The 252683-nt window shown below is 40.7% G+C and overlaps 11 protein-coding genes across 19 annotated transcripts in view; 5 read left to right on the top strand and 6 right to left on the bottom strand.

Moving 5' to 3' along the window:
• Positions 1 to 28199: 28199 nt before the first annotated feature.
• On the bottom strand, positions 28200 to 29764 carry gtf2h5 (general transcription factor IIH, polypeptide 5). Of its 2 annotated transcripts, none has more exons than XM_080490138.1 (3): positions 29714 to 29764; positions 28623 to 28691; positions 28200 to 28494 (listed from the first exon to the last, which is right to left on the bottom strand). In XM_080490138.1, exons 2-3 carry the CDS (start codon positions 28655 to 28657, stop codon positions 28314 to 28316), a joined length of 216 nt encoding a protein of 71 aa, XP_080346264.1. In that variant the 5' UTR covers positions 28658 to 28691; positions 29714 to 29764; the 3' UTR covers positions 28200 to 28313. The 2 variants fall into 2 exon arrangements, with proteins under 2 accessions (XP_080346264.1, XP_080346265.1); XM_080490139.1 differs by lacking the exon at positions 29714 to 29764 and adding an exon at positions 29281 to 29382.
• A 775-nt stretch (positions 29765 to 30539) lies between these two features.
• Positions 30540 to 38770, bottom strand: serac1 (serine active site containing 1). 3 transcript variants are annotated; one of them, XM_080490217.1, is made up of 17 exons: positions 38662 to 38770; positions 37361 to 37522; positions 37217 to 37253; positions 36984 to 37126; positions 36626 to 36715; positions 35954 to 36085; positions 35719 to 35840; positions 35490 to 35618; positions 34309 to 34422; positions 33605 to 33767; positions 33311 to 33461; positions 33055 to 33196; positions 32773 to 32873; positions 32121 to 32218; positions 31722 to 31904; positions 31485 to 31628; positions 30540 to 31317 (listed from the first exon to the last, which is right to left on the bottom strand). In XM_080490217.1, exons 2-17 carry the CDS (start codon positions 37452 to 37454, stop codon positions 31181 to 31183), a joined length of 1980 nt encoding a protein of 659 aa, XP_080346343.1. In that variant the 5' UTR covers positions 37455 to 37522; positions 38662 to 38770; the 3' UTR covers positions 30540 to 31180. The 3 variants fall into 3 exon arrangements, with proteins under 3 accessions (XP_080346343.1, XP_080346344.1, XP_080346345.1); XM_080490218.1 differs by having other exon boundaries at positions 38643 to 38767; XM_080490219.1 differs by lacking the exon at positions 37217 to 37253 and having other exon boundaries at positions 36984 to 37049.
• A 5888-nt stretch (positions 38771 to 44658) lies between these two features.
• Positions 44659 to 49225, top strand: actc1a (actin alpha cardiac muscle 1a). The gene is made up of 8 exons (XM_080491508.1): positions 44659 to 44805; positions 46506 to 46659; positions 46770 to 46898; positions 46988 to 47183; positions 47272 to 47433; positions 48297 to 48488; positions 48595 to 48776; positions 48883 to 49225. The coding sequence occupies exons 2-8, from the start codon at positions 46531 to 46533 to the stop codon at positions 49024 to 49026; spliced, it is 1134 nt and encodes a 377-aa protein (XP_080347634.1). The 5' UTR covers positions 44659 to 44805; positions 46506 to 46530; the 3' UTR covers positions 49027 to 49225.
• Positions 49226 to 53370: 4145 nt separating this feature from the next.
• On the top strand, positions 53371 to 58380 carry scg5 (secretogranin V). 2 transcript variants are annotated; one of them, XM_080490045.1, is made up of 6 exons: positions 53371 to 53594; positions 53997 to 54222; positions 55163 to 55312; positions 55523 to 55635; positions 56900 to 56953; positions 57175 to 58380. In XM_080490045.1, exons 2-6 carry the CDS (start codon positions 53997 to 53999, stop codon positions 57301 to 57303), a joined length of 672 nt encoding a protein of 223 aa, XP_080346171.1. In that variant the 5' UTR covers positions 53371 to 53594; the 3' UTR covers positions 57304 to 58380. The 2 variants fall into 2 exon arrangements, with proteins under 2 accessions (XP_080346171.1, XP_080346172.1); XM_080490046.1 differs by lacking the exon at positions 53371 to 53594 and having other exon boundaries at positions 53802 to 54222.
• An 89-nt stretch (positions 58381 to 58469) lies between these two features.
• grem1a (gremlin 1a, DAN family BMP antagonist) lies at positions 58470 to 59789 on the top strand. The gene is made up of 2 exons (XM_080490047.1): positions 58470 to 58608; positions 58736 to 59789. The coding sequence occupies exon 2, from the start codon at positions 58744 to 58746 to the stop codon at positions 59275 to 59277; it is 534 nt and encodes a 177-aa protein (XP_080346173.1). The 5' UTR covers positions 58470 to 58608; positions 58736 to 58743; the 3' UTR covers positions 59278 to 59789.
• On the bottom strand, positions 59667 to 74291 carry fmn1 (formin 1). The gene is made up of 17 exons (XM_080490044.1): positions 72075 to 74291; positions 71793 to 71901; positions 71215 to 71276; positions 69816 to 70564; positions 69204 to 69345; positions 68716 to 68803; positions 67788 to 67849; positions 67609 to 67697; positions 67388 to 67517; positions 67142 to 67288; positions 66688 to 66747; positions 65943 to 66063; positions 62963 to 63055; positions 61444 to 61495; positions 60837 to 60986; positions 60487 to 60568; positions 59667 to 60218 (listed from the first exon to the last, which is right to left on the bottom strand). Exons 1-17 carry the CDS (start codon positions 73506 to 73508, stop codon positions 60174 to 60176), a joined length of 3615 nt encoding a protein of 1204 aa, XP_080346170.1. The 5' UTR covers positions 73509 to 74291; the 3' UTR covers positions 59667 to 60173.
• An 11105-nt stretch (positions 74292 to 85396) lies between these two features.
• Positions 85397 to 199447, top strand: ryr3 (ryanodine receptor 3; the record flags this gene model as incomplete). Its single annotated transcript, XM_080490899.1, has 104 exons — positions 85397 to 85444; positions 99526 to 99645; positions 104726 to 104830; positions 112609 to 112683; positions 113385 to 113463; positions 113840 to 113952; positions 117330 to 117429; positions 117617 to 117710; positions 118249 to 118323; positions 119590 to 119752; positions 122114 to 122278; positions 123585 to 123706; positions 123816 to 123996; positions 124445 to 124580; positions 127043 to 127138; positions 127244 to 127362; positions 128788 to 128921; positions 129047 to 129288; positions 130578 to 130770; positions 131888 to 132104; positions 132656 to 132760; positions 135105 to 135208; positions 135625 to 135708; positions 136178 to 136337; positions 136486 to 136630; positions 137106 to 137296; positions 137532 to 137706; positions 138346 to 138554; positions 139404 to 139613; positions 139867 to 140027; positions 141007 to 141169; positions 142782 to 142868; positions 143308 to 143534; positions 144206 to 144418; positions 145125 to 145734; positions 146167 to 146367; positions 149381 to 149483; positions 149663 to 149794; positions 154008 to 154281; positions 154419 to 154533; positions 156918 to 157047; positions 158269 to 158372; positions 159202 to 159337; positions 160218 to 160401; positions 161404 to 161506; positions 162283 to 162403; positions 163048 to 163217; positions 164044 to 164264; positions 165373 to 165463; positions 165718 to 165858; positions 167300 to 167463; positions 167600 to 167678; positions 167874 to 167963; positions 168671 to 168814; positions 169329 to 169391; positions 169460 to 169535; positions 169618 to 169741; positions 169927 to 170042; positions 170135 to 170202; positions 170313 to 170434; positions 170582 to 170631; positions 170722 to 170782; positions 170917 to 171155; positions 171628 to 171709; positions 172255 to 172385; positions 172477 to 172595; positions 172978 to 173176; positions 173650 to 173744; positions 174016 to 174161; positions 174363 to 174450; positions 174565 to 174657; positions 176208 to 176375; positions 176837 to 176896; positions 177193 to 177327; positions 177757 to 177869; positions 180023 to 180119; positions 181157 to 181269; positions 181900 to 181951; positions 182069 to 182125; positions 182221 to 182320; positions 182794 to 182873; positions 182984 to 183060; positions 183148 to 183221; positions 185446 to 185544; positions 185647 to 185735; positions 185823 to 185951; positions 186052 to 186156; positions 187218 to 187299; positions 187441 to 188726; positions 189317 to 189369; positions 189444 to 189606; positions 189737 to 189823; positions 190565 to 190771; positions 190849 to 190979; positions 191541 to 191583; positions 192081 to 192208; positions 192445 to 192505; positions 193150 to 193296; positions 193784 to 193918; positions 194502 to 194658; positions 195334 to 195398; positions 196408 to 196508; positions 196604 to 196655; positions 198291 to 199447. 104 exons carry the CDS (start codon positions 85397 to 85399, stop codon positions 198384 to 198386), a joined length of 14538 nt encoding a protein of 4845 aa, XP_080347025.1. The 3' UTR covers positions 198387 to 199447.
• Positions 198042 to 237817, bottom strand: aven (apoptosis, caspase activation inhibitor). 2 transcript variants are annotated; one of them, XM_080490902.1, is made up of 7 exons: positions 237600 to 237817; positions 234715 to 234886; positions 203339 to 203409; positions 202370 to 202465; positions 201590 to 201878; positions 199800 to 199995; positions 198712 to 199595 (listed from the first exon to the last, which is right to left on the bottom strand). In XM_080490902.1, the coding sequence occupies exons 1-6, from the start codon at positions 237792 to 237794 to the stop codon at positions 199841 to 199843; spliced, it is 978 nt and encodes a 325-aa protein (XP_080347028.1). In that variant the 5' UTR covers positions 237795 to 237817; the 3' UTR covers positions 198712 to 199595; positions 199800 to 199840. The 2 variants fall into 2 exon arrangements, with proteins under 2 accessions (XP_080347027.1, XP_080347028.1); XM_080490901.1 differs by having other exon boundaries at positions 198042 to 199995; positions 237600 to 237809.
• On the top strand, positions 223020 to 240237 carry chrm5b (cholinergic receptor, muscarinic 5b). Its single transcript, XM_080490900.1, has 2 exons — positions 223020 to 223913; positions 238399 to 240237. Exon 2 carries the CDS (start codon positions 238472 to 238474, stop codon positions 239999 to 240001), a length of 1530 nt encoding a protein of 509 aa, XP_080347026.1. The 5' UTR covers positions 223020 to 223913; positions 238399 to 238471; the 3' UTR covers positions 240002 to 240237.
• Positions 240238 to 244710: 4473 nt separating this feature from the next.
• Positions 244711 to 248938, bottom strand: emc7b (ER membrane protein complex subunit 7b). The gene is made up of 5 exons (XM_080490145.1): positions 248567 to 248938; positions 246850 to 246969; positions 246624 to 246762; positions 245726 to 245806; positions 244711 to 245533 (listed from the first exon to the last, which is right to left on the bottom strand). The coding sequence occupies exons 1-5, from the start codon at positions 248800 to 248802 to the stop codon at positions 245384 to 245386; spliced, it is 726 nt and encodes a 241-aa protein (XP_080346271.1). The 5' UTR covers positions 248803 to 248938; the 3' UTR covers positions 244711 to 245383.
• Positions 248939 to 250573: 1635 nt separating this feature from the next.
• The window catches only part of katnbl1 (katanin p80 subunit B-like 1), a 6183-nt gene continuing 4073 nt past the window's right edge, over positions 250574 to 252683 (bottom strand). For all 4 annotated transcript variants that reach the window (XM_080490470.1, XM_080490471.1, XM_080490469.1 and 1 more), the window contains 2 exons: positions 252051 to 252144; positions 250574 to 251175 (listed from right to left, as the gene is read on the bottom strand). In XM_080490470.1, coding sequence (XP_080346596.1) covers positions 251143 to 251175; positions 252051 to 252144 — 127 coding nt within the window. In that variant the 3' untranslated portion in view covers positions 250574 to 251142. The remainder of the gene's footprint in view (positions 251176 to 252050; positions 252145 to 252683) is intronic.

The raw sequence follows: 252683 nt of genomic DNA, 5'->3' as shown, positions 1-252683 counted from the left end.
CTCGCACGGTACCAAACGTGAGGTGCTGCAGGTCATTTGTCCCCTCTGCACCCCTTCTTGAAAATATCAACAAACAACACACATATCCATGTGTTTAAATATTTATTCACAGTATACTGTTTTTGTTTTTAACCTGGCCTCGTACTGTTTTGTAAAGTAAATGTTTTGTAGCCTGTGCTTGCACTATTGTTTTCTCATTGTTTTTTAACTCAGTGGCGGCTGGTCAATAGAGCCCAGCCCCCAGGAATTCTTTAATTTTAATTCTCTCCCTTGTAGTGTGTGTGTGTGTGTGTGTGTGTGTGAGCAGCCTGAAGCGACGTGAAAGCCGCTCTGAGGAGGCACGGCTTAGTAGCAGTCTGACCAATTACTGATTAACCTTATGAGTGATTGACATGAAATTAAACCACCAATTAAAAATCAGTGTCATTTCATGTCCGACACTTGGGGCGACGTTTAAAATCGTCCCTGGCTCAGAGATTGTTTGTTCTCGCTTGTTTCTACGAGATGTTGAGATGAAGACAAGCTGTGAGTCTCTGACGATTAACTGTCATACCTCTTCTAATTTACCCATTTGAAAGCTGCATGTCAGGATCAACTCCTGCAAATGTGTCCCGGTTTGTTAATGTTTGTTTTTAAAAGCTCACATTTATTAATGACTGAAGAGCTTCAAAAAAAGCTGTTTATGTTGCAATTCTTTTGAGGTTTGAAAATATACCTTTTATTTTTCCTAAACTCAGACTGTCATTTCTCGTAAACCAGCCCCAAAGTACATTCATTTTCAAAAACCATTTGCTTGTATTTGTTTATATGTTAATAAAAGAGTCATCTTAAGTGCTCTCTATTCACTAGCTGTTTAAAGGAACTACAATATTGATCATCACCGAGGCCTCTCAATCTAAAAAAGGCAAGATTGTTGTAATGTGGTTTATAAACTCACTGTGTTCAAATTAACATTGGCTGAAACTGAATAACAACGAAGTCCGCAGTGCCTTTTCCATCACCTGACATTTTTTTTCAGCTCTGATTAAGAAAACGGAACAAAAAACACATTCAGCATAATTAGAATCAGATCACATTAAAACTACTGCATTAGGCAGAGTTAGTGGGACTGTTTCAAGAGCCTCCTCACAGGTGACAAATACACATGGAGAGAAACAGCATCCTGAAAGGGACTGCAAATTATTATTCTGCATCTCTCCACCCTCCTTGGTCTTGTTAAGAGGCTGAGATTCTAAAAGTCAGGAATTTAAAGACACTTCAGCTGGTTGAGGAGTTTATTCTTTGAAGACAAGAGTCGACAATGCTATGAAGCAGTACCAGCAGTAGACTGACTATTTTTAGGAGTTAAAATGTTTAAACCAATAAAATAATTTACATTACTGAACAGTCTTGGGCTAATAACTAAAATGTATATGAAAATATATAATTCCAACTTTAAGTGGTTGCAGTAGGTGGAGGTGATGCTGCAGGCTGAGTGGGAGCTGGAGGCGATTGTGATGCAGAGGAGGCTGGAGACGGAGAAACCAGCAGTGAACCCCCGAGTTCCTCCATATTGATGGTGGGACACTGCTGGTCTACAGAGGATGCAGTCTGGGTCAAAGATCTGTAGGAGGAATCATCTGAAGCCCAGCACAGTGGAACACATTCTGTCACTAAAAAAAAGTTAAAGTCCTTCAGTTGCATAAGTACATTCATTGTCCTCTGTATGTTCACAAGCACATTCACTGCCCCTAATATTTTTAAAACACTGCAATAGTTTGAAAACAAAGTGTTATTTAAATATTGACAAAATACCACATTGATAAACATTTGACAATATTAGAGTCCATTAGATGATCATATTACATACCATAACATAACACACTGAAATGTTATTCATATTGATTAAACAAATTATACATTGAATGCATTTATTTCATCTATTCGACAGTCATTCTGATAGCTGCACTATTGGAGGACAGTCTTGAATGTATCAATTACACATTGATAAAATTACCTATATTATATCTGGCTGTTTCTTTGACCAATAAGGGGCATTTGTGTACAATTAGGCCTTGAGAAACAAACCCTTTTGGCTGGAAGGCATCAAGACGCTTCAACTGGCCATCACTACTAGGCCGTAAGGTGAACCACGAAAAGTCTTTCAGAAATTGAATTCCGTTCCGACGTCTGCGAACTACACAATCTTTGGTTCATAAAAAGAAGGAGTTATGTTAAGCTTACATCTAAAAGTTCGTCGCAAAAAATCCTGCCGATTATTTACGGCGAGGCATTTTATACAGAACTAGTGTCTTCACGGCGTAATAACATTTTAGTCCGCGAGAGGTGCCACGGTTGACACGTGATTGTTCTAGACCAATAGGAGAGCCGAATTTGATCAACACAAGCCAAGATGGCAGCGTCCGGCGTTTCGTCGAGTAGTACGGAAGAAGAGGAAAACTTACCAGAAAGTGGTAAAACAGCAAATTCTTCGGGACATAAACGGTGCTATATGCACATAGCATCAGTGAAACATGAAAAAGGTCAGGATTTCACAATCGCACGCTGGGATACTTACAGGAACAGCCTACGACGGTGGCTCGAGTTGAGGGGTGAGTGCCGAGACGTAGCTGAAAGCTACAAACATTGCCTTGATTTGGATTTTGAAAACATTCCCGAGGATGCTGCCTTCCACCCTACTTGTTATCGAAGGTTTATTGACAAGAATGCGATTGCAAAAGTGGAAAACCGTCTCGCGCGTGAGAGAGAGAGAGGAGATGACACGGAAAGCTCCTTAAGAAGCGAGGCCACCCCATCGACATCGAGCAGAACGACTCCGAGCCCTACAAATCCGACAAAAAGACTTAGATCCAGGTCAGACCTGAGGTCTTGTGTCAAGCAAAAGATAGGTGCTCCATCACCCGCTGGACATGGTTGGCATCTGGAAAATGGAAACCTACAAGTCACATGGATGACAAGAAATCCAGCCCCTGACAGTGTTTTGCATGTGATACATTGCAGTTGCAAAGAGAGTGCCTGTGAGACGGGCAGATGTTCATGTGTCTCTGCAGGACTCTGTTGCACAGACTTATGCAGGTGTTGCCACTGCTCAAATACAAAAGAAATCGAGGAGAGGGAAGATGACAACTGTCCTGACACTGACAGTGAGGACTAGCATGTTGGCAATTGTCTGAGAATTGTAGGCTATTGCATTGATTACATTGGTAACATTAGCATTCATTTTCGTATGCTGTTATATATATTGTAAATATGTATATATGTTTTCCATGCAGATTATTTTATGCTTAATCATTTTTGTATTTAGTTATGAGTGAATAAATGAAGGAATTAATAAATGAATGGTCCTTGTCATTGATCTACAATTATTGCCCTTTATTGATCAAAACGACATGAACATTAAAATTTCACCTTATTGTCTATTTGCCTCATTGTTCTTCTTGGAGGCGGTTATGTATAAAGCACTGTTTAGTATCCATTTGACCCGCTTTAGAAGACTTTTGGTAGAATTCCTCTCTCTCTCTCTCTATATATATATATTTGGTTTTTTTTTATTGAATAAATTTTACAAAACGAACAAGGTATACGTTCCTGTGCAACAGCACATCAAGTACAAAGGGACAGCACAACAATACAGCAATATATCGAATACAGCTTGAAAATAACAAAATAATAACACTACTGTAGTAGTAGGAAGAATAAATAAATAAAAATAAGTCAGCAATAGGTACAACAAGGATGATACATAAAATAAAATAATAGAATTCCTCTATGTGGGTGATGTTGAATAAAGCTATCGACGTCGCCATGTTCCGGGCTGTTGTCATAATGGAGCTACGCGATTGGTCTAGCACGATCACGTGACGAGCCGTGCCACCACAATCTTATTACGCTCTGAAGAATCTAGTTCGACATGAAATGCCTCGCCGTAAATAATCGGCAGGTTTTTTTGCGACGAACTTTTGGTTGTATACTTAACAGAAGTCGTTCTTTTTTATGAGCTAAAGATTGTGTAGTTCGCAGACGTCGGAGCGAGATGAAACGATAACAGGGTTAACCTTACGGCCTATACATTTTAAGAACAGAGACAAAATTACTATGTTCATTCTCCATTGTTAACACAGCAGCACTGACTACCGAGCCAGCACATATAAGAAAGCATTAAGGCAGTCTGAGTCATACAATACACAACCATGGGGAGATTGAGTGATTATGGAGCGGCCCCTCCTAACTGCCTGACCCGAAACTAGCTAACTGAGCCCTAGTCTTTGTGCGTACTGGCGGTGGGTATTTATGCACCTGAAAACCGTCTGTACTGGGGAGACAACTTGTCTCAGTCAACACTTCGGGGGGTGCTCCCGAGACGACTGCTGCTAACCGCACAGACCACACACAAAAACAACAAACAACCCTGAAAAAAAAACAACCAAAAACCCCAGCAACCTCTTCTTATGAGATGACCGCCACTATAGCCTATCTGAGGGATACAATGAGTGCTCCAGGTAGAAGGTAAACTAGCACAGCTACTCTGTAATTATCCCCATAGTCGTGTATTGTATAACACAAACTCTGTTCTACCAGGGGGTAATTCCAGAAAACAGGTTATGTGAAAATTCGGTTAACCCAGAGATCAAATCGAACTTTATTTATATAGCACTTTTCATACAGGGTTGTAGCACAAAGTGTTTCATATACTGTAAAATAAAAACACACATACGCATGCACACGACCACACAACCACACACACACCCCACCAACCCAAACTGCCCGTATCAAAATATAAAAAAACTAAAGAATGGCCGTGCACTGAGATGAGGGAAACCGAGTTATCGGTTCCTGAAACAAAGCCAAATTAGACTAAATCACCATGGTAACAGACTCTGAACATATCCTGCTTAATGGCAGAAGAAACCCGGAGTGCCTACCCGTCTCCTCCCAAATGAAGCATGCTACCAGAAATGGATCATCCGTTCTTTCCAAACCCAATTGACATCGAGGCAGAAATAATTTGAGATGTTTTACATTACTTTTTGTTGTAAATGGTTGTTTTATATATATTGGGGAAGCAGAACATCTTGGTAAAGCAACAGTGTGTAAAGCAGTTAGAAGAGAGACCCTCGCACTGAAATACCTATAGAGTGGCATATATATGCATGTGTTTGTGTGTATACTTGCATTCGATGTAGATTCTTTTTCCTGGTGGGGGTAACAGGTCGGTCGGCCACAATTTTGGCTGAGGGCCAGCATGTCCGCCTCAGTCAGAAGTGGTGGCGGCAGCGCCGGCGGCGGCCCCTACACCTGTTTTTCGGGCTTTTGCCTGCTTTCTGCCCATTCTACCTGGATGCACAGCTAACTTGACACTGCAGACACTAGAGAACTAACTTGTCCCAAATTCTACTTGCTTAACCTATCCATAGAAACGGCTGTCACTGTCGGCTTCCTAATCCAGCCAAGACGACTCAAACAACCAAGATGGTCATATTTAAGCTTCCAAAATTTGACGAGCCCTAAATTATTATGTCCAGCTCGTTGGAAAGCATAACAAATAAGGGAGGTCAAAACAGGACAGCTTTTAAATAAACAATTAATTGAAAGTGAAGTGAGAGCTGGTGAAGAGCTGGCATCGCTTTGTAGCTGAGAAGTTTGAAATGTAAAGGGTTATTAGAACTGTGACTGCACACTTTTGAAAAGAGATTTAATTGTGATTGACTGCTCAGTCTATGAAATAAACTATATTCGGACACACATTTTTCCTTGAGCCAAAATGGCTGCCTGTAATTCTAAAATTACAGTGGCTCACATAGTGAGACATCTTCCTCACAAGCCATCCTCTCATCCCCTCAGCCTGCCATCATTGTAGATCTGGCACGGCCTCGATGCCTGGCATGCCTTGGCCTCCTTTGTGGGTTTTAGGACGCATTGCTGTCTTTCCCGAGGCACACTTGGGTCCAGAATGCACATGACAGGCATCGGTGGATTCATCCTTGGTTTCTTAGCTGAAAGACATCAGAGCAGTGTACTTAGATTTTATATCCAGTAAAGTAACCCCTTTTGTTACATTTGGACACAACCTGCTCCATTTCCTGCCCCCTGGTGAGTGACAAAAGGGTGAATGAGAATGCAACTAGACACAAGAAAAGCCTTTTCCCACAGGCCTTCTTACCAATATACAGTACAATCAGTCATATACGCAGTTTCAGTAAACCTCTGGAACAAAATATCCACTTTCTTCCACTGCAGACCACATTTATTTTACCATCAAAAATACTAAAATTACAGCAATATAGTACTAAGATTTCTAAAATCAAGGTCTGTGGCCACTGTCATATAATTTAACCTAATTTAACTTGGTTTTAATACATTTTTTAACACACAAACGCAGCTGGCATACAGTAAAAGAAGTGGTCAGTCATATATACATTGTCAATAAACCACTGGCAGAAAGCACCCACTTTCTTCCACTGCTGACAACATTTTTACAGTCAAAAACACCCATTTATCAAGTAAAAACAAACAAACAAACAACAACAACAACAACAACAACAAAAAACAAAAAAAGGCAGTGATTTATACAGACTCACCTCAATCAGTGGACTGATCGGGGAAAAACTCGACTCTCAGACAATGAGCTTCCCGGAGTGTCTACAGTCTTCAGGGCCCGCCAACCGTGCACTCTCAGCCAATGGGGCAGCGGAAACTGTAGATTCTCGACCAATGGGCTGCCCGGAGAGTCTACAGTGCGACTGAACCACAGCCGCTCCAACATGTGCGAAGGGGTTTTCACAGCCAGAGTGCATGAGTTATCAAAATGTGGATAATTTGGCTAAGACTTAGTGAAATACAGTGGTGTGAAAAAGTGTTTGCCCCCCGTACCTGATGTCTCATTTTTTTTTATATGTTTTTCACACTTAAATGTTTCAGATCATTAAACAATTTTAAACATTAGTCACTGTGAGTCTGGTGAACACTCACTACATTTCTGCTGCCATAGTTGAATGTGTATGTGACAAATGAAAAAGTCACTAATGAGAACTTTTAAGTAAGACAAATGTTGTGGTCATTGACAGATTTATTTTTTTAACAATATATCAGGGGAGAGCGCGAACGCAGTCCCCCACTATCAGAAATTATGCAGTCGAGATTCCCACATTTGGGGAATTCGCAGGGGTCAGCACAGCCGGAGTGCAATGGCCGAGCCTCGCTCTGGGTGAACCACCTTCTTGATCATGGTATCTCCCCTGCCAGGTAAGTATGAATTGTACACACTCCACACACACACCCCTTTCACACACACATACACCTCACTCATGGTCCCATCATTCACAGAATCGAAAATTAGAGTTAATTTCATACATTTCATTCTTGCCTGTAAACAGGAGTTTATTACAGCCTCATACCAAATCAACAATATTGATAATAATATTGAAGCAGAGCTCTGGTATCGGCATCAGGAGATATCCAAATTCAAGTATCAGGATCGGATTGGAAGTAGAAAAATGTGGATTGGTGCATCTGGGAAAAAGACACTAGAGTATATCTGGGATGAAATCGAATTGTTCCTGTAGAGGAAAGAACAACATTAAGGCCAAATGGGCTTCACTCACTTGTTGTATTTGCTATCAATTCATTTACTTTACATTTAAAGGTTCACCTGTTATTACTGAAATGGACAAAGTTAAGCCCAAAACTCCATCAGTTGTATTATCAATTATCATTTATTCTTTATTCAATTGAGTCTTTTGTTTCACAAACAAAAGCCAATTATTTGGTTTAAAGGGGACATATCATGCTAAATCCACTTTTTTAGCCCTTAAATGCATTTTGTTGTATATTTAGAGTGTTTAGAAGTACAGAAAAGTTCAAAGTAGTCTCTTCAGGTGCTCCGTTGATATCTTTATATTCTGTTTTGGTCATATTTTGCGATCGGTTTCGATTTTTCTATTCTCTATTACGTTTTTTGAACAATGACGTCACAGTATTCTCAGCGGAACTGCCAAATTAGGACATCGACATTTCGAGCAATCCGCCATTTTTGTTTCTCGCTGCGATTTTGTAGTCCAACCGAAGTTACGAGAGGATAAGTCGACATGTTCGGTTGTTGGATGTAGTAACCCACAAGCTTCGTTACACCGTCTCCCAGCATCAGAACCTTTTCGAAGTGCCTGGTTGAGTTTTATTTTTCACAGAAATGTACCCACATCTGTGGGTAAGGTCATTTTTGTGTGCGCGAATCACTTTAAGGACGACTGCTTCAGCAACCTCCGCCAGTATAAAGAAGGATTTGCCGAAAGACTTCGTCTGATTGAGCGGTCAGTTCCTTCTATCTATGGAGACGACGAACAGAGCACTTCGGTAAGCTGTATATAACGCTAAAAAGTGTGATGATAAGACGTCCCTGTCATTGTTTTGTTAGCATTAGCAGTTGCACCGTCTTCATATGTTAGCGCTGTGTGCTCGTTTTAGATTATAATGTAACTTCTGTGTTAAATAGTCGTTGTAATACAGGCAGTATTGTAGTAGTGGGCATGGATGGAGAAGTTAGTGTAAATATAGTAACACACCATTGCGTTACATCCATATGAAGACGTTGTTCTGAAGGTGCATCATCGTCATTTTCATCTCGCTCCGCCGGGTCCGACTCTGGCTCCAACATGTATGGCTGGATGGACAAATCTTCCTTTGTTGACATTTTGTAAATAATGTGTGAATATAAAGTTTCTGCGCCGCTAGATAATTGTATCTGTTCTATCAAACTACAAAGATGGCCGAACAGGGTGACGTTGAACCGAGTGTCACCTCTGCAACCTGGAGAGGAGGCGGGGTATGAAGTGTCTCATTTGCATTTGAAGAGACCGCCCCAAAACGAGTTGCTCTCAGAAGCGCATCAGAAAAGGGGTTGAAAAGGGGCCTGTGGAGCTCTAATAATGAGGAATTCAGACCCAAGCATTGCAGTTTCGCGTTGTATAGACCACAACTGTATGATTTATATGTAAAAAGGAAGGATTTAAAAGCATGATATGTCTCCTTTAAACTGGCCTGTCTTTTCTGTCACATTATGCAATAGTATTGTTGTTCGAAAGTGTTCAACTCTTTGGTAAAATACTAAATTTCAAAAAGAATCAATAGCTGCAACCCTGTATTATAGTTTTATATATTTATGCTTTTATGTAGTGTTTAGCTTCCTTTATTTTATTCTACTCCTTTTTGGCCTATTACATAGATATTTAAATAGTCATAGAGCCTGGTAAACAGTCAGTGCTTTTTCTCTGCATTACTTGTAGATTATGTAAGATCAGCACTAAAATGAATCTGCTGAATAACATTCACTAGCTTTCTGCAAGATCTGTAAATGTTTGCAAGTAATACTTTTTCTTGAACAAGTGATCAGGGGAGAGCGCGAACGCAGTCCCCCACTACCAGAAATTATGCAGTCGAGATTCCCACATTTGAGGAATTCGCAGGGGTCAGCACAGCCGGAGTGCAATGGCCGAGCCTCGCTCTGGGTGAACCACCTTCTTGATCATGGTATCTCCCCTGCCAGGTAAGTATGAATTGTACACACTCCACACACACACCCCTTTCACACACACATACACCTCACTCATGGTCCCATCATTCACAGAATCGAAAATTAGAGTTAATTTCATACATTTCATTCTTGCCTGTAAACAGGAGTTTATTACAGCCTCATACCAAATCAACAATAATGATAATAATATTGAAGCAAACAGAGCTCTGGTATCGGAATAGTATCAGCATCGGCAGATATCAAAATTCAGGTATCGGGATCGGAAGTGGAAAAATGTGGATTGGTGCATCTGGGAAACTCACGAGTCTATCTGGGATGAAATCGAATTGTTCCTGTAGAGGAAAGAACAACATTAAGGCCAAATGGGCTTCACTCACTTGTTGTATTTCTGTTATCAATTAATTTACTTTACATTTAAAAGTTCATGTGTTATTACTGAAATGGACAAAGTTAAGCCAAAAACTTCAGTTGTATTATCATTTATTCTTTATTCAATTGAGTCTTTTTTTTTCCAGAAACAAAAGTCAATTATTTGATTTTAACTGGCCTGTCTTGTCTGTCACATTTAATAATACACTGCTCAAAAAAATTAAAGGAACAGTTTTTTATCAGGGTATGGCATGAATTCAATTGCACTTTTCTGATAAGGTTTTGGTCAGGTACGTGGCAGAGGGGGTTGTTAATCAGTTTCAGCTGCATTGGTGTTGATGGAATTAACAACAGGTGCACTAGAGGGGCAACAACGAGATGGCCCCCAAAACAGGACTGGTTTTGCAGGTGGAGGCCATTTCAAGTTCTTCCCTCTTGATCTTTTTCAACTGTTTTTCCACAAGTGTTGGCTTTAGCTAGAGTCATTATCACGACTGGGAGCATGAGGCGATTTCTTAACCCTCCTGAAGTTGCGCAGATTGTCCAACTCCTCCAGGATGGCACATCCATGCGTGCTGTTGCAAGAAGATTTGATGTGTCTCCCAGTACAATCTCCAGAGCATGGAGGAGATTCCAGGAGACAGGCAGTTACTCTAGGAGAGCTGGACAGGGCCGTAGATGGTCCTCATCCCATCAGCAGGACCGATATCTGCTGCTTTGTGCAAGGAGGAACAGGTCGAGCACTGCCCGAGCCCTACAGAATGACCTCCAGCAGGCTACTGGTGTGAATGTCTCTGCCCAAACAGTCCGAAACAGACTTCTCGAGGTTGGCCTCAGGGCACGACGTCCTGTAGTGTGCCCTGTGCTCACTGCTCAGCACCGTGGAGCTCGATTGGCATTTGCCATAGAACACCAGAATTGGCAAGTCCGCCACTGGCGCCCTGTGCTTTTCACAGATGAGAGCAGGTTTACCCTGAGCACCTGTGATAGATGTGAAAGGGTCTGGAGAAGCCAAGGAGAGCGCTATGCTGCCTGCAACATCATTCAGCATGACCCGTTCGGTGGTGGGTCAGTGATGGTCTGGGGAGGCATTTCCATGGAGGGACGAACAGACCTCTACAGGCTAGAGAACGGCAGTCTGACTGCCATTAGGTATCGGGATGAAATCCTTGCACCCATGGTCAGACCCTACGCTGGTGCAGTAGGTCCTGGGTTCCTCCTGGTCCACAACAATGCCCGGCCTCATGTGGCAAGAGCATGCAGACAGTATCTGGAGGATGAAGGAATTGACACAATTGAATGGCCCTCACGATCACCTGATCTAAACCCGATAGAACACCTCTGGGACATAATGTTTCGGTCCATCAGACGCCGCCAGGTTGCTCCTCAGACTTTACAGGAGCTCACTGATGCCCTTAGACAGATCTGGGAGGACATCCCACAAGACACCATCCGTCGTCTCATTAGGAGCATGCTGCGACGTTGTCAAGCATACATACAAGCATGAAAAGAATTTTGAGTTGCAGAAATTGAATTTAGGCAAAATGGACGAGCCTGCCACATAATTTTTTCACTTTGATTTCTGGGGTGTCTATATACTGAGCCCTCTGTAGGCTGAAAACTTTTATTTCCATCAAAAGATGTGGCATCCTTTTGTTCCTGAGACATTAAACTGTCTATATCAGTATAGATATCCAACATTTTTTTTTCACCATTGAAATCTGATGTGTTTTCAAAGTGTTCCTTTAATTTTTTTGAGCAGTGTAGTATTGTTGTTCAAAAATGTTTAAATCTTTGGTAAAATAGTCAATTTGAAAACAAATGATTAGCTGCAACCCTGTATTACAGTTTTAATTATTTGTGCTTTTTTGTGTTTGTGTTCTTTTATGTTCTACGCTTTTGGTCTATTGTAAATGTCAAATGTAAATATTCATAGAGGCCAGCTATCACTGCTCTTCCCTGCATTACTCAGAGATCTAGATGATTTAATATAATCAGCACAGAAATGAATCTACTGAGTAACAGACCATCTTTCTGCAGGATCTGGGACTGTTGGATCGTACCAAGTTTTCTTGAACAAGTAATTAGGGGAGAGCGCGAACGCAGTCCCCCACTACCAGAAATTATGCAGTCGAGATTCCCACATTTGAGGAATTCGCAGGGGTCAGCACAGCCGGAGTGCAATGGCCGAGCCTCGCTCTGGGTGAACCACCTTCTTGATCATGGTATCTCCCCTGCCAGGTAAGTATGAATTGTACACGCTCCACACACACACCCCTTTCACACACACATACACCTCACTCATGGTCCCATCATTTGCAGAATCGAAAATTAGAGTTAATTTCATACAGCCTGTAAACAGGAGTTTATTACAGCCTCATACCAAATCAACCATAATGATAATAATATTGAAGCAAACAGAGCTCTGGTATCGGAATAGTATCGGCATCAGCAGATATCCAAATTCAGGTATCAGGATCGGATTGGAAGTGGAAAAATGTGGATTGGTGCATCTGGGAAAAACACGAGTCTATCTGGGATGAAATCGAATTGTTCCTGTAGAGCAGGGGTGTCAAACTCATTTTGGTCTTGGGGCCGCATACAACTTAATCGGATCTCAAGGGGGCCGGACCAGTAAACTCATTCCAAAATTACATAGAACTAACAATAAGTCCACTTTTTTTCTTTGTATTAGTGCAAAGAAGAAGAAGTAAATTATAAAAATCTTTATATGAAATGAATTGTCCCTTTTACTAAATATATACACACTTAATATGAACACTTTTACTCACTTTAACATTTATTCAAGTGCATTATGCATAAAAACTGATCAGTGATTGTACAATGTTGCAAAACATTTATTCACAGTTTTGTGGAACATAAACCCACTGTCCTGCATGTTAAAATACATCAAACACATACAAATTTAGTGCAATGCTGAAAGCAGCATTCCATACGATTTAGTCTTGCTCAGTATTTGCCCCTGAAACTTGGCATCTTTTAGCCTGCACAAGTGCATCAATATCAGGCATCATGTCCTGAGAAGCAGCCAGTTTCAGAATCTCATTTATGTGCTTATGTGTGAGCTTTGAGCGAAGCTTTGTTTTATTAATGTTCATTACTGAGAAGACCTGCTCACAAAGGTAGGTAGTCCCAAACATGGACAACATTTTTGCAGCCAGTGCTGTCAATTTAGGATAGCCTGGTAGGAGATACTTGTAAAATGTGTCCAAGCCCACAGAAGACCCACCAGCATTTCATTTACCTTCTGTTTTCTCACTTCTCCGTGCAAGCTGTTGTATTTTTCACCATGCTGAGATTCATAGTGGCGCCGAATATTGTATTCCTTAAGCACCGAAACTTGCTGCATGCACACCAGGCACACGGGTTTACCATTCACCTCCGTGAACAGATAGGAAGACGTCCATTTTTCTTGAAAAATCCGACACTCTGTGTCCACTTTTCTCTTTTTTGACAAAGACATTTCACTGAAGAGGGTGCCAGAGTCAACAGAAAAAGCAGGTAAAGCGCACAGTGCGCCCTATGTGTGTGTGTTGTTGTTGTAAAGCGGACGTAGTAGAGAACACCATGAGAACGTTAAAGGGGGAAGTGTGGGCGTGGATTGCATATAAATGAACGGGTATGTGCGTTATGCAGAACATCGTTGTTTTAACAACCCTGAAAATGGCGAAGAGACATGCTTTATGAAGCACAGTTTAACTTTAAACTGAAGGCCATCAGCGGAGGAACATGGAAATCGAGCAGCCGCGAGAGAACTTGGTTCGCAAGTGGAGGAAGCTGGAAAACGAGCTCCGACAGGTGAAGAAGACGCAGCTGAGTTTCCGCGGACATAAGGCGAGGTGGCCCGAGTTGGAGGAAAGACTCGAGCAGTGGATCATCGCACAAAGAACGAGTAGGAGAAGCGTTTCGACGGTCACCATTCGACTAAAAGCAGTAACGCTAGCAGAAGAAATGAAAATTTAACATTTCCGCTGGACATCGGTGTGAACCGGCCGTTCAAAGTAAGGCTGCGAGCGGCGTGGGAGCGATGGATGACCGATGGAGACCACAGTTTCACTAAGAGTGGAAGGCAGCCCCCGGCGAGTTACGCCACAATTTGCAAATGGATTGTAGATGCTTGGGCTAGCGTGTCTGCTGGCACTGTTGTTCGAGCTTTCGCAAAAGCCGGCATCATTTCCAAGGAGCCGCACGGCACGGAAAGTGACTGACAGTGAAGAAAAGGAACCTGGTATGTTTGATGGAGATTTAGCGCAGCTGTTCAATTCAGAAACAGAGGACGAGGAGTTCGATGGGTTTGATTGATGACGATTACAGGTAAAAAAAATGTTAGTACTTTGTAATCAATACTTAAATAAAGCACAACCAAACTCAGTTTTGCTCCCGCTCTATTTTTAAATACGCACACTTGTATGCTTGTGTGTGTGTGTTGTTGTTGTTGTTGTAATGCGGACACCATGAGAACGTTAAAGGGGGAAGTGTGGGCATGGAACCCGTGCCCTATGAGCAGGTGCGCCTTATGTGTGTGTTAAATGCAGTAATGGCACACATAACTGAGATTGCGCCTTTTAGTACGGTGCGCCTTTTGGTCGTGAAAATACGGTTATTCATTATTTATTTTTTTTTTTTCTTAAAAAAAAAAAAAAAATTCTTTAATAATGCATATTTATCCCGCGGGCCGGACTGAACCCACTGGCGGGCCGGTTCCGGCCCGCGGGCCGTACGTTTGACACCCCTGCTGTAGAGGAAAGAACAACATTAAGGCCAAATGGGCTTCACTCACTTGTTGTATTTGCTATCAATTCATTTACTTGACATTTAAAAGTTCACCTGTTATTACTGAAATGGACAAAGTTAAGCCCAAAACTCCATCAGTTGTTTTATCAATTATCATTTATTCTTTATTCAATTGAGTCTTTTGTTTCACAAACAAAAGCCAATTATTTGGTTTAAACTGGCCTGTCTTTTCTGTCACATTATGCAATAGTATTGTTGTTCGAAAATGTTCAACTCTTTGGTAAAATACTCAATTTCAAAAAGAATCAATAGCTGCAACCCTGTATTGTGGTTTTATATATTTATGCTTTTATGTATTGTTTAGCTTCCTTTATTTTATCCTTCTCCTTTTTGGCCTATTACATAGATATTTAAATAGTCATAGAGCCTGGTAAAGAGTCAGTGCTTTTCTCTGCATTACTTTTAGATTATATAAGTTCAGCACTAAAATGAATCTGCTGAATAACACTTAATATCTTTCTGCAAGATCTGTAAATGTTTGCAAGTTAAAATTTTTCTTTAACAAGTGATCAGGGGAGAGCGCGAACGCAGTCCCCCACTACCAGAAATTATGCAGTCGAGATTCCCACATTTGAGGAATTCGCAGGGGTCAGCACAGCCGGAGTGCAATGGCCGAGCCTCGCTCTGGGTGAACCACCTTCTTGATCATGGTATCTCCCCTGCCAGGTAAGTATGAGTTGTACACGCTCCACACACACACCCCTTTCACACACACACCCGCCTCACTTATGGTCTCAATATTCACACCAAATCCAGTAAACCATCAGCTACATCAGGCTGCTTTATTCTAAATGCTTCACAAACACAACAAGCTGCTGAGTAAACATTAATAAGACATTTCTAACGATTTTGTTGAACCACCATGCTCCCATCTCCCATCATGCATTGCAGTGTGAGCATGTGAGCACTTCCCTCAATAATCTCTTTGTTTTCATTTTCCAGTAACATCAAAATGACTGTTAGTTAATCAGAATGTTCATGTCAACAAAATAAACACACTGATGTAAAAACCGTTTTGATCCACATCTTACATTTCAGGGAAATGTATAAAAACTCTCACACTCACTTTCTGGTTCTTTGTCATGGACCGTCCTACTGCTGCCACCTACTGCTCATGTGTGTGAACTGCATCCCCTGTGGCACAGCATGAACATGCAGGGTCACTTAATACACAATCTGCAGCATACACAAGACAAAGCTGGCTCTAATGATGAGTGATAGATGTTTCAACACACACACACACACACACACACACACACACACACACACACACACACACACACACACACACACACACACACACACACACACTAATCTAGGACATGCCCTATCTAAGTTGAATGTCTGGGTTATATCTTAAATTCGAAACCTTTATTAGTTCTTGTTCATTTAAAAAACGTTATTGTATGCAAATTTTTTTATTCTTTAAAATTTGTTAATTTACTCAATATTTTTGTTGTTGAAAGAATTAAGGTCAAATGAGCCTCACTCGTAGCTCATTTGTTGTAGCTTTATTTATTGTTCATTGAAATGTTCATGTGTTATTACTGAAATGGACAGTTAGGCCCAAAACGCCATAATTTGTGTTATTATCTTTCACTCTTTACTTAAAAGAATAATTATAATTCCAGAAATAAACCCCAATTATTTGCTTTTCATTGGCATGTCATTTCTATCACACATTATACAACTGTTTGAAAATGCAGATTTTTAAAAAAAAAAAATCTGATTACTCATTCATTCACTCAAATACTCGGTAAAATACTCAATTCAAAAAGAGTCTATAGTTGCAGCTCTGTCATAGTTTCACTGATCATTGTTTTTAGATTTTTGTTTTATGTTCCAAATATTTAGTCAATTTAAAAATGTATTTCATTCACATAAAAACCTATAGACTGCCTTACTCAAAGGTGTACAGTAAAACCTCTGATGGAGGGACGCCCTAAAATTCAAGGGCAAGTGTCCCCTGAAGAAAGGTGTCCTCACTTCGGAGGAACGGGTCACGAGGACAAATTGTAGGACCAGTTGACACTGAATGAACCAAACACCAAATATGTTATGGTTATTTAAAAGCACATAACTGAACCAATCAAAAGACGTATACAATATATATACACATGTATATAAGATGTACACAAAATAATTATTAAATAAGATTTAATTTACTTCAGGGACCACATACAGTCCAGTTTCATCTTGAGTGGACCAGACTGGTAAAATATTGCTATAATAACCTTTAAATTTACACTTGATTTACACCTGATTCCAAGATGGCGGCACGCATGGTTGCGGCGGCTAGCGGCTCTCCTCCTCAGTGCTATTCTTTGTTGTTTTTTTACTTCTTTCTTTTTTTACTTTTTTCTAACGTATGCGTGCACTACCGGCTTGGCGAACATTCGGTACACCCGCCAGACACTTTTGGATACCGGCTTCCAGCGACTTTCACCACAAGCACAACATCCCAGAGGATATAGCGAGACCACCGGGCTCTCCGTGGATTGTTATCAGGTCTGGGAGGCGGCACAGACGGCGAAGGGAGAGGAAGCAGAAACGGGGCTGCAGGTCCGGTGTTATGCTACGGCTAAAGAAACATCCACACAAGCCACCTCTACCGAGCCTGTTTCTCTGCAATGCCAGATCCCTGGTACATAAAATGAACGACTTGGAACTACAACTTGCTGGAAATCGCGATGTTCGGGACTGCTATGTTCTGGTGATCACTGAAACTTGGCTTCATCCGGGGATCCCCGATGCTAGCATGCAGCTAGCAGGCCGCACTTAGCTCCGCTGGGACAGGACTGTGGACTCCGGTAAGAGCAGAGGAGGGGGTCTCTGTATGTACGTGCATGATAACTGGTGTAACAACGGGACAATCATATACCAGCACTGTTCCCCAGACCTCGAGTACATGTCTGTAAGATGCCGGCCTTTTTTTCTACCGAGAGAGCTAACTGTAGTGATCGTCACGACTGTTTACATCCCACCCGACGCCAACGTAAACACAGCGCTCTCTCTCCTGCTGAACACCATCAACGAACAGTAGCGGGTCCACCCGGATGGGGTTCACATTATTGCAGGGGACTTTAATAAGGCCAACCTGAAGACTGTACTGCCGAAGTTTTACCAACATGTGAAGTGTTCTACTAGGGGAGAGAACACTCTGGATCATGTTTACACCAACATCAAGCACGCATACAGAGCCACACCCCTCCCCCACCTCGGACAGTCAGACCATCTTTCCCTCCTGCTCTCTCCAGCCAACACCCCCCTCAGACGCAGGGACAGACCCTCCATAAAGACAGTTACAACCTGGCCTGAAAATGCACTTTCAGACCTACAGGACTGCTTCAGCCGAACAGACTGGGACTTATTTGAACACCAGGAACTGGAGACTTACACAGGAACGGTACTGGACTACATCAAGTTCTGCATCGGGAATGTGACTGTCGACAAAACCATCCGGGTTTTCCCAAACCACAAACCCTGGATGACCAGCCAGGTCCGCTCACTCCTCAGGGCCCGCGACGCTGCCTTCAGGTCAGGTGACAGAGCTCTGTACAGGGCTGCTCGAGCTGACCTGAAGAAAGGAATCAAAAAAGCTAAAGCGGACCACAGGATGAGAATAGAGTCCCACCTGTCCAGCAACAACCCACGAGAGGTGTGGCGGGGCATACATCACATCACCAACTTCAGAGGCTGTGATGTAACAACAGCAGACCCGAGTGTGCTGCTAGCAGAAGAGCTAAATATATTCTTTGCTCGCTTCGAGACGCCACAGCAGCACTCATCTGTTCCAGCCCTGCCTCCACCCCCACCAGGCTCCCCCACCACTCCACTGACAGTACAGGAGCATGATGTCAGGCGGGTGCTCCTGACAGTGAACCCCAGGAAAGCTGCGGGCCCAGACGGAGTTCCTGGCAAGGTGCTCAGAGCATGCGCCAACCAGCTCACCACCACCTTCACCAGGATCTTCAACCTCTCCCTGGCCCAGGCAGTCATCCCGTCCTGCCTCAAATCAGCCACAATAATCCTGATGCCGAAGAAGTCTCCTGTCACCACCCTGAATGACTACCGTCCGGTGGCCCTCACCCCGGTAATCATGAAGTGCTTCGAGAGGCTAGTTCTACACCACATTAAGGACCATCTCCCCAAAGATCTCGACCCCTACCAGTTCGCATACCGGGCGAACAGATCCACTGAAGATGCCATCGCTGCAGCTCTCCACCATGCTCTGCACCACCTGGAGCAACAGCAGAGCTACGTCAGGATGCTCTTTGTGGACTACAGTTCTGCCTTTAATACAATAATACCGGACATCCTCATCACAAAACTGGACACTCTTGGCCTCCCCCCCCCTCACTTGTGCTTGGATTAAGGACTTTCTGTCCAACCGGCCCAAGACAGTGAGACTTGGCCCCCACCTCTCCTCCACCCGCACGCTGAGTACCGGCTCCCCACAAGGCTGTGTGCTGAGCCCTCTCCTGTACTGCCTCTACACCTACGACTGCAGTCCGACCCACAACAACAACCTCATAGTGAAGTTCGCGGACGACACTACGGTGGTCGGACTCATCTCGAAGGGGGACGAGGCAGCCTACAGAGAGGAGGTCCGGAAGCTGGCAGACTGGTGCTCAGAGAACAACCTCGCTCTGAACACCAAGAAAACCAAAGAGATCATCGTCGACTTCAGGAAACACAGCACCGACCCAGCCCCCCTCTACATCAACGGCGAGTGTGTGGAGAGGGTCCACTCCTTCCGGTTTCTTGGCGTCCTCATCTCCAACAACATCGCCTGGACAGAGAACATCACTGCAATCACCAAGAAGGCTCAGCAGCGGCTGCACTTCCTGAGAGTCCTCAAGAAGTACAGCCTGGACTCCAACCTGCTGCTGACCTTCTACCGCTCATCTATCGAGAGCCTGCTGACATACTGTATTACAGTATGGTACGGCAGCTGCACCGTTGCAGACAGGGAGAGGCTCCAGAGAGTGGTTAAGGCAGCACAGAGGATAATCGGCTGCTCTCTCCCCTCCCTGATGGACATTTACACCTCCCGCTGCCTCAGCAGAGCTACGAACATCATCAAGGACAGCTCCCACCCTGGCTCTGACCTGTTTGACCTACTGCCCCCAGGAAGGCGCTACAGGGTCATGAGATCTAGAACGAACAGATTCAAAAACAGTTTTTTCCCCAGAGCCATAACCACTGTGAACTCTTGTATGCACTGACTTTACTTTACTTTACAGACTACCTCATAATGTGCAATATAATTTTTATAGTTTTTATTTATTTTCTGTAAATACACTCTGTACCGTTCACAGGACTGGACCGTGCACCTTACCCCCTACACCCCCCACCCTCCTTCTTGCACTATATTCTGCTCTTTTTTAACTGCTGCACTGTCACTGTACCTGTACAAGTGACAATAAAAGGCATTCTATTCTATTCTATTCTTGAAAGCTTTTCTTTCTTGTGGTCCCAGTCTATGTGATGGTATTGTCTATATTTTAGCAAGCACAGTCAGTACTGAAAATGATTATAATCTCAACATAAAGTATATTTTAATGAAACATTCTGGTGCAAAATACAATAAAATGTAAAAAAAAAAAAAACCCTGTATAAATCTTATATAAACACCTTACTTGGTGGGTTTGTGGGACCAGATAGAAGCCTACTGCAGGTCAGTTTTGGCCCACAGGCCTTATGTTAGCAGATGCTAAGAAAAAATGAGAGTAACATGGCACCTTGCATCAATGTCTTGAGATGATAAGAGAAAATGGGTTTTTTCTTGAACAAGTGATCAGGGGAGAGCGCGAACGCAGTCCCCCACTACCAGAAATTATGCAGTCGAGATTCCCACATTTGAGGAATTCGCAGGGGTCAGCACAGCCGGAGTGCAATGGCCGAGCCTCGCTCTGGGTGAACCACCTTCTTGATCATGGTATCTCCCCTGCCAGGTAAGTATGAGTTGTACACGCTCCACATACACACCCCTTTCACACACACATACACCTCACTTAGGGTCTCAATATTCACACCAAATCCAGTAAACCATCAGCTACATCAGGCTGCTTTATTCTAAATGCTTCACAAACACAACAAGCTGCTGAGTAAACATTAATAAGACATTTCTAACGTTTTTGTTGAACCACCATGCTCACATCTCCCATCATGCATTGCAGTGTGAGCATGTGAGCACTTCCCTCAATAATCTCTTTGTTTTCATTTTCCAGTAACATCAAAATGACTGTTAGTGAATCAGAATGTTCATGTCAACAAAATAAACACACTGATGTGAAAACCGTTTTGATCCACATCTTACATTTCAAGAAAATGTATAAAAACACTCACTTTCTGGTTCTTTGCCATGGACCGTCCTGCTGCTGCCACCTACTGCTCATGTGTGTGAACTGCATCCCCTGTGGCACAGCATGAACATGCAGGGTCACTTAATACACAATCTGCAGCATACACAAGACAAAACTGGCTCTAATGATGAGTGATAGATGTTTTAAGGTTTTCAAAATGACACATTTTTACGCTACATCATTTATTATATTTTAGGTTGAAGTAGTAACTTCCAACAATTTATACATTTATGTCTACAGAATAATACTCATCCTTCCAGCAACATGTAAAAATCTCATGAATCTCCAGTAAGGGATATTATTGTGCCAGTAGAAAGTGAATTTGACTTCTTGAAATCTGTTAGTTTGAATGTACAGCAAAAATATAATTGAGACTGTATTTCATTCGATCGAAAAATTCAGCTCCCGAATTCAATCTCACTTTTCAGTTTCACTTCTCTCCATTCAGATTCACTTTTTCGATAATATTTTTTGTGCCACACATCCGGGACCTGGTCTCAGACAAATTAATAAAAGTCAATTATTGGTTTTAACTAACCTGTTGTTTCTGTCATACATAATGGAACAGTACTGCTGATTAGAAAAACACAAACAAAATTTAAAATGTAAACAAATGTATTGTTTAAATATTTGCTGCAATTCTCAACATCAACAGGAACCAATAGCAGCCATACATTTTGGTTATTCATACCTTTTTGGAAAGTCTTTCTTTTTCTACATTTGCAGAGCCTGCTCCACAGCTGTAGAAGCTCTCTGACAAATAAAGTTACAAACCTAATCAGCAGAATGAAAAAAATCTATGTTCACTCAGAAGGATAAGGATAAAATTTCTTTGAACAAGTGATCTGGGGAGAGCGCGGACACGCTTTTTCTCTGCATTACTTGTAGATTATGTAAGATCAGCACTAAAATGAATCTGCTGAATAACACTCACTAGCTTTCTGCAAGATCTGTAAATGTTTGCAAGTAATACTTTTTCTTGAACAAGTGATCAGGGGAGAGCGCGAACGCAGTCCCCCACTACCAGAAATTATGCAGTCGAGATTCCCACATTTGGGGAATTCGCAGGGGTCAGCACAGCCGGAGTGCAATGGCCGAGCCTCGCTCTGGGTGAACCACCTTCTTGATCATGGTATCTCCCCTGCCAGGTAAGTATGAATTGTACACACTCCACACACACAACCCTTTCACACACACATACACCTCACTCATGGTCCCATCATTCACAGCAGCGAAAATAGAGTTAATTTCATACATTTCATTCTTGCCTGTAAACAGGAGTTTATTACAGCCTCATACCAAATCAACAATAATGATAATAATATTGAAGCAAACAGAGCTCTGGTATCGGAATAGTATCAGCATCGGCAGATATCCAAATTCAGGTATCGGGATCGGAAGTGGAAAAATGTGGATTGGTGCATCTGGGGAAAAACACGAGTCTATCTGGGATGAAATCGAATTGTTCCTGCAGAGGAAAGAACAACATTAAGGCCAAATGGGCTTCACTCACTTGCTGTATTTCTGTTATCAATTAATTTACTTTACATTTAAAAGTTCATGTGTTATTACTGAAATGGACAAAGTTAAGCCCAAAATTTCAGTTGTATTATCATTTATTCTTTATTCAATTGACTCATTTTCTTTCAGAAACAAAAGCCAATTATTTGATTTTAACTGGCCTGTCTTTTCTGTCACATTTAATAATAGTATTGTTGTTTGAAAATGTTTAAATCTTTAGTAAAATAGTCAATTTAAATAACAAATGATTAGCTGCAACCCTGTATTACAGTTTTAATTATTTGTGCTTTTTTGTGTTTGTGTTATTTTATGTTCTACGCTTTTGGTCTATTTCATATGTAAATATTCATAGAGGCCAGCTATCACTGCTCTTCCCTGCATTACTCACAAATCTAGAAGATTTAATACAATCAGCACAGAAATGGATCTAATGAGTAACAGACTATCTTTCTGCAGGATCTGGGACTGTTGGATCGTACCAAGTAATCAGGGGAGAGCGCGAACGCAGTCCCCCACTGCCAGAAATTATGCAGTCGAGATTCCCACATTTGAGGAATTCGCAGGGGTCAGCACAGCCGGAGTGCAATGGCCGAGCCTCACTCTGGGAGAACCACCTTTTTGATCGTGGTATCTCCCCTGCCAGGTAAGTATGAATTGTACACACTCCACACACACACCCCTTTCACACACACATACACCTCACTTAGGGTCTCAATATTCACATGGGAAAAAAACACTAGTCTATCTGGGATGAAATCGAATTGTTCCTGTAGAGGAAATAACAACATTAAGGCCAAATGGGCTTCACTCACTTGTTGTATTTGTTATGAATTCATTTACTTCACATTTAAAGGTTCATGTGTTATTACTGAAATGGACAAAGTTAAGCCCAAAACTTCATCAGTTGTATTATCAATTATCATTTATTCTTTATTCAACTGAGTCATTTTCTTCAGAAACAAAAGCCACTAATTAGATTTTAACTGGCCTGTCTTTTCTGTCACACATTGTGCAATAGTATTGTTAGAAAATGTTCAACTCAGGAACCACATGTGGAAGTACTTTCAGATTCGTCATGCTTTGAAAGGAGTGTTTAGTTCACAGTATCAGGCCCCACAGACTGCAGATCCAGTAAATGCAATTTTTAAGATATTTGGGGGGTGGGGCCTCGGTGAGAATAAAAACATGGCCTCTCTGAAATGGGTATGGGAAAAAGATTTAGGGATTTATTTTGATGACCAGGATTGGGCAAAATTATGTGCCAATGGTCGTACTTTAAATACTCAATTTCAGAAAGAATCAATAGCTGCAACCCTGTATTACCGTTTAACTTATTTGTGCTCTTCTGTATAGTTTGTCTTCCTTTATTTTATTCTACTCCTTTTTGGCCTATTACATGTATAATTAAATATTCATAGAGCCTCGTAAACTCTCAGTGCTTTTCTCTGCATCACGTGAAGTTTATATATGATGAGCACTAAAATGTATTTATCAACTAACACTATCGTTCTGCAAGATCATGTTTAGAATTAAGATATTTTTCTTGAACAAGTGATCAGGGGAGAGCGCGAACGCAGTCCCCCACTACCAGAAATTATGCAGTCGAGATTCCCACATTTGAGGAATTCGCAGGGGTCAGCACAGCCGGAGTGCAATGGCCGAGCCTCGCTCTGGGTGAACCACCTTCTTGATCATGGTATCTCCCCTGCCAGGTAAGTATGAATTGTACACGCGCCACACACACACCCCTTTCACACACACACTCGCCTCACTTATGGTCTCGATATTCACACCAAATCCAGTAAACCATCAGCTACATCAGGGTGCTTTATTCTAAATGCTTCACAAACACAACAAGCTGCTGAGTAAACATTAATAAGACATTTCTAACGTTTTTGTTGAACCACCATGCTCACATCTCCCATCATGCATTGCAGTGTGAGCACGTGATCATTTCCCTCAAAAGTCATTGTTTTCATTTTTCCCGTCCTGCTGCCGCCACCTACTGCTCATATGTGTGAACTGCACCCCCTGTGGCACAGCATGAACATGCAGGGTCACTTAACACACAATCTGCAGCATACATAAGACAAAGTTGGCTCTAATGATGAGCGATGTTTCAAGGTTTTCAGAACAACACATCTCGGCACTACATCATGTTCAATTAATTTTAATTTTAGTAACTTCCAACCATTTATACATACATCTCTGTCAGCAGAATAACATCCACCTTCCAGCAACAAGTACATTTCTGTATTTAAAACAAAGTCATCACAGAACACTTCTTTGTGACGAACTATATAGACTTGATTTTAAGAATCTTCAGCTCCTCTGTCGCGGCTTCATGAACCCTTCAGCAAATCACTTCTTAATAAACATTTTTCTTTCATTTTTGTTGTATTTGGGTTCTACACTGATTTTCAAAACTGGCCTCATCTCCAGGATAAAGACAGCTAAATAATGCAAAACAGCTAGAATAGATGGATTACTAAAATGCTGAGCAAGCTAAAATGGTTAAATTACCTGCAATTTTTTGGGACACAAAAAAAAAGGGCAAAAAAGAAAATAGTTTATTTGTAAAGAAAAGGGAAAAAATTTATTAAAAGTAAAAAGGAAGTGAAATAGAACAAAATCATTGAAAAAATAAATGCTCGTCAAGCTCAAACTGCTTTAACAATTGTTAGCACACATCGGCTCTAAACGGCGAAATGGTGAAAACCCATCCGGGTCTGCAGACGCGCAACGAAGCGCATGTTAAAGAAACACCGGGCACAGCGCCACCTGCTGGCCTTCAAAACCACTGCTTTACAAGCCAGCACGGGGATTTGGCAGCCAGGTTCAACTTGGCTGAGAGCCTGAGCTCAGGGCACAGAAACCCTCATTTACAGATAACAATCTACAGCCAACTATAAAGACGTCCGACCCGTAACTCATGACGTGCTTGTATATTCGGCACGTGTATACGTAGACATTTCAACTCTGAATATATTTGTACACGTTGACAACGTGTAAAAAATGTATACCGAGTAGCACGTTTGACACATTTCACTAATTACAAAGTTGACTTCGGACACAGATTGAGATACAGACCGATAACTCTCCATAAATATTAAGAATTTTTTTTTTCTACATTAACGCCTCTATGCGAGCTACTAAAAGTAGGTTAATACTCACGTTTTGTTACTGTTTTTTCCGCGGCTTCGCCGGACGGAAGCTCGGTTTCACTCGGCGCGCTGCAAAAAAAAGGATTTTCTCCAGTCAACCTCGTACAACTTCGGAAGAAAAACTAACATTTCGGCTCCTCGGGGGTTTACAAGCATAAAATCCAACATGTATTGCTCGGTTTCTCTAGAAAAATGTGCGTGTAAGGCTAGGGCAAAGGGTCCCGCGAGTTAACGCCTGTGAGTGGCGCGAGGTCCGTAAGGCGCGAGCTCGATTCTGATTGGTTGCTGAGGTAATTAGCCTTTTCATCACGAGTTGATCGCGTGAACTTGCGTTGTTAATTGTTTTGTATAAATTGTTCAATTAAGAAAAGGGATTACTTACGAAATAAACTACGTGAGTAGTTTTTATTGCGAATGGAGGGCATCAGGCACCTTTATCTCTTCTTTAAATTGAACAGAAATATGTTTTAGATGAAAGATTAATCGTTTTTTAAAATGAATTTATGCTGTACCTTTTTTAAATGCACCAATGATATTAAACACTTTTAATACACATATGGTATGTCGTAATACAAGTAAGCCATCAACAGTAAAAAAAAAAAAAAAAGTAATAAAATACGCATAAACATGAAGACAGAGACTCACTAGCACTGGATGTCCAGTTAAGTTCAGTCATATCAGTTTAATTGCAGCAAACATGTAGAAATGTATAACTTATCTACACACTTTAACAGAATACAGTATATATATGACACAAATAATGCAATGATGACTAATATACATGGAGTGAAGTAGGTAAGCTACCTTTAATAATGAATATTAATGTGTAAGTCAAACAGTGTAAAACAGCTGTGGTGGTGTAAACAAAACTAACAAAGTCATTATATCTTTACAACAACAGTCTACATTTCGGTGAACCGACACCAGTGTATTTGTGCACTGAGCCAAATAAGGTACACATTGATTTGCACATTATATGGCTTCATCACCCCAAGTAGAAGTCACATGCATTGAACTGGCAAGTAGTTTACAAAAATGTTAAAATCTTGACATTTCAGAAACTCATAACAGAGCCTATCTCCAACAACAGAGAGCATCTGCCTGAAAAGTGGTTGCAAGTGAACACCAGCACACCTGCTAATCTGAAAAGAAACTGCATCAGTTCAAACCTGCAACTACAGGATATGTTGAACTACAGTTACATATGCAGCAGGACTTATCCTCAAAGGTGCCAGACTTATGGTTCCTGAAAAACAAAGTGAATCCACAGATCTCATTCAGGTGCAGTCAAATGCAAAGAGAGAGTATCAGATGTCCCCTGCCAAATAACCAAATGTGTGAATCGCATCATTAAGACTTCTGGTAATTTTCCCTGATCACATGTTCAAAGAAATTTAATCAGCAAGAATGATTCCTATCATGTGAATTTAGATGGTAGCCTCCATCAATGCTTTAACACAGCTTGCACATGCACATATTTGAGCTCTATACTGAAATCTGGGTACACTAAAGCTTATTTTATTTAATCTCCATTCTACTTAAATATCAATCTCTAATCTACTTCAAGTTACTAAAGTGTACTCTGATAAAGTAATAGTTGTCAATTTTATTTATTTCTTCTTTTGAAAGTAAAACTGCAGGTGTGTGGTGAACTACAGGTTAGAGTTGTGAACTTGTGCCTGGATGTCCAAAATGCACCGGCTGCAAGTTTTACAGAGGGTTCATCAATAAGCTTATCTAACTGAAATCATCCATCTGATCTACAGATTGTACTTGTAGCCAGAAAGTACACCACTGCTTTATCATACAGATATGCTCATAACTTTATCATGTCAATGTTATTTAATCCTGTCCCAACTAACTTATTTATTTTTCTTAGGTAAGTTGTCTTGAGCTGAAAGCTCTTATTAGGGAGGCCTGGCCAAGACAGCAACTGGTCAAATGAAACTAATGTACAACATAACCTGAGCTAATTAAAATGGAACTAGTGAGTAATTGGGGTCTAATTTCAGTGGAATGGGCCTAAATACATGTCAGAAAATTACAATTTGAAATTATGCAAAGGATAAGGTAATTGCAGACTGCATGTACATATATGTGTCTGTTTTTTCTCTACAAAACAGGAAAAGATCAAAACCCATTAAACTAGTTCATAAACTAAATCAATGGCTATTTGTAAGATTCATTATTGAAGTTAACAAAAGAACAATTCAAAAGCGAGTGCACTGGATTGACTTGGGGCTTTTTGGTGCTTTGAAGTTATTAAATAAAATGTGATTTCGATGACATTTGTGGGGTCAGCACTTGTTGATAAGTACTTATACAACTGTTTACATCTTTGTATGTCATTGTGTTTCTTCTGACTAATGCAGCTTTGACTTATTTCCCAAAATAAAAAATCTAAATGTTAGAAAATCAAGCGAATCAAATCAGCAATTGAAATAAACCCAAAAATACTTTATTTACGATTGATTGCAGTCATAACACTTTTAAATGTGACAAACTAAAAGGTGTCCATGAGGGAAAGATTTTGTTGGACAAAGTCAAGTCTCATTTCTGGGTGATTGTAAATGAATTCTGGTCCATTAACTCTCCAACTCTCTCCTGGAGGGTCTGAACTACTTCTGCCAGGATGAAGACGTGCGTGTCATCCAGATCCTTCAGGATGAACTTCTTTCCCAAGGCCATTTTCTCATCCAGGTAAAGGAGGAACTGCTTCATGGCAGGATCACTGGTTCAAAAGTCAGAGGGAAAAACAAAAGACAACAAATATGTAATTTCATTCAAAAGGTATTGTTTATATAGTTTCAGGGTCTAGATTGTGTTGCAAATATCACTGATAATGTTTTTACTTATTACCATTCAACAAGGACGCCTTTATGTACGTTGACCATGCTGACAGGTGTGGAAGAATCGACTGTAGAGGAGCTGAAGAATAAATACACACAATAAAGACATGCAAGATAACTGAGGAAGGTCAGGCATCTGGAGTCTCATTTCAGTTCTCTGTAACTTTTCAGAGTTACAAGGTTTGTTTGGAGACTCTTTAAGAGTTACAGATGAGTCTGTGGCTCTTAAAAACAAAGAAATACATACGCATGTGCATTCTCACAGCGAGAAGGTTCTCATGTTTGGGCTCATGTGGAGTTCACATGTTTTCTCTGTGCACGTGTTGTTTCTGGAAATCCTTTTTTTTTTTTTTTTTTTATTAATTACTAATTCATTCCAGACATACACAAATATACACATACCCCTTCTAATTAATCTATGCATTCAATCGAATCTATATTTTATGAAAGCACATTTACAAAAACATAATCTTTATCCAAGTATACACACACCTATCCATACTTGTATACAGACACACACGTCTAATTCAGCATGTGTGAAAAGGGCTAGGAAGAAGTAAAACTAACTTATTTAGTCCTACCCATTCCAACCATATTCAATATTAAAATTATCCTTCTTGCTGTATCTCAAACACACACACACACACATTTTAGATTTACATTCATACCTTCACAGCCTTTCTTAAACGGTCTCATGCTTGGATATTGACTGAGGTGCACTTTCTCCTCATTGTTCTTCACTCATGATTCTGAAGTTTCCCCTGTAAACAAAACCTTCCTCTCCCTCAGTGAAAACCTTCTGAATGTTCTCTGATAGTTGTTTGTTGCTGGCTCGACACATTACATTACGGTAATATCATCAAACTCAAAAGTTAAGTATAATAGGTACAACAGCAGCTTAAAAAAAAAGCAGGACTATCTTCAAAAGTTAGCTTCAGAGTGCTAAGCGTTACATGAAAATAAACCACAGCAAAGAAATACGCAGAAATCAAGCGAACTGAAATGCAGAGCAAACCATGCCAACAATACCATTTTATAATACCCGATCATATATACGTCTTTTACTCGATAAAGGCTTTTATTGTGTTTTTTTTAACCCACCTGGTAGCTGTTGATGCTTCTTGTGCTACCTTGTAGCACTGTGGGGGGAAATACGGTGAGCGATAAGGGACACTTTTCCCTTTACATACACACTGCGCATGCGCAAACTCATCGAGTACCTTTATCCGTCATGTTGAAATTCATCATTGCACAAATAGTTTAAAATAGTAAAATGTATATATTTATTTACAACGTGGAACATTTTCATCCTTCCATTTATCTTTTAATCCGCTTAAATACAGGAAACAACCTGTAGAGGTCACCAGTCCATCACTGGACAAACAAACCACACCTCCATGTAATTTTGGGGTCAACAATTAACCTCATATGTATGTTTTTGGATTGTAGGAAACCTGGAGAAACCTACACTGAGAGAGAACGTACAATTAAAAGAAATACAATTCAACACGTCCAGATTATATTCTAACATGGAGCAAAAATACTAACCACTACATTGTGCAGTTACATATTTCCAGAACTTTATAAAAAAGAAAAAATAATTATATATATATATTCTTTTACACTATTTGTTTATGAAATACAATAATTTCTGCTTGTATTAGAACGATTCATTATGAATGTACAGCTAATAGTTGGATTGGGAAAGAAAAGGTCAATCATCAATTCATAGTATCTCCCAAAGTTGGAAATGAATAATTAATATGTGCCTAAAGGTGTCATCATCACCATGACTCAAAATGTATATTAAAAAATCATCACCAAAGCATGCTGTTTACATGTGAAAAAGAATTTTCACCATATGAGCATCTATTAAAGTAAAAAGAGGATATGAGTCATGCAGTGTGAAGAAAGTCAGACAAACACTTGAACATTACACATTTATTCAACTCATTGTCAACACTTGACATTGCTAATGGGATTGAGGTCTGCAATCAAATGGAAAGCTCAACGGCTTGATTCGTCACATAAAAATAAATAAGGCATCCTGAACTATTATGTTGTTCCAGTCCCATCTGAGGTAAGGCTTAGGAAGGAATACATTTTGGCACAAAGGATGACTGTTATACTGCGGCTAGAATAAAACGTCAAAACAAAAAATAATAAGTGCCACCACTGCGTGAGTGGGATAAAATGTAAGTGCATTTGGAGCTACATTAATAACCTTTATCTCGGTGTGATGTATCCAAATAGTAAGCTGGAAAAGTGATGGTAAAATAAGATCTCATAACTTTTCATCATCTGAAATGACCTGTAAACAATATATAGTTCTTCATTAAATAGGGGAAATATTTTCAAAACTTATGTGTCCTAATGGTGCTCGAGAAGAGCGTCTACATATATAAAGCACCCAGAGGTGTTTGTCAAATTAATTACTGTGTTCACAATTCTAATTTTAAAAATTAACCAGGAAAGCAATCACATTATCTTTTGGTCTGTGAAAGGGGTGAGAGTGCTTTCACACACATTTCAAGTATACAGTAGGGTGTGTGAGTGACTCTGTGTCAGTCAGTGGCTGATGTAGCTCTGCAGTGCTTCCAGGATGAACTGGAGGCTGCGTTTGTACAGAAAGGAGTCCTTCTTCTCTGGCTTGCAGATGTTGAGGTGATCGACGTCCACCTCGATAAGCTCACCGATGCCGGGATCTGAAACCAAGCCAGAGGAAGGTCAAAGCAAGTGTGAGAGAAACCACAGTAAAACACAGGGCACATTGCACAGTGCCGTCTTTCATATCTAAGCACACATTAAGACAGTAAAAAAGTAGGAATCACAAGCTACGTGCCACATGTAATTTCTCACTGATGTGACTTACTTGCAGACTGTGCTGGCACCACCACTATCTTGATCATGGGACCAATGTTAGTGGGCAGTGTCTCTGCAAAGCTTAGCACTTTGATTTCTTTCTCTTTGGCGATATTCAGGAAATTCTCATTAAGGTTGAGCAGAGCTGGCGAGTCTGAAACACACAGATGTTTCCTCATTAATTCAATATTGATGGATTTCTGCAGGATCCAAAATGTCCTTGAGCCTCAGAGTTCAGAGACTTTACCTTTACACAGTTCTCTGACTTCTATCGAGGGAAAGAGAAGATATCTGACGTTGACAGAGTACTCCGCCATGAAGGTGCCGTGGTGGGGAACACTGTAAAATAAAATGCCCTTGGTGTTTTTTAACAAACCATCCATATCCGGGTCCCCTGAGGCGTCAAGCAGCATTTTCTTCACAAGCAGTCCTACGAGAGAAATGAAAAGGAAAAAGGGGTACGGATATTCAGCGAGGTCATTTCTTTATACCTAAATCACAGATGTGAGTGAAAAGTATAAAATCAGTAATAATAAAAACAATATGATTCAGATGTCTTGGAGACATTGAAGAAATGAAGGATTGTGGTCCTCCAAAGTGACCCGAGTCTCGAGACATGCTTGAGGAGAAGCAGTGGACAGAATACCTCCCATGCTGTGGGCCACCCAGACCACCGGTCTCTCTCCAACTCCTGCCTGCTTTAATTTCTTCAGCAGCTCTTGACTTCTGGACGCCAAAGACTTCCTGATAAGACACAAAATTTACACATCTGTTCATGCGGTCATCAGGAATTTAAAAACAGAAATTGTCACTAACATTTGGTATCGTACATGGTTTGATGTGCGTCAAGACGCAAACTTATATAGATTAGTTGTATTAGAAATAACGGTTTTCAGCTATTTTATTATAGCTTGTCACTCATCACAATTACGGTTTAAAAACAAGCAGAGATCAGATAAATTGAGCTTTGCAGCTTTATACTAGACATTACATGTAGCTCCCAGACTTCTGTAGTGCAATTGTCCCATTACAGATCAGATTCACCAGCATGTCACTTATTTCTAATTTGAGTTTCTCAGTAATGTAATGAAACAAAAAAGGGAACTGTGATGTTGCCAGATACTGAAATCTGACATGTTGGAGGGAAACGAGCAGAAGAACTCACCTATTGCACACTTTCTACACTTCTACAGCTAGAAAATTCATTAAATTCTGCCAATCTAGTAGTCAAGGGGTTGAGAGAGAAAACGTTTCCCATAAAATTTGAAATTAATATATGAAGAAATACAATGTGTAACCTTTGATTCTCAGCCGGACATTTGGCCATCCAGTCACTGAGATGACTGTCGTACTCCACAGACAGTATTCTCAAATTTGGACAATCAGCGGCGAGCCACGACTGCAGATAAACACAAAAACATGAGAACACACAAGAAATGACTGAGTCTTCTCTGCAGCCTGGCGGATCAGCATGTACAAGGATGTTGTGTCACTTTAAAGTGGAAAACAATTTTAAAAAATACCTGCCAGACACAATACTGTACTCCACATTATTAAAAGGAAGTTGGAATATCAGTCACCTTTGGCCAGCACTCTGTGTAATCGTCTTTGCTTTCTGCCTCCTTCTCCTCATCTAAAGTGGGGCGGTCCTTCTGCCTCCACGTCTTAAAAGCTGCGCCAAGAATCCCGTGGATGAAAAGCACATCTGCTTTGATCGGCTGGCTGAAAGTGAACACATTGGCAAAGATATACGTTGGGCTGTTTATTGAGGAACATGAAACTCGTCTGTTATCAAAAAGCAAACAACATAACGGCGGGATTGAAAAGTTCTCCTACTTGCCACGGGTTTGTGGGTGGAGGATGTAAACACCGTCTTGGTATTTCTCCTCCAAGGTCTCTCTGTCCAGGTTGGCCAGTGCACGAGCAGCATGAGACGCGTGCATGACGTGTGGAGACTGCATCATTTCAGCCAGGACAGACAACCAGCCTGAGGGTGGAGGAGGAAAAAAAAAAAAAAAAAAGACACCCGATCACTTCTATTGTTTTGTTTGAGTTTGACCAAGTATCAATAGTGCACAGCTTGCCATAACCTAAACTCTCAGTGTGAACTTGGATTAGTTACAAACTCACCAGACTGGGTTATTGCCTGGTGAACGCTCTCATTTAGCGCCAAGTTTCCAATGATTCGAACGATGTTTCTCTGAATCTTTAGGGAGTCTCTTCGGAGCTGATAAACTCTCTGCAGGAGTTGCAGACCTCCATTTGAGACAATGTAGTCACAGTGACTCTGTACCTGAAGATAACATACATTTGATTTAGTAAAGGACAACGATGCAGCCACTCTGCGGAGAGCATTTTTACCACATTAAGATGGCAGCCATCATTCATTGATGAAATTACAGATAGGCTTGCAGGCCTTACTGTGTGGAGTTTGCATGTTCTGCCTGTGTCTGTGTGGGCTTTCTCAGACCTGTGTCCAGGCTGTACTCTGCCTTCAGCTGGGATTGACACCCTAGTACTCTTAAGTTGAATGGAGCCGTATATAGAAGATAAGAAGATGGATGAATATAATAGATAACTCTGTACATACAGACATTGAGCCCAAGTAGATTGAAGCAAAATAAAAAAAATACTCTCTTACTTCAAAGGACGTAGATTTGACATTACAGTACATACAGTTAAATATTTTAGGTAGAGGAACAAAATGTGCTCTTGTATGCATCACTACAATTACATTTCTACAGATTAGAACTACTTTATTAAACCCAGAGGGAACTTCTTGAAAGGAAATCAGGCAACTTGGACATGTTTGGATGCTGAATGTCAATCGTTACCTTGGAGTGCTGTACCAGCGCCTGTAGACAGAAGGACTCCACCTTCTCAGAAGGAACAGAGGTGAGGCTCTGGGCATAAGGCAGCCCATTGCCACCAAAACACCACAGACCACCCTGCAACAAGGAGGACAGCACATGTTTATGACAGGATAGAAATATTTTAATGTTGGGAACTGTGAAGTCATCATTTCTTCAGCTTTTTTGTGTTCCTGGTTGTCATCATCCTGAAAACTGTATTTATGAGCCCATGCAGCAACTCTCTGCTGCGTCTCTGTGTTTTTCACTGTGATGGACTGGTGACGTGTCCAGGATGTGTCCTGCCTTCAACCAATATTAGCTGGGATCAGCTCCAGCACCAAACAACCTTAAATTACATAAAACAATATGGGGGGGGGGGGAAAAATCTCTCCAACCTTGTCTCTACTGTCTGAACGCAAGCATTTGTGTGAACTTGTCTATACTTCATTAAAGCATAATGTCACCAGGCCTCATTTCAAACGATATCAGGATGACACCGTTTACAGAAAGTATCCATTGCAGATGTCCATAGTAGAAATGTCATCATATGGTCAACAAGTATATAACATATCGCCACAACAGTTTACATCAATCCAAACAGCACATTCAAATTTGTGCGATTTACTTAATTTCATCCTGTGAGATCTGTATGCAGAAATAATATCACGTGAAAGTATAAAGAAATTTAATTTGGCAGAATTTGAATGAAAGAAAACATCATGAACAGGCTTTTTGATTTTTCCCCATTAGTCTCAAAACATTCCAAAAAATATATATTTTTGTTACAAAAATATGAAATAATTAAACAGTTCTGTACTTATCATGATGCATTCGCTGAACAACATTCCCGGAAAACACTGCACTTCACGGCTGGATTGAAAATATATGATTGCCCAAAGGCTGAGTTTCCCTTAAGAAATTATGAACTTCTGTTGGTTGGTCTGACGGGATATTAAACAGAATATTTATGCAAAGTCCAAAGGTGAGAATCTAATTGGAAAACTGTAAAAGCCAGTTTGACTAACACAATCATTTATTTGAGTATTCAGTGTAGAGTTGCAGTTATAAGATACAAACAAGTTTTGCTGCCCTTCATGTCCTCTCATTCAGCCACGGACGTTATGTGGGAAACCAATATGTGTGGAACCATTTTTCGTTATTACCCTTTGTGCTGCCAAGGACTGGCTGCTCTCTCTGAGGGCCAGAGACGTGAAGTACTGAACACACTTGTCCACTTCAGATTGAGGCAGGGACGCCAATAGCTGCCTGAGTCCATCCTCAGCTGATAAACCCTGAAAGGTGTGAAAAATTTGTAGTTTACTACAGTGAGTTGAAGATGCAGGCGGCAGATTTCCGATTTCCTTTGGAGTCATCTCTCACACACATACGTACATCTTGTAGATCAGGCAGTGCAGGCGGCCGACGGAAGAAGCGCAGGTCTACTTGAGGAGTCCGAGCCAGACCCACTGCTGTCCTCTGGTCTATGACCTGGGCTGCAGTCTGGTACTGGTAGTCTGCATTGAAAACAACATTGGTGGTGTAATTATAGTCACATTTACGTTTGAGGTGCCAAGTTAAGTGGAATTTTTTTTACTTGGGGTTTTTTTTTTGGGTGTGTGTGCTTTACCGTGCCAGTGGTGATTGTCAGCAAGCTCCTGCACAGCCTGTAATCTGATGGCTTTATTAGCCGACTGCGTCTTCTTGAGCAGGACCCATAACGCAACCTCGTGAGGGTCTGCATCCCCGTGGCTAAAGTGCTCTGGAATACGATTACAAATATTACAAAAAAAAAAAACAAGTGACTGAATGTTCACATGAGATGTACCACTGTTATGGCTAGTCTGGACTACATCTACCTGGCGAGCTACCAGAATCTACAACGCCATCTTTTATTTCTTTAATAACTGCTCGGGTCAACAAACCTTGTGGTTGAAGGCCTTGACTCGTCAGTTTGGATGCTTTTAATTTGTAAAAAGTCATTTGTTAAAAGCGTTGTATGACTATAATTCAGTGTGTCACTCTAAAATAAACCTGGATTTAACCACTCAACGCAGAGACAACATGAGGATGGTTTTATGATGTGGTTTCAAGGGTTGAACAAACGCTGATTCAAAAAGAAGGTGTTTGAGTTTGGTTCTCTCGGCATTCACCTTTGCATTTTTATTCTTTCCCTTTTGTTTGGCCCAATAGATGTAAGCACATAAAACAGATGTAATGATTAATCTCTTTTTGAAAGCAATGCATCTATGAGACATAAAGAAATAAATGATCAACCGACTCGCTGCAAAAGTTTTCCTACCATCTAGCGACTGCAGAAAAAGCCGAGAAGATATTTCCAGGAAGCGTCTTGCTGCTTTATGAAGCTCCTTCCTTGTTTTGTGTGTGAGCCCTGGAACAGTAGAAAACATTTTGTGTCGATATACTCACCAAACTTCTACAATCAAGATCACAGAAAATGTTAATTACTTTGCTGCTGGTTGAAATTTTCAGAACAAGTTAACTGAAAATGTAGGCAGTCGAGTGGATAGTTAAAGATGAGACGAAATGACAATGAAGTGCTAAAAACACTGACAAGGCAGGATACCGAACACTAAACTTTAGATTCCAAGATCTCAAAATGATCGGGCCCTGAATTCCCTATGAATGATTTTTATTACCTGCACCGAGAGTCTCTTTTTCATCTGAGGGCGTGGCTTTCAGATAGATGTAGGACTTGTATTTCTCTTGAAGAATTGCACTGGTGTCAATAGTCACAGCCTTATCCAAAGCCACTAACTCATAAGAAATGAAAACACAGCCCCTGCAGGAATGAACATGGTGTCATTACTCTTCATACAAAAATTGGTGACTCGCTTTCAGAGTGTGGGATGAAAATGTACATGTGACGTACCCAAAGACAATAGCACCAGTCACCTTAGCAACTTTCCCTAAGTTTCGCAAAGAGAATACATGTTTAATGTTTTAAGCGTTCATCAAAAAACAAAAAAAGACAAATGTTTATATTCAGAGTAAATTGGTTGATAATATTGCTCACTTAAATCTTTCCACTGGAGTGCTTTCTTCACACCAGGTTGCCCAGCTGTACTCAGTCTCCGACAGCGGATCAGACGCAGTGCTGCAGCAGACATCCTTCATCTGTTTGCTCTCTCAGTCAGTCAATCAGACCACCGGAGATATCAGTGTCTGCAACCCAGTCCTGCAGCACACCAGAAACATGACAGAGTTAGACATGTGGACAATTACATGCCTGATTATAATACAATGTTAAGCACGGTTGTTGTCAAGATCGTTCTCGTGGGAGTGAAATAATCCAAGTTGATTTTTAAAAAAATTATTTATTGTTTGTTTGGGAGAGTGCCCAAAATACTGAGTTATCCCAAAGCCACTAATTTTCATCTAGTCACTCGTCTATTCTTAAAGTTGGTAACATGAAACAAAAGTGGAGTCATATACAAAAATACACAACCACAATAAATAAAAATGAATACCAAGGCTAAATCACCTTGTCAAAAATAAAAAAAGCGAGTACATTACTGTTTATTTTTTTTTCTGCACCACTTAGAATCACTGATTAGGGCACAAGCTGAATAAGTCAAATCAGATGAGTGAAGTAATGTACATACATCTCTATAATCGTACATAAGACTTAACAGCTTGAAGGACTAAACAAGATTAATCTCCTGTTTATGTTTGTATGGTGGGAGGCAGCCTGAAGGATGAAGAGTCATTCAACTGATTCACCAGCTTGTCATCTAGCGATCGTTATAGCATACTGAGATGGAAGCTAATTTAGTATGAACACGTTGTTGGAGCTGCCACCTCTACTGTCATTCAATTCAGGCCTATACCCCAACTCCGTCTAAAAATAAATAACACGAAGTATATCAAATTTTACAAACAGATGGAGGTAAAATGTAAACACTTAGACTGTAAAAACCGGTGGTTCGGATCAACTGGTTTCCCTGTCAACTGGTGGCCCACTTCCGTACGTGGCGTACATTGTTGTTGCAAGTAACAGCAGATGTTAAAACCCCGACAGATCATCCGAGCTGTCCCGACGAACGCCGTTTAACCGGATTTATAATCAAGTCCCGAAGACTCGTACCTTTTATTAGTCTTAACATCTGCTGTTATGAGCAGCAGCGAAATGCACTACAGGAAGTTGGCCATAGGTTAACATGGAAACCAGTGACCTCGAAACACCAAACGAAGCTACATAAACAGTTAGCTTCCGGCTAACTACTCAGCGCTTAGTGACGGCAGTAAACCCAGGTAAATGACAACGTTTACATATAGTATTGGTATATCATTATTACCATTTAACAGAGAAGTTACCTTATTTCAATAAAAACTAGTTTTAAAAGATGTACGGTGACGTCCTCCACGAACCGGTGCTCATGAACAAAACACAAGCACGTCTCACATTAAACACGTCATCGACAGCGACAACTCCAACATAAAGTGTGTGTGTGTGTGTGTGTGTGTGTGTGTGTGTGTGTGTGTGTGTGTGTGTGTGTGTGAGTTAAGTTAAATACTTTATTTCAGTTTTTTAAAGCGCAAAACGGTGTAAAATTGTTCATAAACACTACTAAGAGATACTACAATCTGTTCCGATTGTAAATGTTTTCCTTTAAATAAAACATGTCTACAATTGACATTGTACATGTGTAGTGTAAGATCAGTAGAATTAAAAAAAATGCAGATATGTTCTCCCCTTTTCTCTTGTATGTTTTGAGTTACGCAGGACAAAGCCAATATTGATGTTGTGAATGATAAATATATGTTATATCTTTGTTTTGTTGACCTTTCTTTTAATGTATTTCTTGACATGGGACGTTCTGACATGTTGCATTATATTCATATGGGATTCCGTGGCGTTTGTATATGTAAATACTTGGTGTGTTAAAATTTTATTTCAGGTCTTGTGACACCACTGAATGCCAAAGTAAAGTGGGTGCACAACTTTTTAGACACAACATTATGACAACCATATAAGCGCTGATCCAGTGAAAAAGTTGTGCACTGGAAATAGCCAATCAAAAGAATTAATAAATTTTAAAAAAAGTCACTTAAGGGAATTGACCCTGAGTCTGCTGTTTCGCAAAGATTTCTACCACTAGACCACCAGCAAAGTTACTTAACCATCAGATACTTAAATTGTTTTAACACTGTGGCACTCAATTTATGACCAATTACATTATTCTTCCACTAAAGTTAAGGTTTTAGTCCCACGAGGCATCGAAATCACGTGATACGAATTAACGCTACCACAGCATGCGGATATGCACTTACACTTTACTGCATGCAATACACACTGCATGGTGAGAGAGGGGCGAACCCCACTTGTGCGCCATCAGTGTAAATCAGGAGAAAATACAGCCTGAAGTAGCAAGATCAGAACAATAACCAGGGAGTAGAGTCCTCACACACTAATTATGTCCAATTTAGGAGGACGTTTTAATTCACAGATAAAAAAAAATTAATTGTGGATAATGTTAAAGAATGACTAACATACTTTGCATGCAGTCCTTCCTGATGACATCAGGTGGGGCTTTGTCCCACCTGCCCCTAATGACCAGTCCCCCGATCGGATTTAATGTTTTCCCTCTGTGGTATTTCAAAATAAGGTGAATATGGTCAATGCTGCACTCCTTGCACTGACTAACCCCAAGAACCCAGAGTGCGATCCTGCCTCCAGCTCTTATATGTGTGAATGCATGTGTGTGTGAATTTTCATTTATTTTGGAGACACCTGATGCTTCCTTTCACTTTACTCGGGTATATTTAAAAAAAAGATGTTTTCTGAGTTTGACTATTAATAGCAGAAACAAGATATTAAACGTTTTGTGTTATCAAGTAGAGCATATAATTATATATTTTTTTCATATATATAATTTTCTTTGGCAATTTGCCTTGATTTAACAATAGCTGAATTGGATGCTGCACTTACTGCAAAGTTACAGTTCTGAATCCAAAGACACATACACAGTGTAAGTGTTTCAAACTTTTTTTGGTACATTGTGCCTGAATGACACTCCACTAAAGGCCCGCACACACGGCAGGATAATCGGGCCAGCCAGGTCCGCCAACTGTCTGTTAGTGTGTGGCGAGCTCCGTAGTTCACGCCACACACTATCAGGTCAGAAGAGGAAGATCTTGTGCGATCTGTCTTTTGTGATCATCAAGTGTCTTGATCTGTGAAGATTTTGAAAAAAAAAAAAAACACTATAGTGTGTGCCAGGCTTAACACTGCTGCATTTGTCCTGCAGGGATTTCTAATTTGACACCTCCCAAGCCACAGCCTTACATCTCAGCCTTGCCCCTTTATACACACACACAGACTAATCTAGACACAAGCCACACCTGTGGGTCTGCAGATCCCCTCCTCCCACAGAACAATGAAGCGCTGACATGGAAACTTTCAAAGCACCTCATATTTTTAGAGACCCGACATTATCACCGAGCAGGCAGTACTTGGTGGTGTCTGCTCTACGCAGGTCTCAGCACTCAGTAAAGCACGACCTGTCATTTATGCAAAGCTCAGTGATACTGAAGGAAGCTGCTTAGGGGTTGATCGGTGAGGCATTGCCTTGTATAGTAATGCAAAACCCCTTTCATTGCTTTTAGTTAACTAATTATATATTGGGGTGTATGCATGGCACAACAATCTATAGCTGACTATAACTTCTGTGTAATAAATAGTAACTAATATGATATTAGTAAAGTTTTAGTAAAACAGCCTGTGATGATTATTTAAAAATGTTTTTGGAAGTTGAGCTTTCTATTGCAAGGATTCATTCATTCATTCATTCATTCATTCATTCATTCATTCATTCATTCGTTCATTGAAATGTGCAGTGATCTAAAAGGCTAATTATGACAACTGAAAAGTCAATTGAAAATGACAGAAAACTTTACTTCTTTGAAACTGAAATTGGTAATTGATCATTTTGTTTTGATCGCAGTTTGGGTTTTCTGTCAGCATCTTTTCTCTAAAATAGCTGGCACATGTATCAACTGACCTACTATCTCACAGATACACACCAATACATCCTTTCTTTTGTATACATTAGAACTTTGACTTTGTCCTGAAGAAAAATGTTGGTTGATTGGTTGCTTCAGATAATGAAATATTGTGGAAAGGGGCTGTTTTGCATCTTTTTGTAAAGATGTACAGGTTATTGTTGTCTACAGATGTACGTGTCTTGATTGGCAACCAAACTAACACACAGTTTGTCAAAAGTCTGTTGAGCTGTCAGCTGTTTGCAACAGGCATGTGGCACATTACAGCAATGATCCACGGTGCCAAGAGTAACACTGCAGGGGACAATACTGATCCTTGTCAGCAGCTGCTTCCAAAATATACACCACTACAAAACTATGGTGTCAGTAATACTCTGCGACGATGGAAATATTGTGTGAAATATGTTAATCAGACAAACACAATTTGTTTTCCGCATGCATGGATTAAAATATATGTTTTGAGTCATCACTTTCCTTGACGTGTGATGATCTGATAATCCATCGCATGCTTCCAACGTAATGAACTTGTCCTCAGCAGATACAGTGTTTTAATCTTCTATTGATCTTTTGCAGGAATTTTTTTTTTTACTATTTATTTGTTTTGGCTTTATTCAAGAAGACTGCCACACCACATGGGAGCTTTGTTTAAAATCTACTATTTAGTTCAGTTCAGTTCAGTTTCATTCATACAGCTCCAATAGCAAAGTGCCCTACTCATGACACTAACAAGGAAGAGTCTCACATGAGCAAGCATAGGCAATAGTGGATAGGAAAAACTTTGTTGTAAGAATTCTCAGCAGAGCCAAATGCAGAAGTGGTGGATTTCTGTTGCAATGGTTGGGGTTTGGGGATAGTGAGAGTTCATTCATACTACAAAAGTAAGTATAGTATATCATTAGATGGTGAACAACCTCCTGTCTACACGAGACAGACTCTTCTGAAGCAGCTGTTTCTAACAGCCGCTCAAGAGTTTGTTTGATTAAGGTGGTGGTGGTGGTAAAGTGTGTGTGTGTGTGTGTGTGTGTGTGTGTGTGTGTGTGTGTGTGTGTGTGTGTGTGTGTGTGAATGATTGGAGGTGGGGGCTGTGGCGTGGGGGGGGGGGGGGGGGGGATGCAGTGGGGGCAGCTGTCAGGACAGGACAGACAAACCCTGTGCTTTCTACATTTCCATATAAGGACGAGTGTCCCTCAAAACCATGACCCATTCAAGACCAATCTGCTTTATCCTGCTAAAGACCCGGTGATACAGACAGACTCTGCCAAAAAGTGCTCCTCTGACTGGAGTGCTGCTGTTGACAAAACACAGCAGCGGCTTCATCCAAAAGCGAACGTGATGCTTCTGCCTCACACTTGCTGCTTAAAGATATGACACTCCTTTGCTCAACACTTTGGACTGCTTTAAGCACACATATGGAGCTTGTGAGTTAACACTGGTTTGCGAGGTATATAATGTTATCAGCTCCCTCATGAGATTCTTATCAAAGTATGTGTGCTCGTTCGCAGCAGGCAGTAGCAGTTTGTTTGTTTTTCTCTTTTGCCAGATAATTAATGACATCATATGTGATTGATCTATTTCTTCTCATCTGGACAGCTGTTAGTGGTGGAAAGTTGTCAGTTAAATGCATTGTACTCTATTAAAACACAATTTTAGGATGCTATGAACACTTACATTGGATTACAATGGTCTGTGAATGTGTGTGTGAATGGGTGAATGTGATGAGCTATGTAAAGTGCTGAGGCCATTTATTTATTTGATTTCATGTTGTATTTTGCCTACTTATGAGTATGAAGAATATCTAATGCATATTTTGCTATATTACATTTTCTGATGTATTTATCACTTCTCATTTCCTACAAGTCAAATGACGAGTTTATAAATACATATTGCGCATTATTACAGATTAAAGGCACATATTGATGCAGTTAAATAAAGTTTAAAGGGATTACTGATATAATCATAATACAAAAAGTCTGAAATATCAATGATATTACAATACTAAACACATGAACAATTACATTTTATTTAAGACAACATATAACTTCATTTTCACTTGAATAGTTTGCAGAATGTGCAAAACTTTAACCTGAAAGTATCATATTTTACAGTGTCTGTTGTTTTGAAATAATTCACTGCAGATTGTTTACATAGAAACTGTTTCTTTGGCATATTTGATCTTAATTTTCCAGTTCAATGAACAAACTGTACAACCAATCATCTAATCCTAACTAAATGTAAAACATGTTATTATGGAATAATACAACATAAAAAAAGAAATAGATAAGTGGGTTAGTCTCTCTGAGGTACATTACAGCACATGTCTACAAATGGAATATTTCAGCGTGTTGATGGTATGCTGGAGAGTGTTTACGTTTTTATTGGACGCTCAGAGGCCTGATAGCTCTCCAAGGACCCGGACGTAAGCATGAGCACTATGACGAATAAGGAGCCTGAGCTCCTGTCGATCCCCCCACAGTTAGTGGCGACACGCAGCCGCTGGCACCTGCTGCACTATATTTCCCTAAAAGGAAACACTAGAGCCAATCAGAACTGAGAACCGCTGGCCCCTGCTACAGGCCCGTCCCGGGATCAGCCTCCTGCTGGAGTTCTGAGCTTTGTGGCCTCAGCTTCCCTCCTACTTCCCTTTCAACGTTGCCTCTCAGCTGTCTGGCATTTTTTTCGGGGGGGGGGTGGGGGGGCCCTCTCCTTCTGTACACATGCCACAACACTGGCACAGGAAGTGCTGCCTCGCAGACGGCTCCTTAACCAGGTTGCTCGGGCAAGATACATTACCATCACACCCAGCCATCACCCACATCCCATCCCCAGCACCCTGATTGAGCCTAGTCATATTAGCACATCCTTAAAGGCCTAAAGGGCAGCTCCATGGAGTATTAGTGAGAAAGATGTGACTCTGTATGGAGCTGAAATCTGCTTGTGTTACTGTGAATATGAGAGCGGCTTCTGACCGTCATGAAATCACAGTTGCTTTAATTTACAGGGAAAATAATAACTTTTGAGGAAGCCACAAAATAATGGACATTAAAAAGCCACCAGGCACAGCATTCTTATTATGGATATGTCCAATATTGCAATTTCTGGATAATATTAGTTTTTAATAAAATATGAACGATATGTAGATTGCGAATGATCACTGTCAACACTTTCAACACTGAAATATTTTACTATGTTTATTAATCTTCAATAAAAGTCCCAGTTGCTCACTTCCCTTTCATGGCCTTTCATCTCTAAGGCATCATCCCTCCAGTTTGGTGCTGTTTCTGATACAGGATCCACTTTACCGAACCATTTGCTGAGCAGCACTTAATTTGGGCTTGTGTTAACTCCTGGGGCCGCCCACCAGCCCCCAGCCTCAGGACGCTGAGACGTATTTAAGGACCCGCTTGCGCCGTTGCCCCTTTGTCCCAGTGGAAACTCCAGTCTTGTGATTACAACTTGGTGAGTTCCACACACCATTGCACTGTCTTTGCTGGGTTTTGAACTGTTGCTTTAAGTAGCATTGGCGTTTGTCCACAGGAGTGAATGTGGCTGCTGGAGGAGATTTTACTGCAACAACATGGATATACAGTAGTTTTTACATTTTGGGAATTGAATCTGTTTCTCGCTTAGGTAGATTAGTCTCTTTTTAAAAAAAAAAATAGTTGTTTTCTTTAATTTGGGTCAATAATGTGAACAGATAAAGTCATTTAAACAAATTGGTGGCATTCAGAAGCAACAGTTCAGCGATAAAACGCAACCGACAGGTTTATGCATTCTTGAAAGACTCAGGATGTAGGACAAGGATGCCTGCTGGGTAGTTGACTAGATCAGACATCATCTCAGGATGCAAAGGGTGTAAAGTTTATTGTCTACTGGATGTATAAGTAAAATGGGCTTTTGAACACTAAAAAGCAACAAACAAATCAAAGTTTGCAATGAGCTCTTGATAAAAGCAGCAATCTGAAGTCACAAGTTTAGCTGGAGAAACTGAGATTAATGAAATTCAAAGATACTACAGTATTTGTTTAATACTTAAAGGAAGTGCTGAAATAAGGATTCAGTGCATATTAAAGAGCAAGATATTTGAAATGTCTGCACTATTAAAAATCTATGTACATTTTTAGATTACGTGCTGTGTTACCTGTTTATAGTTGTTTATTCAAAAAGTTTTAAATGTGCATTTTACTATATTTTTGGAATTTGCACAAACTTGAGAACAAAACATTTAGTCCTCTTTAAGTAAATTGCCAATGATGTTGGGTTTAAATCATTTTGATGCTATCAATCAATAAAATGTACTTTTTGTACCCAACCTTTACTTGCAATGATTGGAAATGAGCTTAAAAGATCATTGTTAGGCTGATGCATTGCAGTCAACTGGCAAACATCAGCATTTATAGCTGACAAAAAGATTCCCTTTTCATAATTCTATTTTACTTGTTTAGAGTGGTGATGAAGCCAGAATTCCCCGTTACTATTATAACTGTTCAATCAAAGTATTGATGTTAACTTCGTGAACCATCAAATGCACTAAAATTCCCCTTTCCGATTGTGACTTTGAATGAGGAAACCTCAATGATTAGAAGAGATGCTCCCACTTTGGATGCAGGCTGAGGTCAGAGATCCTCGAAGGATCTGGACACCTGGTCTGTGTCCAAACAGAGGCGTCCACTATGTGGCGACAGCTGAGAGGAGAGCCAGGCATCCACTGCCGCATGTCAAAAGACACACCGCCTCAGCTGTTAACTGGCTGTGGCATAACGATGAGATACAGAGGAGGGTTTGTGGGGTCATGTGTGGGTGACAACAGTCCCAAGGCTGAAAATAGACCTATGAGTGTGTGTGTCTGGGGCTGGGGGGGGGGGGGGGGTCTTTGGCCATGTCCTGTTTTGGTTTTAAGGCAGCTGTAGGACTCATGGAGGAGATTAGAGCTTTCTGAGGTGGTGTCATGATGAAATTAGAGCTGCATATTTTCTCAAAGTTGCATTGTTTTGTTTATTCCAGCTAAAAGATCTCCACTTTAGAATTTAATTGGAGATGATGTACATTCGCCCATAATATTACTCCAAATATTCAAATTTCATTTAAGGTCCAGTTTTCCTTTTCTGTTCAGAATAAATCTAATATCCTGCTTGTATTTGATCCTCTTTCTCCTGTAGAAAACCAGCCCAGAACAGACCAAACATGTGCGACGACGACGAGACCACCGCCTTGGTGTGCGACAACGGCTCTGGCCTGGTCAAGGCTGGGTTTGCTGGTGATGACGCTCCCCGCGCTGTCTTCCCATCCATTGTTGGACGCCCCCGTCACCAGGTCAGTGCAGCAAAATTCTCTGAAGGATGAGATTTTATGTTGTCATAACAGGGCCAGTCTGTGTTTTTTTTTTCTTTTTTTACTGACATGTGATTTCCTCCCCTTCTCAGGGTGTGATGGTGGGTATGGGTCAGAAGGACAGCTACGTGGGAGACGAGGCCCAGAGCAAGAGGGGTATCTTGACTCTGAAGTACCCCATCGAGCATGGCATCATCACCAACTGGGACGACATGGAAAAGGTGAGAAGAGGAACTATAAAGACCCATTAATAAAAAGTTCTCCCTCTCTATGTGATTCCTTTTTTAAACTTTCTGCCCTGACTTCATAGATCTGGCACCACACCTTCTACAATGAGCTCCGTGTGGCCCCAGAGGAGCACCCGACTCTGCTGACTGAGGCTCCCCTCAACCCTAAGGCCAACAGGGAGAAGATGACCCAGATTATGTTTGAGACCTTCAACGTCCCTGCCATGTATGTGGCTATTCAGGCTGTGCTGTCCCTGTACGCCTCTGGTCGTACCACCGGTGAGTCTCTAATGACACATCTGAACTTCAGCATTTAAACTTTACATTCTCTGTGATGTCTTCTTAAGGCCGCTTTTCTTTCTCACAGGTATTGTGCTGGACTCTGGCGATGGTGTGACCCACAATGTGCCCATTTATGAGGGTTACGCTCTGCCCCATGCCATCATGCGTCTGGACCTGGCCGGTCGCGACCTGACTGACTACCTGATGAAGATCCTGACTGAGCGTGGCTATTCCTTCGTCACCACCGGTAAGAGGGCCTCTTAGAAACGAAACAAGCTGCTTCAAGTTATTTCAATTTATATGGAACAAAATTTGGATGGAGGCAAGCGAACAAACTCAAATCGTTTGAGAAATAATGTTGTGAAGTCTGTTCTTATAAATCTAATCTTTATTTTTGTTATTCCAACACATCAACAATTTGCACAAACTTAATTCATAGTTGTGAATGTGTATCATAATTACTAAGCCAAGAATATAAAAGATAACTTCAAAAAATTATCAGACCTTTAAGTTGAAATTAAGATTTCAAGTACATCCAGGTACTGGTTGTTCAGGTGCTTATGTTCTATTAAAAACAAGCATTCAACAAATTCAGCATTTGATCAAAACAGCAACCTCTGCTTACTCTTTCATATCAGTGCCAGTTCCAATATCCTAAATCTGAACCATTAATTACTATTAAAACCATATTATATAAAGTACCCAGCAAACAATATGCTATCATAGATAACAAATGTGTTGTGCAAGGTACTGAAATGAATAGTGCACATATGATGCAAGTGACTTCTTTATCAGTTACCACAAATCAGCAGCTAATTACTAAGAAAAGTTACTGTGTAGTTGGTATAAAGATAGATCATTATTAGACGCATTATATTTAGCTGTGAACAGTTGAAAAAGCACAGAAACACAACAAAATATGCTCGTGAAGGGGAGCTAAGGACAGGTAGAAGAGGATGGCCGATGTACTGTTGCTGTCAATAAGACTGAGGTTGTTTAGGAGTATTGCGACTGGGTACGTTACATTTCTCACAAATCGTTCGGGGTATCAGGGCTTTGCTGTAATGTGAGACCAGTTTGACTGAACTTGGATGTTTTCCTTCCTTCCAGCTGAACGTGAAATTGTGCGCGATATCAAGGAGAAGCTCTGTTACGTGGCTCTGGACTTCGAGAATGAGATGGCCACGGCCGCCTCCTCCTCCTCCCTGGAGAAGAGCTACGAGCTGCCCGACGGTCAGGTCATCACCATCGGCAACGAGCGATTCCGCTGCCCCGAGACCCTCTTCCAGCCTTCCTTTATTGGTGATGGCATAAATATTTCAGTAATTTTTCAAGTCTGACAATAATAAAGAGCAGTAACTAAAACTATTTTTAAGGTATACTTTACTGACACATCTCACCCTCTCAGGTATGGAATCTGCCGGTATCCATGAGACTGCGTACAACAGCATCATGAAGTGTGACATTGACATCCGTAAGGACCTCTATGCCAACAATGTGCTGTCCGGCGGCACCACCATGTACCCTGGTATTGCTGACCGTATGCAGAAGGAGATCACTGCCCTGGCGCCCAGCACCATGAAGATCAAGGTGAGCCCCGCTGGTGACCTGGAGCTGATTATGACTAGAAAAGTTCAAATTTAAGGTGCAAAACAATGTCAAACCAACCCTCGCTTCTTCTCTCTCCTTCCTGCAGATCATCGCTCCCCCTGAGAGGAAATACTCCGTCTGGATCGGCGGCTCCATCCTGGCCTCCCTGTCCACCTTCCAGCAGATGTGGATCAGCAAGCAGGAGTACGATGAGGCTGGCCCCTCCATCGTGCACAGAAAGTGCTTCTAAATCTCCAACCTGCACCAGACTTCTCAACACCAACCACACCAGCTTTCTTTCCATTTCTGTATTTCTACTGTGCCTTTTGCTGTATATACGTGTAATGTTGTAATAAAAATAGTTGCTTTTAAATCAGTATTCTGCAGAATTTTTATACATCGAACATTGTGTTAAACCTGCCATGTTGTATAAAGTATGTTGACCCATCATATATTTTATATTTTTAAAGACATTGTTTGAACATACAGCATAGAGCCATAAAGATTAAGCAAATCACAATGATAACCTCGGTATCATGACACCTGTTAATGGGTACAGAGTGAAACAGTGAGTGAACATTTTGTATTCAAGGTGAATGTGTTGGAAACAGGAAAAAAATGGGCAAATTTAAGGATTGGGAGAGATTTGTGATGGTTTGCAACCGCATCAGAACAAAAACAGTAGCTCTTGTGAAAAGACCTGTCAAAAGTCCGATAAAAGTGAGATGGTGTTAATGTAGTGGCTGACCCAGTGCATTGAGGAAATATAAATTGGTTAGGTAAAAAAAACACCATGTCAAATACAGTTATCAAAGAAACTAAAGTATTATGGTTGAGAAAATTAAGCCGAAGTGCCATAGATGAGAAAGTTAGTATTTTTCCCAGGTTACCTGAACGCACCACTTCCCAGTCGGCGCTCACAGGTGAGATGGATGAGTCTAATAAAACCCCTCCAGTTCATTCACTCTGATTTTACCGACTGAGGAACAGACCTGTGTGCTTTTAATTTTGTGACAAAATCATGACCATTTCAGACAGGAATATGATTCGCTTCCACCTTGAAATACTTTATGGGATATCGGTGAAGAATTCTGAAAAGAAAAGCGAGTGGATGTTGATGAGTGGAACAAAGATTTTTGGTGTTCCTCTAGAAAATGTGCCCCGGTGTTACATCCCTGAGTTTGGGCTTGTGCCATGGTAAGTGAATGCACCAAGGGGTCTTAATACTACACAGTACACAAACACAATGATATATATATATATATATATATATATATATATATATATATATATAGACTTTAAATGATCTGTGTTGCAGCTTTATGGTGGACGCGAGCTCTTTCCTCCTGGAGTGTGCTGGAACTGTGGGTCTCTTCAGAAAATCAGGCTCTCTTCCCCGCATCAAGACCCTCAGGGTAAGAACAGCCGAACACTGTCAAACTTTAAGTGTGGGAACTCTTTGAGGAAGTTTGAAAATAAAATTCCGTGGTGCCTGAAACTATTAACGTTTGTCCGTCTATGGACTTCATTCATCCGCTGATTGCTCACTGTAAATCAGCATTCCCTTGTATGGGTCCGCGCTCATGTTGTCAACCCAAAACAAGAAACACAGTCTACTTCATACTGCTATTATGAAATTTAAGGAGAAAGTCTTCAGTTTTTCTTTTTGCTATTCTGGAAGCCCTGAATTGTGGTCTACTTGATGTATGCTGAACTTGATAAATTTTTCTAATTCTGTCCATTTTCCTACTAAACTTTTAAACTCATGCAGAATTGATGCAACTCCTGCTTCCCTCTGTTCAGGACAAGCTGAATCGTGGGGAAGTCTGTCTGTCCACAGCCCTGCCCTACGACTTGGCCACTGTTATTAAACAGTTTTGCAGGGAGCTGCCGGAGCCGCTGTTTCCCAGCGAGATGCACGCTGCCCTGCTGGAGGCTCAGGCCCTGCCCAACCTGCAGGACAGGACGTCTGCGCTGCAGCTGCTGTCCTGTCTGCTGCCGGCCAGTAGAGCCTCCTGCCTGCACTACCTGTTTGACTTCCTCAACAAAGTGTCTCAGAGGTGGGAATTACTCAGCATTTTTGTTCCCAATAATTAAATTCTTTTGCTTCTTTGAAACCTTTGGTTTCATTTTATTTTATTTTTTTTAGGACATAACGATTCCATGTATTTCTCTGACAGATGTGCCGAGAACTTGATGACAGGCTCCAATATTGCCATGATTTTTGCGCCCTGTCTTTTGCCGCCTCCAAACAAGACGGAAATGTCAGAGGGACGCCTTGAACTCAGAGTCCACATCTTGCGCACCTTCATTGAGAGTCCCTCTCTATTTGGTCAGTGAAGCTGATCCTGTATGCTCTGGCACTGTCTGGCAAAGCACTGTGTTTTAACATCTGCCATGTTCTGACCTTTTAAGCTGTGATTCCCAAAACTGTGAAGGACAATATGGAGCATCTGAAGTTGAATTATCCAGAAGAGTCTTGGTTTGGAAGAGGAAACAGAAAGAGGCACACTTTCAGAGGTACGCGGGCACCAGAGCTTGTGATGAGGAATCACAGCTATGCAACAACCAGTAAGTATGTTCTTTGTTGAATGTATGCAGTCATGCAACCTATGAAGACGATGTCCCGGATTCACTGGAGGTCAAAGATCAAGAGTCCCGAGCTGAAGCCCGCCCTAGAGCCTGCGTCAGGAGACAGACCCACGCTGAGGAGAAGCCTGGGCCTGGAGACTTTCCCAAACGTCAAGCTGTTCAGGATGAGCACACATCATGCAGGTGAACAGAATGTCGACAAATGAACGGATAATAACGTCACTTGGTGCAGAATGTAACAAAATGAACTTGTCTCCCCGATCAAGGTTTGAGTTCCGCCACAGCTTTGTTGGAAGATTTAAGTCCTGACATAAAGTGTGGTGAGGTGCCACGTGAGAGTGTGAAGAGGTAAATTATTAACACAAGTTTAAATTTCACAAGCAGTTAAGGGTGATGGAGGGACTCAAGTCTTCAGTAGAAAATCACATTTTAATGCATTTCAGTCTTTTAGTTTGTACATTTCAACATCTCGGTATCGGTCAACAGCAGAAATAAAATGCGACACGCTTTCACGCTAAATCATTTCGATGTTCACAAGTTGATGTTTATCGTTTCTCCTTTTAAAGGTTCATTTATGTTTTAATGAGTGGGTTCACTATCATTGTTGACCAAAGTCATTATGAGCTATTAATGTATATCGCAATAGCTAAACATATTTTTTGATGACTTAAGCATTTAGTTTCAATTATAATGAAAACAAATATGTAAAATTTTCAACTTCACGCCATGTAAATACAACACCGTAATTCTTTTGTATGCCTATTTTCACAGGTTTTCCAGAGGACAGTTTACAGAGAAGTGTCCTGTGCTTGCCACAGCGGGAAAACTCCCGCTATGGCGTCGTCGCATATCACTATAACGTTTCCGTTTCCTAATAAGGCAGATTTTTCATGCCGACAGAGCATTTTGCATAAAGCTCTAGCGGTTTTAGATTTATATTTTAATAAATTATTGCTCTTGTATGGATTGTCTTCGCTTAGCCAAACACCATTCACAAAATAAATGAATCATGGTGTATCCCTATAGTTAAGGTAGATTTGAAGTGTATGAATGACGATGTTTAGATTTGAGGACCTCATTAAAGAATTTTACTTGGAGGTTCATGGCGCATTTCTTCGAAGTGGCAAAGTTGACAGACTTTTAAATACTTTAAATTTGGTTTGCCTTGGAAAAACCTTTGTGATTTGCTTCATTTGGTGTCTTAACGTTGAGACTAAATAGCTGGAGCAATAAGACCTAAAAACACAATGTCAATTTCATGCGCGATGGATGTAAACTGGCACAAATCAAGTAACAGATTTGTCGTGTGTGTGTGGCAAGACGAACAAAGTCCTGCTGCCAGTGTTCTCCAAATGCCAACTTTTTTTATCGTTCTCCACTTGGTGATCATTCAGAGCCTGAATAGCCATTTACAACGAGGAACCATCACATTCTCATTTAAGGATTTAATATAATATTGTTACCTTGTTCAAATTCTTTAAGAAGCCATGAAAGAGATGAGCCTTCCCTTTTAAACTATCAATAAAAGCAACCAAAGTAACTTCAGATAAGAGACTGGGGAATCCAGATCAATAAAACGATGTACAACAACGTGTAATCCTAGCGTTTAATCTCTCCTACCTTTTTCGTTACAGTATATCCAGTTTCAATCTATTGTAGGATCAAGTGAGAAAAACTGATGATGTGGTACTTTGTGCACTGATTTTACAGATGCATCTCAAGACACAAACACAATGGAAACTTTTGAAGTACAAAACTTTCCTTTATTCTAAAACCGAGACCTTGGTTATTCCAATTTGAAATATTTTAATTTTTCATTTCACCGCGGCTCTGAGACGCACCTGGGCGTCAGTGTGGACATGCAGTTGGACACGTGGCACTCTTCATCCACCGACGAAAAGGTGGGATTTCGGTTTCCTAGCAACTTCATCCTGAACTGTGAAGCGAGGCGAGTCTCATCCTCCAGCGCGGGTTGCGTAACGACCACCGGAAATTAAACACTTCCCTTCATAATAAAAACATGTTTGGCCAAAACACAGCAGACCAGAAACCACATTCAAAAGGATGCTTTATCGATTTAAATTTGATTATCAATTGTTAATAGTTGGTGTAAAACGAGATCTTAACCTCGTTTTCAGCCTGCTTTTGCTAAAGAACATTTTAGTTTGGAAAGCGGATATGTTATCCTCATATAGCGTCTGCAGGTCCCTCCTACGGTGCTGAAAGGTAAGATGGAATTACTAAGAAATGCTATTTTTTGATAGATTTAATACCTCTCATGCTGTGATGTCGCGCTCCCGACCTACTAAACATGATTAGAATTGGATTTTATAGTAAATAAACCATTTTGCCGTCCCTGTGTGCTATTTATAGGCAATTCTCCGCCTGACTGCCTCTGTTTACAGAATAAGTGACGCACTAAAGCTGTAGTCCATTTCGTGGACAATAGCCTGTATTTCTTGGTTTGTTTGGACCACAATGGCCTCTATTGCAGCCACACTGTTCTGAAGTTATGGATCTTTATGTAATGAAGCTGCCAGGTGGCCAGGAGGGATCGTGTTGCGGTGTTTGCAGATCATTACGCGCTCTCCATCCCCCGTACAGTCTCCTCTCCTGTTCTCCGCGCAGATGAGAGAAATGTGCTCGGCGGTGCGCCTGTCTCTGCTCGGCCTCCTGCTGTGTCTGCAGCTCGGCCGGGCTCCGGCCCGGAGCCCCCGCACGGTGGATCAGGTGTCGGAGGCCGACATCCAGCGTCTCCTGCACGGCGTCATGGAGCAGCTGGGCATCGCTCGGCCCCGGGTGGAGTATCCCGCTCACCAGGCCACCAATATTGTGGGGCCTCAGAGCATACAGGGTATGTTGTCACGGATATAGAGAGAATGCAATGTTTATGTCTATTAAAATGTAACCCCCCCCCCCCCCCCCACACACACACACACACAATTTTGTTCATTTATTTGAACTTTTCTTCTTTTGCATAAGTAAATTACTTATAAAAAACACCAGCCTTACCCATTATTGTTTTTATTAGTTGTCTTTTGTCAGCATTTGAATGCATTCGCTGCCGAACAGCAGCTTTATTTATATAATTATTACTATTTAAATGTGTATTTGACCACGTAATGTTGACATAGCTGATTTTTTTTAAAACCAAGTTCAAGTTATTATGTTTAAGGTTTGTATATAGCCTGATATCCCACTTTCAAAAATTTCATTTACTTTGATTTATTCATGCAGTAGCATGCTTAAAGTTTTGTTTGCGTTTATTTAAATAACGCCTTGGTATTAATCCTCAATAAATATATAGAAATACACAACTTGATTGCAGCAGACTACATATGGCACACGTAATAATCTACTTCATGACTTCACCTTAAATGAGATTGATGCTACTTTAAGTTTCTTTGAATATTACACTCTTGCGTGGTTATTTAAAGATATGCCGAACAGGACAAGGGAAATACATTTTTTTGGAATTAAAAAAAAAGAAAAAAAATATGAATACAAAATGCAAAAAATATGATCCTCTACATTAAGAATGTACAAAAATTACCTTTTTTTTCTGCTTGAGCATCTGATCTCCAAAATATTTGTGCACAGCTGAGGGCTACAGAATAAATTTGCTCAAAATGAAGTATAAAAATCTAAATTTCACACTACAAAATGGACACATGCTTGAACCAGTAGATCTGATCTCTTGCACCGTGGAAATAATCACAAACCAAAACGATCATTGCTTTTCTGGGTCGTGCAGCTCTTTTGTAGTAACTGCAGTATTGCTTTCTCCCCACCAGGTGGTGCTCATGAAGGGCTGCAGCATCTCGGTCCATATGGAAACATCCCAAACATTGTGGCTGAGCTGACGGGGGACAATGTTCCCAAAGACTTCAGTGACGACCACGGGTACCCAGACCCCCCGAACCCCTGTCCTCTGGGCAAAACGGGTACAGACTCTTCCTCTAATTCATAGTTGTATTCCTTATAAATGACTTGAAATAAACATTTTGGTGGAATTAAATCATAAATGAGTTTACGGGGTGTACCTGTTTCACCGTTGCTGTTTACTGTTTAATTCTGTGGATTAGTTGATGCAAATGTACCGATTCTGCTGCAGACTTTCTAATAAAGTGGCCTCCTGTCTGTTCTCCTCGCAGCAGCAGACGGGTGTTTGGAAAACGCTCCCGACACCGCCGAGTTCAGCAGAGAGTTTCAAAAACACCAGCATCTGTTTGACCCAGAGCATGACTACCCAGCCCTGGCAAAGTGGGTCAGTAACCATTTCCACTGCACTGTTGCAAATGTTGATAGTATCCGTCACCTGGTTATCATATGTAAATGTGTTTTAGTGTGAGGTTTGAAGAAAAAGCACCGGTTTAAAGTTCTGTGCAATATTTTTTTATATTTCCCACATAGACATATGAATAGTACATTGGAAGTGTGTGTTACTTTAAATCTATATATCCATATTATATACCACTTAAGCTCTGTTGGAGTTTTTTCTTGAGGTAGCAAAACTACTTGTATCTTTTAATTTTTTTAAACTTAAGCAGCAATAGTTACTTTTTTATAAACTTTGGAACACATGAATTATATATATATTTTTTCTTTTTATTACAAACTGACTGCAGCTTATTCTCTGTGGTTCACGCTCTCTATTATGCTTCCAAACATCATTAGTTGAGACCGTAAGAAGTAACAAGCGTGCTTCGGGAGCATGTGAAGTAAAGATTTATGTGTTAATTTTGCAATTTCACGAGTAAAATCATTAGAAAAACAAAATGCTCGCGTAAAGTACAGAAACCAGAAAATCGAGTTAGTGACAGTAATAAAGTATTTATTAAACATATTTTTTAAACATGCTGTTGGAGGGAAACATGAGTATGTGGAGCAAACTCAACCAGGCACAGAATGACAAATCCAGGTCAGATTGTTTTGCAGCAAGAGGGCCAACCATTGCAGAACTGTGCACAAGGATAATGTTTTAAGTTAGAATTCGGTCCATACGAGTCAAATGAATGTATTAGGTGCTCTTCAAGCACAATTATTTACAGTACTCTTCTGGCAGATGCTTTAATGCACCTGCAACCTATATACGTAATAAAAAAAGCCTAACCTTGCAGTAATAGAATCTAGTATATCAAACAATTCAAAGGCATGAAAAATGCTATACAATTACTTTTGAAAAATGAAAAAGCACAAGTATTCAAATTTTCTATTTTCTTTTTTTTAAACAATTGGTCTTAAGCACCCCAACACACACACACACACACACACACACACACACACACACACACACACACACACACACACACACACACACACACACACACACACACACACACACACACACACACACACACACACACACACACACACACACACACACTATTGTATTTCTGACATGAGGATGACTTTTCATTACTTGTCAGTTACACTCGGCTAATTTGTTGACCGTAATTTGTGAACAAAGAGTGACGCTGTAGAACAAGTATTTTACATGATTGTATGTCTATTTCTGCTTTTCTCTTTAGAACAAAGAGCGTTTGTACCAGAAACTGAAGGGAGGACCAAAGAGAAGAAAAAGGGTATAATGTTTCTCAGTCGTCTTTTGACTTTTCTTGTGAGGGAGTTTGTTTTTTCTTGAGAACCCACAATGGCAGTATTTAGATCAACCCTTGATTTATTTTCTGTACAAATTAAATATCCCAGGATCCCACTTTTTTCATTCCTGTTTATTCAGATCGTAGTGATTTGTGTGCTCATTTGCAGCATATCTAGACCAATGTTTTCATGTCTCTCCCTGCAGAGCGTCAACCCATACTTGACGGGCCAGCGGCTGGACAATGTCGTCGCCAAGAAATCTGTTCCTCACTTCTCCGAGGAAGACGAGGAGGAAGCACCGACTGTCCCTGCTGCAAGCAAATCTTCAGCCTGAACTCCAGCAGCAAACACTGAAATATTAAAGTACACGCTCAGAAAAAAGTTTTGAACACTGCAGATTTAGGCATTTTGGTTAACTATCGGTGGGACTGTGACCTTGGCATCTTGCATGTTTTACTGTATTGCAGCACACTGGTAACCCAGATCTCAGTCACTAATTAGACACAACTTACTGTGTTTGCTCTTGTTGTGTTTTTATTTTTCATGTATATAATTTGAGTTTAAAAAAAAGATTGATGCTTAAGTATCATCATGAGGGGCAAATTTAAGTTTAAAGGCATGAAACCTAACTAAAAATGTGTTGCCACTTGTTTCTCAACCTCAGAACACTAGAATTGTCTATTTTTACAGAAGTTGTCACAGTTTTTCCATCACAACTTAAGTGGACTTGGTTGGTTTTTATGCCAGCAGCCCTTCCTGCCACAGCCAGGTCTCGAAACTTGGCTCCCTCATGTCAAGACTTAACATGATGCCATCAATATGTTAAATTTTTTTAATTGAGATATGACTGTTATGCTGTAAGTATCCATGGAGAAAATAAGATCTAGCCTACTTTAAGTGGAAATAGTCATTTCTTTATGTTTTCCAATTTAAAGCAAAACACAGTCTAATTGACTGAGATTCCATATTTGAACCAAAAATACTAGATTATATGGTGTTAAATACTTGGTTGTGTGCAGTATATCTACAGCTGTTATATTTGGAAGAGGTTGTATAAAGACATATGATCTGAAAGAATGTTAAAAGTGAAGATTCACAACCGTACCGAGAATTGTTTACTCACACACAATTTGATTTTGTAATACACAAATCACACGTGTCTTGAAGCAAAAGTTTGATTCTATTCGTATTTCATAAAGCTGTTGCAAATATTAAATGTCATTCTACTTGACTGTAGCATGGCAGATGTAGTGCAGCTTTTTCTCACTAGTATCTGTTCACTTCACTGTGCTGCAGTGATTTTCAGTGTGCTCAGGATGCAGTGCTTATCTTGAGTCTCATCATCCTGTCAGAGATGTTTGTGTTCTGTTTTTGTTCTGTAAAGTAAAATAAACGATTTATCTGCATTGATAAAGTTTGGAGGAGGTCTTTTCCCCCCCACATCCCCCCCCCCCCCCCAGCATTAAGAAGTGAGGTTCAAGATTTAGGGGGCGTGTTCTACAAAAACTCAGACAGTTTGGAAAACCCCTCATTGAGTGGTTCATAAAGCCACAACCAAAGACTGAAGGGGTTCAGAGGAAACTCTTATGTCTGGTTGGATTAAGTCATTTTGTTGGGAGATTTAAGAAAGATTTATCAGGTAATATAATTTGCTTTCTATTTTTGTGCAAAACGATGTATATGGCTCTTTTTTTCGTGTCCAATATGCGCGTAATTGCGGTGCGTAAAATGGATAACTAACTTCCTGCTACTTTTCCCCCTTCCAGCTCCAACAATGCGTCCAGTATTGATATTTTCACAAGTCGTGGCTTTGCTGCTAAATGAGCTGACCTGTATGGACATTGGGGCTTTTCAAAGCGCTTTCCCTCACCCGAACAAATACAACCCCAACGACTCGGAGCGCTGTCTCCAGCCGCCCATCAGCGGACTCATTTCCCGCGGGACGGGTCCCGTGATGTCCACTGACGAGGTGCTGGAGTCCAGCCAGGAGGCGCTGCACGTGACGGAGCGTCGCTACCTGCGGCTGGACTGGTGCAAGACGCAGCCGCTGAAGCAGACCATCCACGAGGAGGGCTGCCTGAGCCGCACCATCATCAACCGCTTCTGCTACGGACAGTGCAACTCCTTCTACATCCCGAGGCACGTGTACCAGGACGGGAGCGCCTTCCAGTCCTGCTCCGCCTGTAAACCCAAAACGTTCAGCACCGTCACCTACACCCTCTTCTGCCCGGGACAGACGCCCAGCACGAGGAGGAAGAGGATCCAGCGCGTGAAGCAGTGCCGGTGCACCACTATAGACGCGGATTAGGCCCAGAGTTGGACTATATTTGGGGGATATTCTTTTCCATGGAGACTCGGACTCCAAATGGCGAAACGACACAACGGAAAATAAGGAACCTGCCTCGAGCCCACCAAATTGATCGAGAGTAGACTTTCAATAAGTTTCCTTAAGTTTTTCTTTTCTTCAAGTACAAAAACAGATGTGATGTCAATTATCAGTTTGTGTTAAAATATCCAGCGGTAACAAATTTTGGACGCACAAGCCAGAAGATGTACAAAAAGAACTGTTCACTGAGCACCAGTGAAACGCATTGTAAAATATTCTGCAGACAGATGTGCTTCAAAGGTTGTCTTGTTTCCACTGTGTGGGATGAAGCTAAAGGCTTAGGTGATTTTAACGTGTTTTTTTTTTTTTTTCTCGTGCTGTTTTTACAACCTGCACTGCTCAATGCCACATGACTTTATGACTGTGTGTCAATTGTGTAAGATTTGGTCTCATAATGTGGCTTGTAAATAAAACAGCATTCAATCTTTGCCATTAAGTCTGTGTGATCTAATCCATGATTTTATTTGTGGAAACACACACACACACACACACACACACACACACACACACACACACACACACACACACACACACACACACACACACACACACACACACGATTAGACTTTGCACATCATGATGAAACTGAATGCAAAGTAAGAATCTATACACACGTGAAGGTAGGACGTTTCAGATGTACAAATCTACAGAATTTAAACACGCATAATATTACTCAAAGCTTTGTGTTCTTCGCCTGCCAGTACTCAATGGACATGCGAGTACCACTCTTGTCCTCAGTGGGGTTTGGTTTGTATCCTGATCCACAACCCGCTTAATCCATCTTTATGAACTGGATGTGACGATTGTAGAAGTTGTATTTATGTTGAAGAAAAACTGGCTTCTTTCTGACGCAGTCGCTCTTTCTGTTGGGAGCAAATTATGATTAGTCTTAAAACACATGAAACTGCAGAAAATACCCCTGAACAGAAACAATGCAGACAGGATTCATTAGCTAACGTTACACGGACCTAATTTTACGGTCATATTATCTGTCAGTTTGCTCTAGTTATGAGATTATATTGTTTGTTTAAGCCCAACCCTGCAAGTTAATCCAACCCTGCAAGTTAACTTGTAAATATAGTAGAGATGTCACAAAGGAGGCCTCACTAAATGGAACGGATCAGGCCTTACCAGGCTGTTGGCGTTGATCTTTCTTGTCTCCACTTTCTTCTCTCCAGTGATCCTCTTCACTGACTGCTGAGCCTCTTTCAACCTGTCAAGGTGCTTCATGTTAATTGGCTTAATTATTGAGGAACATTCAAAAAGTTTAGTAGATTCAATGAACGAACACATTTCACTAATGTTGAAAATCCAGATAATCTCAGTCTCTCTGAGAAAGTGCTGGAAAATGTAGTAGGGGAAAGCGGATGTCTAGATGTAGTTGCTCACAGCCCGAACCGATTGGATCCGGCATATTCTTATATTGTACTTTAGCAGGTATTAGATATTAGACACATTCGCATCCACTCTGAGAGCTATACCTTTCTTTAGAGATGGTCTTGTTCTCTCTCTTCCACCTGGCTTTGAAGTCGGCACAAAACTCAAACCAGAGCATGAAGAAATGGCCAGCTGTCACTTCTCTTTCTCCAGTCCGGGGCCTCAGTCCAAAGTAAAGAACTAAGTCCTGAAAACTGAAAGTGAGCCACAAAAAAAGGATGAGAAATCACCAAAATACCCTAAAAGGTCTGACAAATAAACATCAAAATCACCAAGAAGAGGCCAAGTATCCATTCAGATGCAAAGTGACTCAAGTACCCCCACGTCCACAACAACAGAAATTATGAACATAAACATTTTGAATTAAATAAAATTAATAGTCAAGTGCAATGACTAAAATATGTTCTTTTTCTGATTTGTCACTTTTTGTGTCATCGTTTCACTGGTGGTTAAAGTCCTGCATCCTTCATCCTTTACTGGAGGTTTTTTTGCCACACACTTCATCAAAAAGAGACACTTGCTGCGTTTGTCAATTAAGAAAGGGAATATATCTGTTTCCCAGTGAACTCGATCATGTGTAAATGCATCATGTTTACGATGTCCAGCCTCACTCTCAAAACTCAGAGGACCAGCAAGGTTGAGTTCGCACACCTTTTCTGTGTTGTCATCAGCTGATAGGATCCTTCTGCATGCTCTTTTCGTGCTGCGAAAAAAGAGAGAAAAAAATTATGGAAAAAAAAAAAAAAAAAACAGACAGGAAAAATGTTAAGTTGTTGCCAGACTCCCCACAAAAAGACACAGATTATATGCTGAACAACCACGATCCCAGAGGAGAGTCTGTTGATTTAATACACGTAGGGACACAATGAGAACCTCTTGTATGATGATGACCTTGTCTGATGGAGCCAGACAATCATTTGGTCTCTTCAAAACACCAATTACACAGTCAGTTATTCAACAATGGAGCCATTCTTGTTGCCACTTTCAAACGGCAAAGCCATTATGACAAAAAACAGGTATGCTACTTATTATCTGAGTCTGTCTCTCTGTAATGTTTTGGGAGTCTGCTTCAGACCCTCCTTCTTTATTCTGCTGTTTCTGCTGGAACTTTAGACCAACTATAGAGATATTTGGGGAGAAAAAGCCCATTGTCACTTAAAAATCAGTTGCAGTTGTGATGAATGTATCAAAAGCACATTTCACTCGTATTTCATTTCATGTTTAGGACATTTTAGGAGAAAATATGCAGTCAGATTAACTTCACATGTTTAAAATCATGAGTACATAGCTGAATAAATGTTGACGTTTTGAAGGTTTTATACCACAGAAAATCTCATGGGAAACAGAGGCTGTTGGATTAGAGTTGGATGAGTGTGTTTTTGCGGTTGACAGATTGTTTTTCTGTCTCAGGTACGAGTCACTCAGTCACTGCCAAATCTGTGTGATCCCTATCTTAGTGTCTGGTCTTTATTCTGAATCCGACCCAACTCTCTTACACACACAGACACTAAAGACAGTCCATTACCAAGGAACACGCTCTTTCAAAAAATGAAAATGATGAAAAGGAGACATTTCAAAGCAACAAAAACATTAAAAAAAAAGGTGTGAAAATGAAGGAATTACCACAAAACATTTATTAGCTACAAAGATGGAATAACTGAATAAAAACACAAAACTATTGCAAAGAAACATAAAACTGAAAAAAGTCAAAAGTACCTCAAGGTTGAATAAAAAAACTTTTATAAGCAATAAAGACACATAAAAATATTAATTGAAACACAAAACTGTAAAAAAGTAAGGCAACTGTAAATAAAGGCAAAATGACCAAAAAAGACACAGGAAATGACCAAAATCCAAGACGAGTATGAGGTTAGATCAGTAAACTTAAATATAACATTAAAGACATCATCATCATCATCATCATCATCATCATCATCATCATCATCATCATCATCATCATCATCATCATCATCATCAAGAGTTGGTAATGATTCAATGAAGACTCAAGCACTTTAGAAAAGTGTATATATCTATATTCTGAAAGACATAATTGCAGCACTGTCTTTGCCTTTTGAATTTCTGATTATGTTATCATTGGATGAAAAAAATAAAAGGAACATTCCCCCCCAAGGGTCATGCATCTGCTCAGATTTAACTGAGAATAACTTACCACTGAGCGCAAAAGCCTCCATCTTATCTTTAAAAGGCTGCAGGTGCTCTTCAGGAGACTCGGAGCAAACTCTCTGAACGTCTTTTTCACACTCTGAAAAAGAGAAACAACAACAATTTTAAAAGGTAGAAAACTGCCACACGGGAGAGGATAGTAGAGGAGGGGGGAAAATGAAGCCTTTACTGTGTTTTCTGGAACTTGTGAAGTTAGAGGAGTATTCACATTTCTACGTGACATGGAAGTTGATAGGAGACTAACGACTGCTTGCTGGGGTTGAAGGTTTTTATTAAAACACTCCATTTTTGCATTGATTCAACTTCGGTGTTGAATCCAATGGCAAGAAACTAGAGAAAGGGAGTTCTGCTTTGGACGAGCTCCACCTGTGCCTGATCAGGAGGTTATCAGTACAACTTCCTCTTCAGATATCACTTATTGAGATTCACCCAGAGATGGCGGCTGCCCGCTCCGCTCCGCTCTCCTCTCCCTGTTCCTCAGCCGGTCTGCGGCTCCACGTTGCTCTGCATCCAATCAGTGGATCAGAGGAGCCAGTCTGCGGAGCCAGTCATAATAGAGGCTGCGGAGGGAGCCGAGCCCCGGCCCCCCTACCCTGATGGTCGATCAACATCTCCCAGATAAGATTACAAAAGAATACTGTTTTCAGTCAGGATTTGTGTAAACTGTGGAGGCGGGTATCTCCCTCTGCATTGTGTGGGGAGCCTTTCTTTCCTTTTGTGCCAGACAGAAGTTTGCTTATTTCAGACTGAAGAGGGTTATTGACCTCCACATAAACACAGTCAGTTGATGAAGAGATGTGAAGCTGCAATTACACAAACTGCACTGGAGCAATGATTTCAGGTTTTCAGGTATTTTCAATGATATGTTTGAACTGGTCAGCTTATAAATCATTACCTCTCTCAGATACTGCAGATCTGAGTACCCCAGGGGCTGTAATGACTCATTCAGCAATTATGAATTGAATTGAATTAAATCTCATACACATATATGGGTCAATTTTGGAAGGACTTTCCCCTCTGGGGATTAATACAGTGCTATATAATATCTATAAGCCTAGCTTTTCTTTTCTTTTGAATAAGGCTCCTGTATTCCTTTGAGTGTACCTTCTTATGTATGCTTATGTATCTTCACTTTGATGGATAGCAGAGTGAATACACATCATCCCACAAACATCAAAGTACTGAAGTCAAATGCAAACAGGTCGCTTTGTTCAAGGATCTGTTGGGTAGTGATTAGCGCCATTGAGAAAATCAACAGTTCGAGTCTGGGCTTCTGTGTGGAATCTATATGTTCACCCTGTGTTCATAGTTCATTGTGTCTACAGTTTGACAAGTCAGTCAAGTAAATGAAACCCGAGAGAAATTCAAAAGTATAAGCAGAAGGTATAAAAAAAAAATGAGGAAAGGGCGGTTCTGGTCTGAACAACTTATCATTCTCCACACGGATGTTCCTAAAGTATATAGATAAAAATGAAGTCTTATGTTATATTATCATGTATAAAGCAAGTATGGAATGTCACTTTGATTATGTTCCTGAAGCTTTTTTTCCCACTGTAATAAACAATGTGATTATTGAAAAAGCTAAACAGTGTTGTTTGTTTAGCACAAAGAGGGGGTGTGTACAAGCTAAAATTAATGCTGACAGTGGAAAATGAAGACGTCGTATGCACAGACGGATTCATAAATACACAAATTGAACAACTGAACAGTTTCTTTGGACTGAATGTAAGGAAATAAAAATGGTGAGATGCAGTTTCTACATGTTAGTGAGAAATCTGCTGTTTGTTACATTGAAGACGTGTGAAAAATGAATCCAAATCTAACAGAAATAATACCCACTGACCGAATAGAAAAGACAGGGAGAGTGAAAAATATCAAAAGCCGAGTTTCACCCAGGCATGGGGGCAGTTCAAACAAGCAGCGTTAAAGGAGGCTGCGACGGGCAATCCAGATAGCACGGTGGTTTGGGTAGACGATAAGACAAAAAGCCGTGTTGAGAGGGAAAGAAAGCTATCTGTGGCACACATCTGGAGGCCACACTGGAGCCCAGGTGACACAGCCACGCCGGGTTAAGCATCCATACATCTCCGCAGAGATACCCCAGATACTGAAGGTCTGGAGATTACGTAAGAGGGAAGCCGTGGTCTCCCAGCGCTGGCGACATGGGCACAAAGGCACAATGATGGGAGATCTGATGGGCAGGAGGATTAGAAGCTGGATCTGAAAGGCGCCAGGCCAGTATCAGCAGTGAGACTCCTGCAAGTCTCAGAATACACACACACACACACACACACACACACACACACACACACACACACACACACACACACACACACACACACACACACACACACACACACACACACACACACACACACACCCATGTGTAGATGGGGACACAACAATGCAATCACTCATAATCACACACATGCACGGTAAGCATTGGACTGCCTTTTAACTCAGGTCACGCCGAATGCCGTCACATGGGCACACTTAGGGCGTGGAAAGAGCAAGCAAGAAGGATAAGAGACCAGAGGAAATCTTTTGTTCTGCAGCGTTAGTGAACATGAGTTTGGCCACAGAGGCAGGCCTTTAGCCCCGAGTATAAACAGTTACTCAATGGCTGGGGGCCATTGATGGGAAACCAGGGTGGTGAGTTTTTGGTGGAGGAGGGGAGCGACGGTCTGAGGAAAAATGATGCCATACTGGGCCGAGGTTTAGTCTGTGGGAACCTTACGAGGGCAATGCAAATCGCAGTGATAGAGTTTCACAGGCCGGCTTACTTATTCAAACAAAAACACACAACAAAATGACCACAAGTTGAGACTCTTCCCAGTCACACTGACACTGAAGCTCTGGCTCCTCGGAGCAGGAGGCATGTTATGGGGGAATGTGTGCAGCCGTCAAATATTATGAAATGTAAAGGCGGGGGAAGAGTTTGTTGACGGTCCAGAGGCGTCACATACTTGACAGATCTCGTCCGAGCTGATTGAGATCCCTGCTGAGGTCTTCAAACTTGACCTGCGCTGCCAGGAAGACGTCCTGGGGTTCAGGAAATGGGAACACGCTCTTGTCGGTGCCAGCGTTCTGGTGAAAAATCAAAACATTTAGGTCACATGTCGATATAGGAGCTATGCATCAGGTGTTTCTTAAATCAAGCACCAAAACTTCCAGCTTTTAATATGGATAATGTGATGTCTGACCCAACCAGTGATCCCCTGACTGGCTTAAATGTTTAGTATCTGTTGGCCTCACACAAACTTGGATTTGATTGTGTGTTTGCTCCATGACAGAGGTCAACTATGTGTGGAAGGATGATATCCTCCATAACCGAAACTCCAGCCTCTATTGGCACTGTTTATGTGTTTTCATTCAAAGCGATATAGAAGATAGATGGATGGATGGAAAAGGCACCAAGTCCAAGTCAAACTGAAAATCAAAAGTCAAAATTATGAGCAGTGGAGGTGAGAGAAGCACACTCGGGATTGGTTTAGGTTCCACCACTGTCATTCATTCTTCAAAAGTCATTGTGAGGTTATCCTTAATGCTCTCCCTTTTCTCTTTTTTCTTAAAATGTTCTTGCTAAATTGCTGATTTAGTGTCTATCTACTGCTACAACGACCTTAAAAGAGGCATAAAATAATATCACTTGGAGTTTAATGGTGTTAAACTTGAACACAACTAAGTTATAAAAACATGCTTTGTGATTACCTTATCCACATTGTGAAGATAGTATGACACCACAAAGTCCACAAGGCTGATACGGTTGTCCTGGGAAGAAATAACAGTCACACAAAAAGGTCGGTGAGACAAAAGTAAAACTTACATGTCCTACTGCTTTAATAAACTATTAAATGAAATGTAATTCTAATGTGCTACATCATTCTGCATACTGGTGATAATCAAATAATGAGCTCCATGTTTTTAATGTTGAATTTCATCTAATGTATCATATTTAGTCTATAAGATCGTCAAATGCTGCATTCCCTTGCAGGTTCAAAACAAGGAGGTTTTATCTAAATGACAGTAAGTAGAAGGTAGTTTTTCTGAGACATTTTGCCGTGTTCTCGGCATTCCATAATCACATGCAACAGATGTCTACTTGACTTGATCATAAAACTGAAGATCAACGTCTCATCAGCTTGTCAGTTATTAAAAGTCTTACCCTGCTCTTCACATCCTTCAGTTTCGGGAGGATTTCCAGGCCAAAGCCGTCAGCTTGACCTCTGATCCTGCTGCCTCCGTTCATGTGGTTCCCCAGAGCCAGCACCAGTCCCATCACCTCCCTCACGCTGTTGCTCTCCAGCAGGGCCTGACGCATTATATGTGTTTAGGCTTCATACCCAGACATAGATGTCATGTTGTCTAGAGTAAAAGAGTAAAAGAGTTTGCTGTTCGGTGTGTTGCCTACCTTGGAGACAGAGGAGACCGTGTCGAGTTTGCGCTGAATGGTGGCCATGCCGTCGAGGAAAGCTGATTGGAAGATGATGCAGCGCGCTCTGCCTCCGAAGTCTGGGATCTGAGATAGTTCATAGAGAAATCTGCAGCAAAATAACATTAATCAGCATGACTCCAGTGCACACACACACACACACACACACACACACACACAGAGTCAATTGAGATACTGACTGTTCGGGTTTGTCCAGCAGCTTCACGTCCTCCTCCTCAGATGTCTCGTAGTGTTTTTTGATCCTCTCCAGCTCTTCTGGCTGGGCTCTCTGTGGCACAGTGACACTCACGTGTTCACTAAAGGCTTCACACCTGTGATTTGTTGTCAAATTGCAATACGACTGTACTTAGAGACTGACATTTTCATAGAGCGCTTCAATCGTCTCCAGGTCCACCACTGTGTGATCCACTGCCAGCACAGCTGGAAAAATGGAAAAGAAGCACATTTTAACAGGGAATAATGCAGTTATTGCTCGTGGTTGGAAGAGTCTTTTTCACTGTGTTTATTTTAGGTGTGGGTGTACTCTGTGTTTGCTTGGAGCGGAGGTTCTCAATGAGTGGAAGTATGCAAAAGGAGAATTTTTTTTCCAAATTATTAAATATTATTGTAAATGCCTGCTTACAGCTGGTGGTTGAATTAAACAGAGTGGTTATTGTCACTGTGGCAAAAATAAATAAATGAAAAAATAACGATGTTATCATTGATTTTTGCTCCTGAACAGCTTTGGAAATGTGATCAAATCCTGCAAAACAAAACAAAACATAAAAAAACCAACTAATTAAACTCAGATTGCAAACTATTAAAAGTACATTGTACTGACCGGTTTTGGAGTTAAATATTAATAATAATTGTCTGTGAATTTCGTATTCAGATTGAAATAAGTAAGTTTTCCATTTCCCTCGTCGATCCACATGTACCCATCAGAGGGAAATAATAGCTTGAAATAATGTATGAAACCTAAAATAATTCCATAAGTAAAACTAGGCATAAAATCAATAATACTAAAATACTGTTCCTGCATACAGATACTTTATGTTTTCGACAGTATTAATGAGAATGCAGTGAAAACACTAATTTAAAGTATAGGTATCATACAGGTGTGGTGCAGTACATAATAAGATTAGTAGTTACTGAGGCACAAGTCACTAATCAATAACACATATTGTCAAGTTAATAAAGTGTATATATTTTATATATATATAAAACTGGATTCCTTCTCATTTTTGGTTCCTTAACCTGACTGTAAAGGTAATGGGTGCCAGTAGATTTTAACACTTTGCTCTTACCTTGCTGAATATCTTTCATCTCCAGGTGGAGGCTGGATATGAGGATGCCCACAGTCTGTGAGCGTTTACCATCCAGCAGCTTAATGATCTACACACACACACACACACACACACACACACACACACACACACACACACACACACACACATTACGGTCATGTAGATGAAAAATTAACAATCGATCAAATCAAAAAATATTATTTTACATTTCACTGTCATATTAATTATTTATTATTTATTACCGGAGTTTTCATGTTAAAATTATTTAGATCTTTATACTGTATTTTGAGTTGTCCTGAATTGCAAAGAGACAAAAACATAAATGTGTTGTAGAATTCTTGCACTTTCTAATGGATGTTCTGTGGATCTCTGTACAACACAATGGCATTACCCCCCTCTAGTGGACAAATGAAAGACTGACATTACCTTCAGTGATGTTTGACTGCTTCAGAAGCTGCTTTGTCCTTAACATGATGTTTTCTCCTTACCTTTTTGGCTTTTGCTTTCTTCTCGTAGGCCTCTGACAGCGGCTTCCTTTTGGTCTGTGTGGTAGTTTTCGCGAAGAGATCCTCAAACTTGCAGGCATCAATTATGTTTGGTTCCTCTAAAGCGTTCCACAGCGTGTTGTTACTGAGGGAGTAGCAAAAATATGATTTTCAATGAGAGAAAATAAACAGTAAAGCTTTTGGTGAATTTCGGCTTATGAAAACAGCGATGATTCAAGTGGGGATGTTCATGAAAATGTTACAGATGATTTCAAGTTTTGGTTGTTTGCAAAACTTTGAAAGACTATTAAAACCCGACAAGGGCATTCTTTGTGGCCTGTGAGCCAATTTCTGCCTGGAAAAATACAACATTTAAATGTATTTTTTTATTCCGTTTATTTCATCAAGCCAGTTTAAAAAAAACAAACAAAAATAACAACTGAATACCATCTTTTCCATTACCATTGTTGAAATTTTACTTTTTAAAAATGTAATTTAATTTTATTATGTAATATGTTATAATTGTACAAATAATATTTTAATATTTTTTCTTATTTTATTAGTGCAGGAACTGTTCATCTCTCCCTGGGTAAACATTCACTTCAGAGAACCTACTTGTTGTCTTGAATCTGGATTCTGGTCCAGTAAAGAGTCTTCATGGGCTGGGAAGGCTTCACTGCTGCTTTCCTGGGAGGCTTTTCAACCGTGTAACTCCCAAATGAAGGAGGCGGTGGAGGAGGAGGAGGCATTAGGCCTGACATGGACGGAGGAGGTGGAGGTGGCGGGCAGCCATTCGATGCTTGTTTTAAATTCAGTGATGGACATGGCGGTTGTGGTGGAGGAGGAGGAGGGGGAGGAGGAGGAGGAGGAGGAGGAGGAGGGGGGTGAGTGTTTGGTTTGACTGCTGAGGCCATCACTGAGGAGGCTGGTGGATGATGTGATGAAGATAGTGAGCACACAGGAGCAGGAGTTTGAAATGAGGCGACATGAGAGGTGGAGGAAGAGGAGTAGGAGGAGGTCAGCGCATCGTCTCTCTGACCGACCAGGTTGAGGCTGATGGACGTCAGGTCCAGCTTTTTGGGCATGGCCTTGTGTTGCGGAGGACTGTTGCAGGATCCGTCCACACCCTCCCCATCTTCAGGGGCTTTGACGAAAGTCTCTCTGTCGGTTTGGATGCAGACGGTGCGAAAGGATTTGTGAACGCAGTCGTCCACCGTGGAGACAGAGATGTCTCGAAGCTCCCCCCGACAGTGCGTCCCGGCCTGCAGGAATGTGGCCCGCAGCTCGGCCAGAGCCCCCTCCAGTCGGCTGACATTGTCATCGTTTTCCACCCTCAGCCTGGAGAGCTTCTGGCTGTAATCCTCCTGGCAATAATAATGTAGGATTAATTGTCTGATCTGCTATTATTGCATTTAGTCGCAGGGCTGGACAGCTTTTGGATAAAATAAATAAATAAATAAATAAATAAATCAACAACTTCTCTGTATTTTCCCATTAAACTCATGGACATTAGATGCCAATATGTAACAATCGTAACATAGAAAGCAAAATATTGCTCAGGCTGATGAGAACATTTTATCTTTGCATGTACTAAATGTAACTTCAGTAAAAACAAGTGTTATTGCAGTTTATCAGGGGAGGGAGGAAAATGTTTGTTCTAAATTTCATTAAAAAAATTGAAGACATGTCACTCCAAAACATTTCCACCTTCTGGATTAAAACTGAGACAATCCTCAAAGTCAATCCTATGGTGACAATAAACACCTGTATGAAATGGTATGGCTGTCTTAAAACAAGAAATGATCCAAACTGACATCAAGTGAAATTCCATTTGTCATGTACATATGTAAGGAAACATGGTGAAATGTGCAATGAAGTCCTTTGTACACCATTTCCAGAAATCAAACATAGCAATATAAGAGATAAATAGAAAGTATACGGTATATTATGAACATTCATTATGATTCCTTTAGCATGTGTATGTGCCGTTATAAGTGTAGCTTCAGGTCCTGACCTGTAACTTCTGGAGCTCCTCTTTGCATTCTCTCTTCAGTTGCAGCAGAGCAGCCTGGTGCTCTAAGTAGAGACAGAACATGACAATTAAATCCATGCTGGTTCTGGAAAGAACATTTATCAGTATTCCCTTGAAGATAGCGACAGAGCATAAAAAACAAACAAAAAACACAGTTGTGACACACGTATCAGGAGGTACGGCAGGCTGGATCTGAGTCAAACAACTTTGTCTGCTAATAACTGAGTGTGTTTAGTAGTGAGAGACTATATTTACTACGACTTCTTTGACTGCAGTGGAGCCGCGTCCAAATAACCATTAATAATCCGATCAATGAAAAGACAACAAAGGTTGTGTGTGGTGGTGTAGTGGTTAGCACCGTCACGTCATGCTGTCAATGCGATGGGTTCGAGTCTTACTGTTGAATTTGGATTATCAAAAAGCTTGGTAATGTTTGTTCATGTTAAATCTAGCACATAATATACCAGAATAGTGTTGAATATTCAGTATGAAGCCTCTCATATAACAATGCTAATGGCAAGAAAACCCATTGTTTCATTATGAATTAATAGCGTTAGTACCTGCTTCAGTATACTTCAGCCCAACCTTTTCCTCCTTCAGAGGCGGCCAGACAGCATGTAGACGTCCAGGAGTCCGTTCCTCTCCTTCTCCTGGAGTGGATGCCCCAGACTATACAGAAAGAAACAATATCAAATGTAAGCTCATTAACAGACATTTTGCATCTCATTGTCAGTTAGAGGATCTGATTTGCGTTATTTCTATGATTCATTCCCAATGAAATCAGGGTCAAGAGCTAAAATTAAATCTGATATTTGATGCTGTTGTAATAGTTTGATGCATACTTTGCTCTCAGGAAGCTCTTCCCTTTCTGGTGTCTTGTTGGAGTTTTTCTCAAATAAAGTCCGTAGAGCATCGTTATCGGCCTTTATCTTCCGCCTCACTGCTTCCAGATCAATTTTATCCGCTGGGCCTTTCTTTAGAGGCTTTGGGGTGAAAAAAGCCTTGAAGGCATCAAAAGCAGCCTCGGCACTGGACAACTTGGTGGATTCAATAAACTCTGAAACTTCCGCATTATCTTCTGTTTCCAGCTCTTCCCTCTCACCCTCCCAGCTCTCTTCTTTTCTTTGGGCTTTGGTTTCATCCCGGTCTCCCTCAGCCTCCAGTTTCCGCTTCTCTTCTTTGTCATCGTCTTTCTTTTCGTGACTAAGAAACTGGGAGATCTGGTTCAGGAAGTTCCCCTGATCCTTGGTGTCCCCCTGCTTTTCAGTGAAAACAGAGAGTCTTGCTTCATGAGGAGGTGTTTTGATCTGGGTCAGAGTGTCGTGCTCGGGCCCGACGACCCCTTTCCTGAGGACCCTCAGGCCGCTGAACAGAGCCGGGAGCTGGATCTGCTTGTCTGCGTGTGCCCCAGGGGAGAAGGTGGCTCTGGTTAAGGTGGACCCGGGTGGCGGGTTGCGAGCACCGCCCGCATATGTAATGAGAATAGTTGGCGCGTTATCGACGAGGCCGGGGAAATGCTGAGGCTCAGCAGGCAAGTGTGGAGATCCACTCTCCTGTCCGTCAATAATTGTATCCATGCCGTGTTCTTCGTCTCCCGTCAAATTCAAAGTTCTGACCTGTTCGGACTCAGATCTTTCAAACTCCCCCGAGTCAAACTCCAGTTCTACACTGGAAGCATTTAGGAGAAAATCCTCATCGCATTGAACAGTTTGGCAGCTATTTTCTACATTCTGATTGGTTGCTTCACTGTCGCGCTGCAAAATGCTTACCTGTGCAACACAATCACGATCGTCACTCATGCAGCCAGTTAAAATGTGCGGACATTTTGGCTGCAGGAACTCATTGAAAGTGCATTCATCCAGCGAACGCTCTATTATTTGACAACCCTCATTGCTGCAAATATGGTGTTTCTGTTCATCGGGCATGTTCAGCGGATCACAGTTTGCCAGAAAATTAAGTCTTTCTGAGCCAAATTGAGCATTTGCAGGCCTGCTTATCTGCTCGGTTAGGTTAGCACAGTCCCTTTCCTCCTCTGCTGTGTCTGACTTGTTTTCTTTCCTGTTCAAGCTCAAATGTTCTATTGCGATTGGAGTGTTTTCACCTTCAGGAGACAATATAACACATGGCAAGGAATCTCTTGAATGTTTCCGAGCATGGTGTATGTTCATGCCTCCATTCATCTTGAGTCCCTCACTCAGTTCTTCTTGTACGATGTCCTCAGGTTGCTCTTCTGAGAGGCTCCTGAAATACTTCAGAATTGCTTTTGGCTCCTCCATTTGCAAACCGTGTTCCTTGACAGTTCCTTCACTTTTGTAAACACTAGTCACCGTGTGCACACCTCATATCGCAGACTTTAGATTGAAAGAAGGAAATCCACAAAGGTATGATTAGCATTCAGGCATCCGTATGACATGCAAATCCATGGGTTCTAGTGCCATTCAATGTACGATTATCGTACATGTTTAAGTCAAAAAAGTATCATCATGTTTGAAAATCCAACCTGTTTGCGCTCCAGTTTGTTGAAAGAAACAGATTTATCCTGTCAGTGGCTCAGAATGCTCATCGTGTCTTACCCATGAAGAAATTTCCTAAAGCTAAAACTGAAGGCAGCTGTTAGTCACTCCCAGTAGCCAGTTACAGCTGTGAAATCCACAAAGTCATGGAAAAGTGAAGGCTCCCAAGCCCAGTTCAGAGGCTCTGTCTGCTGTGACTCAGCTCAGCCACAGTTAAAGTCAGATCCAAGTTCCAGCTTCGGCGTCTTATTTCAGCCTGATTTTCCCCTCTGGCTCTTCTTTACCTGCTGCTGCATTTCACTGGACAGCATCTTGCGCGTCATTCTGCAGACTGTCACAGAGTAATTGGAAGCAGATGGTAAGTCCGACCACAGTTCCTGACAACACCCTGACATCCGTGAGCTGCCAGGCAAGGAAAGCCACCCAGACCAGATGGAGGATCGCCACACCCAGAGCCGAAGGAGGGTAAACAGGGATCACTTTGCTGAACGTTTGTCCTGGAAATTCACTGTTGCTGGGAGGTCCCTCCACTCTTCTGCTGGTACTGAGTCAGGCCCGGCTAATCTGGCCTTCTTAGTGAGCCTAACCCCTCCTACATGGCATTGTTAATCACCTCACACTGAATCTAATACACAGGATCAATCAAATGAGTAGATTTACCAGATTACCGCGAAATTAAAAATAGTGAGATTCTATTGGAATGCCATCGTTAGGCTACTTTGAAGGGGCTTTACTGTACAAAACTTTTTCACATAAAGCCCTCTTGCTTAACTTTGTGCAGAAAAATGAATGACCACATGAATCAATATTTCAGTAAAAAGTTTTGAATAAATAAACATTCCATTTTAGAGGGATAAACATAAATCTGTAAAACATTAATAACAAATGGAGATCATTAAATACAACAAAGCAATAGATATGTGCTTTACACATGTCCAATCAAGAACCAAGCCCTGACAAACAAGATGGTAAAACAATAAAGCGTTTCAGGTGTGCACATGATCATTTTCATCATCAGTTAATATGAAAAACATGACTCATGAATAACAGCCATAATATAACACTGCAAACTTTATCCTCCACTGTTTAATGTTTGAGTGAGTCTTATTTGCCAGGTTACACCTCTGTTTGTTTTATGTTATCACAACCAACAGCGCAGTGGCAGCCCACAGCCGTGATCATTTTTACTGTCCACCTTTTGAGTGTGTACATTTCTCTAACAACGGCTGTACAGCCATGTCTGCACTCCCTGCAGTGAGGTCTTAGTACGTTACACTAAAGCTGTGACTACTAATAAGTTGTTTTTGCATTCACTCATGGGGGAACATTGAGTTCCTTATGTGATTTTCTTTTGTTTATGTAAGAGGAATGCATCCAGATAATCCTGTGGAAATAGCATTACATTCAGGGTACACTGCATACACAGCAAGTACAACAAAAACGCTGATGAGTATCAGCCAATAGGAAACAGAATTACAGTATGTGCAGAATGTATAGATCACGAGACATTATTTTATGAATAAATTGCAAATTATCTGCATACGCAACACATAAAATATGTTTCTGTACAATATGTGAGCAAAATAAATAATACACTGTTCGAAATTTTTTTTGCTGCTCAATGTGTTGTCAGGCAGCAATTCTAAATAAAACTAAAAACAATTAAAGTAAAGTGGTTTTGAGGCGTTCACACTTTTTTCTCCTGCCAAATAGTCACATTTGGTTGAATGTCACAATAACTGCTTGATGTTCCACTTATTTCTTTTTTTATCATGATTTCTTAAAAATCATGAAAATGAAAATATTCACGGTGGGAAGAGGCATTACCCTGATCCAATTTTTGAAAACCGTCGCTTGAACAATTTTTTTGTTATGAAGTCATATTATCAAGATATATCAAATTTTAATTTGATATATCAAATATATCAACTTTTTTTTGGAAGACATTACATACAATGCCTATATTGTCTTTCAATTAGAATAAATCTCACCGGTATTCATTATATTCAATAATTGATATATATATAGCTGTTGTTATTGTTATCTTTGTTCAAGGGGAGATTAGTTGAGAATTATTCCACTGGGTAGAGACAGAAGGTTCCAGCAACCCAGGTTGCCACCACTCACCAGCTAAAGAAAGAAACACAAAACAAGCAAAACCAAACATACATTTACCACCAGGAGACAAATCATAACAAAAACAATAAGAGATGTAAAATGAACACTTTGAAAATTGCCATAGTGCTGAATAATGTGATGCATAAACTAACAAATGAACAAGCAAACAAAAAAACCCTCTAAACACTCAAATTCTCAAAACAATCCCATTTGTGGAGTTTTAGTTTTGGGGATATTTTGCTACTCTATTTATTTTACATGCCTGTATCCAGAAGGCCTTTTTAAGCCGTCCCTTCTGTCATCACGATGTTATTATCCGTTCATACTGTATCATTGACATAATTATGTAATAAACTAGTAGTTCATGCCAATCATCGCTCATACAATGCACCTACAGAGTTGGCTTAAATCCCCTCCATTATACAACCACAGTGAACACAGAAGTCTTTGTAACGCTGTACTTGTGCACGAGGCCACAGTTTGAACACAGACTTAAAGGACTAAGAAGCAATCGTACCAAAAGATGGACTCCAATGTTGTGCAAAGAAAAGTAGGCTATGATGTCATAATGGAGCAGCACTTCTTGGTTAAAACAAGTTTGGTTATAGATTCACCAATACTGGACACGTAGAGCCACAAGAACACTTGCATCAAAATAGCAAACAGTCATTAATATATATATATAGCTCAGTCAAATGCTAGAGATTATTTAAAAAAACTATTTAATTTGATGCTGATGTCAAGTAGTTTTTAAATATTCTTACATTCATACAAAAAATATGGATGTTCTTTTAGAAAAGGCCAAGTAAATGAATTTGCTCAGGACAAAAAGCATTTGGACTAGAAACTGTATGTTCAGTTTGTGGCTGAAGCAGGAGGCTGAAGTCAGTGGTGCTCAGGTGAAGTAGCCAGTTTGATCGAAGACAAAATTAAATGACATCAACTGTTCACGCCACTCACCATCAGGTCTGGGGGGAGAGGTGAGGGTGTGTCAGCGATGTCATCATCGGGGGCCGTGAGGCGCAGGAAGTCAATGTGTTTTGGTCTGGATGGATGAAAAAGTGACCTGCAGCGAGAGAGAGACTCCTCCACCTCCTGCTGCCAGATCTCCTCTTGCCTCTGCAGAGCCTCATCTGGAGGGACGAAGACACAATAGAGCAAATCGTACTGATTAGAGAAGCTGTCTTACCTGTAAGGATGTAAACACAACTGTCTGATTAGTTTAGACTTCTTGTTTTGAAGTAAAAGGGTGACATAAACCATAGATCCATCGATTTTGTGAACTGATTCATTCATACTTTCATTCACAATCACTTCCTTCGTCTATTTAGAGACACCAATTTAACTCAAATGCAGGTTATTTTGTTTGTTTGTTTTTATCACGAGAAGGTATACACACAAGAAGAGCTCATTATTCACAAATATCAGATGCTGTCAGCTTGATAGACGTAGAATAGAATAATGATCTTGAAGACAGTGTCCGAATTTCCTTTTTGTATTCAGAACTCATCATGTACCTAAACATTTTAACAGGCTGAAGCCTTCAATATAAGTATAATAGAAATAGGTTTAGTAGCATTTCAGTAAACATGCCAACAGATACCACTTATTTAACTTTTCACAGAACACGGGGTCTTCAAGACTTCAGCCAAGGACAGTTCGACCGACAGTATCGACAGAGTGGTGGGAGGATTCAACTACCAACCTACTCACTGTGCCACAACTGCCCCAGCTCATGAGAGTTTGTCATCTGCCCTCCGTTTGACCACACTGACCAGAAAACTGGATTTAGGAGAATAAAAATGCGGCCAATATGGCTGCAATTAAAGTTCCTTTCTTCCTCTCACTCTAATCATCATCCTCCTAAGATTTGGTGGATTTCACAAAGCTCCAAGCGTTAATCCTATTTGGACGCCTTCCTGGCCTGAGCATGCTGATTTTCACAAATCTGGGGAAGAAGCACCGAGCTGAGTTCATATTCGATTCTGCTATAGCAAATGGATTAATTTACATGTATTTTGACATGTAAATGAGTGGCGTTTCTATATTTATGTAAAAGGCAACTTAATTCACACTGTCGCTGCTATTCTTCCACAGGTGGTGATCAGATGACCCTGGTTGCTTCCAATTAGAGCTTCACAGGCACGCCCAAAATTAAAGTACAACTTCTGCTCATCCCACTGGAGAGATAATCCAATATGTTATGGTTGGTCTGGGACCAACGTCCTCCCCCAGAGGAGGCGGAGGAAGTTACCAAGCAATGTGTTGCCTGGGTTTCTTTGCTTTCCATACTGTCACTGCAACCCCCCGTGGACTGAGGGGGAGAAAGGATGGGTGAAATATTTTAGCTGGATAAACAAACTCGCTGCCATTTCACGAGGATTGACCCATTAGGATAATTTAAAAAAAAAAATCATCTGAAGCACACTCTTTGCTTTCATTCATGCAAACGCACTAAAAATGTGCTTAAAAAAGTTAATCATGAACTAACGGCCGGGGAATAGTTGATAAAATAACCTCAAGCAGTCTGCACAGATTCAATCAAGAGGCTCTTTCTAAAACTACAAATAGTCAGATTTAATTCACAATAAGCTGATGCCTATACTCAAGCTGTGAATTGTAGGAAGTTGGATGTAACTAAATATGTGGTCCAAATGTTGAAACACTCTAAAGATAATTATAGACGGAGTCGGACAATAAGTGATCACTGACCTTATAATGAACCACAGTCAGGCACATAACTATTTACATATTAACCCAGCTCTGTACGCCACTGAAATCGACTTAAAATGAATAATCAAGGTGTGAATTTCGGTTTGAAATGGAGGGTAATGACATACAAATCTGATGAATGTTGTTGGAATCACAACACGTCTTCATGTGTGCCCGCCACCTTTTTCAGAGGCCAAAATAAAATGGACGATTGGCTGCTATGCTGTTCCAAAGCCAGATTTGTGTTATTCCTGCATTATTTTGCGTCTTTTCTTCAATTAGAAGGTTGCAAGTTTGATGCCCTATCTCAACAGGTGGTGACCACGTTTATGTAAAAGTGTGTATGGAAATGGTTGAATGTGACAAACCATGTGAAGTACATTTGGAGTGATACACCAGTACACCTCACTCGATTATTATTTAGCGGGAGTCCATAAGAATTAAAATACTGCAAGACTGTAGGTTGCATTCCAGATCCTGAGCCGACTCACCAAGTCACCACAACAAGATGCCAAACGCCTAAACTGGAAATTACTGAATAATGTAACATTCATCTGTGTCCTGGCGGTAAAAGTTGAAGTGATTCTCACAGAAATACACACACAGACACACAGGAACATGTCAGGCCAGCTGATCATGTGCTCACGAATACTTCACGTCTGAACGAACACATGAACACACACCTCGATGTGGTGGTATGTCAAACCAGCAAGGGGCCATTATTTACAGACTATCTCACATCCTTGGTGTGTGTATGTGTCTCTCTCGCTTGACTTTCTCTCTCTCAGAGAGAGAGAGAGAGAGAGAGAGAGAGAGAGAGAGAGAGAGAGAGAGAGAGCGAGATATCAGACATGAGAGTGCAGTGTTCAAGTGTTCAGCAACCCAGAAAAGACTACAGCAGCAGACAGGACCAAACATCAGCAGGCCGTGGTCAGGGCGTTATAATCAATGTGTAAATCTGACAGTCAGAACTCAGCGTGTCGCACCTCCAAAGCCATCTGCTCTACTTGTGATGTTCACTTCACTCACAAGCCAGTGAAAATCTATCTCATGCTTTTACTCAAACTTTACAGCCCACAACAAAACTTAGAAAAGAAGTGCACTTTAATTATCATCTTGCTGAAACAATGAAGCTCATAAGATACTACGTGAAGACGGAAAGTGCTTTTGTAGGATTTTTCTGATAATTTTGAATCAGCTGAGGTTTATATAATTCAATATTTGTATATTTGACGTGACTAACATGACAAAATGTGCACATGCAGATAACAGGTTTAGACATGTTGCATATTTTCCTATGATGGTTGTCTAGCAGGTTAGTGATTGTTGTTTAGTTGCACTTTTACCTGAAGAGAGCAGATCATCTTCCTCCAGTCGTAGGTTTGGCTGTGACCATTCTTCAGATGTATTCCTTCCGTCATTGTTTGCTCCATTGTTATTGCGTATTCTGCCTCCAGCCCCGAAAGCCAAAAATGTATCTTCATCTGAGTCTGTACATACTCTGTGACTCTCACTGATACCAGTGTGTTGCTGATCGTTCACACTGAGACCGACTGGACTGAAGTTGAGTAAAGGGGACAAGATGGGGGACAGTCTTTCCATGCTGCTTGATGTTCTTGGAGAAACATCCAGCCCAGTAGAGGAGCATGGTGAGGGTATAGGGGGAACTTGGTAAGGATGAGATGGTACGTTCAGAGGCGCTCCTGTCATATGGCTTTGCTCACAAAACAACTCGTCCACCTCTACAGAGGCATCACTCTCTGTTCTGGCTGCCTCCATCTTCAAGGCTTGTTGCAGACTCCTGCTCAGAGCTTGACTCAGAGTGTGAAGCTCTGCGACCAGTGGATGTTTGTCTTCGTCTGACTCTCTGTCCTGGTCCTCCAGCCAGGACTGAATACTTTCATTCTGCATTCCTTTGAGCAGCGACAGAGGTTGTGATGAGACAAACTGACGGTCATCTCTACCGTCAAACGTTTCTTTGATCCAATCCACACTGGTGCGTCTCACCCGGCGAATGATCCCTTCTACCTCCTCAATTTTCCCCATGACTCGTTGCGCAGCAGCTTTCTTCATGATCTCATCAAAACTGTGCGGAGAGAATTTTGTCTGTGATTTCTCTGCTTCTAGTTCCTCATATTTTTGTGTCGTAGTCTTGGCCGGCTTTGCCCCAGCATGAGAGGTAAATGCTGAGTACATCTCATTGTCGTATTCAGAGAGGTCAGTGTCCGAGTCAGCACCAGGAGAGTCCTCTGTTATAGATGAGTTGTTTCTGAGGATGAAAGGGTCTTTTTGGCTGTACGGTCCGGACAAAGCCTCAGACAGTTTCTCTCTCCAAGCTGACATTAACTCCTGTGTTAAAGCAGATCTATCCTCCCTTTCATTCCTCTGAGCTCGCTTTCTTCTGGCAGCAGGAGTGGAGTTTACCAATGTTTCTTCTTCAAAATGTCTCCTCCCAAAGGTAGGAGAGCTTGGTTTCTGAACCGTCAACATTTTCCTCGCCTTCAAAGGCACTTGTGGACCCATCTTGATATCATGCTGAAGGTTGCCCTCGACTCTTCTCCGTCTCTTCTGGATTTTGAAGGATTTGGGTGAAGCGCTCCAACTCTCCCCATTGCCACGACCGTTGGTCTTAAGTTTCGTGCCTTGTTGGTTACCCATGCTCATGAACGCCTGCCAATCAGAACGCGATAACGGCTTCGTCAGCCTGCGGATCTCAGAGAAGTCATCCAACGTTTTGAGGAATTCTTTAATGTCCACTTGGTCCTGGTTCACTGTTCCAGACAGACCCTCCTCCTCATGCTTAGAGGTTGGTCTTTTTTGGTATCTGAGAGGCACTTTAGAGGGTAAAAATGGCCCCTTGCAGAGAGAGAGGGGTGGACTCAAACAAACTCTCTCTTTGATCGGTTTGTGGATGCGTAAAGTGGTATAATTGCTCTCCATGGTATTTGTTAACCCCAGACAAAGCAGGTACTGGCTGCTTCAGGGCAATGTCACCACCGTGTGAGACCTGCCACAAACATGAAGAAAACAAAAAGTTTCGGTGGTTTAAAGATGACTACAAGCGTAAAATTAAAGGACAAAAACAATAACAAACACTGTCCATGTACCAGAGAGTGAGAAGAAAACATCATTTTTAAAGAACAAAACTTGCATTTATTCATGTTCGGTGAACAAAACATTATAAATTTATAACATTCCTCTCAGTTTCCTGCATCAAATTCTTTGCTGTCATGGGAGAACCCTCCATTGTGGTTTGTATTTTCAATCTAACGTTCAATTGTGTCATATACAAAGTATATGAACAATGAATCAAACACTCAACCTTCACTTACTTGTGGCAGATGGCAGCATCCCTCTTCTCCAGTGCTTCTCCTCTCTGTTGCACTCTCAGAGGCACTCAGGTGGCTGCAGACAAGTGCCCGCCCACTTTGCAGGTTTCAGCCAATCAGTGCAGGCTGTCGAAGCTTTGAACGACCCTTATTGGCTCGTAGATATACGTTAAATACTTCTAATCTTCTGAGAAGTGACAGGTACTGGGGAGAGCACATAAACAAACAGAAGGTAGGCTCCCTGAGGATTTAGACTTAGCATTGTAATCTTATTGACTCCTATCTATATCTATATACACACACAATTAGCTTTGTAGTGTGCTCTCTTTCATTCATGCATGACTTTCAAATCAAGATGTGAGGCGAAAAGCTGCATTATAGAAGTACACAGTCTGATGGTGGCAATTCTGCATGTGTTTGAAATGTGTGTTTTAAAAAGTTACATTTTCTTTTGAGTATTGAAGTAACGTTTGCAAAGTCGAGCGATGATCCTTAAAAAGTGACCATCGCCCACAAAAACACTTGTGTAATAAAAAAAAACCCCAAAAACACCAAGGTAGTAGTACTAGTTATACTACAAATTGAAATCTCTTAGCGCTAAATTTGTGTATATGCATTGCAATATTGCTGAATTGGTGGACGATTTGTGTGTTGTTTTTCGTTAAAGTGTAAGCTGCAGCTTTTCTGATTTAGTCAAAGAGCATCTATTGGATTTCTATGGTCCAAACTGTAAGAGTACTTAGTTACACTTTATCAATGTGTGGGCAAGCTGAGAAATACTGCGGCTCATTCTGAGGCCAGCCTGTGTGTTCATGTCAAGGTTTAAGTCTAATCTCGGTATTAACCTGGATCCTGTAAGTCACATCTGCCTGGCTGCAGTTGACTGACCGTGGGCTTTGATTCAGGTCAGTTGTCCACCATGCTGGGCTTCACACCGGTCACCGCGAGCACCGGGCTAATCTGACTACTGGCCAGCTGTCTTTGATGGATAACAGACGCGCACGGAAACTAAAGAGCTGTTGATGCCACTGAAACCACTACAATGACATCAGCACAGATCACTCTGAAAATGAAGGTGGATGACGAAGAAAGGGAATTCTAAAAAGATGTCACTGAAACACATTGAAAGCTTCTGTAATAATCAGATCGCAGGTTGCACCAAGCATTATTTCTAAACCATTTTTAGACAAAAATGAACACTGCAGTGCAAAACATGAGAGCACAAAGCAAGACACTAACTAAAACAGAAAAACACAGGGACATGTTTTAGTTATTGTCTTCTGTAGAAGTAGCTTAATATTCAGGTAGAAACTCTGTTGGTCTTACTGGTGCAGGCTGGATGAACTATGATTTGGACAGGAGCTCTGCAGGATCACTGGATGACCACTAGATGTCGCTCACATCTTGGCAGCAAACACTGTGTTTGGCTGCTGCGCTTCTCTTGTATCTTTATAGTTCAATAAACACTAGTTGTCGCCAAACACTACAGGAACTCATTTGTATGTATGAAGTATATGCTATACTCACAATTAAAATACTGATAGAATGAAAGGCCATACTACTGATATTTAAGTTCAGAAACATTCAGAAAAAAAGTTGATTTTTTTTAAAATTAGAACTTTACACACTGTTTTGAGTGTAACCTCTTTTTAAATGATAAACAACACTTTTACAAAACAAGTAGGACATCCGATTGCCTAACTGCTTCATTAAAATCGGCCATTATTAAAGAATACTTTCTACACAGAGTGGTAATGAATTAGGAATACTATTTTTACTGAAACTGCGTAGTAGTTGTTGGTACTACAGCTGTATTAAGTCTATAATTTACTTGAATACCTGAATACAATTTACACCATGTGATCTACTTTGCCACCTTGAAAATCATAGGTTGCTCCTTGGCAGAGTCACAGTTTTAATAAACATGCAAATCTTTTTCTGCAGTTTTTCAATGATATGCTTCTTTATATTGAAATAAAAAAATGTGTGCATTTGTTTGCAAACCTGGTTTATTTTGCACAGTTCAGGCACAATGCAATTCAAAGTGCTTCACAAATTAGATAAAATTATATAAATAAAATTTCAGATGATTAGAAACAATGGTGAGAACAAAGGTGAAACAGAAATTGCATTTAAAAGCAAAGCAGATTGAAGACAAAATGTAAGAGAAAAGAAGTCAATTAAAACAGGGAAATCAAATGTCTGCTTTGCACATGGTTAATAATACATTTGTTTTTTTAATAAGGAGACTACTTTGTGAATTTACATGTGCATTGTGCTAACAGCAGCACTTTTAATTAAATATGATTAAAAAACCGATATCAGTTAAACTACTTGAGTACAAATTTCCAGTCATCACTTTCAAAGACGTGTCAGTCGCTTGATGAGAGAAACTATGTGATGTTTCATTCATGCTGAGTCACATTTGAGGTATTTGAGGTTCATAGAATCACATTTTATGTATTTGCAATAACACATCTTAGAGATAAAGTCTGAAAAAAGAAACAATTTCAGCCCTTGTATCAATCACTAGTCCGTAGGGTACTGTAACCTGGATAAAAGCTATGCAGTCAAGCAGGAAGCAGTGAAGCAGATCAACAGGTGTGTCAAGTTAACAGTCAATGTTCATCCAAGTTGTGGTACATTCATCCATCCATCCATTCAGTTTGTCCAATCTAAGACTGTGGAGTGTTTCTGAGCTGAGGCAGGGTGCACTGTGGACATTTCACCTCTTCATCAGGGCAAACTCAAAGTCAGAAGATCCCTGGTTTTAGTCTGGGTTGCCCTTGAGCCTTTTTGTGTGGAGTTTGCATGTTTTCCCTGATTGCTTGGCTTTACTGGGTTTCCTCTCACAATCCAAAAACAAGTGTTTGATGCTCCACAGGTGATTGCATGTGTATGTGTGAGTGAGGTGAGATGCATGGTGTGTGTGTGTGTGTGTGTGTGTGTGTGTGTGTGTGTGTGTGTGTGTGTGTGTGTGTGAGAGAGAGAGAGAGAGAGAGAGAGAGAGAGAGAGAGAGACATTCATTAACTTCTCATGCTGCCTTGTCCGGATCAGCATGCGACACTGTCAAGACAGGGTTCTCATGCAAACTGCAGGATCACGCAACAGCGAGCGTCACACCGCAAACATTTGAGAAGTAGTTGGACTTTAGTGCAGTCGTTCATCATCATCATCATCATCATCATCATCATCATCATCATCATCATCAGATGCTCTGTCCCTCCGCTGGTCCGCACTGCTGCTGCCGCTGGCGTCAGGGCGCAGGGAGGAGGAGGAGGAGGAGGAAGACGAGTGGATGAGGGGGTAGGTAGGAGAGGAGGGGGGATGATGATGATGAGGAGGAGGAGGGGAGGGGGGAGGGGGGCTCGGCCGGGCTGCCCTATATGGTTGTGGACGAGCTCTATGCTAATATCGGCTGGAGAGGCACAGCGTCGCGTTTCTGCCGGCAGTCAGTGGCTTCCAGAGTCTGAGCAGGCTCCTTCGCTGCCATGGCTGAGGGCGGAGAAGGGGAAGATGAGATCCAGTTCTTGAGAACTGTAAGTAAAGAGAATTTCCCCGGCGGGGACAGACTGAACCGTCTCCCTCCCTCCCTCCTTCCACTCACCTCCCCCACTTACCGGACGACTCGTCAATTAAGCGAATCAAGTTGGATTATTGAGCAAGTTTTTTTTTGTTTTTTTTTGTTTGTTTGTTTTATGCCGGTGGTTAGTGTTGCTCTCGTGTGCTCACCGGTTGTGGAAGTTGCCGCAGGTTGCAGGTTGCTGCGCACCTGTCGACAGGACTCCTGATGAGGGGGGGGATGTGAATGAAAACCCTCAGTCTGCAGGTGCAAGGGCACAAACACCGCTGTCATTCTTTTATTCCCCCCATCCTGTTCCGTTTGTGCGTTAGGATCCGGAAAGATTTCCTCTCACCGTCGTGCTGTATTCAGATATTTTACTTTTTATGGCTCTTCTTCTTTTTTATTTTTTCCTCTCGCCTCCTCAGGGGGAAGAGTTTGAATAAGTTGCGCTCACACGCAAGCGATGACTATTTTAGTTGTTTGACGCAGATTGCTTACGGTGTCCCTGCTCTGTGCGGTTGGGCACAGCAGTTATGCTTGTAAATGATATGACAGCTTGTATGTTGGTGTGGTGGGAATGTCTATTGCGGTAGCCAGAGAATATTCTCATTCTGTGTGGCCTCCTGCAGCTTTGGGCATGAAAAGCAATAACCACTCACTACAGAGGACCACCTGGTTAATGTCACACAGCTACCCCCTTAATATGACTTTTATTTCCTCTCTCAGACATACATGAGTAGCTTTTATTGAGCTTTAAATCTGGAGACGGAACCTGCATGCATAGTTTCCTTTTACATAGCAAGTGTTTGCGTTTGGCTTTTATTTTAGTGCTTGTATGAAGACTGTTCGGATATACGGGAGACACCCCACTGAGCTGCATGAGATTTATGAAACAGCTTTTCCTATCCTCTGCTCCATTTGGTTTCACTGACACTTAAATTAGATTGAAATATGTTGTTTAAATTGATGGAGTACATATCTCTCCCAATCAGGTGTAGGAAAATGCTGTGATGTAGAAAAATGATTTTGTTTTATTATAGTGTAAACGACATAAAACCCTCCAGCCAGCTGCTTGAACTGTGTAATTTATACCACAGCTCGTCTGCATTATTCCTTATCAAAGTTGGTGAATTATTCCAAACAATATAGAAAATGCAGGAAAACATCAATCGACACCTGTTACAATTGGAGACAGCAAAATTAAGCTGATAGATATTCATGTTAATTGAAAAAAATAAAAAGGTTGCTTAGTCAGTGAATACTATGTAAAAACTGGGGTCTCACCAAGAATTCAATTTAACCTTTCTGTAACATAATACCTAGTAAGAGACAATAAGTGGTAATAACCAAAAGTGAAACTGGCCAAACTGTTCAAATGTTTCATTCAGTCCTGCCACGTCCATTCATCCTTCTTTCACTTGCCAGAGCCAAGGGCAGAGTACACCCTGAAAACATAGGCAGACTCTCACACACACCCGCACATACTGGCAATTTAAAGTCACCAGTTAAAGCATGTTTTTGGACTGTGGGAGGAATCGCGAGTATCTGGAGAAAACCCAGGGAAGCGCATGCAATCTGTTCCGAGAAAGGCCGTTCAGGCTCACCTCAGCCTTGAACCAGGAACCTTCTTCTGTGAGAAGAAAGCGCTTTCCACTGTACCGTTGTGCAGTGGTAAGCGCTTTCTTCTCACAGAAGAAGAAAGCGCTTACCAGTGTACCGTTGTGCAACCATGGTGTTGTGCCCTCAAGATTCTAGATTCCCACAATGCAATTTGATAACATCTCTTATTAGACGCTCCTTGGCGAGGAAACGCCCGCCTTAACTAAACAGTCAAGAATCAAATTGTTGCAGGGAAAGCTCAGATGATGCTGTGATTTCTCTTCTTAATGGATTTTTATGGTTCGAACACAAAAATTACAGAAGTGCCCTCGACAGGCCTCAAAACCTCTGAAGGGTTGAATTTCACTGAGTTGGGGAGCGACCTCTTCCCGTTAACGCTCAGTGTGGTTCGTGGCTTTGAGATGTTGACAAATAGGTTGTTGTTAATCTATACGTAAGCTGGCCCCGGAGGCCTGGCTGGTTGTTAAAAGCAGCAGGCAGGCCCTTGTACTTAACAGCTCCTACTATTTGTGATGCCAGTGATATGCTGACCCATGCCTCTCGGATTCAACTGTCACAATGGCATCCTAGTTATCTGATGACAACAGCGATTTCAGAGGGGGGGGGGCTTCCCCTGAGGTCCACCGAGCCTTGTTATCAAACCTCTGTGGTGAGAGAAACGTGCCCTTGCGGGAAGCCCTGAAGTTAGTTCGCTAATTGAAACGCACCCTATTACAAACTGTCAGATATTTCTCAATAAGCCTTTGTGTCTTCTGCAGAGGTTGTGGTCCAGCTGAAGTGATAAAACAGCAGCTGTGGTGTTGCTTTGGATTAGATTTTAGGAGGAAAAATCCACACAAGACCAAATGTGCTAGAATATGTGCATGAACATCGGTGATGAATGTTACAGGCTCGAATGTGCAAAGTATCCTGCTCCTGGATTAATGCCGTGGAAGCGTTGACTGGTTTGGACACTATGATCCAGTTTCAGCGTGGACAATCTGTTGAAGTGTAACGCCAGGAAAACTGTCAGCAATGAGAGAAGACACCCATCTCTTCTGTAACTTTATAACAGTACACTGAAGGGCTTTTGTAATAGCAGGAAAAAAGCCTAAATATATCAACCTGAAGTTGTGAATTGATAGGTTTACTTATTTTTGTATTATTTTTTTTTTAAGTAATCGAAATATACGTTTACGCTTAATTTATTGCTGAATGACAAAGTTTTGTGACATCTGCGCAGTTATAACGCTCGTCTAGAAATAAAAAGCTTTTTCGTGTATTTGTTTGAGTTCAAAGTTGTGCAAGACGAAACCAAATTGTAAATGTCTCTGTCGTATGAAAGCCGATAGTTGGACAGGTATTGGGCTCAGTTTGTTCGTTACTCTGTGAAAGTGGAGGTTTTCTCTTTAGAAAGACTGCAAACCAACGTGAGCTGACTTCAGGTGAGCTGCTGTTGCACCTTTTCAAACCAGGTGAACGAAAGCTCACTGTCCAGCAGGAGCACCTCAGGGCTTATTTGGAGTTTATGTTGTTCTGGAAGCCTCCTGCATACCAACCCAGAGACTTGGAGGGTTTAAATTTAGCCTTTTTAAAGATGATGCTTCCACAGCACATACAGCTCTGCTGGCCTGGCACTAAACAACACCCGGGGCAGTGCCTCAGCAGGGCTGCACAAGACCAGTGACACTTTAACACCCTTTTTATAAGGATAAAGTAGCATTTAGAAACTACATACTTGATACCACATGGTAATATACAACCCTTTATGGTGACTAATATGTCAAAGTAATGGACTGTGTCGTCGTAGGGTTTCGCCTAGGATTGAAAATATCCCAATTAAGATCTAAATCATATACAGAGCAGATTTTTGGAATGTATTGTAAAATCAAAGTGCATGTGGGTGGTTTTGCCAATCCAACCAATTTGTGTCACTTTTTCATGCTTTCTTGCACATAATATGGCATAGATGTTTCTTTTTTCTTTTTTTTTTTTTAGTTTCAGGAAAAATCGATGTGGCATGATTTTTATTTAGGTTCTATTTACATTGTTGCAGTAATAACTTTAGTTACATGTTTTATTTTCAGAGTTGACACGGCATGATTAGATGTCAAACCTAACTTGATATAAAGAATTTCCCTTTTGGATTAACAAAGTCTTTTCAGGGTAATGACACTAACCCTAACCCACATATGAGGAAAAGATTAACACAATAGTATAGATTGACTAACCTAAAAGGTTAATAAGGTTCACTTATGGCACTTTTCTCTTGTCTGAGGAATTGTTTCATGATGATAGTGTGCACCATTCATTCTGTTGCGTCAGGTGCTGCCCTTGTGAAGTTCTCCACCCAAATTGGATGTGGGTGTTGTCCTCCGTCCTCAGGTGAACCTGTTTCACTTTGATCGAGATTGAATGAGAAGGATTTCCTCCGTATTGATTGAGCAGGCAGTGCATGGCAGAGCAACAAGCTGGGGGCTCTCTGGCAGCTCCGACTCTCTTTAGTCATCAGTAGTGAAGGACGGCGAGCGGCTGCAATCCCTGCCATTTACACAACCTTGACGTGACGCTGGGATGGCTTACCGTTATCCCTCCCCAGCGGGTTTCATTGATGCTCGAGAGATCAGGGGCATGACCGTGGTGGCCCTTGTTAATCGTATTCAAGAGTAATAGATAACACAAAATGATATATGATGTTGGATATCATAAAAAAAAAAGAAATCCCCTCATCATTCATTGCTTTGTTGTCTTCTAAGGAGATGAATTCCTCATCTTCGCAGTATTCTGTCTCCTGCTGTCAAGACGGTCGAGACAGCTTATGTAACACCCCATAAAACATGAAGGAGGTAGGACAAGGCTCCCGTCTTTGCAGCCAGTGTGAGGTCTTTAGTTGTGCTTTCACCTGCAGGCCCGATGTCGTTCATCATGAAAATTACGCTGCATACAAATGTGGACGAATTTAACTATAAAACAGTTCCTAGTTTACTATCGTCCTACTTTTTCATAAAATGTTTTCAACTTCAGCCCTTTGCTGTGGCCTGTTATTGCTGTTTAGCAAGTCATATGGCTCTAATGGATTCAATTGGCAAAGTTATGTAATCACAAAAAATACTTAGTTGAAATCATTTGCTCCCAGAGAACACGTACAACAATATAATTTCATGCTGCATTAGATATTATGCCCTAACGGTGATACAGATGTTACTGCTGTCTTGAATACACTCATCAGTTTCAGCAGGGATCTTTGTGCAGTGAGTTGTAAGCCGCGGCGGTCCGGGCAGACTCAGTAGTTGCATCTCAGCAGGAGCAGCAGGAGCAACATCAGCAGCAGCGTGAGTGGACTCTCAACCCAAATAATTACCTTCATTAATCAACTGAGGACAGAAAAAGGTGCCGCCATTGAGCCTCTTAGCAATTTCAGTGTCCCTAAGGTCATTTTGAAGCATGCTGTTGTTAAATGAAAATGAACAGTTTATTGTCACGTCTTTGGCCATAATTGTTTTTTTTCCCCCTCTTCAGACAGTTGGCTTTGTTCATTCCTTTTGTTCAGAACCTTTAAAAGCACTCCTGTATTTTTCAGTATTTCTTCAATCAGCTTCTTGTAGGCAGCAATATGACCCTACAATGGCTCTCGGTTGAGATGGAAGACTGTTTTCATACGAGTATTTTGTTTTAGTCTTCACTCTGGCCTTATGAGAAAGTTCAACAAAAAGTTGAGTTGCCTCTGTGCGCCAGAGTTCAGATACCATTAGAAAGTGGCTTTATTTCCATAAGGAAAATGCGACGTTTGTAAAGAACATGCATTTGGGACGAGCAGAGGAGCTCACTGTGTAGATTGTACATTTTAAAAATTTGCCAAATTGTCTGTGCCTAACAGCTGTTCTTTGCTGTTGCTATTGACTCATGTTTTGAACATCTGGTGAACCCAGGTGCATTGTGCACTGATTATTACATTTTTTTTTTTTTTTTGCTGTTTTATCAATGTGGAATATTTAAAACCTACATGTTTCGCCACATGTGTTGCAACAGCAAACACTGCAACAATAAAACTGGCAGGATTGTTTTTTTTTTTGTTGTTTTTTACAGATGCTGTAGCAAACTTATTGCCTAATGGCCTCTCTAGGGTCCACACCAACAACATAATCTCTCCTGATAAATTTATGTGCATTATTTATTCTCTTTCTCTTTTTGTCCTCTGTGTTATTTAGAATTATACCATGAGAGGGCCACACAGTGGTATCATGGTCGGCAGCATGGCGTCCCATTGAGGTGACAGCACCTTGCATGGCCGCTGCCTCCATTGGTGTGTCTATCAGTGAAGTCTATTTACCATTTTTAGTGAGAACCGTTGCTGTTTGGAGTCAGGGCTTTTGGGCCTTTCTGTGTGGAGTTTACATGTTCTCCCCATGTGTGTTCTCCGGGTAGTCCGCTTCCTTCCTCTAGATTGTCAGTAGGCTTGAATGTCTGTCTTTCTGTTTGCCTGGTGATAGACTGAAATCTGTCCAGGATGTCCTCCGCCTTCCCCCATAGATAGCTGGGATTGGCTGTACAGCCAAAAAATGAGCTGTGAGTTTTCTATAACTCACTATCTGGTGTAAATGTTTGAATAACTCAATTTGAATTGTTAGACAGTTTTCGTTGTTGCCACCATATGCACTATGGTAACGAAATAAGAGGTGGCATGGCTCGGTTGGTAGAGCGATCGTCTACCAATTGGAAGGTTGCAGGTTTGATTCCCCTCTCTGACTGTCTATGTGTCCTTGGGCAAGACACTGAACCCCAAACTGCCTGAGTGAATGCAGTGAGAGAGTGAGTGGTTGGTGATGGTCGGAGGGGCCGATGGCGCAGTTTGGCAGCCTCGCCTCCGTCAGTCTGCCCCAGGGCAGCTATGGCTACATACATAGTTTACCACCATCGGGTATGGCGTGAATGAATAATGTAATGTAAGGTGTCCTGAAAAGTGCTATATAAAAAAAATAACATGAAATGCTGAGATACAGCTACATTGATGTCAATTCACTTAAAAGTGATAACTGCTCAAGGGAATCTCATTGTAATGGAGGATCTATTTCCTTTCATTATAATAGCAAATAAATAATCCTTTTAAATCTTCATCCTCATCCCTCTCAAATTATTTTCTGTCAATATGGGGTTTGTAGATACTTTGCTGGAGGAAACATAATTCTGCTTGACATTTTTCTAATGATTCGCTCATCTTCAGCTTTTCAGTGAGCCTGGAACATCCCAGAAACATTGCTTTCTATTTGCTGTGAGCATTCAGCCGTGGCAGCTTTAGTCTGAAGATGACATCTTGTGGACCTGGAAAGCATTTCCAGCTCTTGTAGGGAGGGAGTTCCCTACTGCTACTGACGTATTGCAAAACACTTTGGCGCTCATTGAATTTATCTCCTGCTATCAACCCGTGGCCATTCAGTCTGCCTTGAGGACTGAATATCTGACCTTTGTGAAATCTATACTGCAGAAACAGTGCCTGCCTTATCAGGTTGCTGTCTTATGAGGATTTTGTAGCATCAGAACTGAAAATTTTCCAAAGTTTGAATCAGGTTTGACAAATTGAACTGGAGGGTTTATCCGGTCTTGGCCAATGTCATGATCTGAGAGCTTACACAAGGAGAAAACAAGGCTGAAGTCTGCCATCGGTGAGTGTCTTCACTTCACCTGATCTTTGCACTTTTCTCACTGCCTGTCTTTTGCCTCACAGGCACAAACATAAACTCTTCCCTCTACTCCTTCACACTCCACCACATCTTGCCTCTATCTGCTTTGTCTTATCAGTAAGGATGATGGACTTTAGAGGCGCTCCAGCTCCGTGCTTGTCCGTCGGCCTACCATTTTCTTGAGCAGTTCTGCTGAGGTGGATGCCTCAGCCTTGCACGCACTGGGGACCTCTATTATTTGAAGGAGCAATAAAGCAATATGCATACAAAGTAAGCCAAGGAAATCCAATTTGTTATGGGAACACCAAATAAATCTTGGAGGCTGTGATCCATAGCGGAGTACTGCGGGGCAAAACCTGCCTTACAGTGGAATTTGATTTCATTTCTTTTAAATATAACACTCAGGTGTGTGGTGAATTATTTATATTGACCATGATGCTATCCAACACACTTGCATATGGACACCTGCACACATAATGTCCTGTCATATGCCAGTACATGACACATGATGGTGAAAGCTTAATGTTAAATTCATCAGGAGTGTGAAAGCTGTTTTTAAAAAATGGAAATCCAATCGGAAGTACTTGGAAAAAACTATAGTGTTGTTTTTGGCTTGTTGATGAAGAAAACCATTTTATTACCAAAAAGTGAAACCAAAAATGTCCAAAACCAAAGTCCACAAGTTTAGAGAGCGTTTTCCACAAGGAACACTGAGGCATTAAGACACAGTGACACTGAAGAACAGACATGTGGAAACTCAGACGGACCGACAAGCAGAACACACAAGAGAAGCCCATTATGTATCAAAGCCACAAGGTGAGGACAATCACACACTATATATATTGTATATATTGTAATTTGTATATTTAAATCAAATGGGAATAGTTTAGTACCTGTCACATTCTATTGAGAGGAGTGAATTGTGAACAAGCATAGTAGGAATCATCAGTCAGACCAGAAAATATCACCAAACAAGGAGTCTTGCATTACATATAGTTCATTAACATTGAGCTTAAAAAATAGAATCTGATGAGAATGGTAAGGTCAGCCCTTTCTGACACATATCCACAATAGTCCTTTTCAACTTAAGCCCACTAGTTTTGTCCTTGTGGAACAAAGCTATTTCTACAATATTTGTTCATTCCTATTAAATGTTGTTGTATTGTGTTTTTGTTTTGATGTGGCTCTGAAACAATTGACATATTTCCTTTGGACTTCCAGGACTCCACTTAGACATTACATTTTCAGTTCACCATTTGAAACCCAAGTGTTTTACAGGCTCTGTTACAAAATGATAAACCTTTTTATTCTCATAATCTGGAGGTAGTGCTTTAATTTGTCATTATGTGCATTACATGAAGGATTGTGATACTTGGTAATTCATTTGGTTGGAGTTGTATGGAGCATGTACACGTGCTTTACATGTTTTGGTAGTTGATGTATGCCGCCTAATTTAAATTGTAAAATCATGCTATTTTGCAGATTAGTGCAGTGTTTTATTCTGTGTGTGGCAAAGCTTTCCATCTGGCCCCAATTGGGAGGCCCTCAAGGGTCAGGACAAAGCTGTATGCTGTTATATCCGAACCTTTGTGACTACGACTGCTGCTTTAAGCCAGACTTGTAGGGATGATGAATTGCTGTGGTGTGCTGCGGGCTTGCTGCAGACTTTTGCTTGAAGTTAAGGTTTTATCGATTCAGAACGCGTTCTGAAATGAAGCAGCATCATCAAGGTTTATCGCATTTTTGGGAGGATTACAGTGTTATTCTTGTTTGCATAAACATTTTGAGAGGAGTTGGATTTCAGCTGTGGTCAATTAGGCTTGAATTTATAAACACATATTTACAGATATAATATTGCACAATGCATTGTTGTTTGTACAGGAGGTCCCGATACAGCCAAATTAGCTGACCATGCAAATTTATTTGAAAATAAAAAATAAAAAATCACCAGACCTGGTGGCATGCTTGCAATAATATAGAAAAACTCGAGTTTCCTTATGAAACTATATGAAAAATGTTGAGAAGCTACAGCACTATGTCAGATTGCTGAAACATTTTTTTTCCCTCTGTCCTTGTCGTGGATCCCTGTGAATAATAACTTCACTATTTTTGGTTCCATACTCGATTGACTGTTCATTCATAAATGTGAAGAAGAGTTAGATCCGTGACACTTTTGACATGGAAAAAAAAAGGAGATTTAACTCATAATCATTGAATCCAGATTGTGAACAATCACATTTTCTTGTAGCTACAATTATGTTTCCAGTGACTTTTATCCTTGAAAATAACTTTTCAATGTGATTTAAAAAAAAAAAGAAAAAGAAGATAGCATCAAACTCGGCTTATCAGGTTGTAGTTCTCACACATCTACACTGTATCTGCTTTGGTCTAGATGTTGTTAGCAAAGCTTCGTTTAAATCACGTAGCTCAACCTGTACTTAACACCCTGCCTGACATTTATGAGAAACACGAGTCCTTAGCAGTCCGCCATTTGGGCAGACGACACACTGAGATTGTGTGAACAAGGAGGCAAACGTGCAGGAATTTTCTCGATTCCCTTTTTTATTTCCTAACCTCCTATTGTTTTTTTTGTTTTTTTTACCTTTCCCAAAGCCAGCCGGTGTCCGTCTCTACTGAGCATGTGCAAAGCATGCGCGTCAAAATAGCAGCGCTGAGGGATTGAACAGATTCACCTTTTCTCAAGTTCACATTGGTGGCAGCGCCGGGTGAGTTGTGGGAGTTTATTTGGCACACCGGAGCATCTAGAGTTCTCGGGTTTCGGGCGGTGGATGTGTTGGGCCGTGCGCACACCTGCTGCTGTCTGTTGAGTCACACACAGCCTGACTGCTTCAAATACGAAGGAGAAGAAGAGCAAACTAAAGATTGTGAGAAATACAGAGCGTCTGGTGAAGAGAATAAACACACTCCACAGTGCAGGAGGGGTAATTCTAGGAAATCTCTCGCCAGGGTAATAAAGTCTTTTTTAGTATGGTGGAGACATGGTGGGATCCAGGGGGCAATCCAGGAGTAGCGAGTACGGGTGGGGTCGGGCTGGGAGAGGGCAGGGTCAAGTTCCCGCTCGACACTTGGAAGCTGGTTAAAGCAGCCACCCAACCCTCCCTTACCTCCTCCTGCTGCAGGCCAGGGCCCTATACATAGTAATGATGCTGCTCTTTAGCTGTCTAGCAGATGGTCACACTGCTGCTGTGAGGATCACTTTGCCTCAGATTCACCAGATTCTCTGGCTTTGGATCAAGAGATCACTGCAGAGGCGGACGGAGACACTGTGATAAGAAAGTGTCTCTTGGTTGTCTGCACATTTCATTACTTGAATGTGATCTGATCACAGCGAACGAACCTTTGAGCAAGGGCCACCGTATACGTATATTCACCTATGAATTTAAATTCTCCCTTACCTATTTGTCTAGAAACTATATTGGCATTATCATCCATCTTGCTCTTCCTCCTATTGCGTCATGCTGCTCAGATGACCGGATGGCATTCAGTGAATGTAGCTCTCTGATCTCAATGCACCACTGAACACTTCTGGTCCTGAAGCTGCACCCTCAAATTGAACCCCCCCCCCCCCAAAAAAAAACCTAAAATCATGCGATTATGAGTGTGCTTGAATAACAGTATGCATTCTTATTTAATGGCTGCCTGGCTTTTGCTGCAGCATTTTACAGACCCATTGTGCAATCTGTATTTGTCTGAACATGTAGCTAAATGAGCTACATGTTCACACAAATAAGCATCCTTTCATATAAAATCCATCATATATATGCACATGTAAAACTAGTATTCCGGCGATGAGGCCGTACTGGTTTCACAAGGCCTCCAGAATCCCAAACAGCAGAAAAGAAAGAGGACCATTTCTTCAAAATTCATTTTAAAGAGGTGACAAATCTTTGGTCATCCTGCGGACATATTGAGTTTCCCCGTCTGTAGCCTGGAACAACGAACTGCGTTTCCTCCATCATGTCTACCAGGAAAGCTGCGGCAGTGGTTTTCAGCCAACAACCGATGCTTTCTGCTGTCAGTAATCACCTCCCTGAAGCCCACAGTTTAGTCAGAGGGAGGGTTTGAAGTGCTGCTCGTGTTGACTGCTGTCTGAACTTGGTCTTTCATTTCCTTGACGGCATTTAACCCCACTGTGTTTCACTTTTAAATAGTAATCTAGTTTTTTTGGGGTTTTTTTCACTTTGCAGCATAAACAGCTTGAAGCAAGAACTCTGGGTGTTTGTTAAAAAATTAGCTGCAAGATATTCACTTAACACCTGTTTAATGTTCATTTGTATTCTTATTGATTTCACTCATTTCCTCTACCCTTCAGATTTTCAAGTTTCTCTGCAGGATGAGGCAGGAACATGATATAATTTGTTTATATTTTACAGATGGTCAAATGGGTTCGCTTCCACTTAAAAGGGACTAATAGTTTCTCTTGGAAAGAACAGCTCGTTAAAAAAATAAGGACTATACTTTTGAGCGGCATCACAGCTTTGAAATAGTTGGACCTTTTCTCATGGACAGATGGAGTCTGGATCCCCTTGGTCTTACTCTCAAAATGCAATATAAACTTACTTGCTGTTAGATTAGGTGCAGCATCAATTGTGCCCTTACAGAAGTAATATTGTTTAGTTTTGCTGGAGATAATCGGAGAGGTTTTCATTTAACGATATGCTAATTTTAGATGTCGTACTCTGCATTGGTGTTGAGCTGGTGTGAAGTATTTCTATTGTTTTCCTCCCTGCTACAGGCGCTCCCACACTTATTTGGCTTGTGAGCCACTTTTTGAAAAGACCAGGTCAAAATGATCTGCCTACATTTAAAAAAAGTAACAAAGAAAAGAAATTCCTAAATAACACTGCAAACATTATTATTATTATTATTGTTTTTTTTAGCTTCTTGTTTGCAACTTACACATGAACTCTGGTTTTCCTTACACGTTCACTCTGAATCCACAAATCATCAACTAACTTGATAAACTAAGCTATCAACGTCTAATGCATCCAACAGCAACCACTGACAGCAGCCACCGTTACCATGGAAACCAGAAGATCCATAACACCTTGTCTCGCTGTTTGGCGTTTAAATGTGAAGTGACACGATCTGCCACACGGCCAAATCTGCTATAAAACTGTGACACAACAACTTTGTTAATAAACCTTTGAGGACGCCTGTGTTGTAACTTGTGTGTTAGAGGAGATGGGAACATGATCTTCTCGCTCTTTGCACTACTGGTCGAATGGGTTTGAGTTATGTATTGAGCACCCCTATGTATCCTAATGGAAAAGAGAGTTTTTAGATAATAATGGCTGAAAAGCTCAAGCAGAAATGACTGTGAACACATGTAGGTGACCAAAATATGACATAAACATAACTATTTCAAATGCTAGGAATATATGGAAAAGAGCAGAAAATAAATGTTTGGCAGCAGAGTTTCCATAATGACACAAAACATTTACAAAATAAAATAAACAAAGGTGTAGATGCAGAAGAATCAAATATGGTGTCTTCATAGTTATTTTGTCTTCTTTGTATCTATGTTTCCATCGCTGCTTGAGACTTTTTACATGCCAGGGGCTTGTTGTTTTATCAATCTGTCTGTGACTTTGGAGCAACAGAAAATATGTGCTTATTTTTCTTTCTGGTGCAGAATTGAATGAGAAAATACCTTTTCTTTCTTTTCCTTGTCTTAAAACTAAGCTGCATTTAACATCACAGCATATGGACACAAGTCGCATTGATTTTTTCATATAGCTGCAAGCACATGAGTCAAAACTGGTACAATGCTCAGTATATGGCTTGGTTGTTGAACTTTGTTGCTGTTGTGTGTGTGTGATTTGTGTACACGTCTCTCATGTGGGTCAAAAGGAACATTAGAGACGTTATGCTTCCTGTGAGGTCTGACCTTTTACAGCTGTTGAAAGGGCATTAAAGTCGGGCAAAAGATGATTTTCTTTTATTCAATTCCCACAACAGTGTGAAATTAACAAATAGGGAGTATTTTCTGCTTATTATTAATATTTAGAGGGACCATTATTGATGTTTACCAAAATTGTTTCCCCCTTTAAAACGTCTGACCAGGCAATAGTTATTTTCTTTGCAGTTCCAATAAAATGTCCCGGCTATATGTGCATTGTACTGCCGTTTGATATATTGTCACTGTCTCTTATCTCTCCTCTTGAGTCTGTGGGTGCTGCACAGCTTGTATCTAATTCTATTGAATTAATACTGCTGTGAAGGAGGTGGGAGCCACAACCATGGCAACCATCAGCTTAGATTAGTGTGGGACGTGAGCTGGCAGGGGACATGTCCCCCCCCCCCCCCCCCCTTACACACTCACTCACAAACAAATCGATATCCGTGCGTGTGTTGCCAAAAACAGCCTGACCCACTCCACCCTGACAGATACAGATGTGCATCTATTGGTTGCTGTGATTGAATGAGATTTTACACTTTTCTATATTAATAGCAAAGTCTGTGTTACAGGTTTCGGTATCGTTTAGTCCAAACCTGTTTCACAGTTATACACCAATTGATCTTATTTTCAGTTTTTCATATTCTTTCTAGAGAGTCTCTCCTTTTTATATTGCGGGTGATTGTGTTCCGATTGTTGAATTAAGTGAGCATTTGTACCATAACACAAAGTCAAGATTTCATTTATTATGACACAATCTAGAATGGAACGCACAAACTGTTGAGAAGGAGTTTGGCTTCTGTTGCTTTTTTTAAATTTTTTTTGCTTCCGTGCTTACTCCTCTCCTTCTGCTGGCAGGATGACGAGGTCGTGCTCCAGAGTGTGGCCACCATCCAGAAGGAGCATCGCAAGTTCTGCCTGGCCGCAGAGGGACTCGGAAACCGTCTTTGTTACCTGGAACCCACATCTGAAGCTAAGGTCAGGACGCCACTCGGCTTTGTTTAAGTCTAACAGTATGATGGGTAAAAGCAGGGTCGTAGGCAACCATGAACTACGTTGCCTCTGTTATGTGGTGTTTGTGCACTTGTTCCTAACCCTTTTTTAAATCTGTTTTTTCGCCAAAATCCTATTAATTGAGGTCTAGCTCCTCTTCAACGCCTACCATTATGTTGTGCGTATGACTGTTACTTTTTAGTATAATTATCAAATTTTGCTCTCATGGCAGAGATGTTCCTCCAGTGAGTCTGAGTAATTTGGGACGTTGATATTGGTTCAGATTGGTCAAAGGAGAGGCGACCTGTTCCAGGTTTGAGTGTTGTTTCGATGTGCGTAAACATTCTTACTGGTTATCTGAACAGTCTGTGCTCACAGGAGACGCAACAGGAATCTGCATAGGCATGACGATTGATGGGGCAGGGCATCAACATTCAACAAAACATTTCTCGTTGATGCTCAGTAAAGCACTTCCCTTGAGTGCACACAGTTTTACTGGAAGAGGAATAGAAGCATTTTCATGTAAATTTTCCAATCATGTTTTTGACAATTATTTGGGGCATATCAAGGCATTAATGAACAAATAACCCATAGAAATGTGAGGAGAATGTATATTTCCCCAAAGCAATTGCAATAAACAATGTGAAATGTGAATCCACATATCAGTCATCTGGAATGTTCTCAGTTCTTCTTGCAATATTATTAAAAAGTTCTGTTATTATGATATTGGGTCTCTCAGAGAAGTGGATAAGGGGCTTTCCTCAATTCCTCCCTTTTTGTCTAACAAACAGCCCGCAGTCCTTGTTTCTTGGATCCAGTACAAATCAAGAAACCTTTCAATGAAATCAGGAAACCGTTCAATGAAACCTCCTTAATCTTTTGTGATGAGCTGTTTTGACATATAATGAATTGAAATAGTGTATATTTTGTACGAGAGTAAGCGTCTCGGGGTGCAGGTTGTCACTGGTCCTTCCGGCTTGGCTTCCATCCATCCATCCAAACAAACAAACAAACAAACAAACAAACAAACAAACAAACAAACAAACAAACAAACACACAAACAAACAAACAAACAAACAAACACACAAACACAACTGACATCCTTTTTGAGGATCATGACCAGACACTGAACTAGTTTCTGCTCCACTGCATCCCAGGGATAGGTCTTGAGGCCAAGGCGGACAATACATTAAGAATCTTTTTTAATGTGTCTGTATATAATATTTAGTTTTATTCAGTGTAACTGAAGGATGAGAGTTTGCAGCCTGCTGTCGCTTCTGCTGTAGCAACACAACTGAGCTGTCAGCACGCTGTTACACGTCTCATTATTCCCCTGTTCAAAACAAAAGTGATCTGGTACTGCAAAAGAAAACAAAAAAAAAAGACACGATGAAATGAAGCACATCGTGTTAGCCCTGGAGAATAAGCCGCCTAATAGGAAGATAATTGTTGTATATCATTATGTGCATCATTACTCACAGTTTGCAGCGATTACTCTGAGACATGTCAGTCAGTGATCTCGTTTACACAACATGTTTTCACATGTCGGAGTGATAATCTCATGACTGGAACTGTTAAAACTCTGGGATGCTTCACACTGTGTGTATATGAAGTGAAATCAAGTTCATTTTTAGCTACTGAGGATTATGACTTTCAGTCAGATTCAGGGACATGAGAGCTTGTTTTCGTTCCCTCACCTGGAACTGTCTCTGAGCCTCGGGGCCTCACCTGCAGAGGCTGCTGGGAACAGCTCTCACCTCTGCTACCAGCGAAAATGTTGGATCATCTAGTAGCTGATTTTAGGTGTTGACGTCTCAATGCCAGAAATCTAACTGTGACTGCAGTCGGTTCAAAATTCCACTGAGGTAAAAATAAACCCTTTCTGTGAAAGAGTTTTAAAAAGTAATGTTAATGTTGTTGCTTTGACTTCATATATTACTACTGCATATTATAAAGTGAAATTGGAGTTTATTTCATATACCTTATATACATGACATACACTAAAAATGTCTGCAACCTCATAGAGCAATAAATGCCTCACAGGATTGAGGTTGCCAAACCACACTGACTGATATCGGTGAGATATCTCCAGAGCTGCAGGTTAATTCAATTAGCCAGTACAAGACGTTTATTTATTTTGATCTATTTCACTTGTATTTTTCTGTTTTAATAAATGTAAGGACATATATCATTATCCTTTGATTCAGTAAAAGTTGTAACTTTTCAGATCTTGAGTCATCATAATGATTAATTAATCCAGCTGGCAGTATTAGAGTCAATATCTTAACATACTCTAAAAGTTTCATAATGTGAAATTTCATGCCTGCAGTTTCTGAAACACAATTATATATTGTCTTCACGACTTTTTAGTGACTGATTAATCCAGTGGAAGCAGTATTTACTACCATTATTTGTACAGCAAGACACGGATTGGTAACTTGCTATTGGCAATGCAGATGAACAGAATCGTTGTTTACAAGAGGATATACATTTTACACATTTCTACTCTCGCCTGTACTTCATTTTGAGTCAAATGTACAGACATTGTGATTGAACTGCAAATATTGTGTTTGTTTGCCAGTGCAATGCAAGTTACTGCAAAGTTGTACTTGAATGCAGTTAATAAATCATTATTTTTTCAAACAATGGAGTTACTGAAAATGAAAAGTGACTCATCAGTTGGGGACAAAACTGTTACGTTGCTTTTATTTATTTTTCTCAGTTAGGCCCTTCTTAGTATTGCACATATCGTTGCAGTGATAAGCGAGTAAGATATCATTAGGAACCTGCTAAAACTCAAGCAGCTTAATTTTTTTCTATGGTTGTAATAATATCAAGTGCTGTTAGTCTATTTTATGAAAAAATGCCAAGAGTTTCTTCAAAGGGACGACACTTGAGATTTTTTAAAAGGAGAATATTTTGTAAAATTGTATCGCCTGTAGCAGTAAGCTTTAAAAAGTTAAAGTAACTATCTCTCTAATTCCCCATGTTGATCTCTTCTGAGTATTTTTCATATGGCTTTAGGCAACTATACATTTGTTAATATGCAACTCATTACAACTCATGATATTTTACTCCGTTGCTCTGAAAGAAATGTGTCTATTTAAAGGCAGGCTGTGTCCTCGGAGACAACCTCTTCTGAGCCCAGACATGGCTCAATGTTCAGTGTGTGTGCCCAATCCTGGAACAAGAAGTATGATAATTGGAAAAGTAGTGGTGAATAATTCATAAGAGGTGCAAGTCTTGCAGCAGGTAGTGAGTTATCACAGTGGAAGGCTGCATGACAGCACAGGTGTAGCGTCGAAATGTTCTCTTCAAGACAAAAGTGATTATTAACGTGACCGTGGCTCAGACTGAACAGCGAGGAAAGTACATGTTGGAATTGTTCCTCACGTGATATGATGTCAGCGCAAACTAAAATCTGAGTGTTTGAGAGGACAGAACTAGGCAGTGCTCACACACACACACACACACACACACACACACACACACACACACACACACACACACACACACACACACACACACACACACACACACACACACACGCACGCACTCTGTGTTGTTGGCAGTTCCCATGCATGTTTGTGTTGTGTTGCAGAGCAGCCCCGTCCTCATTATCACCCAGCAGCCCTCTACCCGTCTCACATTTCTCACTCCACTGCGGAGGTCAAAGGTCAGCTGCTTGTGTTTCTGAGCCAGGGGAGGCACCCCAGCAGTACTTTAAATCATCCCTCATCCTCCTCTCTGTTTGGATGGAAAGTGCTGCATGTTATATAAAGCCAACTACAGATAAACACGGTTATACTGTGTACGTAATGAGAATCATTCAGGATGTGCAGTGATATGTGTGCGTGGGTGCTACCGACTTATGGCGAATGTTTGTTTGTGATTACACTCAGCAGTGTAACATTAATCGACAGTGCCATCTACCACTAAGTAAGTTAATTTTCTTCTTCTGTTGAGTTGAGAGCGATTTACAGGCCTTATTCAATGCTGAAAGCTTAATTTCTCCCTATTTAAGATCATCTCTTTGCATTGGATCCATGATTAATCGCCTCTATAATATATACTCCCCTTGTTGGAGACAATCTTTGATCCCTGAATATTTTATAATCATCAGTTATTACTGAATTTATCCAAGCATAGCGGATGTGGGTTTTATCTGACAGTATGAAGCCTTATTGTAGCGGAGAGTTAAACAGCAGTGGCTTTCTGAGCAATAGTCAAACTAATTATCGGTCATTGCGGCTCCGGGCTGACACACCTTTCTGACAGCCCTCCTCATATTTCCCAGGCCACTCGCTAACAACACACTGAGATGACAAACCAGTCCAAAGTTAACAGCATTATTTATGGGCACTGTTGCTCTGCGTGCTGGTTAATCCTTCCGGTGGGTTTCCTTGTCTCACATCGAGTTGGAATTCACTGAATGAAGAGCAATTTTTTAAAATCAAATAAATATAGGAACACGTTTAAATCAACACCAATTTCTCACCTGTTAATAAATTGGAAAGTTAAGCAGTTAAAGAGCCACAAATGATTAAGACTAATACACTACATTTACTCAATATATGTTCAGATGACAGTTGCATTTTGATGCTTAGTTTTACACAGAATCACTATTGGTCTGGAACTGAGGATATCCCTAACGAATGAAATATTGTGCCAGAGATCACAATTAAGTCTGAGGGGGTGGGCTCCACGTAAAGGTGAATAATGTTACGGCTGATCAGTGTTTGTCATTTGGATTTCAGGTACTGGGATTTTCTCCGTTCCAGAAGGTGTATCTGTGTTAATCACTGCTCTTATGTAGTTACGTAAAGATAAAGCACGTTCAAAAGCGCTCTGCTGCGAGCTCTAACTCAAATACACTCTGGTATTTTTCTCCTGTGAGAGAAGACTGCAAGTTGAGAGAAATTAGGTGCAGATATTTGCATTTTGTGGTGCGTTTTGCCTAAAATATATGACCTTTTCAACTAAAGTTTCCTTCTCTTTTTCCTTTTGTCCTGCCTTCTCCTTTTCCTTTCCTCCTTTCTTCCCTCCCTGCACTTCTCTCTCGCAGTATGTTCCTCCAGACATGTGTATTTGTAACTTTGTGTTGGAGCAGTCCCTGTCAGTGCGGGCCCTGCAGGAGATGTTGGCGAACTCGGGACAGAACAGCGAAGGGGTGAGTATCTCCCTCTATCCAACTGAAATCACTCTGCTCCCAGTCTCTCTCACACACACAGACACACTCGCACTCCCCATTGCATCCTCTTGCGAGATGCCCTTGAGTGTTTGTTTTTTTCGCCCACGGTACACGTGGTCAAATCTTTGATCTCACTTGTTAGGATGGGAAACGATCAATATTACTGAATAATGGCCTTCCCGTGGTTTTCTAATTTACGTAATGAAGCAGAAGAGGTAGAATGAAGAGCCTCATCACATGTAGTCACGGTACTTGAAGCAAAAAATGCTTTTAATCTGCTTTAAAAGAGCTCTACTCACTTCAAATGCTGAAAACTGGCATCAATCACAGGATTTTTCAACAATTCTTTTACTGCCAAAGTGAAGCTTTCAAAATGGTTTTGATATGACTGGGTTAAAAAAGAAAAAAACCCTGCCCTAATGGCTTTGCTATTGCTCCTAGAATGGATTGCTCCCACCTATAAAATAAACTCTGCATTATAAGTAAGGATATTTTTAATCTCATAAGCCTGATTAGTCCTCTTCAATTGGGCCATTTTTGTAAAGAACATGTATTTGTGGGATGAGGAGCAGAGTATAATGATAATGATATATTTCATTTGTTGATTCTTCAGTAAAATGAAGATATTTGTGGGTTGTGCCCTTTAAAAAAAACAACACATCTTCTCTGCCTATGTAAAACAACTTTTCTCACTTTTTATTTTTTTATTTTGTAGTTTTTTATGCAAAGTTTGGTTTCAAACAGGTAGATGTTATGCTTTTGTTTTGGGGAAAACCTTCAAGTAAGTCCGTATTTCACAAACAGTTACAGACCTTTCAGTGTTAAAAGAAACATAATAGCTTTGTTGTATCTGTTTTTCCTTTTCTGCAAAATATTCTGAAAATCTGTTTGTAAAGGTGTTTTGTTTTGAACATGTTTTGACGCATGGACAGTTTCTCCTCATAGGAAATTGTATTTTCTCTATCAGCTCATTAGTGTTGGGTTCAGTTAGTATAGTTAAAGTGTCTCTTTATTAAACACTTGTTGATTTAAGGTGCGTTAATAAAAAGTAAAAAAAAAAAATATTATTTCTTGGAGTTGTGAAACAGGGTTTGGACCAGACAGACAGACCACACACCTAAAGTGCTTTGATATTAAGAACTGTAATGAAACCTTAAACAGAGGTTTTATTCTCACATGCCTATTTTTTGGAAGAAAAAAAAAAAGGCGTAAGGTCATCTGTGAGTGCTGTGCTACGTCCACAGCACCCTCCGCTCTCTAGATTTTACACTCGGCCGTGCGAGCCGCTCCCTTCAGGCTCTGCTCCACGCCGCTCGGCATGTTTATTAGAAACAGGTAAGTCATCGCGGATCGGAGCAGATTCTTCTGGAGTGTCATAGATAGCAATGAAGCAGTCCGATGGGCTACGTTTGGTCTGGGAAGCCCCCATCAGATGCTCACTTTGACTCATGCTGTCCTGCTCTAACAGAGTCATTTCATGTGTCATTTAACCTCATCACCCATCACTTAAAGCCACCAAAGGGAGAGATCAAGAAATAATGTCAATGCCCTCATTTGGATCACCTGTTGAAGCCTTTCCTCCATACTCATGATTTTGGAAAAACAAAGAGAAAACAGCGCCTCAATCTGAAATGGATCCAAAGATTAATTTAGACTAAAAAAGCTGCTTGTCATTAGTCATTTGTTGTGTTATTTTATTTTTTCATCTATCGCTGTTCTCGCTGAATCCACATGGTCTGTGTTCACTTATAAAGCCTTTGTGATCTGAGGAATTTATTTACTCTTACAGTTGCACCTGAAGTATATGGATATCATTGAAGTGTTATTACTTATTTTAAAAGATTAATTAAGGTTATTGGTAATGATATAAAAAGAGAATGCATTTGATCGTAAAGAATATTCTTATAGTACTGTTTATCATGTCATGAATTAATAACAACATGGAAAATAGATATGGAATGAAATGTGGAAAAAAAACCTTTCCTTTGTGTTCAAATGTTTTGAGATGCACCGGTATTCAAGACTGCAAGTAATAATAATTCACATTTAATTTTAATGGTTTGATATTTCATCCTCAAAGACTGTTGATCAGCATTTCAGTCAGAGGTGCAGTCTTGAATTAAATTTCATGCCCACCAAACAGTCCATAACTTAAATATAGTCTTTGTCCTAAAAGACTGAAGGCATCAGGAATTGTTCAAAGTTGCAAAGCTTAAATCAGAGAAAAATACTTTGAAAACAGATGGTTATTAAAATCAGCCGGTCATTTTTCACTGGACTGAAGAGTTGATTATGTTATTTTCCCACATTTAAAGCAGACCCATGTGTATTTGAGGAACAGAGATGACAGCGCTATGGTAGCATGGATTACTGTGCAGTACAGCCGTTGCAATGACCAAAACCCGAGCACGAGGCGGCATTGCAGCGTTATCTGTGAAGATGAATTGGGGGCAAAATCCCACTGCAGTATTGCAAGCCGCCCCGAGGCGTGCCCTGTGCCGGGTTGTTCTGGCCACCGCTGTACTTTCATGCACAACATAGCTGTCTGGCACAAGTGTCTGACTTCGTTTATGGCTTGGGTCCTTTCTGTTGGAGAACCAGGCCTGCACTGTTATTAGCCTGGGTAGCAGATGTGTTTTGTGCTCAACAGTGCAACATTGTTGGCTGGCCTTGCTTGGCAAGACAACATGATGTTGGCAAGAATACAAACTCTTCTGGTAGCAAGGCTAATACATCACCCTCCTCATACATCCTGCTGCAAGGGTCCTTTTCTCATAATTGTTGCTCTCAGATTTGTGTAATTGCCTGCCATACATCTCAGTAACCCAATTTTTCCATCTGTATTTGTGTGTTATTAGAGTGCTGACCTTGAAAAATGGGTAGGTCCATCCTTCAGTTTGTCATCCATCATGTTGTCGGCGTGCATGACGGACGTACGGACAGTCAAACGAAAGGGTTTAACTTTTGACACTTTCACTTTGAGCAGTGACCGATCCTTGATTGTCGTAAAAGCTGCATTTAAACCCTGTGTGCAGCGGGGGGGAGTACTGCACTGAAGTGAACATAAGGCCAGTGCATTAAATATTTTACACCTCACCACACATTGAGCAATTGACTATTAAAATGACATGTGTTTCCTGGGGGGGATTCCTTTGGGATTGTAAATTAAGCTTTCACCTCACCATAGCTCAGCATATTCACTTTCCCTCCCCGAGTCAGTCTGGAGACAATCAATTAGCTTGTCACAGACGTCTCCGAACCTTAACTTATGGCAATCTTGAAATAGACATGCGTTGGTGCTGCCACCTTGCACACTTGAGTCAAATGCTTTGCTTGGCCTCTGTAAAAGTGAAAGTGTCTGATTCTCATTAGCTTCACGCATCCACTGTACATTTTTGTGCATTTTTATATATTTTTTTATTTTCAAGTAAAAAGCTTCAACAACATAGAGCTTGTGCTGTAAACATGCAATTTTACAACTGCTATTTAAAATTTTTAGTGGTGAGTAAGAAGGATCTGGAAACTCACATTGGTTTGGGTGTGCTGCTCTGTTTTCTCTGGGTTTGGTCTCTAACATCATTTAATTTTAAGAGAGGAAATGTCCTGAAATCAGTTTGGATTTCAGAGTGTTCTTAGATACTCATCTCCGTCCCACTGAAATGTTTCAGGATGATTTGTTGTTGTTTTTGTTTTTTGTTTTTAACTGCCTTTTAACTTGTATATGCAGCACATATGCCACAAACGGAACACAATCCCTGCCTCATTTTCCACACAATTTGAAGGACAGGGCTTATATTATGTACATAAGAAACACTTTATCTGATGGTACTTAGCAAATGAGTCTGGCATGACTTGCCTCCAGAGCCTGGGAAAATTGATTAGTGTGCGATTTTCCATCCTTTCATCGTTCCCTGCAAGATAAGCTTCCGATATTAAGTGAACATTTAGATGGATTACTTAGTCATGGTTCGGTGTAATAGCTTTGTCACTCTCTGGGAAAGATGAATCGGGCACTGTTCGATTCTTGTAAAGCTCGGCTGCCTTGAAAATGAAACAAGTGTTTGGATGATTAATTGATTAGGGTCATGGAAAATTGACCCGCCCCAATAAGTTAGAAGATCCCAAAGTCCAAAGTGATAGAAAGACATGCATAGAGACATAAAATGACCGAAAGGGCAGCAAGTAGCTATTTCAAAAATAAACCTTTGACTCTGGTGGCTATTTATAACTACCCAGCGACTCACTGACAAACTTCAAAACAATGGCCCCGGGGTACAAAGTGTGCAGAGTAGCTTTCGTTTTTATTTGTACATTTATTTTCAAAACTCTCAGACACTGAGACGTTAAATCTTCATGATTATTATTATTTTTTTGAATCCAAGTTATGGTTGAAGCTGGAGCTGATCCAAGCTGACGGTGTGAAAAACAGCTTCCTTTTCAAAACTCCCTGAACTACAGGACACAAACCTTTAAACAAATTAAAAAATAAAAACTAATGCTGGTTCTCCATTGTGTTAATTAAAAATAAAGTGTTAGAGAATTCCTGCATTTAATCTGACGAGTCTTTTGTCAGCACCCCCGAGAAAGTTCCTTTCAGTCGTACACGTGCAGCAGCAACAAACTTAGACAATGTGAGTAGAAACCTGTCTCTCTATTCACATTAAAATTGTCAAAATGATTATGTCTCACTGAATTTACAACACATTTTCACATTGTTTGGCTTGTGATAAATAGCTGGGGTTGCAAATCCCTGCCGAAATCCATCAGTGCAAATGGGAGCCACACACACGGATGTAAATGAGTTTAGATACAGTAGGTGTGTGTGGATCTCATTTGTGTTTTGGCATTTTGGCAGGGATTTGACACAATGACTGATTTCCAACAATAAGCTTATTTAGAGGGCTTTTTCCACTGTGCCAATGATTATGCTGGGGCGTGCCAACTGAGGTACCTGTGGCTGAGGGTGCCGAGCCCTGGTTTAGATTCACCAATGAGCCTCAAATGCATGTTTGTGGACTGTGGAAGGGACTGTCCTATAAACCCCAGTACTTCATCTTTCAAATTTGTAAACAAATACACAGACTACAAATGTGCTTTACTGCTAAAGTTAAATAAGAATCATCACGTCCAAGAATGCAAAGGAAAAAAAAAGTCCTGGGCTGAGTGCTGACATTGAGCATCGTGGTTTGTGGTTTGAACGTCGGGTGAAGGAGGAAGCACAGCCAACATGAAAACCTCTCTGGTGCAAGTTGCAGTGACCCCTTTAAAAGGTAGCAGCCAAGCAGACACCTAGTCCATTTAAAATATAATAAACAAAACAACGCAGACTATTCTTCTGACAGTCTTTAATAGCTAACTGCCTTGAAGGACCACAATATTGTCTACAACAGTAAATAAGTGCATCTACTTTAATTAAAAATAACTTATTATCAGATGCCCTTATGTGTTGACTAAATATCTAAAAGTCAGCACTTTTATAATTTAGTCTAGTTTCCTTTGTTCAATGGAGATGTTTACTATTGTGCCAATTAAAACTCCACAAAATTATGATAAATGAAGAAGATTGGTTAATTTGTTCTAGATTCTGTAAAGTGGACTACAGTGAGGCGTTCACTCTCCACACATATAAAAGTAGCAGCCAGTTTTATTCTTTGTAGGTGTCGTTGCTTTAAATGTTATACTTTTCTTTTTGTCGTAAAGGAACGTGTCACAACAGTTCAGCTGCGTGGTTTAATTTTTACAATGCCACAACCAAACCCACTGGACATTCACGAGACATCTTCCTATGTCTCACTTGCTCTCTTCAGATCTTGTAAAACCGATTAATTACACTCAACAGGCCAAGCTGTTTAGTAGGATTGTGCTTATAATGGGAGAGGATAAAAATCAAAGGTCACAGTTCCTGGCAGTGATTTGTCAGCACGACAGCAGGCCTGAAATACAGTCTCTCTCTCTCTCTCTCTCTCTCTCTCTCTCTGTCTCTCCCCCCCTCTCCCCCCCCCAGCTGTTGCTGGATACTCTTCCCATTTTTCTTTGATTGAACCTCCCGTTTCCTTTTTCGTCTGGCCGATAGAAGCCATCTGGGAGAGACTTTGAAGCAGAGATAGAATAAGCTCAGGGTCAAATTGTGATTGGTACAGTAGGGAGTTCCCTTTCGGTCAGTTTAAATGTGACCCCCCCCCGCAAACTTGCAAATAAACATTGACAGCTGGGCCAGAAGATAGACTCGATGCCTTGCTTGCTGGATAAACAGTGGGGCAGCAGAGGCCCTGCAGTTGTTTCAGTTAGCATATGGCTTTAAAGTCACACACCGAGGACTCTTCAAGGTTTAGAAAAAAAATGCCTCGTCACACGCCTCGGATTTCTTCCTTGCTTGTTGGACTGTACATGTAATATTCAATTAAACAGGCGCTCAATATTTGAACCAAAATGTCTTTCTCCTGTTCAGACGACACTAAAGATGGTGAAAGGCAAATTCTGAGACATTTATCAATTTCCTCTTCTTGAAAAGATTTAAAAAGCATAAAATTCCCCCAAATCAAATCAGACCCATTTAGGCTATATCATATGATTTCTTTTTGGTTATGACAATATTCCTGCATATTTACTGACCCTTCCCTCACACTACCTCACACCACAGTCTTTTTTTTTTCTTCTATGTAATCTTCTAATGTAATTTAATCTGGCAGACGAGACACTCATGCAGCCTTTAGGCCAAAACCAAAGTGTATAAATGACAAATAATATTTTGTCTGTTTTTGTAGGAGTACCATCAGATATTCAGATTGCACGTTTGTTTTATGTTATTCACAAGAGGTTCAATGAAAACACAAAATATAAACAGCTTTAATTTGAATTTGTATTCCGGCACTAAAATGATGACCAAGAGTTGTTGGTATTTATGGTAAATTATAGTTTCACTGGTCTAACCCAGTTACGATAGGATTTGACAGTATGTGACCCAAAAGGACTTTGTTATCCCTCTGATAAGTGTGTCTGCACATAATCCAGCTTTCATTATATTCCGTTGTAACAGTATCATAGTAACCCCATACCAGTAGCCTACTATTCTTAAAGTGTATGATTATGTTCATCTGATCATTTTAGTTGATTCAAAGTGAACAGAGGTTACTCCAGCTGCTGACCTCATCCACATCACTCATGTTTGTCCAACCTCCTAAGGCAGAAAAGGTTAAGTTGTCACTTCTTACAGCATCTTGTCTTATTTCCATTTGTGCTGCTAGAGGTTGATTAAAAAGGTAAGTATCGACTTTTCTTTTTTTTTTTTTTTGGTTTCTTATAGACTGTGATGAAGATGAAAACAAAACAAAAAAAAACTCATCCTCATTCTTTTTTCTCCGCTGTTTCCTCACATTTCCTCAGGCATTTTGCTGTCATACGTCAAACTTATTCTTGCTTGTCCCAAGAATGAACAAACTGTCTTTTTGAGCTTGTTACTATATGTGTTTTTGTGACAGTGGATGTGGTTTTGTGTGTTTCCTTCCTTCCTTCCTTCTTCCTTTTTATTTTCTTGTCTTGTATCCTGCTTGCACTTGGAATGGAGGTCCGAATTGAAAAGATTGAGTCCGGTTGCACTTTACTCACACAGGGCGTAAAGCAAAGGGACTTTAATGTCTGACTCAGAGGTGAAGATACTAACGCAGACTTACAGATGCGATTTGTCAGACCTGACAGGAGCCAGAGGTCAAGGATGCCCGGGTATGATAATAAACCGTTGAATGTCTCTGTCCTGGCAGGCCGGTCAGGGGGGTGGACACCGGACCCTGCTCTACGGTCACGCCATCCTCCTTCGCCACTCCTTCAGTGGCATGGTCAGTAGCAACAACCTTACACACATGCCAAACATGTCAACAAAACCGTCACTAAAAAGATAATACTGATCATAAACTTTTATCAGAATTACAATTAACACTATAGTTTGACCAGGGGATGAGAATTTTCCGTATTGTCTTAATGAATGTATGAAATTAATCAACTTATTAGAAGCATATTTTTGTGACTTATCTTTCGGCATGTGTCTGTGTGGCAACATCATTCAAAGTATTTATTAATTTATCTTGCAAACACAACATTGAATTAATATAACATGACATTTCTTGATGAATTTAATCATTTTGTTCAATAAAAAAAAAATCAGTTTCATGCCTTTTGACTAAACCTTATACTTTTTTGACAACTAAGTTTCTATATTTTGTATATATTGACGTGAAGCTACATTATTTGGTTTAAATTTCTTGTTTTAAGTCAACCACAGTGAAAATTCCTGTTAATGTATATAAATACTGTAATTGTTTAGAACTTTGAAATATTTCTGAGAGTGCTAATTATTGCTGAGTCCAAACCAGCCTCATCAAAGAGCAACTATTTCTTTTTCCTTTCAAATTAGTTTTTGAAAGAAAGAAGAGCACAGTATTTTCCAGTCACACACTTTAATAAAACGCTAAATTCTGCTCACAGCTTGTTTTAGTATTTCCTTGTGACCCGGCACTGATTCCTCTTTTCCCCTCACCAGTACTTGACCTGTTTGAAAACTTCAAGGTCTCTGACCGACAAGCTGTCGTTTGATGTCGGACTACAAGAAGATTCAATAGGTAGAGTGTGACTAACGGACGCTTCACTGAGTTCCCTGCACTCTCGCCATAGCGGCCATTTCAGGCTGACTTCACCTTGAGATTGAATCAGTACTCGAGGGAGGAATACTGTGTCTCAGTGTGCGTGTGAGCAGAAGTACTGCATTTGACATTTGAACTACAGACAGGCAAAAGGCAGTTTGTCAAGTGGAATTATTTCCTTCGCTCCTTCAGTCTGTCAAGAGTTTTATGCTTTTTTTGCTGCTCAGAGTAGAGTCACGTAAGCGTCAGAGAAGAATGATGGGACGTATGCGACTTGTCGCTTAGTAGAGCTGCTCATCTTTACTGCTCCACCTGATCACACTTTTAATTGTCTGGAGTGTATTTGTGTTGACAGGAGAGGCTTGCTGGTGGACCATCCACCCTGCATCCAAGCAGAGATCAGAGGGAGAGAAAGTCCGCATCGGGGACGACCTGATTCTCGTCAGCGTGTCGACAGAAAGATACCTGGCAAGTGTTTTTTTCACCACAGTAAAACTTTCAAAACCCTCCAGTGAGCCTATTTACATCACAATGAAATCCAATAACTGGAAGGACTCGGATAATTGCAATGAATACATTTGAAAAAATTGAATGCATTTGAGGCGTGCAATAATTGGAAATCTCTGATTCACGTTTCAGTCCATTATCAGATTTCTTTTTTTTTTTTTTATACGTGCATATAGAGCCACATAATACTCTGGTCTGATGTTGAATATGATGATGTTTACAGTGTCTCAGCATCATTTGTTCCAATGTTGGAGCTAATGGAGCTTTATTTTAATTATCATAAAGTTGTTTGTCTTTCTCTCTATTCTGCCTACACTCGGATGTAAAAGAATAAAATTAGTATCATTAAGTATACATACATTATCAGTATACATGCACACAGGCATTGGAGTGTTGAGGAGAAAGTTTAGTGTGCCAATCAAATTTTTCAAAATCTCCGAACTGGTGTGACCTGATAAAACATATCAAATCATTATGTTTGCATGGTCACTAGTAATATCACCAGTGATCTGTCTCCACAAAATGGATATTGATCAGATTTTGGTTTGTATGTAGGTGGGCTTCATGACTGAGGGGAAAAAAAAGGTGTTGTGACAAATAAAAATTATTCTATTAATATTTGCAATTTAAACAGCCAATTCTTACTCTAGCCAGGAAAAAGAAGAGGAAAAATACCCAGAAAGGTTGTTGTTGTGGTTTGAATAAATCATTTGAGTGTGTCCACCATGGCGGCGTATTGGGTGGAGAGTTGACCTTGAGTGTGGGGTACCCAGGAAGACTGGCATATAAACTAGTAATGTCTACAGCAATAATCTGCTGTGGCAAAACCGGTTAACGAAAATAACCTCATTTACTAATGGAATAAATTATATAATTTTCCAAATGTATCTAATTAACCACTTGAAGTTGAGGACTTGCTATTACAAGCTGCATGCTCATTTCAATACTGTTATCCACTGTCATTATCCACATGCAAACATTTTTCTTTCAACGTGAAACAGCATTCAATATAATTACTCTCATAGGAAGTCTTCTGTATGAAGCAGACACTGTTCAGTTCAACATATATTTTCTTTGGCAGCATTCACGGATTGCACTCTCGTCTGATTTGCTTTGTACCGAAAGATTTACACGGTGCACACGCCGGGAAGCTGCTGTGATGCATGTTCTGTGACATGTTGAGTGCACATTTTTGTCTTTTTTTTTACGAGTCGGGAATTTATATATTATAAAAAGAGTCAATACATCAGCAGAAATTCTTCTGCTCTGCCGGGCCATGTTACTTTCTGCAGGGAGGAGACTTCTGAGGCCTTTTACATTCCGTGTTCGGTCCGTTTGAAGCTCGTTTGTTCGTGCCGCTTTCGGTACTTCAATCAAACGGCACGAGAACTCATTTGGAATAAACCTATTTTGATTCTTCGAGACAGTCCTCTTGTTTGGATGGCAGCATTCAGGCTTCCGCGTATTGATGGCACTAATGCTACAGTCTGAACAAACCCGATAAATGTGAACACACATCAAAACCCTGGACTGGAAAAAGAATGGAAGTATGTGGAGAGAATCCACACAAAAAGGAATAATGATGTAATTATCAGAAGCAATGAGTCAAATATTAGTATCTCATTAACCATTTACGACTATGTTCACGCATGAATATTAACAGCTGATTATGGTTTCCAGTTTAATGTTATATGACTTCTTAATTTCATTTGTCTGGTCTGTGTGTTTGATCTTTTGGGTCTTTTACGGTTTCCCTGGCAAATGTTTTCATGTTTGAACAGAACTGTCTGCCTCTGGTCTGGAATGAGAACTGTATCAAATAGAAAAAGGAAGGGGGGGGGGGGGGGGGGGGGGGTTGTGGGGAAAATGTGTCCCATATAGGAGTTATCAGTGTGTTTCGCTGTCTGTCTCAGAAGGTCCTCTGGAAAGTTCCACAGCGTTGGGATTTGCTTTGATATGCGTGTCAGCGCAGCCAACTTCAGAGTGACAAGGCAATTGAAGAGGAAAACTTGAGAACGTTACACCCCTATCTGTAATGAAAATCTGATTACCTGTAAAGCCCTCCTGTGCAGTTTCATTTTGAAAAAAAAATATTTTGTGATAGAACTCATCCATCTACTTGATGAGCTGAGCGTTAATGCCGTCTCTCATATGCAGAGCTGTACGCCCGACCTCAATTAACTTACTTGGTGAAGAGAGAGGCAGGATTTGAGGAGGGATGGTGAGAGGCAGAGGAAGAGGCAGATACAGAAAAGGCAAAAAGGGAAGGACGGCGACGTGCCAGGCCGCGGAGAGCGAGCAGCGTTCAGAGGCTGCTGCGACCCCACAGGGAGGAAAACGTGCAATTAAAGCAAAACCTGGCACAGGGCCACACTTTCACCTCCTCCCATGGGAAATCTTCACCTGAAGTACCCCGACACAAACTCGGTTTGGAGAAAAGGATGCACGATAAATTAAAGCTGAAGCAATCAGTGTTTTATTACTCTGAACAATCACAGAGGACTTGATGTTCGATGTCTTTTTAGGACCGGAGCTCCTGCTCTGTGTGCACTTGGGCTGAATTATGCCAGTGGTTTCCCCTCCGCTTTGTATCTTGGGTTTAAACCTGCAAATGTCAGGGTGATAAAATTCATACATACATATATTAGGAAGGAAAAAGTGCAAGTGTTCACAGTTGCATTTTTACGGTCTAGTGTGGTAGTGCGGCGTGCACTGAAATACACAATGTACTCCTCTCTGCAGAACGAAAAAAATTTTTAAGAGTAAATGCAATATGTATCTTCTTATATGGCTGAAGGATAAAGTGTTACTTTTTACAGGAATACAGTGAAGCTTCACCCTGACTGTGCAAACTCAATACTCATATTTATTAAATAAGGGTAAACTTAATCAAACTAACAGCTGCAGTAGACACTTGCAGCTACTGGGCCAGTTTGTTATTGCAAACCATGTGAAGAACTTGGTCGCTTCTCAGACACTTTCCACATTTATTCCACCGTTTTTCAAATTCAAAATATTGGAAACATTTGTACAGAAGTGTTTATTGTACCAGTAAACAGGCATAATTTAAAAGTTACTAAAAGCTACACAAAGTTTGAGCTTCGACTCCTAGAAACGCTGTCTGTCAGGAAATGAGTGGCCAGATACAAAAATGCATTATTTGCACATTACTACAAAGAAAAAACGATTTATGCAGCATTGTTAGGCAGTTCCAGATTCAAATTTGTTCTAATTTCTTCCCAAAGCCATTTCCTTTCTCATTTCAGCATTCCAGAACATCATTGTTTATCTATGTTGCCGAAACTTTTGCTTGAAGCATTTTGTCTTCTCTTTTCCAGCATCTTTCTATTTCCAACGGCAACATTCAGGTGGATGCCTCCTTCATGCAGACGCTGTGGAACGTCCAGCCTACTTGTTCTTCGGGGAACATGGCTGTAGGTGAGTTTGAGAGCGTGGATAAGAGCTGTTCCTCAAGCATTGCTGTAAAAGTCAGTGTTGAGGTCCAAGATCTACACACAGTAAACCTGTAAAAAGAAATATAAAAGTCTTAGATATGTTTTTGGTGATGCAACTCTTGAGTTTGTGCAAAAGCTAAGGAAAATCTCACTTTTTTTATTGTTGTCAGGGTATTTGACTGGTGGACATGTGATGCGTCTCTGTCATGGGCATGATGAGAGTTTGACCATCCCCGGAGCAGACAAGAGTGAAGAGGAGCAGAGGTAAGTTAAGGAGAGCTTAATGGGAGGCATGCATTCTCTCAGTTCTCACTCTCATATTGCACTACATTCATATGCTGCTGCAGATTACGTCACTTTATTGTAACTTTGATTTCTATTTTTCTAGGCTAAATGACCTTAACATTTTTTTAATTAAAAATCTAATTGTTTTGTTTTTGGGTTTTTTTAGACTCTTTTTGGACTCAATTCAGTTTCTTGGCTAATTCTGCACATTGTGTGTTGTCCTTTTGTCTTGCTTATACTTAGTCTTCAAATGAGTTCACTTAGTACTTCTGCTTGTGAGTACTTCTTTCACCTCTGTTTGATCCTTACCTCTCGCCCCCTCCCAGTGCGGTTTGCGTGAGGAATGAGTATAATAGGTATATACTGATGTCTCGCCCTGTTTTAGCAGTGACGTATAATCAGGATTTCTATTCTTTCTTTTTTCTGCTGCTGTTAAGAATCCCTGTTTGTTTTGTTTTTCCTGTTTGTTGAACTTCTGAAATAACTGCGGTCCCTGCCTGTGCTTTTGTACTTTCAGAAGAGTCAACTACGAGGCAGGAAAGGGAGCCTCAAAGGCCCGCTCTCTGTGGAGACTGGAGCCTCTCAGGATCAGGTAAAATCACACTTTAATGCACATGTTCACACTTACACAGACACCATCGAAATTAAAACCCTGACATAGACTTCACTCAGAAATACCGAACGACACAAAGTCCTATTTGAGTGGTGTAATTAGCAACAACAGAAAGAAAAGCTGCTTCCTGTATAAATGTCACAGTTACACAGCTGTAGGTTATATATAGCGTCACCTCTCTGATGCTCTGAGCTGTCACTACCAATTAGTTGGCGGAGTCCTCTGGTTCTGTGTACCGTCCTTTTTAATCTACCGATCTTCTGTCTGTCACCCTCCTTCCCTCTTTCTTCTCCTTCCTTTCTTTAACTGGCCACCCACACAATTTCCCTCGCGGCACTTTGTCTCCCAGCTCTCACCGGGACTCCTGTCAGAGTCTTTGAAAAGGCGCAGGTGCATTTATTATTAGGACACTTGTTCTTCCGTTCGGCTTGGGAAAGAATTTCAAATTTTTTTTTTTTTCCTGGTGTTAATATTTCACTTTGGGGAAGAAAATGTAGTTTCAGAAACACGGCAATTCATGAACAAACATGAAAAATTAACAGTTATTAAAAACACAAAAGCACAATTTAAATGCAACATTGACAGAAGATTCATCAGTGGTTATTTAAATTGATAAACTATTTTAATAAAGATGATATAAATATTTGATTTTTGTTTATTGTTGGACTGATGTATGTCGCATACATAATATTTGATCCACATACTTGCAAAAAAATGGGTTTTCTTAATGAGTTGCTTCCTGATTGAATCTGAGTATTTTGGAGTACTTGAAGAATGTGACTATTATAATAATAATAAATAATAATAATAATAATCATAGTAATACAAGATCAGGAATGTTGTGCATATTTTAATCAACACCTTAAAAATATGAAATTCATTTTCCTGAATTATTTTTGTTTTCCAACTATCAATACAATAAGCAAGCTTGGATTCCAAGAGGTCTGATCTGATCCCAGCAGGCTTTGCATAAAAATCAGGCCACACCCCAGAGAACATGAAAACACCACATAGAAAAACCCTAATTTGGATTTTAATCCAGGATTAGCGGCAGTATTGTTAACCACTGCTCCACCGCACCACCCACATGTTTCACATATGATGTCAGTAGTTTAGTTCTTTGCATCGTTATTGCATTAGAATCGGTGGGAAAATGTACCTGATCACATCTGCTCTGGTGATTATAAGAAAAGTCCATATCTTGATGTTGAGTATAAGTATGTGACACCAGCTCTCCGTGTTTAGCTGGAGTGGTAGCCATATCCAATGGGGCCAGCCATTCCGATTACGCCACCTCTCCACGGGTCATTATCTGGCTCTCACCAAAGATCGAGGACTGGTCCTGCAGGACAGAGAGAAGTCCGACACCAAGTCCACTGCTTTCTGCTTCAGGGCCTCCAAGGTCAGTGTCGCACTCCCCCATTGTGTCTACATGATTTTGCTCATGAGCTCCCTTGAGCTGGGCAGTTACATCACCAGAAAACAGGGCGTTGTTGTAAATAAAGTTTCTTAGTTAACTCGCCTCATTAAAGGAGGACTCGGAATAGCCTCCCCTGCGTCCTCTGAATCAAAGCGTAAAGGTCCCGCGGCTCGTCTGGAAGTGCTTAATGAGCTCATGCCTCGCGACCATAAATTGACCCTTTCACAGCGGCTGAACAAACTGCACTGTAAATGTTGGTGCAAACATTCCACTTGTCCATGTGCAGCAGGCTGGCAAACAGCCAACTTTGATCAGAAATTAAAGTGAAACTTATTATTACTGCTGCAGCATTTAAAGTGACTGTGATGCAATGAGAAGTGAAACAGGAGCTACTTTGTACTTTCATTTACATTCCCTCACTTCTTTCAGTTACCATCGTCTTTTCTCTCACTCCCACTTTGATGACCTCTGCAGCGAGTATTCCCAGAATATCTTGCAACTAAAAATACCTTGAGAAGAAACTGCACACTGCTTACTTGAAATTTTAATTAAAAGCAGGTATTTTGCTGATGGTTAGAAGTGCAGTGCTTGTAGAATGTGCTGTGGAAAGAGTAAGACGATATGGCAGGTTGCGGTTTATTTCATTCTGTTTCGTTGGGATAAAAAAAAAAAAAGAGCAGATATCCCAAAATAGCCCAGGCTCATTTGTTTATGTTTAAAATCCTTCTTACCTGTTGTCCGGATGTGAATTGTGAATCATGTTTTACTAAATATGTATGTAAAACAATAATGTCATGAATGCCATTAAGAGAATCTTAACTTCCAACCAAATCCCTCAAATTAGCTCACTTTGGGGAAAAAAAAGCCGGCTTTGTTCCCAATTGATCCCAAATAACAGGTAACACCACAACCTTTGAAGTGAGAAGTGACTTTATGTCTGAAGCTCAATGAGTTTCTGTGCAGAGAGTAAAAGAATCTTTCTGAATTTACAGTTTGAACTGTAAACTCTTCTCAAGCCACAGTCTATTTTAAGCTACATTTTTGTTCTGAATATAACACCGACATTTTGTCCCCCTGGAAATAAGTCTAAAAAAGTGAAGTTTGTCTAACATTCAGCTCCCGGTGTTATGCCAAGCTCTGCATTATAAGAACAGTGGGGGGGTGAAAAACTAGAGAAACACACTACGTTTGGATTCTGTCCGCAGACACCTGACCAGTCAAACGCCAGTGAAATAATGGGGACTTTATGATCAAACCAGAGTGATGGATAGCCAGCTGCAGGTGCTGAGCTGTTTTAAAAAGCCTTTAAAATGCTGCATCTCAAATGATTTGACTGACAGTAGGAATGATGCACTATGGGAGCATTAGGTGGAACTGGAGCTTGAGGCCGGCGATAGTGAGGCAGGAGATCTGTGCAAGGAATAGAGTAGAGTAGAGTACAGGGTTTAATCTAGCCCAGGATCACGTTGAAAAGTGTTAAACCGCGCCGTAGTGCATTTACTGTATTTGTGTATTGAGTTTGTGAAGTAGCACTGATCACTCAAAAGAAAAATTATTGAAAAAAAGGACACCCTGACAAAAGGAGGGACAATTCTCGTCCTATAATCCCCCAGTAAAACGGGTCCTCCCTGGAGCTCATATTAATAGAATTACCTTTAGCTGATTTCTTGGATTTACAGTTTCTTGAGTATTCCGTCCCGATCGGCACATAAAGCGCTCTGTGTCTGGAGTCACCTTGATGGAGCACCACATTGTTCCTGTGGATATTCTTTCATCTACAGTAGACAGAGTTTAGAGGTCTTCTGAGTCTCACTGGTATCCGAGGCTTTACAGTATTTTACAGACTTATCACACTTCTGATACTGTAGTGTACTGTAGTGCCCTTGTAGTAATCACTTCTGGTGGGACACTTAGAGTTTGTACAAGATCTAAGCAATAAAGCATCTTTCAAAAAATGTATATATATTTTTTTAATTGCCACCATTCTTTTTATAAAATAATGCCACCCCGTAGCCACACCAACCACCTGAGCTAGTCAGTTCTTGTATCGCGGAAGGTCAACACTTTGCCAGTTTGAACATCGTCATTAATATGTTCCCCGCTACTTTCTGTCGACTACAATCAGCTGCATCACTCCATCTCTGCTCTGCCAGGAATGTAACGGAGGTAATGAGGCCAGCGGCAGACTCCTGGCAGGCCAATGAATGTGTTCTCCTCAACCTGCCTCCCTGATTACATCGACCCACAATGTATCTTCATTTGTCATTCATATTTCTTGTGCTTGTGTGGATTCAGTCTTTCTGTGGCGGTGCTCATGTTGATATGCCTTTCGCATTGTGAACACAACAGGAGAAGGTCGACTCCGGCCCGAAGAGGGACATCGACGGCATGGGAGTGCCTGAGATCAAGTACGGAGACTCGGTGTGCTTTGTCATGCACATGGATACGAGCCTGTGGCTGTCCTACCTGGCGCCTGACGCCAAATCATCCCGTCTCGGTCCCCTGAAAAGAAGGGTAAACATAACAAGAGTCATAAAAGTATTTTCAGTCACTGCTGCAAGGCCTGTTTAATGATTTTGGAAGCAACACCTATTGCAGGACATTGGACCTCACATCTATCATACATTATTACTGTTTTTAACAGTCTGATAGCAAAAATGTGATTTCCATTCATGTACACTTGCTCACACCATGGACAGTGGACCGTGCTGCCATACAAGGTGCTTGCACACAGTAAATCATGCCCAAGGACACATGATGCTGGGAATCGACCTGCCAATTAAAACGATTGGAAGGCAAGCCGCTCTGCGGCAGGATTACATTCAGCTATGTACAGTATACGTCTGACCTCTGCCTAGATACTCGTGTGTCTGCACCAAGCACACAGTGCTAATCCAACCAATATAACCAGTAGGATATAAGGACGAAACCCTAAACCTTTCTTTTCCTCTCACCCTGAAAACTGTGAATACAAACGACTGAGCCCTCCTCTGTAGACACTTCCGCCCGTCATGCAGACACGAGGCAGTGACCCGTTTAAATGTGATAATGAGCCACATGGAGGGTGACAGTTAGTTTGGGGTGATACGGGAGGATTAGGGCGGCACACGGACGCTGCTCATTGCTGGGCATGTATCCAGGGACAGCAAACAACCTGGTGCCGGCGCCAGACACTCCACGCAGCCGTGGCAGCGTGCCAGCGCACCTGACGGGTTAGAGGTGATGGTCAGTTTACACTCAGCATCCTTGCCCCCCTCCTTTGATGATGCTGTTTGATTAGGGCGAGTCGAGTTTCATTGAGCTTTCACAGTTACAGGTTACATTCTGACGTGCTTCTTTTTAGCTTGTGGGTTGCAGAAGGTGCAGTCATAACTAAGCAACCACACGAGAAGAAGTGCTGTTGTATTGAATATCGGCCCGGCAGTGATTCGGTTGTGGCATGAGGTTGAAGGGCGCAGAAGATAATTTCAATCGTGCTGATATTTAGTTCACCAACGTGACCTCAAGTGTGCCGCTACTCTCATAGCAGTCACATGAGTTGTGCTGCCATTAAAATAGGTTATTATTATGCACATCAGATCTGTTTTACCATATTTTGGCATTACCCTAGGAATCTGCTCCTTATAAGTATTCATATGCTTACTTAAAAGCATATGAATAAGCTATTACCATGAAGTTATTGCTTTTGATAATGTTGAAACACCAGTCAGGCACATTTATACATAAGAATCTCAAATTGTACACAGAACTTCAGCAACCCGAACAACAGTCCCCTGGTTGTGTGGTCTATTTCTTAATTAACGTATTAATTTTGATCCAGGCCTGCCTACATTCTGAAGGCCACATGGACGATGGTCTCACCCTCCAGCGCTGTCAGCACGAGGAGTCTCGGGCTGCACGCATCATCCGTAACACCACTTTCCTCTTCACCAACTTCATCAAGTAAGGACAGAGCGCAGAGCGGTGTCGGGAAATATTCTCTGCCTCACTCAAAGTGACCGCATCATTCAAATTTTTGTTTCATTCTTGATCCTCGCCCATATTTTCTCAGGGCTTTGGACAGCACTGCCGCGGGTGAATCTATGGCGGTCGCCGGTTATGTTGAAGAGGTGCTGCAGACACTGAACGACCTGATCGAGTACTTCAAGCAGCCCGATTCAGAGCTGGAACATGAGGAAAAACAGTGTCTCCTCCGGTCACTCATCAAACGTCAAGACCTCTTCAAAGAGGAGGTGGGAGCGGGTGATGTGCAGCATTTAACTCGAGGAACAAAACTCCAATAAATGAACAGTTGTCAAACTAAAGAATTTACCAACCCAATTTTACATCCGTTGATAAATGTTCAGTTCAATCAATTCCCTCTTTGAGGAAGTTGAAATGTGATAGTACAAAGCTGACTTCCAGCAACAAATGGAGACTCCACATGTTGATGTTTGGACTATAAAGGAGGTTGTACATCTTAAGATAATTAAAGTGTATATGTGTGTAAATAGACAAAAAACAACTACATGAGTTTTAGATAATGGGGAACGGATTGTATTCTTATAATGTCATGGGATCATAGCTCTAATCAAAGCATTAATACATGTATAATTCATGTTACACACATACATATATATAGAATGTAATGCAATAAAATATATTATGTTCATGTTAAAATATTTATGTTTTTTTTATCAGGGGATGCTGACCCTCCTGTCCAAGTGCATTGACCGGTTGAACTTGTATAACAGTGCAGCTCACTTCGGCGAGATGGCCGGAGAGGAGGCAGGTGCCGCTTGGAAAGACATTCTTAACCTCCTCTATGAACTTTTAGGTAAGGAGTGAGAACCGAGGAATCACACGTGATGCACATACTCTTTGACCATGGTTTGACTCCGCAATGACGAGCAGTACAAATATTCCCTCAGTGTCTCCCACTAATCCTCCTCCTCCTTCACACTTTACACTCTTTATCCCTTCTTGTTCTGCCTGTGCTGTTTCTTCCCCCACCCGCTCCTCTATACTTTTCTTTGCTGCATGGAACAGCTGGTAGCCTTCACATGGCATTTATCGGTATACATTTGTGACAAAGTCATGAAGAGAGACTTTCTGCTCTCATCTAGGTCAGATCCTTTTGTGAAGGTAATGTGGGCATATCACAAAGTATTGAGCTGAATAATATTTGGAGGAAAGATGGCGTCGTTAGCAAAATGCCTGCTTTCACAAGTGCCGGCATTGTCTTCTTTTCTCTAGTCTTCCTATTGAGGCCAGAAAAGCTGGAGCCTCGACCCTGAAAACTTTTATTTTGGACAACTTGCTCTTGTGTAGTTTGTTTTGCTGTCGTCTGAGCACCCCCATCAACAGCCTCCCCTCGGCTCACCTTGACTGTCCTTATATTCATCATCACCTCTCCTGCATGTGCTCCGACATGCACAGACAGTATCCACACTAACAAACACACCCCTCTTGAGTACACTTCAGCATTTCCCACAGAGGGGTCACCCCCAAGAATACAGGAGGCGGGCTGGTGAAGCAGACTTTGCTTGATGAATTGTGGGTGGGCTTGGTTTGGTCCTTTCTTGCTACGGGGGAAGTCAGAACCTTTTACTTAGTGATGGTTATTTGCTTAAATGGTCAACTTGTCTGTTTTATGGTGAGAACATGGACAGAATATAGCTTCAGTGTATCGATGACAGGGTTTATGTCACTTGTTTTCACTACATCAATCAATCAATCAATCAATCAATCAATCAATCAATCAATCAATCAATCAATCAATCAATCAATCAATCAATCAATCAATCAATCAATCAATCAATCAATCAATCAATCAATCAATCACTCAATCAATCAGTCTTTAGTCACGAAACTCTTCTGACAAAATACAATATATATTAAACAAGTGTAAAATAATGACGCAATAAACTAAAATAATACATATAGAATTATTAATAGTTTATAAAGACAGGAAAATAAGATGGATTCAACTGTAAAAAAAACAAAACATAAATCTAAGTAAATCAAATAGATTGATACATGGGTAAGAGATTTATAAATGCCTATCCCTGTATCATGAGGTGTCTAAAAGGCTCATCTGATAAAATCATGTCTGATAAATAGGCTGAAAAGTCCTTCATGAACGAATAAAATATTTTTTATGAAACAAAAGAATCAATTCTGAAGCTAGTAGGTGCCCAATTTAGAGAGTTTAAAAGAGGTTCAACCTGGCTGCCTGCCATTTAAAAAGCCCAAACTGTACCCTACCACCAGAGCCAAAGCCACTCGGATGTAGAAAGTTTGAAAAGCAGCAGTTATAAGTTCTTCGTAAGCATATTGAGGTTGGCTACTTATTGAAATGCAGTTATGTATAATTACCATGGATAATAAAAGTGTATTTCTTTTTAAATATTTGAATTTTTGATGAGAGAAATATGGTTCTTCCTTTTTAAAGATTTGTGATCACCTGTTAAAAAATCTCCACTGTTGTCATGCTGGTGAACATAAGTAGGTGCTAAATGAATAGATTTGAAGGAATATACTATGCTGTGCTGCTATGCTATGTGAAATGCATTGTAATTATTCTGTCATCATGCTGAGAGAAACTATAAATGGAGTACTGTCAAACCAAAAAATCTAATTATAATTTTTGTGCCGGAGGTGACGAAGTGAGTGTCAGTGGAGAGTTCCTCTAATTCGAATCCTTTATTACATCATTGCCATTATTTTTTAAGCTTTGCACTCAGTGTATTCTTCGACGAGTATAACTTGATAATCTGTATGCTAATTTAAGTCGTAGTTTCAAGCCTGTGGTCTGTGGAGCCGCAACTTCTCCCCTTTGTGTCTGACCTTTAACTTCACATTAACATCACTCTCAGTGAGCATCTGTGCCCTCGACTGGTGGCGTGGCTCTTCCCACGCGTACCCGATTGAATCACAGCTTTTTCAGAATTAAAGGAGATTAGACACTCATCAGTATTCCTTTGGCACAGAGTACTGCTAAATTGTTTTACTTGCATTATCAGTCGAGTGTCGCTGAATCCAAATGGTGAAAAATGAGACGGTAAAGTAATGAGCAGACTTCTTAATGTTACCAGAGAGGAAAGACACAGTGCAACACACCTCAGCTTTTAGGAAGGCAAGGAGCGCCTGACTCATAGATTCGTCAAATTTTGATGTCTGTCACTAATTCATTCACCACTGAGATGCATTTGTTTGACTCATTTTAAATAGTATGCATTTAGTGGTGTTGTTTCTAAACTGTGCACACATTTTGTGGAACTTTTATTTCTTGTGAAGCTTCACTGATTCGTGGCAACAGAAACAACTGCACTCAGTTCTCCCGGAAATTAGACTGGCTGGTCAGCAAACTGGAGCGACTTGAATCTTCATCAGGTATCGTGGCTGCAATCAATAATTCCTACACTGATGTTACGATGTCATCTCCTGATGATAAGTTTGATCCAATAATGGGAAATATTTTGTATAACCCCTCCCCAGGAATCCTGGAAGTCCTTCACTGCATCTTGGTAGAAAGCCCAGAGGCTCTGAACATCATCCAGAGGGGGCACATTAAATCCATCATCTCTCTGCTTTACAAGCATGGACGCAACCACAAGGTGGGCAGAAACACTGCGCGATGTCAGAGTAATGTCTTAAATATTAGACGAATGTGTTTTTGACCGCGAGGTCTTTGGCTTTTGATATAAGGCCCTCAATTTCATCTAAATGGTCCAGTAGACCTTTTGTTCCAAATGTGTGTTCTACGTAGCTGAATGGCAGCGTACACCCTGGATAGATTACTTGTTCTTCACAGGGCCAGGACACACACAAGGCTACAGAACAGAGGAATGCTGACACACACTCATGGTGAACATGCAAACCCCACACAAAGGAATCGGACCAGTTTCTCTTACTGTAACACTGCTAACCTCCACACCAGTGTACATCAACACTTTTCCTCCTTTCAATTACAAAACTGATTAAATGCTTCACTTTTAGTTATTGTGGCTTCATAGAGGAACGAGCTCATGCTTTCTGTTATTGCACACTTCTTCCTGGTCGGCACAATGAAATCGTGGTAAGCCCTCACGCTTCACTGCGAGTCCCTGGTTCGAATCTGGGCTTTGAGGCCTTTTCTGTGTAGAGTTTATAGGTTCTCCCTGCATGTTGATGCGTTTTCTTTGAGGACTACAGATTTTTCCTACAATCTGAAGAACAAGTTAGATCAGTTCATTGGCAGCTCTTAATAGATGTGATGATGCTGGCAACATGTTCAGGTTGTGCCCCAAAGGCAGCTGTGATCAGGTCTTGCACCTTGTGGCAGCGAGATGATGAATGGATGGACGGGTGCCGTCTTTAACATTAACACTAATTACAACCTTAACAATAAATTATAAAACACAAATCTATCAGTGCATTTCATCCAAATAATTAAAACCTGAGAGAATTTGTGATTATTGAATTTGATATCTGGTTCACTTTCAGAGTAGATGAAAGCTCCATCTATTAGACAACTCTGAAGACTTTTCTCAACCATGACCTTATTTAAGGAAAATGTTTGAAGTTGTTTGCTCAAAGAACTCCTATGGATCGAAGAATTATCCTTCAAAGGGCAACTTGTGTACTTTGAGAACATTTCATTCATGATTAAAGAAATTGAATGAGTTTTTACTTTTCAGACCCGCGTCTGAGCTTCTGCTGAATCGAGGGCGGTTCTGTTGGTTTGGCACCTCTGTTTACAGAGAGGGTTGGCATGTCTCTGTCTACTAATATTTACACTGTAAACTGCACCAGGCGTGACAGGGCATCCTCGTAAACAACAGCTGCGACTCATGAGCGGCTGGTGGAAAGTCCTGCTGACCTGAAGACACTGTTTGTGTGCACTGTCTTTAAAGAGTATCTTCCCTGCAGGACTGATTATTTACCAAAGACAACAAAGTCTAGCTTTTTATTTCCTTGTGTGTGAACCATCTTTTTGATTAGATAAAAGATACATAGAACAAATGTCTGACATAAGTGCTAATTTGTTGTTTTCCCGTCAGATTCTCGATGTCCTGTGCTCCCTCTGTGTTTGCAATGGAGTTGCTGTGAGAGCCAATCAGAATCTGATCTGTGACAACTTGCTTCCCAAGAGGGACCTGCTGCTGCAGACTCGACTGGTCAATGACGTGCAGAGGTAAAGAACAGCGCAAACTCAGTCGGTGATCACAAACATTTGAAGATTAAACACGGTTTGAGGCTGATTAGAAACATGTGAGATTGCAGGAGACGATAGCTGAGTTTTCTTCTTCATCCTTCCAGTATGAGGCCAAACATCTTCCTGGGTATGGCAGAGAGCTCAGCTCAGTATAAGAAGTGGTATTTTGAGCTGGTCATTGACCAGGTCGACCACTTTGTAAATGGGGAGCCGACTCACCTGAGAGTGGGCTGGGCCACCACGAAAGGCTACGCCCCCTACCCCGGTGGAGGAGAGGGGTGGGGAGGAAACGGAGTTGGGGATGACCTGTACTCCTACAGCTTTGATGGGCTTCATCTCTGGTCAGGTAGGTGTCTCAGCTTGAGATTTATATGGGCTGGTTTCCTGGATTGGCAACACTGTGGTGCTTTACATTAAAAAGTCCCTTTTTGTGCAGGAAATAGAATATAAATAATCAAACTATGAATAAGTTTCCTCTACCTTCTGTGTGTGCATGGGTTTTCTTTGGGTACTGTGGCTTTGTCTCACACTTCAAAGACATGCAAGTTAATTGGTCTGTGTTATTGGCCCGTGGTTTGAGGGATTGTGTGTCTCTGTGGTTGGTCCTGTAACTATGATATAGACTTCTCAAAATGTCTCTATACTGCTTGTAGGTGCTTGGGGATTCTTTCACCTGAATAGATTGCAAGAAGACAACTTTAAAGTCTTTCTTGGACAGTTTATGACTGATATCAGCAACAAAGACTAATGTTGTCCGCTTAATTTGGAGTGTTGCTTATTTTGCATGATAAAACTCTAAATATTTGCATTTCATACGAATTTACTTTTGAGCTCAGGTTGTTTTTGGCTCTTTTTGAAATCCCTTTGAAACAAACCAACAAACAATGTGCAAGTAAAAGCTTATTAATTTTTTTGTGGGCTGGATATGCCTCGCATTGTTTGAACAAGTTAGATAACCAAATCCCAATCTGAGGCGAGCAGGTTTTAGCTGAAATTGATGTCGGTTTTTTCCTGTAATACAAAAACAGAAAGGACATATGGAGGGACTTTGCCCTGAAAGAACTGTGAATTATGCAGCAGCCTGCTGTCCACTCTCTAGGCTGCTTTTTACTTTTCACATACAGCGAAGGACACAGTGCTGACACTGATGTGAAAGTCTCCCGTCCAACCTGCACAGAACAGACTGAGTGCTTCACTGCACCTCCTTTATATCTCCTGAAAAGCCTTACACCTTATTTAATGATGTCAGGCCTTTTATTGGCGCTTCAGCTTATTGCAGATTTCCTTTGCGTCTTCTTTAGAGAGGAAGGAACTCGTCAGAAGTTGGGAATTGTATTACCAGTTATTGGCTTGGCGCTGTGAGGCTTAAAGTCCTATTAGTCTCTTTATTCTCTGCTCTTACCCTGTCAGCATTACACTAATATCGACGGTCTAAGTTTTTAAATCTACTAAAACACTCATCACCTCCCAACATCCATTCCACGTCTTTCCTTTTAAAGCCAATCTCGCCCCTCTCTCCAGCGCTCTGCTCCCCTTCTCCCCTCCTGGCTGATCATCCTGCCCTAAATTTGCAATGACTTTGCAGCCGGAGCAGCCATCCATCGTCCCTTTCCGTCTCTGCCTGATGTTGTCTAGGTCGTATCCCGAGGGCCGTGGCCTCCATTAACCAGCACCTGCTGAACTCAGACGACGTTGTCAGCTGCTGTCTGGATTTGGGCGCTCCCAGCATGTCCTTCAGGATCAACGGGCAGCCTGTCCAGGGCATGTTCGAGGACTTCAACACAGACGGGTTCTTCTTCCCCGTTGTCAGCTTCTCTGCAGGTGTCAAGTAAGGCTCTGAATTCATTATGAGCAGAATAAATCGTGAAGACACTACCAACAGAGGTGCTTGCTTTTTTTTTTTTTTTTTTTGTTGCCGAGACAAATTAAAGTGTCTCCCCTTATTAGTTTGCATGAAAAAACCCTGCTGTGATGGTAAATAAAAGCTTACTCAACCATAGTATAAATGTAATGTCTATCGTTCCAGCTTTAGACTTTATTAAATGTCTCTCCCTGGTTTTATTTGCCTGTAAATTTCTTGCTCCATAAAAGCCAAAAATACACCCCCCCCCCTAAAAAAAAGGAAAAAAAAGATCACTTACAGATGACTGAAAGCTGAATACTTCTTACTGTATTGGTCAGACGATAAAGCACCAAAAAATAGGAAATGAGTCTAACAAGGTGGGTTTGTGTAACATTCGAAGATCTAACATTCAGTGGCGGATACAAACCAGCCGCAGGCACTGGATGTCATTTTTAAAAAGCTGTTCAAAGGCTTTATAATGCTGCATCTCAGAAATTTCAGATAGCAGCGAAGATGATGTATACGTGAGGAGCAGGCAGAACCAAAACTTGAGAGTGACAATAGCTGAAGCAGCAAAACCAGCGAGGCAGGAGATCCATGTGAAGAATAGAGTGAAGACACTAGAGACTGTCTGTAAGACAATGTGAGGAAGAAACATCCGATGGGTTTGGTAAAGTTGCACTGTTAAGTGTATTGATACCCAATAGCATTACAAACAGCATTTGGATTCCATGTATTTTTAGTAGCTTTACTTTAGAAAATACAATTATTTTATTTCAATATTGAAAGATTTGTTTTTGTTTTCAGAATACAAAAAAAAAAAAGTTGGTAGTCTTATAATCATCATCCATCTTTTTATATTTGGACCAGTGTGATGTAGTTGCATTGAATTATATAAATATTCTTAGTTATTTAGCATCAAGTAAAAAAAATATGAAACTCTGCCCAAATATAATTTTACATCTCATTGTCGGCCTGATATAATTTAATATCAAAGTATTAGCTACATTTATATTTGAGTGTAAGAAATAAATCTCAAAAAAATAAGTGAAGAATATAAATTACGCACCACCATCCAGTGTTTCCTAATTTCTCGTCTCAGGGTGCGTTTTCTGTTGGGCGGACGACACGGTGACTTCAAGTTCTTGCCACCCGCCGGTTACTCCCCGTGCTATGAGGCCCTGCTGCCCAAAGAGAAGATGTATGTGGAGCCCGTGAAGGAGTACAAGAGGGACCATGAGGGGGTCCGTGATCTGCTGGGAACCACCCAGTTCCTTTCCCAGGCCTCCTTCATTCCCACTCCTGTTGACACCAGCCAGGTAAGAAGTTGAATCACAAGATACAGCCAAGAAAAATGTATGAATGTAAGTGTGACTGTGTCGATTATACAGAAAAATGACAGTCATGGGTGTTGTAGGTTTGATCAACTCTGATAGAGTTTGACATGATTGCCTTATTAACATATTTGTGACCATTTCTTTCATTTTAACTGTTGCAATTAGAATATCTGAAGTATTTCAACCTTTCAGAAAAGTCACAACTGACATAGACTGAGGGAAATTGCGTTAGTTAACACTGTTCTGCTCCTATTTATCAGTTATTTGACTGAAAAAAGTTGTTTATTGCTTTTCAAGTCATCGGGAGAAATTAGGAATTTCCCATCTGAGTTTTACTTTGTGTTGCACACCTGTTGTATAATGTTCAGCAAAGGCCCTGGAGCACACATGCAAATTGGGTTCTGACTCGCAACTTCAGTAACAAACTTTGCACAATTCCCAGGAATGAAACCACAGCAAAATAGAAGAAAGAAAGATATTTTCACTCCTCAGCCCATTTATATGTGCCATCTGTTCCTCTTCTCGCGCTGCAGATTGTTCTTCCTCCTCATCTGGACAACATCCGGGACAAGTTGGCAGAAAACATCCATGAACTGTGGGGAATGAATAAGATTGAACTGGGCTGGACGTACGGCAAGGTAATCCTGAAACGCATCATCGAGCAAGTATCCTCCCAGTATACTGTGTCATTTTTGGATCCCAGTCGGTTTCTGTCCCTCCAAACATTGACACAGGATTTCCCAAGACTTGGGACAATGACTCTGAACATTGGAAGATTCCATTTATTAACTGAGACGCCACTAATGACTGGAAAACCTTTGATTTAACACATTGTTCATTCCGACAGCAGTGCACCGTATAGGCTTGTTCAGACATACTTTTTATGTTGATACCATGCCAGTTCTTCAAGTAATGTACAATAAAACTATTTGTCAGACATCATAACAGAAGCAAGTATCACCATATGTTCTTTTTAAAATCCGATAAGTATTTCACTGCTGTTGTGTTGAGGATAACACTTTAAAACCAGTATGTTTACAGCTGTAAGAAATCACTGATTGGAGGAGTTATAAGACTCTCTGGCAGCATGCGCTGCTGTGAAAACAATCCATCTGATATAAAAAGGATTAAAGATTTGGAGAATAATCCCAGGCGAGATGTTGGTAGATAAAAACAAACATTAGAAAATGTGGAATGATATCCTAAAACGCTGCAAAGACACTTTTTGTCAGTACATTTCTTGTTAAATTGCAGTGCACAGGGTAACCAATCTTCTGCTATAATCAGGCTTTCTTCTGTCAGATTAAAAATTGCCTCACTTTTTTATTGAAAATGCCCGAATGTGTAGTTTAGAGTAATGGTGGTCAACGTACCAGACATCTATAAAGACATTTAATCAGTCCTGTCTCGACTGCTTTGTTCTATCTTCATCCCATCATTTCCCCGTCCGTCACTCTTCCTCCTCGTTACAGGGCGGCCCGTTAGAAGTCGGATCACACTCGCCGCCTCTTTTGTACTGTAGCAGTTATCACAGAATCCTTTCCCATCGAGGCTGTCGCCACAACGGCCATTTAGCAAACCTAATGAGTGTCTCACCTTCCGAGAGTATAACATCCGCATTAATTAAGACTGGGAGGAAGCAGCAGTCGGGGGGTTAACCTAAGTCCTTTACTTTTATTAAGGGCAGCGTTTAAAGAGCCAAACAGCTGCTTGGTCTTTAATTTTGCTGTAACAAGCTCAGTGAGCTCAGAGTGATAGAGCACAAATGCCAAAACAAAAGCCTCTTCAGATGAGCAGCAGATATTCAGCAGGATGATATAATGAAGTCGGATGCAGTTCTATTGTTTAGTACGTGCGTGCGTGGCCTTACTGCGAGTCGCTCAGGCTTTCTGTGCACCGCGGCGCTGTTCAGCAGATAGTGCTTTATCAGAAAGAGTCACTAGCAGCCTCCTATTGAGAGCCTGAATGTGGCTATAAATGTCTCTGTCAGCTCTCTCATCAGCTTCCTGCCATGGTGACTCTGAGCTGATTCAAGCTATTCTCTGTCTCAGTCGGAAAAGAAAAATCAACACCTGAGACTAGATGTCATCTAAAAGGAAAATAAAAAGCATCTGTCCATTGGTTATTGTCCTCAGCAGTTAAATTACTCTCTGTGTTCCTGTTTTTGTTCTGAATCCTGAGTCATGCTTGATCACATTTACATCAGAGGTGTTTTTCCTTTAAACGTGTAACAAATATTATGTTATAGATTTGAATACAGATTTGTGAAAAGAAAGGGATGCTTGGTGAGAACAAATGACCTAGATTTAAAAAATCGAAATAAACTTGTGCTTTTTACAGTAAAATTATAAAAAAGTAAAAAAGTGTATTTGGACATTTATTCATCATTGCATGAAAAAATGTATGTTGCTTTATCATAGGAAACAGTCCTGATTCATGGACATAGACACATAAAAGGGCCAGATTTATAGTCGGAGGTAATGTTCCTCTTCAGTTCCTTGGCAGGCCGGCCCAATAAAACGACACACGAGTAGATTGAAGTGTAGAATCACAAGAGGAAACAATTGATTTAAGATCAGAAAAGTTCCCACAGCAACCAGAATCTAAGATGTTTAAGTGCATTGCATCATATAACAAGGTACATTTACTACATTACACGATTCCCACATGTTGGTGGGTCGGTACATGTTTTTTTGTCTTGTGAAATGTAAATTGCATCATCGCACTTGTTTGGCACATACAGACGTGTGTGTACAAATAATATTTCACCAGGTTTGCATACATGTTAAACCAATGTGTGCAGGATTGTGCAGATTATATGATTATATGTCAAAATATATTGTAAAATTTCATAATGAAAATTGTTTTTCTCTAAAACTGACATCTTCCATCCTCTTATACGACTTCCTGATATGTGGAGTACAGGCGACATGTGAAAGTGGACTTTATGAGATGAAACGTGGTTCAATGGTGTCTCCTCAGGTTCGTGATGACAACAAGCGGCAGCACCCTTGCCTTGTGGATTTCACCAAACTGCCAGAAACTGAGAGGAACTACAACGTGCAGATGTCTAGTGAAACGCTGAAGTAAGGCTGAGCAGTTTGTTGAATTATCCAGTTATCTATTTGTTGTGTTGCTGCTGCTGCTGCTGCTGCTGCTGCTGCTGCTGCTGCTGCTGCTGCTGAATGCTGAGCAACAGCAGATTGAGGATATGATTAAAGCAGCGCCTCTGTGCCTGTAATGACTTTCATCTCCCCATTGAAGTCTGGGATGGATTTTTCAAAAGAAATATTTGGTCCAGATATGTTATACTCTTTGACAATTACATATTGTGTATTGTGTCCTCACAGCCAAAGCAGATTGTTTTCACCGTGTTATTGTATCGATTGACTGAGATCTGTCAATGTCTAATGAGCTGGATAGAAGACCCTCAGGGGGACGTTATTGCGCTGACAAAGCGTAATGTCTGAGTTTATCCTCTGTGTCTGTCTTTTCTTCTTAGGACCTTGTTGGCACTGGGATGCCACGTTGCCCAGGTCAACGTCAACGCTGAGGATGATCTGAAGAAAATCAAACTACCCAAAGAGTAAGATGTTTTCCCACTTTATTCAACATTGGATTTGTTTTTCATCTGATGCTTTAGAGCTGGGATGGACAACTTTGATTGTTGGGATGGCTGCAAACGTTTCATCTATAACAAGAACTCATTTATTATTGAAATAGACTAATTGTAGTTCGATAAATTTAATCAACATGCATGCATTTAATATATTTCATGCGTTTAACATACGTACATATTTTAACTTGAAATAAGCTCATTGGTACTGTAAGATGGATTCATTTCAATAAATTCTTGATTTGAATGTACTTCACACTACCATCATCAGATGAATACCTGCAAGGGCAATAATTCATTACTTTTTGTGATATATTTTCGAGCTGCAAAGTATGGGGACATTGGTTGTCTGCTCAAAATGCAAATTAATCAGTTTGAGGTCATGTCTACTGTGCTTTCACCTTCACCTGCTGCCATTGCCTTGTTTTTCTATCCGCAGCTATGTGATGTCTAACGGGTATAAGCCTGCGCCACTGGACCTCTCTGATGTGAAACTGAACGCAGGTCAGGAGGTTCTAGTTGATAAACTGGCTGAGAATGCACATAACGTGTGGGCCAAAGACCGAATCAAACAAGGATGGACCTATGGCATCCAGCAGGTAAAACTCATGAACGAGTTTTTGTTAATAGTAGACTTGTTAAAGTTCCAGCATTTCTCACTTCAGTGTTTTCTGCTATGAAAAGTAATTGTGATCTATTTGCATACTATCTTTTTTTAAAAAGAGAGTTTAACTTCCTCTCTGACAGGATTTGAAGAGCAGGCGTAATCCTCGCCTGGTGCCATATGCTTTGCTGGATGAGCGCACAAAGAAATCTAACAGGGACAGTCTGAGAGAGGCTATCAGGACCATGGTTGGATATGGATATGACATTGACCCGCCTGACCAGGAGGGTGAGACCCAGCTGCTGACACGGCAGCAACACAAAACCATTAAAACCTTTATAAATACTCACTCACGTTTAAAAATATAAACCCCGCTGGAAAAATAGCATAAACGAGCTGAATTGCTTCGCTGGTTTGATGAGAACTTAGACTGCTTCCCCTGCATGTTCTTAATGTTGTCACAATAAAAATCATTAAAACACCTAAAACACATGCTTTTTTCTTTTTTTTTCTTTCTTTCAGTTTTTGAATGTTTATATGTGGGTAAAGTTAAAATTTGTCACTGGATGTAGGCTGATGCAACATTAAGTTGTACATATCTTTAACTCTGCGGTTGTTTTAGAAACCAGGCATTCATGAATAATAATAATGACTTTATCATTGCTCATCTTCTATGTTAGATATTCTTACGTCGGTGTATTCATCTTGCTAAAGCTTCAATTCTGCTTGTTCCTCTTTCTGGCCAAAGTTGTGCACTTGTCAGACATTCAGAGCATCGAGACCATCCGTTTTTTCCGCGTGGAGCAGACGTACGCTTTGAAAACAGGGAAGTGGTACTTTGAGTTCGAGGCCTTAACTGGAGGAGATATGAGGGTCGGCTGGGCCAGACCGGGCTGCAGACCTGACGTGGAACTGGGCACAGACAACCAAGCCTTTGTCTTTGATGGCTATCGGGTAAACACTATTGTTCTTCTTGTACCTCACCACCCTGCAGCCACTTTGTTTGAATATGGACACATTTTTAGGAAAGGTATAGAGCTCGGGCAATAACAAAAGATAAAAGCTATCTGCACTCCTTTTTCATAACTTTGTGAAACAAGTTATGAACCTTGAATCTTTTGTATTACTCCTGCTCACTATTCATGATAGTCAGCTCAAAACAAGGATTCTATTTCTTTAATTTCCCTAGGGACGACGCATGCATGCGGGCAGCCGCTACTTTGGACATCCTTGGAAAAAGGGTGACGTTGTTGGTTGCATGATCAACATGGAGGACAAGTCCATGATCTTCACCCTGAACGGAGAACTCCTGATCACCAACAAAGGCTCTGAGCTCTGCTTTGCTGACTTTGAGACAGAGGACGGTGAGACATCCACAGTGCAGTTCAACTCCAGGCACAATTGACTGATTTATGCTTTGTATGTTACCTCCACAGCGTCTCACACGGAAGAGACTTTTTTCTAAAGTTTACGCAAAATCGGGGAAGCATAATTGTACAAAACGCTAACGATGTTGCAGTTTAATGACGTTCATCATGTCATTGAGCAATTACTCTGTAAACAAGCTGTCCTTCAGGCCAAGAGAGGAAAGATGGTCAACTGGGAATAGAGGGAAGTAATTACAATTTATTTTTAGAGTCGATATAAGATGTTTTCTGCAGCGTAGATGATTTAAAAACTGCAGGAGCACATGACAAAACACTTTGCTATCATTTTTCACACTAATGACGAGATACATTTCAACAAAATAGATATGCCCGATATTGTTGCAACACATTTCTTTTTTAATATGTCATAATACTATTGTATGTAGCTTTTGACCGATCAAATTTTTTAAAATGTGTTAGTGAATTTCTTATTGCATTGATCAGGAAGATGCAAGTGAAATTAATAAGCATAAATCACGAAACACTAACAAATGGTAGCAAATGGTCATTTATCTTTTTTTTTTTTTTTTTTTTTCCTCACTGGCAAACTTTCCAATGATTCCTCTGCTCCCTCAGGCTTCATCCCCGTTTGCAGCCTTGGAATGTCTCAGATTGGCCGCATGAACCTGGGCAAGGACGCCAGCACTTTTAAATACTACACCATGTGTGGCCTGCAGGAGGGCTTTGAGCCGTTTGCGGTCAACATGAAAAGAGAGATCACCATGTGGTTCAGCAAGCGTCTGCCCACTTTTGTCAAAGTCCCTCCGGAGCACATGCACATTGAGGTAGAGAAGCATTTCCATTATTATTAGTGTTGTTATTAACGCCCTGCTACACTTGTGACCGTAGAAGGTATTACTCATTAAGGTTGGCGGTTTCCAGAGTTCGATTGGGATATTAGTGCCATTTCCTTTGCATAAAGACGTTGTCATAATGAACAATGCAGCTGGTGTTAATGGATACACTGACCCCGTTTACTTTTCACATTTACAGTTGCCATTAAATTTGCATTTTTGGATGATGACTAGCACTTGGTTATATGATGGAGGAGGCCTAAAGGCATTAGGTACTGTTTTTGCCTGGTCTTGCGCAGCACTTAGTAGAACATTGATAGGTGAGTAGTTGGGTTTTCAAAAGTAGGGCCCTGTACATACTCTTCCTTTAAATCCTGCTCTCAGTTAGGTTAAATGAAGAGAATCGTCTCTATGTCAGATTTGACTTCTGATTGATTTCTTGAGCTGGTTTTGGTCCAGCAGGTTTGTTTTCTTGGTCTTTGACATCCACTGGCAACAAACCTAAAACGGCCTGATCCTGCTTTGTCCTCCAAGACCTTCAGGATTCCCGTATCGATTGTTCCGAGTGAAAAGTTTAATATTTTCAGTGTTTACGGGGGTTAGGGAAACAAATTACATATGGTCAGTGATGGGAATAAGTTGGCTATAACACCATTTTAAATTACCTTACAATATTCGTCGTTTTCAATTATTTTGCACTGGATAATACTTTCTCACTTTGGAAATAACAGTCAGATTGTCCACCTTACATTTTATCACCCGGTTTAAATGGGTTCTTTAACAGTGCGAACACTTTTCTTGGATTGCGATGCTTGTATTTTCTGACTCCCACTTCCTCAGGTGACGAGGATCGACGGGACAGTAGACAGCCCTCCGTGTCTGAAGGTCACCCACAAGACATACGGCACTCAGAATAGCAACAATGACATGGTGTATTGTAGACTGAGCATGCCGGTGGAGTTCTACTCTGCAGACAAGCTTCTGGACGAATCTCTAAAACTCAGGTCAGACATCTACCTGTCACTGCTTTCATTAATAGAGACGATGTTTGTGAATGTCACATTGATCCATATTGTCATTTCTTTCCTAACAAAAAATAAACTGATGATCTACACCTGTGGTCTGCTTTTTGTCTCTCAGCCATCCTCCAAAGGAAGATGGAAGTATTGACTATGGAAGTATCACCACTGTAAATCAACCTCATTTCTCAGAACACACATCTGTAGACTAAAGTGCTGCTCTGTGTTTGGTAAAAGTAACCTGTTGCACTTTTGTTTTTTTGTTTTTTTTCCTGAATTGGTAGTACTACCACTCAGTGAGAGTGTTTGCCGGACAGGATCCGGCCTCAGTGTGGGTTGGCTGGGTCACACCCGACTATCATTACTACAGCAGGAACTTCAACCTCGGCGATACGCGCACCGTCACCGTCACACTGGGAGACGAGCGGGGCCGCGTTCATGAAAGGCAAGCTGTCTGCTTTTTTTTTTAATATCTTGAATGCTATTATGCTAAAAGCCCCGAAGGGCAAATTGTTCTCAAAATTGCATTTTGTGATGAGACCTTTGTGTTCTCTCCCAGTGTGTTGCATTGTCTAACTCATCTTTTATTGATTTCCTAAAAGTGTGAAGTTAAAGTTGCTCCAAGTAAGCGAGGCAAAGCATTGTGTTTGAAGGAAATGCAAAATGTAAATACAATAGACTGAATGTAAAGGAATATATGTGTGAGATATTGGGTTTTTTTCCAGCTTAAAAGACTATCACAAGAAAGACAAAATTAAAAAATGTTATCCACAAGAAAAGTAATCCAAACACTGGAGGGATGATTGATGTTGAAAAAGCAGTTGTCCAGTCCTTTACAGCGCTACAGACTCAGAGCATATGCACACACGCTCAGACCAGGACATCTGCTAATGTACCACCTGTGCACAATAAAACATTATACAAGATGCAGCAAATCCCCAAAGATCACACGCATGAATGTAAATTCGCACAAATAACACAATATTGTCATTTTCCAATAACACATATTGGAGTCATTTTCAATGAAAAGACCAACAGATTTACTTAAATTCCTTGAAATGGTGTTTAAAAACTTTTTGCGTTGATCAAACATACATGTCAGAATTTACCATAGGCTGCACTCTACCTTGAATTGTAATTTCTTCTTCACTTGATAAACCCAAAACTTATTGACTTATTTTTTTTTTATCAGGCAGTTTCCTACCTCATTCTGTATTCAGAGGAGTAAACATGGAGGAGAGTGTCTGTGTGTAACAGAATGAATATGAATGAGGGGAAAGTTACAAGCCAGCCCAGATCGATGAACGCTGCACATAATGAAAATACATTGGGCTCCAGTTTATTTTGCCGCGAGATATATGCATTCACTTGTATCCATGAATATTAAGTTGAGCTCATTTTCTTTTTCTTGTGTATTACTGCAGTGTCCAAAGAGGAAACTGCTACATGGTTTATGGAACAGACGCGCTCGGCACGTCTCCGTCCTCCCGCTCCAACTCCGACCTGGAGATCGGCTGTCTGATCGACCTGGCCACTGGCCTCGTCTCTTTCACTGCCAACGGCAAGGAGCTCCCCACAACTTATCAGGTAAATAAGTATAATGGAGCTCAAGGGGGCAGACGAAGAGGTCAGAGAAACAAGGGCAGCCTTATCTACGATCCTCAGTTTAAACACGGCAGCACTCTTTCTCATTTGTTGAATTTTATTCAGTCAATCAATTAAACAGTCAAATTGTATTTGTTTTCAATGCAAATAAGATATCAAGTAAAGTAACTAAAGCTGTGTATACAAGACAAGAATAAAAGAGCTTGGTTTGCTCACAGTGACAAGTGAAATGGAGTGACAGTTATTGAAAAAAAGATTGATTATGAAGATTAATGTTAAACTGACACTGAGGTAAAACTGAGGTTGAAAAACGTTTTTCCAAACAAAACATAAAAAAGAAAAAAAATTGTTCATCTATCCATGTCCGACTCAAAGTCCCAATTTTGTGTAGCCAAACCCAACTAACAATTAAATATAAATAAATTAGAATGTAATAATTGTTCTTTGGAGAAATAGAACAATAATGTGATGCATAAAATAAGTATTTTTTTACCTTTGACATTAAGCTCAAGATGTATATTTTAAGCTTACAATAAACATGTATTTTCCTAATCAACGCTTAGAATGAGACATTTTCTATTTACTGTATTTCCAACACAAGCTACATTGTATGTAATAACCTTATAAAATGTTTTTTGTTTAATTTGAATTTTTGATTTTGTTGTCTGAGAGCTGCACTCGGTTCTTTTGTTTGTATAGTTGGAATGAAAATAAATCTGAATCAGAAGCTTGACACGAAGCCAAAGGAGTTGAGTAAAATTGGGATAACCACTCTTTAATATCCCTCTCCTTAATGGATTCGACTCAGCAAATTTGCACTCTTAAATCTCTTGAAAGATGGCACCAGCCACATGTTTTATTGCTCACGAGCACTAAAAGAGATTTCCGGTTCAGTCTTACTTTCAGGTAACATTTCCAAGTTGGCACCACAGTAAATTGGACCTTTGGGGCGGCTGTTAGGAAATTATACAGCTCAGCTCTCATCTGTTTTCACAGCTACAGTCGAAACAAAGACAGAAATCTGCTCAGTAATCCTGGTCTCGTCTCGCTGATCCCAGGTTTGCTGGGCATCATACTAAAGACTTGACTAGATGCTGAAATGATGCTCTGAATGGCTTTGATTCTGTTTCTCTACTTGTTATTGTCTTCAGTTTGTCTCCTCTTTCCAATGATGTAACTGTGAGTTGACATTTTCTAAAAGCCCTCCGAGGGAATCAGGAGGCTTTTATCCTGATGAAAAGCTTCTTGTCCTATTATAACATCAAAGCTGTAGTTATTTGTTCTCCGTCTTTATATTTATCTTTAATCTGTGATGGTTGTCATCGATAGTTGCCAACTAATACTTATTGAACTTGGTCTTAAAGCTCCAGCTAATCCACCGGCTTAGAGGTGAAGAGGCCGACTGACAATTTTCTGCCAGAATAAACCAAAAAAAGAGTAAAAACCAAGAAGCACAGTTCTTTGAAAGACTTGATGTTTGAGTTCTCTCAAAGTCTCTAATATAAATGTTTCTCTATTTCTGAACTTTTTGAATAAACTAAGACATATATCTGCCTGTATGTAATACAAATAACATTGCTTTGTATATTTTTAGGTGGAGCCCAACACCAAACTCTTCCCGGCTGTCTTTGTTCTCCCTACCAGTGCCAACCTCTTCCAGTTTGAATTCGTCAAGATGAAGGTGGGTTTTTTTTCTTTCTTTTTTTTCACAAGTGAGTCACTCACCATATGTAAAATCCATTTGCTTTGAGCTTCTTAATGTTTTCCATAGGATTGATTTTTAAATAGCTACACACTGGCCAACAGGCCTAACTTCTGACTCAGCCACTCGTTTGGTAAAGTGTGTCAAATTAATTTAATTGAAACCATTTGCACTGCAGTAAGAATTAAATCATAAAAATATGCTAACCCAATACTGGCATCACCTCTTTGGGATGATAGGAGACAAATAGTAATTGGAAATGGTCAATTCATACAGTTAAATTTCAGATTTTTTTTAAGAATCTCTGAAAACATCCCACATTAAATTCCTTAGACCTTGAAGAAAGTGTGAAACCCCTGTGACCTCTGTTCATATATATCTTTAATATGTTTCTTCCCTTTTTCCCCTCCAATCTCAGGATGCCATGCCACTCTCCTCCGCTATATTCAAGAGCGAGCACAGGAATCCGGTGCCGCAGTGCCCACCACGCCTGGACGTGCAGACCATCGTGGCCGTGCTGTGGAGTCGGATGCCAAACACCTTCCTGAGTGTGGAGACGGCTCGTGTCAGTGAGCGGCATGGCTGGGTGGTCCAGTGTCTGGAGCCGCTGCAGATGTTGGCTGTACATATACCTGAAGAAAACAGGTACAAAATGCCAAAAGATATTTAAAGCTCTGTTTCGACACTCTGAAATCCTCCTCTAGTGTTTCATCGTCCAGTTCATGTTTCAGAAGGGTTGTACTTATTCTCCTTTATTAATATTTTAATCATTTATTAACTTTTAACCATATATTAAATGTATGTATAAATCATATACATGTAAGCATGCATCATTTTTTTCTAATTAAACGGGGGATCAAATTCTGTTCCAATCTGCCAAACGGCCCGGCTCCTGTTTCACTGCCTCAAATTAGAAATGCAAATCGACATGTTGCTGCAGGTATTTAATAACCGCATAAAAAATGTAATACAACAAGAAAGCATTGTTCTGTGAGACCAATTAAACCGTGGACTAATGCAGATGACCCAGTCAAATTTCTTTGAATTAATAAAGCGACGCACCCCGACATTGTCTCGTTATAAGGCAGACGGACCTCTGGGCACACAGATGGGTTTAGTTTGAGAGGAAATGTTAAAGTGGCACCCAGTGGAACACATAACTGCATTCATCTTGAACTAGCAAACATACTTATGTTGCCCTGGACTTAAAGCATATTAAGAAAGTCATGAAGGCCATAAAACATCAGTATTGGCTTCTCTTGCTATGCGTTGAGGTTGTTATAAACCCTTCCTGAGCTCTCCGCTCTTTCTTGCAGGTGTTTGGACATCCTGGAGTTGTCTGAGCTTCAAAGCCTGAGGAAATTCCACTACCACACCCTGAAGCTATACTGCTCCCTCTGTGCGCTGGGAAACACTCGTGTAGCTCACGCCCTGTGCAGCCATCTGGACCAATCACAGCTCCTCTACACCATCGACAACCAGTACCTGTCTGGCATGCTGAGAGAGGGTTTCTACAACGTCCTCATCAGGTGTGTGCTCACTGCACTGCCCCTCATAGAAAGTTTTTGGTCAAGTTGTTTTGGAATTAAGTGTCTTAGAAAATGAGCATCTGTCATGGCCACAAAAGAAAAGGTTAACAATATTCTGACTCATCAGATAATCTAATGACGATCTGTGATAGATTTATGACTCAATACGATGTAAACTGCGGCTTCATGAACTATTAAAATGATGAAACGCTGTACAAGCTCACAAAGCAAATTTGTCACATAAATCCTAATGATGTTTCTGCAATGCATTTGCACTGCCAGCTCACACAGGGTGCAATTAATTGCCTTCTGTTGCCTTGTAATTGGGTAAAAATCCTACTTCATGAATGTTTTCTGCTATTTTAACATCATGCATCCCCCCCAACCATCATAAGCATGTAGTTTTACAGCATAGAGAAATGGGTGGTGATATCCTTCCAGAAGCTTGATTATAACTAATTGTGAGAAGTGTCATTATTTCCGCAGCGACTGCTGAATCACTGGTATTGATCAACAACCCTGTCACCTCCCTCTGGTGTTTAATAATATTTCTGTGTAACGAGGCTGTAGAGACCTTACTGTTGGTGCATTTATATTATTCAGAGAACCTCTTCTGAAAGCCAGATCTAGAGTGAATTGATGAAAAGTCTAAATGCTTGTGGCTCCAGACACATGCAGTGACTGAACTAATTCTCCTTGTCGCCAGCATCCATCTTGAGACGGCCAAGGAGGCTCGTCTGATGATGAACAACGAGTTCATTATTCCGGTGACTGACGAGACGCGCTCCATCAAGCTGTTCCCCGATGAGTCCAAGAAACACTCGCTGCCCGGTGTGGGCCTGAGCACCTCCCTCAAACCTCGGGTCAACTTCTCCCCCGTCGGCATCCTCAGCACCAAACGCCACCAGTACCTCTGCAGCCCCCAGATCCCACTGGTCATCCTTAAGGAGAAGGCCATCAGCATGCTGGCCGAAGCTGTGCAGGGCGGAGGCACCCACATCCGAGACCCGGTGGGCGGGAGTGTTGAGTACCAGTTTGTTCCCATCCTGAAGCTCATTGGCACGCTGTTAATCATGGGAGTCCTGACCAGCGAGGAGGTGAGGCTCATTCTCCTCTTGATCGACCCCAACGTGTTTGGAGAAACCAAGGAGGGGGAGGACGGGAAGGGGGAGGAAGTGGCCGTGACGGGTGAGAAGGAGGATGTGAGCAAGAACGAGGAGAAGGCTGTGGAGGCGGGAGAGGAGGAGACGAAGGAGAGCAAGTCGCCCGTCAAAGGCCTGCTGGAGAAGTCCTTACCAGAGTCTGTCAAACGCCAGGTGATTAAAATGATCCTGACAAATCACACACATTACAGTCTGATCGGGACTCTATCAAGGAGCTGGAGCTTTCTATGAAGGTTTTAATTAAAGTTTAAATTTGCCCATCATATTTGCGTTCCTGCGATCTGGTACACTAATTCCCCATTTGTCAGCAGTTCACAGCTTTTGTGATTTATCTCTCCCTGAGAAGTGACTGCATGAGTGCAACGGGAGGACGTGGCAGCATACTAATAACCTGTCAGTGGCAGAAACTTCCCAATGCTGCAAACACTGAAAGTTTGAAACTCGAAACCACAAATGATAGCGGCAGATAATGTCTGGGAAATGGAACTAACATGCATGAGTTCTCCTTATATAAAGATAATAGGAAAATAATCACTCAGAACGGTAAAACTTTAAATCTTCAGACGGGGTCTTTGTGCTCTCCAGATGTGCGAGCTGCTCCACTATTTCTGCGACTGTGAGCTGAAGCACCGCATCGAGGCCATCGTCTCGTTTTCTGACAACTTCGTCTCCAAGCTGCAGTACAATCAGAAATTCCGCTACAATGAGCTGATGCTCGCGCTCAACATGTCCGCCGCCGTCACCGCCAAGAAGACCAAAGAGTTTCGCTCACCCCCGCACGAGCAGGTAGGCCGCCACTTCAGTGACTCCATCCAATTACTGTCTGCACCACTTCATCCAGTTCAGTGTCGCAGGGCTGATCCCAGCTGATTGCACACACACACACACACACACACACACACACACACACACACACACACACACACACACACACACACACACACACACACACACACACACACACAGGACATACACAGGCACCAATTAGTCACAGGAAAAACATTCAAAGTCTAAATAGTGACACCAAAAATGGTCAAACTAAAAAAACCCTGACCTTGGCGGTTAGAGAGAATCTGAAACATGAGGTTTCTTTGTTCCCTGTGTGCTTTTAGGTTTTACTTGTTTCTTAACTTCACTTTCTCCTGGAAGCCCCAGAGGGTAAATTGGGCCATATGTGCAGCTAAATTGAACTTGGAGTGAGTTGGCTGAACAGCGAGAGCTAAACGTCTGGCATTTCGGAGTAGAAAATTGTTATTAGTCCCAGAGCTCGTGTTACAGTCTGCCTTTAACGTTCAAGTGCGTTTACAGCTCAGGATTCATTGTGAGACGAAGCAGCAATGTATTTTTTTTCTTTCGTTTTTTTTCAAATAAGCAGATGTTGTTAAAAAAAACAACCATAATAGAATATTACAGTACGGAAACAGAACAGAGCAGAGGTGCAGGGCTTACAGAAGGTGCTGCTTAGAGATTTAAGTCAAATCAGCAGAGAGAGTGGTGGATGCCATCTATAGCTTTTAGACAAAAATATCCCTCCCACTTGACTGACTTGACCAGCATATGCTGAAGTGATTGGCCTCTTTCACTTTTCAGAGGTCAGGTTTCAAACTGGGGTGACGTTGGTGCAATGGTCACTCTCGTCGAGCAGATACCAGACCTTTGTCCCCCTGAATATGGATTATCATTAATATAGTAATAATATTGTGGGGTGAGCTACCATGCTGATTCATCTTCTGTACAACTTTATTCGACTTACTTGCCGGAGCTGATCCCAGCTGACTACTCAAAGATGGTAAAGACAGAGAGTTACACACACACACACACACACACACACATATATATATATATATATATATATACTGTCACATTTACACCTAAGGGCTTTTTAGATTTGTCAATTACTCCAAATGCATATTTTTGGCCTGTGGGAGTAACCTGACGTACCCTGAGGAAACCCACACAGGCACACAGAGAGAACCCGATATACAAAAGACCCCAAGCCCGTCATTAACCGAAAGATATTCTTAGGGCTCTTCCCCACCTGCTGCTTTCAGGTCGACCCAATTGAGTTTTCAAGTTTTGGAGTTTTGAAGTGAAGGGTGAAAACAAAAAAATAGGTGCTCTGTGGGAAAGTGCTGCATTAAAGAAAACGGTGCTGGTGTTTCATCATCAGATCGTCTTTCAAACTGAATGTTGGTTGGTTGGTCCCACATCCCACCCCCCCAGCCATTTTCGGGGCAGACAAAAAAAAAAACAATTTGTCCCTGATTGTGTACAAGCACCTTGCATGGCAACACAACATGTCAACGCACATTTTTCTTTTAATGCCGTAATGTAACACACTACGGCATTAAATTTAGTCATCAGGTTTATTTTCTTGCTTCCTGTTCAAGCTCACCTTTCGTGCACATTGACCACACCCATTATTTTCGAGCCGAACTGCAGATGTTGGACACATTTCAGGAGTCATTTCATTGGAGACATATCAGATTTGTTGAGGAAAAGGTCAGGTCAGTGACGGTAAAGTTCACTTTGGGGAAAGATGCTCAGCTGTGGCAAATTCTGATCTTTTTATTGGTTTAGTTGTCAGCGTCTGTACTTCCAGCTTTGCAGTAGCAAAAACACTGAAATGAGGTATAATGGTTGTTATTCTTACCGGCTGAAGATTATTGCTCATCTTTGGCCCTTTGGAAAGTGATGTGATGTGTCATCACCTGGAAATTACATGACCATGCATTTCAGGATTGGGCCTAATAGATATGCGTTGTCAGGTGATCTCGGCTTTCAGTTTGTTTTTGGGAACCGTTATTTTGACAATGAAAGAACCAAGTCAGGATTGAATCGATTAAAACATCATCTCACACAATTTCTTTACAGAAAAATCAAAAGCCGAAGTTGTTTCCCTGAGACATTGTGATTTTGATTGCTCTGATCATTGATCCGTTATAAAAGGAAATGTTTTTCAGCTCTTTGTGTAATGACTGGATCAAAGACTGAGATTGCTGTACATAATGAGCAGATCACATCTGATACCCATTGTTCTTTCAGTCTCACTGACAGGTACATGTTGTTTTCGGCTCATCTTCTATTGTGCCAGATTGAGTTCTTAAACTCAACAAAGCAGCATCTTAAATAGTGGGTAAGAAAAAAAAGCCAGATTGCCGAAATGGCAAAGCACTAATGGTTGAAACAGTTGAAGAAGATGAAGTGGACCTTGTTATTCTTACAGATACTGTATGTGTGCACTTGCCTGCAGCCACACTAAATAAGCCATAGCAGTGAGCAGCAGGTGAAAAGTGTGAGCAAAGATGACCTGTGTGTTCCTCGCATGGATTATTAAAATCTGTGACAGAAATAGACATTGGAATAACTTAAACAACTCACGGTTAACTTAAAGAAGCTTTTCGTTTATGTTCAGTGTTTTAAAGCTGGCTTGTGAGGGACAGCCTAAAAAAATAAATAAATAAATAAAATGTTAATGTCTGGACTACATCATGTGATGAAGTCTTTTCATTTCTCTTGTGATTCAAGTTGGTATAAAATCTATCAAACTATTTCTGTCTGTTGTTGAGAAAAACCTGTTAGAGCTCTTTCTGTGCAAAAGTACCTGAAAAAAATGAGGAATGGAGTTGGTCACAGTCTTCTCAGCTGTGCTTTCTTTTTTTTAAGTCACTCATCCAGACTCTTGTGTTAATTGTGCTTCATTCTGTTCATCTGTAATTTTCCATAAAAAAAAAATTCAGTTTTAAATTCCCTCCGTTGCTTTGTAGAACCTTATCGTTCTGTTTACTTGCATCTGCAGATCAACATCCTGTTGAACTTCAGTGCAGGAGAAGACTGTCCCTGTCCCGAGGACATCCAGGACGAATTAAACTCCTTCCATGAAGAACTGCGACTGCACTGTGGTAGAGTCCAACTGCTGACTTACAAATTGTGCATCGTTCGTGAAAATGACATGACATGACAATTCTCATATGAAATCTATTTAAGTTTGATATTTATGTCACGATTAACGTGTATTCTCTCTCTCGGCACATATGAAGTGCTCTCTGATCATCTGACAGAAATGTATTTCACCTTTTAGGAATACCGGTGGAGGAGGACGAGCCGGAGCAGGACACCTCGATAAAAGGCCGTCTTCTCGCTTTGGTCTACAAGATCAAGGGCCCGCCTCAGAAGACGGAGGAGCCTGCAGAGATGGAGCAGGCTGCCCCGAGTAAGTAGCAAACGCGGCAGAAGGAATTCGCACACAGTGTGTTTTGGTGTTTTTATTTAGTTTTTTTTTAGAAATGAAGCTCTGCAGTATAACAATATGTGCAAGTTAATCAAATACAGATTACATAATATGATGCAAACACGAATGAACTATTACATTTTGCCAGGTAAGCTTTATTTGATCGTTTACCATTTATACCAAATTACCATTGACAATGTTTTCTGTACGACATAACATAACGTTTAAATTCTCTGATCTCTGAATGATTTGAGGGTGACGCCTGTAGCATGACTTAAACAGAAGCTATATTATTATTATGCCAGCTGGGTGCAAACATCAGCTGTTATTAAGCCCCCGAATGTCACTTAAGGTTACATCAGGAAGGGCATCCAGTGTAACACAACATGTGGCTCAAGATCAAGTTGGAAGAAGCAGCTGAAAGATGATTTTGACATTAAATGATGAGCTATGCAGAGTAATGAGCATGATTGTAATCAGAAGAAAAAGTGGAAGAAAAGTAAAAGGGCCATTATTATGTGTGAGCAAAAAACAATAAAAACGTTCAAACAAGAAACAAGAGAGAAATATTAAAGTACAAACCTTTGCCTGTGTGTTCCGGTGGAATCTCTGTTCTCACACAGTATGTTGGACATAAAATATTAAAGTGCTGTCTAATTTAACTTTTTAGAATTTTCTTCTCCAAATATGTTGTTTTTGCCCGGTTTCAAATGTTAGAGCGACACTAATAGGCTCTGCAAGCCTGGAAGCTATTAATTTTAATGCCTCACTCCAGCCTCCCACACCTAGCCTGCATTATTGAAACGTTTCATAAATGGACAGATGATGTTATTCAAGACGATTGTGATCGACCGGCATTACCTCTTCTACATCATATTTCCATTTAAGTATGCCGACTGAATAACCTGCAGAGGGAGTGAGACCCTCTTCTTTTATTCTATTATGGTTAACGCTATACAATCTTTGCTTACTCTTATTATCCATCCATCCATTTTATATACTGCTGGATGTAATTCATGATGGCAGGGCACTGGACCTTGTCCCAGTTGACTGTGTACACACCAAGGACAGGTCACCAGTCCATTACAGGGAAAACGTAGAGACTGAAGCCCATGCGGAATTTAGAGACCTGTTTAAGGACTTGTTTTTGGCCCCGAGAGGAAGCCAGAGTACATGGAGAAAGCTCAGGGAAAACATGAATAATCCACACAGAACTGGACTAAAACTGGAGATATTCTCACTGTGAAACACAAGTGGTCAGGACCACAGCACTGTATGGCTGTAACTACATTTTATGACATTAAAAAAAATTGGAAAAAAACCCAAAACTATATATATATATATATATATAAAAGTCATTGTCTCAGTTCTAATAATTCTACTCAATTTAAAGCAAGTTGAATCTTATCTACTTGTGAATTATAAGGTTGATGCTTTTAATATGCTGTTGTGCACAACAAATTCAAAAGTTGAGCATAGGTGTTTGATAGTTCTTAACTTCAGTTTTGATATGTAATGGTGTGGGTAACACAGGCAGCTTGGTATTTAGTCTGAACCGACGTTCGAGCAGCCATAATGCAGAAAAGTTTTAATAAATGATGCCTGTGCCGAAGGGGTGTGCGTGGGTGCAGATTAGTTTGTAGACGGGTTTGTTTTCACATGAGATGCCTCCCTTGTGAGTCCACACTTTGAGATGATACCGAGCAGATGTGAATCTGTGAGACTTTCACCTTCAGGGCAGCCGGTTCCCTCACTCTCCTCCGCTCATTACGATTCTGCTGGAGTCTGACCCTTTGTTTGCTACAGATGTTGATCTGTTTGGCTTAAGCACTCAAAGTTCAGCGATGGCTTCAGAATAACAACGGTATCATTTAGAGAAGTGCAGCATTGAGGCGGAGCGTTTACACCCATCACTACAGGACAGCGAGTTTCTTCATAGTGATGCATTATTACATTGTTACTTGTAAATATTTACACGGCTGTGGGGCCTTGACAAAATAATAATTTGATCACTTTTTCACCCAAAGTGTTTACTGATATATTTAAATAAACCAAAAATAACCTAAAGGAACCTATAAATTAGCACTAGGTTGCATAAAATGTACAAACGCAGCAAAACAAAGCACTGCAATGATGCATGTTGATGGCTCTCTTGCCTCTCGATGAAAAGACCTGGGTTAGTTTCCTTCACCTTTGAAAACACCATAAGACCATCACCGGAGGATTAATGGCAGTTGGGTCAAACCCTGAACTTTAAAGGTCCTTGTTCTGCATGTTTTTGATATGCCCCCTCTTGAATTTGCCTTACTCCGTTTGCAAGCTCCTTATTTCCAGCAGGTGAGTTGAAGAACTCAAAAACAATCAGTACAGAGGGCCCCAGGGATCATTCATCTTGGAGATCTGTGTGATTTCTGTGCCCCAAACAGGACTACTTTACCAGTGATTCACAAAATCTGATCAAATAAAAGTTCAAAATTAAATAAAGAACCAATGGTAAGAAGGCAGGATTGCGATTATGTGATATTGTTTGTGAAAACCAGTGGAAAGCGAGATTACATATCTAGCCTATGATGTGGTTTGGAAGAACAGACTTTTAAAAACAAACACGCCGCTCCTCAGCTACAGTTTAATTGGTCTGTCCGTGCAAATCTATCTTGTTTGTTTTGTTGTGCTCCTGTGCATGTGAATTTAATGTTTGAGGTAGGCTCATGCTGTCCTTCTTTTTAAATGAAAAAAAACTTTTTCTAGGTACCTGGGGAATAGTGCCCATAGATTTATGCATTCTCTGCAGTCCTCAGAAACACGTTGAAAGTTTTTCCTCCAAAGTTTTGACTCCCTGTGGAGTGAAAAGTTTGAAGGACGACACAAGTCGGCTGAAGCCTAACCTTTAACAACTCGGCTAACAGTGGAAAGTAAAAGGTTGAGGACAGTAATTATGATTTTATTGGCTTAAAATATTCAGTATCTTCTATTTCTAACATTTTAGAGTCAAGCATCCATCAATGGAATTCATCCATCTTTCAAAGTCATCAGTCCATCACAGGACAAACACAGAGAGACACACATGTAGTCAAATATTTGAGCCACTAATGAACTTCAAATGCATGTTTTTGGACTGAGAAAAACAGATCCCACGCATTAAAAAAAACAAAACACTCTCACTTATGGAGAACATGTAAGCTTCACACAGACTCCATTTCTTAACCACTATACCACTAGGCTGCCCTCAATGAAATTCATAATTTTATATATTTTCCATTGCACAAGGACGCTGTGAAAGTATTTAATTTATAAACATATAAAAAAAAGAGCTTTTTATTCACACTTATTCCTATCTGATACGTGTTGCCAACCCCAAAGTTGTGACCCTTTGTTTTTTGTTTTCCTGTCACACTGTCAAATTCTACATTCAAATAAAATAGTTCCCATTATTTCTTCTTTATTTTTTTAAATAGCTTAATGTATATGTCCTATGATAAACATTCCCATACCCACATCTAGTCGGGCACGAGTCATTGAACTTAGGAAAACAAAAACAGTTTGCATTCATGATGTAAATGACTTATCTAATATGAATTATTATACAAATAATATAAATATTATTATTGTATTGTGAGCTTCTGAAGACCTTGAATATTCCTTCTCGGGGCTGAATGAAGTCTCGATTTATCTATTTGTGAATCCCTCCTGATACAAGATGACCAGAAGAGGTTTAAGGGGGTTAAGGTTTTTACTTATTATAGCCTTACAGTAGTGGAGTTCATCCTGTGTAAAACTTGTGCAACATCAAATATGCAGACAATGTGATCTGCTGTGGACAAATTCCATACAAAGCCAATACAATCTGGAAATACAAAACGAGGCAACTGCAACGCTCCTTCTCACTCTTATGGGATGAATAGTCATAAATGATTGATCCATTTTATTTGGACTGGTCTGTGTTAAAACAATAGTTAATACACAATAGAGTATTTATAGGCGGCACAGCAGCACATTCCCCACTTTGTGTGTTGCAACATTTTGCAGGATCTCTTCCTGCTTTGCATCAGAAACAATCACAGAGGAAGAAATTGTTCAGTGTCGTTTAGCCATAGAAGCACTATTAGCCCTTGGAAGTGCAGCAGGGTGGCATTCACTTGGCTGCCTCTTCACACTTTTGTTCACTGTGTGGATATTGAATTCTCTCTTTTCCCAGCCAACCTGAAGGAGCTGATCTCCCAAACCATAACCAGCTGGGCTCAGGAGTCTCACATCCAGGACCCGGAGCTGGTTAGAGTGATGTTCAGCCTGCTGAGGAGGCAGTACGACGGCATCGGGGAGCTGCTCCGGGCCATGAAGAAATCCTACACCATCAGTGCGGCATCCGTGCTGGATGCTATTAACCTCTTGGTGTCTCTGGGTCAAATCAGGTCTCTGCTGTCAGTGCGAATGGGCAAAGAGGAGGAGAAACTCATGATTGATGGACTTGGGTAAGAAAAAGTCTCCCTTTCAAGACCGTTCACAGCTCGCAGCGTATTCTGCAGTGATATCACGGTGCAGTGTACTCCTTCGAAATGTTAAAATGTGCTATCCTCTGGGCTTCACAACATGTTTCTTCTACTTCTAGGGACATCATGAACAATAAAGTTTTCTACCAGCATCCCAACCTGATGAGAGTGCTGGGTATGCATGAAACGGTCATGGAGGTGATGGTCAACGTGTTGGGAGGAGACAAATCACAGGTACAATGTTTTGTGACATTAACAACCACCAACCAGCAGAATGTGGGTGGGAAACAGTTTAAAATGGTTGTAAATCTCATTTTGGGGATAAATGGTAACTCTGTCAACAACTTAAATGAGATCATACCCCAAACTACAGCAATTTACCATGGTGAAAATGTTGAGTGGTTGGTAACGTTTGGAGACACATCAGCCACAGTGATTTGTGAATACAAATGAGCCATGAAGTTATACAAATATCATTCATGTTACCTCCTAAAAAGGAAGTGGGGTTACTTTCCCAGTTACCTAAGAAGTAGTGATCATAGAAAAACAATATTCTGTATAACTTATTTGCCTAAATTAGACATGTATTAAATAATTGTAGATAGTTGTTTTATTATACTGTGAGCTGACACTATATTAGTAGTTCAGCTGAAGTTACATCACTTATGAGAAAATTGCTGCACGGTTCATCAAATAAACAGATTGTTTGATTAATGTCACCATGAAGCAAGATTTTTGGGGGGGACAGGAAGTTATCTATAATCTTGACTTTTAGCAGTTCCTCAAAGAAGTAATGTCATCAATTAATGACGAAGTGAACAGGTCGCAACACACCAGCGGAGATAAGTCACAATCAAACAGACGGAGGCAGGCAGGGCATTAAAAATTAAACTTAAAAATTTAAGGCCAGAATTGCATCACAGCTACTGTGGATCCACGTTAATGCTGATGTTACCCAGAGACTGGCTTCTTAACTGAACGACTGAGTTAGTTTGGGATTAATGAGGCTTTCCTTGTTCCAGTGAACAGGAGTTTAGAAATCTAGAAACTGTTGAGATAACAATCGGACCAGCCAGTGAGAGGCAGCAGCTTTACAACTTAATGAGTAATGAGCTCACAGAAAGTAATCTGTGTTACTAATTTTATCATCGGCATCAAATACCTGCATGTCATTGACGTAGCAGAGTTCTACCGACAGGTTACTGTCCAGTACTGTATTTCTAACACCACAGGTATGACCTACCGTTTCAACTACACCGTCAAACCGTGAAATGTTTCATCTAATCACTGACAAAATGTTATTTTTATGGAAACGTTGAACTTTTCTACAGTTTTACTGCACTTAGCGTAGTACGCTACACTCATGGAAACAAATCCTACCCTCGGGCGTTTGGGGTGAGCCAGGAGCAACAACCTAATACCCAGAAAACCCACAGGGGTAATAGAGAGGGCAGTGGAGTGAACTAGGATGTCTGGAGAGAGGTGAGAAGAGGCCACTCACACCTGCCCTTTTTGGGTCGCGCTGACAGAAGCTGGAAGAGATGGTTGTGATTTAATGCCGCTGTCGGTGCCAAGTGTGAATTGAACCTCAGACAGTCGGACCTCGGGGAGACATTCAGGCCCTCATGACTGACTCTGGAGGTCTGATCACACAGTCTTGGACACGAATCCCAGGCCAGCTCGCTGCCACCCGATATCTGTCCTTCACTTATTGTGGCCATATAAAGAGGCACTGCCACAGCTTGTAAATGTGTATTAGGTTTATGTTATTTACTCTTTGATTAGCTCTGTGTTGTCTTTGTCGCAGCATGGTGCTGTATATGTCAAACCGAAATGTATTTGGGTCGGGGATTTGCAGCTTGTGAATTTTACCACTCAATCAAACGGGCTGATTTAGGAACTATGGTCAGGATGTTTTGTTATCACAAAGTAAGTTTAAGACTCAGACTTTAATTAAATAATAATTGTGAGTCATGAATACTATAGCCACATATATTATAACACGCGAAACTTCTAAGGAGAAGCTGCAAAAAAACCACATTGGCTTTTGAAAACCATGGTTTTCTTTGAAGTTGGAAACATTCTGCATGATTAAAAATTCAAAAGATGTCACATTAACTTGATGAATGTGATTGACTGTGGAATGCATTGACCCTAATTATATTTTTCTGGAAGTAAGGTGTGGATTTCACTCCATCTGGTGTCCAATCATTTCTTTGGCTTTTGGCTTTCATTTCTATTGTGGAGAAAATGACTCCACTGAATTATGCTCTGACTGAACCTTGGACTCAGCCCCATACTCGAACTTAAAAAAGATGTCAGAGATGTAATACCATTAAAGGCTAAAGGAGAGGGAGATGAAATGATTTTCTTTCTGACGTTTTGTGAAAATGAAAGAACTCTTGTTTGTCGACTCCACAATTTGCTCTTTGATAGTTTGTGAGAGTTTTTTTGTGAGCCAATCATACAATACTCTGCATCATTCAGACATATTGAATTATATTACAATCTCTGTGGACGAATGTTGGATATTAATTTCATTTTTCTCAGGAGAAACAGGAGAAAATAATGCTTATGTACATGCAATGATTGCATTTTTATTCCTCGCCCCACAGGAGATTGCTTTCCCCAAGATGGTGGCCAGCTGCTGTCGTTTCTTGTGCTACTTCTGTCGCATCAGTCGCCAGAACCAGAAAGCCATGTTTGACCATCTGAGCTACCTGCTGGAGAACAGCAGTGTCGGTTTGGGTAAGTTGAATAACGATGGTCTAGTCACCCCGTAGCTTCTTTAGTTTGTCACCGTTGAATGGAGACAGATCGAGAATACAATGAAAAATCTTTTAAGAAAAAGTGTAGTTGAACAGAAAGGGTCTCTGGTACCATGACAGCCACATATTGATGTAGTGTTTGCCACCTTCTAGCATCTTCCACAATGCCTTTTTGCTCTAAAAATGACACTGAATGTCTAACAAAGTAGATAATTGCCACTTGCTCGAAGATATTTTAAGCCAATTAAAGTGCGGATTCGGGCTCATCAAACCACATTATGGCAACAGTAACAGGCTGTAATTCAAAATGCCAAGATATCAAGTTGAGAGTGAAAGGGGCAGAGGAGGAGGCAACTGATAGCGTGAGAAGAATGGTCGTGAGCAAAATGGTGGGACGGAGAGGGGGGGGGTGTCATCTAGGCGCTCGGGGCAGGACTGATGAGTCACTGGACTCTGTGTGCTGGTGTAAACTCACACACCTGCCTGTGAAAGAGGAGAGCTCCACGTGGTCACGAGAGAACAGATGAGTGCAAACATGACGCGTTTGCTTATTTATAAATCACACGCATCAGGAGATTTGCGACTTTTGTTGCTTTGGGTACAAATGGCTCCAAATGAAGACTTTGTCCTCTTGAACGACAGTTCCAACATTGATTTATCCTAACTGCTCGACAACAGTGAGCACAATTATTCTGAGCGAGGACGCCCAGTGGGGAATCTACCTTTTGTTTTTTGTTTTTTAATCAGCTTCATCAGATTACTACTGCATATTTTCCTGTGGCACCATTTCTGATGAATTGCTTGTAGATGGCACATTAGTATAAACACGTGTTTATTGCAGCCAAGTCGAAGATGAGTTTTACTTTTATGATGTGTTTTTGTTTATCTTAATGGTTTCTTATAGTAACCTTTTGTTTGTTTGCCAGATGTGGTTTTGTACTTTTCTAAAAAAGAAATGCTGCTTTACTATGCCTGCGGGAAAAACGTTTAATGTTCTTCTTCAAGGAATCTTTAAAATGTCGATAGCGACGTAATGGTTCCAGAGACTGAAAGGGTTGAGTCAGGCTGGTTTTTTAAAGTACCTCAGGGTTCTGAGCTGCACAAGCTGAAATGCAGGATCACAGGATAGAGGTGATAAGTAGATATACTGCCCCCTGTTGTTTATTACAGAACTTGATGTCGAGTTTGCGTTTCTGTTTAGCCTCTGAAGCAATGCGAGGCTCCACTCCGCTGGACGTCGCAGCTTCTTCAGTGATGGACAACAACGGCCTGGCTCTGGCCCTGGAGGAGCCTGACCTGGAAAAGGTTTGAAATTAGTATTACTATTTCCTCTTCAAAACAAAAACCAAAACAATTGCAGCCACAATCTTAATGTATTTCTAAATAAATGTCTGATAACATGGTTAATAATCATGCTCCATTAGTTATTCCAATTGAAAAAAAACCTTCAAAATGTCAAACATTTAATTCTATTTAAATTGAATAAAGTTACATGAGGACACGCTGACAGGTGATTACTCCATAATATGAGAAACAGAAATGCTTAGAGATATTTGCAGTTACTGTATAGCTATGTATATATATGCAAGTGACAACCAAAACATCTTTAAACAAAAAGTGTTCCAGTTCACAAAACAACTGAGTGAATTTAGTAGCAATGAGGTGAGCAGGAGTATACTAAAATAGTAACTGTTAAGAAAACAATGTGAGCTGGACAGATCGAGAGTAACCCTCCAACTGTTGTCATGTCAGAGTGAAAGTAAAGTAAACTTAAGCAATTGTAACATGTTACTCATTTCAAGAGTCATTATTACTTTATGAAAGGTTTTGTAGCACAGTTATATTTTGGGATTGTGCTGAAGCTTTGGTAGCAGAACACAAATAAAATGCTATGTCTTGGAAAAACATCACAACTGACTTACAGTGGGAGTAAGTCTGATTGAAACAGAAATAGAAACATACCACCCAAGTTTTATCTATAAGAGTGAAAAAAGAAAAACGACTTTTGTGACAGTCGAGCGAGCAAACTCAGCAGCTGCTTTCAAGTTGTCACTGCTGCTGACAGCGAGAGGCAAAAAGACAGAGCGAGCTATTATAGCGCCCACCAGGGAAACCGGATTGCTTGTGTGTGCAGGTGGTGACGTATCTGGCAGGCTGCGGTCTTCAGAGCTGCGCCATCCTGGTCGCCAAAGGTTACCCAGACCTGGGCTGGAACCCCATCGAGGGGGAGCGCTACCTGTCCTTCCTGAGGTTTGCCGTCTTCTGTAACGGTACGTTTCTCCTCCGGCTGAGCTCACACTGTACACGCAACTTCTAAAAGGAGCAGCTTCCAAAAAGCACGCGCCTGATCGGACTCGTGCTGATGCTGGGCGAGATCAGGTGACAATTGAAGAGAGAAAGCTGTTAGGTCTAACTTCTTCTTGTTTTGTTGAAGGTGTTGTGAGGGGATTCTGCAAACAGGTGTCATGAATTGACATTCTGGGAAATTACATATCCAACAATCTCTTGTGTTGTTTTGTTCCATACAGAAACATAGTCGTATACAAATGCCAGTTCTTATAACAAATATGTTCATTAATCAGTTCCTTCAAGTGTCAATATATCATCCAGCTATATATCTACTGTATTTATTCATATGTCAGTATATTGTATTTTCAGGTCTTCTTGAATTGATAGTCCATTTCTTTCAGGGACCAGTTGAACTGGTCTTTTTCTCACTTTGTATCTTCTGATCACTCCGTAGTACAGCTCAGTATGGTCATAATGTATAAAATGGGATATATAATACGTTTAAATGTATGTAGTGTGCAGATATGCATTAAGGGATTTTATGAGTGATTTTGGTATTACTGGAGGATTGGGGGGAAAAAAAAGAAAAAGATTTCCAGAAACAGAATATTTGTCAGGGCAGTGTGCCCGGGGAAGCTGCTGAGTCGACAAGACAAAAAAAAAAAAGCTTCCCAAGTGGGAATGTTAGTCAGCTTTTCCCTGATTATTAAAAAAAAAGAAGTAATAGTTCTTCAGTAATACGGTGACTGTAGTTCGGCACTATGCTGAGTCCGAAGTTTCCTTTTGGGAGTAACCTAGACGCTCCTCGAATGTGTGAGAACGTTTGATCCAACGCTGTGCTCTGCTGCGTTTGTGCACCAGGTGAGAGCGTGGAGGAAAACGCCAACGTGGTGGTGAAGCTGCTGATCAGACGTCCCGAGTGCTTTGGCCCCGCCCTGAGGGGGGAGGGTGGTCAGGGTCTGCTGGCTGATATGAAAGAAGCCATCAAGATCTCGGAGGATCCTGCCCTTGACTTACCGAAGACCCCCGAAGGACTGACTACTGGGTAAAAAACCCACAATGGCTGCCGACATAATTATATCCTGGAAACACTTCTGGATCAGACGTTTAATCACCAGCAGATATTAAAACCTCCCTGGGATGATTGAAAGCAGTCAGCAGTGATTAAGCCAGCCATTATGTGTCTTTGTGTGAATTGTTACATTTAATTAGATCTCTGAGCTTTGCTAAACCAGCATGTTCCACTCTTTAATTGAGACGTCTCGGTATAATTTGATATATAGTTCACTCACATTACTGGAAGGAGATTTAGAGTTTACTTTATTGTGCAGAATGAGAAGCGAGAGAAGTTATTGCTCTGTTAGACTGTGGAGTTTCATTAACTGATTGAACTAAAAGGTTTCCTGTCATTAGTGGAAGATCAACATAGACTGCATTTACTTACATTTAGCCTCCGCGCCACATGTCTACTACTAAATCAGTTAGTTAAGATTTACGATACGTTTTAAGATTAAAAGCAGAGGACTTTGTTGGGCTTATTGATTGATTGATTGATTTATCTTGTCATTGCATTCACAAAAATGCTTCATCTGGAAAATTTGAACGGACATAATAAAGGTACATTGTTGAGTTCTAATGCAATTCTAGATAAATGAATATTTAAAACTTTACCGCAACACATGGACATCATGCGTATGTCGAGTTCGAGGTTTAGTCAAACGCTTTGTGTCAGATCGTCGAGCCCGTTTCTCTCCGTCTGCCCACATCAGTATGCAAAGGCTGTAACCCACTGGCTGCATTTCAGTGCTGGACAGTATTATTGCCTGAAGTGAAGAGAAGAATTGGGAAGCAGGTCAGGATCAATATGTATAATGTCGTCTGGCCTGTAAGGAGTTCATGCTCTGTGCCAAAACACTGTTATAAATGCTCACATCTGCTTCCCATCTCGCTCTCAAACTGCAGAATTCAATCTCCTCCCTCCTGGAAGGTTTGGTGCGTTCGAGGCGATTGTTTGTCGTAACTACAGGGTAGCATTTGTGTGTTTCAGGTCGGGCGAGGAAGAAGGGGAAGTTATTCATATGGGCAACGCCATCATGTCCTTCTACTCGGCCCTTATCGACCTGCTGGGACGCTGTGCTCCTGAGATGCATGTGAGGCTCCAAACATCAACCTGAGATCAAACATGAACATCTGGATATTGACGTTGACTCTGAAATTCATAACAGCTTCATTTTACTCGAGTATTTTCTCTTAAATATTGATCAAATTCAGCAGGCACCATATATTTAATTGTTTCTTAAACACACACTAATGTAAATGCATGCACACACTCACACTCACTATTATTATTTTCTTTCTATATTTCCTCAGCTTTTCATTTTTCATTTTAAAATTTTGTGCTTGAGTCATATTATTTAGGTTTTTATTTTTTACATTAATTATATGATCTTAGCATTCAGTTATTTAAATACTTTTAGAGGTTCATATGAACATGTAATAATGGTCAATTACGTAATAACTGTCAATACTGTAATAATTTTGGCCATTTTAAATGTATTAAAGCTGATAAAACTTTCCAATAATGTAATGAAATACTATTTTACAGCCAGGATAGAGAGAGAGAGTGTTGAATGAATCAGTGTGATGACTTGCCATCTACTTTTTTCCTCAATTCTACTCCGTAATGTAATAACTTCTTAGATGAATGGCAAAATGACTCAAATAGCACTTTACACAATTGGCAAATTATTACATTATTTACTTAATTTCATTTAAAATGGTTCACAATATTAGGTTATTGGTTGTTACTCAGAACATTCTTCTTCTCTTCCATGTGTATCCTCTGTCCTATTTATCTTAAATTTGTCCTATTTTACCTCGCATGTGAACTTTCTCCTGCATGTTTTTTCTTGGCTTTCCGTTGCAGCTGATCAATGCAGGTAAAGGCGAGGCGCTGCGCATCAGAGCCATCCTGCGCTCTTTGGTTCCCACCACAGACCTGGTGGGCGTCATCAGCATCCCCCTCAAAATGCCGGTTGTTAATAAAGGTAGGCCGAACTTTGTTCATTAGTTGTTTCCGGATTAAACACGGCAAGAAGCAAGTGGAACGCCACAAATATCAGATTAACATAAAGGGAGCAGACACTCGTGAATGTAGCCAAAAATGAAAGAAGAATAGAGTCTGCTTTCGATTTTTAAGCTGAAGCAGCACAGGCGTCTGAAAAAAAACCAACAAAAAACTGCGAAAGTTCTACTGTAGATTCAAACACAAGATGCAGTATATGAAATATCAGCCTTGGCTGCTCCGTGCTGACCCATCAGCCTGCATTTACTGCTGGGAACAAAGAATGAAAAGAGGATTTTCAGGTAAAGTGTGTACGTTACTCCGACAGATCAAGAATAATAATTTCACATCCCTGCACAGTGGCAATCATCTCTGCTCAGCCTGTGGCGGTAAATCACTGTGAGCGGCTGCATGAAGCATCATCCCAGAGTAGATCTGCTCGCTGCTCACACTTCGTCTCTCTGCCGTGGAGGAAAATCTCATCCACGTGTTTTAATACAGCTCCAGTTTGTGATTGACAATAAAAATGTGTCCTTCATTTTTCTAGAACAAAATGATAAATTTATTATCTTTCATATCCATATACCTAACCTTCATCTCTGATCTTTACATGTGTTTGCCCTGCAGACGGGACAGTGACGGAGCCCGACATGTCCGCCTGCTTCTGTCCGGACCACAAGGCTCCCATGGTGCTCTTCCTGGATAGGGTTTATGGCATAGAGGACCAGAGTTTCCTGCTCCAGATGTTGGAGGTCGGCTTCCTGCCTGACCTCCGAGCCTCAGCGTCTCTGGACACGGTGAGTCCCGAAGCTCTTTTACCACACTCCCATTCTGTCGCTCAGTATTTACCAAAAGGTTTGGTCTAAAACTGTAATTCTCTAAAATATCGAGTCGCTTTTAATTCGTCTTTTGTTTTATTATGTTGGTACACACAGGTATGTCAAGTTTATAGTGAGCTGAACAAACGGATGGTAGATCCTTGTTTTATATTGTTCTACAAAACATTTTATTACTTGAGTCATTAGATTAGACACGTCAGACATCTACTCGTCCTCACAAACTGTTTTCATCCTGTGAAAAGAGTAACCAGTGATAATAATAATAATAATATTATCCAATCCATCTTCATTAAAAAGCACTTTAAAACAAGCAGAGGGAGCCAAAGTGCTGTACACAAGCAAAAAAGACAATAGGATACCTTGAAAGACCAAATCAAAATGAATACAGACACAAATACAAAGTAGTGAAACTGTCTTTAGAAATCATACATAAGTGAAATACAATGATGAAGGGAAAGAAATTAAAGAACATTTAGAAAATAGAAAAAGAGCTCATCATAGTATTAATATTAAAGAAATTAGATGATGACTGTGATTACTAAAGGAAAATGTAATTCAGTAAAATGGTGAGAATGATAAATTACAATAAGATAAAATAAATGGATGACATCATCTCAAAGCAAGTCTGTTAAAATCTCCCAGAAGAAGTTCGGCTTTTCAACTTTCCTTCTTTCACACAGTCACTGCGGAGAAGCCGGCAGTATATGAAGCTTTGTGTTTAGACTCCCGTGTGAGCACCGTCCTGCACCTTTCATCAGCCGTGTCCTTTTCCTCCGTCTCACAGGAAGTGCTGAGCACCACGGAGACGGCGCTGGCCATGAACCGCTACATTGGCTCGGCGCTGCTGCCTCTGCTGACCCGCTGCGCCGCTCTCTTCGCCAACACCGAGCACTACGCACAGCTGGTGGACTCCACGCTGCAGACCATCTACCGCCTGTCCAAGGGCCGCTCGCTCACCAAAGCTCAAAGAGACGCCATCGAGGAGTGTCTGCTGGCGATCTGCAAGTACGTCCTGCTCTACCTCGGCTGAGTGAAGCTGAGTCGGTGGTTTTCAAGTAGTCCTGCTGTGAACTGCTTTATTTTAATCCTGCACGTGGTAAACAGCCAATATGTGCGCCTGAGTGATGCATGAAGTTATGTTCTGCGCCTGAAAATGGCTTGAAAACTTTTCTGCAGTCAAGAAAAACAAATTAACATACAGCCGGTGTTTATCTCAAGAACAATGGCTGCTGCCTGCATGTTATGGCCTCCACAGAGCTCTGGTCTCCACATAATAAAGTCTGTGAGGGTTTACATAAAGAGGCTGAAGGATCTCAACTCCATCTTAGTTCTCTAACATAATTTAAAACAATCTCCCTTCAAGTTCCTTCAGAAACAGTGTGCTCAGAAGAGCTGCTCTGCTCTAATTATGCCTCTCCTGCTAATTCACGTTCCAATTTGCATTAAGTGATGAACTCTTAACAAATTCGATTTTAAAGTGTTCCAGCAGCCATCTACCAACACACGCGGCCTAAAACTTTTGTGCAGCACTGTAAAATATATAAAGGTATTGACAAAATGGACGGTCTTATTCTGGATTCAATAGTACACTCCTATAACCTGCACGATCCCATCATGTATATGAAGCTTTTCCATATTGCACCATGTATTTATTTCAAATTTGATTTGTAAATACACAAAGTCACCAGTCTCATAAATCTTATGATTCAAACAAACCAACCATGTTTTTGTCTTTCATTTGCATTTAAAGAGAAAACATGACAGCTTATGATAATTATACCTTTTTGGAACCTAATCTGCAAAATCATCTTCACCCTTGTGTAACCAGAAGTGACATTGGTGAGATCAGCGGTGGTATTTTTCAGTACAAATAGTATCGTCATAATTTGCTATTTTAACCCGTTGTTGCTCTCTTTAATAAAGTTCGATACTGACTGATCCTGAATGGTCAAATAATCAAAGTCACATCATGAAAACTTTCCTCTCAATGTCAAATCTTGCATATCCCTTTTTTTTTTTATGTGAGAACTTTGATTTAATTATATTGTTCGCTTAAATGTACTTTTGCTGTTTTCAATTTTTTCTGATGGAAGAAAATCTAATTATCTGACAGGCACCTGCGTCCCTCTATGATGCAGCAACTGCTCAGAAGACTGGTGTTCGATGTTCCCATGCTCACTGAATACTGCAAAATACCTCTCCAGGTGAGTCATGCCACCATTCCCTCCTATAATACATAACATTTGTTAGTTAAAAGGTTTATGGGATCATTACCACAGTCGGCCTTGTTCCATCACCCTTTAAACCATTTTAAGATCTGCTTCAAAACGTCACCGTGATGTATTACAACCACTCTCTCTGCAGTGGAGCGACAGTACAACTTTGATTTCATAGAAATTTTTCAGTTTATCACTACAGGAAGACAATGTCTCGTGAATCCTTTTTCTGTCATCTGCAGCTGCTCATCAACCACTACGAGCAGAACTGGAAGTACTACTGTCTGCCGTCGGGAATGGGCAGCTTTGGGATCGCCTCCGAGGAGGAGCTCCTTCTCACCAAGAAACTCTTCTGGGGAATCTTTGACTCGCTTTCTCAGAAGGTAAAACAGGAATCAAAGCTACAACAGTGTAACTAAAAGTTACTGATAACTTAAGATAGTGGTTCCCAAAGTGAGGACGAGGGTAAGAAGTAAAAAGTAGCACGTGTATGTATAGGTGTGGGGCCCTGAGGATTTCTTAAAGGGGGGGGGGTCTGGAAAACAAAGTTTGGGAACTACTAACTTAAGTAATCGCTAATATATAGGTCAAGGCTGAGTGATTGCTTAAAAAAGCAGATAAGAGATGGGTTTAATAGCATACCGTCTGTGTATATTTTGAGAGAAGAAGTCATGATGAAAATGGAATGAGACCGATATTTTCTCAAATAAAACACATGCATATAATTTAATGTGATGAAGGATGAAGTCAAATGATAAAATGATAAATACCATCGCGCAGAACCAAACCTTACCGGTTTGACAGTTAACTAGCACTCATCAGGACCTTGTATTTGTAGCTCTATAGCTGTTACCAATGATAGGAAGTTTGACTCCCTACATTTGTGTGAAATTAAAATCTAATACACTTGAGAAGATGTTACACAGTTTTTGACATTTTTCATTTCATCTGAGCTTCATGTTAGAAAAAATAAAGATAAAATTACTTTTCTTCTTAGTTAAGTGGTTAACGCCAGACTAAAAGTAATCGTGAAAGCCCGCCTCTACACATTACAACTGATGGTCTGAAGAAGAAATCCACGTTTTAACTTTTTATCACACCTGTTCATTAATAACCATTCAGGTGACTATTTCATGAAACTGACCAAGAATCTGTGCAAAGCTGTCATCAAAGTAAAAAAGTGTCTACTTTATATATAGAATAAAATAGAAGAACCTAATAATAATAATAATTCTATGTGTGTTCGTTCATGATGTGACGTCTCAGTATTAATCTACAGTGTATCTTTTAATACAAAGGTGTGTTGAAACTAATACTATATTAGATATGATTACCTTCTAGGTATTTTCCAGTCTGCCAATGATGTAACGTCACTCACTTTTTTTCTTTTCAGAAGGACATTTCCCTAATGTCTCTCTTTGTTTGACACCAAGCTTTAATAGCCTCCAGATATTTGCTCTGATAAAACCTTTTGATGTATGCTGCTGATTTGGTTTTTGTTTTGTTTTGTGAGAGTCTGGAGTTCTCCACACTGGTGTGGCTCTCCTGAGAGAAACGTTCCTGTTGGACAGAGGCAGCGAAGTGGAAGCTCGGCGGCGTGAATGTGAGCCGTGCAGCTGAAGCAAAGCCCAAACAGATGAATCATTTATCAGTGTGCGACAGGCCGTTACTCGCTGCAGCCTTTCCCTGGACTCCTCTCCTTCATGTTCAGTCCTTTTTTGATCGTTTCACTGCTTTGCTGTCTCTTAAGTCGAAGAAGACATCGCTTTAAAAGTGGTTCGACAACCAGTTTGTAACCTCGTCTGTGCCGTTTCTTTGTTGTAGAAGTACGACGCTGAGCTTTTCAAAATAGCAAAATCATGCCTGTGCGCCATCGCTGGAGCGCTGCCCCCCGACTTTGTGGATGCCAGTTTAGGGGCGACTCCGGAGAAACAGGCGTCGGTGGATGCACAGGGGAACTTTGACCCCCGACCTATCAACACTGCCAAGTAGGTGCTCTGTTGGAAAACCGTATAGAATTGATGTGACGCTGGTGTTTACTTTTCAATAAATGCTTGTTTTTACCGTCTCAATATGCAAGTCAAATAGATTTCTGAACATTTCAACATGATTTCTACTTTCTAGTATCTCTCTTCCTGAAAAACTTGAGTACATTGCCAACAAATATGCAGAGCATTCCCATGACAAGTGGTCCTCGGAGAAGGTCAGTCCCCCAGCTACAGCCTGACATTTTAGTTATGACAGGTTTTTTTATTTTTTCATTTATGTAGGCACACAGCCTGGTCAGCACAAAAATGCAAAGAAAGGCTGACTTCAATTATAGTGTGTATTTGTAGTTGGTATTTTCTGGTGCAATATAATGCAATGCACTATATTATCTGTGAAACTGTTGTTGCAGATGTCGGCGGGCTGGAAATATGGGGACAGCGTGGATGAGCAAACCAAAAGCCATTCGTTACTGAAGCCATACAAAGCTCTCAGTGAGAAGGTAAAGGCCCAGCGGGCTGCTGCCCGATGGGGCTGTGCACAAATTGATGCTTTAATATTGTTGCAGGTAGATGAATGTTTTTGTTCAAAACAGATTGTTTTTTTTTTATTCAGACATTTTTTGAAATCCAAAAGTTCCTCATTTTCACATCAGTGTGACAATTACTACCAGTTACTGGTGTATTTGTTTGTGCAAAGGGACAATCAGTAAGATACTTACCAATAATATAACTGTAAACAAATGTTTACAACTATGATTGAGAGCGTGTGTATCCTCCATGAATAAATATGATGACTATCCCGCCCACTGTGCCCATTTTACATGAGCAAACTGCACAAAACCTGCAACACAAAGGTGTTATTCCTAAGAAATGCAGCCCTATTTATCAATGATTACATTACATTGAGAAAATGTTATTGCGATAATGGATCAAATATCTTGTTACACTATTGACCATTATCATATTGTAGGTTGTGGTAAAGGTGAATCAACAATACATGCAAACATTTGATAGACAAATTCCAAAAATCTAAACATAACATCACATCACAAGTGGCGGCATATAGGTAGTAGGAATTTGACTAGTTTCAATGTTTACTTATAATAATGAAACCATTACTAAAACTACAGAGACAACTTGTACAATAACCCAGCCGGTGCAAATAGTTTGTGGGGTAAACCTAACTTGTTTGCTTGTCAATCTTCAGGAGAGAGAAACCTACCGCTGGCCAGTGAAAGAGTCATTGAAGAGCATGTTGGCAATGGGCTGGAACATTGAGAGGACCAAAGAGGGAGAAGCCCTGTTTCAACAACGAGAGAGTGAAAAGCAGCGAAAGATCTCCGAGTCTCAGGTGACCTCTCTATGTACATTACGATTCCCGTATTGCGACGATATTTCACACCATTACCAGTCATGGTTGTCTCTGAACCTCCTCCAAGTGATTCTAATTTACCACATGAGCTTTGTGAACTTGTCAGTCTTTAGTGTCATGACTCACACTCAAAAGATAATTAATATTGGATGGTACCGTTTAAATAAAAGGAAATGGGCGGACGACCTTCATGTCATGCAAGAATCACACACACTGACAAAGCCGATGACTTACATAAGTAATAATCTCACTTTAATGTCTTTCGATAGTCATAAAGAGTGCAGTGTTTTCTCCTGCAGTTTGACCTAAGGAGGAGCTTAATTTCACCTTGACCTACTAAGAAGACCGACAGTTTTCACTCACAATGAAATGAAAGGCAAATGTGCTCTCTCCATCCAACGTCATCCATCTTGAGGTGTCGCTTACAACGATTAACATTAACATGAATCGTATACATTTTTTGTGTTTGCACGCTCTCTTCCTGACTCTGCAGGCTAATGGATTCAGTCCTGTTCCCATGGACCTGCACAATGTCACTTTGTCAAGAGAGTTGCAGGTAAGTTTTAATTTCACCTTTAAACAAATTAGATGAAAGTGACCCGACACAATGCAACCTTTCTGCAGGGCATGGTGGAAGTGGTTGCAGAAAACTACCATAACATCTGGGCCAAGAAAAAGAAAAGCGAACTTGCGAGTAAAGGTGTGCGGCATGAAAATACGCAGTTTGAAAACTCTGGGTTTGGTTAAGAACGAACGTGACTTGATTTCACTGAACCGGACAGGAGGAGGGACCCACCCGCTGCTGGTTCCCTATGACACCTTGACTGCTAAAGAGAAGTACAGAGACCGAGAGAAAGCCCAGGAGCTCTTCAAATTCCTGCAGATTAGCGGCTATGCCATTACAAGGTCAGCCTCCTCTCACTCACTGCTTCTTTTTCTTTTTCTTTCTCCTTTTAAGTCAAAAGTGGTTTAAAAATGATTCTTTACTTCAAAATAAGTTTTTTTTAACTTTCAAATAAAACTCCCTTCTTGGTTCAAATCTGAAGGAATACTGTCTGTCTGTTAAGGCTGTGGATCTTTCTGTCCCACAGAGGTCTGAAGGACTTGGAGCAGGACTCGTCTTCCATGGAGAAGCGCTTTTCATTCAAGTTCCTCAAGCGGCTGCTGAAGTATGTCGACTCCGCCCAGGAGTTCATCGCTCATCTTGGTGAGTGTCTCGCCCCTTATGAGCATGAACGCTGGAGCGTCCCTTAGTAAGCCGGTTTTCAATTGTGCTGATCATTTCTTTTCTTTTTGCAGAGGCGATGGCCACCAGCGGCAAGACGGACAAATCACCGCACGACCAGGAGATCAAGTTCTTTGCTAAGGTGGAGGACGTTTTCCCAAATCCCATCATTCACATAGTGTTTTATTTCAAACCGGGGTTTTTTATTTTATTTTATTTTATTTATTTATTTTATTACTTCCTCCTCTCCAGGTGCTGCTCCCTCTGACTGATCAGACTTTTAAGAACCACTGTCTCTACTTCTTGTCCACGCCCAGCAAAAACCTGAGCAGCTCCGGTTGTGCCTCCAGCAAAGAGAAGGAGATGGTCACCAGGTATTGTGCGAAGGCAACACGTAGTCTTTGCAGTTTCTTTACTTTATATCTCGCTCCCTCACTTAAAACTGCCCGAGCATATTTTCGAGCAAAACTTTTCTTATTTCCTTCTGCTTGGCTTCCCCTTCACTGACGTTCTTTTTTCAGCCTGTTCTGTAAACTGGCAGCTCTTGTCAGACACAGGATTTCTCTCTTTGGTAAGAGAATCTATGCCTCTGTTCTCATGCCTGTGTTTCTCTTTGCTTCAAATCCTTTTCCATGATTACAGTCAATGTGTCTTGTCACAGGAAGTGATTCAGCGATGATGGTCAGCTGTTTGGACATCCTCACTCACTCACTGGACACCAGGTAAATACACATGTTGTTTGTGTTTTGTACAAATGTTTATTTAATGGACAAATTTGACTTCCAAAGTGTCCATAAATCATATAGCTAGTCCGTTTTCTGCATTCTAGCCTTTTGATTTCCTACTTTTCCCCCAGAACAGTGATGAAGTCCGGCTCAGAGCTGGTGAAGGCCGGGTTCAGGACTTTCTTCGAGAACGCAGCGGAGGACCTGGAGAAGCTGCTGGAGATGTTAAAGCTGGGGAAGTTCCTCCAGTCGCGGGCTCAGATGAAGAGTGTCAGTCAGAGCATCAACTATGTGACCGTGGCTCTGCTTCCGATCCTCACTGCGCTTTTCGAACACATCAAAGCGCTGGATTTCGGAGTCGACCTGCTGTGTAAGTGTGTTTCAAACCCGACACTCTCTCCAGTTGGTTTCCTTTCCTTTGTTTTATATGGACCTGTGTCTGCAAAAAAAGATTTATATAATGACATAGAAAAAAGATCAAAATCACAAGATATTACCTGAGTAGCCGTACGATTGTATACATATTTTAGTTTTCTAGTTGAATTTGAAATTAATTACTTCTATTTACAAATAATGCATCTGCATTATGTTCTAAACATTAAATCCATAAAATAAAGGTGTATGGTATGTTTCATTGACCCATTGCACATCTTTTACATGGATTTTCTATTTACATCTTAAATATTTATTCAGTTCCTACATTTAAACAGTACACATGTAGTAAATATCACAGATTTTCCCCCGATAATTAACGATTACATTTTGATGCTTACTTCTGTTTCATGTACATTCCTACATTTGTCTGTGTAGCATTGACGATGTTATTTGAAAATCCCTGTCAGTGGATGACGTGCAGCTCTCCTGCTACCGAATCCTGACGTGTTTCTACTCTCTGGGAACAGGAAAGAACGTCTTTGTGGAGAGGTATGAGGCCAGCTTTTTTTCTTGGAGAAGGGGTGTGAAACAGCAGCAGTTCATTCCTTTGCACTTGTCACAGTCGATTTTGATAAGGTTGAACTTTTTTATAGAATCAGGACTTTTCGGAATTATTCATTTTCGCTGGCACTCTGGTAAAAGAAGCTTTGCAATGATTTGAATGTGATGGATTTTTTATTTTTTATTTTTTTTAAGAAAATGAAATTGTACCTTAAATAAACAGTGGTTTTCACAAAAATCGAGGATTTTAACATTGTCAGAAAGTGTTGCTCACCTTCAGCTGACTCGTTCTGTAAAGTAATTAGTGCAACAAGGGTGACTACAACTTTACCTTGCTCAGAGGCCTCATTTATCTTAGTGTCATCTTGCAGCGCTGTGCAAAAAGACAGTGTGTCCTCACACTAACCCGAAAAAATAAAAGTTTGCAAGCACCCAAAAATAAAGACCTTTTTCCAGGAAGTGCTGTGCTTTATGGGTATTTTTTATTTTTTTTTCCTCACTGGATAATCTAACAATTTACATGTCGTAAACAGGCATCTGCCAGCATTTGGGGAGAGCTTGTCAACGCTTGTGGGAGCCGTGCCAGTGGCGTTCCTCGAGCCTCACCTAAACGCCCACAATCCACTGTCAGTCTTCAACACCAAGACTCCCAGAGAACGAGCCAGTGAGCGTTCATCCTCCTTCACCTTACCATGTTCTACATCCTCTCCAGTTTGAGACAGTCACTCACAGCGACTGACGTTTCTCCCTTCCAGTCTTGAGCATGCCCGACACCGTGGAGGAGATGTGTCCGGAAATGCCTCGTCTCGACCGACTGCTCAAAGACGTCAACGACGTCTCGGAGTCTGGCGCTCGCTACAGCGACATGCCGCAGGTCTGTGCTTTTATTATGACATTTATACGTTGACAAACAGCTGGGTTGTTAGTTCCCATTATTGAGGCTAATAATTCAGTCTATTGAATTTATAATATAGTCAGAAATCTGTAAAGATGTATCGAGGCCATTGCTGAAGGATTTCTTGAATTATTGTATTAATATAGTTAGTCGGTTCTATAAATCAATGGACTTCATGCTGGAAGCTGAACTCATTGTACATTTTTTGAAAATTTCAGTAGCCATAAAATCAAAATAAGTCCAGTTATAATGAAGTAACAATATCATCCTAATGTTTTTGCACAATTCATATGTACCGTAATGCTTTCTCTCCCCTGTGCCTTCATATTCAGGTGTTTAATCCTCAGTCTGTCTTGTGCAGGTCATCGAGGTGATCCTTCCGATGCTGTGCAACTATCTGTCCTACTGGTGGGAAAAGGGTCCAGAGAACTCGCCGCCAGAGGCCGAGTGCTGCACCATGGTGACCTCTGAACACCTCAGCATCATCCTGGGAAACATCCTCAAGATCCTCAACAACAACCTGGGCATCGACGACGCCCCGTGGATGAAGAGAATTGCAGGTAAGATCCAGCTGCATCAGCTCGTCCTTGCGCTGAGGAAAACAGGGTTCTCAAAGGTTATCACTTTTTATTCACAAACACAGATTAAACTATTTCACTTAACCCTTTCATCAATAGAGGCTAAGCCCACCAGCATAATGATACACACTCACAAAGCATATTGATCGGAGTCTGTTCGCTGTTTCATGGAAATGGCCCGAGGCATTTTCTCAGCCTTCAGAAGCGTCCGTTCAAATCTGCTCTTCTGACTCACTGATAATTGGAATCAATGTTTTCCTTTTACTGCAAATCAGTTTCTTTCGGGATAGTAATATAGTTGAGTTTGTTGGAGGGAAAGAAATTAAGAAAACACACAACTCTTATTTCAAAAGTTTATTTAAAATTGCTAGATTCTGTGAATACTTTATCAGTTTGCACCAGAGACGGCCGCCTCCAGAGACACTGAATAGAAATATCCATGCCTCCTTCTCCAGTCTACTCTCAGCCAATCATCTGTAAAGCCGGAGCAGATCTGCTGAGGACCCACTTCCTTCCCACTCTGGACAAACTAAAGAAGAAGACAGTGAAGGTGGGAGTTTTAAATATACTGTGCACCTCATTGTACTACAGTCAGCTATTGTATCCACTGCAGAGTAATAACTGCAGGTAATATACTTTTCTTGCTGACTCATGTAACAGCTGCTCAACAAGCACTATTAAAAAGAAGCTGTCTGCTGTCAACTTTCTGTTCATTAACAATTCATCTCTAAGTAAGAAATACCGAGATGAGATTGAAGGAGCGCCATGTGAAGACATGAACTGCTTGATGATGAGGAGTTGGTGGTGTGCTGTGAACGCAGGTCGTGGCTGAAGAGGAGCTGCTGAAGGCTGATGGCAAAGGAGACAACCAGGAGGCCGAACTACTCATCCTGGATGAGTTTGCTGTGCTCTGCAGGGACCTCTACGCTTTCTACCCCATGCTCATCCGCTATGTGGACAACAACAGGTGCCACTGACTTACACAGGATGATTAAAACACATTTTACTTTAAGAGGTTTTACTTTTCAGAGGTTACTTGTCTACATTTTATGATTTGCACAAGAATAACCTCTAACATCACCATTTTCTTCTGTACATACATGAAGATATTTTTGTTGTTTAGTCTTGCACAGGCGCAACCTGACATCTACATGTTTGCTCACTGCAGGTCCAGGTGGCTGAAAGAGCCAGATGCAGACTCCACTGAGCTCTTCAGGATGGTGGCTGAGATCTTCATCCTCTGGTGCAAATCACATGCAAGTTTCACTCTTCAGTCTGGCGCAGCAATAATCAAATTATATTATATGTAACGATGAAAAAAATAACTGACATTTTGTGATGTCTTTTTTCGTTTTGTTCTCTGAATGCAGAACTTCAAGCGTGAGGAGCAAAACTTTGTGGTGCAGAATGAGATCAACAACCTGGGCTTCCTGACCGGTGAGGGCCAGACGAAGATGTCCAAGGTAAAGATACGTGAATCCTTGAATGTGATTTAGCGTCATAAGAAGTTGGTGACTTCGAGCCAGAAACAGCAGAGACACATTCTAGGGGTCACTAAAGCCTGTTTCCCTAATGAAGGATTGTTTCTTAGAGCCATCACACCAGGAGTTTGCCCTCACAGAGGTCAAAACTTCTTGCAGGGCAGTAGAATTTTAAAACATGATGTGTCACAAATATTTATAATAAAGGTGAGGTAAAATATGGTCCTTACAAAAGTATCTGTTTCTTTTGGGAGCTCTTGGTCTGCTCTGTTGATTTCCACTCATCCGCCTCTTTTCCTCTTTACTTGGTCGGAGGTTTGGCAAAGGTCCAACCTCCGCTTTTCCAAGGATATTTCACAGTTTTAACGTCAAAACTACTGCGAATGTGATGAAAACTTCTCATATCGGGACTGTTCTTGTGTTTTACGTCAGCTGTGCTGAACGAGCCAAATATGGAGATGTAAGATGTAGTACAAATAAATCAGGAGTTCAGGCCTCTTTAATTCACCTCAATGTCAGGGGCTTTTACAATGTATGACTTGTTTGTCGTATATCTGGATGTTGACAGTGGGTGGGTCAACAAGCTGTCGCTGTGAGAGTTTGTTCCTTATTTGTTGTGGCCGCGCACTTGGCTGATTTATTTGAGCTCCTGGAGTGTTCTGACGTGATTACTCACAGTTGAGAAAAATCTCCCGAAGTCTTAAAATACTCTGGCTGCTGATTTATTCTGAAGCACATTTAATGCTTTCCTGACGGCATCAGTCAGTCATTACACAGTGTATTTCAGATTGGATGTATAAATTCAAACAGGGCTACAAAATGACACATTTAAGATGAGAGATCTGCTCTTTTTTAATCAAAAATACATTTCTTTTCATCTTGTGTATCTAATATGAACATGTAAAACATGCAAACCAAGATCAACTCAAAGTGTGTGTTGTACTTTATGGATACAAATCATTAGTAGGTAATTATACTGAGTGTGTGTAACACAACTCCAAGATTAAAGCTGACATCAGAAAAGTTTCTACTAAAAATAGGATTGAATTTGACTTGAAAATACTTGGACTATTGTTCAGCACAGAAGAACAGATAAATGATCAATGAGTCCATAGATATGAGGTAAAACTGTAAAAAGGCCATTTCAAATTCATGATGTTTTTATTATACATATTTACTTTTGGGGGAAATAATGTTGTATGAACACTTCTTTTGAATAAATTGCTTTCTATTAAAAAAGAAGACATTTTTTTGTTTATTTGGGAGACAGTGACAAGGTCGTGACATTGAAAATGCAAAGAGCAAATTCTTTTTTTAGATTTTTTTCTTTCCGGATTCTCAATTTTGTCTCTGTTATTGTTGAATTTTAAGCAAAACTGGTAAAAACATGGTAAATGTTAAGATAATACCCGCCTCGCTGTTGTCTAAATTTGCCTTTTAAAAATCTATTCAAGCATGTCTGTCGTTTCCAGGTCCACTGAACTCTCACTGAGCTCCCGACTCACACACTAAACTATTTCATCTCTCTGTAGTCGGGTGGTGACCAGGAGAGGAAGCACAAGCGGCGCCGCGGTGAATACTACTCCGTCCAGACGTCTCTGATCGTAGCGGCCCTAAAGAAGATGCTTCCAATCGGTCTCAACATGTGTACCCCTGGAGACCAGGAGCTCATCTCATTGGCTAAGATACGCTACAGCCTGGTGAGATAAAAGTTTTTTAGACTGGATATAAATGTTTCTACAGAGAACCTGTATATGCCCTCTATATGATGACATTTATCTTCTTAGTCGTATAATTTGATACATACCTTTAATCAAGCTGGAAATTGGGCTTGTAAAAAGGTATGATTAAAAGTTCCTTGAGTGCAACTTTCTTCATTAAAGATTTAACTACAGTTCTGCCTCATGACTGGACCTACGGTGATGTGTATGTACTTTAATCTTCAGTCTGCGGGATCTGCTCCGTCAGCAGTTTAATCATCTTAATATGACAATATCTAATGGCAACCGTGCTTCCAGGCTGTCATGGTTATGTTTTTAGAATGAAAAAAAGCTTCATTGTGACGAGGGTGTTCAACTTCAACTGTCAAAGTGACAATTTTTTATTTTTTTTATTGAATAAACTCACATGTCTAAGTCATGAACAATGATTCCCTCCATAGAAAGACACAGATGATGAGGTGAAGGAGCACGTGCGGCAGAATCTCCACCTCCAGGACAAGGTAAACTTGTTTCTGCGGCTCAAACCACAAAAACAGTTTCAGTTAAGCATGATTTCCTGTAGCAAATGTATTTATTGCTTCTAATTTCAGATAATTAGGATAAACTAAGATAGTTGTCCACCATTAATAACATTTCTGTTGTAATAGATATCTAACATTATAAAGCATTCGAGCTTTTGTGTTTTTGGCATCAGCCACCTGCAGTTTCTTCAGAAATTCTACACATTTGCACACAAAAAGAAAATTATATCTGCATCGTTTGTCGTATGTTCTGTGATGTGACCTTTTGTGTGTAGTCTGACGACCCGGCAGTCCAGTGGCAGATGAATCTGTACAAAGACGTTGTGGTGAAGAGTGAAGAACCGGCAAACCCTGAACACACCGTGGACCGGGTCCAGAGCATCTCTGCTGCCGTCTTCCACCTGGAGCTGGTAAACAACAACACCCAACACACACACATGAAGCCCAGAAATGCCTGACAGTCTTTATCTTCAGGGCACAATACAAAACATCAATGCAAAAGATTGGGGTCTGAAAATGTATAACAACAATGACCCCAGGATTAGAGATGACATGGGAACACATTGTTGTAGGTTTGAATATCAACAACAGGTCACTAATGTGGTGGTCGCAAACAATATCAGACACAAATATGTGAAAGATGTTCTGAATGATTTAAAGAAATATAAAATACATTTGACCAATTTTTTATCAACTTTTATTTTTTTGTCTAACAAAACCCTCAGCAGTGAAATCGTTCAAATATAGCAGGAAGTGAAGTTATAACACAATAAAAGTCTAAATGAAATACTGCTCAGTGCCCTAATCGGAATTATTTATTCTTTGATATTCTTCCTCAGGTGGAGCAACCTCTGAGGAACAAGAAGTGTGTGTGGCACAAATTGCTGTCCAAACAACGCAAGCGTGCCGTTGTGGCTTGTTTCCGTATGGCTCCACTCTACAACCTTCCCAGGTGAGAGTTTTTTTTTTTAGTTTTTTTTTCCTTCTTCATACTGTTTGAAAATGAAGTTTCATTAATAAAACACATCCTCTGTTTGAGCAACGGAGTTTTAACTTTGCATTGTCTGGATCTAACCGTACATAACAAGCAATCACCAAGTACCAGTGGGGGCGGGCGGGTCATTTTTCTCTTGATTGTGTGCTCATGTAAACCCCTCATCGCCTCCCTAATGACATTCTCTCTTCTGTGTTGTTTTCCTGCATAATACTACCTCATCCCCTCTCAGATACAAAAATAATAATTACTTCCTGAATGGCTATCGGGAGGTCTGGCTGGAAAGGGCGTTCAAAGCCTCCAGCTTTGACAGCCTGTTCTCCCTGCTGACGGTAAAGTGAAACTACAGGGCGAATGCTTCATCTGTTCAACCTCCTCCTCCTCCTCCTCCTCCCCCTCTTCCTCCCCACCACCACCTTCATCCACCAGGCTGTGGACCAATTTCTGCCTCGCAACCGACTGTTTCTGCACTGTTGATTCTGATTGGTCAGCTAGACTGAGCGTGATAATTGACGGACAGAAAGTTTCTCTGAAAGCAGAAGCAAACTCGCAAGCTGCAGGCCTCATGTTTCATTTCAGGTGAACCCTGAAAGAAGGAATGAAGAAAGAAATGAAGAAGAGAGACATAATGAAATCTATTCAACTTCACTTTAACGAGCTGAATGATTAACACCTTTATGCCTGGGTACAGTAACATTCGAGAAGATGTCTTGTGTCATTTCGTCCCTTGAAAATGCTTTTTCATCTAACACTTTGCAAAAAGTGTCACACATCCTGTATCTCTGACCCCATTTACAAAGGGCATTTAAATGTTTCTCCAGATATGACTTCGACTTGATTGCATTTACCCCTAATGGAACTATGAATATTCAGTGTCTATATTAAGGGTGAAATACAACAGCTTATATTGTGTGGTACACAATATAAGCATATTTGTAGATAACAAATCAGTTTTTTGGTTGTTTTTTTTACCTTTTCACGTGCATAACTACAGTGGACACATAAAAGAGCTGCTGAATAACACTGAAACACGTACCTCTGATGCCTTCCTTTCTTTTATTTCGCTTGTGAGAGGCACGTTTACAGTTGAATATTAAAAGCCTCAGAGTTAAACCCATGTTTATCTACCATTTAACCTTTATTTTCCCATACCCTTCATTCTTCTCATAACCATGAATGCTTGGCATTTTACGATATTCAGAAAATATGAAAAACTAATAGAAAGCAGATAAAAAGCTTTGGGTTCACCATTTGACTCCGGGAGGCCAGATTCAGCACCGTGTCTCACAGCTGCAACATGAGCTTCTCAGTCCCACCAAAAACCCTCTTTAGTATTGAGGAACTGCCGGATATGAAAGTTTAGGTCATTTGGGGGCAGCACAGTCGCTCCCTGCACATTTCTTGACAGTTTCACAGCTTTGAAATGTTTAGAAAAAAAACACAGGCATGATGGTTAATGAGAATGGAACCATGATGATTAAATGGCAGCTGTGAAACCAAAAATACACTCACACTGTGTCAGGCTTATGTTGTGGCCTTCTGTGCATCATCGGACCTGTTAGTGTTTCTGTAGTTTTAGCCAACATGTTCTTTGTCATCCACAGTTCAAGATGATTAATCGTTGATTAGAAGTTAATTTGTACTTAAATGACGGTCAGTGTAGTCACTGTGTGTTTTCTATCAGTGGCTCACACTCCATCATGTGGGTCGACACAATCCTATCGTCCTGATTGCATTTGAATGCCCGGTGTAAATATGGCCTCAGTGAAGGATTTTATTAATGAAATGTGACGAGATCCATTATTGTGTTGGAAAACGGCACACCATAGTTTAAAGTGTGTATGCTCCCATCATGCATTTTCTAACCTGATGAACGTAACTGCAGTTGTTTTTAGAGACTAAACATGACCAGTCAGAAGAGCCAGTGGATCCCACATTGACCAATCACCACCCTGCCTGAACTGCACTTCCTGTAACCCCTTCCTTCCCTCGACATCTCTCCTTCCTGTTTCCTCCAAAAACTCACCAGAACCCACCCTAATGCCACTTGTACCTCCCTCCCCACTCCCCACTTCATTCCTCCCCACCTCCCCTCACCTCCCCCTCCCCAGGCATCGTGCTATCAACTTCTTCATCCCGGCCTATCAGAGACTTTGGATAGAGGCAGAGGAGTACTCCTTTGAGGAGAAGCTAGTTCAGGATCTGGCAGTAAGTACTGGGCCCGCCTCGCCCCGCGTGCCCTGCGTTGGCACCCCTCTGCCAGTCCTGTCTGCCGAATGCTTCTTTAGCTCCGTGCCCGTTGAGCCTTGGGAGCGAGTCCGGCTGGGGACCTCGCCTAAAGCACCCCGGGGTCCCCGATCTAGGCACGCAAAATCCTTCACACAGAGATCCATCAGGGGTCAGAGGCTGCATGACCAACTCAGGAGACACAGGGCGTCCGCCAGCGCTCACAGCTCTAGAAAAGCAGGCTTTGCCTTTCTGGCAGCAGTGGTAAGGAGGGCCTTTCACTACAGTAGGAGACTGTCACTAGCTCTTTGGCTGTCAGATGTGGATCCAACCCATCAGTTGTCTTTTCGCTGTACCCTGTAAGTTTGTAGTGTGAGTGTGAAGGTGACGTTACAGTTTTTGTGGCCGTGACGTCAGTGGCATGCTTGCGTAGTCATGTGCAGATCATAATTCATATTAGATCTTTAGCTGTGGAGCAACTCCATGAAAACCTCATTGATTGAAGGTCAAAGTGCATATTTACATCGAGCGGCTCAATTATCTGATCATCAGTTTCTGTTGGGATTAGGACAACTTTGCCAGTTTTTCTTTTTCCGATAAATTCCTTCTCTTGACGACTGTTGTAGGTGTGATAGTCTCTTTTTGTTCATCTGTCAGGATCATTCTCCATTTTTCCAAGTTGTACCGTCATATGGCTTACTGCTTGCATCTGTTCGCTTTAACATGCATGTACTGTACTTTGTATTTTAACTTATTCTGACACAGTTCATCCTCCACTCTTAACTTTCTTGTTTTGTCCTCTCCATATATCACAGGGACAGAAAAACAGAAAACAAAAACATCTGCATGCGGAGCTCGATGAATGTTAACGGCTCATTTCAGTGTTGTTGACCAATGCGATATCACATACGTCTGTTTGTAAAGAGCATAGATGTTTGGAATAAAGCTTATCTGGGGAGGATTGTCAGGCGACTGAGGTTCAAGCAGAGCTGACCGTTCACTCCTGTGGACTCCTACAGAAAACCCCGATGAAGATTGTGGAGGAGGAGGAAGAGGAGGTGGCTGAGATCCAGCCTGACCCTCTCCACCAACTCATCCTCCACTTCAGCCACAACGCTCTGACAGAGAGAAGGTGAAACTGCTCAGCTCAGTGTTGTGCAAAGGACTAGTAACAATGGACGAGTATTGTATTTACTTATTGTGCTTTTTGTGGACGTAAGTCTCCTCCTTTACTGCAGTGCCTCAAAAAAAAAAACTGATTTATGGGCTAATTACAATTAGAACATGCAACAATAAATCAGCTGAAATAAACTATGAGATCAGGGTGACTTGGACTGTGGATGGAGGCTAATGTTCCCGTTATTTACAGTCACATGTCGATAATGTTGCAGTCAGTAGTAATGAAGTGTTTTTTTTAGGATTAATTGGCTCCTTCTCCAGTAAACCAGACTTTAGAGAAATTCTAATGCCTTTCAGTGGAGAAATTGTTTCTGCAGTTTTCTTATTTTCATGTACAACAAAAGTAACAAAACTTCTGACACTTCAGTAAAAACAGTAATCAATTATTAAAGCCCCAAATCCTAGTGTTACATCAATGTCTTATTCCAAACACTGTTTCAATATACTGATTTTAAACATGGAAATTAAGCCTTAAAATGCAATTATCGTGTTTAATTTACAGTTTAACATGATTTTTTAATTCACCCACCTGCCTGATGTTTTTATAGTTCAAAGTAATAGAATACGATCTGCCTTTTTTCAGTTACTTGGAAGAAGATCCTTTGTATATTGCATATGCGGATATGATGGCAAAGGTAGCTCCTTTTTTTTTTTTTAAATGCTCTTTTATCAATTCTCATTTTAAAAAAATTACCACAAGCCTTTCCTGTCTTACCTTAAATCCTTCAAATGCCAATCCTGTGTGTTTTCAGAGCTGTGCGGAGGACGAGGAGGAAGAAGAGGAAGAAGGAAAAGAAAAGACATTTGAGGTTCTATGGCGTCGTCGCAGTGGTTACAAGTCTCTTTTAAAAAGGTCAGTTTTGCCAGCTGTTATTCACGTGGGTGTGTGTTTGTTGGCCTTCAGGAAAAGGAGATGGAAAAGCAGAAGATCTTGTACCAGCAGGCGAGGCTGCACGCCCGTGGGGCTGCCGAGATGGTGCTGCAAATGATCAGCGCCAGTAAAGGTAAGAGGGGCTGGAGCTGTCCGGGGTTGTTCAGCTGCAAAATCATTGTTCCATCAGTTAAGACTGTTTTTAATAGAAAATACTTGAACTTAAAACTGATGGATAATGGTGGTCTTTTAGTCTAATTCATAAGCAGCGATTTGTTTTCCTGAACAAAAGCCATTTTTAAGAATTTTAGCTCTAAGTCCATGCATTTTGTATTATTTTACCATTGAATATACTTAAATTGTCTAAACCTGATTTCTTAAGAAGACCCCATTGACTCGGCATCACCATTTTTTTTTCAGTGTTGGTTCTTCAACTTTCTAATGCCGGGGGCTTTTAAAAAAAACTTTCATATAATGAAAAATACTTTCTGAGAATCAATAGCAGACGAGTGCTTTTATTTAAATGTTGTTTATTCAATATTTCTGTATCACTTGCTGACTTTCTAAGATTTGCATGTCAGCATTTATCTGTTGTTTGTTCTCCAGGGCGTCTGGGCCCCATGGTGACCTGCACCCTCAAACTGGGCATCTCCATCTTAAATGGAGGCAATGTCCAAGTGCAGCAGGTCAGTGTGCTCAGCATCGGTCTCATATATCTTGTCCAGTAATACCAGAAAAATGCAGCATGCACTTTGAAGACTGATGATTCTTCATAGCTTCCTGTCTCCTACTGCAGAAAATGCTTGATTACTTGAAAGAGAAAAGAGATGTAGGCTTCTTCAAGAGTCTCTCAGGACTGATGCAGTCATGCAGGTAAGGCCCGCCGACGTTATCCCTGCTGCAAAACGACATGAATCTGGTGCCCAAACTTGACTTTCAAGTGTTTTTCTTTTTCCCTAGCGTCCTGGACTTGAATGCATTTGAAAGGCAAAACAAAGCGGAAGGACTGGGCATGGTGACAGAAGAAGGTTCAAGTAAGTGACAGGATTTCCTGCTGGAGTTTGTCGTATTGTATTTGTTTTCCCTGCCGAGCTCCACATTTCTGTCGGTATTCGCTTTCCTGAAGTTCAGTAGACAATTGACTCCAAAAAAAAATAGAAAGACACAACTCGTTTCCCCTCAGTCAACTAATGCTGAACCATGCCAAATATTTAATGTTGGTGTCTATTCAATGAGGTAAATAATTAGTGGTTTGGTTGCTGTATAGCCTTTGAAAAAAAAATCAAAATTTCATTGTGAATTTTGATTCATATAAGTAGTTTGCTGCTTGTGCTGAAGTCTTGTAGTCACTGAAGTTGTCATTGTGGTGTCTTAATGTGTTTTTTGCAGTACAAATAATCATCAAAACCTTATATAACTACATTACTGAATAGTTGATCCTATATTTTGTGTTTTGTCAACTTAGCACTGCTCAAAAAGTGATAATATTTGTGTTTGGAAGGATATTTTTTGTTAAGAAAAATAGTTTTGGGGCTATAAATGTACTCTTGTACAAGTTTTTCTATTTTATTTTGGGGGTTTTGTGCAAGCAACCTGCATTTCTGGGATGAGCAGCAGAGGTTGCTAAGTCTTTCTCTGCAGAACACCTTCTTCTGTTAGTCACCCGTATTCGAAGTTGTCTGGATGTGACTATTACAGTCTGAATAAAGAACACATATCGGGTATTTAGCTGTTTGTTGTGTTTAAACCCGGGAGCGTTGGCAGGTTTTTGGGAACCAGAGGCTCAAACTACATACTCAACTCTGCTGTTCATCCCGTAAATGCACGCTTCTTTTAACAGGCTTTAAACAAAATAAGACTTATTGCCAGGAAACGCTGCTTTCCCAATCTAGCAATTCCTTGTTGTGCCGTTATCCTTCAGTAGAGGGCGACCGGAGATTTCCAGCTGTTCAGAGAACATGGTCCAGCATTAAACAAAGATCTGTACATACACTCAACACTCTTCACTTGAGGCTTTTCATATCAAACTATGTCTGTCTTTTCATCATTCAGTCCTTTGCTAAACATTTCCACTGAGTTCTGTGTTTTAACAATTCACCGTTACTACTCGTGTCTGTAACTGGTAACTTTTCACCGACACTGAATTCTGTTTTGTTTTAAATAAAGATTAAACTTAGCGACAGACCAGGACGGATGATTTTATTCCCCCCGTGTAGAATAATAATAATAATAAAAAAAGAAATAATAATTTAACTGCATGTTTTTGTTTTTTTCCACTCGTAGCTGATATATTCATATCTCCTTTGTATTGTAACTCAATGTCCTCTCTTTTTGCTTATGTCTTCGTGTATTGTTTGTCTCCTTCTTGTCATTTTAAAATCCCATCGATGGCAGTCCACACTAAAAGGGGTAAATAGCGAATCTAGATCATGCTGTTCTGGCTATGCTTCCCCCTGAATGTCCCCTCCATATCTGTGGTCCATACTCCCTGCTTCACTTGGTTCCAGCCCTCCCGTCCCCCAGACGTCTGTAGGGAGATACTGTGCATGTCGACTGTTGGAGTACATAGAAAGTGGATCTTTGGAATCCATTGTCTGTCCTTTTCTGTGTTATCTGTCCCCCCCCCCCTCCTCCCCTTCATGTTATCATTTACTAATGCAAATCCCATTACTGATGCTCAAATACGTCTTTCTAAGGCTATCAGTGCCACCTCTCAAGGGTTTGACTGAAGGTCTGTGGGCTCTTCCACAGCCTAAGCAAAGCTTTGTCTTGCTTTGGACTTGGGCTTATTTCACAAAGCTGGTTTTGATACATTAGTCGAACTTTCACATGATTTGATCTGTGCTCATTTTGGGTAGTTGTGTTGACTGGATTATCTCATTGATTATCTGGTTTAATTGCATAACCACGTGTTTCCTCTGAAATGATCCTCCACGTCAGGCCCAATGGTGACCTGCATGTGAAAGTTGTCAGGCTTCCCCCAGCTTATGGAAATGTCCTAGCGTTTCACTGTTGTTTAATAAAGAGCATTTTTTATTTGATTTTTTTTTTTTTTTTTTATTTTTTTTTACAAAACCACACTTTGGATTCAGTTTTCAACCTGCAATCTAAAGGCTCTGGACTTCAAAAATGTTTTGAACATGAAACCTGTCCTGCTTGCCTCATATTAATTGCTTTTGAGGGGAGTTTCACAGATCGTACACCCTCCTCACATTTCAAATACATACATCTGTGTGGGGTTTCAGCTGTATTCACCCGAATGTGTGTTCTCTCAAGGCTCCAAGGTACTACAGAATGATGAGTTTACTAAAGATCTTTTCCGGTTTTTGCAACTTCTGTGCGAGGGGCACAACGGAGGTGAGATCGCTTCTTTCCTTCTGGCACTTTGAAGTGGTGTGTGACCTGTTTCGTCTACTCTTGTTTTGTGCAGTGGACCATGAGACAATATTTGTTTGTCAGATTTCCAGAACTTCCTGCGAACCCAAACTGGAAACACGACCACGGTCAACATCATTATCAGCACCGTGGACTATCTGCTGCGTCTGCAGGTACATCACAAAGCTCTTACTTATCCTCATCACCATCATTGTTGCCGTGATCATTTATGTTGTCCGTCGTTGTTAATTCCACTTCAGGAATCTATCAGTGATTTCTACTGGTACTACTCTGGAAAAGATGTAATTGATGAGACGGGAAAGATCAACTTCTCCAAAGCTTTATCTGTGGCCAAACAGATATTCAACTCACTGACTGAGTACATCCAGGTGAGAAGCTGATCTGTCCCGGTTGAATCCTCACAGTAAAGACTCCATTTACTTTTATTTAAAATTTCATGATGAATCCTTCATCTCTTTATTCTTACAGGGCCCGTGTATTGGAAACCAGCAGAGTTTAGCTCACAGCAGACTGTGGGACGCGGTCGTTGGCTTCTTGCATGTGTTTGCAAACATGCAGATGAAGCTGTCTCAGGTATTTATGCCGTGAAGGACACAGCTGTAGAAAACTTGCATGGATTGATCTGCTGTAGAAAGCTCTAATAATTTGTAGTTGTGTGGATGAAAACCTACAGAAAAACAAATATTGTACTCCCTTTTATGATAGTTTGTTAAGCACCTTCAGGGTCCAAACAAGTATATTTATAAAAAAAAATGTAGCTTCAATTCTTTGCATCCAAACACCATTACAAATTATACAATCTTTTAAAAATCTTTTGGGGGGGGGGGGGTTATGGACTAATGAGGTGAATCTCATTTAAATCATTTGAATATTAAGTAGCCAAAGTATGTGGAAATACTGCAGATTGAGTGTTTATATTCTAGTACTGCTTTTAAATGGGAGTTTTTTAATTGACATACACACTAAAAGTAAAAATAAAAGATATAAACTTATTGAAAACACATACAGTAAACCCCTCACCACCTTGAAATGCTATTCTGTACAAATTCTTATTTGGGGAAGGAGAACACGTTTTGATCTTGGTTTCTATCTTTCCCGGTGGTTCAATAAAGACTCCCAATGAAATATGTCTAAAACGGTGATTAAATCAAAGACAATCTTAAAGAAAACAACCTACTAGTTTGATCTTTTCAGGTACTTATTAACAGTGACTGTGGCAAAGCAACCCGAGCCTTGGCCGGGACTCCCGGGTCAAATCATGAATATTTATGTGGCACATTTACAATAACAGTAGTAGACTGAAGTACTGCAAAAGACAAGGCAAAAAAAATTTAAATAAAATAAAAACGGTCCACTGAATAGTAAAATGTTAAAACTATAAGATATACTGGATATATTGGAGTTAGAGCCAACTAACAATAATTAACGTTCATAGGATTGGTTTAATAATGGATTTAATGTGTAATGTGATGTGGTGCCAGAAAGGCTCACGAAGCTTTAAATAAGATTTAGAAATTGATTCTAAAATAAACCAGATGGTAATAATCCACGGTTGTATTGTGACGCATACATTTGAAAACACCTTGGTGTTCCTGTGTCTAATCAATCGTGTGTTAATGACTCCTCCCTCTCAGGATGCCAGTCAGATCGAGCTGCTGAAGGAGCTGATGGATTTACAGAAAGACATGGTTGTCATGTTGCTGTCTCTGCTGGAGGGTAAGAGTCTGAAGCTGCCATTCACTGTCTGCAATTACTAAAGGCAGGGTAGAATTATTATTGTAAGGAGGCATGTCGAGTCTACGGTACATTGTGCTTTTGTAAAATCACTGGTAATAACAATGTGTGCTTGACCTCCAGGAAACGTGGTGAATGGAACGATCGGGAAGCAGATGGTCGACACTCTGGTGGAGTCGTCAAACAACGTCGAGATGATCCTCAAATTCTTCGATATGTTCCTCAAACTGAAGGATCTCACTACATCTGAAAATTTCAGGGAGTACGACCGCGAGTGTAAGGGCATTATATCTAAGAAGGATTTCCAGAAGTCCATGGAGAGCCAAATGCAGTACAGCCAGTCGGAGATCGAGTTCCTGCTCTCGTGCGCGGAGGCGGACGAGAACGACATGTTCAACTACAAGGAGTTCGTGGAGCGATTCCACGAGCCGGCCAAAGACATCGGCTTCAACGTGGCCGTGCTGCTCACCAACCTGTCCGAACACATGCCGCACGACTCCCGGCTCGGCAGCTTCTTGGATCTGGCGGAGAGCGTGCTCAGCTACTTCGAGCCCTACCTGGGTCGCATTGAGATCATGGGCAGCGCCAAGCGGATCGAGAGGGTTTACTTTGAGATCAGCGAGTCGAGCCGCGAGCAGTGGGAGAAGCCGCAGGTCAAAGAGTCCAAACGGCAGTTCATCTTCGACGTGGTGAACGAGGGCGGTGAGAGCGAGAAGATGGAGATGTTCGTGAACTTCTGCGAGGACACAATTTTTGAGATGCAGCTGGCGTCGCAGATCTCCGAGCCGGACGCGGTGGAGAAGCCCGAAGAGGAGGAAGAGGAGGAAGGGCACAGCATCATGGACGAGCTGGCCGGGGACGACGAGGGCGCCCTGGAGTCGGCCTCCGCCTTCACCACCGCGCGTCGCTCCATCAAGAAGAAGATCCAAAACGTCCGCAATGTCTTTTCTATTAAGAACGTGCGCAAGCAGTTCAAGAAAGTGAAGAAGTTGAGCATCAAGGAAATAATCGTAGGATTCTTCTCCTTCTTCTGGATGCTCTTCACCGGCTTCTTTAAGGGCATCTACGGCCTCATCTTTGGGTTCTTCCACCTCATCTGGTCCTCCATGTTCGGCGGAGGGCTTGTTGAGGGAGCCAAGAACATGAAGGTGACGGACATCCTGGGGAACATGCCCGATCCCACTCAGTTCGGGATACACGGAGATGCCATAGAAGGGGAGAAGGTGGAGGCCGTGGAGTTATCGGGAAGCTTGGACACAGCCATGTCGCCGGTCGGAGACATCGCCGAGGTTGATGTGATGTTGGATCTGCTGACGGCGCCCAAAAGAGAAGGAGGGAAACACGTGGAGCTCGGCCTGGGCGACGTTTCTGAGCTGACCGCCGACTCCTCCGCGACCGACCACAAGAAGGTGTGTGGACAAGTTTAAACTCGAGATTTGAGATTTCTGAACAAACTCCTCCAGATAAAAGTCATCCGAACTCAGGACATGTCTTTAGCACCTTAAGTATCGATCAGACGTCACATCAGGTTTTTACCAGATCTGCTGTCTTATGTCGCCTTCAAGTTTCCTTTTACAATTTAGAAAAGTAAACATTTCATCAATAACTTTTATTGTGTTTTTTTTTTGGCTCTTTAGCTTTTCTGCATGTTTTATTTTCCTTTTTTCTTTTTTTTTAGTGGTTAAAGACAAATTTTTTTATTTGAGCTATTTTTGCCATTTTAGCCATTTATTTGGGTTTATTTTTATATCGTGGATTTAGACATTTTTGCCATTTTAGATTTTTTTTGATTTCTTTATTTAAAGCCTTTTTTTTTTTTTTTTTTTTTTTTTTTGAGCAAAAAGAAAACTTCTTGAATTTTTTTCCATTTCCATCCCCCAAAAATGTTTGTGAGACTTTCACAGGGCCACTGCAGAGCCACGGGTTGAAGGCCTCTGTCCAGAATTCTACGCTCTTCCGCATGTTTTACTGTGATGAAAATGAATCTCTCCTGTTGCAGAAAGCTGCCGCCAAGCCTGTTGAGACGCCAGAGAGTGAACCCGAGAAAGCAGAGTGAGTAACATTATTCATCACACGGACACAACGGAAGTGTAAAGTTAAAAAAAAACAACATCTGGTTCTTCCAGCATGGAGAACCAGGAGAAGGAGGATAAACCAAAGGAGGAGGAGGCGAAGGAGCCAGTCACCGAGGAGAAGGTCAAGACCAGATCGAGTCAGCCTAAAGAGCCGGCGCCCGCCTTCATGTCCAGCGTCGTTGCTGTCCTCGACGTCTATTTCACCAAGATGCTGGTGAGTCGTCCTTCAAGTTTAGAATATTATTTATCTTATTCTGACTCGGCGCTCAGTTCTCTTCCAATGAGCTTCTTGTAAAATGAAAACAGGCCGTTCTCAGTCTTATTCTTGCACGTTTCCTTCACAGAACTACTTGGCTCGTAACTTCTACAACCTCCGTTTCCTGGCTCTGTTTGTGTGTTTCTCCATCAACTTCATCCTGCTCTTCTATAAGGTGAACCAAGTGAAGTAATATCGCAAACATGCAAAATGCCAACGCAATTTCCTCAGACACAGGAAGATCAAATCAAATGTAATGAGAGTTTCCTTTCTCTCTATCTTTTTTTTTTTTTTGTGACTATGCCTGCAGATAACATCTTCATCTCTCGTGGAGCAAAGTTTGTTTTATGAATTTTGTGTTGTCAATGTAGATTAAGTTAAGTAGGTTTTTTGTAATTGATACATTGACGTGACATAAAATCTCATTGATAAACCATTCAATAAAATATATCTAAACAAATATCCATTAATAGAATGGTCATTAACTAAAATATTAGTCTGTGAACATGACAAAAATGGAAAACACGTAATATTTATGATGGAAAATTCATTTTTACTCAAGTGAGTAACAAATGAAATGACTTTAATCCACAATTCAGACTTTTTGACAAACGTCAATGCATGAAAACAACCATCACGGGTTTTATTCCAAATGATTTTAGTTTACATGTCAGGGAAATGAAAATCTAGAAATAATGCAATATTTAATTTAGCTTTTCTGTTTGTTTACCGTGGCTCTCTTTGTAATATAATTTTTTTTCTTTTTTACCAAGGCTTAAAAGTTGTTTTTTTCTCTCGGTGTCAAAAAACAGCAATTGACAAAACAATGAGCTTTTTTTTTTTTGTTGATAATTTTTAGGTGCATCTATACGTGGCCCAATACTTTATTTATACTTTTGCACCTTTTGTTCTTCAGGTGACCGGCGAGGCTGATGAAGAAGTGGACGATGAGAACACCTGGGGCGGCGAGGAAGAGGAGGAAGACGACGAGAACACGTTCTTCGACATGGATGAGTTTGTGCTGCATGAGAGCTCCGGCTACATGCTGCCCACCCTGCGCTTCCTGGCCGTCTTCCACACCGTCATCTCCCTCCTCTGCCTGGTCGGATACTACTACCTGAAGGTGGGAGCGTTCGCCAGCCGCAGCGCCGTCCTCCAGCTGAGGCGGTTTCACTCACCGGCCTCCTGTGGCGCTTTCAGGTTCCTTTGGTTGTTTTCAAACGGGAGAAGGAGATCGCCCGCAAGCTCGAGTTCGACGGTCTGTACATCACCGAGCAGCCGTCTGACGAAGACATCAAGGGCCAGTGGGATCGACTCGTCATCAACACCCCGTGAGTCTGAGTGCGGTTCTCTCCCATTTACCTCCATTTGGGTAGTGTTGAAATACTTTTCTACACTTTTTTGGGGGGTTTTAGCACAGATCATCAAACATGACAGATTTGCTTGAGTTGAGGGGCTGAAAGCTGTCATTACTGTCATTACTGTCATTACTGTCATTACTGTCATTACTGTCCACCTTATCTGTCAGATATCAACAACAATTTAAATATATGCTGTCAAAATATTGAGATCTCCATTATCAATTTTGTCCAAAGAAGAAATAAAATACTGAACCGCTGCTGAACACGATATGGACTAGCCAATACACAACGACCATTGTTAATGAAAATAAATAAATAAATAAATAATAATGTAGACGGCCATTATGGTGGTTCACACTGTCGACATACAGCAGGGTCCACCAGTCCGTTCTGAACAGGGTTTATACATCTATTTACACTTATATTTGGAAATATACTGTGGATGTATTTCCACTATCATGGGATTTCATTTATTGCATTTTAACCACATTCATTCCAAGGAAACTGTAAACTTTTGACTTTTTTCCACAGGTCCTTCCCGAACAACTACTGGGACAAGTTTATAAAACGCAAGGTGAGTCAGAGCAACAACTTCATATACCGTTTTAGCCTCAAGAGTTAACAGCAGTGTGGAGAATAAATTACATGACTGACTGGTTATGATCGTGCCAGACGAGATGAACAATCAGCCTTCAAGTCCTGGATCTGCAGGTTGATTTGTCTGTGTTGTAACGTAACATTCTTGAAAAATGTTCAGTCAGTTTTCTATTTATTTGATTGAAAATCCTATTTTAGATTTAGTGTTTTAAACCATCCTGCTTAGTTTTGTTGTGTATCGTTACGTGACCCTAAATTGAATCGTGTTGATACCACTCGTATGAGACTATCCCTTTATATATCTTCAGACCCAACCGATGAGAATTCTTGCTTAAACAACTTAAACAAAGAAAGAAGAAAGTTGCGGCCTTAATTGTCTGTACGTCCACTGAAGTAGAGAAAATGTTTCCCGCCTCTGCTAAACAGGTTGGATTGAAATAAATCCCATCTGTGTCGTTCTTTCTTTGTCTGAAGGTGATCAACAAATATGGCGACCTGTATGGGGCTGAACGCATCGCTGAGCTCCTGGGCCTGGACAAGAGCGCTCTGGACTTCGACCCCACTGTGGAAACGGTGGAGAGAGAAGCTTCGCTCGTCTCCTGGTGAGAAATCGCAGCGATGGAAACACACCAGACATGGAACTCTGTTTACCGTCCATCTTTCCTGGCTTTTGCCTCCACACAGGAAGCTGCATCATCCCAGAGCCGCCAAAATATAAGGCCACTTACAGTATATGTTTATTGTACTGATGCATGTTGTGTGGTTTATTCATGATGCTAATGTTTACTGACACATATTTTCTGTAATTATAATGAAACATCTCACTCTCTCACTACAGGCTGAGCTCCATTGATACAAAGTACTACATCTGGAAAATGGGAGTGGTTTTGACTGATAACGTAAGTTTATTGTACTTGTAATAAAATTACATTATTTTAAAGTAGTTAATCGGACACTACTGGTATTCAGGGAAAATTCTTTACAAAGAACGTGTATTGCTATTATTTGGTCGTGGCGGAGAATCTGTTTCGTGACGTTTCATAATGTCGTAAAAGATGTTTTAATCACATCAGTTAGACTTAAAACAAACTGACATGAGACATAAACTGAGGACAAAAATGGGATTTAAACATTTCACATATGTGCTTTTTGACAGTAGGTCATGCACAATCGACAAGGCACGCTATTTATTCTCTAGAAATATGATGAGTATTTACTGTAGGCTTCTCTTGAAAATGGGATCCAGACTGAGTGACATAACTTATGTAAACAACAGTCAAATAAAAATAACAATGCGATAACAGAGAGAGGACTGCCATGTTCACTGTACTGGTGATTCATCTTAAATCCTAAGTGATAATGGATATTGAGTGAGAATATGTATTATATTAAGTGAATATTAATGTGTAACTTTTACTTTGGGTATTTACATATGGGATGTTTAAATACCAGACAGTTTTAGAATGGTCAAAGCATACATTTAGAAGTTGACGTGCCAATATTTGTACATATTTAAATGTTTATTTTTCTCTCTCTTCTTCAGAACTACCTGTATCTGATCTGGTATACCACCATGTCCATCTTTGGACACTTTAATAACTTCTTCTTCGCTGCTCATCTCCTGGACATCGCCATGTGCTTCAAAACCCTCCGCACCATCCTCTCATCCGTCACTCATAACGGCAAGCAGGCAAGTGGTGGGCCAGCAGGGGGCGCCAGAGTCCAAATGAGAAACATTCAGGATGAATTGAAGCTTCAAACGTCAGAGCAGCTTTTATTAAAATCTTCACTTCTCTGCATTAATGTAGGACGAGTCAACATTTTTGAAATGTTTGTATTAAGCATAGTTGGGGTTTTTTCTGACTTCACAAGAAAAGCTCCATTCTGAGGATAAACGAATCATTACCACCGTGCGCCAACAATTTAAAGTGTGAAATATGTCAGGATTTGATCAGTTGTGGTGGAGTTCACCTATTTGGGGTAATTTGACTTATGAAGAATGCAGACGTATTTCTTGTAAATCACTTGCAGTGTCTGTAGTTTGAACTCGTCTGCTCCTTCACTGAGGTGTTGCTCTTGTGGCGGTTTTATAGAAATGACTGCCGCAGTAAAGATTTTGTGGTGTGGTTGGCGATGAGACGGTGTGTGTGTGACGCGGAGCTCTTTCTGCCCGGCAGCTTGTGTTGACGGTGGGCCTGCTGGCCGTGGTGGTTTATCTCTACACTGTGGTGGCCTTCAACTTCTTCAGGAAGTTCTACAACAAGAGCGAGGATGAGGACGAGCCCGACATGAAGTGCGATGATATGATGACGGTACGTGTGACCACCTCCAACTGTTCATCCTGCTTCTCGTTTAGGGAAAAAAAAAAAGGAAAAAGATAGAAAACTGACAACGTTGGAGGGGAAAAGGGTTTTAGTGTTCAGACAAGAGCTGAAAAAGAGAATTTTTTTATTCTGAATAAACATAATCATCCGGCCTTCATCAGGGTATGAAGGCAAAAGCCACCTCTGCACTGAGTGGATGTGTTCAGCTCAGAAATGTTTAATCTTCGTGGTTACTATTTTCCAAATGAATCTGTCGAAGCATTTGGCCTCTAAACAGAAGCCAATTCTATTTACAAGGACGAATGAAAATGAATTTTGCAACGTTGAAATTCCCCGGCGCTTGTACAGCTTTCAAAGCACAGACGTCTTTCTCAACCTTGTGCGCGGCACATTCTTGCCTCTTTTGTGTTACTTTGTACTGAAGGTGAACAAATTCTCCAGTCTGCAGCCGAACTAAGTGTCTCAGACTCAAACTAAATTGTACACATCCGCTTCAGCTTTCCCCTCTCTGGTTTCCATTGAATAAATCACAGCCGCTTTTAATCCACTTTCCTGTTTGTGCCCTCTGCAGTGCTACATGTTCCACATGTACGTGGGTGTGAGAGCCGGAGGAGGGATTGGAGATGAGCTGGAGGACCCGGCTGGAGATCCCTACGAGCTCTACCGCATCCTGTTCGACATCACCTTCTTCTTCTTCGTCATCGTCATCCTGCTGGCCATCATTCAGGGTACCGGAAGTCCACCTTTTATATGTCCTGCTGGTTGTGGTCAACCGGAGGGCATCTTTTCGTTCAGGGGCACACACTGCTAAAATTATAACGATTAACATTAATACATCATAACTGATCAATACTGGCAGTTTAAAACGTTTCCTGTAGTTTTAGTGTGATGAGGCACAAATACACCATGAAAAAGTCTTTTATTGAAATGTGTTTTTACAAAAACTAAAATATGTAGAATTTTTTTTTAAAAAATATAATGTGTTAATATTCAGCTTTAACACGGTCGTTTATCAGTACAAAGTATGGTGAAATGTCCAAAACACATTTGAAAATGCAACAAATGACTTGACTTTGAGCTTTTTTTTGTTATTGCAAAATCCACTAGGAGTTTGTAATGTTACTTCTCGAGCTGCGCCGTCTCAGCGGCCTTCAGCACGAATGTTTTCACAAATTCACCTCCAGATTATGGCTTTAATGCTAATGCTTCTCTGCTCACTGCTGCTTCACTGATTTCTTGGCTCAGACCTCAGTGTTGTTTTTTTTTTTATCCTCGGTGAATAAATTAGTAGCAGCACTTGATTTCATTGAAAAAGAAAACCGCTTTCACTCAATGTGGCAGTAAAGATTTCACTTCCCGGCCATATGTTCCGTTAGAAGCTGCTTTGTTGTAACTTCCTTCAGGTCTGATCATCGACGCCTTCGGTGAGCTGAGAGACCAGCAGGAGCAGGTGAAGGAGGACATGGAGGTAAGAGTCGCTACATAATGATGAGAGGAAAGACGCTCACACACTTATAGTTCATTCTAAGATTTACACGTCTCCTAAAATCAACACGTTGCAATCCACCTGATCCATTCTGAGCAGGTTCAGTTGCTGAGTCACCTGACGCTTTCAAGTTAAAAGCATCAAACCTAAATGTAGATTTCTGGGGATGGTTGTGATGGATTCTATGGTTTTTAAACATAATGTTAAAGTTGATGTGAGGTGAGGTGGTTCACAAGAATCTGCGTCTGGGTTTACTCACATTCATTCAGGTTTAAAAGCTCCTGTTCCTCCTCTTTGGTTTAATTATGTTAGAATATCTACGACTGATTGGGTCACATACTCATACTTCCCATTTTATTAAAGTTTTTATTATATATTCACGCGTCACAGTTTCCTCTAGGCTTTATTACAACGAGCCCACACTATAAGGGTCACTTTTAAAATTTGACTGCTTGCACTTGAGACTAATAATGTAATTTTCTTTCCAGCCCTCTGTAACTGAACTGGACAGAAACTGAAAGATGTCGGAGATATTAAATAATACCGTCACTAGTACTTCCTGAAACCTTGCATACATTTTAGTATTTACGTCAGATATTAAATACTGAGTTAGTTATCGAAGCTCACACCAATTTCTTAGGAGTGTAAACATGGCTTTGCAAATTTTATGTTTTTAATGTTTTTAGATCTAATGAAAAGAAATGACATTAATGTTTGTTAAAGACTAACTGAACAATAATAGTATAGACCACTATAGCTCTTGTAAAACTGTTATTTGTATTGAACCATCTTTTAATATCAATAGGTTCCTTATAGTTGTACAGTCTTTTAAAATCTTGTTCTGTACTCTATGTTTAAAATGCACGACTTTGAGATGGTTTTGGGGTTTTTTCCTGAATAAGAAAAAAAAACTAATCAACGACAGTCTGCAGATTGCATCGTACAGACTCTTTGTACCGTGTCGCCCTCACCCTCTCTCTTCCTCTGTCAGACCAAATGTTTCATCTGTGGCATTGGGAACGACTACTTTGACCGGACACCTCATGGGTTTGAAACCCACACCTTACAAGAGCACAACCTGGCCAACTACCTGTAAGTGCAGCGGCAAAGCCGAGCAGGCAGAAATCCCCCGACGTCGCGAGGTTTTACAGTCTTTCTGAGCACTCGTGCCCCCTTTTTGCGTGCAGGTTCTTCCTGATGTACCTGATCAACAAGGACGAGACTGAGCACACGGGTCAGGTACGTGACAGATTTCACAAGTCGTGTCTAACCTGCCGTCGGCGACCGACTTCAAGACAACAAAGGAAAAACAGGAAGGTTACGGACGCCAAACTCCAGTTTTACTTATGCAACACATCAAGTGGGCTGAGATGTTGCACAAGTGCAGGAAGGAGGGAGAACGCGTGGGTTTTGCTTTGACTTTTCTTATATTAACTTCTTATCGCACCTGAGAACCGGGTCGCCTTTTCTTTGTTTGATGCACGTCCACTGTACCGACGCCATACATTTAGCAAAAAAAAAGAAACTTGAAAACGCTGCAGTTCCTCCAAAGAGAGAACCAAAGTCAGCTTTCTCCCGGAGAATAAATCCGAGCCAAGACCGACCACCGAGTTGGATCCTTAATTTGTAGCCGTAATTAAAAATGTGAGGAGGAGGAAAAGAGTTTGAGCTCAGTAATTGGCAATTAAACGAATGCAACATAAAGTGCCAGTTTGGGATCATTTGGTATCTAATTTCATTTGGAGGCTTCATCAAATGATCTGAAATGTTCTCCCATATGTAGTGTTTTAAGAGATGGCGAGTGTTAAAATCATTTTTCACCTCCTCATTAATCACTTTAAAGCCCCCAGACGCCAATAAACAGTATTTTGTTCCCGGAGGAGCTGCTCTGCAGGTCCTTGATGATGTTAAAAATCACGAAGTGATGGAGATCAATCGCTTTAATGTTTTTTACTTGGTACAATGTAAAATGGGACCCGTTGGCGAGTTGATGTGTCAGCTCCTTGTTTAAAATGAGTTCAGATAGTTTAACAAGGGACGACACAGAATGCTGAATATTCACAGTAAAAATACTTTGCATCCACAAATCTGGATGGCAGATTTTTATTTTTCACATAAATATGACAAATAAGGCCTGGAAAAGAATATTTGTTTGCATGTTTGTCAAGTCTTTAAAGAAGCAAAAGATTCAACATCACCTAATAATGATGGGTCTCTTTACCAGATTTGGTTAGTCCCAGTTTAAAGGGTTTTAAATGAATAATAATAAAAAAAAAAGCCAAAGGCATCTAATTAAGCAGCTTAAGCTCCAACACAGCGAGCGTGTACAAATGGAACGTGTGTATTTCTTTTCTTGCCTTTTTTTGTTTGTTTGGGAGCCGTCTGGAGATGCTGTTGACACATTTGAGACACAAATACCAACAATATGTCACTGCTGTTTCCTCTGTTCCACACAATGTGATTTGTTGAATTTATCTGCAGACAGAAAGCTAAAAACGATTTGTCACAAAATCAATCTGCACACCAGGCTCAGGCTTACGTCGTATAAAGGGGAAAGTGACTTGGCTCAGCCAATGAGCGGGTATGAGCACAAGACATTAAATAAAGGCGCTTTCAGACGCAGCTGAGATTTGTTTCAGTGTTTTAATGCTTTTTAGCAAAAGCTGTTGTCGGTGTGAAGAGGAGACAATCCACAAAGCTCCATAAGCAGTGTGATGGCATGACTTCAATATTCAACCTGTTAGATCGTTTTTTTTGACATTGTTAGCGTTGATAACTCTTAAAAGATGAACAGATAACTGAGCAATGAGCCAATGAACACAAGATAAAACATTTCTATTCTTATTAATTTAAAGCCTTCCCTTCCCTCCACAGGAGTCTTATGTGTGGAAGATGTACCAGGAAAGATGCTGGGACTTCTTCCCCACTGGAGACTGCTTCCGTAAGCAATACGAGGACCAGCTGGGTTAGAGTGGGCAGCCTCGTCTGGTGCCCCGAACGCCCCCTCTCTACTTTCCTTCTATCTGAAAGAGACGCTGAACCGAATTTCACCCTGTTAACAGAAACTGAACGCGCTGCCATGGTGTCAAAAAAAAAAAAAAAAAAGCAAGAAAAGAAGAAAGAACACAACTTGGAATGAATTCTGATTAAGACACACACACACACACACACACTGAGCCCAAGACTTACAGCTGATGATTGGACGTTTTGTGTTTTGTGCATTCGAGTCCTCTTTTCCTTGTTACTGAAGAAAAAAAGAAAAGAAAAAAAATCGCCACGACGCCTCTTTTATGCAAATCTCTTGATTTGATTGGAACTCACATTGCCTTTTCACTTGCTTAACCCCCAACCTGCTGCACAATTTGTTGGTGTGTAAACATCTGATATGCGTGTGAAGGGTTACAGCATGACTAATGAATGTCTGAATATGCACAATTTCTAGATGACCGCCAGGACGTCGGCGTCACTTGCTCCCGACCCAGCTGAAAGGACGTGTGCTGTTAAAAAACATTGAATGAAACGAGCGAGACCCGATTTGCCTTTTTAAACTGGTTCAAATCGGTCTGATGACATTAAAGACGGTTCTTCCAGAGGACCAGAGGTCACTTCTTCACTTTTAGGTGTTTATTAAGTGCCAATGTGCCTTAAGAGAAACTATGCAATGCAAAGAAACAGTCATTTTTCTCCCTCCTGACACAAGTAGTGCTCTAGTTCTGGATTAGTTTGAAGCTAGTTTTGTGGCTTTGAAAAATTTAGAAGAAAAAAAAAAAGAGACATTTGTTGTATAAAATCTAGATGAAGCCTTGTGTAAATGTTGCTTAGTTTGGTTTTGTTCCCAAAAGTGTGGTGTCTTGCCTGCCTGCACTTCTTTCCACAGTAGAAGAAACAGAGGAATTAAGAAGACAAACACTCAGTTCATGGATTTATTGACGACAAACTGCTATTGTATGGCCATTTGTATGTATGTAGTAGCTTTGGTAAACCTGCATTTCTTTTGAAGAGGGGGAAGAACTGAATAAAGTAACCGACGCAATAAACCAAGTGTGTCCTTCGTGACCCGTTTCAGTATCGGTCCGTCTTCTCTGGCAGCGGAGACGTCGCTGATGGTGACGCTCCTGCAGTGCGTAACTTTCACAGTCTCACAAAGAACAGAGACTTCCTTCTCTGAAACACGAAGTGCTGAGGGAACATTTTGACACATTCTCATAAATGTTCGAAACATACTGTACTGCCTTTCCAAAACACATTGTCTCTCTTCTAGTTCAAGAAACTAAAAGGGAAAGAAAAAGAGAACTGGCCGCAGAGGGCGAGTGAGAGTGAGGCCAATGTGAACTGGAGAAACCTCAGTCCTTCGGGAACCTCTGCACAGTGTGGAAAACTTACTGCAGCTTCTATATTTATACGTCCGCCATGTGTTTCGCCACTCAGGAGATCATGCTGTCCAGCCAGTCCTCCAGGTCCTCCTCTGTCATCTCCTGCTTTGCAGGCGGAGACTTGGGAGGCGTGTCAGCTTTGTCTTCAACCTCTTCCATCTTCTCCTCTGACGCCCCCTGAACCACCTTCTCCACCTCCTCACAGGCTGAGGGTTGAAAACAACACATGATCATATGGGGCTCAGAGAACCACATGGTACCAAACACCAACCCCGGCAGAGCAACACATCCAAACTATGATATGTGAGAAATGTACATACTTTCCCCCTAATTTATAAATACTTTATTAGAAGGTAACGTAGTCCAATATCTACTAATCTTCATGTTTTTGTCATTTTAAAGAAGGCACTCTGCTATTTGTGGTTCAAAGTGCTTCACATTAACTCGGATTGTAATTTACATTAAAAGGTTGAGATTGTTAGACATAATGTTTTAAAGACAAATTATGAGATTTTCATTTAATGTCAGTTCAGTTGCCTGCTGCTCAAGCTAAAAGTCACTTTAATATAAATTTTTTTTGAGGCAGAGAGTTACGTAGATTAAAAGACACCATTTTGAACTGCACATCTGTCTGTATGTGTCCATGCAGGCGCCAACAATGCCTTCTTTGTGTATAATAAAGAAAAAAAGAAGTCCTATTCAAATTAAATCACTATTATGCAGAATATTAATAGTAGCAAGTGCAGTATTTCAAAAAGATAATAAATTAACCTTTTTATTACATCATTCTTAACAGCAAGTGACTACAATATGCTTTAAGTTAATCTCATTAGTACATCTGGCATCGTATGAAGGTTTGCTGCTGAGCTTTACTTTGACTCCAAAATACATGTGATGTGTTTTTGTCCACTGAAGTCTCACAATCCACCCACCTTCATTCCCATAACAAGCATATTCTAGTATGTTGGGCTAATCTCTACAAATCAAGTGTAAAACATGCAGATTTGCTGTTTTGGTCTGAGTTGTCTGCTGGACGCCTCAACAGATCTGGGCTGTTGCCAGGCAACCAGCAAAAATCCAGCCAAGAAAGAGTCCAGCACAAAGGGAACTCAAGTAAAAAAAAAAGAAAGAAAGAAAAAAAAAAAAAAAAAGGGCAATTTGTAATTTTTGAATCATCCAGAAAAGTATGTTGATAATTAGTGAATTTCAAAGTGCTGCTCTGCAGCTTCTACCACCAAGTTTCTATGTAAATTATCAAAGTCCACTGATAGATGAAGTCGGTTTGTCCAATGTCACGAACCGTTTCTGCAGCGTGAGGCGTTAAAGCAGAGGTCGATGAAGTCCACATTCTCGACTTAGGCAGAAGTACAAATACTTTAGTGAGAAAGCGGCTCCCACTTTTCACATAAAGTAAAAAACTAAGCTCTTCGAAGGACATTTCCAGTGTCTGTTTGTGTTCTTCAACCCGACAAGTTCCAACATTTTGTTCAATTCGGCCCTGAGTGGAGGACATGCTGCTGCTCTCAATCTCCTCCTCGCACCTTGTCTGTTGATGTCGGCCATTTTTCCTCTTTCATGCATATAAAAGTCCCGTCTTGTCTGCAGATACTGTCCACTGAGGTCATGTCAGTCTTCATGTTGGGTATGCACACATTTCTCTTTTTCTCTCAAATAAAAATGGAAGCAACAAATCAAAAAGAGAAACGACAAGTGTAAAAAATGTAGAGTGAAAAATCAACACTTTAAGAAGTACAGTGTTCTAAATGACTTCCCACCTGTGGTAAACTTGAAAATACTCACATGTCTTCACTGGAGCAGCGTCCGGCTGATCTGCTCCGCTGACAGATGCGGCATGGGAGAGCGGATTCTGTAAACTGAGGAGCTGCTCCAGCTCTTCGTCGGCGTCGTCCTCCTGAGCAGCGGCAGCAGAGGGAACCTGGGAGCCTCCAGCTGGACTCCAAACCTCTGGGACTTTCTGGTCAGTGTTGAGATTTTTGAAAGCTGCAACTGGAGGAATGAACCTGGATGTTTTGGGGACGTCTGGTTTCGGTGCGAGGGGCATGACCGGAAGCTCCGCTGGTGTCGAGACCTGCAAAGTGAAACAGTAGAAAAGAGCTTCAGTTGGCGAAGTGAAAAGATCAGTATAAATTGCAGACACTATACTAAGAATTGTAGGACAGAAAACTATTCAAGTTAACGTATTAATCCAAAACTTTTACTCTTGAGCTCCACGAGAGATGCTAACAGTTTTTTATTTAAATACTAAGTTTAGCAAAACCAACCGCAAAACGTTTTATAGCTTATACTTCTCTAAGTGTCCAGCTCGGCCTGAATATTGACTTTTTAAATTGTTAACTTGTGTAAATGAGCACAGGACATTCATCCTGACGTTTTCTATACGAATTAATCCAACCCAGACCAGCAGGGGGCAGTCTCTTTATCGTCTTGTAGATGTAAGTTACAGCTTATATCTTACAGTCTGGACAACATCAGGTTCTGAGATTTAGAGTATTTTCTCTTGACACTGAACACAGTCCAACTTCAGCTGAATCTGAAGGAGGTGCAGTGAAAAGCGCCTACCTGAACCAGCTCAGCCTCCAGGTTGAGTCTCTGGTGGAGAGGCACTTGTTGAAGACGCTGAGCGAGAGCGGGAAGATCCACGGACACCGCAGACATCTGAAGAGCACACCGGATGATTAAAGCAGCTGTGAGCAGTCAACATGTTTACACCAAGATTAAAACTGCCCAAAGATGTGGTAACATGGAGGGTATAACCTTTTTTTGTTTTAACCAACCTGTCTAAGTATAAAAACATGTGAGGACAAGCCGTGATTTGTGCATCTTTAATAACCCTTTAAAATCTGCTAGAGTCTACCGGAAGATCATTAATACTTCACTTAAAGGAGCCAGCAGGAAGGTAAAACATTCACCAGGCTTGAATTAAGACATCAGCACTCTAATCCAACTCTTAGAGAAGACATTATTTCAATGATTTTAGTAATCTCCCCATGGTCCGCATGCATGTGTTGATCACTGGCTTCAATCCAAAGCTGCACATGTTAGATGGTCAACTAATAAACAACCTGCTCTGTCCACTTCGGTTCCATGGAGGCAGGTTATGACACATCACACAAGTGCACTTGGTTTCTAATCCAACAAACATGTCAAATACTATGTGTGATGATGGAAGTGTAAACATACCATAGTAGCTGTATCCATTTGTTTTGTAGAAGACTTTATGAACTTAAACAAATAGCTGAAAAGTAATGACAAAACCTTGTTTGTTTGTTTCTTAACAGATTCCAACCTCTTTTAAAGATTTCGAACAAGATGCAAGTATAACCTTTTGTGACCTTATCTGAGTCCGTCAGGAGGACTCTGCTGAGTGAATATAATGAATTCTCAGCATTTGTTTACTTGTAAAAAGTGACTGCTGGCCAACTGAAACTAAATTGAATATTAATGTAATGAAGGTTGTATTGGTAATCAATAAGATTGGTACATTTGCTGTATTTTTTATTTTTTTATTGAAGATGAACATAGATCTACCTGACTGGTTGTGAATGGATTCATCTCCCAGTCCTTTTCTTCTGAAAACCGGAACTGAGTGAACGAATCACCTGAAGGAGACACAGAAACAAGAGATTGACGTAACGACAGCAGACGTAACGACAGCAGACAGATCCTGGGATGAAATCAGAGCCTCACGTATCTGTGAAAAAAGTGCCAACATCTATATTATAGAGCATCTTTGTCCAACTGAGTAAGGTAAACTGAGGTGAACATAAGTTAATGAGTTTAACCTCGACTGAGACAATATATATATATATATATATATATATATATATATATATATATATATATATATATATATATATATATATATTGTCTCATATATATATATATTGTCTCAGTCGAGGTTAAACTCATATATATATATATATACTCGAAGGATCGATGCAAGACATGCAAAGGAGAATTTACACATCAGCAGAGCAAATCAGGTCCCTAGTGTGACCTCAGTGCTGAACGTATCACCACAAGCAAGTACACCTGGGCTCACATAACTTTTTCTTTGTGTTCTTTTTAATCCACAAACAAAAAAGTACCCAAATAAACATGATTTATTTGGCTTGTAAATCTATTGATTCATGTATCTACCCAAATCAGTTTGAATTGAATTATTTGGTTGCAATGACCCAAATGAATCAAATCTTTCTGATCAAGTACTAGCATTAATGCCAATATTATTTCAATAGCATTAAGATGGCTAATGTTCACCACTGCATCACTGATTTCTAAACTAGAAGCACTGCGGCCATGTGTTGATCAGATCTGGTCTCAGTGTTGACCAATGGCCTTTACTCCTACTGAAACAGTGTGACCCTGAAGGCACGAATGAGAAACAACAGGTAATGTGACTGAAAAATTTGTAAATGCAGAGGAATTTAATCGTGGTCCCGGAGGCAAACTGTACTGCATGTTTTAGATGTCCGTGTGGCTTCAACACACCTGACAGAGTGAGATTTCTAACTATTTTTGTTATTTTAATATTGTGCAAAATGCTTCTGTGGGCTGGATTGAACCCTCTTCCGAGCCTGATGTTTGATATGTATAATTCTTAGTGTAATAGCAAAAGTTGATCCCATTCTATTTTATCTTTCCTATTTTATTTTAGAATGTCCTCTCACCTCGGTATAGCACAGCTATCCCAGCAGATTTTATGTAAACTGTTGATCAGTACGAGAGCTAAAGCAGCATCACCATGCGCCACCTCTCACATTAACAGCCTGAGTGCTCTTGTGACTACAAAGACGGTGAGGATGTATTATTAATAAGCAGGCGCTGCATCGGTGCCACACATTCAGCACACAGACGTACCAACATTTTCAGCAGAGCCGGACTGAGAGGAACAAACGCGAAAATGGCCCAGATGGCTCGATGAAACGGTTTGGAGTGAGGTGCGGCGCGCTGGGAGCGCTGAGTCAAAACACGACAGCCGCTACAACGAGGACACAGTGTCGGATGTGAAGCACCACTCGTGTAGCTCCTCATCTTGTGCATGTGGTTCTCTCTAAAACACTGCAGGCGTGTGTCACTTTTGGTGGAACAACAGGCACTCGTGGGTATTTTTAAATAATGTAATAAAGTCTATCTTTGTTCGAAAACGGAAGTCAGAAGTCCTAAATGGTGCAAATACATGAAGCAACAGTCGTTCGTTCTTTCTTTGAGTGGGAAACATTTGTTTATATTTTCCATGAAAATCTTTCTAGGTCTGCAATAACGAATCAATAAAATCGATTAAATAAAAGTGTCAATGACATAATCATACTTACAATCTACATTACTTACTTCTCTTCGCCCACAATTTCAATTAATATTTAGACTTTCTATCTGCACTTTTGTAGCCAACTAGTAGAGGTGAGAATAACGAAGGAAGATCGGGAATCGGCTGATAATCTGGTCAAATCCAGATGCCGCCGTGATCAACAGGTTAAAAATTAAGTCATAGCACAACAATTAAAAGCTGCAGTTGTCTATGTAAAGTTAAATCATTGACAAAAGAAGCGGCTCAGGGTTTTAGAGGTGATCCACACAAAATAGAATGTGAGCAGGAGTGGACAGCAACAAGTCAACTAAAGTAGGTATATTAAATATGCAGAAAATGGAGTTTGGACCGCTATAATGTGATTTCATAATTATGTATCTGTTACATGTTATTAAAAGAATATACGTAGCAAAGAATCGTTTGGCTTCAAATAGAAAGAAACAAGTTGACATTTTTAAAAAAAGGGTGAAAAGATCAAATAATCTTTCTGCCTTTAGTCTCAAAAGAAGTCAGGATATTTCAACTTTAATTTCAAAACTTTATTCAGCATTTTTACTCTAATATAATCGGAGCAAGGTTAAACTTTCAGCATGATTTACCATTTTAACGAGAATACAGGAAGCTGCATTCACATCTGGCGGTGACATCCGAGGTGAAGTAGCATCCAGGTGGTGTTCTGCAGTTAAGTGTTAATGGAGAAGCCAAATTTGAAGTGTGAATCGCTTAAAAAATCAAAAAGCTCATTTCAGACAACCAACACAACAAGGTTTCATATATTTATGTAAGGCAGTGGAGTAGTGGTTAGCACTCTCGCCTCACAGAGAGAAGGTTGTGGGTTTAAATACCGGATGGGACTTTCTGTGTGAAGTCAGATTAAAACACTCTTGGTTGCAAAAAAAAAAAAAAAAAAAGATGAGAAAATGGCCACAGCTAAACTAGACTATCAAAGGACGAGAAGTCTATAACTGTGAGGAATTCGCCTACATTTCAATGTAAAGTCCCTTTGTGAATGATTGTTACCACATGAGACATTGACAAGCACCTTTCCTATTCAATTCTGATATTCATGTTTGGGTTTTCTTTGCCCGCATATATATCAATAAAAGGAAATCTTCAGGTAAGAGCCAGGAGGCAATCAGCCAGTGCGGATCAAAGCACCCTGAGCTTAAACAATAATCAGGTGCAGCAGCTCCGTCTGGAGGCTGATGGCTCGAGGACAGACGGCGGCGAGTCTGCCAGGCGCAGATGGACGGTCAGTGGGGGATCTGACAGAGGAGCTGCAGTCAGTCGCAGCCTCTCACTCTGTCCCTCTGCCCTCTGCGCATTGTATTACAGACACTTGGCCCTCAGGCGCGACCATCAGCACCATCTGCAGTTGGCCTTGATTGCTCGGATGCGCGAGATGCGAAGGGCGCCAGCGAGGAGAAAGCTACAGGAGGGCGTTTTGTCCGCGGGCCGAGTCCCTGCTGTCAAACAGGCAGAGGAGAGGTGATTTATGAATAGAAGCATTATCGGTGTTACAATGACTGCGAGGAAAACAGACAACAAAGGAGATTGGGAATGTCAGCTTTATGTGACGGCTGGTGGGGGTAGATGGCTTTATGTCGGGGCAGTTATCAGCAAAGAGAGGCTGATTATTTTTCACCTCCGCTGGAACAGATCTGAGCACGTAAAACCTGGATATTGGTGGACATGAAATCGATTTCTACTTTCACTGGTTGTGTCTTACGCAGATTGCTGACAATATGTAGAGAAAAGGGTAGCGCACAGTTACAGATACCATCAAGAAACAGGCAGACATGATCAATTCACAACTGCTGAATCTGGAGCCCCAAATGAGAGAGAGAAAAAAAAAGTGCAAATAAAGTCTCAATTTATGAAAATCGTACAACAAAACTAGGTTTTTAAAGTGTGACAGCATGAGCTGGCCTCACGGAGCTTGAACCACAAGGCAGACCCCCCAATACTCACACCTGACATGCTTTGATTCACACCAAGCAGTAATTTTTGGTTGGTTGAGCCTTTTTTAATGGGCAAAGTTAGAGTGTTTCTTTGCTCAGTATATCTGCCTTCATCACCACACGGAAGTTTGTCTGACCCAAATGCAAAATACACCAATTATCGACAATATAGCCAATCCAAAATAACCAAAACTGTCTCTGTGAATGAAGAGATCCAGCACTTCCTCAGCGAGAATGGAAACAAAGCAATGCGGCAAAGTTCTCTTTTCAGCTATAATTTGTGACTCATCGTGAAGTGAAGGAAAAACCTGAATTATGTAATTCAGATGTCATTATGTGCACTCCAGTGTTAATGGAACAGCTGCAGGGATCGGGGCCCGGCTTTCCCTGGGCGCCTCGCTTCATTCCTCCCACTTTACTGTTGTTGTTGCTCGCTGATCCAAATGAACCAATTCCGCTATAAAAGGTGAATCTCCATCGAGGTAAACCCCCCCCCCCCCCCGATAGTTGCTGCAGCCTTTCACTCACTTTCCGGAAAGAGGAAGGCTCTTCCTCTGTTTAATATATTCTCAGGCCCTAATCCTGCTTTCCTTCCACCTCCTTCTCCACCTGCTCCTTCTCCATCAGTCCGGCACGCAGAACTGCTGACAGAGGAGATCTGCCTCCCTCCTACAGCCCGGTGTCCTCCTGATCTGTGTCTGTGGAAAGAGCGTGGCAGGTAGTTGGTATGCGCTGACAACCATGGCAACAGCTGCCAGAGAGGATGAAAGAAACTTCTGTCAAAGCTGCAGAAGACACAAAGAGAGATGACTGGAAGAGGAGGAGGAGGAGTCGGAGTCCGTGAGGAAGACAGAGAAGCGAGCATGTGAGAAGATAACAAGGAGAAATAATGAGCGAAAAGCAGACTTTTTCTCTCTGCATCAAACATCTGTGTCGTCCAGTTGAGTGTAAAACGCGTTTGTGATGCACTTCAATAAAGACGGATAAATAAATTGGAGGAGTTCATAGAAGAAGAAAAAATCCTTTCATTGGTCTGCCTCTCTGTGATCGACCGGCGACGTGCACAGGGTTCACCCTGCCTTCGCCGTTACTCGGCTCAGCTCCAAAGCCGAGTTGGATGAAGAGGAATAGAGGATGGGTGGACTGATGAATACTTCACAAGTGTAAATATTTACACTGAGATATTCCCAGTAATGATTTTAAGTAACAGTGCCGTGAGACAGGTCGGATTTACCCTACCGACGATGTCTTGTTGCAATAGTAATTTTTCCCGAGGCCGATTATTTGGACAATCGCTCTAGTGTCAGAAATGTTCCTTTTCATTTCCGGGCATTTTTCCAGCCGATTGTTTCAACAGAAATTATGTAGCCGATGACCGTTTATCAAACTTATTACTTAGGATTACATTCATCCACGGTGTACTGGGCATTTCCCGTCACTCTCAAACAATTTTATCTGGAAATGATTCACTTTGAAAACATTTCCCATCTTGTGCAGGAATTCCGTGGAATATTTCGACGACCGTCTCTCCTGCCGGTGAAGCCCTGCTCTGCCGTCCACGCCGCTGATTAAAGATCCACCCGTTGCTCGAATGATTGTCTGAGTACTTCAGTGGCGGTCGGGCTGGTTAAACCCATGTGAGTTCTTCCTCGGTGAATAAACACTGCATCGCTCATGCTGTGTGCTAAGTGGCTGCGCTGCATTGTGTAACTTCTGTATAATGTGGTATCCTGTCTCTTGACATTTTGCTGGCTGAACCCCCATATTAACAAATGAGACTCCCCCCTCCTGTAAACTCCGGCTTCTCTGCGCTATCTATGGCCCGCTAATGCCGAGTCCCGCACTCATATTTTATATTTGGGATGTGTTGTTCACTCTTGCCGGCTTTCGCTCCTGCTTTTCTGTTCTGCTTTGCTCTTTTCGCGCTCCACTCAAACTCCACTCCGCTTTCACCTCGCCGCTGCTCGTCCTCACCTCTCTCCTCCGTTCTGCTCGGTGCCACTGTCGAGCTCCGGCACGGAGTCGGGATAACGATAAGCCTCGCTCGATCTGGGGCACCTCGTTATGAACACGGTGGAGGATCAGTAGGAAGGCGAGTAGAAAGTGTGAAGTGGAGACAAGACGGGCCTCCGTCTGAGTGCAAAGAAGACAAATGAGACCAGAAGTTATGCTGTGGATTTCTGGTTTTATCCTTCTAAAGTAGGACCAATACCACACCGAATACAAATATAAATACTTACATTTGCATACGGGTAGATACAACATATATTGTGTTTTTTTTTAAATATATATATATATATATATATATATATATATATATATATATTAAACATGGCATTACAACTACGGCCACACAGTATTTGTTATATGTTTGGCGTGAAATAATTTTGAGTACTACAATTGTAAAATACCTGTTCTTTGTCCTGTTGGACTGAAATCTAACTCGCTGTAACTGCACAGGGTATTAATCTCATCTCTGGTCTGCTGTTCCCACCAGCAGTGTATCAGTAGTAGTTTCGGTGCTGGCCTGACTCCGGGGATGTTGTTGTAATATTGAAATACTGAAGTGAAATTGAATAACCAGTGCATGAAAACAATAAATCTTTTGCCGTTCAGCCTTTTGCAGTATGTATATTATGGGTGCTGATCTTGCGATGACAGTAGATTTGAGTGTGCAGCCACAAATGCCACACAGTAGAATATAAACACAGAGTCGGACATGACCAAATGTTTGCCCCGGAGCTTCTTTCTACAGATAAAACTAAATTGACCAATTCCATTATCACTGCATCACTATTCCGTCAGTGCTCAGTTACTCAGCTTTCCTCCTCCAGGGACAAAATCCACCGCTGTTGTCAGTTTTCTCTTTCTTTCTTTCTTTTTGGTTCAGGCGCTTACATTTTCAGTAGCTTTTTGAGCCTTTTTACAATAAACATTCACATGATTCGACTTGTTAAACACAAAATGAGCTACTTGGCATTTCAATGACCTTTTTTTGAAATTGACTGACATTAATAATCAACAGTGTAAACACGTCCCCGCTGCAGCCTAATAGGATGAGTCCAACGTCAAAACACCGCATTTCAAACAGTGCAGATGCAAATGTTTTTGCTGGTGTGTGGGTTGAATTTGAGTTTATAAAAAGACAAATAAGAGAGGAGGCGAGAGAATTCTCTCACTCCTCGTCTGACCCCGCTTCCATCTGTGACACAAATCACTTCAACCCAGAGCCAGGACGAGTGAAACTATTTTCAACGAGAAGCACCAGTCGCCAGCAGTTCCAGGTGGTAAGATGTGAAGATTTCCTGGGTTTCTCGAATAAAACAAATTGAGTGCCCTTGAGCAAGAAGCTGAGCCCCATGGCAGCTGTCACCAAGGCTGCGCAGGTATATGAATTATTATGTGCATTGGTCAGTTTGCTTTGTACTTTGTGTACAAGGCGCCGCTCAGCTGTTTGGCTGCTGCCTGCCACTAATGAGGGCTACAGAGTCTGGTGTGGAAATTAGAAAACCTCTCACAAAATCAGCGTAGCTTGGAAGTACTTTTATCAAGAAAATGAAAACAAGGTAGGCTGTAGGCTGTAAAGATGGTGGTTTGTGGCTTCACAACGATCTGAAAACACAGAATATTGTCACCATTTTTCTGTGCGTTTTCCTTTTTAGCACTAGTCCATTAGTTTTATAATATATGTTCGTTGCGACCACAGAGAAAACAGTGACAGAGAACATCCCTAATTAATCTTCATACAAATGGGATGAATATACAAACTTAATCCTGCAGGAGTCCTGCTGGGTTGTGTTGCCCTGCGTGTGGCTTGCAGACGGGCTGAGTATGATGCCAATGTACGTCACCTGACGTAAGCATCGCCGCATTCACCGCCGTTTCAACCACACCTTATGTACACACCTTTGAAGACATTGCTGGCGCGCTCTCAGCAAAACACTGCAGCTCGGCTCTAACTTTGATCAAATCGACTTTCTTTCCCAGACCAGTGCACGGACCCAGGAGGGACTGCTGCTCAGGCTCCACAAACAGTGAAATGTTGACACTTTAAGTGACTGAAAGAGAAGTACTCAGACTCTGCGATCGACTACCCCCCCCCCCCCCCCCTTCCTTCTACATTTGTGAGTAGAGTAATATTATGTGATAAGTGAATGATTACTTCTCTTTTAATCTGGCAGACTACGCAGATCCACACTTGATAAGAGGAACTAAAGCAAAGCAGCTCATAGAGAACCTACAAGCAATGGAGTGTTATTACAACCTTGATCAATCTAATCCGATCGTTGGCAGGTGAAAAAGGACTGAAGGAATATTTGAGGAAGGGAACAAGGAAGGAATAACAGTGCAGAGGAACTTCCTGCTTCAGATCCATGAAGCCAGTTGTCTTTCTGAGAGCAGCAGCACCTCCGGCTTGCTCCCTGTCACGCCTTTTTAACCAAACCAATTAGCCTAACATGACATGGTGCTGAAAACCCACTACGCGTCGATAAATCACTGTCTGTGCTAATTGCAATTAAAATCCTGAGCAAACCAGGCGAGACAATAAAGTGGGCTTAAGCTATTTACTCTTAACTTTTAATGGTGATTGTATGAGCCTGTGCTTATGTCAAAGTCATATCGGAGGAGCTCCAATCCGCTCGGGACCTCCTTCTCATTATTCATGTGTTGTTTCTTTATGAGTGTGGTGCAGCTTGTTAGGAGGAACGAGACTGAAGCCTGGCCACTTCCTAACTCGGTACACATCCATCATATACACACTTAGAATATTGTTCTGTTCCATGTTTTAGTGATGCGGTTCTTTCATGTGTATGTAAAATTGGGGCCCGCGGTGTCAAAGGGAAATGTGTGGTGTATTAAATTGTCCTGCTGCTAAAGCACTTTTGAAGGGTGAGCCTTCTATAATAGCCACTTCCATCACTGCAATTGAAGACTGAGCTCACAATCATTTTTCAATTAAACGCCTTTACAGATGGAGAGCATGACAAACAACTTGGGAACTGTTCAGACCAGCAGAAATGCAAATTACCGACAACAAATGCAGAAATGGTCACATCAAGCTCTGAATGTGATAACACTGTTCTTTGTATCCATACATGGAAAAGAAGACATTTTATAAATGTCTCTGAGGTAAAGACAGAGAAGATAAGTTCCTGCTGATTCCTGATATAAATGCTATATATAAAGGAGGCTTCACTGGAATCCACAAGGAAGAGCAGAGACTACTGATATATAAAGCTGCAGATGTGTCTCACATAGTTCTAAGCTGAGGAAAATTCCAGAAATGAAAAAGATGATCTATTGGATTTTATTTTTTTCAAGTTTGAGAAATTGTCTCTTTTTAAGAGTGAAACTGAAATTCATATCAAGATTTTTTTTTAAAAAAGGTCTACTGGGGATATTAGACAAGCGTCAAAATAAAGAATTTTGTTGTGGTTATTTAAATAGGATTTTCATTGGATAATGCATTAATATGCGTTTATTCAAAATCCCCAAAAGCCCATCTTGAATAATGACGCAGTACTTACATTGTTTAAAAAGAAAAAAACCTATGATGATGTGTGAAAGTCTTAAAATCTGGTTTAAATATAAAAACTTAAACTCGTATCAGTTTTCTATTTGTGCTTTTTTTATTGCATTTTGTTGATGAAAATATACTCTTGAAAATTATAATCATGTCATATAAAATCAATTTACAGATTTTTCGCTTATTCAAAAAACAAAAACAAAACAAAACAACTGTTGGAATGAAATGCATGAAAGCCATCCGTGTGGAAAAATCTAAATAAAATTCAAATCTATGCAAATGAAAATATTCTAAACAGACCAGCTTTGAGGTGTACAAGCACATATTCGTATATTCATGCAAATTATGATCCATTTTATACATTTGTCATCCTGACTGTTGAATTGTGTTGTCTGGTCTGAAAAATGTTGGTGCCAGTGCCACAATTTACAATTTTCTGAAACATATAGCAGGCTAGTGTAACAGTGATCACATAAATCCTCCTTCACACAAATTCTAATCCTCAATCCTGTTGTAATTTTGGGATTTGCAGTCCGTTCAGGGTATAGCACTATATTGTTTAGAAGAGTGAAGACCTTACACAGGGAAACCATAGTTTAATAAAACAGACAATAATTTGTCTAAAAGATCACGTTAACTTCCATGACAACACAGGACTCACACTCTTATTTGGTCATAACAAATCTGCTGTTGCACCAAAACAGCACTTTGACAAGTATGGGTGATTAAAAATATGAACAGATACAAAAAAAGTGGCCATGTTGTGTGAAGCTCGTGGTACAAACACCTTAAATTACAGACTGCCAATTGTCCGGGTGACTGTCCACCTCTCAGATCCTGTCTCATTAGCTGCTGCTGCCGCCGCTGACAGAGGCATGGTCTGGGAGTGCAAGGACATCTGGGTCCCTCATTATAGAGCGACTCTGCCTCACCTCTCCTAATAAAAGGCCAATCTTCATCTAAAAATGGGTCGATAATGTTAAACAAGCTTACAATACATCTTTATGATACTGAATATTTTTGCTGGCAGCCAACACTCAGTATTTGATGAGTAATATATTTTTTAAAAAAATCACCGTGAAGAAGCACAACAAACTGATCAATTCTAAGTGTGAGGTATAAAGAAAAAAGGTTAAATCCTAAAATGTGAGATTTCTTTCTCTCACAGGCGAAGCATGACTGATGTTTCTTCCATCTTTGCAAAATGGCTTTCAAAAGGTCAGAGGAAGATAAGAACAATGCACCCACTGGCAGCTAAATAAAGACTGGTGGATCGCCTTAAATAAGCACAAAACTGCCAGAAAGCATGAGCGTTACAGGCCAGCGAAAGCTTGAGCGGATGAAAAGTGACAGGGACTACAGTCCTTAAATCCAAACAAGACATCCAGAACAGCCGCCACAGCTGATGCATTCGCTTCACGAATCCCAAGTCCAAGTTCCTCTAGTCTTTTGAATTCATCAAAAGACACTCAAGACTGTCCAGAGTTCGACTGGATCACAGGGCTGCAGTCACTCGGACACCAAACACACTCACACACACACACAGCCACCTGCACTCTGTAAAGCTCACAGACAGATACAGTGTGCAGGACCATTCATTGTGCAGGAAGACGACTCCAGCCCAAGAGAAAAATCTGAGTGTGTTGAGCTCTCGGGAAAGTTTAGAAGTCCTGCAACAATGATTTTTCTGTCGGTTAGTCAGATAGTAACAACTTTAATCTGATGTCTGCTGTCATTTTTAAGTGTATTGAGAAAAAAATTGGAATCGAAACTCGAATCTTTATTAAAAAAAAAAACTAAAAAAAAAAACTTCTTTTTTTTTTTTGCCAAATTGCCCAGCCATACCTTGACATGTGCAGATCTTGAGAAACTCAGGAGACAAAGGTCCCACCATGATCACATTCACTCATCCTGCAGTTCGCTTACACACTAATGGGTTTCAGTTAACTTGAACACCTGGGATATGGTCCGAACCCCCAATCTTGGTTTTGCTCTTTCTGATGATCCACAAAAAATCACAAGAAGATCTGAACCCGAAGCTCTGGAGAAAAATGAAGACCTTGGAGACCTTCATCTTTGAAAAACAGCCCATCTTAGTAATTTCATACTAAATATTTGACTCAGCAATAAAAAACCACTCCACTCCAAAAACATTAATATGACGAGAACCTCACAAAATACACATGTAGAGCACTTTGAACATGAAGAACTTGAGAAATTATGAACAGACGTAACATTTCGCAGCTACAGCCTCACGTTCTGACGAACACAAGACACACAAGCTGCAGCGCTTCGTCCAACATCCTGCTTTGAAGACCAGTTTAATAGACGTGCAGCAACTCTGAGCTGAATATACATTCAGCGTGGAACCAGCATGGATGTGGAAAACCATTTTACTATACTGACATCGTTATCTACATGACCACATTGCACGAATGCCGAGCAGCCACACAAGGGCTCAGATGATCAATGAATAAGTGGTCACGTAATTGGCAATTATCCAAGGTATCCAACACTTTCTCGGCATTTCTGTTCATAAGAACGTCATACTTTCCTCTGAAAGGCAGAATTATCGTGTGGTAAATAAACTGAACAATAGAAACAACAGCAGTGAAGTGACTTCTGCCTTGTGTGGGAGAAGAATGGCTATTTATGTCTATTTATTAATTTTTTTAAAAATCTTTTATTCAATATTAAGTCAGCTATCAATTCACAGGCAAAAAGACACGGAGGCAGTTCGATGGAACCCAATGATCTTATGATACTGGTTCTTCTGCACACGATTCTGTTGGCTGATACACACTGGTCAGTTGTGACCACCTGCCCAATATTGTGTATGTGATCAACATATATCGTACAATGATGACCAACATGCAATGCTACCTCTGATATTCATGCAGTCATTCATGCTATAGAATCTCTTTTGTTGGATCGAACTACAAAGTCCAGCCTTCATTCGCCGGGCAAAGCATTGCCGATTGTCCACCCTTGGTCCTTCTATGGACCACTTCTGACTGACATAGACTAATAAGAGAAAGTACATTGTTCCACATGTCAGCAGACTATAGAACTCCTCACCTGAGGGGAGGAGCTGAACGTTGGTGTGTCACTATACACGACATGTACTGCAAGCTAATAATATTATTCATTTGTATTTTTATCAGCTCCGTGTGCTTTGCTGTCCTTATTAAATTCTATTACTTCAGGAAACATTGATTTCTTCAAGAGTTTTCTCCCAAAGACATAAAGGTCTAAAAATGTCAAATACAAACTTACATTGATGATGTTAAAATCTTCGAGCTTTATGATGGTTTTTTTCCAAGTTCCCGTGCTCTTTTTTTTTTTTTGCCCTTACCTTGCTGTGGCTGGCTTTTTCACTTGATTTTCATGCTTCCGACATCAACAGGTATGAAATAATGTAGAATTAATAAAAAACTCCCTGTCTGGATCAATCTGGTCTGTGCAGGGAGCTCGGAGCTGCACACAGCAGAACGTGGAGCTACAGGTGGAAACATGAGTATTGTTTAGAATTACAGCAAATCACTGTGATGCATCTGTGAATCACCAAAGTTGAGTAGAGGTCAGCCACGAGTTCCTTTTGTACAGAATTTCATTCTTAGTCTCCAAGTTCCTCAGCCATCTGAGGTTTATGCAACAAATCAACTTTGAAGACAAAATTCAAATTCGTCTGCTGCCTAACGTGTCCAACACAAACCATGATAAGCAGATAAATCATTGCTTTTCTCTTCGCATGCTCTGGTCGCCATGTTAGGGCTGATCAGTGTAAACTGTATTTACATCATTAGAGTGAAAATCACAAAGCTAATCTTCAATTATAGCTCATTTAAATGCAACTTCAAGCAAGGGTCATCCCGGTTTGTAAATGTCAGAGTGTCCACACAAAATTTGAAGCATAGTATTTAGCTTTCGCTTGAGCAAAAGACCATTTGACTGAAGACAAGTGTTGCGTTCGGTTGGCCTCCGTTAATGAGCAGTGTGCATTGACACTGAATGCAAAAATGCTCATGAATCTGGTCCAAAGCTTTATGTGCCTTCATTATCAGCACTGCTATTGTTATTTACCACAAGCCATGCAACACAGTGTGGGAGGTGTGAAGCACACAGAGCAATTATCTTTAATTGAGGCAGAGAATCACACCATTAAATGACTAATTTGTTGTTCTTCATAAACCGCAGTCTTTACGAAAAAATGCCTCGGCTTTCAGGGATTTGATGGGAGTTTTTTTGTTTTGTTTATTTTTTTTTCGCTTTTACAATGCTGTTCTGACACAATTATATACAATTTGTGGGAGGAAAAAAAATAAATCTATAGCCAACCACAACGTCGATATTTTGACAGCTTCAGAAGCTGTGCTCAGATAACAAGGCGAGCATAGATTTCACTGATACTTTGGTTGACGGGGTATTAGGGGAATTTTACACTAGACTCACTGTTGTAGGAATGACCAGACAGCGTTTTCTCTTATGCCGTTTCAATGCCTCCATTACAACGAAGTATGTAGCGTCTCTTGAATATAGCTGGATGTTCGTGACGCGAGCAACATCTTCAGCCTTCGTAGAGAAGTTGTGGCATTAGAACGGAGGTGCAGAAATCTTTCAACAATGAGAGTAATTGGAATGGTGATGTGACGCAACATCACTGCACAAAACTAGACTCAGAATTATTGACGTTTTAGCTGAGGAAACACGTGTAATAAATCTATCTTTTCAAAACAATGAACTTTCTGCCCACACCCCCTGTCCGGGTTACATGCACTGCAGGTATAAATGAGAAGATTCTCTGTATGCAGAGAAGTCTACTACTATTACTATGACTAGTGTATAAGTAAGATGTTTGGAGAATAACTGAAAAATGTGGCTTTCTATTTGTTGCACAGGACAATTCGAAAATATTTCTCTAATTTGACACCTGCTGCTCGTCCTAATGAAGTCGGCAGGGCATTGATTAGCTTGCTGTTGGACATAAACATGTCTGTTGTTTATTGGTCTAGTTCCAGTACTTTTCTCTCACTATCCACTAACCCCAACCAGAAAGCAGAAAGTCTGATCTGTTGGTGTTTCCTACCAAGTTCAAAGAAGTTTTTCTCTTTAAACTATGACTAATGCTTGCTTATGTGGTATAGTCTTTTCATTCTGTACTTATTTCATTCGTTAGTGCCGTGAGATTGTTGCTGGTCCAAGTCCAGAGTCAGCCATTCTATGCTTAGTGACTGGGTACTCCGGTTTCATCTTAGAAAATGTGTTTGAACTTAATTGGTGACACTAAATTGTCCATAGTTGTAAATGTGAATGTGTGTGATGGTCTGTTTCTCTGTGTTTGGAAACCAGCTGGCATATGCCAATATGAATTGAATTGATCCAGCAGATGACCCGCACTCAATTAGTAGGGCCATTGAAGATTCACACCTCTAAAAGAGGCATTTTAATCATGACAATAGATTAAAAAAAAAACAACAACTATATTTTAAATACCATACCTCTTCAAACTCATATCGCCATAAACCAGAGAGCACAAACATATCACAAGCCAGACCAAATAGAAATGTGTAAGCTTGCCATAAGTATTCACAACTTAAGTGAATTATAATCCTAAAACGAAGCCACCGACAACAATGATGCAACCAAACATCTAAACAACTTTTCAAAGGAGCATCCTAAATAACACGTAGATTGTTGTTCCTCTTTCTATAAGCTCTTTTTTTTCTTTTTTTTTTAAACCATTATCCCATGCACGTATTTCTTTGTATGAAATCTAATTGATAGATCTCATCCTTTATTCAACATAATTTGAGGATACTTCATCATTCTCCCATCATTCACTTAAACCTGATGTAACTCACATTCAAAGTAATCTGGGTGGTTATCGGCACCATGATCCAGTGCTGGTGTAACAGTGATCACGTGTGTCGGTGGAAGACTCTGATGTGTTCAATCTACAGAAATGCATCTGTGGGCTTCATTACACAAACTCCCTGAGGAAGGCAGTGGACATGCCTCATCAATAATACGGGATAACAACAGGCTGGAGCTCAGTCATCCACAGAAACATGTCAGATGTGTTCACATGAAGGTAAAATCTCTCAAAGAAAAAAATTTATCCAGTTTTGTAACAAAGTTCGTTCACCGGGAGCAAAGATCAATCGGCAGAGTTGTTGTTCTGGTTTTTTTTTTCAGCTTTTCAGGACCGAGATTTCTGAAGGAGTCACACAAATGGTGGCTCTTGAGTAGGAGATTGTGAGGGCTGATGGGGAGGTGTGGGCTTATGATAAATATATATTCTCTGCTTCAAAACCAACAAACTCCAAAAGACAATTTTTTTTTTTTTAAGCTTTTCACATTGCTGTAGCAGAAATCAAGCCTTCTATATATATTCAAAATGCACTTTAAGTATAAACACAAGAGGTGATTTTGGCCGCTATTTAGAGATTTGTTTTTCAAAACGACTGGCGATTTACCCATTTTAGTTTTATAACTGTCACTGAGACATTAAGTGGAGCAAACACAAAGCAGTGAACTTACTTTGGTTGAACATACCACCCACACTTAAACAATGACTCTCCGAAAAACAGCAACATAAGACAAGCAGCAGCAGCAGCCGCCAGCATTGCTGGACAAAAGCCATTTTCTGAATCTGTATAACAACTTAAAGGGATCATTCCTAAACGTTCTCCATGAAAAAACAAAAAAACAAAACCCACCAACACTTCAGCAATTTAAAGCCTGAATTTTGTATTTACCCAAATCATTGTATTCGTACTATGTCCTCGCTGACAACATATGGCATCAATACTTGTCAAGACCGTCACTCATAGACTGTATCGTGAAAATATCCAAAAACCATCAGCACAGAGTAGAAAAGTTTTCAGGAACATATACTAGTGAAAACATTGGATTCCATAGTTTCCTGCATAGAGCCTTCCACTCAGACTAGATCCAAAATGTCGTTTAAATCTTGGAACAACAGAGACACACCCACTTACAGCACATTATTTGCCAATTAATACAGACAGTAAATTCAAAGAGATCCAATCAATCTGCTAATGCATTTTCTAGTGTTTTTATTTTAATCCCTTCAGTACAACAGGCTAGTAAATGTATTGATTAGAATTCATAGTACGCACTTGTCAAGTAAAAAATGCAAACAAAAGTTAAAAGATTGATAAACTTAAGACTCATGAAAAACTTACTTTGAAAATCAACATGTTATTATGTGTAACTTGAGTACACAAAAGCCATTCAATTATTTTTTTCACTTACATCAGAAAATACCATTATATATTACCAGCTGCAGATGCCACATCACGACACGATATTGCTGTGATGGTTTTTCCAAGGACAGCACTGTTTTGAAAGTATGGCGTTTGAATCCTGGCTGCGACGAAAAGGCCATCTGGAGTAAAAACTGGCCAAGACCACAGTGTAACTTGTTGCTGTGGTGACCCCTGCGACAGGCAGCAGCTGAATTCGGCATTCTTAGATGGTGATGGTACTGATAGAATATCAGTATCAATTAGGGTTCAAACACATTTTTGATTTTGTGCATGTAAATGTCATATAACCAAGTCTTGTGTCGGGTTTGAGAAGCATCTTTTTACAAGCTGGAGTCAACAAGAAGCTGCGTTTCCGTCACATGTATAAACCTCATCCCGGTTTCTGACAGCAAGTTGCCTCGGTCTTCAGGGTCCTCAATGCTGCCCCGTGTTTGCCCTCGATATAGAAAACTAAAGGTTTTGATTACTTCTGCTACACATCTTGATTACCCGGGTCTTGGGGAACTGGACTGCAGCACTAACGGCACAGATGCTACTTCAGAGGCTGTAAGAAAAAAACAATGGCAGCAATGAGAGCATCAAAGTCCTGGAGAAAGTTTTTGGCCAATCGATACTCCCCATGACGACACTGCACTATAACAGCAGTAACTGCTTCAGAAGCGAGGCTGGTATGATCGCTTTCTCAGAGCTAATGAGTTTACAGAGCCACACAGTCAGTAAAAGTTCCTCTATACAGCAATGCTGTATCTTCTTTAAATGATCCAAGGAAAGGAGTCACAGCCTGACACCAGTCACAGCGGAAGACATGATAATAACATGTTTTCTATGTTATTATGGCTTGAAACAAACTGCCAGAGCAAATCAGTGAAGCCTCTTCAGACAGATTTAAGAAACAGCTTATGACTTGGTATTTAGAAGCCTTTGCTTCTAGCTGATGAGACTTAATGCTATTGTGTGTTGTACTATATCTTACTTTCTATTGACCTGCGTTTTGATGTTACCTTTTAAATCACACTTCATAAAGCTATTAATTACTTTTATATTGCATCCCAACATATAAACCCTCAACCACGATAACAAAGTCTACACAATTAAACTGTGTGATGAGGTGTAGAGGTGGTAATAAGCTGAGGGCAAATTTCTTTGTTTTACGACTGTGGCACTCTACATCAAACAACCTTCAGGATCAACTAAAGCCAAAGTTCAAAGTACACAATTAATACAGATAAGGGGAGGGAATGATCTTTTCTCAAAACAAGAAATCCAGCTGCACCAGTCAACAGATGAGCGAGAATATTGTGTGCGGTCTTTAACTGAGCAAAAGTAACAAACAGAGACACAAACGTCTTTTTCACTTGCACATTGCTTCCACGTTGTGACAAAGTGTGAGTCTCATTCCATCAACAGCAGTCACACCAAGGTGGTCTCCACCAGAGTTAACATTGCTTACCGATATGACAGCTGCTCATGAATTCAACAACAAGCAGCAGGCACAGGAGCTGCTGTGCATTATAAACCTGACAAATCAAACTCCCAATGAGCTTTTCTGCCTGGTTTCATCAATGAGAGATGGAAAGTCTAAAATATGCTCCGGCGAAACACGACAAAACGCACTGATCCAAAGCATGTGGAGAATCGGTCGAGGATATTAGAGGCGGTGTCATAATCCTCGGCTGGCTTTTTTTATCAGATAGAGCTCAATCTGGATATTGACATGTTCCATGCTGCTCCTTGGGCTCATAACCATACGCTTCCACCCAGTTCATCACCGACACCACAGTCATGTGAGAAGGCAGAAAAACAGGATACAATGCTAAAATATGCATATTCTAACCTTTACTACTAATAGAAAATCCAGTAGGTTAATCTAATGATAACTGTTCGTATCAGCACATCATTTAGGGTTGTATTTTTCAGAATTAAAATACGTTTACAAATGAAAACAATTATTTTGCTTCTCTTTTTCTGGATTAAAGAAAATTGTCACAAAACAATGTGATACTTATGACGACTTAATGATAATTATACATGTGCATCTGCAAAATTCTGGTTACAATGGGCAAATTAACTTTTTCTATGAATTAACTGCAGCATATTTTAGATGGATCACATATGAACGGAACTATTTCTAGCCCTATTTGATTTATTCAATATTCTTTTTAGCTCGTAATTCATGAAAATGAAAAATACAGTATTTCAGATTCTCGTAATTCATATGATCAAAGTAAAGAACATAATAATAATTCCAGTACCATTTTAATTCTTATGATGCACCCGTATTTTTGCTGTATTTATCGACTGTAATGCCATTTGGTTCAAAACAATACGTTTTAGGATACTTCCAACAACTTCTTTCTGGTTGCCTTTTGTGAATCTTAAAGCATAGGAATAAGGTCAGCCTGAAGAAGATGAGTTCTTTTTTGGTAATTACTCAATTTAAAAAAGGGACAGAGAACAAAGCTCCCAGTGAATTCAAAAAGCCTTTGTGCAATGTTAATGATGTAATTCCCTTAATGTGATAGAATAAAACAGGCTGTTTCAGAAAAACCCAGCTCCCTCAAAAAATGTTTTGTCGCATTAAATTGTTAATTCAATCTTTTTGTTTTTCCTTTAGTGACTTCAATATTTTCTTGCAACCCACAGATATGCTCAGAAATAGTTATATATTTAGTAACTCAGTGAGTCCATTTTTGTGCACAAAAGCAAAGAGTTTATCTGCACAATGAAGGTCAACACAAAACGTTACTCCAAGCGCACGTTGACACGTTACTGTGGGACTGATAAATGCAGTTCAGGTGGCCGAAAGAATATGTAATCATTTTATAAAGGAATACCACCAAACACTTTGCTTTTTGATGGTCGAATGTGCTCGGGCCTGGGCACCCAAGTTACTATAAAGTGTCACATATGTGAGTCATGTGGAGCCGGCAGTTACACAAATGCATTTCCTCTCTGATGAAGACACACAGCTCTTCTGCTCGGCCATCGCAAAGGCAAACATCAACTCCTCCTGAACTGCTGCTGACACCCACATCAGCTCCTCCTCCAGCTCCTCCCCCCCCCCGCTCCATCCCACTCCTCCACCTCCTCACCTCTTCCTCCCTCCTCTTACATGTTGCTCAGCGCTCAGATCCACAGCATGAGGCTTACACCTATGTGGGAATTTCTGCTAATAGTGACTGAAGGCTCAAGGCTGAATCTGCATGTTGAGGACGTCGGTGCAGCGTGTATTCAGACAGCTTGTTCGGCTGAGGTCTGCTAGGAGACAAAAAGTAATTTAGCCTGTGCAGCCTTGAGATTCAAAGCAGCTTCATTCCTTTTCCTTCTGCTGTGGAGTCGCTCAAACTTTGCAGAGAGAGTGAGAGACGGAGAATTGTCCTTGCTTTTTATTTAGAATTTTTTTATTTTTATTTCTCTGACTTTGAGCTCGCAAGTTTGTCGTTGCTGAAGAAGCAAACCTCTGACGAGACCTTCCTGGTGGCCGTCTTCACTGCCGAGAACGGGGAACTCTTTCCAGTAATTCACACTTCGGTGAAAAACGTCTGACCAGGCACCTCGTCAGCTTGATCACGCAGACACGGACTCTGAACAGCTGTTGCATTCGCCATCTCACCGCAGAAAGAAGCCGGAGTATTCAGAAAGTATACTACACTACGATGCGGACCAACTTGCAGCCATCAAAGTGCCTCGTACTTAGCAACTGGTGAGGATGAGAGACGGTGTGATGACCAACCTGTATTTGACAAGTGTGTTTTTCACCTCGTTGGAGAGAAGAGCACAGGGGAAAAGAGTCGGCGAGAGTGAACAGGGGAGGGGAACAGGGAGCCAGAGAGGGAAAGTGTGAGGCAGACATGCTGTGAGGCAAGAAGCAGAGAGCGAGGGAAGACCTACCGAGAAGAAAGCGGGGGAAACTCGGACGGACTGAAGAAGGAGTAAAAGGAAAACCAGAGTGTTGAAGACTTGGCCAAACGCCCATTTAACGCTGCAGCGTCGTGCTTTGTCAGAGCCCTACGGGGTGAGTATGTATTCTGTTTGATGTGGTGATAATGGAGCAGCTGTCAACTGACCTAACACACTGTTTAGTGCAATCAAACGCTCGGGTCTAGATTAAACTTTTATTACAGAATCATAAATGCCACTTCAGTAACTCCATTAATAAACCATGAAATAAGTGCTGGGATTCATCGGTTGTCATCATAGGTTTTATAGTCGAAAGACTCAAGAGCTCTGTCATACAAAGCATTTACAAACTCGGCATTTACGCCACAATAAAAGGTTGTTTATTTGATATTAAATCTGATTAGGTGAGCTTCAGTTCGTTTGCAGATGTTCTGCATTTTTAAAGAGGGAGAGAAAGAGATGGGGAGAGTTTGATTAAAGGCTTCAATAAATAAAAAGGAGATCAGTCATAACACAATCATCCCGTCATTTGTTCTATTGTCTCGGAGAAATAACCACCACACGCTTTCTACAACTGAGCAATGATTTGAGTGACGAGAATTTCAATAATGAGCAGTTCAAAGCTATTTTTCGAATAAAAAAAGATGTCGAGCAATGATATGGATCATTACATGTTGAGCAACAACTGGCTTTTCACTGAGGATGCAATGTATTTTGCCGCCATCTACAACACCTCTGGAAATGTTAATAAGCTTAAACACAAGGTCATTTTACAAAAATTGGAACGTTAAATGATTTCCAAAATTGCTTTAAAAAAAATTCAAGAAAAAATGTTTATTTGTTAATTCCATGACTTTGGCATTTTTGAAGTGCAGCAGCTTTGTGGTAAACTGTTTATATACATCTTACAAGGCAAGCAATTTCGCGCCACCACCATTATTTAAAGATGACACAACTCCAATCTTTTCAATTTTTTTTAATCAATAAGCATAAAAACCAGAAATATCTGATTATACCACTTCACTTAAGTTCCAACTAAATTGTCAAGTACCCATGATGGATAATTTTCCAAAGCAATAATCCAAAGATCCCTTGTTCGTCCTAGCTTCTCAAATGGGACAATTTTCAGCCTTTGTAATTATAAAATGAAATTTTAAGGGTCCGGAGCTTTTTTTGAACCATGTTTTGATGTAATATACGCCAAGTCATCTCAAAAGATCGATACCTCAAGGTGAAACTTCATAAGCACTAGCCCTGAAACAAAGGTTCAGGTATTTTAAGATTAAAGTGGGAAGGCTGTCTTGTGGGATGATCTCGGTGAAATGTCTATGATCCACCTGCGGCTTTTTTTAGCCTGCATCCATCCTCCACTGGCCTCATCTCAATCACCATTTACAAGGAAACGCACTAAAGCACCTATAATGCTTTCTTTCCTATTTCTGCCAAGCAGACGGTACACGATTGTGTTCTTTCCTCTGCTTTTGACGCCAGTCTCCTCTCATATACATGGCTAATCAAGTATCCATAAGGACATCGGAAGATATAAATGAATGGCATGATTGGGAGTATTCATCTCAGTTAGGAAAACGTCCTTGTGTTTGTCAATCTAGTTACCCGAATCACTGAAGCTCTAATAAGATTTCCTTTTGTCTCATTATGATTGAGCCTTGATAGGTCCCCATTAGCAGCCCTGGTAAACTACGGCTGCGGGGGAGGAGGATTGATCCTTGTGTTAATGTGTACAGATAGATGACCGTATTAGGACGTAAATAACTAGCCAGCTATTTCCCCCCGGTCATACAGGCGCACGAACACACACAGGAAAAAAAAAAAAAAAAGGAGGACCACACTGTGTGTACATTGTACCCAAGCAACGACCCAATCAATCCCCAACAATGCAAGGACTGAGACAACCCCTGGAAAAAAAAAGAAAGAAAGAAAAAAAAAAAAACGCCACCACTGGGATACAAAACAGTTGACAGCAATAAATATCTGAGGGCAACTGAAAAGCAACTGGATGCATTTGAATCTAAGCGATACATGTGCTGTTCATCACAGTTCATCTGTGCTTCATAACGACTGAAGCAATCAAGGTGATGAAAAGATTCTCGGCAGAAAAGCTTTTAGAACGCACAAAATATTCTGAGTGTAAAAAAGCATCAAGGTTTCATCATCAGTGAATAGTCATCTCTAGAGTCTAGAGGCCAGACTCAGGGGAAAAACGCTTCTGATGCAAAGAATCTCATCACTGGGTGCAATAAAAAGTATAATGACACCAATTCAAAACATATCAACATTAAAATGTACAGTATTTGGACAAGCAGTGAGGAGTAAAAATAGCCCTTCAGAAGACCACGCAACAATAGAAATCATCAAGTTCACATAATTTTGTCTGGTGGGAATTTTTCCAACCACACAAAGTATTATAGAGTTTCAATAGCATTCTTGTAAAGTCAGGGACTGAGAATTAACCATTTAAACATACTGTATCTTTCAATAGACCACGGCAGGGGAAAGTATTTTCAGAGTATTTTGTTAATACTGTGTTGAATTTTCATTGATTGCAGAATTCATCAGGAGAGTTGTAGGCTCTTTGTGGGGGAGGTGAGTAGTTGCAGAAGCAGCAAATGCATCTGCACACATTCAACAGAAGAGAGATTCATAATGAAATACAAACAGGCTGAAGGAATATAAACAGGGATTTATATAAACAGCAGCGACAGGTTCTGCTGAGAAACATCTGAATGGAAACGGCATGAATGGATGGCACCATTTTAAAACACAAACATATATTGAGCAACTCCGTTCCTGGAGAGCCCCTGTCCTGCACGTTTTCGCTCTCTCCCTGCTTCCACACACCTGAGTCCAATGATTCTGTCATCACCAAGCACCTAACAAAGCCCAGTGATGAGCCTGTCAATGCAATCAGGTGCGGGAGCTGAAAACAGCAATGTCTGATGAGATCTTTCCTTGAGCTTAAATTAAACCTAATATTTTGTATGCGTTTTGAAGAAAGACACTCATCCCTTTATGTCATTATGTCATTTTCAATAAAAACATGATAAACCCCAACCCTGTTGGTACATTGGGTGAGGTCTTGACCTTTGCGTGTCGGGTACTCCAGGTCCCATCCTGGTCACACAAACGAAAATAAGCCAACTTGCAGTGACGTGTTGTAAAAGAGAACAAAAAATAAAACCTTAAAAAAAAGAAACTCCTCCTACAGGTTGTTTTAACAATAAATAGGTTTGTTCACATGCGTGATTACACATTTTTTATTGAGTGGAGCATGAAATTGTGATTTTGAATTAAAACTCACTCCTCCCGAAAGCTCAAACAACGACCACACGAAGAGCAACTTTGTGGGATTGTCATTTTCCAGCACGTCGTTTTGTAACACTGCATGGCTTGACAGCTGCGAGCTGTGCCTCAGCGGGAGCTATAATTATAAAAACTGGCATCTAAAGCTTCAGTAACCTGTCCAACTGTTGAGCCAGTTTTGACAAAACAGTAAGTGCAGGTCTCCATCTGGCAGCGTGGCGCTGAAACCTGACATGTTTTCTCTTTCTCTCCCTCTTTTCCAACGAGCGATTCTTCCGTCACAGTAGTGGTGTTAAAAGTGCTGACCAGAGTCTTCACACTACTCAAGGCAGGAACTGGAGCTAATGACACCACAGACTTCCTTCCACCTACTTTTGTTTTCAGAAACACCAGTTTTGCTAGAAGAACAACACCTCCTTCCTGCTGGACAGTGAAGTGTCTACTTTGTGGTGTACCGTAGCCGATACAATGTATTTCATTTCAAATATGACCCTGCTGAGATTAGAGGGGGGGAAAAAAAAAAAAACACTTTTCATTGCAATCGCATAACGTGCTTGTCTCGGCCGAGAGATCATAGAAAGGCTACTTTTTAAAGTTTTGAGGTCTTTCTGTCTGAAACAAAAGGCTCCCAAGAGTTTTAATAGTTCACCCATTATTAGGGGCGAAGAGCTGGGTTCAGATAATCTTCAATCCTGGTCCTGGAAGGCTGCTCACTGACACCTCATCTTCATTCACTTCAGACATGTGTGCAATCACACACGTAACCGACACACGCAGCCAACATAAAAATATGCCAACGATCACGCGTGTATTCTCCCTTTTACAGTGTAAGAGGCTTTACCCTGCTAATGATGTGTTGTTGCAAGAGTAATGACTGAAAACCAATGAAGTAACTTGTTTTATTGCATTATTAAATGCAATATGCATTATTTTCTTCCAGATAGCAACAACAGCTGATAACAATGTAATCATAAAGTCAACAAACCAGCAATATTGCTTATTATCTCCTTAATATCCGTTTTAGGCCAGAACAAATTAGCACGATCCTTAATAGCATGGTAAACATTCAGGCTCTAAATTAATAGCAAAGAATACAACAAGCACAAATCACAATTTCCAAGTACCAGGAGCTGGTTCCACCAATAAGAGAGAGTCTACATATGTTTTAGGAGTTTGACTTTGGACTAGTTCAAGGTATGTACTGGGTTCTTCTGAGGCTGCTTGTGATTTCCGTAGAAATTAGAGGCACAGACAAGGTTGGGGAGACATTTTGGAGGAAGGTGACATCTGTTTCACGCAAATGACATTGTTGTTTTTGCTCCATCTCATCATGAGCACTTGTTACACATACCAGAACGGTTCCTGGCTAAGTGCCGTCTGAATGCTGAATGTGGACCAGCATCTCCTGAGGAGTTTTTGAAACTCTGAGTCTTGTTCAGCAGAGGTGAGCAGAAGGATTGTAAAAGTGAGTGAAGCAGTAAAGTTGAAGTACCACACTGCTAAAGTTGCAACTCCTTCATACTGTGCAGAGCGAGTTGAGCTGCTTAGAGCATTTGGTTAAGAAAAACCCTGCGCGCCTCCTCTTAGGGGTGAAACAGGCACAGCCAACAGGGAGGAGGCCCTGATGTCGACCCAGGACCTGAGATTTGATCTATTGGTCGAACAAAGAGCACTCATGAGCCCCAAAGTTATTAGTTTCCTCTTTCGAAAGTGGTAACGATGCTCTACTAGTTACTGAAAGCAGGAAGTAACGACTTGCCTTTAAAAGCAACTCGTGGTGTTCTTTTAAACGTCTCTGTGAATTAAACACGTGATATAAATATGCACAAAGTTGTTTAACTGCAGTGTTGCTGACACATTAGCCAAGTTCTCAACATTATGTGGGAAACACAAACTCAAATTAAATTTAGTTAGTTTGAGGAAGAGTCTATAACTTCGACGTTATCACTTCTTGAAATAAACAGATTTATGAATGACGAAAAAAAGAAATCAGCAAGCAGTTTTTACAAATCTAATCCAATATTCACTTAATGCTGTTAGCATCACTGACACTGTAGACAGTGTAATACTACTTATAACGGACATCTTCCATGTTGCAGTCAGGATAAATAATTAGGCTTGAGATTATTTAAGATTGCCTCATGCAGTTAAAAAAGGAGCTTAGTGAAACAGTAACCGCCTGCAGAACAGCTTCAGATAATGTTGGTGAACAGCACAAGCAGAGACAGTAGCTCTGCAGCTATATGGAAAACTTACCAAGTAATAAGCTCAATGAGACTTCAGAAAGTATAACTGCAATAAAATGTAATAATGTTAATCAGTTACCAGTGCATCACTCCTGAGATAAAGCAAAGTCACAGTGTACTGTTACTTTCTGATACAGTTGCTTCCCTGATCATTTCCTTCTGAAAGTTGTCATTTCACAAAACCTTGGTACTTTCCTTTTCTAAATGTGAGGCATCACAATAACAAATTCCACCCACACAGATATATATTTGAACAGTTTTGTTTTGGGCTGCTCAAATGTACTCAGCTCAGAAAAACAGCATTGCAGTATTATCAGATAAAATGCCCTGCTATGAAAGTCTGGACCTCTGCAGCTCTCATCTCCTTGAATTTGACATACTGTTGTGCAGCATAGCAAAAATATATATATATTCTCCTTACGTGATTAAAAAGTGGTAAAATTCAGCCTGTGATGGCAACCACATCTGATGCCTCCACCACACTGTAGGTAACGCTCTGCTGCTCCACTCTAGACCTCTCTGCCTCGGGATTTTGGAATATTGTAAGAATTGAAAGATACATTACAAAAGGTTATGCAACACTGCTGTAGGTCACTTCTGTCCAAAAACGCATGATATCTACAATGTGTCAGATTTTGTCCAATCTTCCTGTTGAAATAGATGTGTATCACAACACCTAAGATACAAAAAGTAATGAGGATCCACACGGCGAAGCATTCTGTAATAAATTTAAGCTGGGGGGGGGGGGGTTCTGTGGCGAATTCTTGATTTCATGGCTACCTTAATTAGTTAGAAAAACAGCTCTTAAAAGCATCGCCTCCCACGTACAATTAAGTATCCTCTAGAGAGCGGCAGCCTCTTGCTGTATGACGTGACTAATCTGGCGATGTGGGCAAAACACAGACGAGAGATGGGAGTCAAACTACTCACAGGACCACCTTTGGCATTTACGCTACAAAAGAAGAGAGAGAGAGAGAGAGAGCGACACATTGCTGCAACATGCTCAAACTTTCTGATGGCGTGAGGAGACAAAAGTAAAAAAAAAAAAAAAAAACTGCTTTACTGCCGAAAACACTTAAGTTAAAAACAGCCCCGAGGCTTCTTCCTGGAGCACGAGCAAGTTCAATCCCTGCACAGCTCGTCAGTGGGAATAAAGAAATATGACTATGAATAACAGGCCGAGCATGTCGAGCGAGTAATTAGTCGCACGTAGGATTCAACAGATTTGGATCCAAGAAGAAACAGCTTGTATGATGAGGGCTGTCAAACATGACTTGTAACTTTCCGATTATTAATAAATGTGTAGATTTTTCAGCCAGAAATTGCAATAATTAGTGTGTTGCCCAGTATGGTAACGCGTCCAAACGCTCTGAAACATCACCGAGTCCGTTGAGAGGCAGCAGAAGCTGTGAGTTATTGGCTACTGACATATATGCACTTATCCTGCATGCACACAAGCAACAATCAAAGTTATTTGAAGTCATGTTTTCTAACACCTAACAGAGAGGTGTTGAGTCCTGGTCAGGAGGCGTTATAGTACACCATGTTTTCAGATCTATTTAATGAAATTTAAAAAAAATTTAAACAGTGAAACTCATACATATATGTCCTCAACGGACTCTGCTGGAAGCCCAATAATTAGCCAGAAACTATTGAAGACATCTCAGCCTGTGGTCCTTCTGGACCAGGACTTGCCACTTCTATCTTACTTAGGCTAGGGAGCAGGGTCGGCCAACACATTTATCTTCAAAAGTTGGTGATGGGTCCGAATCTGACTGGCATGAGGCCATTCTACTGATTTTTCGAGAGCAGGAGATATATTGGAAAGTTATAGAGAGCGATACATGACCTCTGTTTACTTATGAAGTAAACACCTTGAAATGGTTTGTGATAATCTGTCATTTACTAAAACAGACATTTGACTCTGACATCATTTAAAAATACATCGGAAAACGACACTTACACATTGGAAACCTTTCAAACTTTTGAGTATGGGTGAAACTGGGAACGGCCCTGTTGTGTGGGAAAATAGGGGTGGAGGTCGGGCTTCTTCAAATAAGCATATGTGGTAAATTTGAGTCAATGAAATCAAGGACAGCGTGTTGGTATAACACCAATTTTAATAATGCTATCACTTATTACCCAAATCTCATCCTATCTAATGTGTAAACACATGAAATGATCTAATGAAATTAACTCCTTGTTCATTGAGTGCAGAGACTCTCAAAGAGCTTGAACCACCTTACACCTCCAAGTCCTATCCACTCTCACACCGTACATGCATGTTGGACGTTAAGTAGTCATTTTTATGTGAACGTCTGACTTCCTAATGTTTTTGTTTTTCTCAGAATAAAGTATTATTGCTACCAGCTGTTGGGATCTGCTCTTGTACTAATAAGATACTTAAATTAAAAAAAATATATATCTTGTGTTTAAATATAACCTGCAGCTGTTGAAACTTTACACTTACTGTTTTGTGGCCATTGACGCTCATTAAATCGTCTACATTACACCTACAACAACTTCACGTTCCACCTACTTCTTTATATCATGTCTCCTTAAAAATAAAAGGATGAAAATCATCCCGGATCCCTGAATTTTTAATTACCTTCAAGCTAAGTATACAAGAGGCATGTGGGATTTTACTGCCCAAAAACTGAGCGCTGAAGCGACTCACAATACAACAGTACAAGCCCAAAACACATTACATTTGGGTTGACATGCACTGCAGTGGAGGGTGTAACGCGAACAGATCCTACTGTAAGAGTCGGGCAGTATCGGAATTGAAGAAAAACACAAAACACTTGAGCTCTTTTTCCATACAGCTCACAAAACACTGGTTCTATTGTAGAAATAAGCATTAATTGTGAAAAACATCAAATGTGTTTCCTAATGCAGGTTTGTTTTTATCTCAAGCAACATTCTACAACCCCAATACATTCATTACATTGATATAAAGGGTAGATGAACTCAAACAATGCAAAAGCTTAACAAAAATAAATAAAATGCAATAACCCATAATAACCAAATAATACATTTAGAGTTGGTTTATATGTGCACTGCTTCACAGCTCATCATAAGCTTCAATCTGCTGTTAATCTGCTGTTGATTATAGAAAAGATCCGTTGAACTGTTGCGAGCACTGAAAGTTGGGCTTCTGGTTGCGAGTTATTATTTTTATCATCAGCTCAGGGACACACGGTATGGTAGTGGTTAACATCGGCTTGGGGGGCTTCAGTCTCCCACAACCCTGAGATAAAGTCAGATAAAGCAGCAAAGAGGATGGATCGATTATAAATTTATCTGTCGATTAATTAGCTTGTATAAGTCAAGTTGTTTGTCTTTGAAAGGCAAATGATGACGAAAAATATCAATTCTTTCCGAAAGTGGGATGGCCAGCTTTGATTTACGATCAAGACGTATTCATCGTATCGTCATTACAATCACTTATTCTTCTTCTTATGGGGGACTACAGACACTGGATAATACTCTGAGTTAATAAGCTAGAATTATACAAATTAAGCTTGAAAAATAACTAAATTATTCATTAAAGTTGTTGCCAATTAATCAGACAATCAACTTCATTAATCAGCTAATTATTGCAGCTCTACAAAAACACAACATACTGCAAATAAAACCTAGAAGCTTCCAACTTGCAGGAAGATTTGGCTGCCAATGATATCGCTCCATCACAGATCAACCAGCATTATTCATAAGTAGACGATTGCAGAAACCCTCTTCGGCCTATTTCATGTTGCCGTCACAATCAACAGACTCTAAAGCTGACACAAACAGCCCCGGCTGCCCAGCGCTCCATCAGCTCCATCATTCAGTGCAGAGATGAAGCCCCACACTGACAAACACCCTCCCCAAAACCAAACTTCTCTCGGTCGACTCGTCAGGGTGACTGAGCCGCCTCAGAAACTGTGCAACAAATAGAATCAGCCAGGAGAGGATGATGAAAGTGTGGAGAGAAGTTGCAGCATCCCCAAACAATCAGGATGTTGATGAGATCAGAAGATTAATGAGCTGCAGTCAACCCGCTCACATCATGATGCCCCACCAACTAATGAAATAATTGATGGAAAGCCAACAGTTTTCGCCAATCAAATCAAGCATGAGCTGCTCTGGTGTTTCCAGCTCGGTGGAAGCTGTTGATGTGAACCTCAGTTTTAATCTCCGACTTCCTGTCTTATTCTAATTAACATGAGACACAAGAAAAAAAATGTATCTTCCAGTTGAAGAACAATTCGGTCTGTTTTAATCAGACATCGCTGAGCTCTCATAGTTCTGGTCCTTTGGGAAAAAGAAATCTCAACAGAATCAAAGACTGTGGAGAGCTCAGGGGCCAAAACAGCGGACTGACCATTCAGGCTGAAATGAGCAAAAACAAACAAATATTTTCTATGCAGTCATCCGACAGCGGCGTCCATACAATGAAATCAGAGTCCTTGAAGGAAGCAGTCATTTCCTTTTCGACTAATTAGAATAGAGACGACTTGAGAAAACTGCTCACAGAGCTGATTTCCACTCCAGCTAATACACAGATTAAAAGTCAGCACTCTTGAACTGCTTCTTTATTCCAGCGATGGTTTAAGTACTTTTAGTCAGCATTTATTTGTGCCATTAGATCACTGGTGGGCACTTCCTTTTCCTGAGGGGGGCATTTCAGACCAAGGACTACTGTGACAGGCTGGGCCATTACTTCTGCTCAGTGTGAATATGAATACTACTTTTAATAAAAAGCAGTATGACGCATGGTTTTAGGCTGCACGGTGGAGTAGTGGTTCGCACTCTTGAGTCATAGAGAAAGCCGTGGGATCGTATCCGAGCTGGGCCTTTCTGTGTAAACTTTGTACGTTTTGTGGGTTTTTCTCCAGGTGATCCAGTTTCTTGCCACAGTCCAGAAACATGTATCTGAGACCAAACATTGAATCTAAAATCACCTGTAAGCTTGTATGATTGTCTCTCTGGCAGACTGTCTATGGTGTATCCTGCTTTTACGCATAGTCCACTCGAATTGACTCCAGCGCCATCCACGACCCTGAGTTGGATGAAGCGGCATAGAAGACGGATGGATAGTTGGTCTGGATGAGCTAATGCTTGAGCCGTGCCTCTGTCCAAACAATTTTACATTCATGCTTCTATCTCAGATACTCATTTAAGGAATCCAAAAGAACAGACCTGTTATGCAATGTCCTCCACTGAGAACTGCAACAAGCTGGTGTGTCCTCCCATATAAATCCATCAAATCCCAAATCAAACGCAGAGGCCGGCTCTTCTGTGAACACTGCAGGCGTGGATGGAAAAACAAACATCCGCTTCCTGTGTTATGTGCTCAGATCTTACCTGCTGACTGTAGCAGGACATGGTAGTCCATTCCTCTCTGAGCGGGCACGTCATCGTCTGGCTGCTGCCTCTCCGACTCCTCATAACGGTCCCAATTTGACTCCAGCTTCCTCCTGGAGAACACCTCCGCCCTGTAATCTTCCTCCTCAAACGTATCGTCTTCATCTTGATCCTAAAGTGGAGTACGGGAAAAGCATTAGTAGGCTCAGCAAGCAGAACGAGAAAGCCCTGGGTTGTGACTAATGGCCAATCATCAGACTACAAATAAAGACTTAAGAGTGTTTACTTGTTCAAATAGATGACTCAGGAGGCGGCACAGTGGGAGACGAGGCAGGAGGACAAAGAGACCGGCATGGACATGCATGCAACCGTTTGGGCAACAAAATGTCACAAGGTGAGGATTATGTGACTTTCGCTTTTTGCTTTATTGCGGAAAGACATTTTAAACACTTTTTTTTTTAATTTCTGGAAAATATGCATCAGGTGTATTAGTTGGGTTAATTATTTCTACATTTACACAGACATATTTATGTATTCTGGTTTTAAAAAAAGGAAAAAAACATCCATTCTTAATACGGAGAGAGAAGAGAAGCTGCCATTTTGATATTCAAGGTCTTGCAGACGACACTGATGGCAATAAATCCAGTTAAGGTTTTGAGTAATGTTATTCTGAAAAATTGTATTCTTAGTCTTGCTAATAAAAATAATAGCAGTTTGGGCTAATTGTCAATTTATTACATAAATAACAAGTCCTTTTGTTTCTACTGAGAATAATGAGCCCAGATTGTGTGCCGTATTAAAACCAACACTTTTAAAGGGTACGCCAGCTTTCAGCAAAATATATATTTATATTGTCAGTGAGACACTACAGTTCAACCTGAATTAAAATACCATATGAACCATAAATTGAGTCTGTACAGGTTTAAGTAAAACATACATGATGCAATTACTTAAAGGCACAATAATGGATCAATGCCCTGTTGTTGGCATTGAGGCGAATACACTGATACACTGACTTGAATGGAGCCTCAACTGGGAGTTGGAAGGTTTGTGGGGGGAGGGAGTGATAGAGGGATGAAGAAGAATTATAGAGAGACAAACGTAACAAATAACTTTGAATATTGGTTATTAATTATTGGTTTACTGGTGTCGACTCCTTTAGTCTAAATGATTTTCCCGTCTCATAAAAGCAACAGTGAAAGAAACAAATTTTACTTGAGAGCAACATAATCCTACAGTAACAACAGATTTGCTGTTATATCTTTTTACCAATGAGCCAATATGCAATTGAGAATATTTGTCTGTATCTTGTGACCTGTGCAGAGAGTTTCCTCTCTTTCAGGATACGGTTTCTTGGGACCCAAACTCAGAGAAGCAGTTATGTAAAATAGATAGAATGGTGGCTGTACGGTAGTGCCCGGGGGCCAATACTGGCAGACCAGGTTAAATACAGCCCATGAAATGACATTGCGCAGTTTAAAAATGACTCATTCGACAAGTCTATATGTTTAAGATAGACTACTGATAATGTGTCCACTGATGGGTGCATTCACTATTTCTGTAAGGTCTGCAGACACAACACTGAAAACTACAAGTCGATAGAAAATAGCTGCAAAGTGCAGCGAAAGCTAGCACCCAAAATAACATCAGCATTGATGCATACTGTATGAACGGAGTTAGGATAACATGCATGCTAAAGGCCGCAAAATGTTAGACATTATGAGAGGCAAATTTTTAAAAGAAAATCACTCTCATACTCTTCTTCTTCTTCTTCAAAAACAAAAACGATTTCAAGGGAACATATGAAAGGACAAATGTCTACAATGCCGTATTTACAGTATATATTCAACAAGTAGTTTTCAAGATGCCAAATAAGCCTCCTCTGGATCTCCAGCTGTAATTTTATCTGTTTTATAGTTTGGCTTTTTGAATGATTTTACTGCAGAAACTTAAGAAAATTATGAAACATGGATTTGTCTATTTAACAAACTGTAAAAACAACACTTCTCCCAATGCATTTAAAAATATATATATATCATACATATCAACATAATAATTACGTCTAGGTTCTTACTTGCTGGATCCGTCCCTCATTGCCACATACATGTTCATTGTCAGAAGGCAAATCTTTGGACTTGCTCGGTTTTCCCATGTGCTCCAGTTCAAGCCAAAGTAAACCATGTTTGTTTTTTCCAGCAATATCATCTAAGACCACGTGGTAGCTATGGATGCGCCAAGAGAGATTTTTATGATTGCAATCAAGGAGCCCCTAAGAACCAAAGGAGATTCCTGTGATTGCAATCACGGAGCCCCCATTGTTTCTCTTCTAATTCTGTAGTTACCATGGCAGGGGCATTAACTGACTGAGTATCCCAGTGTGAATAAAGAAGACGCCTCTAGTGTCAACACCCAAGGCTCAGCTCGTGCAGAGATAATGCTACAGTGCTGCAGGAGACAGATCAAGTGCTGCTGCAGCTGATTCACATAAAGATGTTCATGCAGTTTGATATGATTCTTTCCAGATGGAATGATCGCATGTATGCAAATCACACTGACAACAGAAATGTGTGGAATATAATGAATTTTTTTTTTCAATGAAAAATAAACAGAGCTGCACAAAAGCATGCCACGTCAAACCGAGCATCCAGTCAGCCGAGGAGGAAAAGTTTGCAGTCATGTGTCAGCCTCTGCTGGGTGAAACCAGCTTTACCACCAGCAAACGACTGCTTTGAAATTAGTGATAAATTAGCCGAACAGAAGATAATGTCACGCTGATATTGACAGTATCCTCCGGGAATTTGTCCTTCACCTCACGGAGAAGTTAAGACAAATTCCATACTTTTTTTACATGGAGTTTGGCAAAGCGGGCTAACGGGAACGCTCACCCGCTGATGGAAGTCTGCACCGCGACCGCTTCCTCCGCGTCCACGACCCCGGTAGTGGTCCCGTTTACCCCTTCCGCGGTGATGGCCTCCTCTCCCTCTGCCACGGTGCTCACCGCCAGAACTTTCGCTGTCGTTTCCACCCCGTCCACTTCTTTTCCAACTGCCTCCTCTGCCTCTGCTCACTCTACCCTCCATTGCTGTCAACAGGGGGCGGACAGTTTAGCAGGTGACACGTCGCCGGTGTGTCGGAATGGGTGCAACACCGATTAGAGTCCCAGGACAGATTGGTTCCGGAATGCAGTCGCATATGCTGTTAGAGTAACGTTTGTTTAGGAAGAAATACGATTTTTTTTATAAATAAATAAATAAATAAACAAACAAACATGAAGCTTTTGTTCTGGTGTACAGTTTAAAATTAGTGGTGAAGTGGTGTACAGTTTGAAATTGCAAGGTTGTGATAAATTGTTTTTTAGTTTTAAAAGACAATATGAATAAATAATAAAGGTAACCTAAATAAAGTATACATTGGATCACAGTGGTATTGTGGCTAGCACTCTCACCTTGAAATGAAAGGGTATCCCAGGGGTCTTTACTATATTGAGTTTTCTTGTTCTTGTTGTGCATTAACAGGTTTTCTGAATGTGAGCATATGATTTTCTTTCTCTTTGTATTTGTCCAGTGATGAGCTGTGCAAGCTGCACCATGCCTTCAAACATACTCCCCAGAATTGGATAAAGTGGATGACTGAATGAAAAATACAAGTTCTTTATTTCTCACTGATGTTTTCTTTTTGTTTCAGGAGAACTATTCATTCTGCTTGGAGCCACAAAGGGATGCATCTCAGCTGTAATTCAAACTGATGATACAGCACCATGGATCTCCAAAATAGCTCCATTGGCAACAATTCGATCGTCCATGCTGCTCCTCACAGCCTTTGGGAGGTTATAGCTATTGCTACAGTGTCGGCCATTGTCAGCCTGATAACCATAGTTGGGAATGTCCTGGTGTTGCTGTCTTTCAAAGTGAACAGCCAGCTCAAGACTGTTAATAACTATTATCTTTTGAGTCTGGCCTTCGCTGACCTTATTATAGGAGTCCTGTCCATGAACTTGTACACTACATATATCATAATGGGTTACTGGTCTTTGGGGAACCTGGCGTGTGATCTTTGGCTGGCGGTGGATTATGTAGCCAGCAATGCCTCTGTAATGAACTTACTTGTCATCAGCTTTGACAGATACTTTTCCATTACAAGGCCACTGACATACAGGGCAAAGAGAACTCCAAAGAGAGCCGCCATAATGATCGGTCTGGCTTGGCTGGTGTCTTTTGTTTTGTGGGCTCCACCCATTCTGTGCTGGCAGTACTTTGTTGGAGAGAGAACAGTGCCAGTGGACCAGTGCCAAATCCAGTTTTTGACAGAGCCTGTGATCACATTTGGGACAGCCATTGCTGCTTTCTACATCCCAGTGTCTGTTATGACCATCCTTTACTGCAGGATCTACAAGGAGACACAAAAAAGGACCAAAGATCTGGCAGAGCTGCAGGGCCTCACAGCAGAGAATGTTCCAGAGGGGAATAAGCCACAGAAAACCATCATTAAATCTTGTTTTCATTTCACCAGGGACAGACGAGAGCCAAGCCAGGCTTCCTGGTCATCGTCTAATCAAAGTAATGCCACTAAAACTACCACGAGGTCAGACGAGGCCTGGGTTAAAGCAGATCAGATCACTTCTTTTAACAGCTACACTTCATCAGAGGAGGAGGAGCATCATGTTTCAATAGAAACCCCACAAGGATCCTTCAAAGAGGAAGGTGGACCCAGTAGTAAGAACGGGCAAGTGACCGATTACACAGAGGACCAGTATTTTTCCACAACCCCAAAGAAGAACAGTAAAAAGTGCATCTCTTATAAATTCAAACCAGGCACCAAGGGTAAAAACAATGATCCCGCAAGTGCGACACGAAGCCCACCCGAGGCAGAACAGCCCCCCAAAAATGCCTCCCCGTCCTCTGCCTCCACCACCTCCAAACCCATTGACCCCGTCCTAAAGAGCCAGATCACGAAGAGAAAGAGAATGGTGCTGGTGAAGGAGAAGAAGGCAGCCCAGACTCTCAGCGCGATCTTGCTCGCCTTCATCCTCACATGGACGCCGTACAACATCATGGTGCTCATCTCCACATTCTGTGTCGACTGCATACCCACGTCTCTCTGGCATCTGGGCTACTGGCTGTGCTACGTCAACAGCACCATCAACCCCATGTGCTACGCTCTTTGCAACAAGACCTTCCAGAAAACCTTTCGCATGCTTCTTCTCTGCCAGTGGAGGAGGAGGAGGAGAGGAGAGGACAAGCTCTACTGGGGTGGACAAAACCCAAATGTAAACAATAAAATTACTTGATGTGGCTCTGCGGTGTGAAAGCAAACCTCTAGATTTAGTCCATGTGTTGGATTTCCTTGTGCTCGGTGACCATCTTCTGCTTTAAGTGCTGACTGTATTATTGACTTACATGTTGGTGGAAAATGAGCTGTGTAATTCAGCACTTAAATGACTGTTTAATATTGTTATAGGAAAGATATCTTACGGAGATGGTTGCATATCCATACAATTAAAAGTAAATAAATTGGTTCAGATTTTGTCATGTCTACCCGATGAAGGAGGCCACAAATTTCACACAGCAGTGACCGTTTGCAGTTGCAACTCGTAAGGCTGCAGATTAAAATACGGAGGTGTGGAAGTAGCAAATTAATTGAAATAACCTTCATCTCTGTGGCTTTGGTTAAAACTCATAGCTAGAAGCTATCAGCTGCCATTTGATAAACACACACATTTTTATCAGTTGTATTTGAGTTCATGGGTATAAGTGTCTGACAGGGACGAGAAAAAAAAAAACCTAAATTGAATGAATTATTTCAAATTCAGTGACATCAGTTTACAGTTCATCATGACTTATAGGAGCCCATGTTAAATTGGTGGAGTATATTTCATTATAATACTCACAAATACTCATTCCAAATGTAACTTTGATATAGTTGTGTCTGTAATTGTTCCTCTTATTCATCTTAGTTGTACAAACATCCAGTACTAGGAGACAGCATTCACAGAACTAGTTCTGCTATAAGTACTATCTAAAGATGGAGTTTTAAGAAGATTCTTTTTTTATATAAAAGTTTTTGTTGTTCATTTTTGAGTTATTTTTTAACTATATATTGTTTATGTTACTTTTACTGGTCATTTTAAGGTCGAGGGTGTAATACACATTTTGCCCAATGTCAACTGGAAAAGACTTCAGGCCTGTAACCCTACTCTGGATATTGCAAGTATAACCTTGATACCTTGATACCTTGATTTTAAAAATAAAATAAAGCACATCACAAACAATGATGTAATCAGACACAATAGCATGACCACTGGGAATTGAAGTAAGCAACGCAGGCAGTGTCGATATCATTCAGTTTTGACAATTGCAGACTTTTCTGCTGCACTCGTTGGGGTTAGAGGACAGTAAGAGAAAAAAGGACAGAGACTGAGAACAACAAACAAGGTGAAATCAGAGAGGAAGCTCATTAACTTTCTGTATTCTTGATGGGGGAATGACTCACTGAACCTAAAATTGCAGTTATGCTATCCAAGATCCTGCCAAAAGGTAGAGGGAGACAGAGAGAGAGAGAGAGAGAGAGAGAGAGAGAGAGAGAGAGATCAGAAATGAGAGAGGACACACTACAGGAGAGCAACAGACAGTTAGTGACATGTATTAATGACATCTGCATTTATGGAGAATAAACAGGATCAATTCGGCAGCAAGGAAACAATTTTCTAGTTTCTAGTCTATGGTGGTGAGTAGCCATCAAAACTGGCCTAATTAAAGAAAACGGACTGGCAACAGGGTCACTAGTGGCCAAGGTGCACTGGTGCAGTTGGTAACATGGGGTCCCACCTCGCAACTTATTGGAAAGTCAGAAGATCTGCTATTGACATTTTGGTGCCAGAGACCACTGTGGCTTCAGGTGGTCATGGCCGTTAGGACACTCACTCCACAATTATAAGAAAACAAATTCAAAGTTGCACTGCAAATGTTCAGTATTTACCTACTTCTAAACAGTTATTCTCTTTTTCCATCCAATTCTTTTGGCTGTTTACCTTTTGCTTTTATAATTCTCTCTGTAACACTTCAATCGATCTAAACATACCTGAAAATGCTGTTTTTAGTGTATTGTTTGAAACATCTACACTCTCATTACACAGGTTTAATTTTCCATTTGTTTTAGTCCTTTTGCATTAAGTCTTGCGTTTGTGCAAGTGATGGAGATTTCTTTTTTTTTGTGCACTCAGATGTTAATTGCACTGACCCACATGTCAAAGACATCCAATTTCACCCTGACAGCATATGTCCACATGAGAACAACAAAACTCAACCAGTATTGTGTTTTTGTCTTTTTGAACAATGCAATTTGATTAGTTATGCTGTGTTTGACAACAGATGAAGTCAGGACGGATAACTTTGTGCAGAAAGATTATACTTTTATAACATGATCATGCAATTTGATAAATTCTCTTAAAATACCAAACAATTCCAAACCTGGGAGCCAGATTGTGATAACTTTGTCGTCTTACAGCGTTGACTAACCATCTCCTCATAACAGGGACACAGCAGCCAACTTCTAATCATAATACCATAGAAGCACATAATTAAAAACTGAACCTTTTTTCTTTAAACCTCTTCTAATCCCACTCGCCATTGCTCAGTTGCACTGTATATACAGAATGTAATATGCTTTTTATATGGGGTTTTTAAGCCCCCGTGTTTTGTTTTTTTTGTTTTTTTTTCAATTACCTATATACAGCTACTTAATTTCCTCCTAAACAAAAGAGAGAAATAAAGATTTCATAGAAGCGGGGACACATTCTAGATTTGATTGGCGTTTTCACTTGCCAATCACTCTGAATATGCATTTCCCGCCGCCGCCAGTTAAGCCGATATGAAAGGCCGGAGCTGCAGAGGAAACATCAGCAAAGCAGCCTACGCACTTCTGTTGAGTGCAGTTAGAGAACACACCCCTGAATGCAGAGCGAAACCTGTGGTATTTTACATTGTTTTACAGGAAGATGAAAAATAGGGAATTTGATGTGAAAATACTACAATTTTCTGAGTTATGTGGCACAAGACAATAGATAACTAAATAGCAAGGCCATAGACACAAGATAATAACTGGGGAAATGTATTTTTCATTTCATGGGGTCTATAAAAGTAATTTATTGCATATAAAATATATTTTACTGATTTCATTTGGATTTTTTTTTCACCTGGAAAATATTGTATGCGAATAGCTTTGTGTATATTAATGTCAGAATAATGCTTATTTCTCTGTTATCTCTCTTGGATCTTGCGATTGATATTTGAGCTTGTGTTTTAAGGGCTACTCTGTACATTTCTGTGCATTTACAGCTTGTTGAGTTCAACTGTGGTGATATAATGTGGGATTATTAATGGACCACACTACTGCCCTCATTCATATTCATATTACTGAAAAAAAAAAGAAAAAAAAAAGACTTTGTAGACGTAATGGAAGCCTGACAACCCTCTTGTCTCTCTGATGGATGAGTGATGCTGTTGTAAATTATTGCACTTTTATGTCACCTATGATGTAACGTTCAATGTATCTCCCTGAACGCTGTGCCTTTTTGTTCCGCACTTAACGATTTGTGAATGAATCCGCGCTCATTGTCTTGTTTGTGCCACTCTGTGAAAGTGAGTCTGTGTGTACTGATTTGAACAGTGAAATACAAACGCAAAAGCAGAAAAAAAATAATCACCATCCAACGTGTCCAAACCAAAGTGATTCTGGATCCTCAATTTTTCGAATGAGAGGTGAGGCGAAACCGTGAGTTGAATTCATTCCGCATCTGATCAATGTCTGGTGAACGGGCATGTACCAGGATCACGGCTGTTGCTAAGTGCAGATACACAGCTCAGGGTTACCCTGGAGTTTTCACCAGTCCACAGACTCCATATTAGCACCGAGTTCAAGGCATTGAAATGGTCTCACTCTAATCCACCACTGTAACTTATAAGTTAAAGTTATATTCTCTTTGCAAGTGTCACGTTGAGTCATGTTCCCCCAGCACCCTGAAGCAACTCGTGAGCCCAGCGCCGGCATTTGGATTTGTTGTATTTAAACTTCTTACAGGTGAAAATGTCATTCCTGAAATATCCCGACACGGTGTGCGTCGTCACGTCGTGTCACTGCTCCGCTGAATGGCACCAAAATATCGCTGCACAATATGCCGCATTCAGACTTTTGTGCACGCACACAATCAGCACCGAGCAAGTAATTGAAAATTAGTACTCGAGTACTGAGTGAACTGCAGTTCAGATGGTTACTCATCGCACTTTACAATCCATTGAAATGTTAGTGACACATAAGCCGGGCTGTCGGCACTGCGTGGAACAGCAAAACAGCCATCACCGCTAAAGTTAAGAGGTTTTACAGAAATACATGGACTTTATCGGAATGATTGCATCTCACTGCTTTAGCGATCAAGAGTGTTCTTACGTGATCACTGTCACACGCCGTGAGCTGCCACGCAACATGCTCGCACACCATCGCCGACTCTTGTCCATATGGGCAGAGTGAGATGTGAGCCACGGTCCTCCACACCAGTGACGTGTTTCTTCTCCTCATTTCAAACGCTGCCGCCAGCCCATCCGGCCATAACCGGATTTTTTTTTTCTATTTTAATTTACGTCAGTCGAAATTGCACTGAATGACAACACAAGACGACTTGGCTTACACCATTTCTGCGATCAAGTGAAACTCAAAATTGCACTAAATAAGTTTGGGTATAATGCTGCAGTCCTACTGTGCAACATTCGTTATTTATTTTTTAAATCAAACCTACATTGTAATGGTACAACGGCACCTTTGATGCCAACATGACGGCTCCTGAACTTGCAGAATTAAGGCTAAAAACTGTGTCCTACACATTATTTTGTATATAAAAAAAAAATATATATGTATATATATATCATGAGTAACTCATATTAACACAAACACACTTGAAGAGTTGAATATGGACATTACTGCCCAATTTATTTAAACTTAAACCAGTTACACTCTGCAGAGATCTTGAAAACAACCACACAGCTTTTTTTTTTTTTTTAATTATCTGCCCATAACCATTTTTTATGTACACACCATAGGCACATAATGTACAGTATGTGAGCTCTCGCCACACAGTACACTACAATAAGCCCCAAAACAATGAAGGGATCTCATGCTCTTTATCAAACAATTAAGATTGACTGAAATAAAAGGTTTTCAATATACCATTGCAATTTATTTATCTAGAATTTTAAATAAGAATTTATCAGTTTAAAAATGTTATCTTCATTCACAGTCGTTACACAAAAACTGAACAGAAAGCAAGCAAATCTCTGAATATGTATATATGCTCTCCTTCAGTGGATTAGCAGCAGTGGAAAAATGCATGATGGATAGTCAACACATAAAAGACTGATGAATAATGGAGTCACATGTAGAAAGTTTAGAGCAAATAATTAACAGCTTTTGCAGAAATTTCTATCAGTGCAGTGTTGGAAAGAAAAAAAAACAATCTTGCTCAGTTTTTGATAGTATATTAGAAATTATGATGTGCTCAAAACATCTATAAGATAATCTGTACAATGAAACCAGAGAGAGAGAGAAAAAAAAAAAAGATTTCTAAATCCTGCTTCCATGGCATAAGTCAGGCTTCTTCCGGCAGATGTCGACATGTACAGTACTACCTCCTCTTGGCAGCCGGCCTGGTGCCCTTGCTGCTGCTGCCTGCCTTGCTGGAGCCCTTGGAGCCGGAGAAGAGCTTGGTCATGAGCTCGGAGACATCTGGAAGCTCCGGGTTTGGGTTCAGCATGTTCATGGACTGCTCCATTTCCTGTGAGGAAAGCAGTGAATGAAAACAGCTGCAGGGGGGAGAGACGGGGAGTCTGATCCTCCTTCATTTTGACATTCTTCATGGGGATGGCAGGCCATCCAAACACAGAACGTCTCATCATAATATGTTTTCCAAAGGTAAAAAAAAAAAAAACACTACAAGGTGATCACAATTTAAAATTGGATATTTTACCTTTCTCATCTCTGGGTCATTAGTATTGACAACCTTGGGCAGCAAAACAATAATCAGCAGAGGGAGAACCATCATCATGACCTGCAAAAGCAAAAAAAAAGAAAAGAAAGAAGACATAATTACCCTTTTATAGAACACTCAGAAATACTTGGATAACAGAAAATATACCTTTGTTATAGTAATATAACTCAAGACTTGTTTTACTTTAAAGTCTAAAAAAAATAAAGATCCATATGCCAACGTATTTGATTGAAATAACACAGCAGTCAATGACTTCTTAGTAATTATTTACACTGTCATCTGACGGGCGGGATTAACGCCTCTTGTGTGCACATTGTGCACCACGGGCTGACGATAACATCAAATATGGTGTCAAGGGAGAAAAACACAGTGTTTATGTCCTCCTGAGAAGTGTGCAGCATCTATTATGCATTTTTTTTTTTTTTTAATCGCCATCAGCAACTTAGTTCTAATAGTTGTGTTTATATTTGAAAAATGGCTTGCTCGTGGTCAGTAGCTCATGTACAGGCTGTATTACGTCGCTTCTAAAATGTACGAATGTCAAATAAAGAAAACTGAAGCCTGGTTTTAATGAAGTTACTTTTCGAAAAGCAAATTATACTGAACATTTTCATTGTCATAATCATACCAGTTCAAATATAATCGTTTATAAGACCTTTGCTTTAGTAAAATGTCTTTTCCTATTTTCAAATTGAAATTACTGACATACAACATGCATCTCATCACAACTATTTATTTATTCTGCGACTGTGTTCAACTTATCATTGTGAGGTAAAAGCACCAAGTATTCATTGTAAACAAAGCACGGTTGCATTTCCGATAAAGTATCAACCGCCATCATGAGGTGCAGCCAAGTAATATTCAGACTGGTTTTTACCATCGGGTTCATGAGGAAGTCTGTCCAACCCCAAGTTTCTCTTTTCATGAAGTAACTGTGAGGACCACTGGCTCGGATTTGAAGAGGGTACGCCTGACGAATCACTTCTGAAGTCTTGATGTAGTTCACAAGTCGTGCTCTGTGAAGTGACACGTTGTTACAGTGAGTTCGAGCTGCTGCTTCCATACAAAATCTAATAACACAGGATGAAACGTGTAGACCTCACCTCATCTTCCCCTTGGACGTGATGTCAACTCGTACCGGTTCAAACCTGAAGGTGGGGGAAACGATCTCCACAACGTAAGATCCTGAAGGTATGTCGTTCACAGCAAAACTCCCATCAGTTCTGGAAGAAAAAGATGTGAACACACATTTAACCCTTGTATGACTACATTATTTTGGATTTCATGACTGCAGAACTGTCAGAAAACGAGTGCTCCCGCTCATCTTTCAAGGAAAATGTGTTTTTAGCAGCAATGAGAAGCTCATGTTACAAATGCGTGCCACTGTAATGACTAGTATACTGGTGAATAGCTGTATTTCTTTGCTTTCTGGCAGTTTTTTAATTTTCTATATTAGACAGTCTACAAAATTAGATTATGAGGATACACATACCAAAAAAACTGATTATTTTTCCACAGCTACATAAAACCGTTGGATAGGATTCGAATCAAGAATCAAGACCGAATCACGTTCTCAGAAATTCTTCCTTTTCATCAACCAATCACTTATATGAAAACTGAATATATCTGATTCTAGATAAACACATTTCCAAATAAGCAATTGCATCTAAATAACCAATCATACATAGACGTGTAGAATTTTCAGGGATTTCTACTCAACTTGAGGACTGATTTTCCTGCCATGTTTTACTTTACTTGAATAACAAAGTTAAACCAGTGGTACTGAGCAGCGGTTAATATGACAGTACATGAGGCCAAGAGTGTTTATATATGTGGTGATGATGGAGAGAGGCTGGTGCACTGGTTAGTGCTCTTGGCTCTCAGGCCACGTTTACACATTCCCAGGTATCAACAAAAAATGTGATACTTCTCTCCGTTTGGGATTTGCATTTACCCATAAACACAGCTACGAGTCACCAAAATTATGATTTCTGAAAACTCCCAGTGGAGATTTAGAAAAACTCTGTCGAAGTTTGCATCTAAAGAGTAGGCAGAGATGTACTTCACTATATGAAATACCCCCGAGAGACAGAGTGTGTGTGTGTGTGTGTGTGTGTGTGTGCTCTGTGATGGACTGGTGACCTGTCCAGTGTGTGCCCTGCCCTTATCCATAGTAAGCTGGGATTGGCTCCAGCCCCCCTGCACAGGATACAGCAGTATAGAAGATAAATGAATGAATGAGCAAGAGCTTAATATATTTCATTGGTTCATACTAGTACTGGAACACAAGTTTCAATAAACTTGAAACGAGGTGGCATGATGATACAATTTTTACAAGTGACCTGGTCAGAATAAGGTTATATAGTCACAAAAGATTAATGCAGGACAGAAGCTAAAAGAAAATTACATCATATGATAATTTCTTTCACCAAACTAATGATACTTCGAAATGACTTAACGGAATACCACGCATACAATATTTTTTCAGTTTAAAGCTATGCCATTCATACGAATCCCTGTCATCGTGAGTTTAACTAGTTTTAAACGCGCTGATGACCGAGTTGTTTACAGTTCAAATAGCAAATCTCAGGCAGCTCAGTGTGTTGTGGTACTCGACTGCAAAGCCGGGCTGGCTCCACAGCGATGTTGTCTACTGTAGTTTAGTTGTATGTCCACTGTTGTTGTTCTGCCAATTATCTTGTCACAATTAGAAAGCTGTTATCTGTCAGTCGAAATGTTTGCATCAGCCAGTAGTGCTAACGCTATGTAGCATGCTAACAGGCTCGCTCCCGAGCGGCTCCAGCTGTGTGTGCTTCTCACCTCAAAAAGCCCACATATTCTTCACCTTCCACCAGGATTCTGGCCGTGGACACCCAGTCTTGTTGTTTCACCCCGGGAACTATCGCTCTCCCCTCGATCTTGAAGCGATCTCCGTTGGGCTGTGCGGACATCACTGCGCCAGGCCCCGTCTCCATGTCGGAGAAAGCCCACGACACGGCGAGGAGCGCGGCCTGGAGCAGAACGCGTAACAGCGGAGCGCTTCTCCTCGGAAACATCGTGTCAGTATTTATTTGACTAAAAAAAAACTTCTGGAAGTCTGAGAGAGAGCTGGCATGAAGGAGCAGCTCGAGTGAGGGGAAGAGAGAGACGGGACTCCGGACATCAGCTGCCTCTGCTCCCGATGACGTCAGCCTAAATAAAACTTTATTGACACACAAACGTCTGTCACACTGACAAGAGCCTGCCTCAGTGGCAAGGCGCAAAAGATTACTATCCTACGAGCCCGTTTAATTTTATTATTTTTCTTCGTCGATTTTCCACGCGTAATTTGTCTCGCACAGTTTGGAGCACTGAAACAAAAATCATACCAAAACGTGTTGGACATTCGGGGATAGGTTGCTATAACTTTTGATAACGATTCGGCAAACCGATTACGAAAAAAATCTCAAAAAAACTGCGAAACAATTTAAAATAAAAAGTGGATGGGAGAGGCACCTAAAGGAGGAGATCAAATTAGATCAGCGTCTGTTGCAAAGGAGACGCTGGTATTACAGGAGAGACAGGCGGTCGTACTTTAGTATTTGTTTTGTTGAAGTTAATTTATATTCTTCGATCTGAAAACACAAGTTTTAAGATAAAGTAAGAAACAGATTCACACACACACTTCCTATTGCAGTAAAAAGTGTTTTGTTTTCCTCCAAGATTAAGTCATTTTTTGCATATTTAATTAGAATTTATGTCAGTAGCAAACATTTTTTTTAGACTACCTGTGGGCAATTAGAACAAATAGCATGCAAACTCTGCACAGAAAAGCCTGGACTTGAACCATATACTGTATATTCTCGCTGTGAGGTGTGTGTGCATCCTTCAGTCAAAAAACCTGAAATATATATGTAGTACATATAAAGTACCAATTCCAATGTAAAACAAGAGGTACCATAATAAACATCAGTAAATGCAAACATTCAACCACATCTGGCATCAATCAGCTGCACAAACTCTCACACTTCTTGCTTAAACATAATCTTGTTTAAGCCCTTTTTTTCGGTGCCAGATGGGCTTAGTTAACGGGTCAATTTTGTTTCATTTAATTTCCGTTTATTTTCCACAATTTCACACACACAACCAGGGATTTTGACTTGCGCATGAAATGTGTTTAGACTGTGAAACACCCCAAAAAGCTTGAAGTTTATCACGCAGGGGTCTAACACACCACCAAGTATGAAGACATCCGTGATGGTCAAATGATTCCAAACCGCTTCGAAAAAGACAAAACTATTATTTTGGAACTGGAATGGTTTGTTTTTTGTAGTGTGAGGATTAGCGTGCAGTCTGACTTCGGCTTGTTTGTTGCTCTCTGTTGTATTTATACCGGAAACTGTATCGGAAGGCCTCCAGACCGTGAACATTTTTTCTTTCCACTGTTGCCTTTGCTTTGTCCAGTTAGAAATGCCATCTCTGTATCTTGATAAAGTGCCACAGGACTTTTCTGTTCAAAGTGTTTCCGTTTGCATAAAATAGGGTTTAAGTTAAAATATGAATAGGGTTTAAGTTAAAATATGAAAACTAATAAAGTTTTGTAAATTCTATTTAGCACATTGTTTTTTTTCCTCGGACTGTGCAACCGTCAAAGTGAACGATCACAAATCAGCAGTAAAGGAGAAAAACTGGTTGAACCTGTTTTAGATGGTTGATTACGCAATAGCTTTAATATACCATTTCTTTAGCATTTGCAATTCATAGTTTAACCAAAGGGGATATTTTTGCTACCATTTATGAATTCCTTTGTCTTCAGAAAACAAGCACGATATAAAAAGAGTCAAATGTGGGCTTTCATGAAAATTTATTAAAATGAAATTAAAAGAATCACTGTTTTTACGTTTTATGACAGTCATACATCATAGGAACAGGCAACATGAAGAAAAAAAAAAAGAAAAAAATGTTCTAATAACTTAAGTCTGGGAGATTCAAGTTCCTGATTCCCCAGAACCCAGACGCAACAACGTAACGCACAGAGATAGCCGAGCATTCATCACATCCACTAGTGCACGTGCGTTCCGTGGAGAAGAGCGCTGTAAGTGTTTGACAAAGAGCTTGGCGCTCCATAGAGCGACATTACACCCTGTCTCATGGAGGACCACCGAACGTGCCCCTTCACCAGACAGTCCACTTCAATGTGAAGCAGTCATTAGCTGTGCAGGATCTCTCAGCCCTCCTCGAGAGTCTCCAGCTCCAACTCAGGGAGACGTCTGAATTGTCAAGTTCAGTCCCAGTTAAGAGGTTTGAGTTTAAGAAGCAGGATGAACCAGTCCAGTTGTCTGCCGTCATTGTCCGTTCAAAACACAGTCGGGCTCGGCAAAAGTGGTCACATCCTCCTGGTGCTACATCGACACACGTCAGCGCAGGCGTGACAGGTGAGCCTCCACGGCCTGCAACAAGAAGCAGAGGGGGAACATCAGCGTCAAACTGCACACAGGCGGTGAAATTTATTCTCTTTATCATCAACACATAACATTTATATCCTTTGCACTTCAAACAAACAGGATTAATTTGTATATTAAAAGCAATAAAATGGAGCCGCTGATTTGGATTTCAACGTAACTGCTTAGTAACCAAATATGGTGCATCTTAAAAATTATAATACAAACGAAAGGATGTTATCCTCAGTATCTTATCCAAGCAGGGACTTTCTATACATTTTAGATTTATGAACTATGAGCCATAATATTTCTGGTTATGACTGAATAACATTCACACCTATGTGCAAAGTGGAAATCACCAATCAATCTCAAATATGGGTTTTGACGGGAAAGAAACCAAAGTACCCAGAGAAAAGCCATGCACGCAAGAACCATGTTTTTTTCTTAAACAAAAAAAACAAAACTGGGCGAAGAAATTATTTAGTTGAAAATGCCTATGTAGGAAAAAGATGGATTTCACATTTACTGATACAATCCATACCGCCGTCAAAACGGATATCATAAAGTAAACCACAATCGCATGAGCCTGTGAAGGAGCAGGTTTTCTTTCAGGTTGGGAGTGGTTGGGAGTATCCACCCAAAATCAACAGAAGGTGAAAGAGCAGCAGGAGCACCTGGTTGGTTTGCTGAAACAGCTTGAAGACAGACAATGATTCACTTGTGAGCTTAGTTCAAAGATTCTCTCACCACCTTCAAACAAGCGACATACACAAAACATCTTTGAATTAAACTTTTTTAAGTTCTAACAAATCTCAATTTCATCAAGGTTAAAAAAATTAAAAAAAGGTCCCTGATGAGCTTTAATATACAGGAATCAATCTCACCTTTGCCAGTTCTCCTGTCGATCCAGGAACTGAACACAAGCGCACTCCGTCTTTCCACAAGTCCTTCAGCTGCTGCCGCATGATCTCTACATTCCTGCAATGAACAAACAACACTAAATTAACATTATATATATGGTTATATTTTGAATAATTATCCTTCTAATTGAACAAAATATTTACCACAGTAAAAACATTCGGGTATACCTGGCTGGGCCACATCAGGATTAAATATCAGACTTAATTATGAGGCCTGTCAACATGGACACGTAGGGGAAAAACAAATACTCTGGCGCTTCCTTATCAGTCAAAACATTGGATTAAAGACACGCGGCAAACATAATTCAGGAAATGATCTCTGGCTACAGACACTGTGTGGCTATTTATTATCCCAGACTAGCCCAAGAGCGGTCGATGAGAACGAATGACTCAGATTAACTTCAGCGTACATGATGGAAATGGTGCCATGCTTTCATTTTGTGCGCCAAGTTAGCTCCACTGGCCGTGGTGTCCACAGGATTTAACGAATGATTCCTCTCGAACTTGAGGACTCGGTTAAAAAAGAAGATTAATACAGTGTTGTGAACATCTCGATACGTGTTCACTTAACTCGAAGGTAAAGCGTTCTGTGTTAAA

This window comes from Lipophrys pholis (assembly GCF_963383615.2).
Source record: "Lipophrys pholis genome assembly, chromosome: 21".
Lineage (NCBI taxonomy): Eukaryota > Metazoa > Chordata > Actinopteri > Blenniiformes > Blenniidae > Lipophrys > Lipophrys pholis.
This window is presented reverse-complemented; position numbering and strand designations above follow the sequence as displayed.

Coding starts and splice junctions, on each gene's coding strand:
- actc1a (XM_080491508.1), top strand. CDS start 46,531: ATGTGCGACGACGACGAGACCACCGCCTTGGTGTGCGACAACGGCTCT. Junction 46,660..46,769: donor TTGGACGCCCCCGTCACCAG/GTCAGTGCAGCA, acceptor TCCCCTTCTCAG/GGTGTGATGGTGGGTATGGG. Junction 46,899..46,987: donor ACTGGGACGACATGGAAAAG/GTGAGAAGAGGA, acceptor CTGACTTCATAG/ATCTGGCACCACACCTTCTA.
- grem1a (XM_080490047.1), top strand. CDS start 58,744: ATGCGTCCAGTATTGATATTTTCACAAGTCGTGGCTTTGCTGCTAAAT.
- scg5 (XM_080490045.1), top strand. CDS start 53,997: ATGAGAGAAATGTGCTCGGCGGTGCGCCTGTCTCTGCTCGGCCTCCTG. Junction 55,636..56,899: donor ACCCAGCCCTGGCAAAGTGG/GTCAGTAACCAT, acceptor TTTTCTCTTTAG/AACAAAGAGCGTTTGTACCA. Junction 56,954..57,174: donor GACCAAAGAGAAGAAAAAGG/GTATAATGTTTC, acceptor CTCTCCCTGCAG/AGCGTCAACCCATACTTGAC.
- gtf2h5 (XM_080490138.1), bottom strand. CDS start 28,657: ATGGTCAACGTACATAAAGGCGTCCTTGTTGAATG. Junction 28,495..28,622: donor AAAGGCGTCCTTGTTGAATG/GTAATAAGTAAA, acceptor CTTTTGAACCAG/TGATCCTGCCATGAAGCAGT.
- aven (XM_080490902.1), bottom strand. CDS start 237,794: ATGGAGGGTAGAGTGAGCAGAGGCAGAGGAGGCAGTTGGAAAAGAAGT. Junction 234,887..237,599: donor GTGCAGACTTCCATCAGCGG/GTGAGCGTTCCC, acceptor ACTCCACTTTAG/GATCAAGATGAAGACGATAC. Junction 203,410..234,714: donor TGTCCTGCTACAGTCAGCAG/GTAAGATCTGAG, acceptor TGTCTCCTTCAG/GTGATTCGTTCACTCAGTTC.
- serac1 (XM_080490217.1), bottom strand. CDS start 37,454: ATGTCTGCTGCAGCACTGCGTCTGATCCGCTGTCGGAGACTGAGTACA. Junction 36,086..36,625: donor TTTTCTGCAGTCGCTAGATG/GTAGGAAAACTT, acceptor ATCGTATTCCAG/AGCACTTTAGCCACGGGGAT. Junction 31,629..31,721: donor AGTCAGAGAACTGTGTAAAG/GTAAAGTCTCTG, acceptor TGTGTGTTTCAG/ACTCGCCAGCTCTGCTCAAC.
- fmn1 (XM_080490044.1), bottom strand. CDS start 73,508: ATGGAGGAGCCAAAAGCAATTCTGAAGTATTTCAGGAGCCTCTCAGAA. Junction 68,804..69,203: donor AGAAAGCAAAAGCCAAAAAG/GTAAGGAGAAAA, acceptor GTGTGTGTGTAG/ATCATTAAGCTGCTGGATGG. Junction 63,056..65,942: donor GCTCGGACGAGATCTGTCAA/GTATGTGACGCC, acceptor TCTCTTTTTCAG/AGTGTGAAAAAGACGTTCAG.
- emc7b (XM_080490145.1), bottom strand. CDS start 248,802: ATGTTTCCGAGGAGAAGCGCTCCGCTGTTACGCGTTCTGCTCCAGGCC. Junction 246,970..248,566: donor GAATATGTGGGCTTTTTGAG/GTGAGAAGCACA, acceptor TTTTTCTTCCAG/AACTGATGGGAGTTTTGCTG. Junction 245,807..246,623: donor ACTTCCTCATGAACCCGATG/GTAAAAACCAGT, acceptor TTGCTTTTGCAG/GTCATGATGATGGTTCTCCC.
- chrm5b (XM_080490900.1), top strand. CDS start 238,472: ATGGATCTCCAAAATAGCTCCATTGGCAACAATTCGATCGTCCATGCT.